General features: G+C 41.8%; 1 protein-coding gene across 2 annotated transcripts; it reads left to right on the top strand.

Moving 5' to 3' along the window:
* The first annotated feature begins 62,531 nt into the window (after positions 1–62,531).
* On the top strand, positions 62,532–196,873 carry ARHGEF28 (Rho guanine nucleotide exchange factor 28). Of its 2 annotated transcripts, XM_068990373.1 has the most exons (29): positions 62,532–62,616; positions 85,169–85,287; positions 89,814–89,969; positions 90,018–90,148; positions 93,373–93,580; positions 96,290–96,401; positions 100,818–100,860; positions 105,845–105,968; positions 106,317–106,449; positions 113,093–113,148; positions 114,201–114,249; positions 116,611–116,755; positions 116,832–116,959; positions 118,181–118,321; positions 121,855–122,102; positions 127,562–127,684; positions 128,862–128,979; positions 132,064–132,318; positions 133,185–133,261; positions 136,648–136,826; positions 137,835–137,926; positions 139,423–139,605; positions 144,070–144,201; positions 147,121–147,221; positions 150,136–150,174; positions 150,273–150,320; positions 154,814–155,293; positions 156,547–156,847; positions 196,604–196,873. In XM_068990373.1, the coding sequence occupies exons 1-29, from the start codon at positions 62,532–62,534 to the stop codon at positions 196,765–196,767; spliced, it is 4,170 nt and encodes a 1,389-aa protein (XP_068846474.1). In that variant the 3' UTR covers positions 196,768–196,873. The 2 variants fall into 2 exon arrangements, with proteins under 2 accessions (XP_068846474.1, XP_068846473.1); XM_068990372.1 differs by having other exon boundaries at positions 89,814–90,148.
* Positions 196,874–288,358: the final 91,485 nt, after the last annotated feature.

Raw genomic sequence — 288,358 nt, 5'->3', positions numbered from 1 at the left:
TTGCCTGGAGAATCCCAGAGACGGGGGAGCCTGGTGGGCTGCCATCTATGGGGTCGCACAGAGTCGGACACGACTGAAGTGACTTAGCAGTAGCAGCAGGCCTTAGTTGCAGCACGTGGGATCTTTAGTTGTGGCATGTAGGATCTTGTTCCCTGACCAGGGATCGCACCTGGGCCCCCAGCATGGGGAGCGCTAAGTCTTAGCCACCAAACCACCAAGAAAGTCCCCTGTGCATTCTGATTTAAGGAAGGAAAAGCCCATTTACTTTAAAAAAGTCATATAAAACTCTCTCTCACAGCATATATATACATTTACAAATCAATTTGTAGTAACAATTTGCAGATTCAAGACATTTGTTGCCAAAGTAAATTGTTGTGAAAAATGAGTTTGGACTTTTCTTCAGGTCTCTAGGTAAAAGTACTTCATTTGTTCAAAGATCTCCTTATAGGCAGAAGTTCTTTGCTGTGGATGAGAAGAACTCTTCATCAATTATACCAACTGTGAAAACATAACAGCCTGTTTTTTCAGCTATTGGGATATAACTGACATATATTCTTAAATATGTTTGATGTGTACACATGTTGATTAGATGCATTGATATATTGCAGGTGGTTACCACTATAGCATTAACACCTACTTCTCATCACATAATTACCATTTCTCTTTTTTTTCCTGTGGTAGGAACGTTTAAGAAGGGTGGCACCATGAATTGAATCTGTAGGACATATACATTAAAATTTTTAATGAAGCCAAGAAAATATGTGAGACTGCTTTATTAAGTTTAAAAAGTTAAACTTTGTCCCTACCTTTACAGCTGATTCTATAAGTGGAAGAAGTTTTCAGGGTGAGCTGATTGAGCCTTTGCAGCTTTTTTTTTTTTGCATGGCTGTCTTGGGTATAAACATAGCCAATGTATTTTGAGAGCTGGTTTCTCATTCTGTAATTTTATGGTTGGTTGGAGAGCTGTCTCCAAAGAAAAGCAATGGATGAAATGGGTAGAACCCACTGACAGTGGCTCAGGGAATTTTTTTGTTTTAATAATAATTCCAAAGACTATTATTTTAATTAATTCCAAAGATCAGATCAACAGTATGTACCTTTCCTTGCGAGTGGAGTTACGCCACCGGTGGAGTTATAGTAAACAGAACAGACTTAAACTTAAATCTAGAAGTTAGAGAAATGGTACGTTGGTTGCAGAATACATGTTGGAAGGGCTGGGCCAAGTATTGGGTTGGCCAAAAATTCATTTGGGTATTTCCTGTAAGTTTACAAGTGAACTTTTTGGCCAACCTAATAGTATCTGTCTGTCATACTGTCATATGTGTCAAACAAGTCTTACTGTAGTGAATGGTGACTTAAAGGAGAAGTAGAAGCCTCAGTGGGGCCAGAAGTTTAATGGTGAGGTACTGCTGTTACTAAGCAGAGTGGTTAGCATGATGCTCTGCCTTATTAATAGTGTCTTTATAAATTCCCTTTGAAGGAGAATGTTTGTTTTTCTCTATTTTACAACTTAATGGGGGATAAAAGGAAAAGAAATGCAGACAACCAGAAGGGCTTAGGAAGAAAGTTTATAGTAGAGTAAGGGTTATTCAGCAACCATTGTTGCTGCTGCTCAGTCATGTCTGACTCTTTTGCAACCTCATGGACAGTAGCCCACCAGGCTCCTTCTGTCCATGGGATTTCCTAGGCAAGAATACTGGAGTGGGTTGCCATTTCCTTCTCCAGGGGATCTTGCTGACCCAGGGATGAACCCCCACCTCCTGCACTGGTGAGCGGGTTCTCTACCACTGCCACACGTGTCTGAATTGTTTAGTGTTCTTTAAGGAGTTTAAAGAACCATCGTATAATATTGCTTATCTGCAGGAAATGCTGTAAAGCGAGAATTAGCAGTTCGTTATGAAAGACTCAGTGGGAACTGCCAATTTTCTGTGACACCTACATCTTGCTTCAAGCCACATACCCGGAACATCCCCTCTTTCTAGGCAACAAGAGAAGGGAATTTGAGGGCCAGCGGTGTTTGACAGAGGGAGTTATCTGCTTATGTTTCCTTGAATAGAAGAAAGAGATCTGTAACCAGTAAGAGGCAAGATGTTTAACACTTGAAACAGAGCTTGTTTAGTGTTTGAATACAGTCTGCCAGCTCTAGAAATTGAAAGAAAATAAAGTGAGGCTCAGGAGCAAGGCCCTGTTGGTGGGCCGCCACCTGGGTGCCAGGTTTTATTAGTAAAGGGGATGAATTGGAAGGCTTGCTTGCTGTCCCACAGACGTTGTGAAATGTCAGCTTTGTCTTTCTGCCCTAAAGCTTTGTCCTGGACAGAAAGTTTGAGATAACATCAGCTGATGTCCTACCAGTGGGCAGGAAACCTATAAAGGACAGATTTATCACAAAATACAAGTTTTTAGGTTTAAAAAACAAAATTGGAAGGGTTTTAAAATTAATGCATTATGGGTGTTGACTAATTCTGGGATATATGTTTTTCCCGGAAATCTTGACATTTTTCAAGCAGTTGTGTATACACTCAGTATTACTTTCTAGCTTTCTGGTATTTCTGATAGTACCTGGTGCAACAGACATCTCCACACTTTCTCTTCTGACATTTAAATCTGGTATTATATTCCTTCAGTTGCTGAGGTAACACACTGGATAACTGCTAGTGGTGGAGAGAATGATCTTTAAGACAGGTCCTAGGGTAAATGGGTAAAATTGTTTCATAATACTTAGCCATGCACGTGCACACAAATGTGCATCATTTTTTTAAAACCCTTAACCTAAAACTGGTTCCTTTGCCTTTCATCTCTCTCTCTTTTTTTTTTTAGCTTGTCATTTTTAAAGAATAAATTTTTTGGCAGTAAAGAATGTAACACAGAATTTACCTCTTAAAGAAAGGCCCTTTTCCCCCTTTGAGTCATTTGGACTTTTGCTGCAGTTGAGTCAGTCAACTCTTATTAAGCACATTCTCATTAAGCACTTACTAAGCACAACTCTTTGGAGAAGGAAATGGCAACCCACTCCAGTGTTCTTGCCTGGAGAATCCCAGGGACGGGGGAGCCTGGTGGGCTGCCGTCTATGGGGTCGCACAGAGTTGGACACGACTGAAGCGACTTAGCAGCAGCAGCAAGCACAACTCTTATTAAGCACAGTGTTTAAGGCACTGTATTTTAAAGAAGAAAAAGCAGCTTAAATTAAGCTTTTCCTTAAAAATGAAGCTTCCTACAGGACACCAGTGGCCCTGAGACTAGAGTAGAGAATGATATATTTATTCTCACTCCTGAGAAATAGAGAATAGGGTTCTCTTCAGGTTATTTTCTGGTCTCTCAAAATTTTCAAGGAAAAAACAATGCAAGTGGAAGCTTTTATTTTCAAATGCCCATCCCTACTGTGCTTCCCAAAGGATTCAAGGCAGTGGAAGGTTTTGAAATTCATCTCTGGGTGGCAGTGTTTCATTTCTGGCATTTCTCTTTTGGGAACCCTTCAAATGTGTGGGCCAGTTTGGGGTTGCACACGGGGGACTGAAAGTGAATTTGAAAATGATTGTAGCCAAGTATTCTCTAAATCTTGAGTAAAAAAAGTTAAACTGTTTACTGTTTTCATAGATTTCTTTAATGGAATTTGAATACTGGCAACTTTTTGGCTTAGACATTAAAGAATCTGCCCGCAATCCAGGAGACCCTGGTTTGATCCCTGGGTCAGGAAGATCCCTTGGAGAAGGGAATGGCTACCCACTCCGGTATTCTTATCTAGAGAATCCCATGGGAAGAAGAGCCTGGCGGGCTACAGTCCAAGGAGTCACAAAGAGTTGGACACGACTGAGCGACTAATACTTTCACTTTTAACTTTCCATGTACTACTTTATTTAAAAATGAAATCAAATATTGGTTAAAATCTTCTAAATGCTTGGAGGTAAAAAGGCTGATCGTTGAAGATGGGTGGGTGAGGCCTGGCATGGGGGGCGGGCAACAAGCTGGAAGTGGTGGGGTGGTCTTAGGGAAGTGGTCAAACCTGTGTCCTGGAACAGCGGCCCCTTTGCTGGGCCCCGGTGAACTTTGCAAGGCCTTGTCTTGATTCTTTCAAATATGGGTCATGACGTGGACACAAGTCTGTACAGCCCTCAGGTCTTCTGTCTTTCTACCCCAGGTTTTGTTGCATAGTGATTCTTACATGCCCACTTTCTCTTCCCCATACCTGGATCTGTAGCAGCTTTTGTTTTGCAGATTTGTCATGAGAGAGTGGGTGTGCACACACACACTTGTGTGTGGAGACAGATGGCCTTCTGGAGAGTGGGGTGCATGCCTGAGCTCTTAGGGTTGCTGAGGCTTAGTTTCCTGCTGCTTGCTCTTCCCCACTCTCAATCTGTTGATGTATTTAGGTTCTGTCTTTCTGCTCTCCTTTTCTTGGGTTTGTCTTCTTTTATCTCATTATCTTTGCTGAAGAGCCAACTCATTGGAAAAGACCCTGATTCTGGGAAAGACTGAGGGCAGGAGGAGAAGTGGGAGACAGAGGATGAGATGGTTGGATGGCATCCCTGACTCAATGGACATGAGTTTGAGTAAACTCTGGGAGATACTGAAGGACAGAGAAACATGGCGTGCTGCAGTGCATGGGGTCACAAAGAGTTGGGCAGGACTGTGTCTGGACTGCAACAGTGGGAAGCATAATAATTAGGAACTTGAGTTTTAGGAGTAGAAGAATCTGGGTTCAGATTCTTGATGCTCCATTTACTACCTGAGTGAGTCTGGGCAGTTGCGTAATCGTGTCAAGCTTCTGTCTCTGCCCCTACCTTGTGCAGTGCTCGTCAGGAGTTGATGAGATGAAATATGACACATGTGAATTGCATAATAAATGTTAGAGGGAAACAAGAAGTGTAAAGTCCTTGTAGTCACTGGCACCTAGCAAGGATGAGATTAAAGTAGATGTGGTGACTGATTCACATTCATGCCTAACAGCTGCCATCTAGACTTCTAAGTAACTTTTTCCAACCTTCCATCCTCACTCTCATCCCAGGTAGACTTATATATTGGTATTCTGTTTGGGTTACCCCATTTATCTTCTCCTTCTCTCACCAGAATATCCTTTCCTAAGTGTGCCCCTGTGCTGAAGGAAGGGATATGGTCTCCCACTAAAGTTGCAGCTCATAGCCACCAAATTAAATATTTCTCCATGCGGGCTTGGATCTGTGGCTTCCAGGGCAAGGCAGATGTGTGGCCAGTTTCCTGGTTGTGTTTAAATTCAGAATCTCAATGCAAACTTCAAAAGGCCATTTCTAAGATATGATGAGTCTGTGCTTTTCCTTCTTGTCAATAATAGAATTAGATTGTGGTGTATTTTCATTTATCTTCCAAACAGAACAGGGTTCCTGGAGGGTCGCTTGGAAGGGTGCCTGGGGATTCCAGAGGCTCCCCTGTGGTATGAGGGGAGAGCAGAAGAATGCCCAGTGCATCGTAGGCTGTCAGCAAATATCAAGTGAATGAATGAATGGTAGATGGAAATCAGAGCCTTGAAGAAATACTAACAAATGTAAAAAGTCTGTTGCACAGGTTGGAAAAACAAGTATGACATAGTTACTGCTTATGGCACCTGATGACCGCCTGCTGCCCAAGCCGTGGCATTGACGCACGTTTGTCTTAATGGCACATCTGGCGTCTTAACACTGATGCGATTATAGTGCCTCTTAAGCAGATAACTGGTTCCCTTAAATTATGATGTTTAATTATAATCAGAAGGAGACTGCTTTCGAATATACATAGATCTATTTAGCGAGTGTTTATTGTATTTTTGTATTTAAAAGACCAGACAAATATATATGTCTGGTAAGTCCCCCGATATGGGCTTTCTTAGTTCTAGAGAACCCTGTCTCATATTTTATTTTCGTAACAGCCCCCTGACAATCTTGGATACGAGACTGAGCAGATAGTCCTTTCCTTTTACAGATGAAGCGACTTAAGATTGGAGAATTCAGTGGTCTTCCCAGGGCTGCATCACTGTAGGGATCTCTAATCCGATCCCTTTGCACTGGACAGTGCTGTGTCTGGTCTTCATATCTTGTGTCGGTACCCATATTGTACAAGGCAGTCTGGGGATGTCCCCAGATTGGGAAAGCCAGACACTGGATTGCCATTTATGAGTTCTATAAGGATGTTTTAGTGTTTCAGCTGGTTTAGTACTAGTTCCACAACGTAGATACAGTCAACCTCTATGAGATACAAAATCTATGAAGTGCGTTCCAGGACTGAATATCAAAATGTGAATTTTCTGGAGTGACTGTGTGTGTGGTTGATGTTTTCCCAGATTTTCAGTCAGGGGTTGTTATGATCTGAGTATCTCAAATGTGTCTGATGCAGAGCAGATGTTTTAGGAAGCTAAACCCTGCCATTATGCTTTTTTAGTCCTCTTCTACCTTTCGGCTTTATAATCCTACCATGCCTGCCATGTTGGTATTGTGCTCCATGGGACGTTGTGTTTCCGTATCTTTCCCATGAGTGTGTTTATATTTGCAGTTCCTATCCTAGACTCACTAAGCTCCGATCTTCTGTGTGGAAGGTGGATTTGTTTATATACACACCAAAGCCCTGATTAGACTCCCCAAATGGAAGATGCCATAATATACCATCTCTCCTCCCTTTCTCATTGAGAGTCCTGAAAAACATCTGAGATTGTGTGTGGTGCTCTCCGTGTAATTTTTGCTAATAGTTTTTTATTCTTTTTTGTGCTCATCATTTTATAAACATCTATACATTTTCAAGTTGTGATACATGATGTAGGTTGATTAACCTGTAATTAACCTTGTAGGTCAGGTAGTTTACTTATTTCTGTTCACACTTTCCTAGAGCTGTAGTTACCAGATAGGATTTCATGGGCAAGATATTTATTTTATTGCAAACTAAAATGGGCTGGCTATATGCTTCTGCTTTATGTCCATGGGTCCTGGCATATGGTAGTCTTTTGATTCAGTGTTTGTCTGCTCAGTGACTTAGATGCACAAATGGAAACCTCTGTGAATATATATGTGGCTTTGGCAACCAGAGTAGAACTTATTTTAATTGATAGGATTTATGTGAATTAAAAAATATATTTTGTTCATAAGCTTATAGGATTGAATACATTTTAGTGGCTCTACTCAGGAGTTATGAAACATTGGTAAACTCTAGAAAAGAGGAGGACTTCTGAACCCTACACAGTAGAAGGACTTGTTCAAAAATATATGCTCATAGATTATTGTCCCCACCATGGGTTTAATATTTTGCTTAATGTTTAAGGCTGTATCTTGGTGTAGCAGCAAGTGATGTAGGTTACAAATAGCTTGTAAAAGTCAGAAGTATTTTTTGGTCTCATTCATTGGTGACATTTTTTAGTTAATGAACCCTTAAAACTTTTTTTTCATTGGAGTATAGTTGCTTTACAATGTTACGTTATTTTCTGCTGTACAGCAAAGTGAATCAGCCATATGTATGCATATATCCCCTCTTTTTTGGATTTCCCTCCCAGAGATATCAGGAAGACAGTGGTATAAATGGGAGGCATAGATCTGGATTTTGTTTACCGGATATTTATTTAAAGTAGCAGATCTCAGCTCTGGCTTTGAATGATTATAGGATCCCTTTGGAATCTTTAGAAGAGATGGCTGCTTGAGCCCAGCCCCAGAATTTTAATTGTTCTGAGGATGGCCCTGAGCACAGCTATGTGGGTGAATGGGGAGAGAGAAGAGACCTACAGACATCACTGAACCCCAGTAATACCAGTGCCCCTCATTCCGTCCTAGCCACGTTCATCTCTTTACCCTCAGAGGTGTTATTAGGTAACCGTTATTTTTTTCTCATAGTTTTACCACCCACGTATTGGTATATAATATAAGGTTTAGTTTTCACTTTTTAAAAAACTTCATATTAATTAATACTTATTCTGTGTATTCTTTTGTGACTCCCCCCCCTCAGCATTATATTTCTTAGTTTCTTCTCTATTAGCATGCAATTCATTTTTATTGTTAGAATATTAGTGTTTATACTGTAACGACTGAGCAACTTCGCTTTCACTTTTTACTTTCATGCATTGGAGAAGGAAATGGCAACCCACTCCAGTATTCTTGCCTGGAGGATCCGAGGGACGGGGGAGCCTGGTGGGCTGCCGTCTATGGGGTTGCACAGAGTCGGACACGACTGAAGCGACTTAGCAGCAGCAGCATGCTGTAACTTATCCTATTATGGATGGACATTAAGATCACTTCTATTTTTGATCATTTACATTTTTATGCATGCTTCCTGGTGTATACAAAGCACAGTCCTCACTGGGGTTTAAACATAGAAGTGGAATTGCTTAGCCATACAATATTAGTGTCTTCAAATTTATTAGATTATGCCACTGTGTTTTCCAAAGTGGGTGTGCCAATTCACATTTCCTCTAGCAGTGCACATGAATTCCTAAGTGCATGATAATTTATTTTTCATTCTTCCAACCTGAATTTCCTGCTACTTTAGAAGCACAGTCAGACCTCGTGGGATCATGGCCCCGAGTTTGGAGTGAAGAGTCTACAAAAGCACCCTCCTTTAGTAACAAGCAAGCTGGTCACCTGTGCTCTTGTGCCTCGGGTGCTCTGGCGTGTGATCTATGTTGCAGATCTGTTATCTGTAATCTGTGCTCTATTTCATAGATCCCTGATCTCCAAAAAGCCAAAGCAAGGATCAATCTTCCTAGGACCTTGGGTCTTTGATGTGAGAGGCTCATTTGCCAGGAAGAGAAACTGAGTTGTGGCAGAGAGGCTAGGGTGGGCTTCGTGCCTCTCACCTTGTCTGGGGCAGATGAGACCCCCTTTATGCCGTGATGGGACTGTTGATTGAATGTCACAGTCTGCGGTTCCTTTTTGTGTCTGAGTGATCTTGCTCCCAGGATGTTACAGGTCACACCTTTTAATGTTTTCCATTAGAGCAATTATTAGTAATTCTGTTTTAGCTCAAATAAGTCTGGGCACCAACTAAACAGGAAAAGACAAATTTATCTGGTTAAAAAAAAACAAAAAACCTTTCATTTTAATTAAACTCTCCCATGTCTGCCAAATTGCAGAACCCCTTTCCACAGCTTGTTTTCCTGACCCCTGTTAAGAATCTGAAACTGTAACAAGCAGAATTATTTATATATGTCATGATGTTTCCTATTTCAAGCTCTTTGCTTGATTCTGGGCTCTGAACATCTATATTGAGCGCAAAAGCTTGTTCTGAACGTTTTGGGCAGCTTTTGGTTTCCTTCAAACACCAGAAGCGCTTCTCTCCCCCTGCCTCCCGCTTTCCCAGGAAGCAGGTGGATCCAGAGGGGGACAGTGGCTGCTGTGAGCGCCCAGTCCCCCAGACCTACTGTCCATTCCCGCTGAGCACGGTGTGCGGCTGTGAGACGTCCTGGGACCCTTTGCTGCGATGCTTACACCTCTACACCCCTCTCCTCGAGCAACAAAATGCAGAGAAACTGCCTGGGACTAAAAGTAACTGGGTGCGTGCGCATTTGGGACAGTTTCTGGACAAAAGATACACAGAGACCAAAAAACCCAACTGCCACTTTGAAGAGGCTGGAACAAAAGCAGAATACTGTGCCTGCCTCCTGCACTCAATGCCACCTGAGGGGTGGGCAAGCTGCCTAAGCCACCCATCCAGCCATCCTCTGAACACATCTCCACCCTCACCCCGTATAAGGAAGCTCTACCCCACTCAGGGAGGGAGCAAGCAAGGGAACCTGTTGTTTATTCTCGCTCCCCTCTGCTGCAGCAGGGGCCCCAGTAAAGCCTTGCCTGAATTTCTTGTCTGACTTTTAGTCAGTTTTTATTGATTGGGGGAGGCCAGGAGCTCTGGCTGCTAACAGATGGAGCTGGAAAGGAGAGAACAGGGGGCTGGTCTCGCAAACAGGCCTGGCAGATGCTGCTGGTGGAGGAAGCAAGTTCTGTCCACACTCACACCTCAGTCAGGTTTGGTACAGTGAAGTACAGGCAGGTTTGAGGGTATTTTAGGCCCTTGCTCCAGGCACTACAGGGAGTACCATTTAAATGGTTGACACCACACTGCCTTTATCAGTGCTATGATTTTAAAAGGGAACATGAAAATTTTAGATGTTCCCTTTTGGTCATATTTTTCTTGGAAAAAAAAAAAAATTGTATCCCATATAAGCATGGGCATTTCTTACCAGGTTCAGACCAAGAGCTGTGACTGAGCGGTCCCATCGGAGTGTGGCTGGCTATAACTGCATGCTGACTGGCACTCTGGGCAGTGTACTTGTGTGTGTGTATTTATGTGTGTGTGTTGTCACCTGATCCTAACAAGTCTCTTCCTGATTATTATTTGAGGAGGAAAAAAGTGTCAGTGTTACCAAACGTGCCTTGTTGGGAATCAGTTAAGAGTAAAAAGACCTTACTTTCTAATTAAGTGGGTTTAAAAATCAAAAAGTTAAAGGATAAAATAAAGATAAGTACTCTGGTAGTCTTTGAAGGAGAAAAGGTATATTAAGCTCGTCTGGTGGGGTACACTGCTTTGTCTGTTTCCAGATGTTTCAGATGTCATTTTACTTGGAGTGGGAGGGAGGGTCTGTGCTGTGTTACACAGATACACATACAGTGAAGTCTGCGACGTTCGCACATTTGAACTATAAGGCTTTATGCTCATTGATCTTCACGTAGAAATAGTGTAAACCAATTAAAAATGGAAGCTAAACTGTTTTCTTTTGCACCCATGTGCAATGGAGTATTCCCTTCTGATTGTTTCACGTTAGAGTCTTGTTGGATGCTGGCTCCAGCAGCATAGCCTGCTGGTGAGGCCAGGCTGGGTTTAGGGCCCGAGGAGGGAGACCCCACACCCCCCCAGTGGGCCTTAGCATCACCTTGAAGAGGAAGACATGGTTGGAATTTATTGAGAACTGGAAGTTTGTTTTAATGAGGGTTTTCAAATGCAGAGGAGGAGTGATGGCAGGGGGGGTGGCAGGGAAGGGAGTTTTGACTAGGATTAGATCAAGATCATGGTAGAGTGGTTAAATATTGGTTTTAGGGCTTAAACTGTTAATGCTTTCTGATAAAGCATTGATATGCCTTGAAGGAAGGTCGTATGATGAATATTCAATCTTTGCCTAGGCCGGAGTCCTCCCGGACTAGACAAGTTATGCAAATGAAGACAATGGAGTAGCTAAATCATGTCGGTGTAGACACTAAGCTGGGTGGAAAAATCGGTAGGTTTTGTGTTCAGTGTCCCAGCTGTGTGGGAGTATGTAGTTTGGGTTCATAGATTTTAGTCAAGAGGTATTGATATCAGAGGAAAAACTAAGAATGATAGATGCTTCAAAGAGCATCTGTAGCCATGTATTAAAAGCTGACTATCATGGGTACTCATCAGGGAAAGAGCCATTGGTCATTTATTCATTCAACAAGCAAATAATATTTATAGAGCATATAACTCAGCAGGCGCTGTGCTAGGATTAAAGATAGATAAGGGCCTATCCTCTGGGACTTTCCACTCCAGGGTGAGGCAGCATCCTCTGGATCTCTTTCAGATTACAAGCAGTCAGTAATATTACTGAACTGGAGGGTATGTGCAACTCAGATCCTTACTGCATACTTATTCCAACAGATCTTGAATGTTAGCATTTTCACCTTCAGTTGTTAGGACTGCGTTTGTTTTAAGGTGTGTCTTGATGCCTATGGAGCTCATAGGCTTAGCTTTTCCAAATATAAGCAAGTATATTCTTTTACATGTTTCCAGTGTAATGTTTATCATGGGCCAGCTGTGTTCCAGGTACTGAGTCATAGTAGAAACACGGTGTACAAATCATCTATACAAATTAGATGATTTAAACATACACAAATGATTGAGATTTTTAACAGTAACTTGTCATTCAACTCAGTAAATACTGAATGACTTCAGCAGGCTCCTCTGTCCATGAGATTTTTCAGACAAGGATATTGGAGTGGATTGCCATTTCCTTCTCAGGGGATCTTCCTGGCTCAGGGATTGAACCCTGGTCTCCTGCATTGCAGGAGGATTTTTTTTTTTTTTTTAATCACTGGAGGCTCTTTAGTTCTTCTTCAGTTTTTGCCATAAGGGTGGTGTCATCTGCATATCTGAGGTTATTGATATTTCTCCCAGCAATCTTGATTCTAGCTTGTGCTTCATCGAGCCCAGCATTTTCAGGATGTACTCTGCATATAAGTTAAATAAGCAGGGTGACAACATACAGCTTTGACATACTCCTTTCCCTATTTGGAACCAGTCTGTTGTTTCATGTCCAGTTCTAACTGTTGCTTCCTGACCTGCATACTGGTTTCTCAAGAGGCAGGTCAGGTGGTCTGGTATTCCCATTTCTTGAAGAATTTTCCACAGTGTATTGTGATCCACACAGTTTTTCTGGAACTCTCTTGCTTTTTCGATGATCCAGCAGATGTTGGCAATTTGATCTCTGGTTCCTCTGCCTTTTCTAAAACCAGCTTGAACATCTGGAAGTTCACAGTTCATGTACTGTTGAAGCCTGGCTTGGAGAATTTTGAGCATTACTTTAAAACATTACTGCCCTTATAGCAGAAAGCAAAGAAGAACTAAAGAGCCTCTTGATGAAAGTGAAAGAGGAGAGTGAAAAAGTTGGCTTAATGCTCAACATTCAGGAAACTAAGATCATGGCATCCAGTCCCATCACTTCATGGCAAATAGATGGGGAAACAGTGGAAACAGTGAGAAACTTTATTTTTAGGGGCTCTAAAATTACTGCAGATGGTGACTGCAGCCATGAACTTAAAAGACGCTTACTCCTTGGAAGAAAAGTTATGACCAACCTAGGTAGTATATTCAAAAGCAGAGACATTACTTTGCCGACTAAGGTCTGTCTAGTCAAGGTTGTGGTTTTTCCAGTGCTCATGTATGGATGTGAGAGTTGGACTGTGAAGAAGGCTGAGTGCCGAAGAATTGATGCTTTTGAACTGTGGTGTTGGAGAAGACTCTTGAGAGTCCCTTGGACTGCAAGGAGATCCAACCAATCCATCCTAAAGGAGATCAGTCCTGAGTGTTCATTGGAAGAACTGATGCTGAAGCTGAAACTCCAATACTTCTTTGGCCACCTGATGCGAAGAGCTGACTCATTTGAAAAGACCCTGATGCTGGGAAAGATTGAGGGCAGGAGGAGAAGGGGACGACAGAGGATGAGATGGCTGGATGGCATCACCGACTCGATGGACATGAGTTTGAGTAAACTCCGGGAGTTGGTGATGGACAGGGAGGCCTGGTGTGCTGCGGTTCATGTGGTCGCAAAGAGTTAGATGCAACTGAGCAACTAAACTGAACTGACCCACCTTGTAAGGCCATATACTATGCTAAATGTTAGCAATAAAAACTTCCAGGACCCCTCAGCCTATAAGAGGACACAGTCAGGAAACAGCCATAAGACACACTGGCACACACCAACAGTGAAAACCCAGACACAGACCAGGCAAGGACCCCCATGTCAAGGGGCATGTGAAGAGGCAAAGTCAAGCTTTTTAAAGAAAGTACTGGTGGACGAAGGAGCTGTGCGCTACAGTCCATGGGGTCTCAAAGAATCAGACACTGTTGAGCACACCTGAGTACACACACACATATACACACAAACACACACGCAGGTATATGTAGCTTGGCAACACTGAAGTAGTCCCAAGAATCTAACAGATGGATAAAAGTACCTCCATGAAGTCTGAGAGAGGTCATGGACTTAGAATCCATTTCTGCCTCAGCTGCTGAGTGGGGAGGAGCACCTCTGAGGACAAAGGGTGGAAATGAAGGCTCCTTGACACTCATGGTCCCTGTTAGCTTGTCCTGCTAGGGTAGCAGCATCTCCTTAGAGAACACCTTAGGAAATTGATGATCTATTTCCAAAAGATGGTGCTCTCCTAGCACTTGTTTTCCCTAGATGACTTCACTGAACATGAGTGCACTGTGGTGGGTAGAGCAACGTTGTACCAGATGAGCAAAGCTGGCTCGAGTGCCTGCCTGACCTGGCACAAGTCACTGACCTTTCCACATCTGCAAAATGAGGTGTTTGGAGCAGATGTTTTTGATCATTCCTGCCAGCTCTTCCTTGCTTACTATTACTGTTCTTACTCTGACAATCTCTTGGAGAAAATATGGAAGATAAACTTTTTAAATGGAGGAACTATTAATAATGTCGCTTGTTTTTCCTTTTCAGTTTCTCTGCATAGGGAGTCTCTTCTGCACCTGGCTGTGAGATGGGGCCTCGCTAAGCTTTCCCAGCTGCTCCTGTGTCTCCCTGGGGGAGCCCAGGCCCTGACGTTACCCAACGAGGAGGGTGCCACGCCATTAGACTTGGCTTTACATGGTGGACACTCCAAGCTGGTTGAAGACATCGCAAAGTGAGTTTGGCTGCTTGATAGATTCTCTCTCAATCCACTTCTATAAAGTCTTCCGAGCATTATGGAAAAATTAAAGATGACCAAACCACAAGCTAACATTTGGCTTATAGTTTACCATCAGTCTCCATGTATAAAGTATAGATATACATATCATATATAAACAGATATAGAGTGATAGTTGGTATTCACACTTCATAGGGGGAGAGGGAGTCAGGAAGTCTCTTAAAAGGCTCCATGGTTGGGGAGGTGGCCACAATAAGAAAAAATATGTTGGGAAACACTAGCCCAACCCTGCCTTATCTTTCATTAGTTTACATGTCACTTCTTCAGAGAGGCCTTCTACATTCTGACTTTTATGATGATGATTAAAGTGTTAATCGTGACTATAATTATCATTAATTACACTAGATATCATAATTTATGATTTTATATAATCATTTATTTCATTTGTTTTTCCATTCTAAATCATTTGGGGACTGAAACTTACTTCTGTTTTACATGCTGTGTTCAGCATATACATTCATTGAAAGATAGTTTTTGTTGAGTCAATGAATAACAAACCCTAATCTTAGATACTATGTAGCCAATGGGCTGGTTAGTAGGATCTGGAAATAATGGAAGTGAAAATTTGTCAAATGTAAAGTTCTCTATGTTGAAGATGATACCAACACTTTCAATGTTTGTTATTTTTATTAGTGTTTACTTATGATTAGAGGAATCCTATTTCCTTGAGTTAGCATGTGGTAATAAATGGGAAGCAGCAATGAGCATTGCGAAGTATTACATAAATATTAAATATTATCAGTGTTATTACGTGGTTTGTCTTCATGGACTGGTTCTTTTCATGTGGCCTGTGGAACTCATTGTAATTAATTCATGGTTGTATGCCACCGGAGTAGATGTTGAAGTCACAACTTTCTATTTTTGTTCTCACTTGGTCAAATGAACACCAAGTAAGGAAAGAGCCCATCCTAATGGAATTGCCCTTGTCTTTGCTCTACCATGACCACACTTTCTTTACCTGGAAAGGCTGAGGCAGAACCACTCCTTGACTTTGTCACTGCAGATAGTTCAGGGTTACACTGAGGACTCGGAGCGCCACTTTATGTTTGGTAGCTTTGTATCTTTCTGTTGTGTCCAAGACCAGAAGATGATATGTATTTTAAAAGTTTACACATCCTCTATGTCAATAAAAGCAAACAACCTGATCAGGAAATGGGCAGAAGATTTAAGTAGACATTTCTCCAAAGAAAACATAAAGATGTCCAAAAAGCACATGAAAAGATGCTCAACATCGGTAATTATCAGAGAAATGCAAATAAAATGTGCTATGAGGTATCACTTCATACTGGTCAGAATGGCCATTACCAAATGTCCGCAAACAATGAGTGCTGTATATAGTGTCGAGAAAAAGGAACCTGCCTACATTGTTGGTGGGAATGTAAATTGGTACAGCTACTATGGAGAAAGTGTGGAGGTTCCTTAAAAAATTAAAAATAGAGTTTGCGTATGATCTAGCAATTCTATTCCTGGGCATATATCCAGAGAAAAACATAAGCTAAAAAATTTATGCACCTGAGTGTTCATAGCAGCACTGTTTACAGTAGCCAAGATATGGAACCAACATAAATACCCACTGACAGAAGAATGGGCAAAGAACATATGGGGTATATATATACATATGTGTCTGTGTGTATAAATGTGTGTATACCCACACACACACATACACAATGGAATATTACTCTAACATAAAAAAGAATGAAATGATGCCTTTTGCCACAACGTGGATGGACCTAGAGGTTATCATCCTAAGTGAATTAAATCAAAGACAAATATCATATCATCTGTATGTGGAATCTAATTTAAAATGATACAAACGAACTTCTTTACAAACCAGAAACAGATTTACAGATATTGAAAGCAAACTTAGGGTTATCAAACGGGAAACGTTGTGGTGAGCGAGAGCTTGGGGTGAGTGTATGCATGCTGCTGCTGCTGCTAAGTCGCTTCAGTCGTGTCCAACTCTGTGCGACCCCATAGACGACAGCCCGCCAGGCTCCCTCGTCCCTGAGATTCTCCAGGCAAGAACACTGGAGTGGGTTGCCATTTCCTTCTCCAATGCATGAAAGTGAAAGTGAAGTCGCTCAGTCGTGTCTGACTCTTCGTGACCCCATGGACTGCAGCCCACCAGGCTCCTCCATCCATGGGATTTTCCAGGCAAGAGCACCGGAGTGGGGTGCCATTGCCTTCTCTGGAACATATGCATACTATTATATATAAGATAAATGACCAAAGAGGACCTCCTATATAGCACAGATATATTCTGTGATAACCTATATGAGAAAAGAATCTAAAAAAGAATGAACACACGTATAACTGGATCATTTTGCTATATACCTGAAACTGACACAACATTGTAAATCAGCTATATGTCAATAAAATTAAAATTAAATGTTTACTCATCTAATAAATTCAATCATGATGGGATTAGAAGTAAACTGTAAGCTAAATTCTGATTATGTGAAGGAGCTTCCATTTTCTAAATTAATTACAAGACTCTTATTGCTTAGGCTGGATTATTCACTTCAGTGGCTTGCTGTTAGCATGGGGAGTTGTTTTCTAGAAGATTCTGAAGTCCCTGCTGGTAATTATGTTGAGTGTGGGGAGATGCCCCAAATCTTAGAGTACGAGTGTTCTTAATGGATCTATCATTCCATGTGATGGAGGCAACATTGATGTGGTTGGAACTACACTATAATTTTGCAGATATGCAAATGTTCATTAACAAAGTGATGTAATGGAAGGAGAGGAGAGAGGCATAGAGCTAGTTCTGTGAACAGAAGAATTCAGGAGCTCCTGCGGGCTGTTGCCTGGGAGCACTAGCATCTCCCTCCTGACCCTTCTTTATCGACCTACAGACCATCCAGAATATTGTGACGCTAACTTGAGAAGCCTTCATAGAGCTCATAATAACGAACATGCAGTTGTTCTCTGCCACATAGAAAATAAGCTGATACTCAGAATTTAGTTTGAGGGTATTGTTCCTTTGTCCATGAGTGATTTCAAAAATCAACATGATCAAATTTATGTATGTTTGCATTTGCACGAGGAAATGATTTACAGCAGTGGACCTGTGTTATGAATATCTCCCTTGTTTGTAACATCCAAACCTCACCATGCTCCCTAGAGATCATATCTGTTTTCCACTGTAATCACCTAATAAACCGTCAGCTGCCAGCCAATTTGTTCTACTACATGTGGTGCCATTAAGGCCAGAGGCATCTTTTCAGATTAAAAGGAGAATGAAATATTGAGGTGAAGCACTATGTTTACAAGTCAGTACTGTTGCATTAATTATGTAACTCTGTTACGTATATAATATATGTGAACAGCTTTTCAACTGATGACTTCTCTAGCTGGGAAAAGAAAGATGGCTTTATTAGGATGTGGTTATATGGTCTTACGTACCTGTCTTCAGTAGGAAGCAATTGTTCGGCCAGTGGGTTTGTAATAATATCAGGGCTGATGGGGTAATATCAGGGCACTGGCATTGTGGGTTTTGATTTCTGGTGTTTCAGCTTCCAGGGCAGGCGTTCCCCAGGTTTCTTCCGCGTGCAGCTCAGCGAAGATGCCTCTCTGCGGTATATTCACTCATCAGAAACCCTGACCCTGACGCTTAACCACACAGCCGAGCATTTGCTGGAGGCAGACATCAAACTCTTCAGAAAATACTTTTGGGATAGAGCCTTTCTCATTAAGGTTTGTGCCCTTTATTGTGTTATAAGATATGATAACTCATGCGTTTTGAGAGTTCAAACAGCAAACTCGTTATCTGGGGAACAGCATTTTTTTTTTTTGAGAGGTAGCACTTTTTTTTTCTAATGGGACTTGGAGGGACGGCTTTGGAAACTGTCACACTAGTAGAATGAAGGCTATTATATAATATTTCGGGAGTAGTCATTTGTATAATATTGTTCCCTTTACTTTTCCTGAGCCAGCATCACTGATGTTGAATTTTAATATTCTAATATTGGATATTTGCTATTACTTTACTGATTGTATTATAATTCTTATCTAAAATAGTTGCCTTTAGGGTTATTTTACATGAATAATACCTTCTTCTGGGATTTCTTAAGAACTAGCATATCGTTAAGCCTTTGTTTCCGTGTACAACTTCTTGAATGGGGCCGGCTACTTGAGACTAGTACTTTTTCAAAGATATTTTTCCCCCTCCCACCATCACCCAAACATCAGCTTTGAGTATTGTTATAGCATGCTCACCTTAGGTTTAAAAGGTTTTACCTTCATTATTATTATTTTTTTGGTCAAATCTCAAACACGAGAAAGCAGATTTATATATTTTAATTATTATTAAGCAGAATGTTCTTTTGAGTAAAGGAGCTTCAGTCAGTTTAGTTGCTAGTGTTCACAGGTATAACGGATTTACTCACCAGATTGTGTGACACCGCCTGCAACCTCCCAACCCCCAGTCTTCTCAGGCACATCCATTAATAAGCACCACCGGAAAAAAGCACCAATTTCATCACCAGTTTAGGCTTTACAAAGTAAACAGTCAGTTTAGAAAACTGATACTGTTATCAGTTTTGACTTTTGCAAAATGTTTGCTTTATATAACTAAATGAAAGATTTTAACCATAAATATTATATAACAAAACTTATAACTTACTCCATATAGGTTTTATTAAACATTTAAAATGAAACACACTCTTCAGAGTATAAACTACTTCTGTTTGTTGAGTTTAGGAAGTTTCTTTTTTTTTTTTAAACTCATGCTCGGGTGCATCTGACTCTCTGAGACCCCATGGACTGTAGCTTGCCAGGCTCCTCTGTCCATGGAATTCTCCAGGCAAGAATACTGAAGTGGGTTGCCATTTCCTCCTCCAGGCGATCTTCCCAATGCAGGGATCGAACCTGCATCTCCTGTGGCTCTTGTGGCCCCTGCATTGGCAGGCGGATTCTTCACCACTGAGCTACCTGGAAAGTCCTAAAGATTTAACCATAAATATTCTATAGCAAAGATTATTGTTTTCTCCATATAGGGTTTTTTTTAAAAAACAATTAAAAATGAAACACGCTGTTCAGAGTATGAACTATCTTTGTTTGCTGGGTTTAGGGAGTTTCAGTTCAGTTCAGTTGTTCGTTCGTGTCCGACTCTTTGTGACCCCATGAACTGCAGCACGCCAGGCCTCCCTGTCCATCACCAGCTCCCGGAGTTTACTCAGACTCATGTTAATTGAGTCGGTGATTCCATCCAGCCATCTCATGCTCTGTTGTCCCCTTCTCCTCCTGCCCTCAATCTTTCCCAACATCAGGGTCTTTTCCAGTGAATTAGCTCTTCGCATCAGGTGGCCAAAATATTGGAGTTTCAGCTTCTACATCAGTCCTTCCAGTGAACACCCAGGACTGATTTCCTTTAGGATGGACTGGTTGAATCTCCTTGCAGTCCAAGGGACTCTCAAGAGTCCTCCCCAACACCACAGTTCAAAAGCATCTATTCTTCGGCGCTCAGCTTTCTTTATAGTCCAACTCTCATATCCATACATGACCACTGGAAAAACCATAGCCTTGACTAGACGGACGTTTGTTGACAAAGTAATGTCTCTGCTTTTTAATATGCTATCTAGGTTGGTCATAACTTTCCTTCCAGGGAGTTTAGTGTATAATTTTCTGGCCTACAGTATTTCCTCATTGTGCTTAAGGGTACTTTTAAAGATGCAGAAGCCCTCAGCCATTCCCATGGCTTATTACCCAGGCCCCAGGGGTGGATGTTCTATCCAGACAGAGGCGGGGCCTGGCCCAGCAGCCTTGCTCAAGGTGAGCGCCTCTCCCTGCAGCTTCATAGGGGCTGCTGCTGCAGCTGCTGCTAAGTTGCTTCAGTCATGTCCGACTCTGTGCGACCCCATAGACGGCAGCCGGTCAGGCTCCCCCGTCACAGGGGCAGAGCTTAGCAGTGTGTGTGTCCTCAGAGGGGACACTCAGACCACAGCAGGACCACCAAACTGCCGCAAAGGCAAGAGCGTGCTCCGCGGAAAGCCAGAATTTGGAACATTTCTTTCATTATAAAAACCTCCAACTTCTTAAGTCAGATTTGTAATTTCTCGTAACCTATTTGAGATCATTTTTACTGATGATTTTGGGAGATTTAGGATGAGTAAATCTAGATGCTTTAATAATTGATTATAGTGGATTATGCTATAACAAAGACCAACTGAAGGTTACTTTCTAGTGTATCAGAGATTTTCGTTTTATGGAAAACACTTGGTAAAAGAATCCATCACAGTGGGATGGCCTTGTGTTCCAAGTATCAGCATCCCTTTTTTTTTTAAATCCTTCCTGCCCTGACCTGTTGGTTGGGTGGTGTATAGGGAGACTGGGAAGGGAATGAGGCTGAGGTTCTTCCAGAAATAGTGATGTCATAACTTACAGTAAGAAATATATTTGGTTTCAGTCCATGGTTCTTGGCTCGTAGCTCTCCAGACCTTTGGGATTTCCTAAATGTTGAGCAGATAAATGTGTGTGTGTGTTTTTGTTGTTATGCTAATCTGGCGACTGTAGGAAAGCACTTAAGGATAGGGCTAGTTACCAGGAGACCCACCCACTTTCAGTCCTACCTCCTTGACCTTCAGGGAGGGTAAAGGACCTGAAGGTATAGTTTCATCACCCAAGGACAAAGACTTTGTCTAGCATGCCTTGTTAATAAAGCAAGCCTTCATTAAAACCCCAGAGGACTGGATTCAAAGAGATCTTTCCAGTTGGGGAACTGGTTGGAAGTGCTGGGTGACTGGCCTGCCTGGAGCGGCACGGAAACTCTGTGCCCTTTCCTCAGACCCTGCCCTGTATGTCTCTTCCATCTGGTTATTCCTGAGTTATATTCTCTTATATATATAGCTATTTTATTAGAGTTACCATGTATTTATCAATAACCTCAGATATGCAGATGACACCACCCTTATGGCAGAAAGTGAAGAAGAACTAAGGAGTCTCTTGATGAAAGTGAAAGATGAGAGTGAAAAAGTTGGCTTAAAGCTCAACATTCAGAAAATGAAGATCATGGCATCCGGTCCCATCACTTTATGGCAAATAGATGGGGAAACAGTGGCTAACTATTTTTCTGGGCTCCAGAATCACTGCAGATGGTGATTGCAGCCATGAAATTAAAAGACACTTGCTCCCTGGAAGGAAATTTATGGGCAACCTAGACAGTATATTAAAAAGCAGAGACATTACTTTGCCAACAAAGGTCGTCTAGTCAAGGCTATGGTTTTTCCAGTAGTCATGTATGGATGTGAGAGTTGGACTCTAAAGAAAGCTGAGTACTGAAGAATTTGATGCTTTTGAACTGTGGTGTTGGAGAAGACTCTTGAGAGTCCCTTGGACTGCAAGGAGGTCCAACCAGTCCATCCTAAGGGAAATCAGTCCTGAATATTCATTGGAAGGACTGATGCTGAAGCTGAAACTCCAATATTTTGGCCACCTGATGCGAAGAGCTGACTCATTTGAAAAGACCTTGATGCTGGGAAAGATTGAGGGCAGGAGGAGAAGGGGACGATGGAGGAAGAGATGGTTGGATGGCATCACCAAGTCAATGGACATAGAGTTGGGTGGACTCCGGGAGTTGGTGATGGACAGGGAGGCCTGGCATGCTGCAGTTCATGGGGTCGCAAAGAGTCGGACACAACTGAGTGACTGAACTGAACTGAACTGATAATAAACCTGGAAGCTCGTAAATAAAATGTTTCTATGTTCTGTGAGCTGCTCTAGTGAATTAATTGAGCACAAGGAGAGGGTTATAGCCAGATGGACGAGTCCAGGTAAATGTAAGCAGGTAGTGATCATCATATAGGCTGTCCACACTGAAGTTTTACAATTTGGGTTAACATGTAAAATTATATATAGTGTAATGAAATATTTATTTATTAAATCTTAGACGTCTAAAAGTCTATTTCTATGTAATAGCTATAGACACTGACTTGCTTTGAGAGACTCATTTGTTCTCGAGGCAGCTTCCGGGTCTGGGTTCAGGCATTGCTCAGTTATCTGCAGCCTTCTAGCCTGACGACAATAAAACCTGCTGCAGAAACTGGAGTTTGCTCTACAGGATACAAGACCTGTACAGGTGATGGTGTTCCCATTCAGAAGCAATCCTTGTTCTGAGTTGTAACAGATTCATGTTATTATGTGATATTATAGCTGACACTGGTAGACTGATCATTTGTAATAAATATTAAATCCTGAAAATGACAGGTTTGTGTTAAATATCCGAAGTGTAAAGGTAGTTATTAGGAAATTAAGTATTAGGCAAAATATTAGCTATATCTTTAATCATGTTTTTGTTCTTTCTGCATAACAATGCTTTTTGTGTTAATCGAATACTGATAATTTAGTTTTAGAACTTGGCAAAAATTAATGTATAAGATGGCTGGGAGATATAAATGTTCTGAAGTTGTATCCAAAATTACAGGAATAAAAATTAAGTTTTAATTTAAAAAAGAAGTATTTCCTTATTTTGTAATAAGAAACCAGCATTGCCTGATGTCATTTTTGCATAGACTTGCCAGTTGCCTTTGAGACTAGGGTTTGGGGGTTAAGGCTGACCCCCAGGTAAACACATGGAGTCAGGGGCCGTCTTTGGCCTTGAACCTGTGTGGTCAGTCCTCTTAACCCCAGGTACTCATCCTGTGAGGCTCCCCTGGTGGCCTAGATGGTAAGGAATCTGCCTGCAATGCGGGAGACCTGGGGTCAGCTGGGAGGATTCCCTGAAGGAGGGAGTGGCTATCCACTCCAGTACTTCTGCCTGGATAATCCTATGGACAGAGGAGTCTGGCGGGCTACATTCCATGGGGTTGCAAACAGCAGGACACGATTTTGCAAGTAACACTTTCCCTTATCCTGCCATTTCCTTAGTACCTCCCCAGACATACCTGCTCTGGTCCATCCATTCATTCCATCATGGGCCCTAAAAGAGTGAATACGGTGTCCTGGGAGTCAGGCTAGGGACAGGTAATAGCCACAGAGGCTGGGTGCCTGGGGACTGCTTGTTCCCTGCCTCTTTGTGATTTAGTCAATTATGTCTATTTTCCTGTTCTTTTTGCTCTGGCTGCGGGATGCTCAGACACAGTCATGAATAAGCACTTGCTGCGCTGAGCTGAAAAGCATGCCCAGGGCGGAGGGTGGGGAGGTGGTTTAGGGGTCTCTGTTGGTTGGAGGGTTGCCCGCCCCTGTTCGCCCGTGTATTTGTTTTGGAACATGTGCTGTTGCAGGCTTGGATAGTTTTTGACACATCAACACATAATTCTGTCTCTTCACATTTTCACTGACTGTGTGGAATCCGTTTGAAAAGGAAGTACAGAGGGCTGTCAGGGTAACCTCATTCTATCTACGGCTCATGACCCAGTCTTGGCCAGGAACAGCCTGATCCTGCCTGTGCCAACATGCAACTCTTGGCTTTTGCTCATCCTAGGTGCTCCATGTCACAGTGGTCCTCTCTGTATTAGTGTTTCCCCCTGCTCTTCAGGCCCCTGATCCCTGTGTCTTAGGATATGGATGGGAGTCTAGGCAGGCAGGTGCATAAAACAGCAGCCCTTCTTACCGATTTCAAGCTTTACTCTTCTCTGTCCTCCTTTTGGTTCGTGTCTCATGCTCCTGAGAACCTTCTGGTGTTGCGATCAGGAGAAGCAGTGAGAACCACTAGCGGAGACAGTTTTGGCCCTTGTCTTTCGGGTTCCTTCCACCATCTCTTATGTCATGCAGGCTGCTGTTTCATGTTCCCCGACACCGCATCTGCCCCCACCTCCCCTGGCTTTGCCTCTGGCTGTTTCACCTCTCAGATCCTCAGTTGTGATCTGCATCTCTTGCTGCATATCTGAAGCCTCAAACGGCTTTCAGTGATTTTTTTTTTCCCTGCCTTTCTTAGGCTCTGGAAGAGCAAGAAGCCACGTCAGAGAAACCAGATATGCCCTCCAGCGCTGCAGAAACTGAAGAAGGTATGCATGCTCCTTCCCCACCTGGGGAACTCAGAAAGTGCTTAGCATTCTCTAGTCAATTGGGAGTTGAAGTGTGTGGAGAAGGAGAGCAGGAGCCGATGGACTCAGAGGCAAGAGTAGGGTGCTCTGGGGCAGCAGGGCCCAGAGTTCCTCCAGCAGCACTGATCAAAGGTACTGTGTGTTTCCACTTTTTATTTAGTTAGCATTTACTGGTTTCCTCCCACAGTGCTTGGGGACCTCTCCTGACATGCAGAGGGCGTTCCTCTCATTACCAAGGTCAGGCTGTTCCATTCAGCCCTCCATCACTCTCCTGTTCTCCAGCTCGTTCCACCTCTGTGGAGCCTCTGCTCTGTGCTGGGCAAGTGGGTCCTAGAGGATGGAGGTTGTGAGGTCCTAGAGGATGGAGGCTGGAGGATCAGGGTGTCCTGATTGTCGTGGGGTCTGGGGAGCTCCGCTGCTGTGAGAGGTGAGTGCTGAGGGGTGCTGAGTGTCTTCAGGGTCCAGGCGGCCCCACCCAACCCAGGCTGTCCTGCACGGTGGTTCACATCGCTGATGACGCTTCAGAGGCTGAATGTCCAAATCTGCTCGAGGTGGGTGTCCACAGCAAGAGGTGTGTGTTTGAAAATGCATCCTCACTACCCTGTTCCACATCATAATGGGGAGTCGTGTTGATGGCACACTTGCATGTAACATCCAGCTTGTTTGTAGAATATGATACTTTCTTGTTTTCTCCAACTTGGCACCTTACTAGGGCATGTGATCTCTACTTCAATTTAGGTTCTTTCTTTCCCCTTTAACACATACAAGTAAATCTAATCTGTTGGCAAGTCCTGGTGACAAATCCAGTTTAAAAAAAAATCTCTTTTTTAAGTTATGAAAGTATGATAACCCATTTACAGGAGACTTGGAACATACAGAATAAGGTTATGCATGATTCCATTATATATTACAATTGTTTTATAAGTAGATAAATTAAGATTTTTAGTTGGTGTTTTAATATCAAACTCTCAAAAATTAATAGAATGACTATACAGAGAAGTAGAAGGATATAGTAGACCCGAAAAACACTATGAACCAATTCAACATAATTAGTAGGATACAAATTCTATTCAAATTCCCGGAGACTGTAAACTCAGAGACACTGGAACATATCCAAGGATGTAAAACGAGGTGCAAAAGTTTCATGGTCTAGAGATATTGAAATAATACAGAGTCTCTTCTCTTATCACTGTGGAATTATGTTGGAAATAACATCAAAAGATATCTGAAAATAATCCACATATTTTCAAGTGCAGTGTGACATTTACGAAGAGATCTTTGACTTAGCCATTGAAAGACTCAATAAAGTTAGAATGAGAAAAACACAGAAAGTGATTGCAGAGAAAGCATTTAAATAAGAAATTAGTATCAAAAGAGAAATTAATATTGAAGATACTTTAAAGAAAATGCCCTGTATTTGGAAATTAAATGTCCACTTTTAAATGATGGGTGTAGGGAACATTGGAAAATATTTGTAATAGGATAAAAATGAAAAGAGAACCTATCAGAATTTGTTGCATGCAGCTGAAGCTGCTCAATGCAGTTCAATACAGTATAGAGTCTTGAATAATGTATGAAAACAAATAGTAGACACTAGCATAAAATTTTCTGAAATTTGAATAATATTTGTACTTTACTTAATAATACTATATCACTTGTTAATTTCCTGGGTTTTTTTTTTTTTTTTTTTACAGTGTAGTACTTTTTTATATCCTCAGAACTGGATTAGAAGTTTCAAGCCTTATTCAAACTTTTAAAAAATCACTAAGATAATAAATTTTCTAGACTCTTAGCAGTAATACCAGATGCCAAATACATGGAACTATATCAAAGTTTTGAGTGAATATAAATTAGAAATCTAGCATTCTGTTCATACTAAGTCAAACAAGTGGAATCAAAATGTCATAATTTTTCTAGCTAGGCAAAAATTCGTAAATTTTCTAAAATATACATTATATTATACATACTGTATACACATATGTATCCAAAAGCTTTTCTACTTTTTTTGAAAAAGGCTTGAGAAAGAACAACAACAAAAAGAGACAGAAATTGGGAAACGTAATGAAATGAGAGCACTGAATGTGAAATAGAACAAGTGAAGCAAACTAGATAAAAGTAAACGATCATCATATAGTCCAGTTGCTTTTAAACATGGCTTCTCATCAGAAAGACATCTGGAGCTTTGGAGAAAAATAGCAATACTTAGGCATTTGTATTTTTCAAGAAATTCCAAGGTAATTCTATTATGCATCTGATTTTAAAAAGTGATTACAGGTTTCTGTATTAATGGTAGTTTTAGTGATATAGGATTCTGTTATTTTCTGTTGACCAATCATGATACAATGATATCCTGTAGTAGTTACATAGTCACAATAGTAGAAGATGTTTTTGCTATTTTATATTTTTAATATTTAAAAACATTATACTTTTACTATTTTTTAAAATATTTTATATTTTTTGACAATTTGGAACTGACATGGAAAAACAAGCTGTCTTGGCACATTATAAGTGCTTCAGGAGTCAGGCAAATAACACTGAGAGAACTTTGTGGAGTGTGATGGTGGACCGGCCCGGGAAAGCTGCTTGGTGGAGGTGACCCCAATGCTGTGATCTAATAGAAGGAAGGGAATTCTAGCCAATAGGAATATGTGCAGTATAGAGTCCTGAACCAGATAATGCACTGGGGAAAATGCAGGTCACTTTCTGGCCCTGGAGTATAGGTACATGTGTGTGTGAGAGAGAGAGAGAGAGAGAGATGCCAGGAACATAGCCCTGCAAGGGTAGCAGATCAGCAGGGCTTGTACACAGGCAAGGAATCGGAACTCTGCCCTGACAGCTCTGGAAACTGTTTTAAGCAAATTAGTTCAGGTTGTTATTTAGGAAGCTCACTCTTCGAGACTGAGGAGAATGGGTTAGAGGGGCCGGGGGCTGCCACACGGAATGTGGAAGAGGGTCTGCGCCAGAGCAGTGTGAGGAGATTGGAGATGGAGGGATGGAGGGGGACTGTCCTGAAGGTGTAGGGTGTCAGGTGAGTGTCAGTGGTGAGGGAGAAGGGTGATTCTTCTGTTCCTGGTGTGTCGCCCAGTAGGCTAGGCCTTATAAGAAGCAGGATCATGACAGAATAAGTACTCAGTTTTAGGTTGACTTTGGTGGGCCCCAGGGTCAGCCATATTAATATACCTGGCTGCCAGTTGGACTGAAATCACTCAATCAGTAAGCAAAAGAGTTTGGATAGAAACACAAATCCTCTAATGCCAAATAATTAATGTGTGTATTTTATAGACCTTATAGACAATGCTTGGATGTCTATACCCTTGGAAGACATGTTAGAAACTGTGTGCACATTCCAGCAGAGGGCAGTATTCAGCTAAAATGAAAACATCCAATTTGTTTTTGTTCATTGAAAAGTCTGCAGGCAACTCAACTGAAAGAACAAAACCTTTTGAGTGTGAGAGCTTGATTTTCCCCCCTATTTAAGCCCCCAAAGTAAACTTTCCCTTTGAGATATCATAGAAGATTCTTAATAGGTCATGTTTTTCTACTCCTCCTGGGGTATAGGGGGATGTTTTAAGTGTGTATATATAGCTACCATTGATTAAAAGACAATAATAGCTTTAACTTAGAAATACACTTGTTCCCTATTACGGTGATAAATGTTTTTATTATTGTCTCTGAATCAATTATGTTTCCATAATTTCATGATTGTAATTGTTCTTCCAGAATGGTGAGATGTTATTCCAAATGAAATAAATGGGCAAAGAGTCACCTCATTTTCACTATGCTTGGACGAATAAGCTAATTATTAGTGTGTATTGATCCACCAATTGACTCCATTTTGTCCCTTGGCATCTTTGTCCTCATTTGATCTCCTATTCTGGTAGTTCCTAAGGAGCATGGTACAGAACACCAACCTTGGAAAATGCTCTGAAGAATAAGAATTCTTTGTCCACATAAGTAGAGATGCTACACATGAAACCCCTCTGTTGGGAATTGTGTGTCAGTTGCCCAGCTGTGTCCAGCTCTTTGCGACTTTGCAAATCAAGAATACATTTAATGTTTTGTAGGTTCTAGTAAGTCTTGCAGTCAGGAAACCTGTGTTTCTTATTGAACCCAGCAGTTCTCTGACTTGATCATGGGAGAATTCCCTTTTTCTTCGTTCTCAACGTGTTATGAAAATGATCTGTGGAAGGTGCTTTGGGAATGTTACTCTTCATCTCTCCTGATTTTGCCCTTTCTCAAGCTTATTATGTCCTCTCTTTTCCCCACCATGTGGATTCTCTCCATCTCTTAGTATATAATTCTCACACCGAGAAGGGGCTTGGGAGGCATTTTTGAAACTACTCATGGTCATCTTGAATGCTGAGCTCACATAGCCCACAGTACTTTTTAATGTTGTTTGGAGGCTGTTACCTACCTAGATTGTATGGGGCTGTAAAATACAACCATCGCAATACCACTGACCTCTATATGAATCCATTTTCTTCTATTATTTTGCCGTTTTAAAAAGCCCTGTGTAACTGTCTGTCTCAAATTTTATGTGAGTGGTCTTTTACATTGTTGACTTCTTACCGCAAATTATCTTGCACATTCTCTCTAACAAGGAAATAGGGAGTTGGGCTTGCAACCTGAATGCCAGACACCAAGGGAGAGGGAGAAATTGTCTCCTTCAGGGCCAAGGTGGCAGTTTCAGCCGCCTCAGAGGGGCTTCCCGCTCGCTGTCTCGTGTGGAAGGCGGAGGGTCCGGGGGTCCCCATGCAAGAGCCGATCTAGGCAGGCAGACATTCACCCTGCACGCCCACTGACTTACTATTCAGTAAGCCTCTGCTGAGTGCTCCACTCTGCCAGGCACTGTGCTCATTACTGGTGATGAAGCAGTTACCCAAAAGGACCAAGAGGAAGAAACCTTTGGAGTGTGCTTGCTCTGACTTTCTCTCGCGTCTCTGTGGAGGGACAGGCACTGCTCGAGGTGCTGGGTGTGCTGCTGGGAGCTGAGCCAAGTTTGCACACTCGCAGAGCACACCTCCCCGTGGCCCTGCAGAGGGACACTTTTGGGAGTCAGGAATCACATTGTGGCCACAAGGAGGTGGTAGCAGAGAGGCCACGTATCTTGTGTGGGGTGACACAGCCTGCTCGGGCAGTCAGAACTCAGATGGGCACATTCTTACCCACCATGCTGTAGACGCCCGCCACCCTTCTGTCACAGAACATTTACGTGCTTAGACTTTGGACTGCTGCTCTAGAATCCTCTCCAGCTTTTGTACGATGGAAAAATGCAAAACTGGAATCCTTGCCTAGAAATGAGCTCTTTTCCACATGACTGACCTGTCTGCTATGATGAGAGATTGTGACCCACATGTAGAGACATGTCTTGATGACACACCAGCAATGAGCAGCCTCTGCTCAAAACCTCGGCTCTGCCATGAACTGACTGCTCAACAGGATGCGAGTGACTCCGGTGCGTTTCCTTTTGTGGAGAATGGAGTGGGAGTGTCATTTCATACTTCCTTCAAAATAAGGTTTAAATGAGAAAATACAGGTGGGGCACCTTGGGCTGCTTAGCCAACACTGTCTCGAGATGAGCGTGAGTTACAGTGTGCGGCTGTGATATCAGGGTGTAGCCTTCCTGTCGCAGTGACCAGGTGAGCAGATCTCTCGCTTGAGCGTTCTTTAGACGGGGGTGCAGCTCTTCTCTGTGCTCTGAGTGATGCGGGAAGAGGGTGTTGTGTGGTGGGTTCTCCTTTTTTCTAAAAAGGTTTTATTAAAGCATAGTTGATTTACAATGTTGTGTTTGTTTCAGGCGGACAGTCAAGTGAATTAGTTACACGTGTACATACGTCCACTCTATCATAGAGTCTTTCCGCATACAGGCCGTTACAGAGCACTGAGTAGAGTTGCTGTGCTATGTGGCATGTTCTTACTAGTCATCTGTTTTATATACAGTAGTATGTATATGTCGATCCCAGTCTTCCCCCTGGTAGCCATAAGTCTGTTTTCCACATCTGTAACTATATTTCTGTTTTGTAGGTAGATTCATTTGTAGATAGACTCATCCTTTTTCCTTTTGTATTTCACATAGGAGCCAAATCATTTGATCGATTCTCCTTATTTGAACCTCTCCTGTGAAATATTGTTGGGAAATCCAGTAAGAGGTGTTTTATCCATGCAGACTTTCTTTTCCAAGAATTTTCGTTTTAAATACTGTGGCTTCATGTATCTTTTTAGAACTGTTGAATATGGTTCCAGTGTCTTGTCAAGATGCAGATCCTTTAACCAGGATGGCTGGGGCCCAAGGCGTTCGGGATTTAGGATAGCCCTTACGAAGGCTGTTCTGCAGGGGTGATTACTCAGCTGGGAACACAGCTCTTATTTTAACCCCATTGTGAAGTGTCCGTCCAAGGGCTTGATCAGAGTTGTTTACCTTGAAGTCAAGTACTTGGGCATCTGCAAGACAATTACCAATCATACCCAGAGAATGTACTTCGAAACCCCAGAAAGTCACCTGTGTTTCTTTCATTTGACAGAGAGCTCAGCCTTCTCTCTGTTTCTGTATCTGACTTTGCCAGTCCACTTTCTCCCCTCTGCCCCCAGAAAAGAATCAGTTTCATCATTAGAAGTCCAAGGATTAAAATAAGATACCAAGCTGATATAATGTCCATTTTGTGTATTATTACAATAGTATTAGTATTTTCTCAGACACACAAAAATTCTCCATCTCACCTCTCCCAGTACGTCATAGAATTAAAGAATCCTAGTTTGAGCTGGAAAGAATCTTGGATTTCTCAGAACTCATCTGAGCACAGCCAATTTTGCCCCCTTCGGCTCTAGCTAGGTCAGATTAGCAGGAGTCGGGGAAGGACAAGCATTTACTAAGCATATTAACTGAGGAGTCTGATATGGTTGAAATAAGCTCAAGTTGAAGATACAGTTAAGGAGTTTTTATTCTGTTTTTTCTTTTTCTGAATTGAACTATAATCCAAGTGTGAAATCTTAGGGACATAACAGTATTCCTAAGAGAAAATTGAATCCTGTTTATGTTGTTGAAAGATGACTTTGCCTCATTTTATTCAATCAGTTGAGTAAATCAGGAAAATTATGTCCTAACCTCAATTTGAAATACAAAGACTTAGAGCTTCTGCTTAGTTGATAGTTGCAACCAAATTTGGGGGCTGAGGATACCATTTTTTTTTTTTTTAACCTCATGACTTAATTTTTGACTGATTGAGATTTTATGGGGCTGGGGGTAGGAGAGAGTACACACTGGAGATGTAAATATATATATATGTATATAATTAAAAAATATTAAACATAGAGCTGTCATATTACCCAGTGATGACACTCCTAGATATATACTGAAGAGAAATGAAAACATAGATCTCCTCAAACCTGTATACAAATGTTCAAAGTGGCATTATTCATAACTGCCAAAAAAGTGGAAACAATCCAAAAAGTCCATCAGCTGAGAAGTGGACACACAAAAATGTGATCTATCTATACAAGGGAGACAGATAGTATTTAGTAGGAAAAAGGGATGAGGTACTGATGCATTATGACATCAAAGGACCTTGACAACATGCTTTGTGAAGGAAGCCAGTTACAAAAGACCACATACTATATAATTCCATTTATGTGAAATATCCAAAACGGTATCCACTGATGCTTTTAAACTGTGGTGTTGGAGAAGACTCTTGAGAGTCCCTTGGACTGCAAGGAGATCCAACCAGTCCATTCTGAAGGAGATCAACCCTGGGATTTCTTTGGAAGGAATGATGCTAAAGCTGAAGCTCCAGTACTTTGGCCACCTCATGAGAAGAGTTGACTCATTGGAAAAGACTCTGATACTGGGAGGGATTGGGGGCAGGAGACGAAGGGGACGACAGAGGATGAGATGGCTGGATGGCATCACTGACTCGATGGACGTGAGTCTGAGTGAACTCCTGGAGTTGGTGATGGACAGGGAGGCCTGGCGTGCTGCGATTCATGGGGTCACAAAGAGTAGGACACGACTGAGCGACTGAAGTGAACTGAACTGAAGACAGAAAGCAGTTTGTGGTTACTGAGGGCTGGGGTGGAAGTGGTGGTGGTTGGGGAGGAATGAGTGGCGAGAGTTAATGGATATGGGGCTTCTTGTTGGGGTGATGAAAATGTTCTAAAACTGGTTGTGGTGAGGACTGCACAACTCTGAGTATATTAAAAATCATTGAATTGTATACTTTAAATGGAGGAGTAGTATGGTATTGACTTATACGTTATACCTTAAAGCTGTTATGTATATACACATACACACACACACATATATACACACACACATATGTATACATATATGCACACACAAATACAAATATACAATTACAAATATATATGTGTATGCGTGAAGAGACTGTACTAAGCCATTAATGGTGGCTTTATAGATTGTTTTTCTTAGTCCCTTTTAAGTTTTCTTAATTACTTTTGTGGCTCAAAAAAGTGTTACAAATCATTTAAATTAAAAAACCCAGTATGTATTTTTTTTAAAAAGGTGTTTTAATTTCTTTCTGAAAGAATGCAGAGTAGAAATAGATAAATTATCACAGAAGATGATGTTCCAGAGTTGTTTGAGGTCTTTTCTCGCCCTGACATCCTCTCGCTGACTGCTTATCCAGGGGCACAGTGGGAACCTGGTTGAGGGTTGAGCTTCGTGCACTGGCAGAAGTGTTGGAACTCATGGACTAGCAGGGCTCATGCTGATATTTCTGTGGATAAGTCTCTCATTGTTTCTTCTAGTCTATATTTATACGGGGAAGGCCAAATGATAGTTCTTACTCAGTTCAGTTCAGTTGCTCAGTCGTGTCCGACTCTGCGACCCCATGAACTGCAGCATGCCAGGCCTCCCTGTTCATCACCAACTCCCGGAGTTCACTCAAAATCACGTCCATTGAGTCGGTGATGCCATCCAGCCATCTCATCCTCTGTCGTCCCCTTCGTCTCCTGCCCCCAATCCCTCCCAGCATCAGGGTCTTTTCCGATGAGTCAACTCTTCTCATGAGGTGGCCAAAGTACTGGAGTTTCAGCTTTAGCATCCTTCCTTTCAAAGAACACCCAGGACTGATCTCCTTTAGAACAGACTGATTGGATCTCCTTGCAGTCCAAGGAACTTGCAAGAGTCTTCTCCAACACCACAGTTCAAAAGCATCAGTTCTTTGGCGCTCAGCTTTCTTCCCAGTCCAACTCTCACATCCATACATGACCACTGGAAAAACCATAGCCTTAACTAGATGGACCTTTTTTGGCAAAGTAATGTCTCTGCTTTTCAATATGCTATCTAGGTGGGTCATAACTTTCCTTCCAAGAAGTAAGCATCTTTTAATTTCATGGCTATAGTCACCCATCTGCAGTGATTTTGGAGCCCCCCAAAATAAAGTCTGACACTGTTTCCACTGTTTCCCCATCTATTTGCCATGAAGTGATGGGACCAGATGCCATGATCTTCGTTTTCTGAATATTGAGCTTTGAGCCAACTTTTTCACTCTCCTCTTTCACTTTCATCAGAGAGTCTTTAGTTTTTCTTCACTTTCTGCCATAAGGGTGGTGTCATCTGCATATCTGAGGTTATTGATATTTCTCCTGGCAATCTTGATTCCAGCTTGTGCTTCTTCCAGCCCAGCGTTTCTCATGATGTACTCTGCATAGAAGTTAAATAAGCAGGGTGACAATATACAGCCTTGATGTACTCCTTTCCCGATTTGGAGCCAGTCTGTTGTTCCATGTCCAGTTCTAACTGTTGCTTCCTGACCTGCGTATAGGTTTCTCAAGAGGCAGGTTAGGTGGTCTGGTATTCCCGTCTCTTGAAGAATTTTCCACAGTGTATTGTGATCCACACAGTCAAAGGCTTTGGTATAGTCAATAAAGAAGAAATAGATGTTTTTCTGGAATTCTCTTGCTTTTTCGATGATCCAGCAGATGTTGACAATTTGATCTCTGGTTCCTCTGCCTTTTCTAAAACCAGCTTGAACATCTGGAAGTTCATGGTTCACGTATTGCTGAAGCCTGGCTTGGAGAATTTTGAGCATTACTTTACTAGCATGTGAGATGAGTGCAATTGTGTGGTAGTTTGAGCATTCTTTGGCATTGCCTTTCTTTGGAATTGGAATGAAAACTAACCTTTTCCAGTCCTGTGGCCACTGCTGAGTTTTCCAAATTTACTAGTATTCCTAATAAGAATAAAAATCATAATTCCTTCAGTGAAAAAGATATAATGGTGATACTGAAACAAAAGGTCAGAGTGTTATGATAACCTCTGAATTGAGAGTGGTAGACGTCACAGATATTTTCAGAATTTTTCCCTTTGCCATTGTAATTCTCTATATTGTGAGAATTCGTGTTGTGAATCTCTCATTCATGTTGTTAATCAGACATGCACACGTGGATAAAACATTGAGGTGATTCATGGAAGTGAAGTTATTAGTGAAACTCCAGTGTGTAACTGGGGATGAATGGGTGGCTTGGGCCTTGCGGAGCTGGAGGAGTTGGGGGAAGCCAGGGGAAAGGCATTATCTGTCTCATCAACCTGGCATTTCAGAAGTTGTGATGAAATAATGGTAGTATTAAAAGTGTTGAAAAGTATTGAAATTAGTAATTTTGAAAAGTGAACAACTTTCCCTTCTTTGTCCCTAATGATCTACTCTATCTCATCAGCTATTTTGGGGCATTGGCTCCTAGTCAAGGAGAGAAGCATTTGTTCAGCACCTGTAATATGAAAGGCACCCTGCTTGGTCCTTGAGATGCAAGTGTTGGACTTTAATTGATTGGACCCAACCTTCCTAGTGCTTATAGTCTTTTGGGAGAAGAGGATTCATTCAAAGACTGTGAACTACCCTGTGAGACCCTTTTTGGGCATTGGTGGGGCAGGAGAGCAAGCTGAGAGCATGCCCCTTGTTTTCCTTTGTGCTTTTGACGCTGCCCTGCATGTCTAACCCAGCTGGGGACTTGATTGTAGAGAGCTGAACCTGAGCCAGAAGGGAAGCTGCAGTAGTTGTCTAGCTGCTTCTGATCCAGGTTCTTTTTGCTTCTTCCTGGGGGAGGAGACAGACGGCACAGCAAATTGAAGTTGAAGAATGCTGAGCAGCCTGTAGTTTTGATGTAGCTTTCTCTTTGTTTAAGTCTAACCTCTGTAGTCCCATTTCTCAAAAGGAGACAGTATGGTTTGTGCACAGAATTGAGATCTATTAGGCTAATCTGTTTCTTAACAAGACATTGATATTAATCTTACAGCTACTCCATCCTGTGTTGAAAACCCTGTTTGCTGGTGCAGTGTCCCTGGTGAACATGGATATTAGAGATTACTTCTTATTCTATTATAGTTTGGCAATAAAGAACATGTTTATGATGTTTGGTAAGTCTGATTTAGGAGGGGGTGATCTTTACTTCTGGGTGGGCCTTGAAGGCAAGATTAATAGGCCTTTAAAACAGAATAGCTGGGGTTTACTGATATCATTATCCGCTGAAGGTTGCTATAGCAATGAATAGTTTGATTGCACTCTGCAATTGGTGGTGCAACGGCTGAGTGTAAAAGGATCCTAGGCATTTAGTGGAAACTCTGCTGGAGCAATTAAACTCCGGTGGAAGGAGTGCCAAATTCTTTAAAACCTCTAAGATATAGTTCTGTATCATCCTAGATTGATTAAAGATCCATTATTGTCACAAGTATTTTTAATGATTTTGAGATAAAGGCTTTATAGCTTTGGAAGTTCTTAAAATGATGAAGTATACGTTTTATGAAGACATCTGTTTTAACATAGTTTGTACTATTTGCTTGAATATTGCACAGCATTGATTTAGACTGTAAGGAAAATGTAGGCTGGCTGTAGATGAAGATTAGCTTTTTGAGAGGGGGGCAGGGAGATGGAATCCAAACATACCACCAGGATGGACTCTGAACAGATTACTGGGTGAACACATTCTTTGTTGTTGCAGGTAGATTGCCTGACAGAGATTTCTTCATCAGCAACCCTGAATAAAATGTGTATTATTCTTCTGAATCAGTGCCATAGGTGCAGAATTCTTTCGAGATGCAGAATTCTTATCATTTAAGAGTATGTGGTCTAAAATGGCTCTAAAGTAATAGCCAGTGACGTAAATAAAAATGTCTGTGGCTCTCTTGCTGTGAGTGCAGATGTGTCTGTTGAAACTTCAGTTCTAGTTTCCCTTCTTTTTTTTAACATGTTGGTGGGTGCTCACTGAATTTTTAGTTTGGCTATATATATTTCAAAACAGAAGACTTGCTGTGCTCTCATATGGTAAAAACTATAGTAGAAGCTTCACATCAGTTTTCTGCATCTGTGCAGTAGGACGAAAACTTTCTCCTAACATAGTGTTTTGGACTTTGGTGCTTAAACAGCAGGCTTTTAAAGGGTGAAGTTGTCTCATTTTGACATTCCCATCAGGGGCCCTGTTGTTCTGCAGATGGTACTCTGCTGCCACCTGGAGGCCTTGCTTGGGATGTGCATGTAAAGGTGGGTTGGGATGCTGGACAACAAAAGCTGGACGACAAAAGGCTGGGCATCAGTTACTGTCTTGTCCTTAGTCCCTGTTGAGGTCAGTGGTCATGACTACATAAAATTGAAGCTATTGTCCTTTCATTTTTCATCACAGAGGCTAATATACAGTATGAATTCAAGAGCAATATATTCTGTGTGTGTGTATGTGTTAAATCCCTCAGTTGTGTCCGACTCTTTGTGATCCCATAGACTGTAGCCCACCAGGCTCCTTTATCCATGGGGACTCTCCAGCCAAGAATACTGAAGTGGGTTTCCATGCCCTCCTTCAGGGCATCTTCCCAACCCAGGGATCAAACCCAGGTCTCCTGCATTGCAGGTGGATTCTTTACTGTCTGAGCCACCAAGGAAGCCCAAGAATACTGGCGTAGGTAGCCTACCCCTTCTCCAGGGACTCTTTCTGACCCAGGAATCGAACCAGGGTCTCCTGCATTGCAGGCAAATTCTTTACCAGCTGAACTACCAGGGAAGCCCCAATATACTGTGAAAAGTGAAAGTTGCTCAGTTGTGTCCGACTGTTTGTGACCCCATGGACTATACAGTCCATGAAATTCTCCAGGCCAGAATACTGGAGTTGGTAGCCTTTGTCTTCTCCAGGGGATCTTCTCAACCCAGGGATCGAACCCAGGTCTCCTGCATTGCAGGCAGCTTCTTTACCGGCTGAGGTACTGGGGAAACCCCAATGTACTGTGGTGGAGCGCAATTGTCTTATTAACTTGCTTAATGTAAAGCAAGTTCAAAGTTATTGTTATGCAGATTAAAAAAGCACAGCATGACTTTGTGTTTGTTGACTTCTCTGCTCCATCCTTGCCTGTGAAGATTCGTCCCAGAAAGCCACCTAGATGAAGACCTTAGACTTTTTCTAAGCAGAAATGTGGATGAGAGCCGGCCTTGTTGCCAGGCAGGAAGAAGAGCCTGAATGAATCTCCTCGGAGGTGTGAGACCTCTGTGCCTTACAGTAACAGGAGTGTCAGTAGAGGAGGGAATGCCTAGTTGATGCACCTGCTGGGAAAACTAGGGCCTCCCCAGAACTGGCATCCTGCAGAGCCCGGGGGGCAGAGAAGCAGAGGAGGGCCTGGGCCCAAGGTGTTGTTATGTGAACACAAATCCTGGTTGAAGATCTCCGTCCCACTGCCCTTGTCAGCAGTGCCGTCTCTTCTGTTCTCAGGCCCAAACCTGCTCTCAGTGCTTGCTTCAACCACAGTGGCTCTTGTTTATGGGCAACTGAGTATTTGGGAAGAGAACCAATCAGTCAAGACAGAGAAAAATACCCCTTAAGTGGGCCTTCCTGTTCATCCCGGAACATCATGAGCACTGATGCTTCCAGGAAAGCCTTTATGCAGAGCGGTGCCTGGGGCTGGTGAGATGGAGCCGGGCACTGCCCAAGGGCTGGGCTGATGTTTAGGGCTGTTCTTTACTTTAAATCATGGGCAAGGAAAGGCTGAACCTCATCTAGAACGAGCTAGGCTCTTTTGAAACATGAGGTCAGTGGTACTGGAGGAAAGAGAAGTGCAGGGTTTCCTCAGGTGGGTACGAGTCACATCCTTAGAAGGAGTGCTGTATGGAGAAGCTTCGGTCAGCACGTGGCCTTCCGTCTGGGTTGGGGGGTTTGTTTGTTTAACGGTCATCTTCTTCCTTAGGATTTCCTGTGAGAGTTCCTGGGCTGGCTTGTTTACGTCTTGGTCCACACAGATAATACCAGAGTGTGAGCTGTCAGTCATACGCTGCTCTGCGGGGTTTTTTAAGAAGCCAAATCTAGAACCGAGTTCCACACAGACAGCTCTGAGCAAATTATTTATATTCGTCATCTAGTTTCTCTTCTCTCCGCCTTTTTTCTTCTTCTTCCCCCCTCCCCCCCCCCTTTTTTTTTTTAAAGGATGTTCCTATCAGTGGATCCTGATGAGAATTATTCTTTTTTGCAGAGATTAAGAATTCGGGGTGCAGCGGATCATCACCTAGGGAGGAGGATGTGAAGGTAATGGTTCTCTGGCTGTTTTCCTCTTTGTGCTTCTCTCTGGAGTTGGAGTGGAAGTGAAGATCTGGTGCTAATAAACACAGGAAAAAACCCAAAGCAAGAAAACCTCAGGGATATGTCCCAAGACATGTTGAGAATAACTTGAATTATTTCCTCTATCAAATTTTTGATCTCTACCCTTGATGACTAAACCTAGCGGTCTTTCTGGGTTGTATATATGTGTCTTGTCTATGCGAGATAATTGAATACATTTTCTAAAACTTTGTACCTGAAGATGGTATCTGTAGATGTTTCCCAACAATGTGTCTTCAGAAATGAACCTGGGAGATATCCCCTGAATATAAAATAGTCTGTGGATGGCTTTTAGGCATGCTTCAGCTTGGTACAGATCCTTTGCTTACTTCTGGCTCTTAATACTAAGTACAGGACTTGTTTTTTCTGTTTACATATGTTGACATATGTAACATGTCTTTCCTAATGTTTTCTTAGGTTGCTTTTCCATTTACAAAAATAAACATTAGGGTTAGCAAGTAAGTAACTTGTAAAAAACCGACCTGACTTTATCTTTTTCAGCGTGTGAAAAGCCCGGTGGTTCCACTGAATGAACACGAGGACCCGGACAGGCTAGATTTGGGTATGTTCCAATATATGGCTTCCTCTGGCATTCATGTAGGGGTATCACAGACACGGGTATGCAGGGGCCAAGAAGAAAATCTATTTAGAAATAAAATATTCCTTCCTGGGAGCCGTGTCTGGTTCTTGAAATGCATTTGAGTCTCTATTTACAATCTAAAAAACAAATCAAAACAAAGGAAGGAATCCAAGCTTTTCCTGGACGGTTTTACTCTGAGCACGTGCTGGCTTAGAGCTGGTCGTATGCTACCCTGTTATCCCTATGAGGCAGGCACTACTAGCTTCTGTGTGTAGGTGATTTGACGGGGGCAACTGTGGAGAGTAAATGGGGGACTTGAGATGCATAGCTTCATCCGCCTGGCCTCAGGATCCCCAGGTTTGCCTCTGTCCCACTTTGATATCTGGTGAGGACCCCTTGGAACTGAGTCTGTGGGATCTTTCCCCTTGGCCTCAGGAAAAGACCAGGTGCTCACCCTGGGGCATGGATCTGATGTGGGTGTCGTTTTAAAGGAAGCAGACACTCTCTTGGCAAGAGTAAGGTATTTCTTCCTGTGGCCCTGGGAATTCCCATCCACTCACAGGCATCATAACTCAGCACTCTGCGAGGGGTATCACCCCACACCTCTTCCTTGAGCCTTTGCTGATTGTTCAGGGCTCATCAGGGCTCCATTCTTACCTTTGAGTCAGAGCTTGATGAAGCTGTTGGGTTTTGAGGATATACACAGGCAGGGCCATCAGCTGATGCCTCCTCGTTTGGGCGCCTGAGACGTGGGAAGCAGAGAATCAATTTCTCAGTCAGTTTCTTTAGGCTCAGTGAAGCTGAAGCTGCTCGGACTCCTGGAGAGTGCTGGGGCAGAGCAGCCTTAGGAGCTGCAGGGGGGTGGTGATCAGGACACCCCCCTGGGTGAGAACCGAGGTGGGTGGGCCTGCCGAGTGGAGGGTGCAGGGGGCTCCCTGGGCAGTGTTTTCTCGCCTGGCAGGCACAGAGCAGAGCAATTAGGAAATCAGGGAAACAAAGCAGGGCAAGGGAGAAGCACCCCGTGTGCCACTTGGCTGTGCCACAGGCAGAGGTGGTTTCTGGATCTCCTTGTGTGAGATGCCACTGAAATTTGGATAGAAACTGGACCATCCCCGGCGCTGTGCGCTGTTTACTATTTCCGCTGTGTAAGGCATGTGTGTGCTAAGCTGTTTCTGTCGTGTCTGACTCTCTGTCACCCTGTGGATGGTAGCCCGCCTGGCTCTGTTCATGGGGTTTCTCTTGGCAAGAATCCTGGAGTGAGTTGCCATGCCCTCCTCCAGGGGATCTTCCCAGCCCAGGGATTGAACCCGTGACTCTTGTGTCTACTGCATTGGCACGTGGGTTCTTTACCCCTAGTGCCAGCTGGGAAGCTACGTAAGGTAAGAGGACAAGAGGAGTACTTTACTTCCAGAAGAGAGGAAGAGGAAGGAGAAGGGAAAGCAGGCATGTCCACGTAGATGACTGTCGTGGGCCACTGAAGCCCAGGGTCTGGCGGCTGCTCATGCGTGCAGGATGTCTCCTCTCCAGATTGCATCATGCTTCCAGGAATGTTTGCTTTGAAGAATGTTTACCAAGATAAATTGCCGGTGGGGGCGGAATGTTGGCTGGCAAAAGGATTGAGTAGCAGGATTATTTTAATTTTAGGCTCTAAACACGCACTCTCTTCTCACACTGGTATCCTTACTGGGGAAGAAGGTGCATGTTACAGAAACTGTAGTAACCTGGCCTAATGGAAGTTTTTGTCAGTAACATCACTGTGTCTGAGGAGGTGATGAAGAGTCTGAGAGAGATGAGCCTGTATGCCTTTCATCTCGGCCGTTTACGAGGAGGTCTGTGAATGGTTGTCCCTTGTGCAGATTGTCTCTTGCTTTGTTGTTCATCGAAACTTGGTGGGTTAAAAAAATTACCTTATGCGAAGAACATAATACATTTTAAAAGAACCTTCTGAACAGACTCACAGACTTAGAGAATGAACTTATGGTTTCTGCAGGGGTGGGGCAGGGGGAAAGGTTGGGAGGAAGGGGTGGTTAGGGAGTTGGAGATCAACATGAACACACCAGTCTATTTAAAATGGGTAACGAACAAGGACCTAGTGTATAGCCCAAGAGAACTCTGCTCAAAGTTATGTGGCAGCCTGGATGGGAGAGGAGTTTGGGGAAGGATGGATACGTGTATATGTTTGGCTGAGCTGCTCTGCTATCCACCAGAAACTGTCACAACACTGTTAATCATCTATACTTCAATATAACATAAAAAAAAATTAAAAAGTAAAAGGACCTTTGAGACAGAAGAGGGCAGTGAGCAGTGAGCAAGAGTCAGGTGGTAAGCTGGTGTCTGGAACCGGAAACGGCTTTTTCCCCGGGCCGCTTGCAAACTGTTTTACTTCGTATGTAAAGCTGATATTGTGCTTAGACTCTGAGGCAGGACTGATTGCTATGGGGTTGAGGTGCATTTCTTTGCTGCCTTGTATTATTCAAAGCAGTGTGACGAGAGTTTAGTGTGATCTCGTCAGTGATGTCAGGGCTGTTCCAGTGGAAATTTCTGTGACGATGGACTGGTTCCGTATTTGCACTGTTCAGATCCATCCAGTGGCCACGTATGTCAGTTTAGCATGGGACGTGCGAGCAGTGTGACTGAGGAACTGCCTCGGGACTGTCACTCTTGCACTGGACGGGGAAGATCCAGAGTAAGTTTCCTTTGTATTGTTGTTGGTGCCTCGACAGCCACCTCGACATTGGTTTATACGCTGAAGATGACTTCTCATGGGGGGAATAATGTCTCCGGTGGGTAGTAGGTGGTAACCCCATCCAAGCCAGTGCCCCTGAGCTGCGTCAGCAGTGAGTCATGATACTGACATTGCATTCATGGTGAGTCCAGAAGCGAGGGCCCCACTCTCTGTGGATATTGTGCAGGCTTGACCTTTTGCTCAGAGGGGAGAGTGTGAGTTGAGGGCCGGGGTCTGATTGTTGTGCTGCCATCGTGAAGAGTGGGACTCCTTGGCATACGGCGCCCTCACACACTGGGCAGGTGGGATGCAGGAGGGGGCAAAGCATTTGGAGCAAAAGAAAGAGAGAAGGTAGATGAAATGGGTCCATATGGAAATTAAAAAGGAAGAAGGGGTCTGTTTGGCTAGAGGATACAGGGCTAAATGTGATTGAGAAATCGAAGCTTAACAGTGGGCAGCTGTGAGCGTTGTGCAAGGAGAAGGGATGTGAATGTCGAGCAGGAAGTGTGGCCCTCCTTGGGAAGTACAGCGGGGAGGGTGAGTGTCTGCTGCTTGTTGGAAACCCAGCTACCAACAAAAATGCATTAGACTAGCTCTGGATCGGCAAAGCTGGAAACGACGTGGTTAGTTGTTGTAGTTTAAAAGCAAACTTTACTTTTGAAAGGTTGAATCTGAAAAAATAAAAACATGTGCCTGGTAAGAAACTAAGATTTCCGGATAAAAGTTAAGTTCATGACTGAGTACTGTGAAGCAAGACGCCAGTGCCTCAGGTGAATTATGGAAGCCCCTGGAGGTGACGCTCTCCTCTCAGCAAGTGATATTCCAGTGTGAGTGAGCTTGTATATGACAGCCCAGCTTTGAAACTGATTTTCCTGCAGTCATTTATCAGCTATTGTTTGCATTCAGTTCAGTTTAGTCGCTCAGCTGCGTCTGACCATTTGCGATCCCATGGACTGCAGCACGCCAGGCCTCCCTGTCCATCACCAACTTCCGGAGCTTGCTGAAACTCATGTCCATCGAGTTGGTGATGCCATTCAACCATCTCATCCTCTGTCGTGCCCTTCTCCTGCCTTCAATCTGTTTGCATTGGACTAAAGATAATTTGTTGAAGTTTACTAAAGCTGTAGGTTATGTGAACATTTGGGTGGAAAAAATGAAGCCTTGGTAAGACTGACATGTTAAGACAAGAGCTCTGTGAGCATGCTTAACTTTCCCCACAGGGGCAGGTCTTAGGGAGGTAGGGTTACTAGGGGACGTGGTGATGGAATTGACCGGTGTCATCTTCCTGCCTGGGAAGTCCTGGTACCTGAAGCTCTGGGTGTGAAGCAGCTCCTTATCTGCTGTTTGGCAAGTGGAGAGTGAGCCTGATGCACATGCTTGGGATTTTAAGCATGATATTGTGCTAAATGGGGCTTTCCTGATGGCTCAGACGGTAAAGAATCTGTCAGCAATATGGGAAATCTAGGTGGTTTGATCCCTGGGTCAGAAAGATCCCCTAGAGAAGAGAATGGCTACCCACTCCAGTATCCTTGGCTGGAAAATTCCATGGAGCCTGATGGGCTACAGTCCATGGGGTTACAAAGAAGTGGACACGACTGAGTGGCTAATAACACACATTGTGCTAAATGAGCCTTTCCGAAGAAATAATTTTGTCTTTTGTAATACAGAAGTAATAACTGCTCACAGTAGAAAACTGAAGTTTTAGAAAGAAAACAAGAAATCATTCCTATAGTTCTGCCACCCCCAAATCAGCTACTGTTAGATTTTGGTGTGTGTACTGCTAGTGTTTTCCCTTGGCGTCTGTTTTTTTTACATAGTTGTGATCATATAAACAATAGAATTGTGTGTCCAGTTTATTCACGTTTGATTATATGCCATATGTAAAGCTCCATATTAGAAGGTAGCTGAAAATAATGCTGTACATTTTTTCTACTAAAAATTGGGTTACTTTTGTGAAAAGAAAGAGAAGATGTCATAGATTCTTCCTGTAAGTGTTTGAAAGTGTTAGTTGCTCAGTCGTGTCTCACTCTTTTGCAAACCCATGGACTGTACCCGCCAGGTTCCTCTGTCCTTGGAATTCTCCAGGCAGGAATACTGGAGTGGGTAGCCATTCGCTTCTCCAGGGGATCTTCTCGACCTAGGGACTGTAGCTGGGTCTTTTGCACTGAAAGCAGATTCTTTACTATCTGAGCCATCATAAATGTTTATTGGCTAAGAAAACAAACAAACAAACTCAGACCCTCCCTTTTATAATATAATTGTTGATTTTACAAAGTGGCCCAATTGTCAGTACATGCTAGAGGCTCGAATCCCAGTTATTTGTTAATACCCTGGGTCACTTCATTGCTGTTTGTTGAAAGTGAAGTGAAAGTGTTAGTTGCTCAGTTGTGTCTGACTCTTTTGCAAACCCATGGACTGTAGCCTACCAGGCTCCTCTGTCCATGGAATTTTCCAGGGAAGAATACTGGAGTGGGTTGTCATTTCCTTCTCCAGGGGATCTTCCCTACCCAGAGACTGAACCCAGGTCTCCTGCACTGCAAGCAGATTCTTTTTTTTTTGTTTTGTTTTGTTTTTGCGAGCAGATTCTTTATTGTCCGAGCCACTAGGGAACCTTATGTGTAATGAGAAAACCTCGCAGGGGGTGTTGGGACTGGCAAGGTGGGCACTGGGCAGAAGATGAACCAGAGCTGAATGTGAAAGGAAGCCTAACTTGATGCCAAAAAATCTCATCCAGATGAACTGGGATGAGGAGGCACAAGCAGAAACAAACAATAGGAAATGAGGTGTTTCGGGGTGCACAAGCCAGCCAACGCAGACTAGACAGAGGAAGACGGAGCACCTGCACAAAGAGCTTAGGAAAACATCTCCAAAGAGTAACTGGAAGAAAATGACTGGAAGATGCAAAGAATAGTCCTTCTAGAACGAAATGTCAGGAGTTGTGCAGACTCTTTATCTGAGACCTGCATTTGTGGATATATCTGGGAGAGTCCAGGCCCATGGATTTAGGTGGTGAGCTGGGTGGAGACAGTGCAGGCAGTAGTACTAGTCTGGCAAATCACTAATCAGTAGGACTAATTAGGTTAGTCTTTTCTTATACTAAGTGAAAGTTTGTAAATGGAATTGAGGCTGCTGCTAAGTCGCTTCAGTCGTGTCTGACTTTGTGCGACCCCATAGACGGCAGCCCACCGTCCCAGGGATTCTCCAGGCAAGAACACTGGAGTGGGTTGCCATTTCCTTCTCCAATGCATGAAAGTGAAAAGTGAAAGTGAAGTCGCTCAGTCGTGTCCGACTCTTTGCGACCCCATGGACTGCAGCCTACGAGGCTCCTCCGTCCATGGGATTTTCCAGGCAAGAGTACTGGAGTGGGGTGCCATTACCTTCTCTGGAATTGAGGCTACTAGGCGATAAATACTTTGGCCACCTCATGCGAAGAGTTGACTCATTGGAAAAGACCCTGATGCTGGGAGGGATTGGGGGCAGGAGGAGAAGGGGACGACCGAGGATGAGATGGCTGGATGGCATCACCAACTTGATGGACATGAGTTTGAGTGAACTCCTGGAGTTGGTGATGGACAGGAAGGCCTGGCGTGCTATAGTCCATGGGGTCGCAAAGAGTCGGACACGACTGAGTAACTGAATTGAACTGAACTGAAGCTATAAAAGCTTATAAAGAGCAATTTAAAATTGTTTGGAAACATCTCAAAACTTTTATCTTCAGAAACAAGATCTCAAATGTGGAATCTCAAGATCTAGGACTCACGTCACTGGAAGCTGGCCCCCTCTTGTTCAGTTGCTCAGTTGTGTCCAGCTCTTTGCGACCTCAAGGACTGCAGCATGCCAGGTTTCCCTGTCCTTCACTGTCTCCCCGAGTTTGCTCAAACTCATGTCAGTTGAGTCAGTGGACTTCAGCATCCGTCCTTCCAGTGAATATTCAGTCCTTTAGGATAGACTGGTTTGAAATCCTTGCTGTCCAAGGGACTCTTAAGAGCGTTTTCCAGCACCACAGTTTGAAAACATGAGTTCTTAGTGCTCAGCCTTCTTCATGATTCAACTCTCACATCCATGACTGCTGGAAAACCATAGCTTTGCTTTGCCGGCAAAATGATGTCTCTGCTTTTTAATACACTGTCTAGGTTTATTATAGCTTTTCTTCCGGGGAGTAGCATCTTTTTAATTTCATGGCTGCAGTCACCATTCACAGTGATTTTGGAGCCCAAGAAAATAAAATCTGTCACTGTCTTTTAGCTGTTATTATTTAGTAACACATGTACCTATGTTGAGATCTCAAAACTGTTGCGTGAAATGTGGAAGAAGAAAAAGGAAAAAAGGGAGAGGAGGTAACCCTAGCAAAGCTGTTAGCCTTCTGAAAAATAGTTTTAAGCCTAATTTCTGGCAGGTTTCTATACCCCAGGCTATAAGAATTTTGGGTAGACTCCTTGTTTTCTTCATTTAATTCTTTTCATTTCTTTTTGCATGGGGGGGAGCATCATCTTTCAACCACAAACCAAAGCTTACCAGTGTTTTGGTCTTGAAATAAGGGAGCTGGGACTGGAGAAATATCCTGAGACGACCACTGGAATGCAAAGTTATTTGTAAAAATTTGGATTCGAATTTTATTCCTTTTGTTCACTTCAATGAAAATTTCTTCTTGCAGTTGTTGAGGTTTTAAAAATTGGTTTTGGTAGAAGAAATTGCCAACTTGTTGGAATTGTGCTGAGTGCTGTAAGCTGAGGTTGGTTGTCTTATCACGAGTGTTCTGCCTTCTCTACTTGTGGTTTCATTGTTTGAATAAAATTCTCCTTGTGGAATGCAAATAAAGCACTTTTCTTTAAATTAGACAGTGGGAATACTTATTGACAGACTTTTATCCCATAAGTTAAAAGAGAACTTTGGGATTATCAGGTTAATTAATAGTACAGAGTAGGAAGTGTGAAGGAATTAAAGCCTTACTGTAGGTGTAATAATGGTCTTATAATTTAACATAGTTGCATAGTTGCTTTTTTTTTTTTTTAATAAGTACACAGTCTAGGAAGCTGTCTGGTCCAACAATAGGTCTAATGTTCTACCTATTTTTTGCTCATAACTATGTGTTTAAAAACATAAAGCAAAATGAAAGTAAGTTAAGATTAGGCATTGCTGGTTAATCTAAGCGCTGTCTTGTCTGAACTCTCTCTGCCCACTGGAATTACCCTGGGGCTTTAACAAACAATCCTGGAGCCCTGGTCCTGCCCGCAGTGAGGTCTGACTTAATTGGCCTGAAGTGCAACCTGTGTTTCACGAGTTCTGAGAGCTCCCCTAGCTGATTCTCAGATACAGCTGAGATTGAGAACCATGACAAAGCTCCTTAAGGGAGCCCTGCTCTGCTGAAATCACTCCTGACTTACTGGATTTTCAGTATTTTTGAAATTGGAGAAGTGTGGTTCTACTTTGATTTCAATTGTTTACAAAAACAATCAATGGGAGCCCATTTCTATTAGGTTTTCAGGCTTTGAATGATTATCACCATCAATATCATAGATCTAAAGGAAAGGTAAAAAGTAAAAAATACATTGAAAAAGTTACCTAACTAGTTGAACCGAAATGAGATGGTTAAGCCTTTAAAGATTCTTTTTAAACATTAAGAAGAAATCAAGTGACTGTATTTGCTGTCATGTTCTTGATTGGACTTAGAGGTGTACAGACTGGAATGAAGGGAGTGGGTGGCTGCTGACGCTGATGTCGTGAGGGCGTTGCAAGGAGTCCTGATGTTTGATGGTGGTACCAGCCTGGCTCTTGTTGCTGTTCAGTTGTCGTGTCTGACTCTTTGCGACCCCATGGACTGAAGCCTGCCAGGCTCCTCTGTCCATGGGATTTTCCAGGCAAAAATACTGCATTGGGTTGTCATTTCCTTCTCCAGGGGATCTCCCCAACTCAGGAATCGAGCCCACATCTCCTGCGTTGGTAGGCACGGGCAGGTGGATTCTTCACCACTGAGCCACCAGGGAGACCTAGTTGTAGTGTATTCTAAGTGGCCTTTTTCTTTCATCTCACAAACTAACTTAATTTCTGAAATGTAATCAATGAGAGGAAAAAATGGCAGTTCTTTCTCTGAAACCTAAACTTTTTCATTCTCCAGAATAGGATCCTCAACTCTAAGTAAACCAGCTTAGTGAATAATTCCATAGCTTCTATCCCTAAAGATGCTATTTTGATTAAATCAAACAATTATTAATTTCAAATAAGCATAAAATCTTAAGGGAACTGTAACTACCTTATAAAACATGGAACAAATGAAAGATATGAAATATATTCTGGAAATGGTATTTGTAAATGCTTTGTATGGAAAGTTAAATTTCTACTTAGGGATTTTGTCTCCTTTTCTTTGGTGGAAACACTTTAGAATACCTGTGTGTACAGACACTCTATGAAAGAATTGTCCATACAGAGGAATCTTTGAGTCTGGGGCTTGATGGCAGTGTCAGTGTGTCTGTGTGAGTTTAGGTTTGCTGTGTGTGTGTGTATATGCTGAGTCGCTTCCGTCATGTCCAACTCTGTGCGACGCTATAGTCTGTAGCCCTCCAGGCTCCTCTGTCCATGGGATTCTCCAGGCAAGAATACTGGCATGGGCTGCCATGCCCTCCTCCAGGGGATCTCCCTGCCCAGGGATTGAACCTACATCTCCCGCATCAGCAGCTGAGTTCTTTACCACTATTGCCACCAGGAAGCCCCCAGGCTTGCTGAATACCCAGTGGTTAATGCCTTGGAAGGGACTTAAGGGCAATTAAGATTCCATACTTCCCTGGTGACTCAGACGGTAAAGCTTCTGCCTGCAGTGCGGGAGACCCGGGTTCGATCCCTGGGTCAGGAAGATCCCCTGGAGAAGGAAATGGCAACCCACTCCAGTACTCTTGCCTGGAAAATTCCATGGACAGGGCAGCCTTGCAGGCTACAGTCCATGGGGTTGCAAAGAGTCGGACACGGCTGAGCGACTTCACTCACTCACTAACTTTCATTGCCAGTAGTACACGCTCTAACAAATTTTTGGGACAGTTTGCTGTAGCTTTCAGGGTGCCTAATTTGGAAGACATTTTTATGAAACATGGTCTCTTCAGCATGAGTAAGAAATCCAACAGAACTTATTCTTCACCATATGAGATTCTGCTGAAGAATGTGTGTAGAGGGAAGAAGGGATGCAACCAGCTGTCAAATAGGAGATCCAGTGGAAAAGAGTCTGTTGTTCCTTCATAACATTTAAAATAACAAGCAGAAAAACAGAATAAAGAATGAAACTAAAGGTGTCTAGAATTTTAAAGCAAATTTTGAGTAAGCAAGCTGGCCTTCATCCAGGTTCTTGAGATTTGTCTGCCGTTAGGTTTCTGCTGATCTCAGTGAGTAGCCTTACCTGCCCCACCAGTGCCCAGTAAGGGCTTCTCATTGGGGTTGACTCTGGGGAGCATATTAACCCCCAAAATCACACTATTTCTGAGAAGTTAAAATTATTTTCCACAGATAATCTTTTAATGTCTAATTCGTTTCCTTAGAGTTACATGGTAACGTCATGTAAGAGCTTAAGTAAAGGGAAATAGAGTTTTATTCTATGTATCTGAATAAGCAATGTAGACTTTCTTTTAGCATACCTTCCACAAATATTTCATGAACATAGATTCTGTACTTTTTGCCCCCATTGTTTAAAACATTTTTACATTTTATTCTGTAGAACAGTTTCAGATTTATGGTAAAGTTGCAAAGGTAGTTCAGAGAGTTCCCATATCCCCAGCCCTCCAAATCCACCTTTTTGTTGTTCAGTCATTAAGTCGTCTTGGGCTCTTTGCAACCCCATGTACTGCAGCACCCCAGGCTGCCCTGTCCTCCACTATTTCCTAGAGTTTGCTCAGGTTCATGTCCATTGAGTCAGTGATGCTATCTAACCATCACATCCCTCTGCTACCCTCTTCTCCTTTTGCCTTCAGTCTTTCCCAGCATCACGGTCAAGGTCTTTCCCAATGAAATCCCCCTACTCTCCCTTATTATTTAATATCATATATTATTATCATGGTACATTTTTTTTTAGAATTAATGAGCCAACTTTGATACATAATTACTGACTAAAGTCCATCCTTTATTTAGATTTTCTTAGTTTTTATCTTAGCTTCCATTTTGCTGCCCCAGGATATCATATTACACTTAGTTGTTGTATTTCCTTAGGTTCCCTTTGGCTGGGAGAGTTTCTCAGACTTGTTTTTGATGATCTTGATAGTTTTGAGGTATACTGGTCAGATATTCTATAAAATGTCCCTCAGTTGGTAATCCCTATCATTTAACTGGGGTCATGGGTTTGGGGAGGAAAACCACCAAGGTAAAGTGCCATTTCCATCACACTGTATCAGTGGTATAGAATGTCACCAGTCAGACCTCTCACTGCTGACGGTGACCTTGATTACCGGGTGGAGCTAGTATTTGCCAGGTTTCTCCGCTGTAAAGCCGCTCTTCCCTGCTCCTCTTCCCATGGTGTGCTCTTCGGAAGGAAGTCACGATGTACAGGATTGAGGAGTTCTCTGTGTGCTTCCCTGTGGGCGGAGTGCCCACCTATACTATTCTCCATGGGAGATGTGAGTCCTTTTGCTCATGTATTCAAGCATTCGTGTCAGTATGAGTTCATGGATACTTATTTTAAATCTGGGGTAGTGACCTCGTACTACACTGTTCAGAGTGTTTTAGCTTTGGCAACGAGGGGCTCTTTCAGTTGACTTGCTCTGTGCTTTGTACACATTCCTGTCACTGTGGTTTTTTGTTTTTGCTTTTTGATGTTGAACATATTCTTTATGATACTATAATGGTGGATACGTAACACTATATTTGTCAAAGCCCGTAGAAATTTATGGCATCCAGAGTAAGCTTTCAATGGATACAAATTTAAAAATTAGGAGGTTGGAGGATCCTGTGATGGAATATAGAATGTAGCAAAACAGTCTAATTTTATTTAAAGTGTTGGGACTGTCCTTACTATAGAGGGTGGGAGTGGGAGGCAGACCTCAGTCGCTTTGGAAATGAGTAGTCGGTAAGAGTAAAGGCAAAAGAAACTGTACATAAGCTCTCTCTTCTTGATTATAAAGTTATTTCCCGTAGGGGTATAGGTTAGCATTTCTGATACTACTATAAATATATACTGGAAATAAGCAAGTCAGTGGATTATGGAGAGTAGGTGTCAGGTTTTTCACAATTGAAGTGGGGGTTTACAAACGAGGGGAGGAGGCCAGAATGATCCATGTGGTAATGAATGAGAGATGTCGACATCAGTGTGTACTCATGATTAGTTAAAATAAAGACACATGTCTGCCTCTGGAAATATTTGTAGGTATGGGTGTATACCTAGGTTTAGTGTTAGTCTTTCAGTCATGTCCAACTTTTTGCAACCCATGGACTGTAGCCCACCAGGTTCCTCCCTCCATGGAATTCTTCAGGCAAGAATACTGGAGTGAGTTGCCATTTCCTACTCCAGGGGATCTTCCTGACCCAGGGATCAAACCCAGGTCTTCTGCATTCCAGACACATTCTTTCTTGACTCAGCCACAGGGAAGCTCACAGTTGGGTTAGGACACACAGATTTCCTTGTTCTGTCAGTTTAGAGGGCCCAAAAGGATTCAATATTCAAGTAGCATATGCAAGATGAGTCCACCACATTAAATACTAAAAACAAACAAACTGGATTATCCATCACATTTTATGTGAATTTCAGCTTCAAAACTTTATTGATAATGTTTATGTTGAAACTATTTACATTCTTTCTCTTTTAACTTATTTACATATCAATGATCATATAAAAGTCTATAAAACAATTGATGTTAAAATTGATTCTAAAAAAGTTTCTGAACAAGTCTATGTCATGCAAGAAACTTTCAGAAAGTTTGGGGAAATTGAAAATTAAAATTGGAACATTATGAGAATAATGAATGTGGTCCACTGGAGAAGGGAATGGCAAACCACTTCAGTATTCTTGCCTTGAGATCCCATGAACTGTATGAGAAGGCAAAAAGATTTGACACTGAAAGATCAACTCCCCAGGTCGATAGGTGCCCAATATGCTGCTGGAGAAGAGTGGAGAAATAATTCCAGAAAGAATGAAGAGATGGCGCCAAAGTGAAAAGAATGCCCAGTTGTGGATGTGACTGGTGATGGAAGTAAAGTCTGATGCTGTAAAGAGCAATATTCTTAACTGAAATGTTAGGTCCATGAATCAAGTAGTAAATTAGAAGTGGTCAAGCAGCAGATGGCAAGAGCAAACATTGATATTTTAGGAATCAGTGAACTAAAATAGACTGGAATGGGTGAATTTAATTCAGATGACCATTATATCTACTACTGTGGGCAAGAATCCCTTAGAAAAAACAGAGTAGCCCTTGTAGTCAACAAAAGACTCAGAAATGCAGCACTTGGATACAATCTCAAAAATGACAGAATGATCTCTTTGTTTACAAGGCAAACCACTCAATATCACAGTAATCCAAGTCTATGCCCCAACCAGAAATGCTGAAGAAGCTGAAGTTGATTAGTTCTATGAAGGCCTACAAGACCTTCTAGAACTAACACCCAAAAAAGATGTCCTTTTCATCATAGGGGACTGGAATGCAAAAGTAGGAAGTCAAGAGATACCTGGAATAACAGGCAAATTTGGCCTTGGACAACAAAATAAAGCAGGGCGAAAGCTAACAGAGTTTTGCCAAGAGAACGCACTGGTCATGACAGACACCTTCTTCCAACAACACAAGAGAAGACTCTACACATGGACATCACCAGATGGTCAACACCAAAATCAGATTGATTATATTCTTTGCAGCCAAAGATGGAGAAGCTCTATACAGTCAACAAAAACAAGACCAGGAGCTGACTGTGGCTCAGATCATGAACTCCTTATTGCCAAATTCAGACTTAAATTGAAGAAAGTAGGGAAAAGCACTAGGCCATTCAGGTATGACCTAAATCAAATCATTTACGATTACAGTGGAAGTGAGAAATAGATTCAAGGGATTTGATCTGATAGACAGAGTGCCTGATGAACTATGGATGGAGGTTCGTAACATTGTATAGGAGGCAGTGATCAAGACCATCCCAAGAAAAAGAAATGCGAAAAGCCAAAATAGTTGCTGAGGAGGCCTTCCAAATAGCTGAGAAAAGAAGAGAAGCTAAAGGCAAAGGAGAAAAGGAAAGATATACTTATCTGAATGCAGCGTTCCAAAGAATAGCAAGGAGAGATAAGAAAGCCTTCCTCAGTGATCAATGAAAAGAAATAGAGGAAAACAACAGAATGGGAAAGACTAGAGATCTCTTCAAGAAAATTAAAGATACCAAGGGGACATTTCATGCAAAGATGGGCTCGATAAAGGACAGAAATGGTATGGACGTCACAGAAGCAGAAGATATTAAGAAGAGGTGGCAAGAATATACAGGAGAACTGTACAAAAAAGAGCTTCATGAGCAAGATAATCACAATGGTGTGATCACTCACCTAGAGCCAGACATCCTGGAATGTGAAGTCAAGTGGGCCTTAGAAAGCATCACTATGAACAAAGCTAGTGGAGGTGATGGAATTCCAGTTGAGCTATTTCAATTCCTGAAAGATGATGCTGTGAAAGTGCCACACTCAATCTGCCAGCAAATTTGGAAAACTCAGCAGTGGCCACAGGACTGGAAAAGGTCAGTTTTCATTCCAGTCCCAAAGAAAGGCAATGCTAAAGAATGCTCAAACTACCACACAATTGCCCTCATCTCACATGCTAGTAAAGTAATGCTCAAAATTCTCCAAGCCAGGCTTCAGCAATACGTGAACCGTGAACTTCCAGATGTTCAAGCTGGTTTTAGAAAAGGCAGAGGAACCAGAGATCAAATTGCTAACATCTGCTGGATCATGGAAAAAGCAAGAGAGTTCCAGAAAAACATTTCTTCTTTATTGACTATGCCAAAGCCTTTGACTGTGTGGATCACCACAAACTGTGGAAAATTCTGAGAGAGATGGGAATACCAGACCACCTGATCTGCCTCTTGAGAAACCTGTATGCAGGTCAGGAAGCAACAGTTAAAACTGGACATGCAACAACAGACTGATTCCAAATAGGAAAAGGAGTACATCAAGGCTGTATATTGTCACCCTGCTTATTTAACTTATATGCAGAGTACATCATGAGAAACGCTGGGCTGGAAGAAGCACAAGCTGGAATCAAGATTGCCAGGAGAAATATCAATAACCTCAGATGTGTAGATGACATGACCCTTATGGCAGAAAGCAAGGAGGAACTAAAAAGCCTCTTGATGAAAGTGAAAGTGGAGAGTGAAAAAGTTGGCTTAAAGCTCAACATTCAGAAAACGAGGATCATGGCATCTGGTCCCATCACTTAATGGGATATAGATGGGGAAACAGTGGAAACAGTGTCAGACAATATTTCTGGGCTTCAAAATCACGGCAAATGGTGATTGCAGCCATGAAGTTAAAAGACGCTTACTCCTTGAAAGGAAAGTTGTGACCAACCTAGATAGCATATTCAAAAGCAGAGATATTACTTTGCCAACAAAGGTCCGTCTAGTCAAGGCTATGGTTTTTCCAGTAGTCATGTATGGATGTGAGAGTTGGACTGTGAAGAAAGCTAAGCCCTGAAGAATTGATGCTTTTGAACTGTGGTGTTGGAGAAGACTCTTGAGAGTCCTTTGGACTGCAAGGAGATCCAACCAGTCCATCCTAAAGGAGATTAGTTCCTGGGTGTTCATTGGAAGGACTGATGCTAAAGCTGAAACTCCAATACTTTGGCCACCTCATGCAAAGTGTTAACTCATTGGAAAAGACCCTGATGCTGGAAGGGATTAGGGGCAGGAGGAGAAGGTGATGACAGAGGATGAGATGGCTGGATGGCATCACCGACTCGATGGACATGAGTTTGAGTGAACTCCAGGAGTTGGTGAAGGACAGGGAGGCCTGGCGTGCTGCGATTCATGGGGTTGCAAAGAGTCAGACATGACTGAGCGACTGAACTAAACTGAACATACCTGCCTCCTGAGAAGTCTGTATGCAGGTCAAGAAGCAACAATTATAAACAGACATGGAACAATGGACTGGTTCCTAATTGGAAAAGGAATACATCAAGGTTGTTTATTGTCACTGTGCTTATTTAACTTACATGCGGAGTACATCATTAGAACGCTGGACTGGATGAAGCACAAGGTGAAATCAAGATTGCTGGGAGAAATATCAATAACCTCGGATATGCAGATGATACCATACTTATGGTAGAAATCGAAGGAGAACTAAAGAGCCTCTTGATAAAAATGAAAGAGGAGAGTGAAAAAGTTGGCTTAAAGCTCAACATTCAGAAAACTAAGATCATGGCATCTGGTCCCATAACTTCATGGCAAATAGATGGGGAAACAATGGAAACAGTGACAGACTTTATTTTTTGGGCTCCAGAATCACTGCAGTTGGTGACTGAAGCCATGAAATTAAAAGACGCTTGCTCCTTGGTAGAAAAGTTATGACCAGCTTAGACAGCTTATTAAAGAGCAGAGGCATTACCTTGCCAGCAAAGGTCCATCTAGTCAAAGCTATGGTTTTTCCGGTAGTCATGTATGGTTTGAGAGTTACATTATAAAGAAAGCTTAAGTGCTGAAGAACTGATGCTTTTGAACTGTGGTGTTGGAGAATACTCTTGATAATCCCTTGGACTGCAAGAAGATCCAAACAGTCCATTCTAAAGGAAATCAGTCCTGAATATTCATTGGAAGGACTGATGCTGAAGCTGAAACTCCAATACTTTGGCCACCTGATGTGAAGAACTGACTCATTAGAAAAGACCCTGATGCTGAGAAAGACTGAAGGCAGGATAAGAAGGGGATGACAGAGGATGAGATGGTCGGATGGTATTACTGACTCAATGGACATGAATTTGAGCAAGCTCCTGATGGCCAGGGAAGCCTGGCGTGCTGCAGTCAGTCCTTGGGGTTGCAAAGGGTTGGACACAAGTGAGTGACTGAACTGATGAGAATAAATTCAGGTGTAATTATAAATGTTGCTTCCCTGAATACTTTGGCTCTTCCTACTGTAGAATTTTTTTTTCTCCTTAGGTTGTAACAAGATGTTAATACTTTCCTCCTTGCCCTCTTTTCTCTCTGTAGACTCATGGCCCATATTCTTGCTTCTTCTGCCCCAAAGGGCCCTCACATCTACTATCCACAGCTGCCTCTTTGGGGTAAATTAAAAATTCTTCATAATGTATTATTCAGGAATATTTAATGAATTTATCCTAATTCTTTCAAGTTATGCCTGAGAACAAAAGAGGTCCACTAAGGATCTTTCTTTTCTTAGAGAATCATCTAAGTAGAACCTCCATCTGTTAGCAATACTAAATGCTCATGGAAACTTTGACAAAATAATTCATTACTATGTTACTTTGGTCAGAAAATCCATTATTTTCCTATCTTAAAGTGTCTTGAGTATTTTCTTCTCTTATATTACGTGTGCATTTATCATAATACAACTGATTTCGTTTGTTGGCTTTCTAGGTTGTGTCCATTTTTCCCCCATAGACAGTAGGATGACATAAGGGGGTATACAGAACTTGTGAAGGGACATGTGGAGTTTTTGTTCAGATAAATTAAGGTAATTACAGTAGGTAAGAAATTTTAAAAAAGTTCCTCTTTTTAAAGTAAGGTGGTATATTGAATGATGTCATCCAATTTGTGACCACCATTGTATCATGCTCCTTTGTGTGTGTGTGTGTGTGTGTGTGTGTGTGTGTGTGTGTGCTCAGTCGTGTCCAATTTCTTTGTGACCCCTGGACAGTCACCCACCAGGCTCCTTTGTCCATAGAATTTTCCCAAGCAAGAATACTGGATTGGATTGTCATTTCCTTTTCCAGGGGATCTTCCTGACCCAGGGATCAAACTGGCATCTCTACCACGCTCTTACTTCGTGTCTACTTTATGTAAATTCAACTTTCTAAGCAAAATTAAATAGGGAGAGGAGATAGGGAGAAAATAATTTGAACCTTGGGTGGTTCTAGACTCAAGTGAGTTTAATGGCCCTGAGAGAGTGTGACCCTGGGAATGTGAGTGTCTGCTTCCTACCCTGGCTCACAGTGAGCACATTTTACATGTGGACGTGAGCCGTGCTTTTTAAAAAGATTTTTTGGGTGTGGACTATTTTTAAAGTCTTTAAAAATTTGTTACGGTATTGTTTCTGTTTTATATTTTGGTGTTTTGGCTCCGAGGTTTGTCAGATCTTAGCTTCCCAACTAGGGTTCAAATCTGTACCACCACCTCCCACCCCCACAGCATTGGAAGGCAAAGTTCTAACCTCTGGACCACCAGGGAAGTCCCAAGCTGTGGTTTTAAAGATCCTTGTTTTCTGTAAAACATGGCCTGTCAGGGAAAGCCAACCATTGCACCTGGTACCCAAGCAAGCAAAGAACTGCTTCTGTTGAACTTGGAGCGATGCCATGGTGCCTTCTAGAGGTTTTGGAGGAAGACTTTGATCATCTCTGAAACTTTCAGCTAATGCTGGAAGTTGAGGCTTGAAATTACCACTGTGTGTGGCTGAAGTTATCCAAGATAGGTTTGTCCTTGCATCTTGGGTCCTGCTGCCTCTTGTCTGTATTTTTTTATTTTTATTTTTTTTACTTTTTCTCCAAGAATGTGTTTAACTGTGTTAAAAACTGTTGTCTCTGGTGGTTCAACAATGGAGCAGAGAAGCAAAACAAATCCTCCTCCTTTTTCTGTTTGGGTATGACGTCCTTGGAACTTCTTTGTATGTTGCCATGTCTCTGTTTTGAAAATCAAGCTATTACTCTTGAGGTGAAGATAAGCTTCCTTCAGTGTCTACAATTTAGAAGAGAAATATAATCAAAGGGAAAACTTTACTAACATTTAACATGTAAGCTGAAATTTAGCAAAAACTTATGTTCTCTACTGTCAGAATCTCATTTGATCCTCACAACTCTTTGAAGTATAGATGTTATCTCATTTTATAGGTGACAACTGAGGATCAGAAAGTGTGAGTGACTTGGTTAGGGCCACTAAGTAAATAAGTGACAGAGCCCAGATATACAGATCTTCCTGGACTTCTCATGAGGTCATGGCCCAGTAAAATCATTAAGTTGAAAATATCATCAGTCAAAATGCATTTAATAAATCTAACCTGCTGAAGATCCTAGCTTAGCCTAGCCTGTCTTCAGTGTGCTCAGAACATGTACATTAGTCTAGAGTTGGGCAATATCATCTAGCCTATTTTAAAATAAAGTGTTGAATATCATATAATTGATTGAATGTGTGCTAAGTCGCTTCAGTCGTGTCCAACTCTTTGCAACTCATGGACTGTAGCCACCAGCTCCTCTGTCATGGGATTCTCTGGGCAAGAATACTGGAATGGGTTGCCATGCCCTCCTCCAGGGGATCTTCTGGATCCAGGATCGAACCTGTGTCTCCTATGGCTCCTGCATTGCAGGTGAATTCTCTACCGCTCAGCCACCAGGGAAGCCAGTGAAAGAACAGAATGGTTGTACAGGTGCAGAATGGCTGTAAGCGTACAGGTTACTTAACCTCATGATCACGTGGCTGACGGGTGGCTGCACTCAGTGCCACTGCCCAGCATCATGACAGACTATTATAGGGCATATCACTAGTCTGGAAGAAGATCAAAATTCGAATTTTCAAATTTGGTTTCTACTGAATGCTTCTGCTCCATTGGTAAAGTTGAACCATCATAAGCTGGGGACCATCTGTATTTGTCTCCAAAACCCCATACCTTTTCTTTTCAGCGTGTGGTTCTTTAAAAATATGAATATAAAACACAGTTCTTGCCCTCAAGGAATTTTGGATCCCACTGGATGATGAGAAAACCGTACAAATGCTGTAATTTAAATCCAAATATGAATACTCTTCCAGGGAGGTTCAGTTTTATCAAGATTGAAAAGTAGGTGACAGTGTGTGTCCTGGATAATTGTGACTTTATTTTTTAGGTAAAGGATTTTTAATTAGAGGAGGCACAGTAAGGCTGATGAAATCATTTACATTCTTATGTTGTCATGGTTGTCTGATAACTGGTGAGAAAGTGGCCTTGGGGATATATCGTTTATTCTGCCAGCTGCAATTGTAATCAGCCAGTCAGAGAAAGCAAAGAAATTAAGCTGTTGAATATGAATGAGATGTAAATAACATCTTGAATTAATTTAAATGCAATCACATTGACCCATGGCGGGGGTGTTGTGGAACTCAATTACCATAGATAGTAAGGAGGATAAATGACCCATATTTAGGAGAAATTCTTTGGTAGGAAAATGAGCTGGCCTAAAAAAAGGACTGTGTCAACACAATACTCCACTTTTTATGTTAACTATGCGCTGCTGGTCAGCACACTTAATTCATTCTTTAAACAAGGTTGATAAATAATAAAGCAAATGAGGTTGGAAAGTCTCTTGTTGGGCTTCTCACATGTACCAGTTGGGTAGTACTAGTAGTTTTATTGCTGGAATAATTTTGATATCAACAATCAGTTGACATGGAATTGGTCAGCTAGGACTGTACTTTGGGGAAAATTAGATTTAGACGGATCTACCTGACAGCTCACAGATTTGCATTTTGCAGAGTTCCTTTATGTCTTTGCATTGTCCTGAAGGTCTTCTGACCTGTCTCTGATGGTCAGTAGAGGAGCAGCCTGTTCCAGTAGTTTGTTGACCTGGGATTTATCCTGGTTAAGTGGTTCTAAAACCATGATAATGAGAAAGATAGCAGTATCTCCTGACCTAGTACTTTCGTTTTCTTTTTTTTTTTTTCTTTCTTATGTGAATTATTTTATTTTATTTTATTTTCCTACCAAAACACAGCTTTGCATTACAAATAACAAAGTTATTTCACCTCATTCTGTTTACTTTACCAGTCCATTCTCTTCTTCCCTATAGCTGTTTCCAAATGGTGATTATCTCTCCTGGAGGAGGTTCGCTTTCCTGGGTCTCTGAACATCTCTCAGGCAGCCAGGAGGCCTGTGCACACCCCAAGTATTGTCTGGAGCTTTTCTACCCAATACTATTGTTCTTTGCAAACGTATTGTTCTTGCCATGATGAATAAAATGCAGATATATGTTTAAACATTTTACTGGAGTTCACATAGCTTTTTTGGTCCAGATACACACATTTAGTCACCCATCAGATACTAAAAATATTGCAGCTCTCATATAAAGATTCTTCATCTACAGGTTAGGACTTAACTGTGTACATCATTCATTCATTTCACAGCTGCCTACAATGTTCTCAGTTCTAAAACAGAATAAATGGAAACCCATTCACAAAATTTTGTCTATTTTCTTATAGAAAGATGCATGTGTACGAAAACCTTATCTAGTATTAGAGTTGAGAGTACTTTTTCCATATAGTTGCACCCAGCTGAGTAAGAAAAATATATACTTTTCAAATAAAAGGTCACAAAGTAGAGAATATATTGTGTGTTTTTATTTAGTTGTAATGCTAGCAGTTACCTTCTAGTTGTATTTTTATCTACTTGTATGCTATGTTTCGGAGAAGGCAATGGCACCCCACTCCAGTACTCTTGCCTGGAAAATCCCATGGATGGAGGAGCCTGGAAGGCTGCAGTCCGTGGGGTCGCTGAGCATCAGACATGACTGAGCGACTTCCCTTTCACTTTTCACTTTCATGGATTAGAGAAGGAAATGGCAACCCGCTCCAGTGTTCTTGCCTGGAGAATTTCAGGGACGGGGGAGCCTGGTGGGCTGCCGTCTATGGGGTCGCACAGAGTTGGACACAACTGAAGCGACTTAGCAGCAGCAGCATGCTATGTTTACGAAGCAAACAATATGAAAACACAGAGGTGGCTTATGTAACGCTATTTGAATTTGAAAGTAAGGGATTTCTCCCCTTTTTTTACATCTAGCTGTAGCCCTCACTCAAATCCTACCCAATCAGACAGGATTAACTCTTAGAGAGCAGGTTACGTGTCTTAGTTTCTCACACTGCATGGCATGAGAGTGCCAACAGTTTAGGAACTAATTGAAGTAAGGAGGTGGGTGTTCATTAAGACACATCGTGGCACCTCCAGACCTGCAGAGCTGAAAAGACCCCATCTTGTTTCTACTTGCTTTTAAAGTCTATTTGGCCGTCAGATGACCTCAAAACAGAGCACAATACTTCTATGCTTGAAAGAGACTCCTGGATGAGACTTAGGGTGCACTTTTTTCTGCCACTGATCTTGGCTGCTGTACTTGAGCTTATTCGAGGCCAGTGTATCTCTGTGCCTGCTGGTCGGGATTTAGAGAAGTAAGTTTGAGCAGTGTCACGATTTATGGGAAGGCAGTAACAGGCTCCTGCTGAATGCTAATTACCAAAGAGTTGTTCAGGGAGGCTGTGTAAATTAGTCAGTAGCTCTATTGAGATGGAATGAAAGTGTGCATCAGAGTCCCAAAGGCACGCAACACCTTGTGACTGATGACCAAAGCTGGTGACAATTTGAGGGAAAAAAATGCCCCAGTTACGCTAAAGCATAAAGTAGGCGACTCTGCATGAATTTAATGAGATAACTACAATTCTGGATGGAAGTTAAAGCTTCCAACCCCTTGAGGATTAAAAGGATGGGGAGACTGGATTGTTAAATGAATTATCAGAGCTGTTTTGGCTCTTAGATCTGAAAAGCTGCCAAACCTGCCAGTCGTATGAAGGAACAGACCGCTCTGGAAAAACCCTCTGCCCTGTGTATGACGGCCTTTATTTGCTTATGTACCGGAGCTTTCTGGCTGTCCACACACATAAACCTCAACCTTTATCTCACGCTGCACAGGGTGGCTTTTCTGAGAAAGCATCCCCTAGCTCCCGACCAAATCAGGCGCCTGCCTTCGGAAGCTTTTCTTGAGTTCCAGGCGACTCTCTCTCAGTGCCCAGCTACCTTTTTTCTTCGCCTCCATTTCCAGCAAGGAGAAGAGTTAATGATTCATTTGCTCCCAGTGACCTTCTGAATAACTGGACTGCGGTGTACCTGTGCCACTCTGAGAGGCCGTGCTTACCTCCTTGTACTTTCTCGGTTTGGCTTGAATATTTACAGCCTCCTTCTTGGTCTACATGCCTGAACGCCTGAAGGAAGCAAAACATTTATTGCCTCTCCCGCCTCGGTGTTCGCAGCTTTCACCCAGCCCCATCCCTTCCTTTTACATCACACGGGAGACTCGCCTCCTGGCTGGGGACGCCCCAGTTCTTCCCAAGTCTCTGCTGTCGAGTCTGTTTGATTTCATCCAGACAAAGAGATGGATTCTGACTCGGACTCGCCTTTTAACTACTCGTGGCCTTCCTTCCCCAAAATGAAGATTCGACGGAGGGCGTCCAAACAAGGTAGCTCATGGGATCTTTTACCTCTCCTGGAGCCAAGGCAGGCGTCTTCCTCTTCTTACCTTTCTTTTCCTCATTGCTTTGCAGAACTCTTTCTGATGGAGTGCATGTTTATACGTGTCTTTGTAAAACTCTCACAATATGTGTTTTACAGTAGACCTCTGAAGTAAACCCACTCACTCTTCTTGTGTTCCTTTCACTTGAAATTTACCTTTGTGCTGTATTGTGGTTATGCTATTCCCTTAAAAAAAATAAACAAACAGGGAGCTTAGTACAAGGTAAATGTTTTGGAATCATTTGCTCAGAGTTACCTTGGCGTTCCCTTGACAGTAAGAAGTCTTGTTGATTTAAAAGTGTCTGGTCTTTGTGGGATTTACAGAGATCTACGTGTGCATTCAGTACCCAGTTTCTGCTGTGTTTGTGTTTTAGTTTTCAAGTGTGTGCTAATTAAAAAAAGTTATTTTTTTTTCTTAATACCTGAGAAAGTTCTCTCTTTCCTATACTACTTTCTTGATTTTGTAGATGCTCTAAGGAAGGGATTTTAAGACAGTTAATTTAAGCTAAAAAGCCTGTATTTCTCCAGGGGATGCAGTCATATATTAAAAAGTTTATTAACAATAATTACCAGTAGGCAAAATGCTTTACTGCCTAAGAAAGAAGAGCTATTATTTGCAGTATGATTAATGATGGCGTGGCTTCACACTGCTTATTCCCCTCACCTGCAACCCACTGTCGTGGTGCAGGTCCTAGAAACCAGGAGATAAGATGGTCTTAGGGAATAGCGGAGGTGGCCTGAGTATCTGGTACACCAGCCCCAGCATGTGGGGATTGTTGCCTTCTCAGGCTGATCAAAGCTACAAAGGTAGTGAGCAACCCTTTCTTGTCTTGTGGACGAACTTTGTGTGGTTATGTTTTTAATTCAAAGAGAAAGAAACATTTTTGTGAGCCTGCAAGCAGAAGAGGTATTTCTGAAAGTGGGCTGTTGTTGTTGCTTTATCCTGGGTGGCGGGGGTGGGGGTGGGAAGGACAGAATCATCTGAGAACAGAATGACCCGCCACACTGCCCTCTGCTTCTCCTGGAGAAAAATGGGGGCTGGCAGTTGTCCATGTAACTGATTTACTTCAAGGACTTTTCCTTCTAAAATAAAAAGAGGGATGTGTGTGTGTGTGTGTGTGTGTGTGTGTGTGTGTGTGTTTGCTCTTGGTCTGAAATCAGGACTTTTCCTTCTAAAATAAAAAGAGGGGTGTGTGTGTGTGTGTGTGTGTGTGTGTGTGTGTGTGTGTGTGTGTGTGTGTGTGTGTGTTTGCTCTTGGTCTGAAATCAAGACTCCCAACCCCAGGAATAAGATGAGCTGACTCTACAGGAGTCCTAGAAAGCCTCACCCTGAACAAACCTCCCACACTGTTCATTGCCATCCTTGAAATTCTGTCACTGGGGACTTAAACCATTTGTACAACATTCTGTTCTAAAATTTAATTGATGCTTCTTTTGGGGTAAAGAGCCATGATTCAAATGTGACTTACTATTAAATAGTTCGGGGGTGAGGGGGAGAATCTATGAAGAACAAAAGCGTGTGCGTGTGAAAGCAAGCTCAGATGCCAGTGGAAAATGGAGTAAAATGTTAACGGTAGGCAAGTCTGGGGAAAGGGCAAGTATTAGTGTTCTTTTTGTTATTTTTATTCATTCAGCTTTTCTGTAAGTTTGAAATTATTGCCAAATAATTTGTTTAAAACTTTTAAATGACTTCTGGGACAGGAGCTACACCAAGTCCTTAATTCTTTAGAAGGAATATTACTAGTTCTGGTGCATGGAGAACTTCTTGAGGGCAGGTAGCAGTTCCGTAAGACTCCTTAATCTTTGTGCTAATTCTCACTCAAATTTGGGGAATAATCTGTTTTATATAGTTTTGTATTTAAATGTATTGCCTAGCTGGTGGGCAGGATGCCAGTGGCGTGGGGGGCCTAGGTAGTCTAACAACCTGAAGAGTTGTGAGATTAATGATTAGGAGGCCGATGGAGAACCCTCAGAGTCCAGTGGAGTTGTAGGGAATGCATTAATCACATTCTCCTTTGAAATCCAAAGTTGGAGCATAGCCAGTTTGAACTCCAGCAGAAAGTCATAACATAGTTATGTATAAATTGAACTCGATTCAAGTGAAAGCAGGTACCTGAGATATGAAAATGATTAACTATTTGCTGCTAGTAAACAAAGGACAAGTGAAACTAAGGTGGGTAGCAGAGAGCTGGGGATTGTCAGTGTCCCAGGCTTCCTTCTTCATTAAATGGTGATGACCCGGTTGCAAAGAATGGCTTTGGGCACACTGTTTCTAATGTCAGCCGAGTGGAATCCCAGAACCAAAAGGGCCTTAGGGATCACAGGGCCCAACCACCTCATTTTACAGATGAGAATGATGGGATCCAAAGAGTGAAGTGTTAGGGAATTGTTTGAGTGCTCAACAACCACATCCAGTGTGCCAGACACTTCCTAGAGGGTGGATGAAGTAGTGAACCAGATAGATCCTGTCTCTGCTTATAAGGATCTTAGCATTGGAAATGGATCATCTCTCCTGGCAGTAGAAGAAACACTGAGAAACCTGATTTTTTCAGCCCCGTGGCTAGATTGTGATGATCTATGGCCTCTTATCCCTTAGAAAATGATCTAATTATTTCTCCAGGTTTTAAGATGTCTTGAGTTTCTTGCTTATTCTTTTCTTCCTTCTAATCATCACCAACATCATTCTCCGGATGTAGGTTCTGGGCTCCTGGGAAATCATGAAGAAGGTATTGAAAGCTTAGAATTTCTGGCTTATAAGCAAACCTTTCATATTTGGTTAGAAATATTTTTTATTCCCTCTTTGTTTTCTGTGCTGATCCTGCTTGTTAGTATTCTCTGTCTTAATATCCCCTGCTGTCCTTATCACTGTTCTTTGAAAGACACATGCACATATTACTGGCTTGTTTAGAGAGATGTGAAAGTTTAGAGGGTGTAGTAATAAGAAGAAAGTTGGACTAGCAGAAATCCATCAATACTTATATATTAAGTTAAAACTGCAACTAGTACTTGTCTTCATGTCCTCCTAAGGAAAGAGAAGAGAATCTAACTTAGAAGTAGGCCCTTTGGAAGGGACTGATGTCTAGAGGGTAATGTGATGTAAGCAGGGGGTGAAAGCAGTTGAAACCAAACTGCCCCACAGCTATTCCTGGGGTTCTCAAAGTTGCCCTTGGCATATCGTGGGCAGCCCAGGACAGGCCGTCCTGGGAACCTAGTGGTTAATAATTGGAGTGGGTCAGAATCCATGATTGCTTGCTTCAAGGACTCCAGGAATGCCTGGATTTTTATTTTGTTGATTTCAGTAGGAGATTCAACCAAGAAACAATATTTATTCATGAGAAATTTGAAACTGTGGGGATTGGCTTTTGCCTGTTCCCGGTGATTCTTTAGTCTTGCCACCGCATCTTTGGTGTAAGTCATCAGGCCCCAGTAAGTGCGGAGCTGCTCTTCTCTTTCTGCCTTTCATTCGCTTAAGCCCTGTGTCTCACTCTCTCCTTTTCCAGTTCCTGTCCATCATAGACTGCCTGCAATGCAGGAGACCCGGGTTTGATGCCTGGATCGGGAAGATCCCTGGAGCAGGAAATGGCAACCCACTCCAGTATCCTTGCCTGGAGAATCCCATGGGCAGAGGAGTCTGGCAGGCTATAGTCTGGGGGGTCTCAAGAGTTGGGCACGACTGAGCGACTAGGCACACACACATAGTGACACAAAGTGTGAAAGACTGCTCTTTTTTTCCCCTTTTTTTTGCTGGTGCAAGAGGCAATGCCTGTATGAAAACTTAATGACCTTGGAGAGCTTAGATAGCACCAAACTTTCTGTAGTCATAGTCGAAATAACTAGTATGTGTGTACTACTTTATTAATCATAATAACCATTGTTTACTAAGCTGTGGTGGGTACTTGACACTTATAACATCTGATTCTCAAAATAATTCTCTGAGAGATATTGTATCTGTTTAACAGTTGAGGAAACTGAGGCTTAAAGAGTTTTAAAGTTATTTCCAAGTCCCTACCAAGAAATACAGATAACATTTAATGGTAAAAATGAAGAAAGGAAAGAATGAATGGCACTCATTCATTGTGTTTATAAGGTGGTTTACACATGTGTTATCTTGTAAAAGGCCTGTATGTCAGATATGGTCATCATCTTCATTTATTAGCTGGGGGCTCTGAGGCTCAGGGGCTTCCCCGCTGGCTCAGACAATAAAGAATCTGCCTGCAATGCAGGAGACCCAGGTTCAATCCCTGGGTCGGGAAGATCCCCTGGAGAAGGGAATGGCTCCAGCGTTCTTGCCTGGAGAATCCCATGGACAGAGGATCCTGGGGGCGCTAACAGTTCATAGGGTTGCAAAGAGTTGGACACAACTGAAGCAACTTAGCATGCATGCCAACTGAAGCAACTTAGCACGCATGCCTGCTGAGGCTCAGAGAGATGAAAAGAGTTGCCCAAGATTAGACTCATAAATGCAGAACCAGACCTACGACAGAACATAGTCCTTGACTTCAGAGGTTTTGTTCTTCCTAGTGTATTTTACCAGCTCTCAGTAGAGATAAAAGATGGTGAATTCAGTGAGTAGCTGTATTATATTAATATAAGCTGTAGCTTATATTCAGTGGGTGCCACTGTGCCTCACGATCCTAGCTTCTCCCCGTCTTATGTATCTTGGATGAGAGAGAGAGGTGGCAGTGGAAATTCTGGGGAACACTCGGGGAGCCCCGTTTCCACTGTCTTGACACATCTTCACTCACATGTACGGACACACATCCCTCGTTTGAGGGAAGAGCTGCCAGATGACTGCCCTGTTGGATAGCCGGGTGAGGAACAGGAGAGGCGAGAGGAGCTGAAAAAAGGATGGGAGAACAGAGCTTCCAGTGCATCTTGGCAGATTCCTAGGTTTGTCTCAGAGAAAGCTGAAGTCAGAGAGAGTGAGTGTGCTGGGAATGGAGATAAGAATCAGGAGACCACTGTCTTGGCCTGTCTCATGAGCTCATTTAGTGTTTGGAGAGCAGGTACTCAGTGTGAAAATTAATCCCTGACCCAGTGCATATGAAAGGTATGATGGTATTTCAAAAGATTTAATGATCATTTTGAGATGTGAGGTACTCTTGTCTCAGGGGCTTACTTGCCTTCTTCCTCTTCCCTGCCCTCCCTTCCTTCCTTTCTTTCAAGAAGTTTTATTGAATACACACACTTGCACGGGCATATGTGTATTTCATCTAGAAATTCCCCAAAGGATGCCTGAATACCATAGGAGGAAAAAGTCACTACAGAAACTCTTATTAAGGAAGAGAAACATTTTCCTAAAGGTGACATAACCTGCTAAGATTTCGTTGGCTCACAATGAAGATAGTATTGAACCTCATGCTGAGCAGTTTCAATTTCAGACGCTTCCTGGAGGCCTGCCTTTGTCAGCCCGAGAGAAGAAGGCTGTTGCCAAACCACATAGCTACATACCCCTCATGGCTCCCTTTAGTTAAACAAATACTTTGCCAACTATTTGAAACTGATTTGTTTCCTTTATTTTGAGTTAGTTCAAATTCTTAGGCAAGGTACAAGTCTGCATTAATCCCCGTCAGTGGAAAGGAGACATTATTCTAATTTATTACCCCATGCTCAAGAGCTTCGTCCCTACCACTCCAGTTTTGGGGAAGGACCAACAGGTTGTTTATTCAGATGCATTAATTAAGGGAGAACTAAGGGAAAATGTGATAAGTCCTATAGGAGAGTTCAGGACAAATTACTGTTGAAGTTCAAGGTGAAGAGACTAGTTCAAGTTGAGGGTATCATGAAAGGGATGCCATTTCAGCAGCCTGTGGTGGAGTGGTGGGATTGTTTCCTTTGTGTGTGTTTGTTATGACTGCACTGGGTCTTCACTGTGGTGCATGGGTTTCTCATTGCGGTGGCTTCTCTAGGCACGTGGGCTTGGTTGTGGAATCTCCTGGACTAGGGATCAAACCCATGTCCCTTGGATTGGAAGGTGGATTCTTAGCCAGTGGACCACCAGAGAAGTCTGAAATGAAATTTTAACAGACTGTCCTTCCAAACAAGTGGCCAGAGTCAGATATACACAGAGTGTATCAAAGTGATGGACAATAGCCCATCTTTGTGTGCTGTTCATTCATGGAGCACAAAACACAGAGAGATGCCAAGTGTTAAACTGGCCTGGACATTTGGTTCTAGTATTCTCCTGCCCTTCACTGCACAGGACTCTCATTCTTTAATGGGTGGCCCCTCCACTGCTCTGGGCATGGGTCCAAATGATGCTGCCACCTTCCATTGTGGCCTTGTCTCCCAGGATGCAGTGAGATGGGCATCCCATTCAGGTGGGCCAGTCACAGCCCTCCTCCTGTCTGGTCACAACTGTTGGCCCAGGGTGGGCACATGACCCCAAGTTGGCTAGTCAGAGTGTTTCCTTGGTGTTCTTCAAACTGGCATTTGGAAGGCGTATCTTCCTTCTTGGGTAGCAGTGCTGGAAGGGTGGAAATGAAAGCTCTTTGCTGGGAGAAACCAGTCTGTAGTAGGAGGAAATACTGCACACACGTAAGGATAAACAGTCTTGTGGTGGGTCCCACTGAAGTCCAGACGTGCATTCTAGTCTCTGGGGGTCTATTGCTGCCTTGATTCTCATGGCGCACCCCCCCTACCCCCCAAGCTTGAGTGTTATATTCCTTCGTTTCTGGAGCTTCCCTCACATGCCTTCAGTACATCTCTCCCCTCCTCCTTTTACTTTTTGTTTAGCAAATTCAGGTCACTGTTTATCCCACTTACAACTTAAAGTCTCTAACTCATCCTTCAAGACGCTGCCTGAGGGTCCTTTATTCTGGAAGCCTCCCCTGAATTCCCTCAATTTCATTGTTCTATCCTTTGTGCCATTGTGACTTGTGTATAGTTTTATTTATTTTTATTTTTTTTAAAAATTTTTATTTTTACTTTATTTTACTTTACAATACTGTATTGGTTTTGCCATACATTGACTTGAATCTACCACTGGTGTACATGTGTTCCCAAACATGAACCCCCCTCCCACCTCCCTCCCCACAACATCCCTCTGGGTCATCACCGTGCACCAGCCCCAAGCATGCTGTGTCCTGCGTCGGACATAGATGGTGATTCGATTCTTACATGATAGTATACATGTTTCAATGCTATTCTCCCAAATCATCCCACCCTCTCCCTCTCCCTCTGAGTCCAAAAGTCCGCTATACACATCTGTGTCTTTTTTGTTGTCTTGCATACAGGGTCATCATTGCCATCTTTCTAAATTCCATATATATGTGTTAGTATACTGTATTGGTGTTTTTCTTTCTGGCTTACTTCACTCTGTATAATCGGCTCCAGTTTCATCCATCTCATCAGAACTGATTCAAATGTATTCTTTTTAATGGCTGAGTAATACTCCATTGTGTATATGTACCACAGCTTTCTTATCCATTCATCTGCTGATGGACATCTAGGTTGTTTCCATGTCCTGGCTATTATAAACAGTGCTGCGATGAACATTGGGATACATGTGTCTCTTTCAGTTCTGGTTTCCTCGGTGTGTATGCCCAGCAGTGGGATTGCTGGGTCATAAGGCAGTTCTATTTGCAATTTTTTAAGGAATCTCCACACTGTTCTCCATAGTGGCTGTACTAGTTTGCATTCCCACCAACAGTGTAGGAGGGTTCCCTTTTCTCCACACCCTCTCCAGCATTTATTGCTTGCAGATTTTTGGATAGCAGCCATTCTGACTGGTGTGAAGAGGTACCTCATTGTGGTCTTGATTTGCATTTCTCTAATAATGAGTGATGTTGAGCATCTTTTCATGTGTTTGTTAGCCATCCGTATGTCTTCTTTGGAGAAATGTCTATTTAGTTCTTTGGCCCATTTTTTGATTGGGTCGTTTATTTTTCTGGGATTGAGCTGCATAAGTTGCTTGTATATTTTTGAGATTAGTTGTTTGTCAGTTGCTTCATTTGCTATTATTTTCTCCCATTCAGAAGGCTATCTTTTCACCCTGCTTATATTTTCCTTTGTTGTGCAGAAGCTTTTAATTTTAATTAGATCCCATTTGTTCATTTTTGCTTTTATTTCCAGAATTCTGGGAGGTGGATCATAGAGGATCCTGCTGTGTGATTTATGTCTGAGAGTGTTTTGCCTATGTTCTCCTCTAGGAGTTTTATAGTTTCTGGTCTTACATTTAGATCTTTAATCCATTTTGAGTTTATTTTTGTGTGCGGTGTTAGAAAGTGATCTAGTTTCATTCTTTTACAAGTAGTTGACCAGTTTTCCCAGCACCACTTGTTAAAGAGATTGTCTTTACTCCATTGTATATTCTTGCCTCCTTTGTCAAAGATAAGGTGTCCATATGTGTGTGGATTTATCTCTGGGCTTTCTATTTTGTTCCATTGATCTATATTTCTGTCTTTGTGCCGGTATCATACTGTCTTGATGACTGTGGCTTTGTAGTAGAGCCTGAAGTCAGGCAAGTTGATTCCTGCAGTTCCATTCTTCTTTCTCAAGATTGCTTTGGCTATTCGAGGTTTTTTGTATTTCCATACAAATCTTGAAATTATTTGTTCTAGTTCTGTGAAAAATATGGCTGGTAGCTTGATAGGGATTGCATTGAATTTGTAAATTGCTTTGGGTAGTATACTCATTTTCACCATATTGATTCTTCCGATCCATGAACATGGTATATTTCTCCATCTATTAGTGTCCTCTTTGATTTCTTTCATCAGTGTTTTATAGTTTTCTATATATAGGTCTTTAGTTTCTTTAGGTAGATATATTCCTAAGTGTGTATAGTTTTATAACAGGCATCACATTGCTGTATTACAGCTATCATTTACTGTCCCTTAACCCATAAGACACTGAATTCCTTGACATATTTTCATATTTCCAGTGGCTGGATCACAGAAAGTCAGCAGTAAATATGAAAGTGCATCGTGCACGGTTTTATACACTACACTCAGTTTTAATTTTGCCCTTAAACTTCTGATTTTATATTGAAGTATAGCCAATTAACAATATTGTGATAGAACAGACTCAGGCATACATATACATGTCTCCATTCTCCCCCAGGTAGGGCTTCCCTGGTAGCTCAGACAGTAAAGAATCTGCCTGCAATGCGGGAGACCTGGGTTCGATCCTGGGGTTGGGAAGATCCCCTGGAGAAGGGAATGGCAACCCACTCTAGTATTCTTGCCTGGAGAATCCCGTTAACAGAGGAGCCTTGGTGGGCTACAATCCATGGGGTCGCAAAGAGTCAGACACAACTGAGCAACTAAGACACAACACACACATTCTCCCCAAGGGCCCCCTCCCATCCAGGCTGCCACATAACACTGAGCAGTGTTCCCTGTGCTCCACAGCAGGCCCTTGTTGGTTATCCATTTTAAATATAAACATCCATACCAAACTCCCTAACTATCCCTTCCTACCATGCTTCCCCTCTTGCCTTTATTTCTTTATTTTGTCCATAACAGATCTGATCTTATGAAGTCCTATCCTAGGCAGTGGGGAGGGGAAAGGATGTATTTTAGTTTAACAGAAAACTTGGTCTGATGCAATAATGAAAATAGTCATTTTTGATAACTGCTCGGTCTCTTTAAGTAAAATATCTAGTCTCTCAGATTTCCTCCTTCTCTTTTCCCTTTCTTGCCAAGCTGGTATTGACTGTGATTTCCTGGTGCAGGTGTGGGGAGTATGGTAATATGGGGGAGGAAGAGGCTCCATCTTTGACTGCCCTCTGGGTCCTCCTGGGCTCTGCTATGGATTTCCTGTCTTAGCCTCTTCTCTGAGGCACCTTGTTTTATTGGGTGTTCTGGCATCTGTGACCACAGTCCTTCAGCTGAATCTTTTCCATGGTGTTGATCCGGACCCTGTGGCTCTCCTTCCTGACTTGGCCTCGCCCTGGTTCTTTATACTACAGAGACCTGGGAATCTCTGCCCCTGGCTGCTGGCTCACATGTATCCCTAAAAATGTCTGGCACAGGGGCCCTTCCTTTGCCCCATGATGGGCCTGTGGCAGGCCACAAGAACTCACTGCAGCCACTTCCTGCGCCTTTCAGATGCCTGTGGGGTCTCGAGGAGCCTTGCTCAGCCTCGGGCACCTGGGAACAGCCCAGGAAAGCTGACCCTGACCTCCTGCTTGACCCCGAGGGGCCTTGGTGGTGGTGGTCCTTGTGATGGGGTGGGGCAGCCTGCATGGCCATCGCATGCAGAACCCCAGTTGGAGTGGAGAAACACCCACCCACCCTCAGAGCAGCCCCCAGCCCAATTCACACTATTCTCTGCAGGCAGAGAACCAGTGGGTCTTCTGCCTTAGATCTCTGTTGCCCATGCCAGTGGAAAGCCCTCGTTATGAATTGCAATAAGTCTCCTATCCAGTGGTCACTCAGGCTAACCTGCCCGAAGTTGCTCAGGATAATGGAACAGGATTCAGGAAGCAAGTAGAGTTTCCCAACCAAGAGACCCCTAGAACAAGTTGGAGGCATGCCAGGCAGTGCTTGGCTTCCATTATTTATGTGTTCACTAATTCAAAAGGTGCTTGCTAAAGACCCCAAATAAGCAAAAGGTGTTTGAAAGTTGCCGAGAGAGTGGATTTTAGAAATTCTCATCGTAAGAAAATTTTGTAGCTGTATGTGGGAGTGGATGTTAACCAGGCTTACTGTGATCACTTTGCAACGTATACAAATAAGAAACCATTATGTTGAACACCTGAAACTAATGTTATATGTAAATCATACCTCAAAAAAAAAAAAAAAAAAAAAACGGAAATAATTTGCATTTCAGTGGAGAAGTCTTTATTTTGCTAGTGGAGTTCCTAGTTTGTAGTAGAGCTCAGTTACTTTGGGGAGTAAGTAGAGCAGAAACACATGGTTCTAGGGCTAGGTCCTGGAGAATTGGAGCTCCTGGTGACTTTTGAAGTAGGTGCAATCATATTCATGTGCCTGTATCTTTCCATAACATTATGCAAGATTTGAACCACTCATCGGGTTTCTTGTGATGATAACATACAGGAGCATCTGCCTTATCAGTCTGCCCATATGTTTTAATCAACAGTCACCTGAAGTGGCCCTGTCCATGTTCTGCCACTTTCTGTGAGGTCTTTCACTTCTGCCCTGGAGTTTGTATAACCTGTTAGTTTCTTTCCTCTCAGCTTGCCTGTTTTTTCCTGTCTTTTGAGAAATTGGCTGCAGGCTTTGGAGAACTGCATCAAGAAGGACAGGAATTGCTGATTAAATCAAATCACACCGAAGCCTGCACACCACACATGACTGAACATCTCCTTGATAGCTTGGGGGAAGCAGGAGCAGAGAAAAGTTATTTTCATCTCTGAGTCCTCCTTTTTCAAAGATAAACATGTGTTCTCTTGAGGGCTACTTTGCACTACTATAGTTAGGAATGAGGACCTGGGTGGCGAAAAAGCTGTAGCGTCTCTGAGCCTCTGTTTTCTTTTCCTCTTTTCCTTCTTTTTCCCTCCCTCCCTTGGTGCCTCCAGTGTATTATAAGGGAAAAGGTTAGTTTTATTCCTCAATAATTTTGATAATTAGGCCTCTCAAAATAGAAGAAAGGGCTGCTTTCAGGATCTGATTTTAGAGTGCCAAGTTGTAACTTGTTGTTTTGAAGGAGTTTTCAGCAGTGGTTCCAGGGCCGAGGCCTGGAAACAAGGTTCACCCCCAGCACCTCTAGATCTGATCACTTCTGTTCTCAGCTGTTATAGCTGCAAATAGGGCTGATTGAGAGGCCTGATCTCATGTCGGGCTCACGTTTCTTTTTTCACAGGATCCCAGGAGTATGAGGTGAGTTCTGAGGGTGAATTGGACATTTGGAACCATGTTTGAGCCACTGTAGTTTGGTAGATAAATGTTCCCTGGGTTCTTCCAGACTCATCTTGTTGTGAACTAGGCTTCTGAGTAATGTTGGCTTGTCTGTCACCCACAGGAAATTCCTGGGCTGAGGCTCATCTTGGAGTTTGGATGGTTTCCCTTTGTAACCTAAAGTCCAACTCAGAAGAGTGAGGCCAAGAGATGTTTCAGGTCAGGACTAAAGTTGGGTTAGCCGACAGGTTCGTTTGGATTTTTCCATAAAGTCATACAGAAAAACGTAAACGAACTTTTCAGCCAACCCAATATCAGGAAAACCCCCAGAGGGATTAGAGGAAGAACAGGCAAGAAGAGAAACGTTGAGTGTACCTCAACAATATTCATGAGCATTTGTGAGGGCAGCTTTGCTCTTTCCTCCGCAGCACACTAGGACCACGGGTAGAAAAGGCTATCTGTATGCGTTAGGATTTAAAGTTCTCTTTGAGTTTGGGAGGCAGTGAGCTGCAGTGAGAAAGGATGTTTCTGTCAGTGCTCTGTTTGCATTTGCTTCTATCGTTTAATAATGTCTCGGTGACCGCTGTCCTTTGTAGACCTCCTTGTCTCCAAAATGAATGTGGTAATACCTCCTGTGGTTAGGGAGAGTGGGGTTAGCAGGTATTTAAAAACAATACAATGAATGCTTGGGTAAAACATTTCCAGTGAACGCATTTACATGCCTATTACCTGATACGGTTGATTTACTGATAATCTATTTTGCATGAGATCCCACAGCTGTTCATTCATAATAGGAGGCAAGTTTTTAAACCATGACTTAGTTTTTTTCCCTCGTATTTTAGTTGTAGAAATAGTTATCAGAAATCTAGAAATTACAGACAGGAAAGTGTTGAAAGTGAAAAGCCACCTGTGCTTCGTCCATCACCTAGAAATAGAAATTAGCATCTTAGTGTATCTTCTCAGTTTTTTTCTCCTGGTTACCTTGCATGTGGTTCTGTGGGTAAACCAAATGAAATCATGTATTTACTATTGCATGAATGTTTTCTCAGCACAGATCACATTGTATTCTGGCAGTTGGTCTCCAGGGGCAGGAAGTGAAGAAATACATTGGGGTACAAGTCATACTGTAACCTATTAATGAAACTTCCTAATGGGAAAATACCAGACATTGCTCAAATACCAATTTCTTTGGTTTTCTGAAGTAGGATACTGAGTAACTCCAATTATTAGATAAAGTACTTTGAACTACCTAGGAGAATACCTGCCTCTCTAGAGTTGCTGTTTCCTAGTTGTGTGACCTTGGTAAGTTAATTAAATAGCACCAGTTTCCTAATCTGCAAAAATAACACATAGCATGGCTTTTAATGGGTTGCTTTGGGAATTAAACAAGTTCATATATAAAAATCATATGGTGCTTGGTTCAGAGCTCTATCTGTGATAGCTAAAATAGTGACAACAACCCATGTAAGTATCCAATATGGCACAGGTGTCCAGTAGATGCTTACTCCTCAAGTATCTAATTGTTGGCTTCTACTCTCTCCCTTTTAATGTTCCCCTCTCCCCCAGCCCCGATCATCTTCAAATACCTTTACTTTGCAAACCTACCTGTGTATGCATGCTCAGTCACTTCAGTCGAGTTCAATTCTTTGCAACCCCATGGACTGTAGCCCCCCAGGCTCCTCTGTCCATGGGATTCTCCAGGCAAGAATACTGGAGTGGGTTGCCATGCCCTCCTCCAGGGGATCTTCCCCACCCAGGGATTGAGCCCAACATCTCTTACATCGCTTGCATTGGCAGGTGGGGTTTTTTTTTGTTTGTTTGTTTTGTTTTTTTTTACCACTAGTGCCACCTGGGAAGTCCCATTATTCCTTTAAAAATAACCTACCTGATATTTTAAATGAGAGATTAAAGAGTAATATTTTTGGGCTACTGCTAGAGAGGGCACATCAATAGGGTCACACAGGAAGCCCTTAGCATCTGTGATGGTCTGCACAATGGGGTGTCTGTTTTCAGCTCAGACACCAACCAGAACAGTTACTTATCCTAACAGGAGGGGCAAATTGAGACTCTCATCACTGCAGTGTGGTAGACGACACGGAACAAAATGCAGAGGTAGCAGGCAGGAAGTGCCCAGAGGAGGAGGACAGCCTCGTGACTCTTGAGTCTTGTGCGGGGACCTCCTGGGGGTCGTCCATAGTGACTGTGCTTTGGGGATGTCAGAGACAGAGGCCGGAGGCTGAAGGCCAGGGAGTGTGGGGACCAGTAGTCAGTAGACACTCAGTAAGTGCTAAAAAAGAGAATGAATGAGTAAATGGGTGGATGAATGAGAAGAATAAGAGAGTGACACTCCCATCACCACCTGGAGTAGTACAAGAATAGCTGCTGCTGCTGCTAAGTCAGTTCAGTCGTGTCTGACTCTTTGCGACCCCATGGACTGCAGCCTACCAGGCTCCTCCGTCCATGGGATTTTCCAGGCAAGAGTACTAGGCAACAGGAAACCCCTCAGAATCAGAGAAAACCTTGCCAGACCATAAGAGAGTGGTTTTTTGTTGTAGTGGGTATAGGGGTTCTGTCCTTTTCTCAATGAGAAAGTATTCACTCCTTTGGAGAATATTTTACCGAGTATCTACTATGTATCTGATGTGGTTTTAGGCACTGGGGGAGTGAACAAAGCATTCAAAGTCGCTCTTTTCCCCTTAGCTTACCTTCTAGTAGAAGGAAACAGACAATAATACATGACAAATACATGATATGCTAGGTGATGTTACATGGTGTGGGAGAAAATAAGACAAGAGTGTAGGGGGTTGCTATTTGATACATATAATGGTCAGCTTCTGTGATAACATTTGAGTAGAGAGTGGAAGAAAGTAAGGGAAGGAGTCTTCTGTGTATCTAGGAGAAAAGTACTCCTGATAGAACAGCAGGTGAAAATCGCCTGAGGCGCAGAACAGCAGGGCCAGCATGGATAGTAGACCAAGTGGCCACACTTTAGGGTGGAGGAGGGAGAGATTATGTCATTGTGATATTTTGTTTATAATAAGAAATAATATTTGGTCTTAGCTGCTTTTTTTTGGGGAGGGGGTGGTCACAGAGCAGCTAAAACCCTCGGAAGGTTCCAAGTGCTGAGAATGATATAGGTGCTTTTGTTGTGTTTGATGAGATGACTTTGGATCTAAGGATGGGGGCTAAAGATTGAGTTCAATCAACAGTGGCCAGAGATTTAATCAATCATGTCTGTTTAGTGAAGCCTCCATGAAACCCCAGAAGGACTGGGTTTGGGGAGCTTCAGTTGGTGAACATATGGAAGGATTGAGTGACTGGCCTGATAGGAGAGGACACAGAAGTGCCATACCCCTTCCCTATATCTTGCCCTGTATATCCCTTCCCTCTGGCTACTCCTGGGTTATATCCTTTTATGATAAGCTGGTGATCTGGTAAGTAAAATGTGTTTATTTGAGGACCACGAGTCATACTAGCAAATTGATCAAGCCCCGGGGAGAAATTGTGGGAACCTTGGATTTATAGCCAGTTTATGAGAAGTACAGGTAACAACCTGAGCTTGCAGTTGGCATCTGAAGTTTGTTGGGGTGGCAGTTTGTAGGATTGAACCCTCAGCCTTTGGAATCTGACACTGTCTTTGGGTAGGCAGTGTCAGAGTTGAGTTGAGCTGTAGGGAACTCAGCTTGTGTCCAAGAATCGCTTGAGTGTGTGGGAGCCTCCCCACCCTCAGCATGGAAAAGGGGCCCCAGGCCAGTAGGTTGTGGTAAAGTCTGGCTCTAACTCAGAATGAGGTGGGAAGCCACTGGAAAATTTTGCGGAGGCAGAGCGTGATTTGATTTCCTCTGTGAGAGAGGTGCATTGCCTCTGCTGTGAAGGCCAGAGAAGCAGATGCTTGAAGGTGGCCAGCGAGGAGATGATGCCTTGTGATAGTCTTGACAGGTGGCGGTGGTGCCCTGGGTAGTAGTGGAGTGATGAGGAAAGGTCAGGTTCTGGGTCTACAGGTTGTGAAAGAGAACCGTGCAAGAGTTGCTATCAACTGGGAGGAGCTGATATAAGAGGGAAAATGGTGAGTTGTGTTTCACACCTGTTGTGTTTGACATGGCTGCTGTACAACTCAGTGGCAGTACCAAGGAGGCAGTTGCATTCAGGGAGAGAGCTGGGCTGGAGGTGGAAATTTGGGCGTTGTCATCTTATCGTGGTACGTGATGCTGTGCTGTCAGAGGACCTAGAGAGTGAGTGCGGAGAGAAAGAAAAGAGGTTTGAGGATTGGCCCTGGAGCACTGCAGCTTGCCAAATCTAGATGATGGGGGAGACTGAGAAGGAAAGGCAGGGGGAGAGAGAGAGAGAGAAGGGGGCAAAAAGGCAATCATCTGCATCAGAGGCTGCTGTAGGTCACAGAAGGAGAGCTGACCTCCAGATTCTGTAACGGGAAGGGCACGGGTTAGGTGCAGTGCTGGGAACTGACCTTAAAAGTCAGCTTTACCTGCTTTTGTTTTTTTGTGATGGTTAGTCATTCTCAGTAAACTCTTTTGCTGTGTTCATAAGCTTCTAGGTTTAAAACAAAACTGAACGAATGAATGAGTGAAAGAGAGAAACACACACACACACAGGAGAGGTGAACTGAGAGGCCCTGTTCTGCCTTTAGCAGTGAGAGCTTGGTGCCCAGAGTGAGTCAAACCAGGTCAGCAGCAGGTTTGCAGAAGCTGCCGTAGTCAGGTTTGTTTATGTCTGGGTGTGGGTCTCTTACGTAACCAGGCAAATAGGCCATGCTTTCCCTTACTTCCTACTAGGCTCTTAGCTTCTTGAGGGAGAGTTGGATTTCATTAGAAGTCGGGTTGCAGAGGCAGTAGACCGGTCAATGCTCTTAACTCTTCCCTGCCAGAGCGGAGACAGGTTCAGTGTCAGAGAACAGGAGTGCACCCGCCTTTCCGGCCTCAGTTCAGTTCAGTTCAGTCACTCAGTCATGTCCGACTCTTTGCGACCCCATGAATCGCAGCACGCCAGGCCTCCCTGTCCATCACCAACTCCCGGAGTCCACTCAGACTCACGTCCACCGAGTCGGTGATGCCATGCGGCCACCTCATCCTCTGTCGTCCCCTTCTCCTCCTGCCCCCAGCCCCTCGCACCAGTTCTCCTTCCTGCTCCAGGTGAATGTGTTTCCAGCCGTCTCTTGTGTATTGCCTCACCAGAGCATCTAGTACAGCGAGCAAGTGCTGATGAAAACTGCTGCTTCAGGGAGACGTCCCACAGATCACATTACAGAGCAGTGAGAAGAAAGGGCAGGGGGGTGCGGGGCAGAGAGAGCTGGAGATCCCCTTGGAGTTACTGTTTATCCTCCAGGCATTCTGCAGGGAGAACCTGGCCCGAGTCCACTTCATCGTGTTGGAACATCGTAGTTTCTGAAACCGTCCCTTTGTTCTTGAGAAATGCTGTCTCTGATTGTCTGACTTGATGCTCTGTTCGCCCTGCTCTTATAATCTCTCCCATTTCGTAAGATCTCATCCTTAAATTGTTGGAGGTAAACTTCATGGGCAGGTTGGGTTTGTTGTTTTGGTTACTGTGTTCAGGATGAACTTGGCAACGTTTTTTAATGTGAGCTGAATCTGGAAATAAGAGTTAAAACATTTTAGGAGCTCTTCATGTAGTAAACAGAATGTTTTGTGCATTCCAGTTGCCTTGGATTGGTTTTATATGTGTCAAGTTATAACCAAAGTTGAAATTGTTTTTTTTTTAAGAAGCAAAACTCCATGAGAGAATCAAAACTATATAACCTTGTTTACTTTTCTAATAAGAGGAAGCATTACTTTGTGTCAGGTTAAAATCCTTTGTTTCAGATTGTGTTCTAATCACTTAAATTTTAAACCATTTAATACATACAGCAGTTCGATGAGAGAGATGTATTGTCATCCCTATTTTATAGATCAGGTAATGGAGGTATGAAGAGGTTAAGTAACTTGCCCAACATCACACAGCTAATAGGTGGTGGAGTAGGACTTTGAATCCAAGCATTCCAAGACCCTGTTCTTAATGACTGCAGTGCACTGCTCTTTACTCATTTAAAACTGGCAGCTATTGGATGGGAATTGAGTTTTTGTTACTTTTAAACCATCTCTGAAATATGAGTTTACCAAATACTAAAAATTGATACTATCAGCAAAACTCTACAATTAGTTTTTTTGCTAAGAAAATCTGTTTACAAAACAGCATTCATTTAGGACAAAGAGCTGATTTTTTTAATTGTAAATTATTTCTGTATGTTCATTGAAGAAAGACCTGAAGGACATTTTTTTTTTTTTTTTGCAGGGGGAGCAATAATTTTTCCTTTAATTCACTATTGAAGTGGTTACATATGGAAGTAATTACATCATATATCTTGAAAATCTTGATAAGATTTTTTTGTAATGAAACCGTTGTAGGTTTTTCTTTGAACTGAAACTAGCAATAGAGCATTAATCACTTTAATATGAATGTATGTAACTGATGTTTATTTGAAGATACTGTATAAGACTCTTTTCTTTCCACAATAAATCTTATTCTGCTGGTCTGCAGCTCCTTATTTGTAGTGACTGATGTTGAAGTTAATAAAAGAGTGGAAGTCTAGTAAGTCTGTGTCCTCTTTTGGGTTATTAGTCTGTATTCACTTCTAGGTCCTGTTATCTTTTGATATATTTTGGCAAGTGGAGGCTATGGATGCTTTAGGTAGTTATACTGCAAAGGATTTGGGGGCCAGTTTTATAAATATTGCAGTGTGTGACCCAGAAAATCTATGTGGCAGGTTTTGGATGACAGATGGAGAGAGGAGATTTTCCTTTCTTGCTACTATTTTAAGATTTTGTAGAGTCGTGCTCTCCCTCAACAAGGCTTACTATCGTTGCCTAAGTGACAGGATGAAGACAAGGTCTAGGCCAGTTGTCCAAAGTACAGGGTAGATCTCTGGCCGCTGTTGATCTTTGATGTGGCGTCCCAACCTAACACTAGATGACTCGGAGTCACATAGTAAGGCAGGTATTTCCTTTTCCGTTTTCTTTTAACTGTCTGATTCAAGGAGGAAGTCAGTTGGCACCATTGCCCTTTTAACATCTCCCAAATCTTTCAGGATCTCCCTTTATGACAGAGAGCAGGCTCTGAAGATCCCCAGCTTTGATAGGCAACTGTGTTTGGTCAGAATGTAGTTTCATTGTTCTGTGTTTCCTTGTTTTAGTATGTGCAGTTCTCTTCTACTTTTTGACAGGAAATACTGGCTTTCTGTTTATAGTGAGGATAAGGTTTTTCTATGAAAATTAGTTTTATTCAAAGGAAAATGATGAGTTAATCTACAAACAAGAACTAGAGTATATAATATAGGTGATATGTAGACATGGCAAAATGGCGAATTTCATAGAGGAATGGCAAAAGTATGGGAAATATTGGTCTGATATCTGCTAAGGGCTTCCCTGGCGGCTCAGTGGTAAAGAATCCACCTGCCAATGCAGAAGATGTGGGTTTGATTCCTGGGTTGGGAAGATCTCCTGGAAAAGGAAATGGCAACCCACTCTAGCATTCTTGCCTGGGAGATCCCATGCACAGAGGAGCCTGGCGGGTTATAGTCCACGGGGTCACAAAAGAGACAGACAGGACTTGGTGACTAAAGAACAATAACCTCTGCTATGGTTAATTGTATAGAGATCTGCGGTCTCTTCTGTATTTGTCTTGGAATTCAAAGTGTTCAGGTCTTATGGGCAGAGAGCTGTTATGTATGATATGACTTGCATAGGAGACACTGAGGAAGTGCCATCATCAGGCACTACAGTATTTCTGCAAGAAAATATATGAATGCACAGTGGGATAAATAAAGATAAATACATGGCCCTATGTGGTTCAGCTCAGGTCACGAAATATGTTTTTGAACCAAACTTAAGAAAAAAAGTTTTGATTTTCAGAGATTTCTAGATTTCAGAATCACAGATAAGAGATTATAGATTTCTTTGTAAACAAATTACATCATTTTCTAAAATACTGATCAAATTAATCATGTGGAAACAAATTATACACCAACTTGGTCCAAGTAGCTCTGCTATCTTTAAGTTTATTTTACTGCTGCGAATCACCTCTGTATGCATTCTGATCTGCTTTATTGGGCCAGGTAGATGTGTTTGTGGAAGAAACATTGAATCCAAGTGACTTTATACCTGTGTATATGAAAACGGAAGTAGTTCTTGGTCCTGCTCATCCTTGAGATGTGAGGGTCAGTTTTGAACATAGGACTTGCTCTCTTGGTAATTAAGAACTTGAGTATTGGCTAAATGGCAATGCTTTCACTGGCGCCAGACAATTTGGGGTAATATTTCATTTGGTTTTATGTTTTAAGATAGAAAATCCATCAATTGTTTGCAACTGTTTAGTTGAGTGTAACGTTAGTTCTTAGATAGTCGTTATCAATGAAGTCTTAATTTAGCCATGATCAAAATATTTTAAAAAGGGGCATGACCAGACTCCCCAGACAGCTATTTTATAGTCTGTGAACTTAAGACATTGTAGAGCAGTTAAGCTGGATTAATTACAGCTCAGAGGGTCATGTTATTTATGATTGTTTTTCAAACATTCTGGAAAATGATAAATGAGCAAATATTTTCTTCAGAACACATTGAGATTTGTCAGATTCTTGATTTATACCCTTTAGAACATGCTTTTTTTTGTAATTAGCATGAAAATGTATAGTAATTTATCATAAAAATTATACATAAGAAGTATTTATGGGTTTTGTATGTTATATTGCAGCTATTTAAATAATTTGATAAAACAAGACACTGTAGACATGAAGTTTTGCTTTTACATTGTATATTTCCTCAAGAAGCTTAATGAAATCTCACTTCACTGTTCTGTAGGGTAGATGTATACTTAGATGTAGAATCTAAGGCCAGGGCCATTTGGCTCATACATATTTATATTTGAATTTTATATTGTTGTCCAGGATTTTCCATGAAGAATAGAGGTTTTTTTTCTTTTTTTTTTTTTTACTTCTGGTATATTAGTGCAACAGTTATTATGTTTTTTCATTTCTCAACTCACTCCCATGGGCTTACCTGGATTTTAAGTCATGACATAAATAAGATGGGTGGTAGGATTAGGGCCACTTCTGATGGAGCAGAGGCAGCACTAACCCTTTTGCACCCACTCAAGAAACCGTACTGGAATGTCAGTGAGGACGGCATTTGCTATGGCTGTAACTTTGAATCTATCTTATTAAAGTCATTTACAGGTATTAAGAATCTACTGTGAGTATAATACACTATGATTAGTATTAATAACCTTGCACCTCACACTGAACAAGTAAATCACCATTAATAATAATGAAATATCAAATATAACAGTGACAGTATTTACTGAGCAATTGCTAAGTGCCAGGCATGTGTTAAGTGCTTCTCATGTCTGAACTCATTTAATCTTTATAACCACACTATGAAGAAAGCATGGTAATTATCTGCTTCTTTATGGATGAGGATACTTTGTAAATGTCTTTGGAGATCAAGTAAGTTAGCCAGAGTCACAAAAAATGAGGCATTCTGACTTGACAATGTTCTATTATCTTCAACTTTATCTTCCTCATATACGGCTTCCCTCATAGCTCAGTTGGTAAAGAATCCACCTGAAATGCAGAAGACCCCAGTTTGATCCTTGGGTCTCCTTGGAGAACAGAAAGGCTACCCACTCCAGTATTCTGGCCTGGAGAATTCCATGGACTGTATAGTCCATGGGGTCACAAAGAGTCGGACAGGACTGAGCAACTTTCAGTCTTTATCTTCCTCACAAATACAGTAACATCTCAACTCTCTGAGACTCAACTGTGAGCGACTTTGACTGCTTGGAACAAACCTGAGAACATGGGAAGCAAGCAAAAACATTTCTGTAGTAATCACAGAAACAAAACTCTCGCTGTATGAGATTATACATATTCAGCAGGCAATGAACGGCTAGACTGTGTCCTATCCAGGGTCCTTTCGGAAAGGGTCTGGAGCCTGACTACTTCAGTGGAATCCGAGGCTTCCAGTGTGATCACTAATGCTTCCATGCTATAAAGTGAAATGAGTTTTAGTTTAGTGTTAAGAATTGAAGACCAAAAACCCAATTGATTCTTAGAAAAATCTTTCAAAAGAGACACAGATGTATAGAACAGTCTTTTAGACTCTGTGGGGGAGGGAGAAGGTGGGATGATTTGGGAGAATGGCATTGAAACATGTATAATATCATATAAGAAATGAATCGCCAGTCTAGGTTCAATGCAGGATACAGGATGCTTAGGGTGGGTGAGCTGGGATGACCCAGAGAGATGGTATGGGGAGGGAGGGGGGAGGGGGGTTCAGGATTGGGAACTCATGTACACCCGTGGTGGATTCATGTTGATGTATGGCAAAACCAATACAGTATTGTAAAGTAAAATAAAGTAAAATTTTAAAAAAATGAAAAAAATCTTTCATGGTTGGAAAAATAGTACTTGAAATGGGCACATATTTCTTTATCTGAAATGATTCATTCTTTACAAAGGTTTTAGCTAACAGAGGGTTTGGATGTAGAAGAGAAAATGCTTGCATTGTTGATCTTGTTATGTGAAGACAGCAAAATGCCATCTTGATTTTTTTCTTGTGGTTTGGTTAAGATGGTAAAGCTTGACTGTAAAATAAATTCCTTCTATTTATTTGCCCTGTTTTCATTTTTTCTCTAGATCGTTCCTTTGATGCCCTCAAAAAATCTAAGCACCCCCCATTTCTTGCTGCTGGCCAGCTCTCTGACATGCTGAATGGTGGTGATGAAATCTACGCTAACTGCATGGTGATAGATCAGGTGAGGTATGAGTGCTGTCGCTCGGGGGATCTGTCCTCTTTTAAAAATGTGCGCATCTCAGAATGCCATTGCACATTGTTGTATCCTCAGAAAATTCCAGCCTGAGAGCAGCCCAGGTGATGTTGCTGTGGAGTCTCATCATACGATCTCTTGACGTAGGTCCTTCCTTGAGAACCCAGCACACCTTACCCTCCACCGAGAAGCACCATGGGAGGGGTCTTAGGACACTGGCAAGGAGAAGAATGTGGGAACTTATCCATGGGGCCAAAACAGGAAATGACATTTGGGAGGCCAGTTTCTTCTCTGACCTGATTATGTAATATTTGTATTCAAATCCAGCAGACACTAATGAGTGAGAGCTTGATGCCAGCCCCATGTGAGACTGTCACATAAATTACTTGCTTAATCCTCATCACACACCTATTAGTGTGTGATTAGGATATAGAGCTTTAGTATTAAAACAGAATAGTGTCATGTTGCAGGGAAGCTGGAACCCTTTAGAATTCTCCACCCATTCCCTGATGTCTATCAGTTTGTGAGTTAAAACTCTTAGAGACAGATGGCTTGGATGTGTATCTACTTAAGGATTTATTCTTTGTCCTTTCCTGTAGCTTGGTGATCCTCACATTTTAATATTTTTAAAATTTAAGTATAGTTAAAGATCTGAAAATTTCTGCATGGCCTAATTTATAGGAGATTTAAGGGATTCTCAAGAGTAATTTTGATAGCACATAATTTCTGCCTTATTTCCTGGTTTTAAAACCTGATCTCCACATAAGAGGCATTAAGTATATGCTCATTGAACAGTGATCTATTTTGTCCTTTTTGGGTTGTTGTTGTTAGTACACATATATTGTACCCTATTGTATCTATTACTTATAGATATTTTTTTCTGATGTAAACTTTTTTTTTCTGTCTAGTGGATGCTAATTTGTGCCCACTGGTTGAATGTCTCTTTCCTTTGGTTATGAGAAATTGTTACATTAAGTGCATAGTATAAATAGCATAGATTAGAATGATATTCAAAATGACAGAAAAACCAAAAAATCAGAATGGACATCAGCTCTCAACAACAAGTGTATTTCTTTTGGTGTAAAGCAGCTGAATGTCAGCCCTAGTTATAGAAATCTAGGATGAGACTCAGAGTTGAGAACAAAGTGGGAGTTCGGGGACATTCTTTTAAGATGCAAGGTGATTGGACTTACTGTGCTCTAGCAACATTCCGATTTTAATGGTTTTATTCTGTTGCCACATGTTCTCAGTGTTTAAATACATTTGTCATTATTTTTTCATTCTGTTCCTCAGTGAATATTGCAGTACCTCCATTTACCTCCAGAAGCTAAAATTGTACTTGACCCAACATTTGTGGGGACAGACTGTGTCTTTGCATGTTGTAAGATACATTAAAAATGGAAAACTCTTCTAAACCAAAAATGAGGATAGGATATAACTTCTCTTTGGAAGTACTTTGAGTGAGAGAAGTTTTGCTTTAATAATGTGAAGCATACATCCAGAGAGAACTCAAGCAGCCTGATTGGTAAACTGAAATGAAGTAGAAGATTGCTGAATTTGTGCAGTGAAACGAAAATCAACATCTGGCTAGAAGTCACGTGGTTTCTTATATCGGTGTAGTGTAGTCTGTAGTATAATTACATCATTTGTTTTACTGTTCCTGTGTCCATTTGAATAGCAAGGACAACATAAGGAGTCCAGATTCTGCATACTGAAAATAAGTTCTAGCAATATCTGGAAAGAATCTTACCTAATTTTCTTCATCTCCCTCAATCTGGCCTGGAAACCTGAAAAGACTGCTAGCTTATTTATGTACTGTTTTCCATGAATTTTCAAGGTTATCAAGCTACCTGATGAGGAAGCTCATGTGATATAAACTACTTTGAAAAAAATTTATTTGGACATTATTTCAAGCCTGTATAATTCAGTACAAAGAATTCTTGTAATACTCTTAATAAAAAAAAATCCCCCAATTTTACCATATTTTACTTCATGATTCTGAGTATGTATTTGTATATGTATATGTGTACTTAAAAATGCTTAAGATATGTATACAAATATTAACTTGTTTGAGAGTAAATTGAAAATATGATGCCCTTTTACTCCTCAGTCTTTCATGGTGTATTTTCCTAAAAGCATGGGTGTTCTCTTACTTAAGCCGTATTGTTACCAAAATCAGGAAATCATCATCGACACACTGCTATTAGCTGTTTATAGACATCATTCAATTTTAGCCAATTGTTCCAGTAATGTTCTTTGTAGCAAAAGAAAATTCACTAGCATGTCTTGCATTTAGTTGTGTCTCTTTAGTCTTCTTTAATCTGGGACAGTTCCCTAGTCTGTCTTTTATGATAATTTTGAAGAATACATTCCAGGTTGTTTTTGGTGCTGCTCTCTTTGTTTTTACTGTTTTCTCACTCAGAAGCGATGCCCTTTGATGACCACCACTTCAGACCACCAGCACCTCCTTAGGGCAAGTGTTTTGATCCGCTGGGACTTAAAAAAAAAGACTGTTTATTTGGCTGCGTTGGGTCTTGGTTGGATCGTGCGAGCTCTCCCATTGTGGCGCACAGAGTCTCTAGTTGTGATCTGGGCTCCTGGGCTTGGTTGCTCAGCAGCATGTGGGATCTTAGCTTCCTGATCGGGGATCGAACCTGTGTTCCCCTGCATCGGAGTCATAACCGCTGAACCAACAGGGAGGTCCCCAACTGGGACTGTTTTTTCATACCATCCAGTGGAGGCAGTACTTTCTCTTCCTGGTGAAGATTTTAGATCAGTCTTTGACCCTCTGCTGACTCCCTCCCGTGAAGATTTTTCCAGACTGTCCTTTCCCTACCGCAAAGTCTCATGGCAAGAGTATGACAGGTTGCTGGGTGAGATTTGATGTTTAGTATTTCAGTATAGTTCAGTCGCTCAGTCATGTCCAACTCTTTGCACCCCACGAACCGCAGTACGCCAGGCCTCCCTGTCCATCACCAACTCCTAGAATCCACCCAAACCCATGTCCATTGTGTCAGTGATACCATCCAACCGTCTCATCCTCTGTCGTTACCTTCTCCTCCTGCCCTCAGTCTTTCCCAGCAGCAGGGTCTTTTCACATGAGTCAGTTCTCTGCATCAGGTGGCCAAAGTATTGGTGTTTCAGCTTCAACATCAGTCCTTCCAATGAACACCCGGGACTGATCTCCTTTAGGATGCACTGGTTGGATCTCCTTGCAGTCCAAGGGACTCTCAAGAGTCTTCTCCAACACCACAGTTCAAAAGCATCAATTCTTTGGCGGTCAACTTTCTTCACAGTCCAACTGTCACATCCATACATGACCACAGGAAAAACCGTAGCCTTGACTAGATGGACCTTTGTTGGCAAAGTAATGTCTCTGCTTTTGAATATGCTATCTAGGTTGGTCATAACTTTTCTTCCAAGGAGTAAGAGTCTTTTAATTTCATGTCTGCAGTCACTGTCTGCAGTGATTTTGGAGCCCCCAAAAATAAAGTCTGCCACTGTTTCCACTATTTCCCCATCTATTTCAATGAAGTGATGGGACCAGATGCCATGATCTTCGTTTTCTGAATGTTGAGCTTTAAGCCAACTTTTTCACTCTCCTCTTTCACTTTCATCAAGAGGGTCTTTAGTTCTTCTTCACTTTCTGCCATAAGGGTGGTGTCATCTGCATATCTGAGGTTATTGATATTTCTCCCAGCAATCTTGATTCCAGCTTGTGCTTCATCCAGCCCAGTGTTTCTCTTGATGTACTCTGCATAGAAGTTAAATAAGCAGGGTGACAATATACAGCCTTGATGTACTCCTTTTCCTATTTGGAACCAGTCTGTTGTTGCATGTCCAGTTCTAACTATTGCTTTCTGACCTGCATACAGGTTTCTCAAGAGGCAGGTCAGGTGGTCTGGTATTCCCATCTCTATCAGAATTTTCCAGTTTATTGTGATCCACACAGTCAAAGGCTTTAGCATAGTCAATAAAGCAGAAATAGATGTTTTTCTGGAACTCTCTTGCTTAGTATTTACATGTAATTTAAAGTTTGGGGTATTTTCTGTCTTCTAGTTACACTAAACCCATGCATCTTATGTAGCTTTATTTGTTCTTTTTGTTTGGGAGACTCAGATTTATGCGGCTGCCAATAACTTGGTTTCCCAGGTTCCTATAAACTATTTTGTAAGCTAAAGTGCCTACTCTTTAGTTTTTGTCTCAAGTATTTAAAATATTTCCCCTAATTTTTAGTCAGTGGTTCATAAAATGTTAAAATCATAGTCAGTCTCTGGTTTTGTAATACAGTTTATAAAACACTTGGTCGTCTTCCTTTTGTGAATTATGGGAGAGCAGGAAGTAAACAAAAGTATATCACGTAAGAATTCTTTTGCTTACATAAAGAAAGACAAGAACAGAAAACCCAAAAAAGATAAATAAGTTGGAGGGTCTTTAAATTGTGAAAACTGTATTCTTTGCTCAGCCAATCTTTCCTGCTTTTGCTCAGCAAATATTTTACTTTCAACTACCAGGTTGGTGATTTGGACATTAACTATATTAACATAGAGGGAATCCCTGTGAATACCTGTCTTGAATCTATGGATTCTTCTCTGGGGCCTGAGAGCAGCAAAGCCATCCTTCCTGCTGAAGCCAGTGCTGGTACACACCCACCAAGTAAGGACACAGAAGTGATGTCACACACTGAAGCCAGTGCTGGCACACAGCCACCAAGTAAGAGCACAGAAGTGACGTCACACACGGAAGCCCAAGCGCCTTTCGTATCATCTAGTTCATATGCTTCGAATTTGAATCTTTCTTTTGGTCTTCGAGGATTTGAAAAGGAGCAAAGTCATCTAAAGAAAAGAAGGTAAAGTACTACATTCTAGAGAGAAAATGTAGAAAATGAAAGAACTTTGTAGCTGGACTTGGAAAATTCTATTTTCTTATTGTTATTGCCCCCCCACCATTTTTATTTCTACATCAAAATTTGCCTCCATTTAGGTTTTTATATTTCATGACTTGAAAGTAAGATACATAAGAAAACTGACAAAAATATAATAAAGGAAAACCACAATGAGATACCATTTAATACTTACTAGATAAGCAAAACTTTTATAAAGTGTAATAATGCCATATTTTGGTGAAAATGCATATGATAGAAACTCCTATATACAGTTGATATGAGTGAAAATTGTATAATAACTTTGGAAAATATTTTGGCATTTTCTTGTAAAGTTGGATGTGCATATATATTATGACCCAGCAGTGTTAGTTCTGTGTCCTGAAAGACATGTATAAGACTATTTATTGCAGTAGGAAATAACCCAAATGGTAGGGATGAAAAGATAAATTACACTATAGTTACATAATGGGATACTGTACGGTAGTAAAAGTGAATTAACTGTGACTACATCTGCTTGCATAATCACATGCAACTTAGAAACATGAAGTAGAACAAAAAAGGAGCCACAGAATACTTCAGTTAGAGCTCATTTATAAAATGCAAAAACAATCTGTTACTGTAGGGCATGTATAATGTGCTTAAGCAATAAGGAAAAACAAATGAGAATGAAGAAGATAAAAATCCCCCAATTTAAGATACTTGCTACATTGATGGGCATTGTAGGGAAAGGATAAAACAAGTGTGGCCAGTGTTTGTTTCAAGTTGAGTGGGCTGATGGGTGTTTATTTTATTTTTCATTTTTTATTGGTGTATAATTGTTTCTGCAATGTTGTTAATTTCTGCTGTACAACAACATGAATCAGTTATGTGTACACACATCCCCTCCCCTTTGGACCTCCCTCTACTTCCCCATCATCCTACCCATCTAGGTCATCAAAGAGCAGCAAATTGAGGTGTTTGTTTTATTTTTATGCTCTTTGTTTTTATTTTTATGTTTGTTTTATTTTTATTTTTACCTTATGCGCTACAAGGTAACTTATAGTGACCTTACATATAATTTCTTGTAAAAATGTCCCTAGAACAGTCGTTCTATTGTGTATGATATGATCGTACATATTTCTGTGTGTGTGTGCGTGTGTCCGAGACCCTGTGTCTTTGGCTTCGCTTCTTATCCATTCATCCTTTAGTCTATTTTCATGAGGGAATAGGCCCGTTTTTACTGATTTCATTTTATCCTAGGGCTTCCCTGGTGGCTCAGATGGTAAAGAATCCGCCTGCAATGCAGAGAGACCTGGGTTTGGGCCCCAGGTTGGGAAGATCCCCTGGAGAGGAGCCTGGTGGGCTATAATTCATAGGCTTGCAGAGTTGGACACAACTGAGTGACTAAGCACGCATTACTTTCCTTAGGTAGTGAGAACAAAGAGGATTCTTCATGAGAGTGTCAAATGAGAATGAAGAAGAGAAAAATGCCCAAATTTAAGATAATTGTTACACTGAGTGGGCATTGTAGGGAAGGAATAAAACAATGGTGTGGGCAATGTTTGTTTCAAGTTGAGCCTTAGATCTCTGATTATGTGTCCAGTTTTATGCATAAGATTATGAATCAAAATAACAATAAAATAACACATATGAGTATATATAAATATGTACTTGAGTGAATATTCGACAGGGACTTAATTGCTCAGAAAGGAGTGGTAAGCAGTAGTCACTGGGTGCTGATCACTGGGTTGCGCTGATAAACAACAGCTGGAGGTTAGAAACCTTTAACAGGTATCGGTACCAAGAGTGATGTCTAGTGGATAGATAATAAAAGATCTTCTCTAGATTTTTATTGTGTGAATTATAGTTTTAAAGATGCTTGTGTGGTCATGGCTGCAAATTAAACGGATGGGACATCAAAGTCGCTCTGCTTTGACACAAGAGACAAGGAAAATAACCAAATTTGAAGTCTGTTTCTGGTTCTATTTCAAAATCAAGATGATTTGTTGTGTTGTTACTAAAATTTTAGCTCCAGAAGTATAACAGCCAAAGAAAAACTACATTTTAAAAATACATTATATATTAACATGCCTATGGAAGTTCTCTGGAGAAGGCAAGGGCAACCCACTCCAGTACTGGAAAATTTTCCAGTGCCTGGAAAATCCCATGGATGGAGCAGCCTGGTGGGCTGCAGTCCATGGGGGTCTTGAAGTCGGACACGACTGAGCGACTTCACTTTCACTTTTCACTTTCATGCATTGGAGAAGGAAATGGCAACCCACTCCAGTGTTCTTGCCTGGAGAATCCCAGGGACGGGGGAGCCTGGTGGGCTGCCGTCTATGGGGTCACACAGAGTCAGACACGACTGAAGCGACTTAGCAGTAGCAGCATGGAAGTTCTCAGCCTCAAAGCTTGAGTGGTTTAAAATTTAGATGGAATGGAAGGAGCTGGAAAGGTGCAAGATCAAATTCTTGCCTTTTAATTTTATGGTTATCAAAGTTAAATGAGGAAAGAAAAGCAGTAGGTTAGCAGCATCACCACCTGCTTCTGAAGTGGAGTTTTCATAGGAATCATTTTTTCAAATCTCTAAAATTGATAATTGAACAGGACATGTTTGGAACCTCACTTGGCTTGTGCCTGACCCATTTCTTGTCACCAGCTCTGGAATGAGATCTTCACACCTCTCCTTGTCTTAATGTGCTTCTGCCCTCCTGACTTGTCCAGGGACAAAGGAAGGAAAGCCATGCTGCATTTTTCACATGTAAATTGCCCCAGAGCCTGCCCCCTCTCCACTAAACAGCTCAGTGGCTCTGTTTTGTCTGTGTTTTTAATATTTGAAGGGTAACTATTTGGGCCTTGTAATATTCAAACCCAGATCTCCTGCATTGCAGGCAGATTCTTTACCATCTGAGCCACCAGGGAAGCCCAATAATTAGATTTACAAAACAGAAATAATGAAGATAGTACTAATTTGGAATGACTTTGCTAGGTTGAAATGTTCATTCGGGGAAACATAAAATCTTGTTTAAGAAGATCTATTCAGGATGAGGGGAGAGAAAAAAATGATAGAAATCACAAGGATGAATTTTGTTGAGTAGTGAATGAGAGCCCCTTGTAGCTGACACCAATAGAGAATCTGAATTCAGGGAGATAGAGAGCCATGCCTGTCTTACTTGATGACTTGGTTGTTTATTTGCTTTTTGCTGCAGTTCCAGCCTTGATGCCCTGGATGCTGACAGTGAAGGAGAGGGCCATTCGGAGCAGCTGCACAACTGCTACACTCCAGTGTGTCAGAGTTCCTCGAGAACTGGCATTACTAGCGGGGATGAATCTGACTCTTTTGAGACCAACACTGAATCAGATTTTAATATCTCCAGGACGGAATCATTTTCTTTATCAAGTAGTCTGCAGCTGAAGGTATTCTTATTAGTATTCATTTGGTTTATTAAAAGCCTGGAAAGTATGTTGTCTAAATCTGCTCATTTCTGAAAGACAAATTATAGTAACACGTGTGAATGTTTTTTTAATTGAAGACCCAATGAACTTCATGAGTCTGTCTTCTTACTCTCTCACATTCTAATGTGTATAGTCCTTACATACAATGGCTGATTTGTTTTCATGAATCCCCACCAACGCAGATCATCTTTCATGGTTTTGGAAAATGTTACCATTTTATACAGTGTTTTCTGTCATCATCCCTTAAGCAATGGGAGGAAGGCTGGTGGTATGAAGTGAGTTTAAATGACCAAGCTTGTTTTGCACAGATAAAATTTTACTTGGTGCTGGGGATGAGGTAAATAATTTTGCCAAGGCAGAGGTAACATTTGTTGGGCTGCATGAACTCATTTGGAATACCATAGCCTCTGTTAGTTTTTCCACAGGAGACAGCTTTTGTGTCTTTTTTCACATTGGAGTTTCATTTCATTGTGGTTTCTTGAAATGACTAAACTTTCCCAGTCTTACAGGGAAGCCCTTTTCTGTTTGGACCTATGTTTTCTGTTTTATTTCTGTTGTCCACTTGTTTTCTTTTTAAATTGAGTTTACTACTGTAAATGCAGTGTTTCTGAGTAAAACACTGTAAAGTGACATGTGCTGTGCTTTAACATCTCATCGCAAACACATGGTGGTTATGATTGTGTTTTATTTTGATGGTATGCTCTACAATATGCACAACATGCTTCATGTATGCACAAAACACAGAATTTTCTCATAACTCATCTGGGATATAAAGTGGTATTTTTATTTTAATTTTTGATCTGTTCAAGTTCTACAGAGATTAGATGTCCACATTGCCCAAAGCTCGGTGATAGAGTCAGATCGAGGCCTTCTGACCCTAGAACCTGAATCCTCTACCCTCAGCTCTGAGATCTGTAGAGCTGTTATCATCTTCTGAAACTAAAGATCATGTGATATTTTTGGATAATAAGAATTAGATATGCTTATTCATGTAGCTATTTCTCAGACTTGTAATGTGAATGGAACTGTGAAAAACTCATCATTACTTAGAAGGAAAAGTAATTCTCTGTGAAATAGTTCTATACTGTTCACTTTTAAGAAGAATCTGTCCTATAAATTATGGCTTGCCTTGCCTTTGTAATTACCCTATATAACTTTTTGCCAAGGAATTCTGGAAGATTTTCAAATTCCTATTGTTAGGAAAAATGATTACCATGCATGACTTTAATGCAGAGGATGGCACTTGGCTAGGGCCCTTTGTGGCCAACTCACTGTTAGGGGATAACTTAGGTTGGCCTTTTGGACCGCCAGGCCCACTGGGTCTTTCCCAATAAGAAAGTCATGGAGCCATGGGTCAAGGCCATCCAAAGCAAGGTTAGGCTTCTATTTTCAACTTTCCTCCAGGCTCTTCAACTAAACCACGAGCCTAAGGCAACCGTGTGCTTTTACTTACGGAGAACAAAAGAAAATAGTGCTTCTAAAGGGCTGTTGCTGATGCCTTAATTTTAGTAATACATTTTGCAGCACTTTCTTTTACCTCTAACCTTAAGTGGTATCTTAATAGTTAATGGGAGATGGGCATCAGTCCTAAGTCCACATGGTCTCTGTTGGATGGGTTTGGGTGCTGTAAACGGCTTTAGTGACATTCTGTTGCACATTCATGTAAGATTTCTAGAACATGCGAGAAAAACATGTTTTTATTATCTTGCCTTCTTGCACTTTCACATATGTTGCCAAAATAATGATAGAAATAATGGGTGGTTGGGCAAACAGGAAGAAAACAGCAGGTCACTTAAAAGGGGTAAATTTAAACTATATAAACCAGTGATAATTCAAACAAAGTCTCAGGAAGTGCTGAATGGAAGATCTGTTGAAAGATGAGCAAAGACTAGAAGGATTTGTATAATGCTCTGATGCATTCTTTTTTGGAGGCTGCAGCTCATATTACAAATAGCCTTTGTGTGTTAGTCAGTCAGTCATGTCCGATTCTGTGATCTCATGGACTGTAGCCCACCAGGCTCCTCTGTCTGTGGAATTCTGCAGGCAAGAATACTGGAGTGGGTAGCCATTCTCTTCTCCAGAGGATCTTCCCAACCCAGGGATCAAACCCTGGTTTTCTGCATGGTAGGCAGATTCTTTGCCATATGAGCTACCAGGGAAGCCCTCAGGAAATAGCCATTAACTTTTAAAAACATAGTTTTAGATGACTGTTTCTCTACTTTCTAATAATTGTTATGTATATAGATCTCAGTTCATATGGAATTTTGCTTCAATGCTACAGTTTAAAATTATAAAAATAAATGACAACTCAGGTCAAAAACCAGTCAGATTTGTTGAATATGCAGAGAAAATCACATGACTTTATTTTTCACTTTTAACCAACATGGTTAGAATGTCATACTTGTATCCTAAGTATATCCTATGTACTTGTATAAAGTGTATAGGAACTATTCCCAGAGCTCAAGTTTACTAAAGCATTCAAAAAACAATAGCATGTTTTAGAGTTGTGAGTGAGAGACAAACAGAAACAAATCATTAATAAGATTATATCAGAAATATTCAAGTTGAATCATTTTTGTAAAGGTCCTGATTTAGTATCATTGATAATGAGTGCATACTTTCAAATCTTCTATAGAATTTTTAAAAAAACTTTGTTATGATTTCTTTTAGGAATCGTTGTTTTCTGGAATCCGTTCACGTTCGTATTCCTGCTCATCACCCAAAATTTCTTTAGGAAAAACTCGATTGATCCGTGATTTTACAGTGTGTAATTCAGTTGAAGGTAAGCATTATTTACCATTTGGCTGTGAAAGCATTCTTTTCCAGAGTGGATTTTCAGCCAGTAAAAGTACATAAAACATATAAGAGGAGCAGGCAAGTATTCTAAATTTCATTTTCACTATTGAGTTTTCTAAACTTAGCAAAACCCTCAGCTCACTGGATATCACATAAAGCATAAATTTTATTTTGATGAAATCACAAATATGTACACACCTCTCTGCTGCCTTATTTTTTTAATAAAATGTTTTCCTCAAAGGCAGTATAAACTAGAATTTATTCTAGGTTCCTTATTGTGAGGACTTTAGAGAATTTTATTTAAGTAAATTAGTGCTGAAATAACCCTCCCCAGAGGCAAAGCATTGCAAAATGGATTATCTTCATTTCTTTATTTAATAGGGAACTTTAGCAAGTAAAAATAACAGAACATACTTGAAACACAAATAGGTATATCTCAAACAGTACTTTTTGTGGCCCATGTAAACAATTATAAACTTTTATACAATCAAATTTTAATTAAAATACAGTATACCTACAGAGAATTGATGCTTTTGAACTGTGGTATTGGAGAAGACTCTTGAGAGTCCCTTGGACTGCAAGGAGATCAAACCAGTCCATCCTAAAGGAAATCAGTCCTTAATATTCATTGGAAGGACTGATCCTGAAGCTGAAACTCCAATACTTTGGCCACCTGATGCCAAGAACTGAGTCATTGGAAAAGACCCTGATGCTGGGAAAGATTGAAGGTGGGAGGAGAAGGGGACGACCGAGGATGAGATGGTTGGATGGCATCACCGACTTGATGGACATGAGTTTGAGCAAGCTCCAGGAGTTGGTTATGGACAGGGAGGCCTGGCGTGCTGCAGTCCATGGGGTTGCAAAAAGTCGGCCATGACTAAGCGACTGAACTGAACTGAACTGATACCTACAGAAAGAAGCACATATTATAAGCATGTAGCTTGATGAATTTTCAAAAGTGAATTCAGATCAATAAGTAGAATAGTTGTAGGCAACTCAGGGCTGCCCTTGTAGTCCTTCTTAGCTACTACCCCAATTGTTAGCTTAATTCTGGAGTGTGATTATTTAATACTTCCTGTTTATAGTGTATTATGTAATAATTACATTTAAAGGTGTTATTTGGAAGTATTAATGTCAGTCTATAGTTCAGTTCAGTTCAGTCGCTCAGTCATGTCCGACTCTTTGGGACCCCATGAATCGCAGCACGCCAGGCCTCCCTGTCCATCACCAACTCCTGGAGTTCACTCAGACTCATGTCCATCGAGTCAGTGATGCTATCCAGCCATCTCATCTTCTGTCGTCCCCTTCTCCTCCTGCCCCCAATCCCTCCCAGCATCAGAGTCTTTTCCAATGAGTCAACTCTTTACATGAGGTGGCCAAAGTACTGGAGTTTCAGCTTTAGCATCATTCCTTCCAAAGAAATCCCAGGGTTGATCTCCTTCAGAATGGACTTGTTGGTAGTATATAGTAGTATTACAATTTTTTTGTCAGTATATCAGATAATGCCTTTTTTTGGTTTATTATCCTTAAGAGTCTTAGAGGACTCAGAAAGCAAGAGATGTGCTTAAGTATTCTCAATATTTTGAATATTTAAAATAGAACTTATTTTACTTTTTTTTTCTTTCCTTTTTTCTTATTCTTGCTTTGTTGCATTGCTCTTATTTTGCATTTTTATGCTATGTGGAGCTATATTGGAAGCATAATCTTCGTGCTTGGACTTGCCATTCTAAAGCAATGACTTATGAATGGAGATGTTCAATCAATATTTGCTGAATGAATTTACTAGACAAAATGCATAAAATACAAAACAAATGCTGCAAGGCATTTTTTTTTTCCTTTTTCTTCCTGGGATGTCGTTTTTGAAGAAGAGAAAACAACACTGATACAAATGTCAGTTTTTATTTTTAGAATGAAAAGATGGAGAGAAAGGACTAAGGAAAAGCAAGGATACAACTACCTTGAGGGGACAGGAGTAGAAGGCAGATTGAATTTGCCCTGGATTTTTTTTTTAATACCATAAGTCTTTCTAGGATCTCCAGGTCCCCCTGACCTTAGCTTAGGTTGGGATTCCTTTTGATGGCTGCTTTGATACGTTTTCACTGATAGTCTTAGATATGGCGAATTAACTTTGTGCTGTAACTATTTGGAAAACACTTAAGTTTTCTGTGCATTGTGCAAAATGGTACCTTTGGCTTTTTGTCTCTAGTATCTCTGATTGTTAAATTCTGACAGTTATGATGTTTGAAATCTCAGATGACTGAGAGAAAAATTGAAGTTTGTAAGGGAAAGAGCCCTGTTTTATGAGTTCTTTAATGAATAAGAAAGGGTATTTTTGCTTTACATACATTCTTTAAATCTTTGCATTTGAATTAGAAAGAATAAGAAACTGAAATTAATTCCCTGTTTTTTTCTGTGAATAAAAGCTTGTCTTTAGACAGTATATTTAAAAATAGGGCAGTTGAATGAAGTTTGATACTCTCCAGAGGTAAGAATTGCAAACAGGCAATTTAGGTTGAGGTTACACACTAAATGTACAAAGATTCCAATGGATATTCTTCTATGGTAGCAAACATTTGGGTTGATAACATTTAGGTCAGTCAAAATCATAGGACTGCAAAGAGTAAATTAACTCTTAAGGAAAAAGAAATAATTTTAACTGTGTGTGTGTGTGTGTGTGTGTGAAAGCTTGACTGATTCAAAGATGTGTTCTAATGTTTCATTGTTCAGTCTGCTTAATCAGAGGTAAATTGACATTTGTGTTCTTATAAATTCTCAATCAATGAGCTTTGAGTAGCTCTAAATTTTTTTGTATTTGAGCAGAGTGCAAGTTTCCTTTTCCTCAGTAGAAAACTCCTGTACATGAGCTATAATATAGATATACAAAGATAGGGTGGTCTTTCAGTCTTTTTTATACTTATTCGTAATGTTCTGTCTTCCTTATCATTTCCAAAGTGTTACTTATGATAATTTCTCATGCTTTTTTTTTTTTGGTTCTGTTTTTTTGAGTCCAGAGTACAGTGGTGGCAACTTTATTATTTAATGCTTTATACATGAAACAAAATTCACTATAATTCCCTTTGGTAGTTCATGGGTTTAGATAAAAAGGAATATTCTCAATATTGAAATGACAATTATAGCATCACTAAGACAGACAAAAGTGCTCTACATTTAAGGATTTGAGGAGTGACGTGAGTGTACTTTTGAACATTATTGTGCTCTGATGGATGGAATCCTATTAGACTTTCTCCAGTTGCCTGACTGATTCTGTTACTTTATTAGCTTGATTATTTTGGCTATATGGCTTATTCTCCTGACATCTCAGTCTGTGTACAATAAGAATAATGCTTTCTGCCCATGAATTAATTTGCAGAATATTTAATGGGAAGAAAACAAAAGTCTTCAGATTCTTCATAGTAGGTTTTCTACTACCTACAAGATAGTCTTGGGTTCAGCACTGGAATTCTGCATCTCAGCGGACATGTTTTTCTTAGTTTTCCTCCATGTCCATCTGGCCCATTTCCCCTTGCAACCTCGCTGTGCCTGTTCACTCTCCTGGACTGTGATGGAACAGGGCTTGTCCCTGGCGTGTGGATTGCGCTCCACAGCAGGCCGCCCCTCCTTCAGTCTCTCTCACTGTGTGCGTCCGTGTCTCTGCTCCATCCCTGTAGTAGATACTCCAGCTGGGCAAACAAGCTGGTGCTAAGCTGCTTGCAGGAATCTCCCCTTTCTACTCTCCCACCCCCAAGCCTGGTGGGGGAGGGACTCTCCCCTTCCCATAAGCCGCAAAGCACATCTCCAAACTGACTGCTCTGTGAAGGCATTACAGGTATATTAAAACAGACTTTTCTTTTAAGCTTTGTGAAAAAGCCACTAAGATATTTATTGATTCTGTATCATGTTGGGAAATGAGTGGTGAGAATAAGGAATGGATAGGAGGGAAATTTGGGGGAGAATGGATATGTATATGTATAGCTGAGTCCCTTTGCTGTCTACCTGAACTGTCACAACATTGTTAATTGATGTGTTCCAATATAAAATAAAAAGTTTTTTTCTTTAAAAAGAATAGGGGATGAAGCCCTAGTGAGAGATACTGAGAAAGATAGAACTGGTTTCCCATCCTTCTGAAAATGTCTGCTGCCCCATGCTGATGCTAACTTAGTTCATAAAACCATTAAATGTTGTCATGTTTTGGCCTCTTCTCCATTTTCTCCAAATTAGGGAAAGTGATTAAGATGTCTGGAGCAGTGCCCTAGTTATACAGAATAACTTGTTTTCTTGTTATTTGTTAACTGGTGGTATGTATAATGATAACTTGAGTTGAATGCATTGTGTGCACTTCAGACTAACACATGACTGCTCGTTCGTCTGCCTTCTTTTCATTTTATTATTCTGTGTCTTGTAGAGCAAAGAGCTTACAGCTTGCCGGAGCCACCAAGAGAAAACAGGTATTTTAACTCTTTCAGATTTCCTGAGGCACTGTTTGATCCATCTCTGGAAATGTTTAGCCATCGTTTTCGATACCTGTTCAGTAGTTTGTGAGAGGTTTTGCATAAAGAGCCTGCTTGAGGTTTTGTTCCCTTTGTGATCTGTATGGGGGTACGCGTGCCAGCTGCTCCTTTCAGCCCCTGGATGAGCAGGGCTCAGGACTGGGGACACAGTAGGCTGGGGTTATCTTCAAAACCAAACACTTCCATGCACAGGACCATGGGGAGCAGTGTGAGACCACCTGGTTTAGAAAGGCATCAGGTTCTCACGAGGTCTGTCTGCCACAACAGGAAGACTGCTGTGTGATAACAGGCCCCCGGTGCCAGCTACAGAAAGTGCCCAACATCCCTGCTGTCTGTTATCATGGAGTCTTGTTTAGAAGTGTTAAGTTTGAAACAAAGAATACATGATACAGAAAACGTTTTGAACATTATCAGCTTTCTGATTAATATGCAGATTTGAAAGCTGTACGCCCTAAGCTGCTCTTTCCCCTAGAAGGTAAAACTGTCCTTGGAGTTAACCTTGGGCAGCCGATGAGCCAGCAGACTGGACCGCTGCGTTCTGTGGGTCTTGAGAAACTAACCATGAGTCACACTGTGAAATAGCCTTGGGGTTATGCCAGACATGGCACACATGTTTGACTTTGAGAGACCAAATGAGAAGGAAGAAAATAGTTTTAATTTGGGTGCTATTAATACTCAAACTCTGAGATCTTTTACTATATAGATCAGAATGGACTATTTTGCTTTACATCTTGGACTGTAAGTATGAAGAAGAAAAAGAAATCTCCTTTTGTTCCTTTCTTCTTTTTTGGAAACCAGAATAGGAATTTTGAAACAGAGACAGACTTAGAATGCCATTTAAGCATAGGCCGATGAGGATGGTGTCAGGACAGTGACGATGATGACAGTAGAGAGCAATAACTGTTGTTGGGCGTTTTCATGTGCCTGGCACCATTTTAGATGATTTGTGTTTATTACTTATTTAAATTATTTCCTGACTACTTCTGGAATTTGTTCATCATCCTGGTCATCATTGTGATTAGCAGTCTTCTCCTTGCCATCTTTTTAACAATTGAAGAAGTAATGGACTGATTGTAAAGATTTTTTTTTAAATCAAAAATATTTTCCATCAGGAGAGGAATTTAAGACTGAGAGAGCCAATGTCAGAGTCAGTTAAGTACTGACTTATAAAATGTATTAGCTTGAATGGAGACACAGACAGAGAACAGACTCATGGACATGGGGCAGCAGGGAGGAAAGAGAAGGTGAGATGTATGGAGAGAGTAACATGGAAACTTACATAATCATATGTAAAACAGATCGCCAACTGGAATTTGCTGTATGACTCAGGGAACTCAAATCAGAGTTCAGTTAACAACCTGGAGGGATGGGATGGAGAGGGAGGTGGGAGGGAGGTTCAAGAGGGAGGGGACACAAGTATGCCTCTGGCTGATTCATGTTGATATTTGGCAGAGACCAACACAATTCTGTAAAGCATTTATCCTTCGATTAAAAAATAAATGAATTTAGAATTTTAAAATAAAAAAAAAGTAAAAGAGCTTGAACAACAACAAAAAGTGTTAGTCTGGATGGGACGTATAGGGATCATCTTTTTCTCTCATATTCCTCATTCCTGTTTTTTTTTTTTCCCCCCCATTCTTTGGTCTGTCTCTGGTCTATATCCCAAAAGCATCCAACTTTCTTAGCCCTATCCCCTGGTGTATCCAGTAGAGTAGATCTTTCACCTCACCTACTGTATTCCTGATAGCTTGTTGGTTATGCCAGCATGATACCTGCCTAGACCCTAATGCTTTGCTTTGGTCATGTTACAGATATTTACTTGAGGGTTTGCCTTCTTTATTTGCCTTATTTATGTTGATCACTTAGTTTCTGGAAAAGAGTTCAGCCAGGTAAAAGCGGGGGCGCGGTGGGGGGGTGGGGCTCATTTTGGACCTTGCAGGCTCATTCCTGTAGGAGCAGACACTTCATCTGTCCCAAGTTCTTAGGATTATATGATATGACTCAGTTATTTTATTGCCACCATCCATCTTAAATCTGATTGATCTATTACCTTTTATTTTTTAAAAAAACCTGATTTTCTGAGTGTTCAAAATTGTAGTCTCAACTCTGTCAATTTTCAATTTGGATAACTGGAGTTTTTTAAACACTTAGATGCCCAGTTCTAAAAAAAAACAAATAGGTTAGGAATTAAGATATTGAGGCTATATTCATATTATTAAGATACTTTAAATATCTGTTTATCTATTAAAAAGGTAATATCAAGATTCTCTGAAGAATGGGGCTTATAAAACTGTATTGTGGGTAATCTTATTGGTCATCAAATCAATAATAGAGTTAGGCATTCTTGTTCTGGGATGTGGAAAGAGTTTAAATTTTTTACAGATTTCGATAAATTGAAGGCTGTTTACTTTCTGCTATGAAATCAGTTGAGGATTTTTTCCTCTGAGTTCTTCTCTAAAGTACCTCATTGTTGTGTAAGTGAATACCACATAGCTAGATTAGATTTGAAACATGGAATCAACCAGCCTTCTCCATCTGCCCAGAAGTTACACCGTGGTTTTCATTCTTATAATCTGAAAGTGGGTCATGTCTGTGATACTCGCTATCAGCTTAGATGGTTCGGAGTTTCTAATATTTAGTGTTTCAGTATTTTCTGGTTTACTTTGTCACATCTTGGTTCTTCTCAGCCTTTGAATTTAGAGATTGAAGATATAATTTTATGTCATTTTTAGAAGAAGTATATGTTGTTGTTTTTCAGTCATTAAATCGTGTCCGGCTCTTTGTGACCCCGTGGACTGTAGCACACCAGGCTTCCCTGCCCATCACTATCTCCCATATAGGATATTTGGTAAATTACAAGCACATATAGGCTTTGACTCATTGAAATAGACTCTGATGCTGGGAGGGATCGGGGGCAGGAGGAGAAGGGGACGACAGAGGATGAGATGGCTGGAGGGCATCACCGACTCGATGGACGTGAATCTGAGTGAACTCTGGGAGTGGTGATGGACAGGGAGGCCTGGCGTGCTGCGATTCATGGGGTCGCAAAGAGTCGGACAGGACTGAGCGACTGAACTGAACTGATAGATTTTGAAACAAAGCTGTAACATTGCTCTTGATACAGTTTTCTGTAGCATGGGAAGGAATTTGGAGTAGAGTCAGGTAAACAAGATTACATTTTCTTTTCTTTGAGAGAGTGTTGTGTTTCTGCTGTGAAGTAGGAGAGAGGACTTCTTAACTTCAGAATTCACATTGACCTGATCATTCTTTAGTTCCAAGAGTTAGATCTCCTCCCATATTGTTCTTCTTTTAGATATTGGATGGCTTTTGATGGGGTCCCAAAAGGTGTTCCAGAGAGGATTTTTTTTCAGCTTTCAAAAGTACCTTTTTCTCTATTCCATGTTATTCCAAGAGTTTTGCAAAGTAGAATGCTTAAAACACAAGAGGTGTAGAAATTCATGGATATATTAACCAGTGAGTTATCTGAGAAGGTGGCTGTGAAAGTAGAAGGAAAATAAGAGGGCCTGGGTTCCTCGTGTTGTTCTGAGTAGCTGTAAGACACTTTCATTTCTGTTTACCTTTTTAACTATTTTCTGTAAGTAGCAAACCCAGTGTCACTAACTGCAGGGTTTCAGTGGCAGGACACACACTGTCCTGCAGGACCAAGAGGTAGGTCTGAAGTATTCCTTATTTATTTTAAATGCATTCATAGATATGAATTCTCAAGTCTTATAGAAAGGTCAAATAACTTAGTTTTGTTTAATGTGTACCAGGTAATTACATGTTATATTTAAGTATGAGAAAGAACCTTAGAAATAATTTAGTCTTTGTTTAGATAGGAAAAATTGAAGTCCTAGAAAGATGTCATTTTACATTTCATACATATCTATAGTATGCTTGCTTTTGAAAAGTATTTCCCAGAGATGAATGTGTTAGCCACTAACACTGACAAATGAGAAGTCTGAGGGGAATAGAGAGACATTGGTTATGAAATGTTCATTATGGAAATAGTCTACAGAAATGTTATCTGCTTGATCTTTGATATATTCATGCTTTCTGTCTCTGTGATAAGATTAGAAATATCAGAAGATTAGAGACAGTTCTGGGAAAATAAGAAAGTTCCAGGGAAATTTTATTTTCATAGCTGGGACCATTTTTTTTCCTCCTAAAGAATGATTCTGTGGACTAGTGGAAAATAAATGATACTCGGTGTGTTCAAAGACTGGGTACAGTTACCTCTAGCTTGCCTCTTATTTTGAGGGAGTTTCTGGAGTCTTCTCTCCTTTCCAACAGAGAGAATCTCAGGTTGCAGAAAACCTGACTGAGTGGGAGAGACAGAACCCTGAGGCAGATGGTCTGTTTCTCAGGCTATACGGACGAAGAAATGTGTGTCTTCTGAGTATTATCTCTGTGTTCCAAACATAAATAAAATCCCAGTTTCATGTCATTAGTTATTTGGCATCTGGGTACTGGAAAAATGCTATTAGCATGGCAAACAGGGAGATGAACGGTTTCAGAATAAAGTTGTGATTCTAGGATTTCCTTTATTTCTCCAATATTTTAATATAAAAAATTTTAAAGTATTCAGAAAAGCTGAAAGAATTATATACTAGAATACCTATTTCCACCACCTAGATTCTGTAATTGTTAGCATTCATTGTGAGATAGTTGCTTTATCATATACTGTTCAAATAAATATAAGATGCATTTTTGATAGTTTCTGTTCTTATCTTTAGAGTAACCATTAAAGGCTGAAAAAATACATATGTTTAAATATATGTATAATATATATACACAAAAATATATGTGTAAAATACATCTGTGTATTTGTCTGTACACACACATATGTATGTATGACTCCTGGTTTTTTTGCTACCTCTGATAAGTTTTATAAGCTGTGATAACAGCTTCTTTTTTGTAGAATTCAGGAAGAAGAATGGGATAAATACATCATACCTGCCAAATCAGAATCTGAAAAATACAAAGTGAGCCGAACTTTTAGTTTCCTCATGAATAGGATGACCAGCCCTCGGAATAAATCGAAGGTAATTAAGGTTTTATGCCTACTGTCTAAAAAGTACGAATGGCTCAGCTTCTGAGCAATTAAGTATAGTTTGCACTTTCCCTTTAAATTCCCTTACCATAGATTTTATAAACACACATTTAAACATCTCTGTATTTCTTGTGGGGTATTTTCGAAGTCATTGGAAATACAGAGACCACTTCATCCTGGTAGATGTTACATTTTGGCATTATCGTATCTCTTGATGTGCAGTCCTTCTATCCTGATTGAACACATAAAGACTTTGTATGACTTCTGTACGTTGGCTGGCTCTGAGCATTTCTCTTTTTTTGTTTTTTCCCCCACCTTGCTGCTGCTGCCATACCTGAAGACAAAAGGCAAAGATGCCAAAGACAAAGAGAAACTGACCCGACATCAGTTTGTCCCTGGAACTTTCTCTGGGGTTCTGCAGTGCTTGGTTTGCGATAAAACGCTCCTGGGGAAAGAGTCATTCCAGTGCTCCAGTAAGTTCTTGGGCCCCACGTGGGCTGTCTTCACGCTTCGCCTCTCGCGAGAATAAGCATCCTGAGACGTGGGCTGTCTTCATGCTTCACCTCCTGTGAGGATAAGCATCCTGAGAGTAGTGCCGTTGCTCAGTATATGCACACAGATGTCTGTTTTTATGTCTCCGTGCGGTTCCATTAGCAAGCAGCGACCTGTGATGGCTGACTCATACTTTTTGTCCACGTGTGATAGTCTTTCCCCAAACAGGCTTGCGTACCTCACTGCCTACTGACGTCTCCACTTGGATGTCTAAACAGTGTCACAAATATTATGTGACCCCCTGGAGCTCCTCTCACTCCTCTCTGTGCCCACCTACAAGCTGACTCTCTCAGTTAATGGCAGTCCCATCCTTCCAGCCAAATGCTTGTGCCAAAATTATTCCCACATCCAAGGCTTCAACATGACTCTTGGCTCTAGCTTCAAAATATATTAATGTTTAGATCCAGCCACTTCTCACACCTGGCACTGTTAGCAACTTGGTCTAAAGCTGCCATCTCAATGGCTTTGCAACTGGTTCCCTTGTGCATTTACTTTAGAAAGTATAGTTCTCAAAACCTCAATCTGAGAGCGTTTGTCAAGGCATTGATCCCTGTGTTCCAGATCCTCTTGACGCTTCCTGTCATCCCCTGGGACAGCCAGAGCCCTGACGATGGCTCCAAGGCCCGCATGGTCTCTCCTCCCATCCCCTCCCCGACTCCTCCGGTTCAGTCCCTCTGGCACCTTTGCTGTTCTTCCAGCATGCCAGGCTCCAGGCGCACTCCTGCCTGTGGGCTCTCCTGCATATCCCCCTGCCTGCAGCAGTCTTGCCACAGGCAGCCAAGTGCTTTGCCCCCTCACCTCCTTCAGGTCTGCTCAGATAGCACCCCTTAGTTAGGCCTTTCCCGACCACCCTTTGCTTGGCTGTCCCCCTTTCCTCTTTCTCATCCCACTATAGCATTTCACATCATCTAACTTGCTCTCTGTTCTCTGTATCAATTTTATTATCTGTCTCCCTTACCAGATTATAAATTCTATGAGGGGTGGGTTTTTGTCTGTTGATTTTGTCCTCTGCTATGTCTGTAGTGCCTGGGATATTGCTTGTGCATAGTAGGGGCTTAGTAAATATTTGTAGAATGAAAGAAGAACTCAGTACAAGAGAATTCAGGCCCAGGCAGATGAAATACATTTTGTGGTACTTTGGTGACCAGAATTCAGGAAACATTTTGAAAGTGGCATGGGAGTACAAAGGGAGGTGAAGAGCAGGGGAAGATTATATGTAAAGTTCTTCATTAAATTGCCAGAAAATGATTGAAAATGTGAATGTATCCATTCACACATTGTCTGTAAGAGGCCAGTTTCATTGCATGTTGGAATGTTGCTTTCCTTGGGGTCTTGATTTGTTTCTTTTATGGGACCTGATGTAGCATCAAGCAAAAAGAATAAAACTACTCTAAAAAATAAAGTCTGTTCATTTAAAAAATAGCATCCAGCAGTCTAGCTGTGATTTACTTTGCTAAATTTTTGGAAGTTTGCGGAAAGGATTGTTTGTGGATTGTTAATGGCTTGCCTCTGTGACTTCCCTGGTGGCTTAGATGGTAAAGCGTCTGTTTACAATGCAGGAAACCTGGGTTCGATGCCTGGGTTGGGAAGATCTTCTGGAGAAGGAAACGGCACCCCACTCCAGTATCCTTGCTTGGAAAATCCCATGGACGGAGGAACCTGATAGGCTACAGTCCATGGGGTCGCAAAGAGTCAGACACGACTGAGCGACTTTGCTTCACTGCCCTTCCATGTCAGCAGTCAGTTTACTGGCGTGATGGCACATGCTTCATCAGTTGCGACTCCTTTCTTCTTCACAGGGTCAGATCCCTTCATCTGACCCCCAGCCACATCCCTGACCTTTTTGTCCTCTCATTTTTATTTTTATTTTTTTACTAATTAAGAAAATTAAGATTGATTGATCTGTTTATATTTGGCTGCACTGTGTCTTCACTGCTGGGTGCGGGCTTTCTCCAGTTGTGATGTGTGGGAGCTGCCCTTCTCTGCGGTGCACAGGCTGCTTTTTGTGGTGGCTTCCCTTGTTGCTGAGCACGGGCTGTAGGGTGAGCAGGCTTCAGTAGTTGCGCCTTGCGGGCTCCAGAGCGCTGGTTCAGTAGCTGTGACTCACAGACTTAGTTGCTCCACAGCATGTGGGATCTTCCCGAACCAGGAATCGAACCCGTGTCCCCTGCACTGGCAGGTGCCTCTTAACCACTGGGCCACCAGGGAAGCCTTCCCCCCATTTTTAGATGAACTCCTCAAGTTGGGCGGCCTCCACCCACTGCTCTGGTGTCCACTCCTGCCACTTCCTCCTTAATGATCTGATTTTGACCTCTGTCCCTACTACTTAACAGAAGTCCTCTCCTGGATGGGAGCACGGAGTCACTTTCTAGTCAGGTCTGAGCATCTTGCCTCGCTACTGTTCTCAGACTCCCTGCTCCCTCTCCTGTTTCCGTGTCTATTTTCCCTCCGTGCAAAAAGAGGTCCCCTTTTCCAGAGCACGCTGCTCCTCTGTCCACCCCCTGGATGGTCTCCTTTGCCCTAACTTTGAGTGTCCTCCAAACTTGGTTCTCAGGCACTTGTTCTTTTCTCTTTATTGTTTCTAAGTATAGGCACCCAGTCTTTTATTCTAAAATATGGTATTTAGACCTGTTCTTCCCCGATGAACATCTTTACACCTCAGTTGCTATTTCCATATTTCCAGTTGCCTAGGGAGGCTGAGCCCCCATGTAACTTGTGGCCCTGCTTGAGAATTATGGCAGAGCTACCGTATAAAACAATACTGTGCCCATCACAGCCCATCTGTGGGCATCATCGTCCAGAGATTTTCTTGTCCCCCCGACCAAGGTGTCTGAAACTGACCTCACGGTCCACCTGCAGAAGGCTGTCCTTCCTGCTGGGTCTATGATGCCAGCTAGACACTTGGGCATGTCAGTCTCAGCTCCTCCTCTTTCTGTCACCCTCGTCTGTGCGGCCCCTCTTTCGTTTCCTTTCTCACGGTTCCTGCTCTGGTGGCTTCTCATCAGCGCTTCTGGGCTGTTGAGAGCAAACTGCGCTCGCTTCCCCTCTCTCCGGTTACTTGCGCAGTTTATTGTGGGTATTCTCCCCACCTTCCTCTTAGTGAAGTACTGCTTCCATCCTCACATGTACACTTGAGGACTTCTGGGTTTTTTTGGTTTACTGGACTAAGCCGAGATTCTTCAGATGTGTATTCCCTTCTGCCTGTGAATATTACTATATCTAATCTTAAAAACATATGATATAAAACGAATAATATAAATATTCAAAATCTTGTGGTGTCTTTATTCTTCTTTATTAAAGCCTGAGTTGCTAGTTTTCCACAAATATTTCTATAAAATTCTCCTTGTTTATAAATAGACTTCACTGCTTACATTTTGACGTTACATGATTTGATGCACAGAAGTTTACTAATCACAGCTTCACTGCAAATTTAGCTTTCATAAACTTAAAATCACCCTAAGGCAGTTAAACGCCTTTTATGAGAATTTTACGTTGTCTAAAATTGATATTCTATTGACTTCCTTTTTGTCTGTATTCCTCTTAACTATTTCTGTGTTGTTAATTTGTGGTGTGTGTCTTTAATTTAGCTATAGGTAATTATAACTGAGAGAACTTGTTTTATATTAAGCATTTTTTCCTTATTGATATTTAATTTTACAACTGTCCACTATCTTTCATAGTTCTTCGCTGTTTTCCTTGATGTCTGGTTTAGACCATATATTGTTGGCTTTTATCTTCTCCAGGGATTTGGCAAGGTAGACTCTTTTAATATTTACTGATAATAAGTATTAATAAGGAGCTGTGGAAGGCTTATAATTTAATACTCTTATTTCCCTTGTAGTTACTCTTTCCCCTCCCCAGCCTCTATGAGTATACTGAGTTAATTGTTATTATTTTTATAATGTATGTTTCATTTTTTAGGAATAATTTTATGTTTCAATGATAATTTGCTATTTGTATTCAGTTCTGTATCTCTGCTTACAGGGACTTTGAAGCTGCGGTACTTTCGTTTTGTGTCAGTGCTTAATTTTGCTGTATTTTTCCTTCAGTAAAGCTGATCCATTCTTGACTCTTAATTTTGATTCTGTTTTTAATAGGCAATACGATTTCAGGTCCCCAAGATGTTTATTGGAATAACCTGTTTTCTGAAATCTTGTGTATCTAAGGTTATATCTTTCTTTCACACAGTAGCCAGTTTTATCTGGCTAAATAAATTCTTCAACCAAACCTTTTCCTCTGAAGATTCTACCAATACTGTTCCCTTATATTTAGGCAGTTAGTATTATTCTCGGAGAAGGCAATGGCAACCCACTTCAGTGTTCTTGCCTGGAAAATCCCATGGATGGAGGAGCCTGGTAGGCTGCAGTCCGTGGGGTCGCTAAGAGTCGGGCACGACTGAGCGACTTCACTTTCACTTTTTACTTTCATGCATTGGAGAAGGAAATGGCAACCCACTCCAGTGTTCTTGCCTGGAGAATCCCAGGGACAGAGGAGCCTAGTGGGTTGCTGTCTATGGGGTCGCACAGAGTCGGACATGACTGAAGCAACTTAGCAGCAGCAGCAGCAGTATTATACTGAGAACTTTTAACTTTTTTAAGAGGGCTTTTAATTTTTTAATCATATAGATATTGTCAGAATGTGTCTTTTAAAAATAGATGCCATTTAATGGTTTTTTCCTAGAAAACAGTAAGACTTTTACTTGCCTTTTTTGGGGTTCTCTTTAAGCCTTATAAAAGGTTTTGTCAGTTGTAGCTGTCAGTTGCCACTTCTGGTCTCATCTTTTTGATTTCTTCCTTGGAGAAATGTGATCTGTTATCTGTCATCTTTGTATGACGTCTTTTGTTTGATAATTGTATGCTGCATTCTCTCCACGTTCTGGAGAGAGCCTTTCAAGTTCAATTCCATAGTGCTGCTTTGATGCTTTGTCACATAGATTCTTCTCAGTTCAGCTTAAGTTCCACTCTTGCTCTTTTTCTTCCTTGAAGTGCTGTCTTGTCCCACAAAGCTCTGTTTGCCTCTCATCCTGTTGGCCTGTGGTCAAATCCTATATTCCCTACATGGCCTTTGGTCTGTTTTGTGTATCTCGGGGAAGGGGGGGTGCATATCTACATTTTTCTTCTTTTTTCTGGATTTTGGAATATTCAGTGGCCCCCTCTTGCTTGTGAATTTTCAGTATAACTTGGTTTGGTGGTCTCTCCTGGCTTCTCCTTTTTCCTGTCTCATTCCCTTGTTCTGGGGTGAGGAGGAAGTATCCCATTTCACTGTTTGCCTGCAGGGCCAGTATGTGGACAGCCTGGCTTCTGCTCATTGGCCACTGAGGTGTTGACTAGATGCCTCGGGAGACCTGCAGGGGGAAAGAGTGTGGGCTCAGTGTCCTGCTCAGTTCTCACGGTGCCGCAGCTGCTGTCCAGTGTGGCTTAGACGGAATTTAGTGAGAAAGTCTCCCCTTCCAGAAGGATTTGTCTCATGGAGTTTCTGATAAACCACAGGCTCCTCTGTCTATACACAGCGTGTAGGGGTGGGGGTGGATGGGATGAAGGCGTCTTGGTGGGCCAGGTGGAGTGGAAGGGGGGACAGGGCAGAAAGACATCAGTCTGGCAGGAAGCTGTCCCCATGCAGGGAGGTCTCTGAGCCTAGCCTGTGGGCAGGAGAAGTGTTCCCTTCCGTCTTTCAGTGAGGTGAGGCCACATTGTTTCATGAAATAACATGTGGGCAAGCTGCTAACTGTTCTCTTTTAATTTGGTTTCCTCTGATTAGTAGGAATTCTCTCAGAGCCTGACGGTACATTTTTTTTTCTTGCATTGTTGTACGTTTTCCTTTCTTTCCATCCTCATAGGCATTTTCCCCAGTGTGTGAGGGCAGTTGCCAGATGTAAGACGTCCCTGATGAGTAAAGGGTGCGGAGCTCTACACGAGTTCTCAGGCAGAAGCAGAAGTGTGTGTCAGGCGTAGTTTCAGCTGTCGTAATCAGTAAGACCCTGTGCACAAGGGGGAAATACCTCCAAGGAAATTAAAATATTAACAGTGTGTTCTGCTCCAGTGGTGGGACAAGAATGTGGTTTAAACATTTTTTCTTTCCTTTTTAAGTTCTCTAAATAGTTTTAATGTTTACATGTAATTTTTATTGTTATTGTTCAGTCGCTAAGTCATGTCTGACTCTTTGTGATCCCATGGACTACAGCACACCAGGCTTCCCTGTCCTTTGCCATCTCCTGGAGCTTGCTCAAACTCATGTTCATTGAGTCAGTGATGCCATCCAACCATCTCATCCTCTGTCACCCCTTTGTTCTCCTGCCCTCAGTCTTTCCCAGCATCAGGGTCTTTTCCAATGAGTTGGCTCTTTATATCAGGTGGCCAAAGTATTGGAGCTTCAGCTTCAGCATCAGTCCTTCCAGTGAATATTCAGAGCTGATTTTCTTTAGGATTGACTGGTGTGATCTCCTTGATGTCCAAGGATTGTTACTTTTATAATGATCCTTAAAGGCATGATGTAGTCTTATGCATTTCACTTTGCAGATTAATTTAAGTAAGATGGACACTTTTCTCTGTTTTCTTTTTGTTCCAGACTGTAATGGAAATGTACATAAAGTCTGTAAAGATGCTGCCCCTCTGTGTACCAAGGTAACGTCTCAGTCATGCTTGTATGTAGCTCGCTGCTTCAATGTTATCTGTTTGTGTTTTTAGATCTACTAACTATTACTGTCTCTATTTTTAAAGTGGTCACTGTAGTGATAAAACAACACGTGCTCAAAGTGTATACTTATTCACTTAACTATGCACTTGTAGAAATAGAGGGAACGTTCTGTTTTTATTACATGATATGGGTGGGTTAGACTTTCTGTCAGGACCTACTTGGTTTACCATTGCAAACCTTGCAAGTGTGGAAATGAAGTTTAGAGCAGTAATTCTCAAATACTGGCCAACATCAGAGTCACCTGGAGGGCCTGTTAAAAAACAGATTTCTGGGCCCCTCTCCCAAAATTCCTGACGCAGGAGGTCTGGGTGGTGGTTCTGAGAATTTGCATTTCTGATGTATTCCCAGGTCCCCAAACCACGCTGTGAGCTGTGCTGGACCAAACACTGAGGAACATTCTCAGTGTCTGGGGGTGGGCTTGAGTAGGTGGAGGGGTTTATCATCATGGTCCTTTGTCTCCCACTGGAAACCCAGGCCAGAAATGCATGTGAGTGAGCATGAGGATCCTTCAGGGGGAAACGTGCGGTCTCCAACTCTGTGTTATTTGAAACACACATTTTGTCAGGTCACAAAGTTGAGGGTAACATTTCAGTGCTCAAGGTCATCGTGTCCTGTAGGTGGGAGGAGTAGCCAGGAACAGAAGGAACAAGTAGGAAGGAGATAGCGCTGCCATGAGTGCTCTCTGAGCCTGGGCTGGAACAGGAGCTGGAGATTTGCGGTCCCCTCAGGCTTTTACTAAAGCTGGGCTCTTGCTGAGACCTGTTCTTGAGGCGCACCTCCCTTACAGTGTGCACATCTCATTGTCGTAACACTTTTCTCTTTGTTGCGTTTTATGTCTTTTGCTTTGAATTCCTCTTTGTTTGAAATAAAAGAACATGAAAATGGCAAAGATAAGAAGCCTGTTCTGTTTAACTGTGGATGTTCTTGTAGTCGAATGGTGCTTTGATCTTTCTTTCTGTGTTTCTAATGTTCTTCACAGAAATTCCAAGAGAAATATAATAAGAACAAACCACAGACCATCCTTGGAAGTAAGTGATATGAAAAATGGCAAGAACTTTTTTCCATTTCATACATACCACACATTCCCCCCCTCTTTCAGTTCTCTCATTTGCCCAATTATTCCCTCTTTCATAACATATGCTGGGCATGTTGTTGTTGTTTAGTCACTAAGTTGTGTCCGACTCTCTTGTGACCCCATGGACTGTAGCCTGCTAGGATCCTCTAGCAGGAGTAGGTTGCCATTTCCTTCTGCAGGGGATCTTAACAACCCAGGGGTTGAACTTGAGTCTCTTGCATGGGCAGTCTCCTGCACTGGCTCTTTATTCTGAGCCACCAGGGAAGCCTCATGCTGGGCATAATTGGCATAATTTTTCTTGGCAAAGAAGGCAAGAATGGCAGAAGCTCTGGCAACTTAGTAGCCTTTGTGCTGCATGTACTATGTGATCTTTTATATTAGGGAAGGCTGAATGGAGGTGGTATGATGTTGCCTCAATTTTAAGATGCAAATTAGTGTAATAGGCACTATTGATAACAGCCTCTTGGGGGGAAAGATAAACACTATATTGAAGTGAAGTGGAGTGGAGGTTGCTCATTTGCATCTGATTCTTTGCAACCCCATGTCCGTGGAATTCTCTAAGCCAGAATATTGCAGTGGATACCCATTCCCTTCTCCAGGGGATATTCCCAACCCAGGGATCGAACCCAGGCCTCCCACAATGCAGACAGATTCTCTATCAGCTGAGCCACCAGGGAACCCCAAGAACACTCGACTAGGTAGCTTATCCCTTTTCCAGTGGATCTTCCCGACCCAGAAATTGAACCAGGGTCTTCTGCCTTGCAGGTGGATTCTTTACCAGCTGAGCTACCAGGGAAGCCTGAACACTACATTAAATGTACATAATTTTATGTTTTCCTAGTAGTGGCACGTATTTATCTTGACCAGTACATAATACATGCGTCTTAAGAATCAAAAGATTAGGATAAAGTCCTCAAGATTCTATAGATTCTTATCAGTCTCTGTTACTCATTATCCGAGCAACCTGGTACTTTTCCGCAGCCAGCCTGAGGCTGTGATTGCATCAGCTCCATTAGAATGACCGTTGAAATTTCGGGGTATACCTGTGTTTTGTTTACAGTGGTTAAACTCAGTGATTCTGTTTTTTCTTGACTTATCCATGGTTGAGATTGAAGTAATTGTCAGCCTTTGACAGTCTTTACATTGCATGCAAGAACCAGACAGACCATCGTCCTGAGTTTGAAAATCCTTTGATTTGACGTGAGAGATCTCCCAGTTTCTTCTGCTTCACATATTACAGAGCTCGCCCTGTGGCAGGCACTTTCCGATTGTGGTCACTTTTCACTTCAGTGCTGCAACAGCGTGATCGGTGTTTTAAAAGCCGTTTGAATCAGGGGTGTTAGGGAAGTATGCAAATTGATGGCAACGTGTGACTGCATGTGATGTTACACACGGGAAAGCTAGTGCAGGCAGGTGTGACATTGGTCACACCCCTGCTTCTTCACCAGAAGCCCCTTTGACCTCAGCTGGAAGACACTCCTCAAATTCATAAGGTGAAGCATCAAAATAATTAAAAAGCATTTTAGACTTGATAGAATAACCATCTGTTCCTTCTCTTGACTTAGGAGTCATGAGAATAAAATTAAATCATACATGTGTGGAATCCTTTGTAATGTCTTAGGTTTCCATATAAGTCTTTCTCCCCCTTTCCTTGAGAAAGGTGTGTGCTAAGCGATCATACAGGATTGAAATATTTTCGGAGAGTCACTTTTAATACACATCAAATGCAAATGTGTAGATGCCCATAACATTTTAAACTGACCAGAAAGGTACTGAAGCATCATTTCATTTTTTTGTATGTGAGAGAGAAGGGCCCCGCTTGGCTTGCAGGTTTCATCTGCCTGGCATTCTTACAGGGTAAAGAACAGACTCCCCAGCGTCATTCCAAGCCATTGAGATGCTCTGTGTGTGTGTATGTCTGCTTGTTTATATACACGGTGTGCGTTCTCCTAACAGTGCTAATAGCACCTTGTATCTATTTACAGCTGGCTCTGAGGAGTACAGCAGGATTTTACGGGCAAGCTGTCCCAGTGTTTCCCCATTCCATCTTCTGTTTGTTTGTATAATCCCAGCCGGCCCCAGTTTCTCCACGTGGATATGCTGAAGCAGGCCTCCAGCCTGGTTCCAGGAGGGTGTGAGCTGGAAGGGACATTTGAAGCAGGTGTTGGGATGTGGCCAGCAACCTGGTTTCAAGGCTGGGCTTGTAACGTGTTAGAAGCCGCCATTGGAGTTTACAGCTTTCTGGCTTTTAAGTGACGACCTTTATTCGTTGCCCTCTTTGGAAACATCATGAAGCGTCCATTCTGATTTCCAGGTTCTTCGTTTCGAGACGTCCCACCACCTGGGCTCTCCTTGCACCCTTCCTCCTCCATGCCCATCGGGCTGCCAACCGGGAGGAAGGAGATGGCAGGGCAAGTGCATCCCTTGTCCAGAAGCGTCCCAGGCACCACTGTGGAAAGGTAAGGCTCGCTGTGGTGTGATGCCGTGTGGTCTCAGTGTGGCAGCCTGGGCTGACTGTCCTCCTTGCCCCTCCAGCTCCAGGCGGCCGGGGGCATCCTTGGAGTCCGAGAATGACGGCAGCACCTGGAGAAGCAGGTCTCACTCTGACGAGATGTTACAGCCCATGGGCTCGTCCCCCTCCACGGACTCCTTCTTAACGGAAGGTGAGGAGAAGACGCCCTTGCACTGACATGGGTTTCTGTGAGCATTTGCTGAAAGGGATGTTTTCCGAAGGATATAAGATGGAAGCATTTTTCTTTTATTCTGTTTAAGAGAATTCTGTTTCATGGTGTCTCTTTGGTGCAGGTTCTTCTGATAAAAACAATGAACAGTGAGCCCCAGAGGAGACTCCCAGATAGTGGTCAAGGGAACATGGTGTATTTTTTAAAGGGACATACTCCCCAAAGAATGTGTCATAAACATCATGAAGAGAAAGAAATGTGTTGTGTGCTTGCTGTCCTTTAAAATATTTTTTTTTACAGCTGTTGATGAGTTGGAATAGGATCATACTTTAATATATATATATATGTACATATATATATTTCAGTTACTTAAGACTGGACTTGTCTGGATTTCAAAGATATTTATCCCCTTGTGTTGCCTCCTACTTCTGGGGGAATAAAAGCATTTTTAAAAAGCATGTTTGTAGAGAGGACACTCTGGGGAATTGCTTGCTGTATCCAAGCTGTATTAATGGGCAGAGGAAAACCAAATGAAGGGAGAGGAGTGATGAGAGAAAGGGGTAGACTCTTCCGCATGTATCTGCTTATTTTAAATCCATTGTCCTCACATCTGTCCTTCTCTGAGCTGGATTCTCTCTGAGGGGTGCTTTCGGGCAAATAGAATCTAGTTTTCCTGAAGGGAAAACTATGTGTGTGTTGTCAGATTCTCTCAGAAAAATCTGTACTCACATGTGACTCAAGGCCTCGTACTGTGCTTCGTGTTTATATTGAGGATAGCACGGCAAGTAAAGAGCAAACCAAGTGGACATGTACAAGATTCAGTGTTGAGCGAACAGTGCAGAGTAACGTGGGGTGAAGAAATCAGTGGGTTCAAGACTGTGTGAGCACGTGTGGACTCTGCAGGTTATCAAAAATAAAACTAAAATAGAACAAGCCAAACAGATGAAAGAATCTTCTTTTTCTCTTTTTTTTTTTGCATATACACACAGCAACTGTTAATACCTGATTCTGCTTTGCTTTTCATGAATAATCTGAACAATTGCACTGGTTCGGTTTCAGTTGTTTCAATTCTGTATCACAGTATTTCTATGTTCATAGCGAGTTTCTTTAGGGCGATGAATCCATAAACATAGGCACTGTGAAGGTCTGTTTGTGTTACACGTGTTCACCCACTTTCGTTTTTCTTTTCTTAACGGATGTTAGATGTCGTGGATTCATCTCTGTGGAGTGACCTCAGCGGTGATGCCCAGGAGTTTGAAGCGGAATCTTGGAGTCTGGTGGTGGACCCTTCATTTTGTAGTCAGCAGGAGAAGGATGTCATCCAAAGACAGGATGTCATTTTTGGTAAGCATTGCAAACATGCTTTCTGGGCTGCAGCAGTGTGGTGCCGAGGAAAGAGCATGGATTCAAGCCGGAGTTCAAATTCTGGTTCTACCATTTCCTAGTCACTTAGTCTCAGGTATAATATTAACTCACCTGAAATTCAGTTTTTCCTTTTGTAAAATGGGGATAATGAGGCTCAGGATCAAAATGTTGTGAGGCTTAACGGAGGCATTGTACGTGCTTGGTACAAAGCAGGTTTGATTTCTTCTACCCTTTTCAAGTTGAGTTAGGCCTGGTCTCTACTTGTTTGCCTCTTCTGTTGTAAGAATCACAGAGAATGTTCACGTTTTTAAGGTGGGTAGTCAAGGCCGCTGCATTTACGGCCTCGTAGTTTGCCTGCACACGCCAGGGACGGTCACTCACAGAGATGCGGTGGGGCTGACGGCCCTGGGACTAGTATCCCGTGTGACCGAGAGTGGCAGTGCTGAGTGTGGGGTTCAACTGTGGGAGCTTTTATGATTTCGTGCTATTTGGGGTGAAGGCAGTCTAAATTAGGGAAGGTTAGATGATAGAGTAGTTAGGAAAAAAATGAAGGTTTAAAAATTTTCAAGTATAAAGTAGATGCTGAAAAGTGGTTCCAAGAAGGCACCTTAAGTTTAAATATGAGCGTAGCCCTTAGTTTTCACTGATCCTGTGTGTGCAAAGCACTACAAAGTCTGGTGGTGACTAGGGCCCCTTCTCCCCTGTGTGAGGCGGTTATGCAGGTCAGATGAGCCGATGTGCGTGCATGCTGTGAAATCAGCCTAGAGCTGTGTGGGAGGGAATTTCCTTGGAAAGGGTGGTGCTGCCCCTTTAGTACTTCCCATGCAATTTGTTATATTGTAATTTTATTCTTTTATTTCTTGATTTCATATATTATTAAAAACAGTCTAACCCGTTTGGGTTCAATTGTCATGTAGTGTGGTTCAGCGCATGGGCCTTTGGGCCAGAAACTCTTATGTTCCAGGGAAAACCATTTACCCTCTTTTCTTCATTGGCTTTTAAAGATAAAAAAATCATTCTTATATTTGGGGTCATGATGGATTAATGGATTAAATGAAGTGACATGGTAGATACTTAGTACAGAGTAGGTGTTAAAAATGTGGTAGGATACAATAATAATGATAATAAATTAGTGGGTAGAGAGTTTTGTTTATGGTAAAATAATAAACAAAGCCACATTTTGATTTGTTTTCCCTCCATGTCTGATATTTTGTATTCTTTTGTAAAACCTGTATGTGGGTTTGGAAGTACTCATTAGTCTAGAACCGACACTTCTGATGCTCTTAGTAATGGTGAATTTTTGTTTTCTCTCATGGTGTATTTTTAAAATGGATATATCACAAAAATTGAGATCTAAAGTTCACCCCTTTACAGTGTACAAATCTATGTTATAGTATATTTGTAATGTTTTAGTACATTTATAAAGTTGTGCAACCATCCACCACTGTCTGATTCCAGAGCAGGTCCATACTCCAGAAAGAAACCCTGTGCCCAGCAGCAGCCGTTCCCCTTGGCTCCCCTCCCACCAGCACCTGGAAGCCACTCATCTATTTTCTGTCCCTATGAGTTTGTCTATTCTGGACATATGGTATAAATCGTACAATATTTAGGCCTGGGGCCTGGCTGCTTTCACTTAGCATACTGTTTGCAAGGTTCATCCGTGCTATAATATAATTCAGCACTCTGCTCCTTTTTGTGGTTGAGTGGTAGTTCATTGTACAGATATACCACACTTTGTTCTTCTGATCGTGACTTGATGGTCGTTTTGGATTGATTCCAGTTTGGGGGTCACATGGTAACTTTATGTTGAGCCTTTTGAAGAACTGTTTTCCAAAGCAGCGATAACACTTGACATTCACAGCAGTGATGTATGAGGGTTTTGATTTCTCCATATCCTTACCAAGGCTTCTTTATTGTTCATCCTTTAAATCACAATTATGGTAGTATATGTAATGTGGTGTCTCATGGTAGTTTTGATATATCTTTCCTTGATGGCTAATGATGTTGCTCAGCTTTTCATTTGCTCATTGGCTATTAGTATATCTCTTTAGAGAAATATCTATTCAAATCTTTTGCCTATTTTGAACTGTTGTGTTTTTTTATTGTTGAGTTATAAGAGTTCTTTATATATTCTAGACTCGGGTCCCTTATAAAATATTTTCTCCTGTTACATGGATTGTTGTTTTCACTTTCTTGATGATGTCCCTTGATCATAACACATTGGTTTCTCTTAGAGAAAGTAGAACTTTGGAGACAGATCCAGTAATGGAAAGGACCTACTGTTGTATGCATTGAGGAACTTTACTGTATTTCAGTTCAGTTCAGTCGCTCAGTTGTGTCCAACTCTTTGCGACCCCATGAATCGCAGCACGCCAGGCCTCCCTGTCCATCACCAACTCCTGGAGTTCACTCAGACTCGCGTCCATTGAGTCAGTGATGCCATCCAGCCATCTCATCCTCTGTCATCCCCTTTTCCTCCTGCCCCTAATCCCTCCCAGCATCAGAGTCTTTTCCAATGAGTCAACTCTTTGCATGAGGTGGCCAAAGTACTAGAGTTTCAGCTTTAGCATCATTCCTTCCACAGAAATCCCAGGGCTGATCTCCTTCAGAATGGACTGGTTGGATCTCCTTGCAGTCCAAGGGACTCTCAAGAGTCTTCTCCAACACCACAGTTCAAAAGCATCAATTCTTCAGCACTCAACCTTCTTCATAGTCCAACTCTCACATTCATACATGACCACTGGAAAAACCATAGTCTTTATTGTATTTAATGCAGTGTAATTCACCAAGCTAATTGTGCCCCTCAGTTCAGTTCAGTTCAGTTACTCAGTCGTGTCCAACTCTTTGCAACCCCATGGACTGCAGCACGCCAGGTCTCCCTGTCTATCACCAGCTCCTGGAGTTTACTCAAACTCGTGTCCATTGAGTCAGTGATGCTATCCAACCATCTCATCCTCTGTCGTCCCCTTCTCCCGCCTTCAATCTTTCCCAGCATCAGGGTCTTTTCAAATTTTGCTCCTACTCAATGCAAAAAAAAAAAAAAAAAGAGGCAAACTAAGTTATATTTTATGGAGTATTCAGGACAAAATAAAAACTGGTTCCCAACTGAAGGTACCTAAAGATGTTAGCTGGTTATATTATGAAAGTTTGATACATTGGATTCTGTATGTATTGGACTTAACTTTTACATATCCTCTTGTAATATCTGGGAAGAAGAGAATAATTTTGCGCTTACATTAAAGATTTAGTCAATGCTGATTTAATAGTAGAAGAGTATTGTTATTCTTGAACCTTCCCTCTTTTATTTGCGTAACATACAGTGTTTAGCTATAAATTTAGGTCAATAGGGATACTTTTGAAAAAAATTGAGGTCTGACTGACATATGACATTATGTTAGTTTCATGACAACTTAATGGTATTTGTATATATATTGCAAAATGATCAGCACAGTAAATCTAGTTAACCTCCAGGGATACTTGTTTTAAAGCTTGTTTCTGCTCACCTGTTCCAGAGCTAATGCAGACAGAAATGCATCACATCCAGACCCTGTTCATCATGTCTGAGATCTTCAGGAAAGGGATGAAAGAGGAGCTGCAGCTGGACCACAGCACTGTGGACAAAATCTTCCCCTGTTTAGACGAGTTACTTGAAATCCACAAGCATTTCTTCTATAGTATGAAGGAGCGAAGGCAGGAATCCTGTGTGGGCAATGACAGGAATTTCATCATCAACCGAATTGGAGATATTCTAGTACAACAGGTGAGAAAGGTTTGAAAGTCTTAAGATCTCAAAGCCTAAAGGTACAGGCTCTCTAGTGTTCAAAGCCTGCAGGGAGCTGCAATTGATTTCATTACGATTATTGACAGTTGGTTTTCTTTTATTTGATGCTGGTGTGTGAGACCGATATCTGAGACCTTTTAACAGCCGGTGGATGGCTCTTCTGTGTTGCAGAATGCCTGGCTCATCCATCTGTCTATCACTGTCTCCAGCAGGAGGCACAGCCACAAATGAATTCCTTATGAAAATTCTCTTCTCCATGTGATGGGCTGTCTAATAACATGCCTTTCCCATTGGCTCTTGATGGTCTCATCAGTATTTGCAAACTAAGCACTGCCTAATTTTAGGAGTGAGGCAGATCTTATCATGAGAGCCCTGGAGTTCATGCCTGAGAGATAAGCAAGTTTCACTAGAAGGAGGCACTTTTTAGGTGCTTGGGATGTTTGAGGCATCAATGAGAATAGGCTGTGTCACTCATCTGTAAAAAAAACAATGTATTGTTGGCAATTTGTATTGGCCCTCAATCTCTCTGAAAGAAGCTCTCCATTAAAACATGCTAATATGTGCATGCATTCTCAGTCATATCTAACTCTTTGTGACCCTATGGACTGTAGCCCGCCAGGCTCCTCTGTCCGTGGAATTTTCCGGGCAAGAATACTGGAGTGGGTTGCCATTTCCTCCTCCAGGGAACCTTTTCCACCCAGGGATCAAACCCGCATCTCCTCTGCCTCCTGCACTGCAGGTAGATTCTTTACCGCTGAGCCACTGGGGAAGCCCCAGAACATGCTAATGCAGAAGTTAAATAACATGCATCCAGCAGCCTTAAAATGGCAGGGACTTTTATGGTTCTTCCATTATATTACCTCACCTAGTCTTCACTACACAGTGAGGTAAATATTATTTTCCCTAAAACTCAAGTATGGAGAAGTAATGACTTTCCCAAGTTCACACAACTTGTTAAATGGCATAGCTAGGATTTAAGTTAAGAATATGTTATTTTGAGATACCATGGGAACATGCTGGGGAAGCTTGCTACCATCACTAGTCTTTAAGTCCCAGTAAGGTAGGGAGTCTCATCTGTTTGGTTACTACTCTATTTCAATACCTAGAATAGTGCTGGGTACTATAAATATTTATTGAAATAATGGGCCTGCAATGCAGGAGACTCAGGTTCGATTCCTGGGTCGGGAAGATCCCCTGGAGAAGGAAATGGCAGACCACTCCAGTATTCTTGCCTGGACAATCTCATGGACAGAGGAGCCTGGCAGGCTACTGGCCCATGGAGTTGCAAGAGTCAGATACAATTTAGCAACTAAACCACCACCATGGATCGCTTAGGAAAAACACACCAGGTATTCACTCCAGGGCTATATTTTGTGGTCACTTAAAGCTTTTTGAGGAAAGGCTTGGAGATCTCTCACTAGTTACTTTAGTTTGGCTTTCTCTAAGTAGATGCCAAAATGTCACGTTCAGAATATTAATTTTATATCAGTTTCATCCTGTCACAGACACTAAAGGAGTTTAGTTGTTGGTCTATGGACTAAACATTTAAATATACTTAAATACAAATATTTGTAATACACAAAAAGAAAAAAAAATCCTGACAATTGCCCCAGATCTTTTCCCTCATGTCTCACTGTATAAAAATCCACACTAGTGTTAAGTTTCTAATCAAAGTGCTGAATGTTTTGCATCTTATCTTTAACGTCCTTGACCTGTTGTATCTTCATAATTTACCCCAAACATATACAGTGTCAGGTTAAGAGACAGTAAAGTACTTTGCAAGACAGTTTGAATTAAAATGTCTAATTGTGTCTTTGTGAACTTGAATCTGAGTGCTTTCAAAAATGAAGTGCAAGATTATTTTATCATTTGAAAGTATTTCCATCTATCTGTCTTCCCTTGATACAATCATGACTTTTAATTCTAATCATTTAAAATATTTTTTTGTTCTTTCATTGCTTTCATAGTTGACAAAAGTTTCACATTTCTACCAGTTTTTTAATTTGTGTGAAATTGAGGACAAGGTTTGGGAAGCTGGCTGTTAGCACAGGGTAAAGCCTGGCAATCTTTTGGATAAAGCACACACTTCTCCAACTGGGGGGAAATCCTTGGTATTCAGAGAAAGGATTAAGTCTGCTTTTGTGTTCCTGTTCGTGGACATGCTTAGTTGGTGTGGCGGGCTTCCTTCCAATACTGTGTAAATAAAATTGTCTCCTGAACAATATAGTAGCAAAGTCCTCAGCCAGCGGCTGTGGGAGTGGCTCTGTGGGAACAGAGGGCGCGCAAGCTGCTGAAGGGCGTGTGAGCGGGTCCGGGGAAATCCCACATTCCAGTCTTAGACTCCAGACCTCAGGAGGCTGACTGGAATGTGACGGTAATTGAGTCAGTGGGAACTTGTGTTGGTGAGGAATTCTGAACATGTGGAGCATAGTGGGTATATAGCAATGGTTTTCCAATTTCAGGTACATAGATGTCTCTTAAAGCTTAAGAATGAGATATCCTGTGTACCCACCCCCTACCTAGTGTGTTGTTTGATAGCACTGGGTCTGGGGTTTGGCATTTTAAAATTATTTTCCGCCGGTAATAATCTCATTATGTATCGGCCGAGGTGCTGATAGAGATACAACAAAATTACAGAACGTTGGTGTCATCATGAAGATTCCTCATCTGGCCATTTTATAGCCACACCTACTTCTCTCTTGTCTCCAACTGCTGGCCATCACTGATCTGTTCTCGGTCGTTTCAATCATGACGTATAAATTATATACATGTTACACAGATTATATACACAGTATGTCCCTTTTGGAGTGACTTCTTTTCACTCAGCACAGTTCTCTCCATCATCCGGATGGCTGTGTGTGTCGGTTGTATGCTGTGGTGTGGATATGCCACCGTTTGTTAATCATTCACTTATTCAAGAGCACCTGATTATTGCTGGTGTGCTCAGTTGCTCAGTCGGGTCCAACTCTTTGTGACCCCGGAGGCTGTAGCCCACCAGGCTCCTCTGTCCCTGGGATTTCCCAGGCAAGAATACTAGAGTGGCTTGCCATTTCCTTCTCCAGAGGATCTTCTTGATCCAGGGATTGAAGCCATGTCTCCTGCATTGGCAAGTGGATTCTTTACCGCTGAACCTTCGGGGGATCCATGCACGTGTGAGCACATGAGCCGTCACATGCAGATTTGTATGTGTGTTTAAGTTATCATTTCTCTGGGATCAGTGCCTGGGAGTACAGTTTCTGGGTTGTATGGTTGGTAGTTGCATGTTTAATTTTATAAGAAACTGACAACCGTTTTCCAGAGTGGATGTAACATTTTACATTCCTATCAACAATGTACTGGTAAACCAGTTTCTCCACACCCTCACCAGCGTTTGGAATTGTCACTATTTTTTATTTAGCTATTCTGAGCGGTGTGTAGTAGTGTCTCGTTGTGGTTTAAATTGCATTTCCCCAGTGGCTTATGATGTTGGACGTCTTTCTTGTGCTTACTTGCATGTATGTGCATGTCCTGTCTGGTGAAATGTCTGTCCTTATCTTTTGCCCATTTTCTACTTGGATTGTTTTCTTACTGTTGAATATTGTTATTTCTTTATCTATTCCAGAGACTAACCTTCAGGCAGATAGGTAGTTTGTGAATATTTTCTCTAAATCTGTAAGTTCTGTAATTTTGGTAAAGTTCATAAGGTTTTCGCTTTAAGGTTCAGGCTCTTAGTTTCAAGTCTAAGAACTCTTTATCTAGCATGAGATTCCAAAGATTTTCTCCTATGTTTCTTTTCCTAGTTTTACATTTTTAAGTTTTATAGGTTTATGTTTTACATTTAAGTCTGTGATTCATTTGGAGTTAATTTTTGTATAAAATACGAGACTTTGGTGAAGATTCTTTTTTATTTTCATCTGTTGGTGTTCAGCTGCTCTCATATTGTCTGTTGAAGGGGCTGGCCATCTTCCAATAAATTGCTTTGCTCTGTCAAAATCTGCTGGGCATTTTGGGTTCCTATTTTGTTCTGTTGATGTATGTGTATCATTACATAGTGATAGTTATGTCCATATATAATAAATCTTGTTATGTAATAATATATCTAATAATAAGTTATATAATAAATCTTGATATTGAGTAGACAGTTCTTTCACTTTATTACTTTTCAAGATTATTTTTAGCTATTTTGGTTCCTTTATCTTTGGTATAAATTCTAGAATAATCTTGTCTAGATCTCTAAAAACTTACTAGGTTTATTAAGAATTGCATTAAACCTTTTGAGGAGAAGTGACATTTTAAGTGTGTTGAATCTTCCAATCTCTGAATGTGGTGTATTTATTTAAATCTTCTTTGGTTTTTTTCATCAGCATTGTGTGGTTTTTAGCACACAAACTCTCTGTATGTTTTATTAGATTTGTACCTGTGTATTCTTGTTGGTGGTTTAAGAATCATTTCCTGAGATGTATTTGCCTCAAACGGATAAAACTGTGAGCAAAGCTGAAAAGTCCAGAAATAGTGATGAACTTTCTAAGGGGGTGTAGGTGTATTTGGGTTTCTGGTGCAGTGATCTTCAACATGGATGTGTATGTGTGGGGTCATCAGAGTCTGAAAGACTGGCATTCACATTATTCGGCAGATTCTCTCCTTACCATCTTATGATTCTAAGTGGGTTTCTTTGTAGATTTTTCAACAGAGATTTTTCTATAGGTTAAGGTTTTTTAAATACCCAGTCCTTATTTCTACTTATGACCATCAGTTAATAAACTGGCCTTCTGGTTACTCATCTTTTTCTGTCATCTTGGTTAATAATAACCTGCCTCTTGATCCATTTGTGATGACAAAAATCAAGTTCCTAACTGAGCACTGAGTTCGTGGACATGATCAGTTAGCCAATGTAAACGTCAGTTTTCCTGAGGATCCCTGAATATGCCCCATACCCTTCCTTAAAACTGCAGATCGAAATTATAAAGTTGTGTAAACACACAGAACATAGAAGATAGCAAATGTTTTTCATTTGGCTATTGATAATTGAGTTAGTTCAATATCATATAATCACATTATGTTGATGTCTTCCTCTTACCTATTGATTACTTCCTCTTTCTTTAAAAGGTATCTATGGAAGAGAACTGATTGTGGTCAGAAATCCCAGGAATTTATTCTTTATTTGCAAAGACTGCATTGAACTATATGAAAATTGCATGTTCTTTTTAGTGTTCAAAAGGTGAAAGTGAAGTTGTTCAGTCATGTCCGACTCCCCATGGATTGTAGCCTACCAGGCTCCTCCGTCCATGGAATTTTCCAGGCAAGAGTACTGGAGTGGGTTGCCACTTCCTTCTCCAGAGGATCTTCCCAACCCAAGGATTGAACCTGGGTCTCCTGCATTGCAGGCATACGCTTTACCCTCTGAGCCACTTAGAACTGACTAAATTTTCAAACCATCATTGAAATGTTATTCTTCTCAGTTTTCAGAAGAAAATGCAAATAAAATGAAGAAAATATATGGGGAATTCTGTAGCCATCACAAAGAGGCTGTTAGCCTCTTTAAAGAACTCCAGCAGAATAAAAAGTTTCAGAATTTTATTAAGGCAAGTATTTTAAAACTCTTACAAAATGGTAAGCCAATGTAAAGTTCATGCTTGTTTTTTACATGATCTAAGCAAGTTTCGCTTCTAGGTACTGTTTTTCAGGGAAGAAGGAAGTAATATGTTTCTGGCAAAGATAGAAGACTGCTTTTTCTGTGTTAGTAAAATATTCTCCCAAATCATTTGCTTTTGTATTTATATTTGTGAAGACATGTTGTCCATACTTCTGAGCACCTTTGTAGTAGCTTATGAAGCTATTTCATGCTGTGACAAGTAATAAGTCAGAAGAGTCACAGTAAAAATAAAGGATCTACTTCAGCCCCACTGGATTAATTGCAAGCAAATCTGTAATGCACCTCATTTCATATATAACTTGTATCTCTGAACAATATATATTTTTAAAAATTATAGTGGCGTTATTACACTTAAATAAACAATAATTCTTTAATATCTTCAAAGAGTTGTCCAGTATTCAAAATTCCCTGATTATCTCATAAAATTGGATTGCTTAAATTAGGATCTGACCAAGGTTTAGATATTGTATGCAGGGCTTATGTTTTTAAATCACCTTTAAATTGAATGTGCCCCATCCCATTTTTTTGGTGTCCAACTTATTGAAGGAATTTGTCCCTTAGAGTTTCACAGACCCTAATTTTTGTATCTACCGTTCTAGGAATGCTACCAGATTCTCCTTTTTTAAAAAAAATACATGTGTATTAAGAACTTGAAAGGAAGACTGAGGTTTTTAGAAAAAAGTTGCCCTGATTGGAGGAAACTTTAAGTACTAAAATAAAGAACGACAAATATAGAGGAAAACCTGTTGGGAAAACAAATAGTTAATTGCAAACTCCTGTTCAAAATATAACTGATTTCTGACTGTTTTTCAAAACTTTTGTTATTCATGAATCTTTAGTACTTATATGTGTTAAAACTTGCTCATTTTGGAATTAACTATATCAGAGTAACTTGAAACGTATTAATCTTGGAGATTTGGGTTGTTGATATTAATTTCAAAGTATACAATTTAATGAAAATAATGTTGTTTTAATGAATGATCATGCATGTTTGTCTGAATAGAATGATACCATTGCAGATTCTTTGTATTGTTAAATTCCTACCTCAAAAGAAAATGCAGGTGGTGTTTGTGTATATTAAAATATATATGCATATATATTTTAAGCTCCGAAATAGTAATCTTCTGGCTCGACGCCGAGGAATTCCAGAATGCATTCTGCTGGTCACTCAGCGCATCACAAAGTACCCCGTCTTGGTGGAAAGGATATTGCAGTACACAAAGGGTGAGTGATGACTTCTGGGATCAACATTTGCCTCTTCCGTTAGGTTCAGACGTAGCCGAGGTGTTGTAAACAGCTATCAGTGATTGTGGCATCTGATTCATAAAGATTGTTCGTTATAGAAAAACTGTAAAGCCTTAGGATTTGGATCCATTTTGAAAAGTTCTCTTTCATAATGTGACTTGGCCAATAGTCTGAATGCCTCCAAGCGGCCCAAAGCAAGTAGGCTTCCTCATACTCTGACCCTGCCTTTCCCGTCTTTATTTCCCCCATATCCAAACCTTAATACCTCTTCTTCATCTTCCTATTACCCTCCCAGCAGTGATTTGTTAGACTGAGGATGATTTATGAAGGAGCTATTTTTGACCCTGTCAACTCATCAAAGACTAATATCCGGGAATCCTCTGAGACTCTGTTAATCCACATGGCTGTTCTGTAAGCTCCTTGAGGGGTTATTAGTTCAATAGGTAGTCCTGTGGCTGGTACAAATAGGTTATCAATAATAGAACAGTGCAGTGAATGGATAGGTACAAGGGCCTGTTCCTCAAGGATCAGGCTTGTTGATCATGAGTGAGTTATTAGGAAGGTAGTGTATTATGTCAACAAGGGCTTTGGTGTGACTGTGTAAATTCGCATGGCCATCACAGATACTTGGCTCTGCCACTCATTAGGTGGGCAAGGTAATGAAATGAGCCTCAGTGTTCTCCACTACCAAGTGACAATACTAGTCCTTGTCTTATGGGATTGGTGTGAGGGTTAAATAAGATGGCCTCAGAAAGTGCTCAGTATACAGCCTAATGTAAATAAGGTGCTTGATGAGTGGGAGCTGTTTTTATTATCTTTATTATGGTCAGTTGACTTGAAGACCATGAAAATGATAATGCCCACTCTAAAAAGTCAGCTCTTAACATCCTTTCATTGGTAGGGGTCTTGGTGAGTAGAGACTCATGACAGTCTTTCCATTTTTTTAGTTACATTAGAATGTGAGTTCAGTCAGGAATGGTAGCACCCATTCCTTATGTCCCATCTTTTATTGCTTCATATAATTAATATACAAGAAAATATAAGCACAATATAGAGACCTGCTTCATAATTTTGTTCTTGGTGAAAGAATGGAAACAAAATTAAGACTTTCCATTTGTATCATGGTTATATTTTCTTTCTTAATTTTAATGTGCGTCTAAGAGCCGTCAGGTTGTGTGAGGTCAGCTACTGCTGCTCCAAGAGTCGTCCCATGTCAAATTCCAGGTAGCATGTGAGACAGTGATTGCGACTTGGTGTGTCAGAAGTGAGAAGTGTGAATTCCGGCTCCTCAGGTATAGCTGTCACAGTGACTGAGTGAACACTGCCTCCTTAGTTAAGTCACACCTTGCCCCCAGTTCTTTCTCTGGCTTCTGGGCGCACGAGCTCCTGGGACTCTACCAGGGCCGTGCTTTTGGAACCTGATTAGATACCCTTCACCTGGAGATCTTGTTTACAAGCAGAGTCTGCTTCAGTAGGACTGAGGCAGAACCCAAGGCCAGCATTCCTGACAAGACTTCTGGGTGGCACGCATATTCCTGCACTTTTGAGTTGCAGGCTGTTAAAAGACAGTGATTTATCCCTGAAGATCAGAAGACTTGGAGCCTTTTCTTGCCTTATTTTAAGTCACTTTGTAATTCAACTTTGGTTTTCTCTACTCAGCTTTCCTATATTTGAAATACACTCTTTATAAAGAAGAATCTTTATTTTTGGTGGTGGGGACTGCAGCTTAGGTGAGTGACAGGGTAGTAAGGTCGCAAAGTAAAGGCAGTAGGCTCTATCGTGAGAAAATCTCCCTTGTTGACCGCGGTGTCACAATCTGTTGCTTGGTTGACTTCATGCACCCGTTTAAGGCATTTAGAGCCTGGAACGTTTGGATCCTTTGGAGGACAAGTCCTTATTTCATTTCACTGCTCTTTCTGCGTATTTACTTCTGGTGCTCTAGGCTCTAGAGAATCTTTTATTTTCTCTGTTGACTTTCTTTCTTCTCTCCTTCTAGTGGTGTCTGACTTGCTGAAACTTTCCCTTTCAGTTCCATTCACCTCAATAAACATCAATTCGTTTTTTAAACATCAAATTTAGAAAATAGTTAAATTTACTTCATCAGAAGCTCCAGGAAGCTGTTGCAGAAACTCCTGTAGAGGTTGTTCTTCAGATAGTCAGGAGATAAGAGCTTTGGCCTGGATTTCAAAGAATCGTAGTTGGGCTGGTGATTATCTGCTCTGTTGGCATAGCTGACTTAGCCACTCAGCACAGTGCCTTGGTCCCAATTCTTGAGGCTGAAAAGATGTTTTGATACATATTATTAGTATATTTATCTTTATGCTAATTCAGTTGTAAACTATAACTTTGAATGTTACTTTTTATGGAGCAAGGGATCCAGGAAGGGAAATGAGGCTGGTGTCCATTCAAGTCACACTGCAGCCTCCTTTCGGGAAAGGATTCCAGGTTGGGCTTGTAGCTCAGAGAAGTTCTGAGGAGCTTGGTATGGGGACTGCTTGATTACTCATGTCTGGGCAGGTGGAAGGAAGGCTGAACTTGGGATATGACAGTCACTGCTTTAGGGAAGAAGGTCAGACCAGTCTCTAGAACTCAGACATCATGTTGTCACAGTGTTCCTGCTGAAGTATCTGATAAGTAAATCTTCTTAAGGACACATTTTAACCATCCTTTTAGGCAGGAGGGATGCAGAGTGATGATAGAATATTTGATTTTTTCCCCTCTTTTTTAAATATTGGCATTTAGTTGATTAACAATGTTGTGATAGTTTCAGGGGTACAATAAAGTGATTCAGTTATACATGTTCCTATCTAGATTGTTACATAATATTCAGCAGAGTTGCATGTACTATACAGTAGGTTCTTGTTGGTTGTCCATTTTAAATGTACCACTGTGTACATATCAGTCCCAAACTCCCTAATATTTGAAGTTAGTCCAACATTTTTGCTATGGGATTTCTGCTCTTTAGATGATGTATTTAACTTTTTTTTTAACATTGAAGAAAAAGTGTCTCCCAGAGCACTCTGGCTTATTGCTTGGTGTCTATTCTTTCTTTTTCCCATGCAGAGAGCACTGAAGAACAGAGAGACTTATGCAAAGCACTTTGCTTAATTAAAGACATGATTGCAGCTGTGGATTTAAAAGTCAGTGAATACGAGAAAAAACAAAAATGGCTTGAGATCCTAAATAAGATCGAAAACAAGACATACACCAAGCTCAAAAATGGCCACGTGTTTAGGAAACAGGCACTGATGAGTAAAGAGAGGACCCTGTTATACGATGGCCTTGTCTATTGGAAAACTGCTACAGGTCGTTTCAAAGGTATTGTGGCTCTAACAGACCAGTTTTTCTCTAATGCACATTATTCATTTAATAGCGAACAGATTTTCCAAAGAAAAATGGTTCAGCAATGCAGGCACACACACAAACTGTGGGTCAGTGGAAAGATCTGTAGGGTCGAGTTGGAAACCTCAACAGACAGAGGTGGCCCACCCTACATACCTTTGGGAAGAGTTTGCTGCCCCCAAGCAAAAGGCTTCCTAAGTGTTGCATGGGTTTTCAAGTTTGTGATGTCTGAATCAAAGGTACTGAGAATCCTAATTGGTGGCATGGAAATATTGTTCTGGAAAATATGCCTACACACCCAGAGTCTATTGTGTGCCAAGCCAGCCCAGGGCTCAGACCATTGACGAGAGAAATAAACTTTAAACATCTTTGGTACTGAGTGACATAATGCATGAATATACATGTTGACATTGGGGGTGTTCGCTACCGAGCAGTCATCTGTTGGTCTGGTCAGAGTCTAAGACAGTTTATTCTAATCCTTAAGGAATGATTCTGTAGCTAGCACCTTACCTGAGGTGTCAACACTGGCCACTGGACTTAATAGGACCTTGGTTTTCACTGAATATTTTTCTTCCATTTTTGAAAACTACAACATTAAATTTTGTGGAGATTTAGCTGTACTGACAGTGACACACAAGCATGCACTTAAATGCCACTTCCTATGTTATCTCTAAAGTAAGCCTTTAGCTATCATAATATAGGCATTTTAATAAACGTTTTATAATTAGACTAAATCTTAGCTTTTTAATGTTTAGTTTGTTTAAACAGGAAATGAGAATTTTAATAAGGGCGTTGAATTGTGGTTCGCTTCATTTAATACTAGTAATTTTTTTTCTTTGAAGATATCCTAGCTCTACTTCTGACTGATGTGCTGCTCTTTTTACAAGAAAAAGACCAGAAATACATCTTCGCAGCTGTTGTAAGTATTCAGCCATGTGATGAATATTTCAATTACTTTAATCCCACATCTTCTTGGAAAATGCCTGAAATGCCTAGTGAAATTAAATGGTCATTGACAAGATCATGCCTGTGGTATATTCCCATTATCAATGATTACAGTGTTCAGTAACAAGCATCCAGTTGGTTTTCCAAGCATGATATGAGTTGATTTATCATAACCAGGGCTGGTAGTCAGTTGATGTAGCAATTTGATCAACTGTGAAAATATTGAAGTATTTTGATACTAGTTGGTGAGTGTGTGCTTAGTTGCTCAGTCGTCTCCAGCTCTTTGCAACTCCATGGACTGCAGCCCACCAGGCTCCTCTGTCCATGGGGATTCTCTGGGCAAGAATACTGGAGTGGGTTGCCATGCCCTCCTCCAGGGGATCTTCCCAACCCAGGCATCGAACCCAGGTCTCCCGCATTGTAGGCAGATTCTTTACCGACTGAGCCACCAGGGGACCCTCTGCTGCTTGACTATCTTGGTCTTCCCTTCAGAAACCCCCTCCCCTCCCATTCCTGACTTCCCAGCAACTGAGATATTAATGCTGCTTCCCTGGTGGCTCAGAGGTTAAAGTGTCTGCCTCCAGTGCAGGAGACCTGGGTTCGATCCCTGGGTCAGGAAGATCCCCTGGAGAAAGAAATGGTAACCCACTCCAGTATTCTTGCCTGGAGAATCCCATGGACAGAGAAGCCTGGTAGGCTACAGTCCACGGGGTTGCAAAGGGTCAGACACAACTGAGTGACTTCACTTTCTTTGTTTCTGGTGCCTCACTCTCTTTATCCCTGTTGGGCAGGGCCTGCTGTACCAGTTGCTAACTCCATTCGTGGTGTCCCTTCTGCCAAACGTGAGAATACCATCCTGTTTTATGAAGTGTAAAGAGGCTTCTTTCTTCATTCTCGCATAGTGGCTATTAGATAATAAGGCTGTTCATATAATACTTATCTTTGCACTGTGTTACTTAATCTCATTGCCAGCACAGAATGAGGCATAGAATAGCAGTGAACCCAATATTTTATAGCGTGTCTTATGCAGCATCTTGTGGCCCACAGGGACTCACTTAAAGATGGAAGATGCCGTCAGTTAACCCCTTGTCAACATTGTGGAGCATCAGGCCCTGTTATAGGAAAGAATCTAAGATGTGGTACCAATGTGAGCAGCATAATGGAAGCTCTCTACAATGTTGGTATTTGTCATCCATTGATTGATATGGAAGGAATTACTAAACAGAATCGGCCACTTGATGTAATCACCATTGGATGTGATGTAACGATGAGGCTGAACGTAGAAGTTCCTTTTCCTTGGGCAGAGGTTGTCAACTCCAGTGTCTTCAGGGATTGGGCAGGAAATATATTAATAAATGAGTAAACCAGCCCAGACTCTTGTTGTCAAGGAGCTGATAGTGGTAGAGACTGCAGTGAACTGGTGAATTCATGCCCTTTCCTGAAGAGGGCAGGATGACTCAGCCATTGCCTGTGTTTTAAATGAGGGTATGGGCCCAGGGTTGCTAATCTTCTGCTTTCCCCCAAAACTCAGAAATCTAGTGTTTTTATTTTAAAACAATGAAATGCTCAGTTTTTAGAGACCGGAAAATTATTTTTTAAAAAGCTCTCTGCAAGCTGACCTAGGCCTTTGCATCACTAGTTTTTGACGTCTGTCTCCAAAGGAGCCAGGTTCCCTCCATTCCTAGAGATTTGATTTGAATTCTTGATCATCCCTAGTGTCCCTGTGTGGTTCATATGAACAATCATGGTGCTGCCCCTGATGCCTCCTGGGCTATGGTGGTTAAATGGAAGCTACTTTCTATCCACTGACCTGTTTTTCATTTTTAAAATATCTGACCCCACCACCTCCTCTCCTGCAACACTAAACTACTAGTTCAAATTATATGTGTGTGTGTGTGTGTGTGTGTGTGTATGTGTGTATTCAAACCCACTCTGCCTCTGCCTGTTTATGTACAGAGGCTGCTGACCTTGTAAGCTGAGGAAGCTGAAACAGCATTGCAAGAAGGAAGGTAGATAAGGTCTTATATGGTAAACCCGTAATTGAGTAAGGGCTATTAAACATGCTCACAGGTGCTCCCTAATTAGAAAGTGCAGCATTCTAAAAGCTTTGGCCCAAAGCAGCTTTGACTTCCACGAGCAGAGGCAGCACCCAAGACTGAGTAGACCAGTGGTTTGTCCCATGATGGGTTGGTTTCTTGTGTTTGCTTCTCTTAAGAATTGGATGAAGACAGAGTGAAGTGATCCTCTGGTCATACCCTTGCACACAACTTCAGATGTGGTGAAGCTGGATGATGCTGGGAAAATAGGCAAGCACTAAGGAGTCAGCAGGGAGGGCTGGAGCGGCGTGTTCTGGATAAAGGCGTCTCTTGGTTCCTGAGGCAGAAGCAAAGCTGCCTGCTGCAGCCAGCTCTGTAAACAGTGGTGGAAGCCACAAACCAAAGGAGATTCTTCATATTTAGCCCCCAAACTGTTCATTGTGTAGGCATTCTTTTGGCCATTTGTTCAACTATAGCTACCTACCAAAATGAGCATTATCCATGTTTTTTACTCATCTTTGAATCCTCAGTGCTTAGAAGGAGGCCCTGAAGGGTCACAGTAAATGTTGATAGGAAAAGTGATTTAATCAGCCAAATTTCAGACTTTGTTCCTATTTCCGTCTGATGGAATTATGCCAGACGGGGTTCTACAAACATTTACTGAGTTGCCTACTTTATTCAAAACAATGCGTTAGGTATCTCAAGATGAATTAGACCCACGTCTGCTCACCAAGAGCTCACCTATCTGTTGATGAGAACAGGAGGCATTTGCACGCGGGAGTGAGCCTCTGTGCTTGGTGCTGTGGTAGCAGGAGACATTGGTCCTGGAGAATCTGAGGTCTTGCCTCTCCTTGCTTACCTTTCATTCTAATAGATTTCTCTTTGGTGCTTGGGGTTCTGTACACATCACCTTGTTAAAACAGTGTTGCTGTTAAGTGCTAAAGCCAAGGGTCACTTTAGGTCTTCCAACCGTCTTAATCTATTCATAATATTTGATACACTGTTTCCATGCCCTTCTAGAAAAGTCTCTGTATCCCTCACTACTGCCTTTTTTGGTATTTTTTCCTACTGCTCTGATTGTTCTTTTTAAATGATATCTTTTAAAGTCATCAGCTCCTAAGGACATTCTCTTGCACCCTCGTTTTCCATCCGCTCTTCACCTTGCCCTTTTCCTTGGAGAGCTTACCCACCTCCACAGCTCTTCCGGGAAGGCTGCAGTGAGATACTTCCCTAATACTGTCTCTTTCCTTAGCTATCGTGTTTTGTGAGACCCTTCCTTTAAGTAGGATACTGTTTCATCTGCACCTCATCCTGTTTTCTGTAGGATCAGAAGCCCTCAGTTATTTCCCTTCAGAAGCTCATTGCTAGGGAAGTTGCAAATGAGGAGAGAGGAATGTTTTTGATCAGCGCTTCATCTGCTGGTCCCGAGATGTATGAAATCCATACCAACTCCAAGGAGGAAAGAAATACCTGGATGAGACGGATCCAACAGGCAGTAGAAAGGTAGCGCTTCCTTCTGTCCACTGTTGTGGGAATGGACTTGTTCTGTTGGGGAAAATAATCTAACCATGTCTCCCCTGCATGAAAGCTCAGCCTCAGCTAGAAGGGTCTGCTCCCTGCACCCTGCTCCCGCCTGCCGTAGTCCCTCACCTGCATCTTTGTTCTCCACGCCTCCCTGCATGTAACGCCCCGTCTCCCTCTTGCCTGTGTGACTCCCGCCCATCTTGGTGCAGCTGTGACCCAGCATCTTCATGAAGACCTCCTCAGTTCCACTGGTCTCTTCCTAACCTGAAATTCCTTAATACCTGCTCCCAACGCATTTATTTGATGCTTGATACCTGCTACTGCCTTGTAGCTATTATTTTATTTATGTATATATGTTTGGTTATTAGATTGGAAGCTCCTTGAGGGCAGGGACCATGTCTTCTGTTTTTGTGTGTCCGTAATTGGGAATTCATTCAATAAACATTTTTAGACCAGTGGATCTGTATCAGCTGACCCCTCATTGCTGGTGCTGTGACAGTTTTTATAAATGGGGGTGTGAGGGTGATCATTCTTAATGGTAATTTGACTAGATCTTGAAAGATGTATAAAATTCCTCCACCTCCACTGCACTCCACCTAGCCTGGCGCCCTGCCTCCATCCGCCTCTAGTCTCTCTACGCTTACCCTCACTGAGAATGGAAATACCCAAATGCAGTAGAAAGCAGAAAGTACTCTTTTAACTGTACCTACTCCTGGCATTGGTATTGTGTGTGTATAAGTATATGTTTGTGTGTGTTGGAATATTTGAGTCATCCTAAACTGCTCACTTTGAAAGCTCTCTTACATTATTCAAGCTCCCTTATATACTCAAGAAAACCAAATCTCTTGGCCAGGGGGCATGATGAATTCTTTTTATGCTGAACTTTTCTTTTCTGAATAATTCTGCCAAGTTCCTATGTCTGTCTAATGAACCTAAAGAGACCTGGGTATGGTTTCAGCTGTCTCTCTTGACTGTTGTCTTTTAAAGTTGCCCAGAAGAAGAAGGGGGAAGGACAAGTGAGTCAGATGAAGAGAGGAGGAAAGCTGAAGCCAGAGTGGCGAAGATTCAGCAATGTCAAGGTACAGTGCAGGCGCCTCGCGTTCCTGGTCCTGCGGTTGTCCTTGGAGACTGGGAAAGCCCAGGTGGCGTGAATAGGAGTTCAGGACTAAATAATTAATTTTGTGCACCCAAGGCCCACCCTGACTGCTCTCAAAAAATGTATATATATTAATATCTATTGTCACTAGAAGTGCTCAAATAAAATGACTCCCTACCTCTTCCTCCTTAGTGGTTAAAATATATATGTTTAAAATTCGGCATATAACATGACAGTAGCTGTGGGCAGTATGGTGCAGGTAGGCATGGGAGCTGTTGTCCAGTGTTTTTAAAAGTTAATTAATTTATTTTTGGCTGTGCTGGGCCTTTGTTGCTGCCCAGGCTTTTCTCTAGTTGTGCTGAGTGGGGGCTGCTCTCTGGTTGTGGTGTTTGGGTTTGAATTTCGCGTACAGATTCCTGGGTGGAGAGGAGCCGTTGCAGGAGCTTCTCTGGTTGCAGAGCACGGGCTCTAGAGCGCAGCAGGCTCAGGGGTCGTGGCGCGTGGATTTAGTTGCTCCATGGCACGTGGGCTCCTCCTGGACCAGGGATCGAACCCGTGTCTCCTGCATTGGTAGGTGGATTCTTCACCACTGAGCCACCAGGGAAACCCCTTTGTCTAGTGTTTTGATTTTAGATCCCAGCACTAATAGGCCACAGTGGACTGACTTTGGACAAGGACCACAGTAGCTCTGGTCCTTGGTTTCCAAATCTGTGAAATACGGCAATTAGATGAGCTCAGTGATTCTCACCTCTCACTGGGCATTAGAGTCACTTGCAGAGGTCTTTAAAAATTCTGATGCCTGGACTTCACCCTCAGCCAACTCACCCAGAATTTGAGGGCAGTGGGCTGTATGCGCCAGTATTTTAAACTCCCCTCTGATGATTCTGAGGCAGACTGAGAAGCCCTGGATTCGCTGCTGGTTGTGGTCCCTTTAAGCTCTAAGAATTCTGTGACATGCTGAAATTAGAGGAAGACGATGCATGTGAAGATGGTTAAAGAAATTGGATGTTGAGAAACCAAAAACGTAAACCGGTATGTTTGGTTTTGCCCAGCACTGGCTGAAGGCCGAGCCTTCCAGCCCTGGCATTGTTTTCCCTTGTGGGAAGTGCTCATCATGGACAGTGCCGCCTCAATTTTCATTCCTGAGCTTCATGTTTAGTCTTAATAGAAAACAGCCTGAATAAACAAAGATTGGCTTTGCAAGGTTTTCTGGAATTAGGGGAATTGGAAAGGAAACGAACATTTATTGGGTACAACGAATTTACAGAAGAGACAGTGGAAGATGTTTAATCATCTGCTGGAAGCTACAGTCACCAAATAGAAAGTTAGGATTTGAATCTATGTTTGTCCCACCCAATGACTTGTACTTGACCTGTTCAACTGTCCTGCTTGCTAATTAGCAACATTTTTGTCTTAGAGCCTGGGTTTTCATTTGTTGTGTTCATGTGATAATTTTCAATGATAAATACTATTTCTTAGAAATACTCAGTAACCAAGATCAACAAATTTGCACATATTTGGAAGAGAAGCTGCATATCTACGCGGAACTTGGAGAACTGAGTGGACATCAGGATGTCCATCTAGAGCCCCACCTCCTCATTCAAACAGACCCCGGAGAGCCTCCCCAGGCAGCCTCATTACTGGCCGCAGCACTGAAAGAGGGTAAGTTGCTTCCAAAAGGATTTTTCTCAACAGACTCCCAAAATGTTTATTAAGCAGCTACTATGTGCCACGTGTCGTGGTCTTGGAGCTGAAGATACAGCAGAATAAATCCTTCTTATTCAGAGACAGAGTCCTTACTGATTCCGGAAACAGCAAAATATATTTTTTAAAAAAATGTCAGTTTGGTTCAAGTGCTATGAAGGAAAATAAGGATAAGGGGAATAGAGAGTGATGGGGTTGGGAAGGTTCTGTTTTTGATAGGATGACCAGGGAAGGGCTCTTTGATATGGTGATATGTGAGCAGACAAGAAGGAAGTGAGAAAGCAGAGTAGACAACTGGGGAAAGAATGTTCCAGATGGGAAAACTGCAGGTGCAAAGGCCCTGAGGCAGGCGAGCACCCAGCTTGTTTGAGGAGCAGCAAAGGGGACAGGCAGGTGGAGTGAAATAGGGGTGGAGAGTGGCAGGAGATGAGTTAGAGCGCCTAGGACGTGGGTTACATAGATGAGATCAAGGTTGAGTGCTTTGAATTCCATTGTGAGTGACACGGGAAGCAGTACAGAGTTTTGAGTAGAGGAATGTCTTGATTTGTGTTTTTAAAGGAGCCCTCTGAGCGCAGTGTGGAGAATAACAGAGTCTAGGGCATAACCGCGGGAGTTGCTGGCTGAGGTAGAGTGGAGGACGAGGTCAATGAAGGGGAAAAAGTTAGGGAGATGAGAGGCCAGGGTGTTGGAGGACTGTGTTCATAGTTGCAATGACAGAGAATTTCGACAAGAGTAACATTGGAGAGGGGAAAGGACGTACGCCAGGTGCCGTGTTGTTTGAGAATCTGTAGATGAATGACAACCAGGAGGGCCAGTAAGTGGTGTAATCTGGTGGCATAAAATTCAAAGGAAAAACAGGTTTAGGGAGGAAATAGGGCTAATAGACTGGAAGTGACAATAGGGACGGAGGGCTTGGAAGATAAAAAAGCCACCACAGGGGATGCCGTCATTCAGTACACGGGTTGATAAATTACAGACTAAATGTGTCCCGCCTCCCACCACGTGTTTTTATAGCAACAGTTCTGTTGGGTCACAGGCACGCCCATGCATTTCCTGTTGTCTGTGGCTGCTTCCTGGCTACAGTGGCAAAGATGAATAGTTGCAATAGGTAACTGAATAGTTGCAGTAGGCCCACAAAGCCTAAAATATTTACTTTCTGGTTGTTTGCAGAAAACATTTGGTAAGTTCTGTCTTAGAAATCTCAGAACACTACCTCTGGAAGAGGATTTAGAAATCATGGAATCTATGGCGTCTGTCTCACGGTTGAGGAAACTGAGCTCTTAAGGAGGGCACGTGTGCTTAGTCGCTCAGTCATCTCTGACTCTTTGCGACCCCATGGACTGTAGCCCACCAGGCCCCTCTGTCTATGGGGATTCTCTAGGCAAGAACACTGGAGTGGAGAAAAAAAAGAATACTGGAGTGGGTTGCCATGCCCTTTTCCAGGGTATCTTCCCAACCCAGGGATCGAACCCAGGTCTCCTGCATTGCAGGTGGATTCTGCAGTGTCTGAACCGCCAGGAAAGCCCAAGAATATTGCAGTGGATAGCCTATCTGTTCTCCAGGGGGACTTCCCGACCCAGGAATCAAACCAGGATCTCCTGCATTGCAGATGGATTCTTTACCAGCTGAGCTACCTGGAAAGCCTGAGGAGGGCATAGAGGTGATCTAAAGTGGAGTCCACTGATGGAGAATCTCTCACTCATTCATTCATCAGATGTTCATTAAGCATTTACCTACCATGTGCATACCAGACCACCTGACCTGCCTTCTGAGAAATCTATATGCAGGTCAAGAAGCAACAGTTAGAACTGGACATGGAACAACAGACTCGTTCTCAATTGGGAAAGGAGTACATCAAGGCTGTATATTGTCACCCTGCTTATGTAACTTATATGCAGAATACATCATGTGATATGCTGGGCTGGATGAAGCATAAGCTGGAATCAAGATTGCCAGGAGAAATATCAGTAACCTCAGATATGCAGATGACACCACCCTTATGGCAGAAAGTAAAGAGGAGCTAAAGAGCCTCTTGATAAAAGTGAAAGAGGAGAGTGAAAAGCTGGCTTAAAACTCAACATTCAGAAAATGAAGATCATGGCATCTGGTCCCATCACTTCATGGCAAATAGATGGGGAAACAATGGAAACAGTGACAGACTTTTTTTTTTTTTTGGCTCCAAAATCACTGCAGATGGTGACTGGAGCCATGAAATTAAAAGACGCTTGCTCCTTGGAAGAAAAGCTATGACCAACCTAGACAGCAAATTAAAAAGCAGTGACATTACTTTGCCAACAAAGGTCTGTCTAGTCAAAGTTATGGTTTTTCCAGTAGTCATGTATGGATGTGAGAGTTGGACTATAAAGAGAGCTGAGCACCAAAGAATTGATGCTTTTGAACTGTGGTGTTGGAGAAGACTCTTGAGAGTCCCTCGGACTTCAGGGAGATCAAACCAGTCAGTCCTAAAGAAAATCAGTCTTGAATATTCGTTGGAAGGACTGATGCTGAAGCTGAAACTCCAATACTTTGGCCCCCTAATGTGAAGAGCTGACTCATTGGAAAAGACCCTGATGCTAGGAAAGATTGAAGGTAGGAGGAGAAGGGGATGACGGAGGATGAGATGGTTGGATGGCATCACCGACTCAATGCACATGAGCTTGAGCAGCTCCGGGAGTTGGTGATGGACGGGGAGGTCTGGAGTGCTGCAGTCCGTGGAATTACAGAGAGTCAGACTCGACTGAGCAGCTGAACTGAACCATGTGCACTATTGTTGGTGCCAACTGAGGAAAGAGTAATGCTTTCATAAAAATCTCTAGTAAACAATACACAAAGAAACAAGGTAATTTCAGAAAGCTGCAAGAAAATAAGATAATGGGATTGGATGAGGGGAAGGCTTTACTGTAGAGAGGTCAGGGAAGACTCTCTGAGGTTATGTTTTGAGGTGAGAATTGACTGATGAGAAGCCAACTGTCTGGAGACCTAGGGGAAGACAATTCCTGGGCCGAGAGAATGTGAGTTTGTGGCCCCTACATCGGGAATGAGCTGGCATGTTCAATGAAAGAAGGACGGGCAGGTGGCAGGAGGCAGAGGAGACTGTGTTATGGGTGCGCAGGGAGCAGATATTTGTAGACTGTGGTTAAAGAGAGAGGGAGAGAGAGATTTTATTCCAAAACCAATGGAAAGTTAGTTGTTGGAAGCTTTTAATCATGGGTGTAGCCTGATCTTATTTATGTCTTGAAAAGAATGAGGGTTGATGAATGGAAAACAAGATCAGGAGGAGAATAGTTTGCCTGGAGACTGTTAAGAAGCGGTTACAATGAGAGAGGCTGGGCCCTTGGTCTAGACCAGGACTATTGGCAATGCAAGTAGGGAGACGTGGGTAGAGATGAGAGAGGTTTTAGAAATAAAGCCCAAAGGCTGGATTGACATGAGCTGGGGGCCCTCTCATTATCCTTGATGATGTCTTTATCACATAAGTTACCTGCTCGCAGTTTTAGCCTGTGCTGCTGGGCATTCTGTGGTGCTCTGATACCTGGTGGTAGAACTCGGTGGTGATGTGCATTGCCCTGCAGTAGAGTTAGTTGTGTGTGTCTCTTGCCTCCTCTGCAAACTCATCTTATTAGTTAGCAGATGCTCAGTGGCCCCCAAACAGAGTAGGTGCTCAATGACTAGTTGCTAAATCGAATCACTGGACAGAGTGTTTTAGAAATATTTGTAGAATCCTCAGAGTTATACTATTCTCCATGCTAATTGCAAACTTTTCATTGTCATTAAAAACTTGCCTTTCTTGGTGTGGTGTTTCCCAGTTCTTACCAGATCTCAAGAGTAGCCTTAGTGCTCTTTAAAATTCAACTCCTCTGTTTTCTTCTCTGGATAATCTGATCCAGTAGGTTGAGAGTCAGGAATGGGAACCTGTATTTTATTTAAGGCATGTTTGGGGAAATTCTCTTTTGAAGAATAACTAATATTTCTGAGTAGTAAGTACAAAAATCTTAATGCCTGATATTATATTTAAATTAACTGAGTTTCAGGAAGTTTTTTTTTAAAGCATACTATTTTACTGAAAGTTGCATTTGAATTATTTTTATACTGTGAGTTTAAAAAAAAAAATTGAATTAATCCTGTATCATAAAATGATACTGAAAGTATTGGTCTAAATTTCAGGTGGGTAAACTTTTTCTGTAAAGGGCCGGATAGTAAATATTTTAGGCTCTGCAGGCCATGTACAGTTTTTGGGAACACAATCTTCTTTGTGCATGGATGTGTATTTAATACAACTGTAACAAAGGTAAAAGTCATTTTTAGCTCCTGGGCCATATAAAAACAGACACAGGCGAAATACAGTTTGCTAACCCCTGAACTAAGTAAAAAATGTGTGTGTGTGTATTTTAAATTGGCTTTTGTTTTCTTCCTCCTCCTTAGCTGAGAGTCTGCAAGTGGCAGTGAAGGCTTCCCAAATGAGCGATGCATGCCAATCCCCTGAGGAAGGTTGTGGAGAACCTGCTTTGCCGGACGTGCTGAATTCTCAGGACGCACCAGGATCATCTACTGCTTGTAAGTGAGCACGTGGCCTTTGCAGTGAGCCTGGGCACAGACCTGGAGCGTAGAGTGGGCACATAAAATGAAGGCAACAGCTGTGCCCTGATTTGGAGGGTGCTGAGTATGTTCTTTAGGAAAAAACCTGAGAATAAATATGCTAGCCTACTTTACCTAAAATAACGACACTGGTGTTCCAAGGACCAGGATTTAGAGAATAGTTGCAGGTGGTGCTGCCTAGTCGTAGGTTACTCAGGCAAGCAGTGGCCTTCCCCAAACCCTGCCCTGCCTGGTGTTGGCTGTGACTTAACTGAATGCAGTCTTGCAAGAGCTTTTGCAGTTTTGGGGTTTTTCTGGAAAAGGGTCCCTGCAGTTCATTAAAGAGTAAGTCCTTTACCTTCATCTCATATGGTCAACTGAGAAAACCAAACTCAGAAAACTAGAATCTAATGCGTGCATGCACACATGCAAGACACACGTACACACACACCCACATGTACACACACATGACATTTAGAAGCGCCAAAAGATTCTTGATCAACATTGTGTACTTTGAGGTTGGGATTCATTTATTAAACAGTGTGTCAGAAGACTTTAAATACAGAAAAATAGAATGTAGTAAGTTGATTTCAGTAATTTCTCAAAACCTAATCATATGTGTAGTTGTAAGCTAAATATTTAGTTCTCTAGAGGTTTTTGAGATAGAAGCACATAGTTTTCATTATATCCTGGTGATTAAAAACCTTGCTTCCACCAGGTCTTCTGTGCTCAAGATAATAAGATGTCTTTTAGTAGCTAGAGATTGGCAGATTAAATTGCCTTAGAATTTCTTTAACAGCATCCCTTGGTTAATTAAGAGATGAATGGAAGCAGTCCAGTTTTAAAATTCTATACATTTTTTAAAACTAGCACCAATAATTATTTTCCCCTCTTGGGTTCTACTTTATCTAATCCTGGGTTTCTATTTTCAGAATGTGCACATATGTTTTTCATTTCGACACAGCCCAGATTCGTCAGGGGAGTTGTACTGCCCCGGGTGATTTCCTTTTTAAAGAAGAACCTCAGTATGCCATTGAGGAAGTTCTAGCTAAAAATACGAGTAGGGATCTGCCGCTCTCAGCCTCAGCCCAGGGACAGCTGGAGAGGCTCCGCTCAGCTCTGGCAGCTGCTCCGAGCACAGGCCGCACCCACCTCCCATCAGACCGGGCCGTCATCTCCCCTGACATCTACTAGAACCATCCAGAGCCTGTTCCCAGCGGCCTGATGTCAGGGTTCCTGTAGAGGAGGGGCAGGTTGGTGTTCAGTGCTGGGGCTGGACTGGGACACAGTGCTACCGGAGTTTGATGCTCCTTATAGAGTTGATGAGGGTGAAAACCACTTTCCTAAACAAAAAGTCTGTAACTGGATGGGTTAGTCCTATGACAGGCTTCAAGGACTGGGTCCTTCTAAGTTAGGCCCATGTCAGTCTGAGATTACAGACCAAGCAAGACCCTCTGTTTTCAGTCCTCAGTATACCTAATCAGGTAGACAGGTAAATCTACTTCCTGTGAAATTATGAAGACCTCTTCTCTGTTCTGAAAGAGAACACAGGAGCAGAGGGACCGGATCCATTCCATTCTTCTTGCCTTCATCTGGCTCACCGTCAGCTTCTTTCCCTATCTGGTGGTCCTCATGTCTATGAGGGGGACAAGAGAGAGAATGGCTGATTCTTTTGGCGTCTCTCTGAGAGTTAGGAATAATATCCAAGTGTTGAACCATTTTTGAGTGCCAGAAAAATCTCTATAAAGTGTCCCTTCACTATAGAGGAAGTATTGACCAGCTTGGGCAAAATGAACTTAAATTTTAGCTGATATAATTTGAAACAGTTTCTGCATAAACAAAAGCTTTTTCGTAATAAAAGAGGCCTTTGGGATTATAGAGGGCTCTCATTTTCCAGAGATCTAAGTATTGTTTAATTAACTTAAATAAAAAAGTATTTCCTTCATCAGAAATAAAGTTCCAAGATAGTACCAAGGGAAAAAAAATATAGTGTCACAAATGAATATTTATTTCACGAGGTCCTGATTGGGGAGGGTTCCAGTGAAATTCTGTGTGGGAAAGGGCTCTGGAAAGTCTAGTTTTAATCTGTGCAAGATGAACATGGTATAAATTTTAACTGAGTTCACATGGGTGGATAAAAAAATAAATAAAATCCCACCACTGGAGATTTAATGGATGGAGTGAAATCTCTTTGGTACTTAAACATATTTCTGGGCTAAAAATATTTCTGTGTTTTCATACATTAAGTATATAGTAATTATAGTGTATGTGAATTTACAGCATAAGCAAGAATTGTAAGGGAAGAAGCACACATGGAAAGCATTGAAAATATTACTAGTAAGTTATTTGGAGATAAGGACAGCTTCTCAGTTTCATGACTCTGAGCTCGTGCAGTTTTTGCCATCTTCACCTGCTTAGAAAGATGCTTCATTCTTCCTATTGGATGCCCCCTCCCTTGTTTATGGCCTGCTGCTCTTGTACCGGCCCTGAAGGAGGCTTCCCAGACCTGTCTCCTTAGAGCTGGTCTGCCAGCCCTCGCTTTTCCTCTGCTGTGCCTGTTTTTATTTGACCCTCCCCCATTAGTGAATGAGATGCAGAATCCCTCCGTCTTGGTCCCACAGACATCACACAGACATCTCTCTGCCAGAAAGAAAGAAAAGTAAAAACTCTGGATGCCATGGGTCAGATTGGCACCTACTAGTGTGTAAGCTCCCTGGGGGCAGGGACTCTGCACTTTACTCTGCTCTGTTTTAGCACCTCGTAGAAGAATGTTCGATACATGTGACGTTGCGATGTTTTTTACCTTGGAATATGTGTCAGCTGTGTACCAAGGACCCCGTCCGCTGGCTGATGTTTGATGATGTCCTTTTTGTTTCTGTCTCAACGATGTGCTTCCAGCACTAGTCACAGAAGGGACAGGAGGAAGAGGCTGTTGGGATGTGGATGCCGGGACCCAGGGTGTGGGAACCGACCTGGCGGTTTCCGATGCGGGGGAGAAGGTATTGTGAACTGACTTGCTAGTAAATGGCACCGGTTACTTTGTGTAATAAAACAACCTCAGCTCCTGGTCTGTCCTCGGCAGTGAATAGTCCGCAAGTGTTTTCTGCATTGTTCTCTACTTCAGTATTCGTACTTAAACTTTCTGCCTTTTTTCTTAAAATGTTCTTGCTTTTCTGATATCGTATAGGTGTAAACCAAGAAACAAATGAAAAGTTATTAAAAAGATTGAAAACTCAAATGTTTATTTGTGTGTCTGCGCTCTTGCTTCTGGTCTCACTTTCCGCCCTGCAAACCTCCAGCTTTTCACCAACGACATTTAGTACCTCTTGGCTGAGGGGTGGTCCTGGGCTTGCAGGCCCTTATGCAGCCAGGTGATGCCAAAGTGGCCGAAATAATTTTGACTTTGGAACGTCCTGGCTTCCTCACTTTCTTTTACCTTCCTCTCCTTTCTGATTGTTGTCCTCTCACCACTCTTACTGTCACCTGCCTTTTTGATAGTCTTGTAGTTAACCTAATCAGCTTTTGCTTTGCGGCATCACCTTTTCTTTGTGAGTACTATACACATAGGTTACAACACAGTCTTTTAAAATGAAATTTCCTATTAACATCAGATGAAACTGAGATGTCGGAGAGAGATGGGGAATAAGAACCTGATTCTGGGAGGTGGCTAGTGGGCCTTCCCAGGGTTGCCTGGGCTCAAGAGTTACTTTATCTAAAATTGAATGAGGTGCATTACAGATACCACAGTGTGTTAATGTGGTAAAATGACATCTGTCAGATCTTTATGTAAATTATGTAACATTTTATATTTCATAGATATTTTTGTGTATATTACATATGACTGAGAAATCAAAGATATTTTAAGAGCCATAGAAAAGATGGCTGTGATTTAGTGCTTTTTCAAACTTCATAGGCCAAAATGAATATAGTCATTAGATTTCACTCCACTTATTCTGACTATAAGCTCTCTCTAAGTTCTTTTATCTTAAACATTCCTGCTCTTCTGCTCTTTTCAGGGCAAACTTCACTTTCAAGTCTGTAGTTTCCAGCTGCTTTTTTGTTATTAGAGGAGGGAAGTCGGGGAAGGACTGATTAGTTTTGAATGGAAAGCTGAGGTGGCTTCCACCCCTAAAGTCCTCCCCTTCCATGATTCAGTCCCAGGTAAGAGATGAGGTGTCCAGGTTCCTCTTTGGATGAACCTACCTGGAAAATTTTGCCATTAATAAGGCATTTTGAGAAATGAATTGACCTATAGAGCAGAATCATTTGAAATCACACTTTAAATAAGTATATGATGGCTGTTTTGTAATTATCTTTCTTAATATGGTAAGGTTTAAAAAAGCATTTCTGAAAAAATTTTTCAAAATTTCAGATTTGTAACCCAAATGTCAAAATATCCCATGTGTAAAGCACCTAACGCAGCTATGCACATTCCCCACAAGGTGGCGGGCCAACTCCATTAAAAAGATGGTACATTTCAAAATTCCTGTCTCCTATCAAGCTTAGTGGATCTTGGGAATAAGTGACTTTGTGTGGCATAATCCAATTCATTTCTGTGTTTCTAATTTTTATAGAGTATAAAAATTATGTCCCGTCCAATCTTACAAACGCAGTGGAGTGTAGCGCAGGGACTAAACCAGGAGTGGAGAGAACTCCAGAATTCACTATGGAACGGGGAGCTCTCGGCTCTTGTTATCTTCGTGAGGGTGGGGCACAGCTCTGATGAATAAGCTGCATCTCTTTTCCCATCATTTGTCCTTCCCCTATTTGAGATGCTGCTTGGTAGTGAAAGCTTTCATGGGCAGTGTGGGATGAGGAGTGAGAGGGTAGGGAGAAAAGGCCAGGCTAGCTCATCACAGTGGCCTCATCAGCCTGAACTTATTGAATGTAACAAGTTTCAGGTTACCTGAGAACTGTTCCTTGAGGTTTGATTTAAAGCTGCTCAGACAAGACTGCAAGCGGTGTGCAGGTGGCTACAGGCCCTTGGAAGGCAGTGACTCTGAGGATCCCCGCAGTGTGATGTGTGGAGGACATAGTAGCTGCTCATTCTTTATCTATAGTATGGCATGTGCGTGTCCGTTACACACCAAGCAGCCCTCTTAGGTTTGCAGACACAGCACTGAATACACAGATGAAATCTTGCTACTCCTTGGCTTTCATCCTAACGAGAGAAAAGAGACAGGGAACAAATGGACAGATGTTGCATTCTGAAAACTGGAAGCCCTGACTATGCGCATGTGCTCCCAGTGTGTGCAGGGGAGACGCAGGGAGTCAGGTGGAGATGCACCCCACCCCCCAAGGAGCACATGGTCTCCTGTGGCCTTGTTCACGGCCTCTGCTGCCAGGGCTTCTCCTAGGTGCCCGTGCCTGGGCCCTGGGCGCTCTCAGCGGAGGATGCCGGCCGGCTGAGTGCTGTCCTTTGCGCTGCCTCTGGGTCTGGTTTCTCCTTCCAGCCAGCGGCAATTATGACTCCCCAAATCTCAAAGTGAGTTAGAGACTGGGCATGATGACCTGTAGTTTCCAAGCCTGGCCTCCAGGATACAAGCCTGGCCCGAGAGACTAGCCTGGGTGCAGAGAGCACCATTTACAACGCTGCATGCATGAGGTACATGTGGTCACTTTGAGCCTACAGCGTTCCCCGAGCATCTTCCCTGGGTGTCTTAAGGGAGGGCTGAGTGCATCTGGAAGGAAGTGGCCGTGCAGCTCAGATACCAAGGCTGCCCAGAGGGGGCTCTCTCTCTTCTTTTGGTAGTTGAATTCTATACTTGGCTTTCTGGGAGGAAACAGTCACTATGGAAGAGTTTTAGAGCGAGAGCAGTGATTTCCCTGAGGTCATAGACTGTGGAACACTGCAGTGCAGCCTTTTAAGAGTGGAGTGAGTGTTCATTTTCTTTATGTTTTTATGTATTTTAGGTGGAATATAGAAGTTTCCCAGGTTCTTTGCAGTCAGAGGTGAGCTCTGCATACTTTAAATATGTCACCATCCTTTCTTTGTTTGTGCATAATGAATGCTTTTTTAAAAACTTGACACTCACAATCTTATTTTTCAGATTATACAAGCGATACAGAATTTAACTCGTCTCTTATATAGCCTTCAGGTAACTATGCTCTGACCCTGTGAATGTTTTCCCTCATGCAATTCACTTTATTTGATGAGTCCCAGACTTTAAAAATTAGAACATTTGAGAGGTAATGAATGATCTTAAAAGAACACCAACCCTCCACCTCTACCCCAAGTGTAACTCTGCTGATGCTTTGAGCTTCACCTGGTTTTGTAATCACGAGGCATCACCATTACTGTAGTTTATATACCATTCTTCTCTGAAGCCATAAAACAGTTCATATCTTTAAAAAATATTGATGAATATGATCTGGCTGGAAGTTTGCAATGAAACTCTTAAGTGAGTGTAGTATGACTTCACATTTTCTGGTGAAAACTTAAATTCACACCTAAACTCTTTTCACTTCCACATGTGGCCTTAGGCCTTTGGGGCAGTCAGTAATTCACACGATTTTCCATCGTTTCCTTGGTTCATCCGCCTAACATTTATTGAGGACCCTCCCTGGGCCAGGCACTGTGATGAAGGCTGAGCACAAAAGGGCAAGTGGCCCACAGGGTCTACCATCAGATGGCTCCCTGTCTGTCCAGGAAAGACAGGCACCCTAAAAATGAGGGCTCTGTGGCTGGATGATCCCCTGAGTCCTGCACAAGAAAGGCGGAATACATCCAATTGCTCAATTTGTGAGTTAAAAAATATTTTTAAATGATGTGAAAGCAATGTTTATAGACAAATTTATAGAAAAATCTTGATACATGTAACTAAAATGACTTGTGATTCTGTGGAGAGACTTACTGTTGTCTGGGGGTATGTATTCCTCCAGTTTTTAGAAATCATTTTGTGTGTACCCTTGGAGCCTGTACCTCTCTATTCATCAGTTGTCTCTATAGCACAGTTGTTAATGGGTGTATAATATTCAGGTCTATGGAATTAATCCATTCCTCATAGTTTATGTCTTCCCTGGTGGCTCAGATGGCAAAGAATCTGCCTGTAATGCAGGAGATCCACGTTCGATCCCTGGGTCAGGAAGACCCCCTGGAGAAGGGAATGACGACCCACTCTAGTATTCTTGCCTGAAGAATCCCATGGACAGAGGAGCGTGGCAAGCCACAAAGGGGTCACAAAGAGTCAGATACCACTAAGTGACTAACACACATATACTTGTCTGTTAATAATACCATAGCACACGTCTTTGTGCACTGACCTCTTTGAACATATCTGAGTGTATCCTTAGGATAAATTACTGAAATCAGTTTTTGAGGTTTTTGAAAGACATTGTCAAAATAATTGCACCCCTCTCTACTTCTCCTCAATTTGAAAATAAGTCAAGGTAGCTCGTGACCTTAATTTGCATTTTTTGGTTACTACTGAAATTAAACTCCTGCCCCTGCTGGTTTATTGTCATTCAGATTTCATATCTTAAATCTGTTGAATATTAAAAGAAAATAAAATCTGATACTGTTTTCATCAGAAAAGATAGTCAAGCTACATTGCTCTTTTGTTATTGAGTCAATACTTTGACTGCATCAGGATGTCTCTGATGTTCTACTGATCGTCTGCCTATTCTTGATCTAGTACCATTATCTTATCTATTAAGATTATTAAGATAAGTACCACTCTTTTAAATATCTGAATGTTCTTTCATAAAAGCTTTTGAATCACTCTGACAAATTTCTTAAACTTATACTGAGGTAGTTTAATTAAAATATTACTATATTTATGAATTAAGTTGGGGAGAATTGGCACTTTGGCAATAATTGGTTCTCTTGACTGAGAATATGTTATTTTATGTTCTGTTGGAAATCTCTGTAATTGTCTTCATGTAGATACTTTTTTTCTGCTAAGTTTATTCCTGGATATTTGTCTCTGTTCCTATTGTGAACAGAATATTCTTTTTTTCATTATGTTTCCCCAATATTGGTTGCTGGTATGAATACAAGTATTGAATTTTTTTTTAATAGGCCAACTCATTGAATTTTTGTTTTAGCAGGGCTTTTTTTTTTTTTTTAATCTTTGGAGTATTCAAAGTAGAAAGTAAAAAATTGAAAGTAATGGTATTATGGCTACTTTTCAATAATTAAATTAATTTTATTTTCTTGACTTACTCCTTTGGTTAGAAATTCTGAAATGTCTTAATAGTGGCCATAGTAATATTAAATAGTAAATAATAGTGGCCACCCTTGTCTTATTCAAGATTTAGTGGGAATACCTTTAATGTCTTACATTATATATGCTAGTCTGGGGTAGATGTTCTTAGAGATTAATTTCTCATATAAAACAAATATTCTTTCTTCTACATTTTAACTGAGAAGAAATATAGTGTAAGTGCAGTTCATTAACTTTTGGGAGATGAAAACATTGAGTGTCCCAGCTTGTTTGCCAGGTGAAAACAACTCACAAGGTTCTGTCTGTTCTTTTCAACCTTAAGTGCAGCCCTCTGTGGATTCAAGGTTCAGAAAAGCTGGGTGACCTAAATGACCTAGTTTTTGGAACATTAGGTTGAAGCAAATACCAAACTCTATAGTGTGTCCTCTTAACCAAAGCTTTTGAGCTGGCTTAAGGGTATGTGCTCTGAAAGATTTCTGTTCATGGCACAGCCATCTCCTTTGAAGCCGAATCTCTCATGCATGATTAAAGTTTTTTACATAGCATTTTTGAATCAGATGAAAATGAAATTTGATCTCTATGTTAGAAGAATAGAGTTAGAGATGAGGTACAGGCAAGACAGAAAGGAAAGGACACACGTCAGCAGAGAGAGGTTGAGAGAGACTTGCTATGTGTGTACTTAGCTGCACAGCAGAAGCTAATACAACATTGTAAACCAACTATAGTTCAGTATAATTTTAAAAAAGGGAAAGAGAGTGAATTGGGAATTTCCCTATGCTTGAAAAGTAAGTGCTGTTCTCTGTCTTACATGCAAACATAAACTTTAAATGTGCAGATGAATATCCAATCTTCAGATTTCACCCCTATGCTACAGAAGAGAGTTGTTTTATCCCAAATGTTACATAGATGAAAAATACTTCATGTTAGTGTTTAATTAGTCTAATTGTAATCCTCACCTGAGAGTTACCATTGCCTATGGAAGTTTTGGCATATAGAATATTGGATTTGTTGGTTTGTTTGTTTTACTCTGCTGATGCCCTTAGGAATTGTTAGAATTAGCTGGTGATGTACAGTCTACAGTTTGCTTTAGCCAGGTCAGCAGAGTCCTGAATGGCTTATTATTTCACATTTAAAGATCTGAGTTATTAGGACCTATTTTCAATGGTATCGCTGTTTTCTTTATAATAACCACTGAAAGACATTAATCAAATATTCATGTGAATTTCAATTTTTAATTGATTTTCACATTTAGAAACATTTCATTTCAAAAGACCTCACTGAATACATTTTTGAGTCTTGTTCTGAAACAATTACTAACTTAAAGTATGCTGTAATTCTTTAATCTTCAAGAGTATAGGAAACTGCTGACTTAAAGAACTAATGGTCATATCCCCATCTTCTCAGCACCTGTTACATGGATAGCTTTTTAAATTTTTAGGAAAGGAAAATGAGAATTTATCCCTTGGAGGGTAATAATTTCTTATAACAAGGACACACACATACCCAGTCTGTGGCTATTTTCAATTTGTCCCTTCTCTGTTTCTTTGTGCTTTCAATGGGAACTTTTGAAAATAAAAGCTTCCAAGGGCATTCACATTTTTTTGTTTTGTTTTTATTATGTGGAATCCTTCCGAAAGTTGGTAGTTATTTCCTGTGATACTGCCAAACTTTTAATAGGTAGATACCATAACTCAAAGACAATTTTTAAAAAAAATTTGATTGGTAATTTCCTCTGGGTTTTAGAGTATCTATGTCCCCGTAATCATTCCAGCCTCCTTTTAGCATTCTATCAAACAGATGAATTTCAGTTTAGTGTTTTGTGCATGACCTTCCTGCTATAATACAAAGAAACAACAGTAATGAGACAAGCTTTACCAATTATATATCTCCTAAATATGATATTAACTGCTATGATAAAAAAAGATACTTAGCAAAGCTTCCAAATGGTTGACTTTTATGTCTTCACGTATGTCATGTAGCTTAAGTAATTTCTGGTTGGAGACTCAAGAGGTACTTTCAGATTTATATAGATTCTTAAGTTCTCCTGAATTACTGACTGTCAAGACCTCAGAAAGATAATGTGGCATAGCACAGAAAGGCAGTCTTGTGAATTTATGGACTGAATTCTTACTCAGAACACTTGCTTAAATATTATCCAACAGCATCAACAAACCACATTTCCAAAGGAGGGAGAGAATATTCCTTTTGGTCTTTATTTCTTTTGTGTATACATCTCAGACTGTACCAGTAAGGAAATGCAGACAAGCCTGTCTGAAGTGCCAAGGCCAGTCTCGGGAGGTAACTTAGAGCAAGGAGAGAAGTGTTCAGAGAGAATCATTCGGTCATACTTTCATGTGTAGAGGTGCTGCCAACTCTCGGCGCGGACAATACGGACGCCTTTGCTTTCTTGCCCTCTGCTTTGACAGGCCGCCTTGACCATTCAGGATAGCCACATTGAGATCCACAAGCTGGTTCTCCAACAGCGGGAGAGCCTGGCCCCGGGCCCCGCATTCCGAGGCAGCCCCTTTCAGGACCAGAAGTCCCGCAGCCTGGAGAAGCAGCAGGAGCTGGCCGACACCCACAAGCTGCAGCTCCAGTTCCAGCAAGACCAGCACCGCTGGCTCCGTAGGTGCGACCAGCAGCAGCGCGAGCAGGAGGCCCGGGCCAGCTGGCTGCAGGAGCGCGAGAGGGCGTGCCGGGTGCAGGAGGAGCTGCTGCTCAGGAGCCGGGGCGAGCTGGACCAGCAGCTCCAGGACTACCAGCAGAGCCTGGAGCGGCTGCGCGAGGGCCAGCGCCTGGTGGAGAGGGAGCGGGAGAGGATGCGGGCCCAGCAGAGCCTGCTGCACCACTGGAAGCACGGGCGGCAGAGCAGCCTTCCCGCCGCGTTTTCTCCAGGAACCCTGGAGGTATGGGGCTCCTGTGCTCACAGAAGCAGAGAGTAAGACGGCTTCAGTCCTGGTGGTTTGGGAGGCTTTGAACACACGTCTGTCTTTTTGCTGCTCCTGTAAGAGCTCGCAAGAGTTACTCAATGTGTAGGGAGCAAGAGCTGGGAACTTCCAGAGACAATACACATGCCTCTTGACATATGGACATTTGAAAAGTCTGGGTATTTCTGGATCATGGGTTCATGGTACTCATGATAGATGCCCTCAGTACCAAGGGAAGCAATACAGAATCGCGTTGTCCCAGTGAGGCGAGTTTTGTCCTGGAGTCTGCCTGGGCATGAGTGTGTTTCACGTCTGAAGACAGATGTGCTCTGGTCTTCAGAGTTCTGTAGAGATTTACCTTTCAGTGGATCATTAGCTAGGAATGTGCACAGGTACTGAATTTAACAAGTATACTACCTATTATTCCAAGCTTATTCTCTTTTTTGTAAATTTGATCTAAAGTGAAAGTCTCCTTGCAACCCCATGGACTGTAATCCTTGGAATTCTCCAGGCCAGAATACTGGAGAGGGTAGCCTTTCCCTTCTCCAGGGAATCTTCCTAACCCAGGGATTGAACCCAGGTCTCCTGCATTGCAGGTAGATTCTTTACCAGTTGAGCCACAAGGACCTAGTAAATTCAAAATCCATTTTTCACCAGTGGCAGTTAACGTGAGTAGTTTAATGTTTAGTCAGAATAAAACCTTTTGAAAAGTTCCGTGTTTCATTTTGCACCCTCTTGAGACACTCTTGACAATTTCATTTGTCCCAGGAGTTTACTTTTCTGTACTGTGTGCACGTAGATACTTTTTAATGATAGTATATAAAGTTGTAGACGTTGATCAGCTTATAAGAATGATCTGTGTTATATTTTATTTTCCTTTCTAGTTGGCTAAATTATATTTGTTGCAAATACCTTACATATACATGAATGTTTTCAACTTTCATTTAGCGAAAGTGAGAATGCTATTCCCTTAAAGTAGAAATACTTTTCATGACAGTGAACACTACTGAACAGGTTTTTTCATTTGATTTGTATTTCTTTTAAGATATGCTATGTTTTGTTAATTGAAGTTTTTGGTACTGGCTTATTAAAAGAGGATGGGAGGAGGGAGTCAAGGGTAATATCCTCTACCATACTCATTGAAGTCTTGGTTGCTAAATTCTATTAGGAATAAATACGTTATAAAACTGGTGCAAATTGCTAAAGAAATTATTGTGTTTTTTCTTACACAGGTAATGGAACTTAATCGGTCTGAGACTTTATGTCGTGAAAATTCATTCTTCTTCAATGAAACTTTAGTGCAGATGTCACTTAACCCTTTGAACAAACCGACGCCACCAGATATCCATCAGGATGCCGCTTACCCCCCAGCCGTATCTCATTCTGATTTGGTAAGGACTAGTGAAAATCAAGTAGACCTCAAGACGGACGTTTCTCAACCCTCAGATATCAACCATGAACTGTGGATAGCGGCTGGGGCCTGTCATCAGATACCCCCTCTCCACCAAAGCAGCAAGGATTCTTGTAAAAATGGTAATTAATACTTTACATGTCATCTGTGTAGTTTCCACAAGAAGCTATTTCTCTGAATGGTCTGCTCTTCTTTAGAGCAGATCAAAGTGGGCCCTAGAATGGGAATACATTGGTGCTGCTGAGCGGGAGTTTGCGGCATACGCTTTTCTTTGGGGAAGTCTGGCTTCCATCGCTTGTGAGAATCGAGACAAGCTAGAGCATGGGTGGAGGGCTTAGAGGATGTCACCGAAATGTGAGAAGCAGACAGGATTATCGTATCTGTGGGTTAAATGATAACTTTCCCCTGAAAAGTGAAGCAACTTGATATTTATTCTTCACTGTAGATCTGACCACATCCTGATACATATCCTTGTTGACTCTCAGAAATAAAAGACATGGACAGGGTTTGTGGTAGGGCTTTATTGTCTCTTGGGGCAATTTCCTACAACTTTAGTAAAGTCTTCTGTACTGCTGTTAAACACTCCAAATGAAACCATTAACATCATCTGTCATTTTAAAAAAAAAAAGGTGTTGTGTCTCCTTAAGTACCTCATAATAACACAATTTGCTAATCCCATTGAAACATTTGTCACATATAAATGAAAGGCAGCTCGAGTTACCAGCTCCATGTGAATCCAAATGATTTAAATCTATGTCTATTATAAATTGTTTTCCATGGGATATGAGGTAGGGAATGAGAAGAACTTGAAACCTCTCTACCGAAAAACAGATGGCATGCAATAGAATAAACAAATGGCTGGCCACATGGATGGGAAATAAATCACCGACAGCAAAATGTTTCAGAAACATGAAGCAAGCAGAGGTACAGGGACCTTCAGAATTGGACAGAGATTGGTTTCCATGCTTCATAGATGTGCTTAGCTTGTCTGGAGAATAATTTGTCAGCAACAAAAAGGTTTGAATGTGTCCAGCTTCTTGGAATTAGGGAGTAATAATTCTGACACTGTTTGAAAGTAGGTCTGTTACTAACCCAAATTATGTTAATTCTTTGCAGTGGATAATTCTTTACATTATTTGGTCACTGCTGTAACATTTCTTGTCAACATAGAATGAAGTCCTTCTTTATCATTTCAAATATTCTTTAAATAAAAAAGGGGGGAAAATGGAATAGTGAATTGAGATCTAAAATAGGGGCCGAATGTAGAAAATGTAACCCCTTGAATATACTGTCTTGCAGCTCTAATATTGTAGAGACCATACTGTAGAATGCCTTCTCCTGGTACATGTTGCTTCGCTGTGTGCATTCATTAAGTTGCTATTTGCAGTGCTTTCTGTGTTGTCAGTGTGGTTTTGCATGCCAGCTTTGGGATAATTCAGAAACTCAGTTTGAGTTAAACCACATTCTGCTTTTGTTTGAAATACGTAGTCCTACTTTTTCTGTATCTCCCATCTTTTTCTGTTGAGTTGTGCTTTAAAGTAGAAAGCTTTTAAACATTTGGCTGCCTGCTTGCAGGAGATAGAACATGTACTAAGGAAATAAACAGTGATTATATACAAAACCCAGTGTCTCCACATGTAAGGAAATAAATATAGCCAAGGAAAATGCTGAGAAAATGTGCTTCTGCTTCAGATAGTGTGTCCAGTATAGGCCAAGGACACTCAGGATATTGATATAAGAGAGCAAAATCAACTCTGGCCCTCCTCTCTTGGGAGCATCCTGGTGTGTGCAGGAAGGATTAGATCAGAAATGCAGTGTGGGCTGTTAAGCATTGGAGTTTTGCAACTAGTCAAAAAAACTCTATTTATGTTGGTTTACTTAAGCATGATAAGCAGTTTCTGGAGGAGAGAGAATAAAGTCAGAGATTAGGAGGAGGTGATAGGCAAGTGGAATGAAAATTGGATAGATACTCTTAAGAGGGTTGTCAGGGCCAGATAAAATTGTTCGAGCCATTCCAGAGCTTTCACGGTTCTCAGAATCGAAAGTAGCTCAAAATAAGCCGCTGATGGTGGTCTTCACTAGACTTTTTCTGGGCTTTCCTTGTATGCCTTTGGAGGGGGGCAGGAAGGGGGAAGCGGGGCAGGGGGAAGCTGGAAGAAATCAGTCCAGGCTGTGCTGGTGGAGAGGGGCCAGTCCATGTGCTAGGATTCAGGACAGTGCTATGTCGGCGTCCCCTGCTTTCACATTCTGCTGCTCTATCGTGGGGTGAGTGGCCTTCAGGGACCACTGCTCTCACTAACAGAATTTACCTCTCATGTTCTTGGCTGGTGTTTTTGTTAAATGTGCATTTAACTGTGGTTTGATGTCATCAGTGGGCTATTTTCGGGCAACCCCCTAAAGAATCATTTGCTCTTTTGTCTGGTCTTGTGTAGGGTGCCTGAGAGCAGCTCAGATCAGTGGAAATGTGAATTTGGGGAACAGTGAACCTAGTGGAAGAGAATTGGGTGTAAATAACATTCCTGAACGTGTTTAGCCGTCGCCCAGATTGGAATTTTCATTTTGGTCGCTCAGGCCGACCTCATCAGACGTTCTCCTGTGCTCTTTGTGTTCTGGTCGTCACCGATTTTTCGGTGTCTCCATCATTAGTACCGCCACTGACAGTTACCGGACACTTAACCCAATCTGAAGCACTGTGCTAAGGTTTTATGTGGAGAAATCCGTTTAGTACTAACAACCACCCACTGAGATGACTCTGTTATTGTCTCCATTTGAGGGGGAAAATGGAGGCAAGAGAGGTTCAGTGATCTGTCCAAGGCCAGTAGCTGGTAAATAGCAGAGCCGGAGATGAACTGGGAAGACTGGCTCTGGAGCCCATGCACTGAGCTGTCACATTGTACGTTGCTAATTTCTGGAGTGCTGTTTTAAATTCTCCTTTTAGAAGAAATTGGAGTAGAATCCTGTTGTAATGTCTTGGCAGGAAACTAACGTTGAAGGCCTAGTTCTTTGTGGTTGTTGTTGCTTTCGTTCCTTCCTTCTCTTTTTTAATATTACCATTTGGAAAATATTTCTAAATCATTTGGATTGTGGTGGTCAGTGGTTGCATGAGTTCTGAGGATTTTCAGATTTCATAAATACCCTTTAGCTTCACATTTTCCCCTGCTGCCGCTGCTGCTAAGTCACTTCAGTCATGTCCAACCTTGTGCTACCCCGTAGACGGCAGCCCACCAGGCTCCCCTGTCCCTGGGATTCTCCAGGCAAGAACACTGGAGTGGGTTGCGATTTCCTTCTCCAATGCAGGAAAGTGAAAAGTGAAAGTGAAGTCGCTCAGTCCTGTCTGACTCTTAGCGATCCCATGGACTGCAGCCCACCAGGCTTCTCCATCCATGGGATTTTCCAGGCAAGAGTACTGGAGTGGGGTGCCATTGCCTTCTCCGCATTTTCCCCTATTAGACACATTTTCTTAAGGATCGTTTGTGTCTCCAGTGTTCCCTAACAATAGCCCTGTGTTACTTGTAAACATTTTTTAAGGTAATACTTTATAAAGAGCGTTACTTGCCAGTTTTGGAAGTTGTCTCATGAACAAAATTCTTGATGTTTTAACATCAAATTCAAATTGGTATTTGATTTTATTTATAGTCAAAGAGATGCTTGGTTTATGAATGTAATCTGCACTCTTCTGAGGGACACTAGCCAAGACTCCAGAAAATTTGAATTTCTTTAAACAGTGTAGTCCCCGTAGGACAATTGCTATATAAATGGCCCCATGAAATGCTCAACTGTATTACTCTTCTTAAAGGCAAAAATCAGCAAAACCCACCTTCTTTCTGTGCCGTTTTTTTTTTTTTCAGTTTTAGAATTCCAGAACGATTTACTCAGCGTCTCTGTTAGTTTATATTTGTTGTTGTTGTTTAGTCACTAAGTTGTTCCCACTCTTTTCAACCCGATGGGCTGTAGCCCACCAGGCTCCTCTCTCCATGAGATTTCCCAAGCAAGAATACTGGAGTGGGTTTCCAGTTCCTCCTCCAGGGCCTCTTCCTGACCCAGGGATCAAACCCACGTCTCCTGCAGTGCCTGCATTGGCAGGCAGGTTCTTTACCACTGAGCCACCTGGGAAGCCCATAGTTTATATGTGCCTTTGCCATTAATCAACAGAGAAAATATGGTATGATAATTAATCTGAAATATTCTTAGTCTCCCCTTTCAGTGATATTTTTATCTGTACCTCAATATTTGCAGGTTACCAAAAAATTCCTTTTCAGCAAATCATAATTTTTCCATAATGTATATGATAAAATTTAAATTGAGAACCAGATTTCATGCATTAGTCACATAGTTGACTTTGGAAAAAGAATAACTTTATTAAGTTTGAATTCCAGAAGAGTGTTTCCCTTTACTACATGTTAGAATTTAGTGCCCATCAAAATATTTTCAGATTCAAAGCATTGTATTCAGAATATTTTGTCTTGGCAATGTTGTCATATTTTTTTAAAACACAGCTGTGTTAAGCTTTCAGTGACTTTTTTTTTTTGACATATGGAAATATAATAGAAAATTTCCAAATAAAAGCTACGCTCTAGTTAGTATTTAATAGTGTTTAAGAAGTGAGTAGGTGATAATTTCTAACATTTAAAAGATATTCTATAATTCAGAAATGGGTACCTTATTTGTGTATTCTGTGTGAAAAGAAGCTTTTGCCAAAGACCTACAGGCAATTTCCCATAAGCCTGAACCTGGCATTAGGTAGTATAAACTTCAGTGACAAAGAGGTATTTGAAAAGGTGGATGTATTAGTTTGCTAGAGCTGACATAATAAACTACCACAGATTGGGTAGCTCAAAGAGAAGTTTCTTTCTTGCACTTCTGGAGGCTGGAAGTCCAAGATCAAGGTGTTGGCAGGATTTGTTTTTCCAAGGCGTCTCTTGGCTTATAGAGGGTTGTCTTCTCCCTGCCTTCACGTAGTCTTCCCTCTGTGCAAATCTGTTCAAATTTCATCTTAAAGGACGTCAGGCATGTTGGATCAGGGCGTGCGTTAGTGACCTCACTCATTTACTTCTTTGAAGACTCTATCTTCAAATGCATTTTGAGGCATTAGGGGTTAGGACTTCAACATCTGAATTTATGGAGGGGGACACATTCTGCCTTTAACACAGGATAAATTATTTTCTCTTTGCTATTTTTAGGTGCCATGAAAGCTTTAATTAAAAAAAAATACCAAAGTTGAATTGTAATTTAACTACAGTATGAACTTTTAAAAAACAAAAAAACAAAAAAAAGTTGGTTAGAGGAATTTTTAAAAATGCAAAACAATAAAATTGTGATAAATATCTATATTCTTTATAGATATAGGTATCTGTTATCAAGCCTCTGTCAACACAGTGAAGGTGAAATTGTTGCTCAGTCATGTCTCACTCTTTGCAACCCCATGGACTGTAGCCCACCAGACTCCTCTGCCTATGGGATTCTCCAGGCAAGAATACTGGAGTGGGTTGCCATTTCCTTCAACACAGAAATTAGGGCAAAAGATGTTTATAGATTCATTAGGATATTTTTCCAAACCTAGACCTTAATTAAATAGCTTTGGGAATTTTGAACTCTATGATTGGGAGAGAATATCAGATTCCTTTATTTTGAATTGCTTAAATAAAATCAAATCGGAAGGGTTGAGAATATTCATATGGCATGAAATTATTATATCTATATCTATGGGAGTTCATAGAGGTCAAAACTGGGAAATTATTGATCAACTCTATCTTTTTTTCTAGAATCTTGGCTATCACTTTGGCTAACATTTTAAGGGAAACCATAATACTGCTTGCTCTCCGTCATCCGCATCACGACAAGAGTATAAACAGCTGGGCTCAAAGGCTTAATTTTAATCTTCCTCACTGATGAGTGGAGGTGATTGACTTTCACCTTCTGTGGATTTTGTACCAGGAAAGGGAAACATGCCATTTACTTGTAGAGCCTGGTGAGCCGTGGGTGCTGGCTGCCAGCTTCCTGATTGCATAGTTCTCTGGGGGCAGGTTGGCTGCGTGAGCCATCTGGGCCAGGGCCATTCCGCCGCAGTGAGCAGAGCCCAGCACACAGCAGGCGAGCAAAACCAGCAGGTGGGTGGGTTCCTAGGCAGCCAGCCAGCCGTGGGGCTGTCTGTTTTTCCCCGCCGAGGTTCCAGGCTGGTTTGAACAAGCTGCTGAAGTGGGAGCCTACTCTGTGTGAAGGATTCCAGGGGTTAGGCCTGACCTTGGGTCATCCTTAGCTGAAATAAAAGAACACCTCATATGCATCTACATACATACATATATGTGCAGACACAAGTTCGTGGTCTATGGCTTGCATATTTGACCTCTGTAGTACAGTGTGGCTTTATTCTCAAAGTGATTAAGGGTTGGGTTTGGAAGGAAAGTTTGTAACCAATTTTGTACCAAACCGGCCTGCAGGATAAGGCGTGCTCCTGTCTGTCTCTGTGACTCCTGGGATAGTGACCCAAACTGGGCAGAGAAAGCATCACATTTTCACAAATCCCAATCTGGGGGCTGTCTATTCTTTCATCCCTATCCATCCAACCATGAAAATTTCATTTTTAGGGCTTACTTAAAACATTGGGTGTTCCACTAAGGACTGATGTGTTTTGTGTTTACCTAAGAAAAATGTGACCATCTGGTTCAGCGTGGGTGGCAGACTTTGCCTTACAGGACCACATAGCGAATGCTTGGGTCTTTTCAGCCCATTGGTCTTTGTTGCATGTAGTCAACTCTGCCTCTGTAGCTCAAAATCAGTCATAGAAAATACATTAAGAATGAGATAAACTGTGTTCTAGTAAAATTTTATTTGTAAAAATAGATGGTGTAACTTGTTTTTTCGTTTTCACTTAAATTGAGGAGGTTATATTCCTCCTGGCTTGAAATTAGTCTGTTGAAATTAGTAATGTAATCTTATATGGCACTTCATGGCATTTAAAACGCAGTTGAATTCATGATCTCATATGTCCTTTACAAAAACCTTGTGTGTTGGTGGTGATTGTCTCTGTTTTTCAAAGACAACTTTTCTTTTTCACTTTCTATTCATTCAGTCCCTGTGAGCAGATGAATTTAGAAAAATGGGGTTGAGTGTACTGGATGGAATTAATGCCAATGGATTGAAACCCAGAGAGACTTTCCCCCCTACTCCAACTCCTTAAATCCTGTGATGGTGTTGAGGAGGGCCCCCTCTAACTATGAGGCTCATGAGAAATGAGATGCCACGGTTAGGGTTGGCTGCTAGAACCATGGTTCTAACAGTTTCTGCAAGAGAGCAATAAAACAGAGGAATGCATTCCTCTGCTCAGACATTCTGATTTGGTTGGACTTGGATGGGCCTGCAAATCTGTATTTCTAATGTTCTTCTTAGGTGGTTCTGAAGTAGCCATCCTGTTAGCTTTCCCTGAACTGCCAACCTCAGTGCTGGGCTTGATGTTAAAGAACCCCAGTTCAAATGCTAACTCAGGCTCCTATGCCTGATGGGTGATTCCTAAGCCTTAATTCCTCATCTGCACAAAAGAGAAGAAGTGTTAGCAGAACTTAAAAAAAAGTGCCAAGCATGTTCTGGGTCCACTGAACTTCAGCTTTATCCCCACCTGGCAGAAAGAATTCACTGTAATTGTGGTTCAGAGGTGGCTGCTGATAGAAATGAAAATGTCTCTTGGTGGCTCAGACATAAAGGATCTGCTTGGAATACAGGAGACCTGGGTTCAATCCCTGGATCAGGAAGATCCCCTGAAAGAAGGGAATGGCTACCAACTCCAGTATTCTTGCCTGCAGAACTCCATGAACAGAGGAGCCTGGCAGGCTACAGTCCATGGGGTCACAAAGAGTTGAACACAGCTGAGCAACTAACACTTTACTTTCCTGAATGACAGTAGGAAGCCAGTAGTTTCAAATACAATTTTTTAAAATGTAAATTGGGGAAGTTTTCACTCAGAATGGAAGTAAAATAGGATATAAAGGGTTGGCTCCTCTTCCATATTGGCCTAAGAAGTGTTGGTTAGTTTATTACCAGAACTGTCTTAGGGAAAAGTCACAGCATTTTGTTTCCCTTTGTTCCTCTCTATAGAGGAAGAACGTACATCAGTCAACCATGTTTTCAAAACCAAATGTAAGAGAGATTTTGGCAGCAAGACTGAACATCTCAATTTGGGATGCAGAACACCCAACCCTCATTGGCTGCACTATATAAATGGTTGCATTACATCAATGTATCCCCAGGAGAACTTATAGTAATAATTGAGTTCCCTGAATAGGCTTTCCTCCCAGAAAGAAAACGTTAAGAATGCCCAATAGGAATATTATGGTTTAAATCATTTTCCCTTTTAAATTTAAAAATTGTGTTCTGGTTTATGACCTTAATTTCTTTTTGAGTTCAGTTATCCTGAATTGATTTGTTGTTGTTAGTCCTGGATAAACTGAGAAAAATCAAGGCTCAGAATCACCAGGAAGCACCCCTTGTTAGCACTTCTCATAATTTGAATTAATGACATGTGTAATCATTTATGTAAGGACTGCCTGCCCCGCTGTAGAATAAGCTTCAAGGGCATGGGGAGCTCCATGTACCTCCTTTGTTAATTGCTCCATCACAGGCACCAAGCACAATGTTTGGCATGACGTGAATGAAGGAGTCAAGATCCCCACTTGCAGAAATGAAAGCAACGTTTGGCTTGACTGAGGCATTGAGAGATGTTGAGGAAAGACAGCAGACATGTGAGGTGTGATGGTAGTTAATACAGACAGATTAGACAAGTGCTTCAGGATAGCTACCTGGATTGAGTGAGTTTGAAAACTTTTGTCAGGTGGGTGTATGTAAGATGGCATTTTTAAAACGTCAGGATAACTATATGATTGCTTGCCTTAAATACTTTTCTGGATGCTAAGTAGCAAACTTTAACTAATACCAACTCTGGGACATCGTGAAGGACAGCGAAGCCTGGCTAGGTACAGTCCATGGGGTTGCAAAGATTTGGACACAACTGAGCTACTGAACAACTTTTTTTCTTCATTAATGTTGAAATAAATTTGTCTTCGAATGTATAGTCTCACTTTTGAGTTTGATATAGGTACTCTTTGTTCAACTCTGGAGAACATCTTTTTCTTTTTCCTTTTAGAATATTGTATGTATAGCCCCAGATGAATATGTGCAGCAAATGAAAGCTCAAAAAGTTAAAACATCTTCTCTATAAATGCCTTAATTTATCCTAAACAAGTGGAACTGAATTCATCCCTGTCATTTTAGAAAGACGGCATGTAAACAATTTTGCATTGAATTGTTACATCAGTGACAATTAGTCAGCCTGTCTGTTCATTGGGGTATTTCTTTTTAACCATAAAGTAGTACTCTTGCCTGGAAAATCCCATGGATGGAGGAGCCTGGTAGGCTTCAGTCCATGGGGTTGCTACAAGTCGGACATGACTGAGTGACTTCACTTTCACTTTTCACTTTCGTGCACTGGAGAAGGAAATGGCAACCCACTCCAGTGTTCTTGAATCCCAGGGACGGGGGAGCCTGGTGGGCTGCCGTCTGTGGGGTCACACAGAGTTGGACACGACTGAAGCGACTTAGCAGCAGCAGCTCGAACACCAGTAAATTAAACATGGGCAGCTAGCTCAGCATCAGTGAAACACTTTCTTAAACTTTTTCCTTCTGCTAAATCCTGCTTAACAGTCCAGTGTACCTCCCCAGGCAAAACCATTAGTGTTTGTTTCATTAAGTACACTCCTAGAATGGGAACCAGTTTCCCTAGCACCACCTTCTGCTCATCAGCCTTAAAATATTGCCTGAAAGATCACATATTTATTATAGCAATCTTAAAATTAAATGTGATCACATCTTAAGAAATATATCCATTTGCTCTGCCCCAGACAGACTGATGGAAAGGCATCTATGTGTTCTCAGCTAGTCAGTTTCCAGAAACAGCTGGCTGAGGGGGTGAAGTCTTGTCCTGTTGTTCTGCTCAGTCTTTGAGCCAGATGATAAATAAGCCAAGGCTGGGTTTTAATCTGTGGCGATGCTGATTTGCCATGGTAAATCACTGTAGAGTTTATTTAGAGAAGGGGCCGGGGTACCCATTCTCATTCTAAGCGAGATATTAATTCAATTTATTTTGAAATGTTAATGCTTGGTTTGAAGGCTTACCTAAGGAAAACTGTGGTCTTGCAGAGGCTCCCAGTTCTGTAGGATAGGACTCTGAGCCTTTTTGCTAAATAATTTCACAGTGAGACTGTGCAAATTTAATTATTTTCATGGTGACTCTTCCATAGCTCTCTTTTCCATAGTTCTCTTTGTGCAAATTCCATTATACACTACAGCTTTTTCTTCCTAAAACATAACATGCTGAATGTTTGGATTAAGTATAGAATATTTGAATCATCTGCCAAAAAATACAGGAGACTCTACCGCTCAGGTGAATTGAGGTCCTTTTGTAAGGACTGGTGCTGTTGCTGTAAGGCATTGGAAGAAGCATTTACAAGCAAAACATTGGCAGAGCTTTAATTTTATTTAATGACCTGCTTCCTACCAGTGATCTTGGCACCCTGTGCAGTGATTTGCAATCAATTAATCACACAGAATGTTGTAACACTGCAATAAGGGCCTTGCGCTCTAAGAGTCTCATAAATCCACCAGCAACAAAAAGAGGAACTGCGTGCTCAAAGCCCTCTCCATGCAAAACTCCAAATCAGGAGGTGATTTTAATGCTCTGTTTTCTAACACATCCTCAGAAACCTCAGTACTCCCTTGTAGGTTCTGAATTTTGATTGCTGTTTCTCAAAGACGGTTTGGGCTGTCAGTTTAGGAGTCTCTAAGGGTTCAGTTTAGACCAGTCATTTAGATGGGAGGGATTCTTTTTTTCTTTTTCTTTTTTTAATAGAACAAAACACAATTATTGCAGGGCAATTGCTCTACAATATTGGTTCTTCTGGATTGCTGGGAGAAAACTATGGCTTTGGTTATTTCCCCTGAATTCTGGGCAATCATGCTCAATTGCAATAGGTCATATTTTTCAGAGTATTTTAGGGGATGATTCAGAAAGGAAGCATGTTTTCATCCTGGGGATACACTGACATTTGCTAGAGGCAGATGGCAGAAGATGGGATGGTGAGATATTAGAAGTCACGGAGAAAGAGACTTCACATACTTGGCTTTGCCAAAAACTTCTGGAATCTGGGTGTTTAGTATCTTAGGCTTGTATTCTTGTCATTTCAGATGTACCCTTGCAGTTGGGCTATGCTGAATCTTTTTTCTTATTTTAGCATAGTAAATATGGAGCCATTAAATATTCTTAAAATTATATAAGCCTAAACTCTTGGATAGATGTAGGTTGTGTTTTCTTGACTTGTTTCCATATGGCTTTGTTTTGAGGATGTTCTTATAACAAGAATATGGAATGTGTAATTCTTAATGTATATTCCATCTGATTAAAATGGAACCTTCTTTTAAGAAGCTAAAGCCTTTTAGAGCTATATCACTTCCAGTGAGTACATTCAACTTCTGACTCTTGATGAATTTATTCCTACCAAAAAAAATCATCCTATTTTTGATTACTTGTAAATGTGTCCAGATTGGCATGATAGATTATACACAAAACAGAGCTCATATTGTATTTTTAGGTGCTTGATGCTTCTGTTTAGCATGAGCTCTAAAATATACCCACAAAGTTTTGCATGTGTAGACTACTTTTCACTGGCACATAAATTGGAAGGAGAAAGTGTAAGGATCGTTTGGGCCAAAATGTGATGGTCTGTTAGTGTATAGTCATGAGGCCCTATCCTACATCTGGGCTCCAGTGTGAGGAAGCACAGTCACACACTGATGTGTCCCCGAGGATTGTGAACTGAATCCCATCCCTCTTGAAAGGAGAATGCATCAGGACTGCAAGGAAGAAGGTGTGTTTGGCTGCCTTTTAGGGTGCTCCACTCAACTACCTGCAAAGATGTTTTTTTTAATTTAGTTATTTTATGCTGAACAAGCAGCCCAAGGTAAAGCATTGTGAAAGATCAGATACTGCATTTGTCTTTAATGAGCTCCCTGTGTGCTGAGCTGAGTATGGACATGGGAGAAAAGCTTAAATCTTAACTGTATAAGTGAAATACTGGGGAAAATCATGTTAAAATGATCCTACTCAAAGAAGTTAGCATTGCTCCTAATAAGACTATGGAAGAGTTTTTGCACATACTACTGCCAGTGAGATAAACTATTTCATCTTCAAATTAAAATATTTCCTCTTCAAAAGTTCATAGCAATACAGGCATACCTCAAGAAACAAGGAAAAAGTCAAATAACCTAACTCTACACCTAAAGCAACTAGAAAGGGAAGAAATGGAGAACCCCAGAGTTAGTAGAAGGAAAGAAATCTTAAAAATTAGGGCAGAAATAAATGCAAAAGAAACAAAAGAGACCATAGCAAAAATCAACAAAGCCAAAAGCTGGTTCTTTGAAAGGATAAATAAAATTGACAAACTATTAGCCAGACTCATCAAGAAACAAAGGGAGAAAAATCAATAAAATTAGAAATGAAAATGGAGAGATCACAACAGACAACACAGAAACACAAAGGATCATAAGAGACTACTATCAGCAATTATATGCCAATAAAATGGACAACTTGGAAGAAATGGACAAATTCTTAGAAAAGTACAACTTTCCAAAACTGAACCAGGAAGAAATAGAAAATCGTAACAGACCCATCACAAGCACAGAAATTGAAACTGTAATCAGAAATCTTCCAGCAAACAAAAGCCCAGGTCCAGATGGCTTCACAGCTGAATTCTACCAAAAATTTCGAGAAGAGCTAACACCTATCCTACTCAAACTCTTCCAGAAAATTGCAGAGGAAGGTAAACTTCCAAACTCATTCTATGAGGCCATCATCACCCTAATACCAAAACTTGACAAAGATGCCACAAAAAAAGAAAACTACAGGCCATTATCACTGATGAACATAGATGCAAAAATCCTTAACAAAATTCTAGCAATCAGAATCCAACAACACATTAAAAAGATCATACATCATGACCAAGTGGGCTTTATCCCAGGGATGCAAGGATTCTTCAATATCCGCAAATCAATCAAGGTAACTCACCACATTAACAAATTGAAAAATACAAGCCATATCATTATCTCAATCGATGCAGAGAAGGCCTTTGACAAAATTCAACATCCATTTATGATAAAAACTCTCCAGAAAGGAGGAATAGAAGGAACATACCTCAACATAATAAAAGCTATATATGACAAACCCACAGCAAACATTATCCTCAATGGTGAAAAATTGAAAGCATTTCCTCTAAAGTCAGGAACAAGACAAGGGTGCCCACTTTCACCGCTACTATTCAACGGAGTTCTGGAAGTTTTGGCCACAGCAATCAGAGCAGAAAAAGAAATAAAAGGAATCCAAATTGGAAAAGAGGAAGTAAAACTCTCACTGTTTGCAGATGACATAATCCTCTACATAGAAAACCCTAAAGACTCCACCAGAAAATTACTAGAGCTAATCAATGAATATAGTAAAGTTGCAGGATATAAAATCAACACACAGAAATCCTTGCATTCCTATACACTAATAATGAGAAAGTAGAAAAAAAAATTAAGGAAACAATTCCATTCACCATTGCAACAAAAAGAATAAAATACTTAGGAATATATCTACCTAAAGAAACAAAAGACCTATATATAGAAAACTATAAAACAGTGATGAAAGAAATCAAAGAGGACAGATGGAGAAATATGCCATGTTCATGGATCGGAAGAAGCAATATAGTGAAAATGAGTATACCCAAAGCAATCTACAGATTCAATGCAATCCCTATCAAGCTACCAGTGGTATTTTTCACAGAGCTAGAACAAATAACTTCACAATTTATATGGAAATACAAAAAAACCTCAAATAGCCAAAGCAGTCTTGAGAAAGAAGAATGGAACTGGAGGAATCAACCTGCCTGACTTCAGGCTCTACTACAAAGCCACAGTCATTAAGACAGTATGGTACTGGCACAAAGACAGAAATATAGATCAGTGGAACAAAATAGAAAGCCCAGAGATAAATCCACACACCTGTGGACACCTTATCTTTGAGAAAGGAGGCAAGAATATACAATGGAGAAAAGACAATCTCTTTAACAAGTGGTGCTGGGAAAACTGGTCAGCCACTTGTAAAAGAATGAAACTAGATCACTTTCTAACACCACATACAAAAATAAACTCAAAATGGATTAAAGATCTAAACGTAAGACCAGAAACTATAAAACTCCTAGAGGAGAGCATAGGTAAAACACTCTCTGACATAAATCACAGCAGGATCCTCTATGATCCACCTCCCAGAATACTGGAAATAAAAGCAAAAATAAACAAATGGGATCTAATTAAAATTAAAAGCTTCTGCACAACAAAGGAAACTGTAAGCAAGGTGAAAAGACAGCCTTCTGAATGGGAGAAAATAATAGCAAATGAAGCAACTGACAAACAACTAATCTCAAAAATATACAAGCAACTTATGCAGCTCAATTCTAGAAAAATAAATGACCCAATCAAAAAATGGGCCAACGAACTAAGTAGACATTTCTTCAAAGAAGACATATGGATGGCTAACAAACACATGAAAAGATGCTCAACATCACTCATTATCAGAGAAATGCAAATCAAAACCACAATGGGGTACCACTTCACACCAGTCAGAATGGCAGCGATCCAAAAGCCTATAAGCAATAAATGCTGGAGAGGGTGTGGAGAAAAGGGAACCCTCTTACACTGTTCGTGGGAATGCAAAGTAGTACAGCTACTATGGAGAACAGTGTGGAGATTCCTTAAAAAATTGCAAATAGAACTGCCTTATGACATAGCAATCCCACTGCTGGGCATACACACTGAGGAAGCCAGAATTGAAAGAGACACGTGTACCCCAATGTTCACCGCAGCACTGTTTATAATAGACAGGACATGGAAACAACCTAGATGTCCATCAGCAGATGAATGGATAAGAAAGCTGTGGTACATATACACAATGGAGTATTACTCAGCCATTAAGAAGAATACATTTGAATCAGTTCTAATGAGGTGGATGAAACTGGAGCCTATTATACAGAGTGAAGTAAGCCAGAAAGAAAAACACCAATACAGTATACTAATGCATATATATGGAATTTAGAAAGATGGTAATGATAACCCTCTATGTGATACAGCAAAAGAGACACAGATATACAGAACGGACTTTTGGACTCTGTGGGAGAGGGAGAGGGTGGGATGATTTGGGAGAATGGCATTGAAACGTATACTATCATGTAAGAAACGAATTGCCAGTCTATTTTGATACAGGAAACAGGATGCTTGGGGCTGGTGCACTGGGATGACCCAGAGAGATGATATGGGGTGGGAGGTGGGAGAGGGGTTCATGATTGGGAACTCATGTACACCCGTGGTGGATTCATGTCAATGTATGGCAAAACGAATACAGTATTGTAAAGCAAAATAAAGTAAAAAAAAAAAGTATAAGACATAAAAAAATTTCCTCTTCAGATAAGAGATAGAGATATTAATACATAGAAATGGTAGATAGTTTTTAGAGATGATTATTTTGTTGTTGTTTGTTTTTTTTTTTAGATTATTGGCTAACTTTGAGAATGTGTTCAAGAAAATTTCAGAAAATGTATTTCATGAAGGGCTTAATTAAATGATTGATGTAACCTGGACCCAGAAAAAAAAATGCTAGGGCGGAAACCTGTCTAGCAATATCATTTTTGACCAGAATAATCAAGACGAGACATACGTTCATGTCAGGAGAGTAGGTGATGTGTTGTTGTCTGTCATTCAGAGATGAAAAGATAAAGAATCTTCCTTCTCCCACTTCCTAAACCAAGTTTCAGCAAAAACTAGACTAAAATGATACTCTTCCAATGTAATGAACTTAAGGTACAGTTTCTGGTACTTCACTGTTAAATGAAGGGTTTGAATGAATGAATGATTAACAAGTGAATACATGAAGGAATAAACTTGATTAATATTGAACAATGGAGCTGACTGAGTGGCAGAGTGGTGAAGATAGCAGGCCTGGGTTAGATTCCAGCTCTGTCATTTACCACCTGTGAAAACCTAAGCAAGTGTTTAAACTTGGTCTGTTTCAGTGTCCTCATCTATTAAACTGGACTTCTGATACTATCTGCTTTGCAGGAGGATTTTATAAGACCAAACATGTAGAATTTGGCCACTTTGGAAGTTCTCAGTAGAGAAAAGTTATTTTCAGTAGACATAGTTATTGTCACTGGTCCTCTTTTATCTTCTGTTAAAAGAAGAATGAATCATTAGGAAGAGCGATCAGTCATTTCAGCCATTTGGTTACTTCCAAAATAGCTGCTCTGGGGACCGGAAGGACATATTATGTCTCGTTTGAGTCTTATCTAAACAGACACTTCTCAAAAAATGTTCCATAGAAAGTTCCCATAATCAGATGATACTGGGAAGTGGTGGTTTGGAGACTAAACAACTTCTTCAAAACTTTCATTGTGCTCATGTGTACTGTGAATCTCCAAAAGTGGCACTTTCCAAACCTATTTAACCACAACATCCTCTTCTCCAGCCCAGAATCCTGCAGGGCTACTATTTCTTAAAATATACCAGTGGCGGGGGGGGACAACAGTGATGTAAGTGGGTGTTGAAATAAATTCTATGTACATAGCACACCCTTCTTTCCCCTCCCCCCCCCCCCCCCGTAGGAACAATTGAAATCCAAACAACATATCCCGACATGATTTACCACGTGGGCTGTCTTTTGAATACCAAATTCAGCACAATGAATATAAGATGTAGCTTTGTTTATCCCCAAGGCAAGCATTTGGGCCGGTGGATAAGGGCTTGTGTCCAGTACTTAGGTCTTTTTTGGGTCACCTTTCTTGGACTTATTCAAACATACCATGTGCTGAAATTAGTCATCGCTGATGAAGCACAGGGGGTTACGTGTTTGGGCCTGAAGGCCTGCTCTGACTCTGATCTCTCCATCTCATTGCATGCTGCCCTGTCCCTCCTCTCTGTGGTCCAGCCGTAGGAAGTTTCTCCACTTATGTGAAAGACCCCTCTGCTTTTGTATATCTGTTTTCCTCTGTCAGGAATATCCTCTCTTCCACCCTTTATTCCCAACCTGATAGACTCTTGTTCATCTTTCAACACCCAGCTCCAGGGTCACTTTTTTCCAAATGTCTATCCAGACCTTCCTGATCTGGGTTAGGGCGCCCCTTGAGATTCTGTAGTGTCCAGTAGATCCTTGTATTACTTTCCACCATATTGTGTCACTTGTTCTCCCTCTGGACTCTAAGTTGCTGTATATTGTTTGTTTGAGACATTTACTTACATCAAATGCTCTGGCATTAACTCTATTATTCATTTTTGTGGAAAGAATGTCAAGGCACAGAATACCACTATCATTCTAGTGAATGAGTGAAGTCGCTCAGTCATGTCTGACTCTTTGCGACCCCATGGACTACCAGGCTCCTTCGTCCATGGGATTCTCCTGGCAAGAATACTGGAGTGGGTTACCATTTCCTTCTCCAGGGGATCTTCCTGACCCAGGGATCAAACCTGGGTCTCCTGCATTGGAGGCAGACACTTTAACCTCTGAGCCACCAGGGAGAAAGCTCCCTTATTCTTACCAACCAACCCTCCCTCCCAGAAGCAGCTACTCATCTGCTTTCCATCAAATGCAGGTTAACTTTGCTTATTCTAGAATGAAATGGAATCAAATCCTATGTACCTTTATGTGTCTAGGTTTTTTTTTTTTTTCTTTGCTCAACATACTGTTTTTGAGATGCATTCATGCTGTTGCGTGAGTCTATAGTTGGTTCCTTTTTATTACTGAGGAATCTTGCTTAGATGATTTTATCACAATTACTTATCCAGTCTTCTGTGGATGGATACCTGGCTTATTTCTAGTTTTTGGCACTTATGAATAAAGCTGCTGTAAATAGTCTTGTACAAGGCTTTTTGTGAATTATGTTTTCATTTCTCTTGGGTAAATAAATCAGAGTAGAATTCCTCCTAGAATAGGTGCCTATTTAGCTCTTAAGAAACTGAAACAGTTTTCAAAGTGATTGAATGGACTATAAACTTCTTGGGTGCTGAGACAAAGTCTTGTTCAACTTGGTTTCACTGGTGTTAGACCCAGTGCGGGGCACAGATTAGGCACTCAGTGTTGATTGAAGGGTGAATGGACAAGAAGCTCAAAACAGTGTTCTGCCTGGCACACCCTCTACTAACGGAAAAAGAAAATTAATGCTTTGTCCATCAGAGAAATGGAAACTGGCTAACTGTGGCTTATTCCAAGCAGACGAAAAATGGGGAGATAACAGCTCTCTCTTGACAGTGCCATAGACCTACATGTGCAGGTGAAGCCAAGTGTGGACATGGGACCATAGAAGGATCCTGATCACCAGCAGCTGCCAAATTACCTCCCAAAGTTAAAACTCCCTGCACTCCCATTCAAAACCTTTCACAACCTACTCTTCCAGCCCACCCCACCTTTTGATTTACCTGCACAAACTCATAATTCCACCAGACCAAACAGCCCTGTCTCTCTCTTTTTAATAGCATCCAGCATTTCCTTTGCAATAGGGGAGAGCTCTACCTGAAATACCTCCACCTGAGGCCACCCCTTCCTCTTGACATTCTCGGTTCCAGTTCTGTCTTTGCTCCAATGCCTGTCCTGGCCACCCACCTGAAAGTGCTCTCTTCGGAAGGTCTCTGAAATGGTGTTTGCCTGTGGAGAGTGTTCATTAGCCTCTTTCGTAGTTCTCTGTGAAGTAATAGGCTTTCTGAGGGCAGTGTGCCCAGTGACCCTTACTGGTCTGGAAGGAGCTGGGGCCATTGATCACTGCATCACTGAGGCTACTTGCTCTTTGCTGTTGGTGGCTGATTCCACTGAAGAGATGTTAAATTATATGTTAATTCTGTGACTCCTCCTTTGATAGAGTTGTTTACAGAAGAAGGAGCGCTGTCTAAAAGGAGAGGATAGAGTGCAAACTTGGGAATTTGTGTCACCTGGTAGATAATTAGGGCTTTCCAGGTGGCACTAGTGATACAGAATCTGCCTGCCAGTGCAGGAGACAGACATGGGTTCTATCCCAGGGTCCAGAAGAAACCTTGGAGTAGGAAATGGCAAGCCACTTCAGTATAAAATGAAATGAGTTTCTTAGGCTCCAGTGTCGTCTTGATTCATGGAGACATTCCAGGTTCCTATGCAATATTGCTCTTTAAAGCATCAGACCTTGCTTCTATCACCAGTCACATCTGCAACTGGGTATTGTTTTTGCTTTGGCTCCATCCCTTCATTCTTTCTGGAGTTATTTCTCCAGTAGCATATTGGGCATCTACCGACCTGGGGAGTTCCTCTTTCAGTATCCTGTCATTTTGCCTTTTCATACTGTTCATGGGGTTCTCAAGGCAAGAATACTGAAGTGGTTTGCCATTCCCTTCTCCAGTGGACCACATTCTGTCAGACCACTCCACCATGACCCTCCCATCTTGGATGGCCCCACATGGCATGGCTTAGTTTCGTTGAGTTAGACAAGGCTGTGGTCCATGTGATCAGATTGGCTAGTTTTCTGTGAGTATGGTTTCAGTGTGTCTGCCCTCTGATGCCCTCTTGCAACACCTACCATCTTACTTGGGTTTCTCTTACCTTGGATGTGGGCTATCTCTTCACGGCTGCTCCAGCAAAGCACACCCACTGTTCCTTACCTTAAACGAAGGGTATCTCCTCACGGCCACCCCTCCTGACCTTGAATGTGGAGTATCTCCTCTCAGTCCTCCTGTGAGAGTGAATGTCAACATTCTAGGAATCAGCAAACTAAAATGGACTGGAATGGGTGAATTTAACTCAGATGACCATTATATCTACTAGTGTGGGCGGGAATGCCTTAGAAGAAATGGTCAACAAAAGAGTCCAAAATGAAGAACTTGGGTGCAATCTCAAAAATGACAGAATGATCTCTGTTTGTTTCCAAGGCAAACCATTCAATATCATGGTAATCCAAGCCTATGCCCCAACCAGTAATGCTGAAGAAGCTGAAGTTGAATGGTTCTATGAAGACCTACAAGACCTTTTAGAACTAACACCCCCAAAATAAGTCCTTTTCATTATAGGGGACTGGAGTGCAAAAGTAGGAAGTCAAGAAACACCTGGAGTAACAGGCAAATTTGGCCTTGGAGTACGGAATGAAGCAGGGCAAAGACTAATAGAGTTTTGCCAAGAGAACACACTGGTCATAGCAAACACCCTCTTCCAACAACACAAGAGAAGACTCTACACATGGACATCACTAGATGGGCAACACTGAAATCAAATTGATTATATTCTTTGCAGCCAAAGATGGAGAAGCTCTAACAGTCAGCAAAAATAAGACCAGGAGCTGACTGTGGCTCAAATCGTGAACTCCTTATTGCCAAATTCAGACTTAAATTGAAGAAAGTAGCAAAAACCACTAGACCATTCAGGTATGACCTAAATCAAATCACTTATGATTATACAATGGAACTGATAAATAGATTTCAGGGACTAGATCTGATAGACAGAGTGCCTGATGAACTATGGATGGAGGTTCATGACATTGTACAGGAGACAGGGATCAAGACCATCCCCATGGAAAAGAAATGCAAAAAAAGCAAAATGGCTGTCTGGGGAGGCTTTACAAATAGCTGAGAAAAGAAGAGAAGCGAAAAGCAACAGAGAAAAGGAGAGTTATAAGCAACTGAATGCAGAGTTCCAAAGAATAGCAAGGAGAGATAAGAAACCGTTCCTCAGCGATCAGGGCAAAGAAATAGAGGAAAACAACAGAATGGGAAAGACTAGGGATCTTTTCAAGAAAATTAGAGATACCAAGGAAACATTTCATGCAAAGACGAGCTCGATAAAGGACAGAAATGGTATGGACCTAACAGAAGCAGAAGATATTAAGAACAGGTGGCCAGAATACCCAGAAGAACTGTACAAAAAAGAGCTTCACGACCCAGATAATCACGATGGTGTGATCACTCACCTAGAGCCAGACATCCTGGAATGTGAAGTCAAGTGGGCCTTAGGAAGCATCACTATAAACAAAGCTAGTGGAGGTGATGGAATTCCAGTTGAGCTATTTCAAATCCTAAAAGATGATGCTCTGAAAGTACTGCACTCAATATGCCAGCAAATTTGGAAAACTCAGCAGTGGCCACAGGACTGGAAAAGGTCAGTTTTCATTCCAATCCCAAAGAAAGGCAATGCCAAAGAATGCTCAAACTACTGCACAATTGCATTCATCTCACATGCTAGTAAAGTAATGCTCAAAATTCTCCAAGTCAGGCTTCAGCAATACATGAACTGTGAACTTCCTGATCTTCAAGTTGGATTTAGAAACAGCAGAGGAATCAAAGATCAAATTGCCAACATCTGCTGGATCACGGAAAAAGCAAGACAGTTCCAGAAAAACATCTATTTCTGCTTTATTGACTATGCCAAAGCCTTTGACTGTGTGGATCACAATAAACTGTGGAAAATTCTGAAAGAGATGGGCATACCAGAGCACCTGACCTGCCTCTTGCGAAACCTATATGCAGGTCAGGAAGCAACAGACATGGAACAACAGACTGGTTCCAAACAGGAAATGGAGTACGTCACCCTGCTTGTTTAATTTCTATGCAGCGTACATCATGAGAAACACTGGGCTGGATGAAGCACAAGCTGGAATCAAGATTGCCGAGAGAAATGTCAATAACCTCAGATATGCAGATGACACCACCCTTATGGTAGAAAGTGAAGAGGAACTAAAGAACCTCTTGATGAAAGTGAAATAGGACAGTGAAAAAGTTGGCTTAAACTTCAGAACATCTATTCAGAAAACGAAGATCATGGCATCTGGTCCCATCACTTCATGGCAAATAGATGGGGAAACAGTGGAAACAGTGGCAGACTTTATTTTGGGGGGGCTCCAAAATGACTGCAGATGGTGATTGCAGCCATGAAATTAAAAAACGCTTACTCCTTGGAAGGAAAGTTATAACTAACCTAGATAGCATATTCAAAAGCAGAGATATTATCTTGCCAACAAAGGTCTGTCTAGTCAAGGCTATAGGTTTTCCAGTGGTCATGTATGGATGTGAGAGTTGGACTGTGAGGAAGGCTGAGCGCCGAAGAATAGAAGCTTTTGAACTGCGGTGTTGGAGAAGACTCTTGAGAGTCCCTTGGACTGCAAGGAGATCCAACCAGTCCATCCTAAAGGAGATCAGTCCTGGGTGTTCATTGGAAGGACTGATGCTAAAGCTGAAACTCCAATAGTTTGGCCACCTCATGTGAAGAGTTGACTCATTGGAAAAGACTCTGATGCTGGGAGGGATTGGGGGCAGGAGAAGAAGGGGACGACAGAGGATGAGATGGGTAGATGGCATCACTGACTTGATGGACATGAGTTTGGGTGAACTCCGGGAGTTGGTGATGGACAGGGAGGCCTGGCGTGCTGCGATTCATGGGGTCGCAAAGAGTCAGACACGACTGAGCGACTGAACTGAACTGAGGCTCCTGTGTGAGTCACAGGTCACATGTTGGGAAGCACAAGTATTAACATCTAGAATAGCTCCACATGATATTTGTATGCATAAGATAATGTATAAAATCATGTCCTCTAGGAAGAGATGGCTCCAAGGGGTAAAGTGGTTTTATCTAGTGATGTATCTTCTCATTTGATTCCTGTTTTTTTAAAGTCCTGATTTTGCCTCTTTTTTTTTGCCTGCCTTTTCCTGCACACTGTCATCTACTTCACTAATGGTACAATTTCTAAAAGTATTTAATTTCCAGAAATGTAATATAGCAGTCTTTGCTCAGATTGCAAACATTAAATATGAAAAGAATGCTAAATGTGAAAATTTACATTGAACAAAACATTTCCTATATATTATGTAGTACTTTTAAAATTATAATCATTTTGAGTGACATAAATTCAAGGCTACAGTTGGAAAAGATATTTCAGGGTTTGGTTTCTCAGCAAATGTTTCAAACCGACAAGAATTATGAAATGTTTTTCAATTTTAAAAAGAAAAAAATTTTATGTTGCTCTGAAAACTGTAAATACCAATTTCTTAGAACACCAAAAGTCATGTAAGTTCTTTGACATTGCATAATTTTGTAGTTGATCAAGAGAAAAATACACTCATTTGTATATCTTTAAAGAATTGGGTGCCATTTTTAAAAAGTCTGGTAATAACGTAATTATTAAGAACTAAGTAGAACTAATTAGCTTGGGTGTGTTTGCTCTACCTGCTTGCCTTCTGGTTTAAAGAAGAACACTGGATCTTGTTTGCTTAAGAATTTTAACAGTTGCTTTTCCCTCTACTGAACCAGTAAGAAGTAAATGCAGCTTTAAAATTCCTAGGTTGATTTCCTGCATTAGTCACCTGGCAGAGAAGTGAATTCAGTCTTCCTTCAGCAAAATGAGAGGCATAAGTCTTTCAGTGTGAGTAGGGTCCTGAAGCAGTTTCCAGTTTATTGCCATGGTACTTAGGAGTCCCTGGTCTCTACATCCTTAAGAGGAATTCAGTGCCATGAAAATACTGCCCTGTCCGTGTAGCTAGAGACCTACATGTTTAATTTAGCACAGCTTAAAAAGCTGTCCCTGCTTCTTAACACAGACTCTGAGGTTGGGACAACTTAATTTGTTTTGATTTAAAATTTGAGCTTGACATATTTCTTGTCTACCTGAATATATGGATGATTTCAAACATGTACAAAATTAAGCAGAAGAGTATAACAACCACTCATGTACCATCAGCTGACTTCAAAAAATTAGAAACATGGGCCAGTCGTGTTTTATCTAGATTCCTGCCCACCAACCCCATCCTCCAACCACACACACCTTGTACTGTTTTGAAGCAAATTCTAAACATCATCTGTAAACATTTACTGATACATAACATTTCAATATATATCTCTAAAAGATAAGGCTCTGTTTTTTTAAGCTGTTATCACACCTGGGAAAAATTATCCAAAATTCCATAACATCAACATACAGTCTGTTTAAATTTCCAATTGTTTTATAAATGTAGTGCGTGTGTCCTTTTTTCCGCTGTTTTTTTGGACTCAGTACACAAATAAAGACTATGTGTTGCAATTTTTTGCTGTGTATTTTAATGTACTTTTTAACCTAAAAGTTTTAATTTCGGAAACTTCAAACTTAAAAGTATAGAAAATATGTATCAGGCATGCATTTAACAAATGTTAACCTTACAGTATATTTGCTTCAGACATCTCTTTGCCCTGCCCCCCATTTTTGAAAGAAATGTTAGATATGAAATCCCTTCCCCTTATCTTTTTTTTTTCTCTTCAGCATTGACCAGTATCCTGCAATTGGTGTATATCATTTACACAGTATGTTTTTATGTCAGAAACATGTATATGTATCCATAAATATATATCCTTTGTTTTGTTTTAACAAAAAATATATTGTTTATTGTGTATGTAGGTATCCATAAACATGTCATATTTTTGTTAAAATAAAACAAAAAATCATATTTATTGCATATATTCATAAACATGTATTTTTATTTTGTTTTAACAAAACAAACATGATATCTTGTTTATTTTCTATGGATACATATATATGTTCAGTTCAGTTCAGTTGCTCAGTCATCTCCAACTCTTTGCGACCCCATGAACTGCAACACACCAGGCCTCCCTGTCCATCACCAACTCCCGGAGTTCACCCAAACCCATGTCCATTGAGTCGGTGATGCCATCCAACCATCTCATCCTCTGTCATCCCCTTGTCCTCCTGCCCTCAATCTTTCCCAGCATCAGGGTCTTTTCAGATGAATCAGCTCTTCGCATCAGGTGGCCAAATATTGGAGTTTCAGCTTAGAAAACAAAAATATATATCTTGTCTATGGAAACATATATATGTAGTGATGGCATAAAAAGAGCCTGTTCTCCATCTTTACCCTCTCCCCGCATGTATATGTGTATGTATGTCTATTTGCAACTTACTTTTTTTCACTCAGTGCATCTTCATACAGGTAGCACAAAGAGTTAATTTTAGAATGTTGTATGCTATCCCATCATGTGGATAAACCCCCACGTATTCATTACCCTGTGTTTTTGTGCTCAGTTGTATCTGACTCTGCTACCCCATGGACTGAATTCCACCAGGCTCCTCGGTCCATGGAGTGTTCCAGGCTAGAATACTGGAGTGGGTTGCCATTTCCTACTCCAGAGGACCTTCTGGGAAGCCCTATTCATTACCCACCTAATGAGCCATTAGGATATTTCCAGTTTTTCTAAATTACAAGTGATTGTCAGTAAACATCCTTATATGCATGTCTCTTTGTGCACACGAGTGAGAGTTTATGTAGATTATGAACACCTGTAAGTGGTAGGGATGTCTTTGATTTTTCTGGGTGTTGCTGATTTCTCTCTAAAATTGTATGTAGTATCACTCTCAGCAGCAAAATACGAGAGGTCCAGTTTCTCCAGATTTTCCCCAATGCACAGTATTGTTAGGTTTCTAAATACTGCCTGATATCATGGGTATAGAATAGGTATCCCCTTTCTTGGGTTTCCCAGGTAGCGCCAGTGGTAAATGGTAACCCGCCTGCCAATGCAGGAGACCCAGGAGAAGATACTAGAAAGTTGTTGTGCCCTTCTCCAGGGGATCTTCCTGACCTGGGGGTCAAACCGCATCTCCTGCGGTTCCTGCATTGCAGGGGGATTCTTTACTGCTGAGCCATCCAGGAAGCTGGTAATTTTGATCAGTGGTTCACAAAGTGTGATTTGGAGTGTCTTAGTATTTTCTAGTTCTGCTGAAATGGATTATCATAAACTTTAGTTCAGTCTCTCAGTTGTGCCTGACTCTTTGCAACCCCATGGACTATAGCACGCCAGGCCTCCCTGTCTATCACCAACTCCTGGCATTTACTCAAACTCATGTCCATTAAGTTGGTGATGCCATCCATCTCATCCTCTATCATCCCTTCTCCTCCCACTTTCAATCTTTCCCAGCATCAGGGTCTTTTCAAATGAGTCAGTTCTTCGCATCAGGTGGCCAAAGTATTGGAGTTTCAGCTTCAGCATCAGTCCTTCCAATGAATATTCAGGACTGATTTCCTTTAGGATGGACTGGTTGGATCTCCTTGCAGTCCAAGGGACTTTCAAGAGTCTTCTCCAACACCACAGTTCAAAAGCATCAATTCTTCAGCACTCAGCTTTCTTTATAGTCCAAATCTCACATCAATACATGACTACTGGAAAAACCAGAGCCTTGTCTAGATGGACCTTTGTTGGCAAAGTAATGTCTCTGCTTTTTAATATGCTGTCTAGGTTGGTCATAACTTTTCTTCCAAGGGGTAAACGTCTTGTAATTTCATGGCTGCAATCACCATCTGCAGTGATTTGGAGCCCCCCAAAATAAAGTCAGCCATTGTTTCCACTGTTTCCCAGTCTATTTCCCATGAAGTGATGGGACCAGATGACATGACCTTAGTTTTCTGAATGTTGAGCTTTAAGCCAACTTTTTCTCTTTCCTCTTTCACTTTCATCAAGTGGCTCTTCAGTTCTTCTTCACTTTCTGCCATAAGGGTGGTATCATCTGCATATCTGAAGTTATGGACATTTCTCCTGGCAATCTTGATTCCAGCTTGTGCTTCATCCAGCCCAATGTTTCTCATGATATACTTTGCATAAAAGTTAAATAAGCAGGGTGACGTTATACAGCCTTGACGTACTCCTTTTCCAGTCTGTTGTTCCATGTCCAGTTCTAACCTTTGCTTCCTGACCTGCATACATATTTCTCAAGAGGCAGGGAAGGTGATCTGATATTCCCATCTCTTTCAGAATTTTCCACAGTTTGTGGTGATCCACACAATCAAAGGCTTTGTAATACTCAATAAATCAGAAGTAGATGTTTTTATGGAACTGTCTTGCTTTTTCCATGATCCAACGGGTGTTGGCAATCTGATCTCTGGTTCCTCTGCCTTTTCTAAACTCAGCTTGAACATCTGGAAGTTCACGGTTTACGTACTGTTGAAGCCTGGCTTGGAAAATTTTGAGCATTACTTTACTAGCGTGTGAGATGAGTGCAATTGTGCAGTAGTTTGAGCATTCTTTGGCATTGCCTTTCTTTGGGATTGGAATGAAAACTGACCTTTTCCAGTCCTGTGGCCACTGCTGAGTTTTCCACATTTGCTGGCATATTGAGTGCAGTACTTTCAAAGCATCATCTTTTAGGATTTGAAATAGCTCAACTGGGATTCCATCACCTCCACTAGCTTTGCTCATAGTGCTGCTTCCTAAGGCCCACTTGACTTCACATTCCAGGATGTCTGGCTCTAGGTGAGTGATCACACCATTGTGATTATCTGGGTCATGAAGATCTTTTTTATATAGTTTGTGTATTCTTGCCACATCTTCTTAATATCTTCTGCTTCTGTTAGGTCCATACCATTTCTGTCCTTTATTGAGCCCATCTTTGTATGAAATGTTCCCTTGGTATCTCTGATTTTCTTGAAGAGATCTCTAGTCTTTCCCATTCTGTTGTTTTCCTCTATTTCTTTGCACTGATCGCTGAGGAAGTCTCTCTTCTCTCTCCTTGCTATTCTTTGGAAGTATGCATTCAAATGGGTATATGTTCCCTTTTCTCCTTTGCTTTTCACTTCTCTTCTTTCCACAGGTATTTGTAAGGCCTCCTCAGAGAGCCATTTTGCTTTTTTGCATTTCTTTTCCATGTGGATGGTCTTGATCCCTGTCTCCTGTACCATGTCATGAACTTTTGTCCATAGTTCTTCAGGCACTCTGTCTATCAGATCTAATCCCTTGAATCTATTTCTCACTTCCACTGTATAATCGTAAGGGATTTGATTTAGGTCATATCTGAATGGTCTAGTGGTTTTTTCTACTTTCTTAAATTTCAATCTGAATTTGGCAATAAGGAGTTCACGATCTGAGCCACAGTCAGCTCCCTGTCTTGTTTTTGCTGACTGTATAGAGCTTCTCTATATGTATAAACTGGTGACTTAAAACAACAGAAATTCCTTATCTCATGGTTTTCTCAGCTTTTCCATTGGCTCAGCGGTAAGAATCTATTTGCAATACAGGAGACAGGGGTTCGATCCCTGGGTCAGGAAGATCTCCTGGAGGAGGGCATGGCAATCCACTCCAGTATTCTTGCCTGGAGAATCTCGTGGACAGAGGAGCCTGATGGGCTACGGTCTGTAGGGTTGCAAAGAGTTGGACATAACTCAAGCAACTTAGGAGTGCCTGCAACCCCTTTCTTTCAATTTCTACTTCCCTAATTACCAGTGAAACTTAGCACCTTTTTTGTATTTATGTTTCTGCCTCTCTGAGTGCCTGATCATAAAGTTTTTTTCCAACAACAGGTATTAGAATTTCAAAAGACCCCAGTCTTAACTATATAGACACATCAATTCTTTTTGAATAGACTAAATGTATTTTTTTCTTTAAGAAGTAGTTTTCAAGAAATTATAAATATAGTTACATCTGGACATTTAAGATTGGAAAAGGACATTTGTGAGATGTGAGCTTTGTCAGATGGAGAAAAATCACCTGTATGAGCAGAAGCTACCAAAAATAATATTATTGACTGTTCTACCCTACTGATACTTTCACCATCTGCCTTATTTTTTCATTTGCTCACTTTTTTTTCCTACCTCCAGGGTTCCTATACTTCTCTCAATAACCCATCAATATTATTTTAAACACATTCAACACATTCCAAAATCTATCAGCTTCATCGTCCCTCCTGCACATTCCCCTTCCAGAATCCTCTGTCCTCTCATTCTAATAAACCCAGTTGCCGTCCCAGCCAGGAGTGTATTGATAGCCGTCACTTGGGACATCTCTTCTCATCTCTTCTCTGTTGGATTCTATTGCTCTCATTCCCATCCTCTCTCTTTTATAGCATATTAAGACACACCTTTATTTGATGGAGCATATTTCTAAGTCTTTCTTAGAAAAGATTTAATAATGAAAACAAATTGTTTCCACATTAGTTGAAATGTCTTTTTTTTAATTGTAGTTTCGGTTTCACTCTTGTTTTAATGGTAAATTCCTATTCTTTTGCTGATATCTGTTACTAAGTGATAATTCACTTACCGTCACATGAAATGAACCAACTAAATAAAAGCATAAAATGTATCTTTCATTTCATTTATTTATTTTTGCTACTTTTACACTTGGTTTTTATAGTATATCTGGGCTTAGAATTCTAGATCAAAATCATTTTCCTTCAGAATTCTGAAGGATTTGATTTTTCTACTTCTCAGCATTGCTGTTGAAAAGTCTAATGCCTTTCTGATTCCTAATCCTTTATTTATAACCCGCTTGTGCTTTGGGAGTCTCTAGAATGATCACTTTATTCATTCCTGGATGAATTTTATAATATGCCGTAGTGTAGTCTTTTATTAAAATCATTTTTACTAGTTACTCATTAGGTTCTTTCAGTTGAGAAATATACTGTTATTTCCTTTGAATCTGTGACATTTTCTTCCTTAGAAAACTGGGCTAGTCTTCAGATTTATCTTACTGGAACTCTTTCTGGTTATAAATTAAATCTCTTAGAGCCTCTGATTTTTCTGTTTTGTTTTTTCCATTCATTTCCATTTCTTCATGTTCTTGTTCTACTTCCTGAGAGATTTTCTTGCCCTTAACCTCCTAATATTTCATTGATTAAAAAAAAAAATCAGCTAGCAAATTTTTAATTTCTAGGAGTTTTTTTCTCTTCTGTTATAGTTCCTATTTTATGGAAACTTACTTGGTGGCTGAAATATTTTTAAAATACATTTTTAAAGATTGTTTATTGTGGTGTTTGGATGCTTTCTTGCATTCAGCTTCTTGTGTTCCTGAGTTGTGTTTTGTTTTCAAGTTAGGTTTGCCTCTGTTTTAGGCTCTCTTTTCCATATTCCATAGCATACCTACCATTTTGGATTGGTGTGAAGTTTTGAATTGCATTGAATGTTTGACTCAAAGTCAAATAATGTTAGTGGCTTAAAGAGAGAAGTTCTATTATGCAGTTCTATCATGATTCCATTTTCAACTTGATTCCTACTGAGAAGATGAGGATTAGAATAAATGAAATTGTAAGGTATTTTCTAAATATAAGAATTCCAAATTGGTGATTCCCACAAATCTAATTAGAGTAGACAGAATTTTTGAATAAGGTATTCACGAATTCGTTAATTCATTTGACAATATATATTGACATCTACTATCATTAGGAACTGAAATTAACTTTGATATTGTTGGACTAGATGTACAACTTTTAGTTCCTATTTCTTAAAAAATATTGCTTTTTAATTTTTAACTCTTAAATTAAAATTTTTTTTTAATTAAGCTTTTTAATTTTCAGAAGGCTAAAGAATAGGAATCCAAATTCCAGATGAACCTTATCAATTATTGCCATGGACAAATGGACCAAGGAAATAAAATGAAATCTTTTCTGAATTATATTTCACTAGGAGATGTTAGATTTTCTAGACAGGAGTGAAGGCCATATCTGAATCTGTATTATTTTTTATAGGGAGCTGTTAAACTCAAATGAACCTCGTCTATTTTATGGAACACGTACATAGAAATTGTTTATCTTTCTAAATAGATATAAACCCCTACACAGCACTTGCCAATGACTTGTCATACAGTTGTAATAAAATTGATCTAGACATATTTCACATCCAAAAGAGGCATCTAATTTATTGCCATAGTATTCTGTTTATATCAGATATATGAAGCTATGCTATTAGAATAACAGAGACCCCTTAATAATCCAAGTATATGAGCTTTCCTGGTGGGTTAGCCAGTAAACAATCTGCCTGCAATACAGGAGACCCAGGTTTGATGGCTGAGTTGGGAAGATCCCCTGAAGAAGGGAATGGCTACCCACTCCAATATTCTTGCCTAGAGAAATCCATGGACAGAGGAGCCTGGTGGGCTACAGTCCATGTGGTGGCAAAGACTCAGACATGACTGAGCAACTAACATTTTCTTGAAAGACTATGGACTTTAAAAAAATTGATCATGAAACAAATACAAAAGTAGAGAGAATCATTTAATGAATTAATAATTACCAACAGCCAGTCTGGTTCATTGATGACCTTTTCTCTGTTCTCTCATATTAGGTTATCTTAAGCAAATCCAGGACTTCCTATCATTTCATCTAAAAATACTTGAGTATCTTTCTCCAGAAGATATATACTCTTTCTTTCTCTTTTTAAGTGTCACTGCAGTATCATTATTACACCTTAAAATTTTTAACATTTTTTACCTAAAATCATACTCTGAGTACTTGAATTTCTCTGATTGTCTCAATTTTTTCCCTTTGTTTGAATTGGGATCCAAATAATTGCATATATTGCATCTGGTTTGTATATCTTTCAAGTCTCTTTTAATCTAAAGTTCCCTCACCTTAAAAAAAAAAATCTTACAATTTATTGAAAAGACTGGGTTATTTATTTGCTGAAAAGACTTTTTTCTGAAAAAGTTGTATTTTCTGAAGAACTTGCTGTGTTCTGGGTTTTGCTGACTGCATCCCTGTGGTGTCACTTAACATAATCTTCTGTCCCTGTATTTCCTGTATATATAAACTGGTAGTTGGGAATAGATATTGGATACTTGACTAGATACAATCTTAATTTTTTGACATGAAAAATATCTTCATAGATGGAGTTGTCTACTTCCTATATTGCATATGTTGAATATTTCCTCTTGCATCCTATCAGGAGGCTTGCTCTATCTGTTTTTCTGATTAAGATTGACTCATGGGTTCAGGTGCTGCCAGCTTGATCTATCCATTAAAACGTTCCCCATCAGCTCTTTTCCAAACGCTTCTAGGAACTGTTGATGATGATTGAGTCCTCAAACAGACATTATGTACAGGGTTCCGAGTTTCTGAATTTGGAAAATCTCACCTATTTGCAGCTTCCTACCCCTGATTTATCTTGGCATGTTGGACATTTATTGTCTTTTCCTTCCTTGGTCTATAATAGACTTACTACTCTCTAGTACACTCTTCCCCCAACTGTACTGCGCAGAACGCAGCACTGCGAAGCACACTGTGAGAAAAATCTCCCCGAGTTCGGGGCCTGCCACATACAGTTTTTCCCTCTTAGAAATTTATAATACAGGTGAGCCTATTGAAGCTCTGAGGAATCTGTCAGTAAAGAAACTTGATTAACCCAGAATTTCATCAACTTGCTTGATTACTATATTCTTTTATCATTAATACCTATTAGTATCCTGATTAGAGAAACCCACCTGGAGATGCATCTCAAAGAAGAGGGGAAGGTGGAGGCGCTTGTCCCATCCTCCTGTGAGGCTTTCTGATGTTAAGGTCATGACTCGGTAACATGGGCACCCTTCAAGGCTAAGAGCAAAGCAAAGTTCACACAGAGAACTGATATACCATAACGCATCTTGTGTTAATATGGTTTTATCTTCATTACATCGATTGCTTCAGTTGCTGTGTTTCTTGTTAGTGTTATCTACATAACCAACTTGATAGTTCCTAATATGTTAATTACCAGTAAGAAAATAAAGCCCAACTCTAACAGTCACAACTTAAAACTTTTTCAGTTTGCTTTCTTAGATTACAAATTTACACATATACACCACACGCATTCATGTGCACACACTCCCCTCCCAGAGCACACTTCAGTGATTTTATTTCCGGTGCAGTATTGGTATAGGAGTAATAAAGGGAATCATAGTACTCGTTGGGTCTTTGCCTTCAGATATCAGCTCCAGATTGGTTTTTATGCCAGATGCCTACATGTTGTTTGTGGCTCGCTATGGGAAATGCAGTTGAGCACAATTAGTGAGAGAGACCGATTTTCTTCGACTCTGAGGACACCTTGAGTTTTGTACAATAAGTGTTTTCCATTAGAAGGAAAATGCTGTGCATTAGTGCTCTTGAGAAAAATATAGTAATTGCCAGTAATGCCATCAGGAAACAATTTTTTAAATGTTTTGCAGTACAAGCATGAATTGATCATAAATGGGGAATACAGCTTATTATTGGAACAGACTTGGAACATGAATCACAATTCTTTTTGAAGTGGTGTTATTCTAGGAAAGTGTGAATTTTGATTTTAGGAACACACGCAAGGGATACAGTAATAAGGAGTATAATTCAGAACACTTCATTAAAATAAATAAGAATGGAGCCAAGACCCAGAGGACATGAAACTCTGTTTTGTGAGTCTTGTTGGAGAATGGAATGGGATAAGACACAAGAAAGCTGACATGGCATCACCAATGATCCCAATATTGATTCAACATGCTTTTGTAGCACTGGGCTGCTGGCCGCCTGGCCGACAGGTAATGGGGAGCTAAATTCAGACCTAGAGAGTTAATGTTTATGACGGAAGTTGTACTGGTGCTTTTAAGTTGAAACAAAGCTTGTCTTTAAAAATTATCAGGATTTAAAATGCTCTTCTGTTCAGAAAATCCAGAAAAAGGCAAAGACTACTTGCATTAAATATTTTAAAACAATAGACAACTCTGTTCTTTATGACGAATTACTCTTAGGTTTGCTGTTCATAGAAGGGAAGATCAAATGTAGAATTTGACCGTGGACCTTATCTTCTACTTGTGAAGTAGCTTTCCAAATACTGTACTCTGAGGGCTATTTGTGCTCAAATCAAATACATGTTGTTAGGAAGATTAAAAGTAGAAGGATGGGACATAGGTCTGGAAACTACCCTAAAAACATTCTTTTAAACGCAACTTAAGGTAATAAGTTTGTATTCCTCGAGCAAAAAGCAGTTGAGAAATGCATCCATTTGTTGCAATTCTGGAATAGTATTTGGTGCATTACTGAGCCAAAACACATATGAAAAGATTCTCCCACAATATAAGAAGTTTAAGAGGTCTGAATGATTTTGGTTCCGTCCTTCATGAACTGAAGTCCAGAGAGCAGAAGTGACTTGCCCAAGGTTACATTTTACCTTGTGCTGTAAAAGATCATGTCTCAGCTTGGGAAGCACTTCATTCATTTCCAGTGTGAGACATGGTTGCATTTTACACCTTGACATTACTGTCTGGTCTTGAAAATAACTGATTATCCTGTGGGCTCAACAGAACAATGATAATGAGGGACTGTTGGAGGGAAGGCTGATTTTCCTTCCGGCTTGTGTCAACTTTTCAGGAGCTGATTCCTAAGGTTGTATGTCATCCCAGATCCCATGTTCTCTTCCTTAATAGTTTGAAATTCCAATAGCAGGTGAGCAGAGTGAAAATGATTACTTCAAATGTCAACCAACAGGTTGCAACAAGGGGCTAAAAATGGGGGGTGGGGGTTTGAAGAACTGTCTCTGAGTATCAGTGCATCTTGCAGCCCAATGGCCTGGGCATTTTCTGCTTCCCACCCATAAGACAAAGGGGATAGCACCGGCCAAAATGCGGGCATTTATAATTTTTAGAAACTTCATGAGAAGACTGACATAGACCCTACAAGAAGTCTAAGGAAATTTCTTGTGAAGGATGAAGTTTTAGGCTATGAAGAAAATTTCAGCGAAATAGGAAAAAACCATATGTGTGCTTAGTTTCGTTGTGCTTAGACTCTTTGTAACCCCATGGACTGTAGCCCACCAGGCTCCTCTGTCCATGGGGAGTCTCCAAGCAAGAATACTGGAGTGGATTGCCATGCCCTCCTCCAGGGGATCTTCCCAACCCGGGGATCGAACCCAGGTAGCCTTCATTACAGGCAGATTCTTTACCAGCTGATCTACCAGGGAAGCCCATATACCAAGATGGTACTCCTGCACTTGGTTTAGCTAGACTTTGATGTGTTTCAGCTTCTCTGTTCTTATTTTAAGGTTAATAATGTTCATTCATTGTTTGGAAAACTCAGCAGTGGCCACAGGACTGGAAAAGGTCAGTTTTCATTCCAATCGCAAAGAAAGGCAGTGCCAAAGAATGTTCAAAGTACTGCGCAATTACACTCATCTCACATGCTAGCAAAGTAATGCTCAAAATTCTCCAAGCCAGGCTTCAGCAATACGTAAACTGTGAACTTCCAGATGTTCAAGCTGGATTTAGAAAAGGCAGAAGAACCAGATATCAAATTGCCAACATCAGTTGGGTCATCAAGAAAGCAAGAGAGTTCCAGAAAAACATCTACTTCTGCTTTATTGACTGCACCCAAGCCTTTGTGTGGATCACCGCAAACTATGGAAAATTCTGAAAGAGATGAGAATACCAGACCGCCTTGCCTGCCTCTTGAGAAATCTGTAGGTAGGTCAAGGAGCAACAGTTAGAACTGGTTCCAGATTGGGAAAGGAGTATGTCAAGGCTGTATATTGTCACTCTGCTTATTTAACTTATATGCAGAATACATCATGCAAAATGCCAGGCTGGATGAAGCACAACCTGGAATCAAGATTGCCGGGAGAAATATCAGTAACCTCAGATACACAGATGACACCACCCTTATGGCAGAAAGTGAAGAACTAAAGAGCCTCTTGTTGAAAGTGAAAGAGGAGAGTGAAAAAGTTGGCTTAAGACTCAGCATTCAGAAAACTAAGATCATGGCATCCGGTCTCATCACTTCATGGCAAATAGATGGGCAAACAATGGAAACAGACTTTATTTTGGGGGGCTCCACAATCACTGCAGATGGTGACTGCAGCCATGAAATTAAAAGATACTTGCTCTTTGGAAGAAAAGCTATGACCAACTTAGCATATTAAAAAGCAGAGACATTACTTTGCCAACAAAGGTCCGTCTAGTCAAAGCTATGGTTTTTCCAGTGGTCATGTATGGATGTGAGAGTTGGACTATAAAGAAAGCTGAGTGCTGAAGAAGTGATGCTTTTGAATTGTGGTGTTGTAGAAGACTCTTGAGAGATCCTTGGACTGCAAGGAGATCCAACCAGTCCATCCTAAAGAAAATAAGTCCTGAATAGTCATTGGAAGGACTGATGTTGAAGCTGAAACTCCAATATTTGGCCACCTGATGCGAAGAACTGACTCCTTAGAAAAGACCCTGATGCTGGGCAAGATTGAAAGCAGGAGGAGAAGGGGACAACAGAGGATGAGATGGTTGGATATCACCGACTCCATGGACATGAGTTTGGGTAAACTCCAGGAGTTGGTGATGAACAGGGAGGCCTGGCATGCTGCAACCCATGGGGTCGCAAAGAATTATACATGACTGAGTGACTGAACTGAACTGACTGACTGTTCACTCTGTTGAGTTTCCAGAGGTATGATAAGGATCAAATTATTTCTTTTATGTCATCGAAGAGAGACACTTGCATAGATTAAAATGTTCTTTAGAGTTTGACGTTTTATTTCATCATAATAGCATTTGGTTTTTAGTTGACTAAATTATGATTGCATTAATATTTCTCTGCTTAGTTAAAAAAATGAAGTATTTATTTCTATTTCCAGTAATTTATAGGCATTTTGATCACAAATAAAACTGGATGGTTAATTCTACTCCCCAAGAATCCTGCTTTCTGAATCAGAGTGGTTTTACTTTAACAAATGTTTTTTCAGTTTAGGGTTCTGTATGGTGATCATACTCTCTAGGGTGGAACGTGTGGAAAAAGGTGGCTGACCTTGAGAAATATACAATTGCTGGGCTAGGATTCTTTCAAGGTTGAAATGGAGTAATAAAATCAGAAATCATGGTGCAGTTTCTAATTTCAAAGACAGACTGTCTGACCTTGCCTTAATAGTTCAGGTAGAAACCAAGAAGGAACATGAAGAAGGAAATTGAGTTCCCCTCCAGGTGATATACAGCATAACCTTAATACATCTGGGATTTCAACATGGGCCATTCATTCACTTTAGGGTCCAGAAGATGTTTTTTCCTGTATTTTTATTCTTACTTGAAAAAGTTCTGATGAAAAATACCTCTATACCCCCTTTACTCACAAATGAAGAAATCTCCCTTCCACCACCCATGTTTATTCTTTGTTCTCTGTCTTCCTGAACTGGAGCCTACAATTTAAGATAAAAGAATTCTTTCTGATATGGATTTGGTTCTTTGGCTCTTTTTGAACAAGTCTTCTCTTGAAACCATGGTGGGGACTTCCCAGAAACCTAGACTCACCAGTGTTTTGGATTCTTTGCTGCATGTTCCGTACCCGAGAGGGAAACGTATATGGATTAAGGGCTTCCGTTGTGCCCTGCTGTGCCACATTCGTCAGCCATCACTTCCCAACTGGCTCGTTCAATGGATGATTGTCCATCCTCCATGTAGTGCCTCTTGTGCCCTGGCTGCACCTTCTGTGGGCCAGGAGACAGTGCTGTGGTTTGTGGCCTAAGTGAACTGTTCTCTAATCTGCTAGGTGCAAATTTTGAGGTGTGTTTTTGTTTTTTAGGTTGTATATAATATACAACAGTTCAGTTCAGTTCAGTCGCTCAGTCATGTGTGACTCTTTGCGACCCCATGAATCGCAGCACGCCAGGCCTCCCTGTCCATCACCAACTCCTGGAGTTCACTCAGACTCACATCCATTGAGTCTGTGATGCCACCCAGCCATCTCATCCTCTGTCGTCCCCTTCTCCTCCTGCCCCCAATCCCTCCCAGCATCAGTCTTTTCCAATGAGTCAACTCTTCACATGAGGTGGCCAAAGTACTGGAATTTCAGCTTCAGCATCATTCCCTCCAAAGAAATCCCAGGGCTGATCTCCTTCAGAATGGACTGGTTGGATCTCCTTGCAGTCACCATCAGAAGTTTAACTGGAATATTTATTTTTAGAGGTGAAATGGTTTTAAGGGCTGGGACCAGGAGCTGACATTGTGAAAATGTGTGATGACCTCAGACAGGCATAGGAGGAAGAACATTCTAGGTTGATTTATATTGCCCTGGTAGTGAACTCATTGCCTGGGGTTTACTTGATTAAATGAGAGAGGTCCCTAATTTTATAATAATTACTATGTCAGTTTTGAGGAGCTCAGAATGTGTTTTTCTTTCTTTCTCTCTTTCTTTTTTTTTTTTTTTTTTTGGTAAGTGACTCTTCAAAATATGGTCCTTAGGGAGATTACACATTAAACATCCAGGGTGTCTTAATTCAGCAAAGATTGTCAGGTCATTTCCAGCACAATGAGGAATGGGGACCGTGAGAATCTTGAGCAGATGAACATGTGGCAGTGGACCTCTGGGTTCCAGTCTGGATTACCTCCTTTAACCACATGATGGGCAAGAAGTTAACTAGTCTGAGCCTCAGCTTCCCAATCTGTAAATTGTGGGTGATGACATTTGGAGGCTTAAGGGGATGATGACTGTAAACAGCCTGGAACAGCTCCTCTACCCTGTACACAGGGTGGATTTAGAGGTATTTTCAGTAGTTATGTTTTAAGTAGTGAGTGAATACCCTGTATTTGAGGTGCAGGATTTGGAATCAAGGTCAGGAGAATCGCGTCACCTCAATGTAAATGGATCGTTTTCTTTGTGTCCCATTGATACCTAGAGTCAGGAATGGCCTGAACCTTTGGGCAGAGCTGTGGAGTGCAGTCTCCCCTCCTTTCTCCAGCCCCTCCCTGCCCCTCCTTCCCTCCTCCTCCCTTCCCTCCCCCTTCCCCTCTTCTCCTTCCGCCTCCCCCCAGGGTCCTCCTCAGCTGGCCTGGAGGCAAAGGTCAGCCCCTCCAGGTGACCTGTGTCTACTTCCTGTGGCCCTGGCTTCCCCTCTCCGTTGGCTCTGCCTCCTGTTAGAAGTGAGAAAAGGAGGTGTAGCAAAGGAAGCCGCCTCCCTGAAGATGGAGCCTTGTGAGGACATTTAGCTCTTCATTCCAGCCAGGCCTTGCTTCCTGCTTTCTCTACTAACCAAAGATCCTTGTCAGGAGGGTAAAAGTTACAAGCATTTTTGTCATCAGAATAGTGGCAGTTATGTGTATCCATGTAAATAATAGAGGCTTTCAGTAAAATGTGGCAAGGATTATAATGACCTCTTGTTAGTGGCTGAAAAAAGAACAGGTGGGCCTCAGGGCTCTGCATTTTCCCCGCCTGGGTTTCCATATATACTCTGCTTTTTGTTCCTCTTGAAACCAGTTATTTGTAATTTTGCCACATGGTCAAGCTTCGGGGAGGGTGGTCAGTGGAGCAATCCACAGAACATGGTTTGTAGCAAGAGTTATGCTTTTATTTTTTTCCAATCACTCCCCCACCATCCCCCTCTTTGCCTTCCCTTTAAACCATGTATGAGAGAGTTTAATCAGAAAAGGGGAAAATAGATTATGCCCTGCTGTTGCTAGGTAACCAGAAAAATGACAAACCCAGTCAGAGTTGATATTGGAAGAATTTCCCCCCGGAACCTGGCTACTCTTGCTAAGTGATTCGTGGGGTGTTAACAGATTTGCATACTGGTGAGGCTGCAGAGTCTCCATCCTTCATGCCCTTTCTCCCTGCCTCTCACCCCACATCAGGAAAATCCCAGGTACATTATTTGAGTCTTCCAGTCAGTTCTTGACTTTGAGATACTCTGAGGGAAGTCCTTGCAGAGGCAAATATGGCGTATTGCACATAGCCAGAGTAGATAGTGTATTTCTAGGACATTGAACTCATTTTCAGAAATACCTGGGACCCCTTTCTTAGCAGGTGTGGTGTTTGATCAGCTTGCAAATGGTGACAAGTCTTTATTTGTTTCACATTTTACTGGGAGTATTTTGTAAAGGTTTTTTAGCCTTGGGAGACGTATGTACACCCAACCAAAGATTTTAATGATTAAATCACTAGATACCTGCTTTGTTCCTTTCTCATGGGACTCCGCCATTCTCTCCATGGCTGGCTCTGTGGGCATGGTATTGCCCAGCCTTTGAGGGCTCCGTCTCTGATTAATAGTGTCACCTGCCTTGTGGGTCTCAACCTGACTCTCCTGTGACCTGTGCTGTCTGTCTGTTGCAGATTTGAACATCTCTCAGACTGCATACCCACTCCTCCATGACTCAGATCCACGTGGCCTTCAGCTGCAGACGTTTATAGCAGAAGAAAAGCTGAATCTACAGAGAGTGACCAGACAAGATGGAGAAACTGGAAATGGAGCAGAAGAAAATATTGTTTACCTCTGATTGTGTTGTTATTTTTCCAAATGAGACAACATACTGGTATTTTGGGGAGATTTTTTTTTTCCTTTCTTGATGTGTGTGACTGTCCAAAGTACTTTAGGAGTAATGTTTTATATTTTGTGCAGGTTTATTTGAGGGGCATGAGTCTAATAATTAAATTATTGAAACAACTGTGTATCATCATTAACTTATCATACCTAATTTCAGATTTCTGGAGGAGAAATTGACTTTAGATAAGCAGGAAAAATTTCAAAGTTATTGCAGCCCTAGAGTGGAATCCCTCATAGTGTTCTCTACTGGGTCATCTGGTTTTTGGAATGCCTCTTAAGATCGAGATGAAGCACTTTGGATGGAAAGAGTAATATAATGGGCAGACTTTCACAATCATGGCAGCTGGTTAGGGAGCATGGCCTCAGGGCCCTCAAAGGCAGAGAAAGATGGAGGAAAAATCTTTTCTTGGCTAGTCTTGGGACATCAAGGGGGTCACTCATGGTGGTGAGTGTCACAGTCACCATGCAACCAAGGAGTCTCTGTCTGGGCACCTGTCCTAACCAGCTGGCCACTCTGCTGTGGACACAATCTGGACACTTAGGACCTGGGCCAGAGCCTATTCAGATGCACTTTCTAGGTCCTAAAGCTTGTGGTCTTTCAAGTCACAGTTCGGCATCCTCTTTCAACACAGCCCAGAGGCAGAGCCCCAACAAGTCAGTTTGATGTAAAACTTCAGTAACAAAATTTTATTACTGAAGTGAGGCTTTAGTAATGACCTTGCTTCTGTCACCTGGCCCTGTTTCCACCAGCTCCAGAAGCACCAAGGACAACCACTCACCGGAAGGACCTCTGGCCTGAAGTGATTCAAGGACAAAAGCTGCCCTCTTGGTGAAACTTGCTGCCTGAATGTGCTTTTCCACAAAGGAACATTGGCACATCTTGCCTTCAGGGTAATAGGAGTCTTTTGTGAGAAAATAAACCAAGAAATGTTTTCAGTTTGTTCTTCAGAAGTATATGTATATATTTTGGTCAGTGTCAATAAATATATTTTACCTCAGCCTTTCACTTTGAAATTTTTAAATTGTGTAGAGCCATTGTAAAATATACACATCATACTCAAACACAACCTCCCCTTATTAAAAATGAAAATAAAGGAGAAACACTAAATTCACCCAGACATTCAATACTGCTTCTGGCAATTTTAGTCACAATCATATTACATTCAGAGACTAATTTTCACAGACGGATATGTCTTATTAAAATTTTAATCAGTCACTTCATCTCTAAGATGAACTTCTAAGTGATAAGGTGCATCTTCTGTTCCTCAGACATCTAGGGAGAAAAAAAATCTATCTTCCCTCTCTCTCCAATAATGTCTATTCCAGAATTTCCTAGTCTTTGAATAAAGATCTTTTAGATATTTCAGTCTAAATCCTTGCTCCAATAACTATAAATATCTTTCCTTTTTTCCTGACAGAGGATATGGAAATAACCATATGTGAAAATAGGTAAAGATATTCAAAATCCCCATGGAGTTCTTTAAAAATACATGTGCTCAGTTGATTTTCAAGCCCTGCAAACTATGGGACTTTGGGTAGTCACACAGGGAAAGCTTTGGCATCATTTGATATATCTCTATTCATTGGTTCCTCTTGGTAATTTTTAAATTTAATATTATGACTTGTCAACTGAATCTAACTCTCAATGCTTTCTTGATAAGTTTTTCCTTTCCACTTTATCCTCACTATGTAATGAGCTCAGTTCACAGTGGAATTCACTCTGTGACTTCAATACAGTTTCACTCATCTTAGGAGAAGACCACCCTGTTTCTCAGCATCATTAATAAGTTGCCCTCAAAGAACATTTCCCACAACTGAAGATCTTAAAGGAAACCTTCATCCCTTTAAAGATTTGTTGTAGAAAGAAAGCAGCATTTCTGCCCTGTCCCTTCCAAGCTTCATAAATTCATGTGCATCTTATTTGCAGTCCAGGCTTCTCTGTACTTCATCAGGACTGCATAATTGTTGGAGTCCTGTAACACTTTCTAGCCCACTCACAAATCAGAAAAGACTAAAAATACTTGCTGCAGAGGTGGTGGTATATATAGGAAAAATATGAAATGAAGAAGGTGAACAAGGTGAAATCATGGGATTACAGAAAAATGAAAAGGAGTTAGGTATTCCTTTCTGTGACCTAGGTAGGGCTCACTGTTCAAACTTGGAATCAAACTGAAATTATTAAGGTTCAGCCATCTCTGTCTTAATGAGAGAGGAATATCAATTCTGGAGTCTGATGGTCCAATTTTTGGCTGTATCCTTGGCCTATCTCTTCAACTCTCTAGGTCTTAAGCTTCCTCATTAAAAAAAAACTGGGATGATTACCTTATGGAATTGTGAGAATTAAATGATTATGCAATATGCTTATAACAGAGCCTGAGGCATAATAATCACAACATATTCTGGCTATTATTATCATATCACAAGCTCCTTTAATAATTGGTCAGTCCTTAGGCAGATTGCACCTGCATAGCCAGGAACAGTGAAGGGCCAGGAGTCTGAAGATTTCCAGTAGTGAGAGTGGACCAAGGCTTCATAAGGTTAGCTTTTAACTTATTTGCATCTCTCAACTTCCATTCAACTTGCTCAGTAAACATTTATTGACTGTCTGCTAAAGACTAAACAATCTGTTAGGAAGCAGGCAAAGATAAGCAAGCCTGCAAGTTGCTGAAGACAAACACATGAAAAGAGATACACAGATTGCTATGGGAGCTCAGAGAAAGGGCATGTTGGGGGCCAGTAATATTTAGAAAGGGGCTTTCCTGGTGGCACAGTGGTAAAGAAGGAGCCTGTAGAGCAGGAGCTGCAGGAGACGCAGGTTTGATCCCTGGGTCGGGAAGATCCCCTGGAGGAGGGCATGGCAACCTGCTCCAGTATTCTTTCTTCGAGAATCCCCATGGACAGAGGAACCTGGCAGGCTTACAGTCCATAGGATGACAAGGAGTCCTGGCATGACTGAAGTGACTTCGCATGGTCCATGTAGAACGGAGGAAGTTGTCCTAAAGGAGAAGATGCCTGAGGCTTGAAGGATAAGTAGAGAGTTAGAGGGTGAGGAAAAGACATTCCAGGCAAGGAGGGGAAACCCAAGCAAAAGTCCAGAGGTACAAAAGAAAAGGCAAATCTAACATATATTTGGAGGCACTGCAGAAGGAATTCCTCCCCTCTGGATCAAAATAGCCGAATTCCTCCCCTCTGGATCAAAATAGCCAGGGAAAAATCCATCTATTTTGGCCTCTTTCAAGCACGCTAGTACAGGTTGTGGGGAAATATGGACATGTCTCTCTGAACTTGGTACTTGATCAGGTGCCATAGAAAGCCACCTGATGGAGGGCTGCTGAAACCCTGGGCAAATCATTATTCAAATCCATTTCACCTGCCTTCACTAATCCAGGTCATCTACAAAAAACCTGCATGTCCTCCAAGAGGCACAGAGCCTAAACAAGAGATTTGCCTAAACAAGTTGTTTTCCAGGAATTGGAGTCAGCTGTGTCTGGTTGAAGCTGAGCTGGTTGAGATTGGCTAGGCCCACGACCCTCCAGCTGGGCATGCGTGAGTGTCTGCTCTGTGACCTTTCATCAGCCAAGGGCTGAAAACTCCGCCCTGTTTGTATTAAGTGCCTCCATTTTAGAACATGCAGAGCCCTGGAGCTCAGTTACACCTGAGCAAAACCAGGATTACTGCACCTTTTTCCCCATCCTTTCCCCACGCTCCCCATGTTTATTTGTTATCCCATAAATACCCCAACTCCCCAGCACTTCGCTTTTCTGGGAGGCGCACTTGAGGTGCACTTCTTAGTCTTCTCGCTCTGCTGCCTTAAGAACACGCTCTCTCTTTGCTGCACGTGTTGGGAGTCTCAGCGATTTTGCTTGCTAAGTGCTAGACAAAAGGAGGACACCCTGTCACCTCGCCCTTCCACACCCACCTCCACCATAAAGCAACTGGCTTCTGGTCAAAAGGCTACTTGGGTGTCTACCTACAGATCCTAAACCACAAGAAACTGAAAGTAAAGGGATTACTGGGGGCTACCTGAAGATGCTTATAGGAATAGACGGATCCAGAAAAATATGTCAGTTTCTTCTGTGGATGAACTGAAGACTCAGATGAGTCAAAGAAGAGTTTTAAGTGGAGGGAAAAAAAAGGAGCCAGGGGGAGCAGAAAAGACTCACTTAGCTCGTCTGTTTTGTTTTCTTATCTCCATTTCAGTAAGCTTTTCTTAAGGTTTTATCTTTTTCTTTCCTTTGGAACACATTCCTGTTTTTGGTTTTTTTTTTCCTTTTACCTGAGTCTGTGGGGTTTCTGCATAATATATGAAACAGCCATCTCTCCTGATCTTGAAAAATTGGTCTTGCGTAGGAGATGAACCTTCTTGTTCAAACCTGCCCTAGCTTTTGGTTGTCTTCCCAACCTTTGGGATTGTCCAAGCAGCCTTGTTTGTTTTTAGTGGTTCCCAGTGGTGGAGATTGTGCTGAAACCTATCAGTGTCTTCAAGGGTGGCAGGGAACCTTAGTCAGTACCTAGGTTTCAGCTGGTGGGAACCCAGACCCTCAGTCAGCAGCTTTAAAGTGTGTCAGTACTTTACAGTGAAATGTATATAGTGCTGTGGGAATATGAGCACAAGCCCAGCTGGTCAAGAGAGCCAGGTGATCTGGAGGTGTCTGCTGGACGACAGTGTAAAAACCAGGACAGCAGACGAACGTATAAACTCCTTTCTGGGGGATACTGGTAAGCTGGAGCCAGGCAGAGGGAGGACACACAGGTGGCATTCCTGCTTCTGCCCCCCTGGGCTGCAGCTGCAAAGACCAGGGGCAACCCAGTGGGGAATGCCAGTGCAGGGGAGTGGCTTTAGGGGGGCCGAGGGTGGGAGGAGGGAAAAAAGCAATTGCACCCCACCAGCTTTAGTGAGGGAGAGGAGGAAGGGCAAGTGAGAGGTGCCTGTCGGCACCTCCATCCCCATCCAGAAAGAGAATGCGACTCAGCTCTGTAGGCTGAGGCTTTAAGATCGGCAAATGAATCTCTTTCACAGAAAGTCTGGGCTTTTCAAAGGGCTGCTTTTGCACCAGGCCCTGGGGAGAGGGAGGCTGTGGGCAAGGCTTTTAAGAGCCAGTCTTCTGGGGCTTCCTTGGTGGTGGAGACAGTAAAGAATCTGCCTGCAATGCAGGTAGACTGGAGTTCTTAATCCCTGGGTTGGGAAGATCCCCTGCAGAAGGGAATGGCTACCCATTCCAGTATTATTACCTGGAGAATTTCATGGGCAGAAAACCCTGTTTTTTCCTGTGGATCTTGGGAATCTAAGTCCCTTTGGTTTTCAAGCCAGATGTTTCAGGGACTAGTCTAAAGAGCTGTTCTCAAAACTTAGAGTGCCGAAAGTGAGAGATAAACCCTTTGTTCCTCAGGGAGATGTTTGTGAGTTCCATCTAGACAGTGGGTTGTCACGCTGGGGCCTGAGGGCAAGACCGCATCTCAGCCTCTGCATCTCACCTCCCTGTGGCCCTTAATCTTGTTTTCCAATGTAATGGAACTGTTTAGCTAGTTTTTAGGTCTTTTTCAGAGACAATTGTTCCACACGCAGGTATAGATTTAGTGTGTTCAAAGGAGGAGGTGGGATCTCCCTACATCACTGTCTTAATCACCTCATGATTATTTTTTTTATCAACGCTGATGCTGTCCCTCACTCCATCTTCATTTCCACTTAGGGCTTCGTGGAAAATGGAAAAGAAACAGGAGTAGAGGGTTCACATGAAAGAAAAATTCCACGATGACCTTGTGATTCCCACCAAGAGCCCAGCACGTTCTTTCCCGACTGCCTCTCAGGCACACATCTCCCACTACTGAGTGTGTGATAGAAGCAGTGAAAAGACAGGGGAAAGTCAGACCTGGGCTCTGCTTGCTGCAGTTCCCTTGGGCCACAGGGTTGCACAACGCCACTTACGTTGTATGAATTTGCTCATGGAAATCCAAGGTGAATGGAATCTCTTGGAGTTGCACAATCCTGCAACCTTGCTTCTGAGCTAAATTTGCTTACAGATGAAATGGGGATAATAATAGCCGTACCTTGCAGGGCTATTGTGAAAACTGAGTTAAGCCAAGCACAGTAAATGCTGCACAGTAACCACTCTAAAATGACAGCAGGGGTTCCATGGCTGGTGATAGGGATGGAGAGAAGGCAAGCTTGAGCTTGTGCAAGATCTGATGTAGGTTGGGGTAACATTGCTTCAGTTTTTCACAGCCCATTCTCCTTTGCCCTGGGAGATGTCCACGATCAAAGCCTGCCATGATGCTGCACGCAGACTGAGATTGTTATGAGACTTACTGAATGACCAAGTGTGGAAGATCTTTGGAAATCTGAGCTCAAAGAGGGACTAGAACCCTGAGCCTGTTTCCATTCTGTTTCTTTGCCTCTGGCTCATGAGTTCAAAGCAGTTCCTTCAAGTTGATGACTGAATATTGTTTTGGGTGAAATAACTTGATGGGGGACCATGATTCAGTAGTTTTGTAGAAGCGTCATGGCTCAGATACTTCAGCGTGCCATTGATCGACTCCTAGTTGTCTACCTACCAACAAAACTCTTTGAAGAGAGGAAAGTCAGAAATTTTAGTTATAACAGCCAAAAAACTCAGACAATTGTCTGCCAGCAAAGAATGAACTTAGAAGATAAGACTACACTTTTATTTACTAATTTCATTCAATACCATGGTTCCATTAGAGAACTGGCCCTTATGCCTGTGGGGAGCCCCCAACCCCACTTCCCCAATGACTCCTCTTTCATTCAATTTGGAGATACGTTATCGCCAGGGCCAGTGTCTCTAGGCTTTAGAGTTCCAGTCATTTGAAATGGTTTGGGAACTTCCCCTCCTTACTCAGAGGCTCATTTGGGGATCCTAATGTATATCATAAAAGGGGTCTGATTTGTCTACTGAAATGCATTTTTATTTACCCAAGAGTATGTCTAAATTCTTTTTTTCTCCCTCCTTAGTGGGTTTTGTGTTGTTTGCCTATTCGAAGAAGAAAGCCGTGAAGGGGAAAGGTGTTAGAACTCTTGATGAATGGTTTACCTCTTGTGAGCATCTAAGTTACTCAAGTTAAATATTGATTGACAGAAGCTGGTATGGACAGAAATGCCACTTGGGGGCAAATGCCTGTCTTCCTTTGTCCATGCTGTCTTTACCACCACACCCCCTATCAGCATATGACGTCTGAGCAGGTTTTCTGGGTAGTTGTCAGTGTTAATTTTTCCTGTCTCTAACATAATAGCTTCAAATAGAAACGCAAACACAGCCAACATCAAGGAGAGCATCTGAAGAGGCCATGGAGCTTGAAACAGACTCTTTAGAAACGTGCTTGACGTTTCCCTTGGCTGCTTTTGTGGCCTCCTTGGAAAGGCTTAAGGCACCTCTTTGGTTCTGGCAAGCTCTAATTGGGGGAGAAATTTGGCAGGTGCCCGCAAAGAACAATAGGCTTTTAATTATGGTCCAGAATCTCAGGAAGCGCCCCCGCCATGAATTTCCTTTTAACACTTGTGTTTCTTCTTACTGCCCAACAAACAATAACTGTAAGCTCCATCAAGGTAACTGTGGCCATTAATCTGTAGCACAAGAATTTCTTGTAACATAAAGACAGTAATGGGTTGTTGTTTTTTTTTTTTTGCAATACCTTGAAAAATTAGTATTAACTTGTGTTCACTATTTGAGACAGTTGATTTTAGTAAGGTGATGCTGAATACAATTTCATAATTTTGTCTTTCCATGCAAACAGCCTCTGTGCAAAATTCTCATATCTGACACTTGAATTAATGTAAACATGTTTCAGTAATGGTCGTATTTTGCGTTACTCAGAAGAAGATTTCTGCATGCAGGGACCAAGCCTGGGAAGCATCGTTGCTATGGAGACCACGAGGGTTGGATTAATTAAGGCCTGAACAGATGTTGTGAAGTGTGCAGAATGCACTGTTTTCTGCTAGTAATTAAAGAGGGTACGTGTGTACGTGAGCGAGGATAAAAAATACAGAGACAAAGCAGTCAGACAGCTAGATGTGCTTGGCACTGGACACGTAACATTTCCTCTGGTAAAACCACTGATCACGCCGCTGACTCTATTATCTCCTCCACCCATGCCAGACAGAATAATTGCTTGAAATGGACAAGTGGCCCATTCATCCCTCCTTTCTTTGGTCTGATTTATAAGAGGCATAGGAATATACAAAAATATGTTCTTGGATCAGTGGGTTCAAACAGCCCATCTGTCTGAACACTCAAAAATCAAACTGGACCATGTAAACGGTTTTTAAACTACCTAGCAGGGAGGCCAAGCGTGTGGATTGGAGCTATATTAATTGTCCAACCTGCTGGGGGTGCTGTCATCAGTGACTTGGCAGCCAAGAAAGGGATTGGCTGCCCACTGCCATGGAGAAATTGTCCTGGAAATGCCTTCAAGATGAGAAAGTAAATGAAACATCAATCTAGTTCAGGTTTAATTTGGAGGATATTTGATTTTTTCAGTTTGAACTAAATGTTGATTAAAAAAAAACACCCTGTATTTGTATTTTCACTTGAATGATACATATGTTAGGTTGAGATCCAAGTTCAGCAAATTAGGCTTCATGAGAATCCTGGTTACTGGCCCCAGAAGTGTCCCCATGTTGCCTCCTCCTGGTCAGCAGGAAGCAGTTAATGGGTTGAAATTCATCCTAAGATTTTTCTGCTGGACTGGCAGCAGTTTGACTAGAATTGGTAGCTTTTGAAGCAAGATAATTTTTCCTTCGTCTCAAAGCTGTGGGAGCAGTGTTGTCTGAAAATGTGGAATTTGGAGCATCACACATTAGAGGTATTTTGTTTCCTGGGGGATAGTGTCCTAGCGTCTGAGTGGCCAAACTCAACTCCTTTCCATTCGCAGACAGTGGGGTTGAGTCAGAATGGGGCGATGTACTAGGGAATTGCACCGTAGGGATGGGTAGAGTGGAAGGGAGGGGCCAGAGGGAGGGGAGTGGAGGGGATAGAGAATGACAAAGCTGCCTCACAAGGTGAGGTAGGTGTCTGATCACAGAGGTATGCCTCTCGAGAGGCAGGCACCCATGCTCCACCCCTGCGGTACACTTTGCCCAGTTTTGCCATGCTGCTGACGACTGTCTGGTTCAATCTATAAATGGGGAGATTCTTTCTCTTTCTTTTCTTTTCTTTTTTTAATGAGGTGAAGGTTGCTGGTAGCACTCAGTCTACGTGAAGGTCAGACACCTTACGACTGTGCGCTGTTGGAAGCTATGGAGATAGGAAAAGAGGGACAGATTGGATCAGTGTGAATTTATCGCCATCTGAGGGGAAAATGTAAGTGCCCGTCTTCCTCTCTGTATTGTCCTCTCCACATGTGACCTATAGTTCATTCACCCTTAAACTTGATGGTTGAATCTATTGTGATTTTCCCACTTTTCCTCTTATTTGAGGATTATCTCCATTTATGTCATGGGAAAAAGCACGACTGAGGCTACAGAAATAGAATGAATGGATTAGGATTTGCCTTTTGAATCAACTGTGGTTTGTTTTCATGTCTCGTCATTAATGAGAAAAAAGACCTTTAAAAATATAATTGACTTTTTCTTCTCCCCAATATATATAAAGGGAAAAACATATTCTGGGTAATTTTATACTTAGAGATAAGAAGAAAAAAGCAATAGCATTTTGATGCCTTTGGAGGGACATCTGTTAAGTGCTTTAGTATAAGAAAAACAATAAAAACCTTGAAACAAAAGAAAATAGAGCCAGTTTAGGGAGTGAATTTGAGGAAAATCTCCCTTTCCCCTAACTTGTCAAATTTTGAGAACATTTTTGATTCTTATTACATGTTAATATGTATTCTTTCTGTATGCGTACAAGTGTGTGTATGCACTCATACATTATTTGTGTTACTTAAATATACCTGCTGCTCCAGCAACAAACTATTTTCCTTCTATCATTTCCTCCCCTGTGTTATTAAGGGGTGCTCACTTAGTCGTGTGACACTATGGCTGGCCAGGCTCCTCTGTCCATGGAGATTCTCCAGGCAAGAATACTAGAGTGGATTGACATGCCCTCCTCCTGGGGATCTTCTTGACCCAGGGATCAAATGAGTCTCTTACATCTCCTGCATTGGCAGGTGGGTTCTTGACCCCTACTACCACCTGGGAAGCCCAATATAATTAAAAGTATGAGGGCAAAATAACCCAGTTGCCACCATGCTGCAGACATAATCCCAACCCTGGCAAGCCTGGAAGACGGGAAGCATGCAGTGTATAACTCTATTCGTTCCTAGGCCAGTGGCCAGTGGTCCAGGATTTCAATCCTCTCTGTCATCCATCCACCAACTATTCATCTAACAAAGTCAGTGAACATCTGTCATGCCTAGGACTCTGCTTGATATAGGGGCACAACCAGATGCCTATTCTAAGGTATGTGCCCACCAGCAGGCACCATTTATGAAGCCAGAAGAGACCTCTATCTACAGCAAAAGAAGAATATAGTTCAAGCAACAGCACAGAGCAATAAACCCCAGGAGTGAAATGAACAGCCCAAGCACCCAGTTCTAGAGTTAAGTGGGGAGAGTTCTGAGATGGGAGGTGGGAGGAGAGACTTCGTGGGCCTGTGAGGATTTTGGTTGGTTTTTGTCTGATGTCAGAGGTTTGAAATTTTCCATGTAGTCTCATCTTGACCAGAGCAAACCACAGCTTGGGAGGTGTTTGGAAATGAGTGGAAGGTTTTTTGATTGTCACCATAACTGGGAAGAGTTATTAGCATTTAGCAAAGAGGAGGATCAGGGACACTCAGATGCTGCAGTAGGTGGGACAGGTCTGTAAGGGATAGCAGCTGCCTCCAAAATCCCGCCAAGAAGCACCAATAGAATGCCAGCTTTTGAGAATATATTCTAATTCACAATGTGAATTCAAAGTGGGGAAGCATTTAGAAATCTTTCATACACACGGAGAAGGTGACTATTTATAGATACTGGTTTCTGAGCACCTTGATTGTTTCAACCAGAGCTCAGATTTTTAAGGCACACATCATGCAGATTCAAAGAGGGACCTTAGGACAAGCATCCTTAGAAAAGTCATCTCCTTAATGTTGTCAACCCCGAAGTGAAAGATGAGACCAACCCAGAACTGAAGTTAATGGGGCTCTGACATTTTTATAAAACACACTCTAACTTTAGCTGACATTTAAATGAAAAAGCCCAGCAGTGTAGCAGGGAGCTGATGGATTCGGAAAGCACTAGATATGAGATAATGAGAACTCTGCCATGCTTCTCATGGTGAGGGGTAATAAATGATCTATTCCTGGCCAAAAGCAAAGGAGAGGAGGCACTTTCTGCATTTGCACTGCAGGAATTTGCATTGCACTGAGACTAAAAGTCATACAAATACTGCTTTTCTTCTGCTCAGTAGAGCATATTCTCTTATTAATCTTGATAACGAACAGGAAAAAGACCCTGGTAGGCATTTCTTGTGTCAAAGACACTAGTGGTTTCTATCTTAAATGTGCTCTGGACACATCAGCCTTATAGGTAGACAGGTGAAAATACTGTATGTGGGTTGGTCCTGCTTTGACCCAATGCCACATGTGGGAGGTTTAAAGAGCTCAGGTCAGAAAGCTAAACCAACCCACCCGTGTTTGGAAACTTGTCTTCTGTTTTGGGCAGAGGGCTGCCTTGAGCTGCTCCAAGGATCAGAGGGCTGAAGGGGTAGAGGGCGGGCCTCAGACACTCCTAGGTTGCCTCCAAACTCTTGTGCTTCAGTTTTCTCCATACATAAAATGGTCTAATAAAGTTTACTCTCTCTCTCGGAAGATGAACGGAGTGAGACTCATATAGGACTTTAACTCAGGATCAATCCAAGATAGTTTTAAATCCTTTTGAAACGAAACCACGCTAGGAGACATTTATCCGGAAGCCAGGTTGACAAAGGCCTACAGGAAGCCCAATAAAAAGTAACTGGAGAAGAATTTCCCTGCTGGCTCAGGGGTTAAAAATCTGCTTCCCATTGTAGGTGACATGAGATTGATCCCTGGTCTGGGAAGATCCTGCAAAACTACAGAGCAACAAAGCCCTCGTGCTGAGATGACTGAAGCTTGTGTGCCTAGAGCCTGTGCTCCGCAGCAAGAGAAGGCAGTACAGGGAGGAGCTCGCACACCGCAGCTAGAGCAGCCCCTGCTCGCCGCAATAGAGAGAAGCCCAGGCAGCAAGGAAGACCCAGCACAGCCAAAAATAAGAGAGAATTATCTAAAAACCACTTATTCACATTGATAGGAAAGAAGAACCCAAGCTTTTTCCATTCAGAAAAAGTCGGTGCTCATTTCATTTTGCTATTAAATAGAGATAAAAGCACACAAGTCATATCAACAGACACAGAACTTGATTGACGATGAGGTTTGTCCTTTTACTCAGATCCTATTCATAGCTTTAAATCATCTTTAGTTCTGACTCTTTAAGCCATTGGCTCCCCAAATCGGGGTGATATTGTGCCACCAAATATAGCTCCTAGTCCTTCCTTAGATAGGATATTCTGCTCCTGAACATGAATATATGTGTGTGAGTATATATATATAAAATTCCCTTAGAAACCTAGAGTATCAACAATGACAAAAAAGTGAAGCAAAACAGTTTCCTGTGGTCCTTGAAATGTGGTCTATATTACCCTAATTGGGCATTTTCTAAACAGATCTATGTGAAATAACTTTTGGGGTATTTATCTTAATTAAATATTTCTCCAAGGAGCAAATTATTTTTTATGTGCTTTGTAAGTTGGTTGCCGTTAAACTGCATCTGTAAACACTCTTTCCTCCTTGATTTTTCCTTTTGGGGGATCCATCAAGAGATTGACTTTCAGGACGCTTAATGAAAGGCAAGAGCCCATCAACATTGCTTTAAGGAGCTGTAGGAACTGTGTGCTAATTTTGAGGCTCTGTGTGCTGGCTGGCAGCCTTGTGCAGCCCACAGGGGCACAAATCTTCCACTCTTGGCTCCAACCTTCCCTGAAGAGAAAGAAAGTCTTTGGGGGACTATGGAATTCTAACAACTTCCACTGAAAAGCCTGCTGATGGACTCATCTGGGCAACCTCAGGTTACAGATGGGCATATAGGAATGGCTGGCATAAATCCAGTGAGTGAGTTTTATTGCTGTTCCTGTTCATTTGTCAGGGTTGCTTTGCTGGTGCAGACATTTTGCCTCTAATACATTCATTCAACTGTTACATTGAAATTCCAAAGTACTCCTTTAGGGGGAGCAGTCTGAAAGCGCCACAGAAGTAATTTAAGATTAATTCATCCCGAGAGGTGGTCCTAAGATGGCGGAGAAATAGGACGGGGAGATCACTTTCTCCCCCACAAATTCATCAAAAGAACATTTGAACGCTGAGTAAATTCCACAAAACAACTTCGGAATGCTGGCAGAGGACATCAGGCACCCAGAAGAGCAGCCCATTGTTTTCAAAAGGAGGTAGGAAAAAATATGAAAGACAAAAAGAGAGACAAAAGAGGTAGGGATGAAGATCCGTCCTGGGAAGGGAGTCTTAAAAAAAAAGAGAAGTTTCCAGTACCAGGAAACGCTCTCACTGCTGAGTCTGTGGCGAGCCTTGGAACCACAGAGGGCAATATAATTGGGAGGAAAAATAAATAAATAAATAATTAAACCCCACAGATTACGAGCCCAACGGTAACTCCCCCAACGGAGAAGCAGCGCAGATGCCCGCACCCGCCACCAGCAAGCGGGGGCTGGGCAGGGAGGCGTGGGCTGCATTGCTTAGGGTAAGGACCGGGCCTGAATGCTGAGGGAAATAACTTGGGCTAGCAAACCAGGCTGTGGGATAGCTACCACGTGAAAAGCCCTAACCTAAGACACCGCCAGGCCTGCTCACAGAACAAAGGACTGAGCAGAGCTAGCTGGCTGCAGACCATCGCCCTCTCATGACAGGCAGCCAGAGTCAGAAGAGGGCAATCACAGCCCCAGAGAGGCATTATCTATCAAACTGCAAGCAGGCTTCGTTGCTAACTAAGACTTCTTGGGATTCTGGATGGTCAACATCTGCCTGAGAAGGTGCGCCGGTTGTACACCCAGAAAACCGAGCGGCAGGGACAGGGGAGGTGGTAAGTCACAGCAACTGCAATGGCCAAACACCTGGGCACCTGAGCTGCTCGGACTTGGGAAGGGCACAAAACTCAGGCCTAACTGAGTCTGCACCTCTGAGGACTACCTGAGTACCTGAACCTGAGCAGCATAGGCCTGGGAGGTGCATGCAGCCCAGGGCCGGCCTTGGATGGTTCCCAGCAGAGCAAACTAGAACCTGAGCAGTGTACACAGGGAAAGCACACACGCCGTGAGTGGGGGCAAACCCAGTGTGGCCGAGACACTGCAAACACACGCCAGTGTTATTTCTTTGCAGCGTCCCTCCCTCCCCACAGCATGACTGAACAGTTCAGTTCAGTCTCTCAGTCGTGTCCGACTCTTTGCCACCCCATGAATCGCAGCACACCAGGCCTCGCTGTCCATCACCATCTCCCAAAGTTCACACAGACTCATGTCCATTGAGTCAGTGATGCCATCCAGCCATCTCATCCTCTGTCGTCCCTTCTCCTCCTGCCCCCAATCCCTCCCAGCATCAGAGTCTTTTCCAATGAGTCAACTCTTTGCATGAGGTGGCCAAAGTACTGGAGCTTCAGCTTTAGCATCCTTCCTTCCAAAGAAATCCCAGAGCTGATTTCCTTCAGAATGGACTGGTTGGATCTCCTTGCAGTCCAAGGGACTCTCAAGAGTCTTCTCCAACACCACAGGTCAAAAGCATCAATTCTTCAGCGCTCAGCCTTCTTCACAGTCCAATTCTCACATCCATACACGACCACTGGAAAAACCATAACCTTGACTAGACGGACCTTAGTCAGCAAAGTAATGTCTCTGCTTTTGAATATATTATCTAGGTTGGTCATAACTTTCCTTCCAAGGAGTAAGCGTCTTTCAATATCATGGCTGTAGTCACCATCTGCAGTGATTTTGGAGCCCCCCAAAATAAAGTCTGACACTGTTTCCACTGTTTCCCTATCTATTTCCCATGAAGTAATGGGACTGGATGCCATGATCTTCGTTTTCTGAATGTTGAGCTTTAAGCCAACTTTTTCACTCTCCTCTTTCACTTTCATCAAGAGGTTCTTTAGTTCCTCTTCACTATCTGCCATAAGGGTGGTATCATCTGCATATCTGAGGTTATTGAGATTTCTCCTGGCAATCTTGATTCCAGCTTGTGTTTCTTCCAGTCCAGTATTTCTCATGATGTACTCTGCACAGAAGTTAAATAGGCAGGGTGACAATATACAGCCTTGACGTACTCCTTTTCCTATTTGGAACTAGTTTGTTGTTCCATGTCCAGTTCTAATTGTTGCTTCCTGACCTGCATACAGATTTCTCAAAAGGCAGGTCAGGTGGTCTGGTAGTCCCATCTCTTTCAGAATTTTCCACAGTTTATTGTGATCCACACAGTCAAACCCTGTAGTTAGCACCAACTACATGGGAAGGGAATTGAGAAATTGAAGAAAGTAGGGAAAACCGCTAGACCATTCAGGTATGACCTAAATCAAATCCTTTATGATTATACAGTGGAAGTGAGAAATAGATTTAAGGGCCTAGATCTGATAGATAGAGTGCCTGATGAACTGTGGAATGAGGTTTGTGACATTGTACAGGAGACAGGGATCAAGACTATCCCCATGGAAAAGAAATGCAAAAAAGCAAAATGGCTCTCTGGGGAGGTCTTACAAATAGCTGTGAGAAGAAGAGAAGCGAAAAGCAAAGGAGAAAAGGAAAGATATAAGCATCTAAATGCAGAGTTCCAGAGAATAGCAAGAAGAGAGAAGAAAGCCTTCTTAACCGATCAATGCAAAGAAATAGAGGAAAACAACAGAATGGGAAAGACTAGAGATCTCAAGAAAATTAGAGATATCAAGGGAACATTTCATGCAAAGATGGGCTCGATAAATGACAGAAATGGTATGGACCTCACAGAAGCAGAAGACATTAAGAGGTGGCAAGAATACACAGAAGAACTGTACAAAAAAGATCTTCACGACCCAGATAATCACGATGATGTGATCACTCACCTAGAGCCAGACATCCTGGAATATGAAGTCAAGTGGGCCTTAGAAAGCATCACTATGAACGAAGCTAGTGGAGGTGATGGAATTCCAGTTGAGCTGTTCCAAATCCTGAAAGATGATGCTGTGAAAGTGCTGCATTCAATATGCCAGCAAATTTGGAAAACTCAGCAGTGGCCACAGGACTGGAAAAGGTCAGTTTTCATTCCAATCCCAAAGAAAGGCAATGCCAAAGAATGCTCAAACTTCCACACAATTACACTCATCTCACATGCTAGTAAAGTAATGCTCAAAGTTCTCCAAGCCAGGCTTCAGCAATACGTGAACCGTGAACTTCCTGATGTTCAAGCTGGTTTTAGAAAAGACAGAGGAACCAGGGATCAAATTGCCAACATCTGCTGGATCACTGAAAAAGGAAGAGAGTTCCAGAAAAACATCTATTTCTGCTTTATTGACTATGCCAAAGCCTTGGACTGTGTGGATCACAATAAACTGTGGAAAATTCTTCAAGAGATGGGAATACCAGACCACCTGACCTGCCTCTTGAGAAATCTGTATGCAGGTCAGGAAGCAACAATTAGAACTGGACATGGAACAACAGCCTGGTTCCAAATAGGAAAAGGAGTACGTCAAGGCTGTATATTGTCACCCTGCTTATTTAACTTATATGCAGAGTACATCATGAGAAATGCTGGACTGGGAGAAGCACAAGCTGGAATCGAGATTGCCAGGAGAAATCTCAATAACCTCAGATATGCAGATGACAGCACCCTTAAGGCAGAAAGTGAAGAGGAACTAAAAAGCCTCTTGATGAAAGTGAAAGAGGAGAGTGAAAAAGTTGGCTTAAAGCTCAACATTCAGAAAACAAAGATCATGGCATCCAGTCCCATCACTTCATGGCAAATAGATGGGGAAACAGTGGAAACAGTGTCAGACTTTATTTTGGGGGGCTCCAAAATCACTGCAGATGGTGACTACAGCCATGATATTGAAAGACGCTTACTCCTTGGAAGGAAAGTTATGACCAACCTAGATAGTATATTCAAAAGCAGAGACATTACTTTGCTGACTAAGGTCCGTCTAGTCAAGGTTATGGTTTTTCCAGTGGTCGTGTATGGATGTGAGAATTGGACTGTGAAGAAGGCTGAGCGCTGAAGAATTGATGCTTTTGACCTGTGGTGTTGGAGAAGACTCTTGAGAGTCCCTTGGACTGCAAGGAGATCCAACCAGTCCTTTCTGAAGGAGATCAGCCCTGGGATTTCTTTGGAAGGAAGGATGCTAAAGCTGAAGCTCCAGTACTTTGGCCACCTCATGCAAAGAGTTGACTCATTGGAAAAGACTCTGATGCTGGGAGGGATTGGGGGCAGGAGGAGAAGGGACGACAGGATGAGATAGCTGGATGGCATCACTGACTCGATGGACATGAGTCTGAGTGAACTTTGGGAGATGGTGATGGACAGCGAGTCCTGGCATGCTGCGATGTATGGGGTGGGAAAGAGTTGGACACGACTCAGTGATTGAAGTGAACTGACATAGGAAGGGGCCTATAGATCCTGAGAAATATAAGCTGAACCAAGGAACTATCTGAAAATGAACTTACCCCACACTGCCCACAACAACACCAGAGAAAGTCCTAGATATATTTTTACTATTTTATTTTTATTTTTACTAATCATTCTTCATTTTTTTAAAAATTTGTCCTCTATTACTCCTTTAATTTTCATTTTTATAACCTACTATTACTTTGCAAAAAAAGAGAGACCCTATTTTTAAAGCAAACTTCATATATATATATTTTATAATTTTTGTGACTTTTTTCTTTAATATTGTATTTTTGAAAATGCAACCTCTAGATTTTTAATATTTGTGGTTTTGTATTTGTTATCAACTTTGTACCTTTAAGAACCCAATCTTCAGTACCCATTTTTACTTGGGAGTGAGATTACTGGCTTGACTACTGTCTCCCACTTTGGACACTCCTTTTTCTCCACCAGGTCACCTCTATCTCCTCCCTCCCCCTTCTCTTCTTTACCCAACTCTGTGAATCTCTGTGTATTCCAAACGGTGGAGAACACTTAGGGAACTGATTACTGGCTGGATCTGTCTCTCCCCTTTTGATTCCCCCCTTTATCCTCCTGGCCACCTCTGTCTCCTTCGTCCCTCTTCTCTTCTCTGTATAACTCCATGAACATCTCTGAGCGGCCCAGACTGTGGAGCACACATAAGGAAGTGATTACTGGCTAGCTTGCTCTCTCTCCTTTTGATTCCACCTCATCTCATTCTGGTCACCTCTATCTCCCTCCTCCCTCTTCTCTTCTCCATGTAACTCTGTAAACCTCTCTGGGTGTCCCTCACTGTGGAGAAACTTTTCATCCTTATATAGATGTTTGATCAATGGTACTGTATAGATGGAGAAGTCTTGAGGCTATTGTAAAAATAAGACTGAAAACAAGAAGCAGGAGGCTTAAGTCCAAATCCTGAGAACACCAGAGAACTCCTGACTCCAGGGAACATTAATTGACAGGAGCTGATCAAACGCCTCCATACCTACACTGAAACCTAGCACCACCCAAGGGCAAACAAGTTCCAGAGCAAGACATACCACGCAAATTCTCCAGCAACACAGAAACACAGCCCTGAGCTTCACTATACAGGCTGCCCAAAGTCACTCCAAACCCACTGACATCTCATAACTCATTACTGGACACTTCATTGCCCTCCAGAGAGAACAAATCCAGCTCCACCCACCAGAACACCGACACAAGCTTCCCTAACCAAGAAACCTTGACAAGCCACCTGTACAACCCCATCCACAGTGAGGAAACTCCACAATAAAGAGAACTCCACAAACTGCCAGAATACAGAAAGGCCACCCCAAACACAGCAATATAAACAAGATGAAGAGACAGAGGAATACCCAGCAGGTAAAGGAACAAGATAAATGCCCACCAAACCAAACAAAAGAGGAAGAAACAGGGAATCTACCTGATAAAGAATTCTGAATAATGATAGTGAAAATGATCCAAAATCTTGAAAACAAAATGGAATCACAGATAAATAGCCTGGAGACAAGAATTGAGAAGATGCAAGAAAGGTTTAACAAGGACCTAGAAGAAATAAAAAAAGAGTCAATATATAATGAATAATGCAATAAATGAGATAAAAAACACTCTGGAGGGAACAAATAGTAGAATAATGGAAGCAGAAGATAGGATTGGTGAGGTAGAATGGTAGAAATAAATGAATAAGATAGAATGGTAGAAATAAATGATTCAGAGAGGAAAAAAAAAAAGAATTAAAAGAAATGAGGACAATCTCAGAGACCTCTGGGACAATGTTAAATGCCCCAACATTCGAATCATAGGAGTCCCAGAGGAAGAAGACAAAAAGAAAGACCAAGAGAAAATACTTGAGAAGATAATAGTTGTGAAAACTTCCCTGAAATGGGGAAGGAAATAATCACCCAAGTCCAAGAAACCCAGAGAATCCCAAACAGGATAAACCCAAGGCGAAACACCCCAAGACACACATTAATCAAATTAACAAAGATCAAACACAAAGAACAAATATTAAAAGCAGCAAGGGAAAAACAACAAATAACACACAAGGGATTCCCATAAGGATAACAGCTGATCTTTCAATAGAAACTCGGCAGGCCAGGAAGGAATGGCAAGACATACTTAAAGTGATGAAATAAAATAACCTACAGCCCAGATTACTGTACCCACCAAGGATCTCATTCAAATATGAAGGAGAAATCAAAAGCTTTATAGACAAGCAAAAGCTGAGAGAATTCAGCACCACCAAACCAGCTCTCCAACAAATGCTAAAGGATCTTCTCTAGACAGGAAACACAAAAAGGGTGTATAAACTCGAACCCAAAACAATGAAGTAAATGGCAACGAGATCATACTTATCAATAATTACCTTAAACGTAAATGGGTTGAATGCCTCAACCAAAAGACAAAGACTGGCTGAATGGATACAAAAATAAGACACCTATATATGTTGTCTACAAGAGACTCATCTCAAAACAAGGGACACATACAGACTGAAAGTGAAGGTCTGGAAAAATATATTCCATGCAAATAGAGACCAAAAGAAAGCAGGAGTAGCAATACTCATATCAGATAAAATAGACTTTAAAACAAAGGCTGTGAAAAGAGACAATGAAGGACACTACATAATGATCAAAGGATCAATCCAAGAAGAAGATATAACAATTATAAATATATATGCACCCAACATAGGAGCACCACAATATGTAAGACAAATGCTAACAAGTATGAAAGGAGAAATTAACAATAACACAATAATAGTGGGAGACTTTAATACCCCACTCACACCTATAGATAGATCAACTAAACAGAAAATTAACAAGGAAACTCAATCTTTAAATGATACAATAGACCAGTTAGACCTAACTGATATCTATAGGACATTTCACCCCAAAACAATGAATTTCGCCTTTTTCTCAAGTGCTCACGGAAGCTTCTCCAGGATAGATCACATCCTGGGCCGTAAATCTAGCCTTGGTAAATTCAAAAAAGTTGAAATCATTCCAAGCATCTTTTCTGACCGCAATGCAGTAAGATTAGATCTCAATTACAGGAGAAAAACTATTAAAAAATTCCAACATATGGAGGCTGAACAACACGCTGCTGAATAAGCAACAAATCACAGAAGAAGTAAAAAAAAAAGAAATCAAAATATGCATAGAAATGAATGAAAATGAAAACACAACAACCCAAAACCTGTGGGATACTGTAAAAGCTGTGCTAAGGGGAAGGTTCACAGCAATACAGGAATACCTCAAGAAACAAGAAAAAAGTCAAATAAATAACCTAACTCTACACCTAAAGCAACTAGAAAACGAAGAAATTAAGGACCCCAGGGTTAGTAGAAGGAAAGAAATCTTAAAAATTAGGGCAGAAATAAATGCAAAAAAACCCCACCACAAACAAATAAACAAACAAAAAACAAAAGAAACGATAGCAAAAATCAAAGCCAAAAGCTGGTTCTTTGAGAGGATAAATAAAACTGACAAACCATTAGCCAGACTCATCAAGAAACAAAGGGAGAAAAATCAAATCAATAAAATGGAGAGATCATAACAAACAGCACAAAAATACAAAGGATCATGAGACTACTATCAGCAATTATATGCCAATAAAATGGACAACTTGGAAGAAATGGACAAATTCTTAGAAGAGTACAACTTTCCAAAACTGAACCAGGAAGAAATAGAAAATCTTAACAGACCCATCACAAGCACAGAAATTGAAACTGTAATCAGAAATCTTCCAGCAAACAAAAGCCCAGGTCCAGATGGCTTCACAGCTGAATTCTACCAAAAATTTCGAGAAGAGCTAACACCTATCCTACTCAAACTCTTCCAGAAAATTGCAGAGGAAGGTAAACTTTCCAAACTCATTCTATGAGGCCACCATCACCCTAATACCAAAACCTGACAAAGATGCCACAAAAAAAGAAAACTACAGGCCAATATCACTGATGAACATAGATGCAAAAATCCTTAACAAAATTCTAGCAATCAGAATCCAACAACACATTAAAAAGATCATACATCATGACCAAGTGGGCTTTATTCCAGGGATGCAAGGATTCTTCAATATCCACAAATCAATCAATGTAACACACCACATTAACAAATGGAAAAATAAAAGCCATATGATTATCTCAATAGATGCAGAGAAGGCCTTTGACAAAATTCAACATCCATTTATGATAAACAAAAAAAACTCTCCAGAAAGCAGGAATAGAAGGAACATACCTCAACATAATAAAAGCTATATATGACAAACCCACAGCAAACATTATCCTCAATGGTGAAATATTGAAAGCATTTCCTCTAAAGTCAGGAACAAGACAAGGGTGCCCACTTTCACCACTACTATTCAACAGAGTTTTCGAAGTTTTGGCCACAGCAATCAGAGCAGAAAAAGAAATAAAAGGACTCCAAATTGGAAAAGAAGAAGTAAAACTCTCACTGTTTGCAGATGACATGATCCTCTACATAGAAAACCCTAAAGACTCCACCAGAAAATTACTAGAGTTAATCAATGAATATAGTAAAGTTGCAGGATATAAAATCAACACACAGAAATCCCTTGCATTCATATACACTAATAATGAGAAAATAGAAAGAGAAATTAAACAATTCCATTCACCATTGCAACAAAAAGAATAAAATACTTAGGAATATATCTACCTAAAGAAACAAAAGACCTATACATAGAAAACTATAAAACACTGGTGAAAGAGATTAAAGAGGACACCAATAGATGGAGAAATATACCATGTTCATGGATCAGAAGAATCAATATAGTGAAAATGAGTATACTACCCAAAGCAATCTATAGATTCAATGCAATCCCTATCAAGCTACCAACCGTATTTTTCACAGAGCTAGAATAGTTTCACAATTTATATGGAAATACAAAAAAACCTCGAATAGCCAAAGCAATCTTGAAAAAGAAGAATAGAACTGGAGGAATCAACCTGCCTGACTTCAGGCTCTACTACAAAGCCACAGTCATCAAGACAGTACGATATTGGCACTGTCTAATCAGTGCCAATAGACAGAAATGTAGATCAATGGAACAAAATAGAAAGCCCAGAGATAAATCCACGCACCTATGGACACCTTATCTTTGAGAAAGGAGGCAAGAATATACAATGGAGAAAAGACAATCTCTTTAACAAGTGGTTCTTGGAAAACTGGTCAACCTCTTGTAAAATAATGAAACTAGATCACTTTCTAACACCACATACAAAAATGAACTCAAAATGGATTAAAGATCTAAACGTAAGACCAGAAACTATAAAACTCCTAGAGGAGAACATAGGCAAAACACTCTCTGACATAAATCACAGCAGGATCCTCTATGACCCACCTCCCAGAATATTGGAAATAAAAGCAAAAATAAACTGATGGGACCTAATTAAAATTAAAAGCTTCTGCACAACAAAGGAAACTATAAGCAAGGTGAAAAGACAGCCTTCAGAATGAGAGAAAATAATAACAAATGAAGCAACTGACAAAGAATTAATCTCAAAAATATACAAGCAACTTATGCAGCTCAAGTCCAGAAAAATAAAAGATCCAATCAAAAAATAGGCCAAAGAACTAAACAGACATTTCTCCAAAGAAGACATACAGATGGCTAACAAACACATGAAAAGATGCTCAACATCACTCATTATCAGAGAAATGCAAATCAAAACCACAATGAGGTACCATTCATGCCAGTCAGAATGGCTGCTATCCAAAAGTCTACAAGCAATAAATGCTGGAGAGGGTGTGGAGAAAAGGGAACCCTCTTACACTGTTGGTGGGAATGCAAACTAGTACAGCCACTATGGAGAACAGTGTGGAGATTCCTTAAAAAAACTGGAAATAGAACTGCCATATGACCCAGCAATCCCACTGCTGGGCATACATACCAAGGAAACCAGAATTGAAAGAGACACATGTACCCCAATGTTCATTGCAGCACTGTTTATAATAGCCAGGACATGGAAGCAACCTAGATGTCCATCAGCAGACGAATGGATAAGAAAGCTGTGGTACCTATATACACAATAGAGCATTACTCAGCCATTAAAAAGAATACGTTTGAATCAGTTCTAATGAGGTGGATGAAACTGGAGCCTATTACACAGAGTGAAGTAAGCCAGAAAGAAAAACACCTATACAGTATACTAATGCATATATATGGAATTTAGAAAGATGGTAACGATAACCCTGTATGTGAGACAGCAAAAGAGACACAGATGTATAGAACAGTCTTTTGAATTCTGTGGGGGAGGGCGAGGGTGGGATGATTTGGGAGAATGGCATTGAAACATGTATAATATCACATGTGAAATGAATCGCCAGTCCAGGTTCGATGCATGATACAGGATGCTCGGGGCTGGTGCACTGGGATGACCCAGAGGGATGGTATGGGGAGGGAGGTGGGAGGGGTGTTCAGGATGGGGAACCCATGTACACCCGTGGCGGATTCATGTTGATGTATGGCAAAACCAATACAATACTGTAAAGTGATTAGCCTCCAATTAAAATAAATTTTAAAAAATGATTAATTCATCGCCAACTAGAGTCTTCCCAGGTGACAGTAGTGGTAAAGAACACTCCTGCCAATGCAGGAGATGCATGGGAGGCACGGGTTTGATCCCTGAGTCAGGAAGATACTCTGGGATAGGAAACAGCAACCCACTCCAGTGTTCTTACCTGGAAAATTCCATGGACGGAGGAGTCTGGCGCATGGGCTACGGAGAGTCTGGCACACTGAGCAACTGAGCACAGTACAGCACTCCAAACTAATTCGAGGAGAATTCATCACCTGGAACGTGGCAAAGAGAATCCTAGACTTGTAGAAAGAAATTTAGCCTCATCATTTTCTCCATTTCAGAGAGTTTGAATAGAATACAGTAGAACCAGTAGGCCTTAACACATCTAAGGTGAATACAAAACACAGTACGAAGTAGCAGGGAAAAGCCTGGGTTCTAGAGTCAGACTACCTCAATTCAAAGCCTGGGGCTACTGCTGAGTACTTGCATATCCTTAAATGAGTTATTGCTTAATCTTTCTGTGGCTCAGTTTTTCACTTGTCTGTTTGGGTAACCACGCCTACCTCATAACATTATTTTTTTTTTTTTAATATGTGGCCACACTCTGCAACAATTAGGAGCTTAGTTCCCTGACCAGAGATCGAACCCATGCCCCCTACATTGGAAGATGGAATCTTAACTGCTGGACCACCAGGGAAGTTCCTCATCAGGTTATTTTGAAGTATATATACAGTTACATAAACAGTTCTTAGAACAGTGCCTTGTACATAGGAAACCCCTAATAGAGTCCCATGAGTATATTAATAGCCTTTATTGGAACTTGCTTTCAGATACTTCATTTGTATCACGGTATTCACCATCCCCATTACTCCTTTGAAATGACTTTATTCACAGAGGTTCTTTATATGAGAAGTTAAAAGTGGATGGCAGTCCTCATTAATTCTCACATCATCAAGAAGAGAACAAGTATAGGGCACTTTGCCACAGTGGAAAAGAGAAGAGTTTCCTCTAATAGTATCTTTGTCAAAGATGGGGAATCGATGCTGTATGTGCCTAAGTGGTCATGAACTGGCTGGTTCTCTGGATTTTCACAGTCCCTCTCTTTTCACTCTGGCATCAGGCTCATGAACAAGCTCATGATTTCCCCTGGAAAGTGCTGATGGTCATTTAGCACTCCTAAGAAGGGAGGAGAAAAAGGAAGAGGGATGGTGAGACCTCAAGCTACTGTCACTTGAGATACTTAAGTCTGATACATTTTTTGGTTTTCCACCCAGAAACTCCTGCCAAAGTCACCACAAAACCCCACAGAACAAAAGGGAATGGCATGTGCCATGGCTTTGGTGAAAACTACCTCTCAGGCAAGATACTAATTTCCTTAGGAATATGACCTTCTTGTCTCAGCATATTACATGTAATCAACAGGGAAGAGACTCTGGTGGTTAAACACACTTGCCCAAGACTAATTTGTTTTCAATTCATTTCTCTTAATTGAGATTAATATACCTCAGAATAGACATGGAGAGAAACGAGCCATTTTCCAGAGATAGAGGTTTCTGGATGTCTCACATTTAGGTATCATAGAAATTCCTATTGTTTCTGTCTTCTGACCCAGTTGATTCTCAGGTACAATTTGTTGGGCCCAATATGATGTGTTGCTGAATAAGACATAAAACCCCCTGAGCCTCTTCAGCTGCATTAGAGGCCAACTGGTTCTAATTTCAATGTTCATCTTGGACTTGAATTTGTTTCCACATACTCTAAAAGAGAGCTGCCCAGGTGGTGCTAGTGGTAAAGAACCTGCCTGCCAAAGCAGGAGACCTAGGAGACATGGGTTCGATGCCTGGGTCAGGAAGATCCCCTGGAGGAGGGCATGGCAACCCACTCCAGCGTTCTTGCCTGGAGCATCCCCGTGGGCAGAGGAGCCTGATGGGCTACAGTCTAGGGGGTCACAACAAGTCAGACACGACTGAAACACCTTAGCATGCACACACTGTAAAGAAGACAATCTTTACACAATCTGTAAGTTATATACTATCAAAAAAAAAAAAAGAAATACCAGAAATTTTATTGACTCATTAACTGAGCCAAATACTTTTTTTTGAGTCAGTAATTTCAACAGAACCATTCCCTGATGTTATAGGGTCCACCAGTTTCCTTCTTTTGACCCAAAGTGAAATTGTCCCATGGTCCCTGTTACTTCTGCCCCCCATGCCCATGTCACAGTAGTGTGTTCTTAGCTCCCTTAGCTGCTTCTGTCTCACTGCCATGGTCGGTCTGTGCAGCATGGGTTACCCTACACAAATTGAGTAGATAAACTCTGCTGATTTCAGTGCAAAGAGTAAGCAGCAGGTGGCAACGTGGGAGCCTGCAAGGTGTATAGCCAGTAAGATGAAAGAGAGGAGTGGGCCTTTGATTTTTACCGAAGAAACTTGGCTTGTTTGTGCAGATTTTTGTGCAAGATGACCTAACATGACTCCCAGTAGCAACATGTAATCTGGCTGCAGTGAGGTTGGTATACCTCAGCTTTCCACTGGGAAAAACAGCAGATGGACCAGGCTCAGCCCAGTGCCTGCAGACATTTCAGCCTCAGCTGTACATCAGTGGATCCTTGCTGGCTCTCTGCACCGAGTTTTGAAATCCATCTGCATGTAGTAGGAAACGTTCTCTCTTTGCTTGGTCACAGAAGTGTGACCATTTTGCTGAAGCCAATTAATATTCTCCTTCATAAGAGCCATTTGATGTCCAAGAAACCTAACAGATCTTTTAAATTAAAATAAGCTGTTTTATCTTGAATGGGAAATTCTCCACCTGCCAAAAATTCTCCTTCAACCTCTGAAACTCCAAAACCACAGGCGAAGTAAGAGTTCATAGACCAAGCCAGATTGCCTCCCAGATTAACCTGCTGTGAACAAATAGCTGATGACTGGCAGCACAAAGTCCAGGACCTCCAGGTAAGACAAGTCCTAGAATCTAGGTGGGAGATGGGGCAATGGATGGAAGATAGGCAGGTGTGCTTATCTACTGTTCTCCTCCTATGCAAGAGTTGCTGTGGCTTTGTGCTGGGAGCTGGAATATGTGAGCAGACCTGAGTCAGAGTTGAGATCTAATCAGCACGTGAGGACTACTATATCGATCCTTCACGATTTGTCATGTGTTATGCTAACACGTCACGGGCAGTAATTCTGCAGGTACTATTGCTATTCTCAGAGAACCAGTAAGTAAGCTGACGTTCAGAAAGGTGGAATGATTTGCTCAAGGTCATCCAGTGGTAAAGATAGATTCATTCAACCACTAACCAGCTGACTTCAAAGCCTGCTATGGTTTTAAACATATCTCCACTCCTTGGCTTCCCTGGTGGCTCAGACGGTAAAGGATCTGCCTGTCATACAGGAGACTTGGGTTCAACCCCTGGGTTCAGAAGATCCCCTGGAGGGAGGGCATGGCAACCCATTCCAGTATTCTTGCCTGGATCATGCCCATGGGCAGAGGAGCCTGGTAGGCTACAGTCCATGGGGTCACAACGAGTCAGACATGAGTGAGCAGTTAACACTGCACTGCCCCACTCCCGCTTGAGTTAGATGGAGATAAAATAGATCCCTCAGGGCTGCATACTCATTTCATTTCAGTCTCTCAGTCGTGTCCGACTCTTTGCGACCCCATGGACTGCAACACACCAGGCCTCCCTGTCCATTACTGACTCCTGGAGTTTACTCAAACTCATGTCCATTGAGTCATTGATGCCATCCAACCATCTCATCCTCTGTCATCCCCTTCTCCTCCTGCCTTCAATCTTTCCCTACATCAGGGTCTTTTCAAATGAGTCAGTTCTTTGAATCAGGTGGCCAAAGTACTGGAGTTTCAGCTTCAGCATCAGTCCTTCCAATGAATATTCAGGACTGATTTCCTTTAGGATGGACTGGTTGAATCTCCTTGCTGTCCAAGAGACTCTTGAGTCTTCTCCAAAACATCAATTCTTTGATACTCAGCTTTCTTTATAGTCCAACTCTCACATCCATACATAATTACTGGAAAAACCACAGCTTTGACTAGATGGACCTTTGTTGGAAAAGTAATGTCTCTGCTTTTTAATATGCTATCTAGGTTGGTCATAACTTTTTTCCAAAGAGTAAGTGTCTTTTAATTTCATGGCTGCAATCACCATCTGCAGTGATTTTGGAGCCCCCCCAAAGTAAAGTCTCTCACTGTTTCCGTTGTTTCCCCATCTATTTGCTGTGAAGTGATGGGACCGGATGCCATAATCTTAGTTTTCTGAATGTTGAGTTTGAAGCCAACTTTTTAACTCTTCTCTTTCACTTTCATCAAGAGGCTCTTTAGTTTTTCTTTGCTTTGTGCCAAAGGGTAGTGCCATCTGCGTATCTGAGGTTATTGATATTTCTCCCGGCAATCTTGATTTCAGCTTGTGTTTCATCCAGCCCAGCATTTCTCATGATGTACTCTGCATATAAGCTAAATAAGCTGGGTAACAATATACAACCTTGATGTACTCCTTTCCCGATTTGGAGCCAATCTATTGTTCCATGTCCAGTTCTGACTGTTGCCTCTTGACCTGCATACAGATTTCTCAGGAGGCAGGTCAGGTGGTCTGGTATTCCCATCTCTTTCAGAATTTCCCAGTTTGTTGTGATCCACACAAAGGATTTGGCATAGTCAATAAAGCAGAAATAGATGTTTCTCTGGAACTCTCTTGCTTTTTTGATGATCCAGTGGATGTTGGCAATTTGACCTCTGGTTCCTCTGCCTTTCCTAAATCCAGTTTGAACATCTGGAAGTTCACGGTTCACGTATTGCTGAAGCCTGGCTTGGAGAATTTTGAGCATTACTTTACTAGCATGTGAGATGAGTGCAATTGTGCAGTAGTTTGAGCATTCTTTGGCATTGCCTTTCTTTGGGATTGGGAGGAAAACTGACCTTTTCCAGTCCTGTGGTCACTGCTGAGTTTTCCAAATTTGCTGGCATATTGAATGCAGCACTTTCACAGCATCATCTTTTAGGATTTGAAATAGCTCAACTGGAATTCCATCACCTCCACTAGCTTTGTTCATAGTGATGCTTCCTAAGGCCCACTTGACTTCGCATTCCAGGATGTCTGTCTGTGAGTGATCACACCATCATGATTATCTGGGTCATGAAGATCTTTTTTTGTATAGTTCTGTGTATTCTTGCTACCTCTTCTTAGTATCTTCTTCTTCTGTTAGTTCAGTTCAGTTCAGTCGCTCAGTCGTGTCCGACTCTTTGCCACCCCATGAATCGCAGCACACCAGGCCTCCCTGTCCATCATCATTTCCCAGAGTTCACTCAGTCTCACATCCATCAGGTCCGTGATGCCATCCAGCCATCTCATCCTCGGTCATCCCCTTCTCCTCCCGCCCCCAATCCCTCCCAGCATCAGAGTCTTTTCCAATGAGTCAACTCTTCTGTTAGGTCCATACCATTTCTGTCCTTTATTGACCCCATCTTTGCATGAAAAGTTCCCTTCAGTTCAGTTCAGTCACTCAGTCGTGTCCAACTCTTTGCGACCCCATGAATTGGAGCACGCCAGGCCTCCCTGTCCATCACCAACTCCCAGAGTTCACTCAAACTCATGTCGATTGAGTCGGTGATGCCATCCAGCCATCTCATCCTCTGTCGTCCCCTTCTCCTGCCCCCAGTCCCTCCCAGCATCAGGGTCTTTTCCAATGAGTCAACTTTTCGCATGAGGTAGCCAAAAGTATTGGAGTTTCAGCTTTAGCAGGTATCAAAAGTGTTATATGTATGTTCAGGACTACCTGCCCAGTGTATGTTCTTAGTGTTTTACTATCAAATTTAATTCCAAATGTTTATTCCTAAAATCTAGGGGTAATAATAGTGTTCATTAAGTGTTTACCAGGTGTGATACATTATACCAAACACCTTAAAATCTGTGACTTTATCTAATCACTATAGCATGGGAGATGTTCTCCCCATTTTACAGAAAAGACAACTGAGGCTTAGAAAAGTAAGATGTCTAAGCTCTTGTGATACTAAGTTGAACCATACAGCATTGCCATTTTGTGGGCCAAAACCAATCAAATGGTAGGGCAACTTTAACCAGCAAAACTGGGACTTGAGTGCGAGTCTGCACCCAAATAATGAACAAAGGAATAATAGCCTGTGGGGGGAAGCCAGACGTAACTGTCCTTGGCATCTGTTAGAAACAATGCCTCAGATCAGGGAGTAAGAAACAATTGGAAGCCCCTTGTGGCTTTATAGTGAATGAACCTATATATGCTTCTAGAATGAACAGACACAAATATGGTTGGGGTGTTGTTTAGGTGGTGGAATCTAAACTCAGCCCTTGGCTAGCATACCACACTCCTTACCCCCTGTCTTCTTGTTGTTTGACACTTGATTTCTTCTGCCTCCCTTCAACTCTGCTCTGTTTTTGCCTCTCGATTCCTGCCCTTGGATTCACCTCTATCCTGTGCTTCTCCTGTCATGACTTGCTTTGACCTGGCCCCTCTTCTGGATTGGCCCTGGGCGTTGGGCTGCTCTGTGTGACTCATCCCCTTGCCTGGTTCCCACCTCTCACTCGCTCTGGCTCTGTGTGCTGCTGCTCTCGGTTGAGCCCTCTGGGGCTTCTGGCTCTGGCTCCTGGGCCCAGCCCAACCTGGGCAGCTCTTCACCCTGGGGCTGACCTTAATGTTCCCTTAATTCCCAGTTTTCCATACCAGCCACTTCTCTCTTTCAGCTGATCTGAAACTCCCTTTCACCCCAACCCAACAGATGGGTTGGGGCAGGCCAAACGTTGAAGGCATTAGTGGTAAGTGTGGAGGAGGTGGGAAAGCCAGCGGGCTCTGTTTGGTTCTCATGAGTAGGAAGGAGCTCTGCAGAGAGGGAGAAACTCTAGCGAAGACCATTAGAAGCTGGTGGCTATAGTTCCAGGGAAAAGAAAATGATGGTTAAATGATATGATGGTGAAGGGGGGGTGAGGAAGACAGGAATTAGGTTCTGTTGGCTCCCCAAGCATGCAAGGTACTTCAAAACAGTCCTCAGAGAAAGCCTCCATCCAGGCAAAAGAAAACAAGCCGGTGATGCCCCTGAGAAGGCAGGAGGAGGAAGTCGATTCCCACAGTTTGAACTTAAGAAGGAAGATGTATTAGATCTTCCCTTTCCTCTAAGCTAAAGCAATGACTGTGGGTGGGACAGAATGGTGTACAGAAGGGGAGGTCAACAGTTTTTTCCCCTTCCTTATGGAACATTTCCTCCTCCCAGACAGCCCAGGCATTTGGCTTCATCTCTATGGGCCAATTAATTAAAGGGATGAAAAATTTTAAAGATTTGGGAACAAGTATCCAAAGGAAAGTGATGCTGAAAGATTTTAGCAGAGAGAAAGCAATCAGCTTAATGGGAAAGTAAAATGGATCTTAGTAGATATATTTGAGGTGATTGGGGAGGTGGCTAATAGGAAACCCACAAAGTGTTGAGTCAGCTTACCTTGAGGTTTTCAATGCCTGGCAGCTACAGAACTAGGAAATTGATCTTCTACATATTTAAAGACAAATTCAACAAGGGAAGCCCTTTCCCTACAGTTTAATCATTTTTGCCTTCTGTGACACATAGCTACATGGGTGGATTGTAATCGTAGAGCTTGGGCAGGACAGTGAAAGGATATGTTAGGGGTTAACATGAGCTAGGATAATAATTGGGAAGTACAGGACGCCAGAGAGAAACAAAGACCAGAATTTGAGCCACAAAGGGTTGGAACACCACCAGTCCTATCCTGATGCTGCCACTTCCTCCAAGCAGAACTGAGGCAGTTTCCTTGAGCCTGACTCTGTGGAAGAGGTTGGAAGGTGATGTGGTTACTTTAGTGAGCATGAAAACATTGATCAGGATTTAAGGTGTGAGCTTTGGAGTCAGATGCCTGGGTTCAAACCACAATGCTACCATTTTCTACCACTTAAATCTCTTTCTTTACTCTTTCACACCCTTAGCAATAAAAATGGGAAAGCAACAGTTACCTCATAGGATTAAATAAGAGTTTGCATATATAAAATGTTTGGCATAGAGCTTTATTCATACTGATATAATAAGCATAATGATAAGGATAACAATGGTGCTGATTCCTAGCCTGAGAATCAAGGTTGATAGCAAAAATTGATGCTTTAGTTTTTAACCTTAGAAACCTTCTTTACTTATCTCTATTTAACCTTTCAATCTCTGAATGCTCTCTAAATCCTTGGTTTTCCTGCAGATGCTGGGCCTTGTATTAGACTCACCGACCCAGGCAAGATGCTCATTACTTCTTCACATGGCCTTCAGAGTAATGTTCTTGCCCTTGGTCTCTACCCCACTTCTGGGGCAAATGGTGCTGCCAAACTGGATGAGAAATACCTGAGAGGAGGTGCTTGATAAAGTCCAACCATTCTTCCATTTGAGTAGGAGGAGAAAGCACACTCTATCAAAGAAATATGAAAAGAGCCAACTGCCAAGTAGTTCTATATTGCTTCCTGTTGAAGTGTCAAACACTATATAACATACATCCTTTTAGGCAGTAGAGTTATTGAACAGAAGAGTCATTGAGAAAGACCTGAGTTTTGAGACTGTTACTTGATACTTCTTTAATGGAAAATATTTAGTGTCCATTTACTGGAAGTGATGCATCTCAGTATTGTGGTTCAATTGGAACATAGTCATTAAAACATGCTTGAGTGTTCCATATGCTTGTGGTTAATAAGCATTAGACTTTGGTTGTTCTGTTTTCTGTCTTGTAATGTCCAGTCCTGCCTGTGTTGTATGTGAGAGGCGGGGGGTTAGAATGCTTTGGAAGCAATTTGTATTGGAGTCACATTGACTTAAGGAGTTAGTATGGGTCAGTAAATATCCTGGAGCATGTTTATTTCATTCTGTGTTCAAGTATGGCAATATTTACAGCTTGACTCAAAGTGGATTCTAATTAGAAAAGGATGGTCATCTCTTGAACATGGATTGTTTTCTCATGTTTTTACAAATTGAACATATACACGTAACTTCACTCTATGGATATAATACATTCAGTCACATCTCTCCAGCATTATTAGGGAATTAAGTCCTCTCCAATAGGAATTTTCCAGATAACTGAAACTTATTCCCTTTAAGATTGAAAACCTATTTATTGTAATCATTTAAGTGAAAATCTTTTTTTGAAAAAGAAAACACAGTTCTCTAAATGGTGACTCAGTAGAAAGTAACCATTTTGATAACTTAGAATGAGGGTTAAAAACCACCTTCCTTGTAGTGGTTCAAAACTGGCCTTCATTAGATGATTTCTATTAGATGATTAGATGATTCTGGGCAGCAATGTCTTTGGGTTTCTGATTTTCAGAATAGTTCTTGTATCTTTCCTTGATTTTGTTCTGCTGGTATAACTTCTTGCCTCTAACAGTAAGTTTACTTCTATGATGTCTCTCTTTTTTTAAATTTATTTTTAATTGGGAGACAATTGCTTTACATGCTGAGGTGATTTCTGCTGTACAACAATGTGAATCAGCCATAGGTATACATTTACCCCTCCTTCTGGAGCCTCTCTCCCACTCCTCCCACCCTGCCCTCTACGTCATTACAGGGCCCTGGGTTGGGCTCCCTGCAGCGCCTGCCCGTACACTCTCTGTTTTGCACATGGCAGTGTGTGTGTCTCAGGGCTGCCCTCTCAGCTCACCCCACCCTTCCCGCCCCATTCCTGCCGTGCTTTCGGGCCTGTTCCCTAGGTCTGGGTCTCTATTCCTGCCTTGTATGAGGTCTCTTTAGACCATCACTCCTACTTAACTTTAGACTGAAACCAGATAAACTGGTCTTAGTGAACTCTTAAGTAAACCAAAGGCTTCATAGTCTGAGCGAGGTTTCCTTAGAAATAAAACATTTACATTTCAGTATATGGACTTAGTTCTCTTTTGGCTATTCTAGTGAACTTTTGTGCTTGTTTTGGTGTTTTTCTGAAGTGTTCCAGATAGGAGAAATTACAAGATGTCTGAATTCTAGGTAATCGAGATGCAGCTATAATCCTGGAGAAAAGAAATCCATTACTTTAATTTAGTTTGTGTGTCCGTTTGCTCCAGCCATGAAGATGCAAGTCTTCCTGATCAGTCCAACTCATGCTAATCCCTCTCCTGATTCCCTGAGGGCCTTGCTTTGATCTCTACCACACAGCTAGTAATTTATTACACACAATAGACCCCTGGAATTCACAGGAGATACAGTCTAAAGCTTTAGCAAATCTCTAGAATTGCAAATATTATTATAACACACTAATATCCCTCACACAATATAATAAAATATGGTAGAAAAAGTTAAGTGTTCCTTTAGACCCTTAATGACTCTATAAATACAGGACTTAAGTTACTTATGAAGCTGGTTGACTTTCATTTCGGGGCCATTTCTTACAAAGAAATAAAATGTTATTATTGCACCAACATTCCTGCGTGGGCCCTGACAGAAGGAAGCAGAGCCCAGATCTGAGGGGGTGGGGTGGGGGGGGTGGTGGATGCTGTGGGTTATACCAGGCTCTGACATCCAGCAAAACGATTCCCTGGATATACCATGCTCTTGCCTTGAATGATTCAAGTTAGTGTGTGATCAATAACAATAGATCGGGGACCAAGGACTGCAAGCTCAGATGCCTCCAGGATCAAGCACAGGGATGAAGAGGGCCAGGTTCATCAATGCACTCTGAGGGTATTTCCATTTCCGTCTGTTCCAAACACAGCTTTTCACATGCTGATGGTGGTGATAGCATTGAAGGGCTCACTCAGCCCCTTCCTATTTTTTTGTCTCACTTCTAGGGGCTGAAACTTGATTACCCAGTTTCCTTGCTATGAGGAATAGACATGTGACAGAATCCTGGTGAGAGGGCACAGGCAGAGGGCCTGGGGAAGGTTGCCTCATATCTCTTTTCCTTCTCATTCCCTGAAATAGGCAAAGTGCTTTTCAACTACGGACATGAAAACAGCACAAAAGATGGAAAACCAAAACAGGCGCCCGTGTCTCTGACAGCTTCATGGAGCTGCTAGCCCTCATACTTCAGCCAATGTGTTTGAGTATTCTGTTATTTGCAACTGGATATATTCTTGACCAGATCATAGTTCTCATCATAATGGAACATTAAACTGTGTTATTTCACTCATACACAATTTTCCTGTTAAACACATTGTCATAGTTTTCCTCTCCATTAGAAATGTACCTCTAACACACTTTTTGGAAAAAAAAAATGCAGCCCTCTCAGTCTACTTCTCTTGCTTTTTGAAAAGAAAAATACTGAAATTTTAAAAAAAAGTGAAAAGATTATAAGTGTTAGATGAACTCTGACTTATTGCTGGAAGAAAAAGTAGGAAATGGTGAGTACTGTAGAATAATAAAGGACTCACACCCCATCCAAAGAGATCTTGGAATGGGAATATGGATTCAGCATTGCCTGTTTTCCAAAAAAAGAAACATGTTTGACTTTTTAAAGAGAAGCTGGAAATGTATTTGTGATATGTTCTATTTTTATAAATTTCTTGGCAGCTAATTTCTAAATTTTTAAACACTCTCTGAGCCAACAATATGTAGGATAAGCTCTACATGTATGCCTGGACAGTTTGTCTGATTCCTCTTCTATCACGAGGAAGCTCATTAAAACTGCACATTGGAGAACACCAAGGATCTACCACACTAACTTAACATGGGTTAGCATGCCATCCATAAAATCTTCTCTCTCCAACTCAATTGCCGGCCATCTGCAAAAAAAGGAACAGGCTATATATTTTTTTCTTGTTTAAGGATACCTGATCTGTGGCTTCTGGTGGGTCTTGGTGGGTCTTTGTGGGTCTTTGTATCAAAGAAACATGATATCCTGTCGCCCTACATTGTCTTACATCTGTAGAGCGTTCACAGAGGGCACAGCACTATGAGAAAGAGAAAAGTGTGTGTGAAGCACACAAAAGAAATAGAAACTGGCAAATCCTGGGAATCTAAAGGAAGGGCCCATGCTCACGTGACCTAGTAACCCAGGAGAAATAGCAGCCGCACGCTATCAACTCTGGAAGGGGAGTGTTACACAACCGCACAGGAGATGTGTTGTTACTCAGGGAAACCTTCAAGCAGCGTTTGAATCTTAAACCAGATCTTGAATAGAAGGAGGACCTGTCACCCTGGGTGAATAGCTACTCAGAGTCAAAACACAGAGGCTACTGAAGAATGAGAAGCCTCTCTCCTAAAAGAATCTGAAACCTGGATGTCTTTTCTCAGACAAAGCGAAAAACCATCTCTGCAAGAATTGTTGATTTGTATACATATAGCACGCATCATGACAGGTTAGGTGAAAATGGGATCCATGCATGCTGAGAATATGCCAGATATGTTTGTTAAACATTCAAGTGATTTCTATGATAATGAAGGCATGCTCACCCAGCTGTGAACATTTCAAGTAAGATGAATTACCAGGTACACTGGTCCATTTAACAGTGTTGGGTTGTTATCAGGGCTGGGAAGTTAAATTTAATGCTGTATGTTGAATGTCCAGCCAAGCACCCAAAGAATGTGGAACGAAAGCTAAGGGAGCCATGCAGCTCTAGAAAAATCCCCGAATTTGAACAACATGTGCTTGCTTGATGCCTCAAGTTTCAGCAGGCTGGCAGCCAAATATTTCGAATTCATTTCATACCTGTGAGGGCTTCCAAAACTAACAGTTCTTGCTTTTGTTTGGTATACAGTAGTCATGGATGATATGATGACAAGAACAGAAAGATGGGGTGGAGTCAGAGGTGGACAGGGCAGGTGTCGGAAGATCAGTGAACCTCAACAGGGGAAGATGAATCAGAAGAGGTCTGTGAGGTTCTAGTAGGTGCGGAGTTCTGAGCTGGAAGCTGAGACGGAGGCCCAAAGTGATCTGTATTTGTCCGCGAGGAGGCTGCAACACAGGCACTTTAAAAAGAAAGGAGATTGACTCTGGAAGCAGACACCTACTTCAAGTTCTGCCTTTCTCATGTCATATATCAGCTGGATGACCTTGGGCATGTTACTTAATGTCTTTTGGACCTGACCTCTGTGTCCTCATATGTGGTATGGGGCTAGTACATCGTGCCTTAGAGGGGTTGTTTGCCAGGGTTCATGTAGACAAAGCAGGCAAAGGGCTTAGTTGCCTGATACAGAATCTCCATGCATTAAAAGCTGGCTAATATCTTTGTGACTATTACAATTAATTTGTATTATATATAAAAAAAAAAAAGCTGGTTCTGATACAATGGCCTTATTATTCAGGCAGATAGAAATCATATTTGGCCCAGATGGTTCTCTGGATTATGTCCTGAAGGCATTTCCAATGAAGACTCCATTTGGTGGGTATGAAGCCGGCAGTGATGTGGTTGGGTATTTTTGGAGCCCAGCACATGGTTTGTCTTGCAGTAAAGTGTGTGAATAGACGGTGTCCCTGGGAATTTAGAATGGAACTGATTAGGAGGGATGTCACTAGGTGCCCCAAACCTCTGAGTCCTAGAAGCTTGTTAGCTGAGTGTGATTATAAAGCTTGTGCAGCCTAAACACCTTACTTTACAGAGGATATCTGCTCCCGTTCACTCACACTCCAACACTCACAGCAGAGATTGCTGGCAGGGGCAGCAGCCTGGGGAGTGGTCAGCTTGTGTTGTCAACTTTCCGAACAGTTCTTCCTCTGCTAAGATTCCACCCCAGCCTTCACCATCAACATTCCCCCTGCCGCTGCCTCCTTCGCTGCAGCCCAGGTTTCCTCGAGGAAAGAGCAGAGGGCACGGGAGCCGGGGGGCTTCTTGCAGAGACCAGGTGGTTCCCTTGGGGTAATGTGGAAGCCCACTTTAGTCTGGGGTGGTTTAATAAAATTCTGGTGAGAGGTACAGGGATAAATAAACAAAGATGATTTTCCTAGGATGCTGCTGATAATACTGAGACCCAGGATTTACAAACACTGAAGCAGACGTCCTTTAAGAGGGTCAGGAGAATGGGAACCCTGATCTTTCCCTGAGAATTGAGTTTCACCTATGGAGCCACTCTGTGCTTTCTGGAAGATGATTCAGGCAGAAGATTTCGCTAACTTTAGGTCATCTGGGTAACACACTGACTCAACTGGCTTTGAAAGCATAGAGATAGATACCAGAGCTGCTATGGACGGAGCAGAAATGAAAGCAAACTTTTCTCAGTGTGATGAAATGTGATTGACTGATTGCTCTAATTTTTAGTAAACTCCAGAATGTTAATGGTCTGGGAATGCAGCTACTGTTTAAGATAGCACATCACCCAAGTATGAATCAAGAGGCACCATGGTGATGGCAAATGAAGGCCTTTGCATTTGTCCAGAAATAACAAAAACAACAATGATAATATAAATACACTTAACATGGTTCAACGGAGAAGGCAATGCACCCCACTCCAATACTCTTGCCTGGAAAATCCCGTGGGTGGAGGAGCCTGGTAGGCTGCAGTCCATGGGGTCGCGAAGTCGGACATGACTGAGTGACTTCACTTTCACTTTTCACTTTCATGCATTAGAGAAGGAAATGGCAACCCACTCCAGTGTTCTTGCCTGGAGAATCCCAGGGACGGGGGAGCCTGGTGGTCTGCTGTCTATGGGGTTACACAGAGTTGGACATGACTGAAGTGACTTAGCAGCAGCAGCAGCAGTAACATGTTTCAAAAAGGAGCAATTCCTGTCAATGACCACTATCAGGTCTCCTTTAGATAACCAACTGGAAAATCATTGATGACAGAAGGTCTATTCTCAAAAACCCCACATCTTGTAGAAGCACAGTCAGCCCAGATACAACTGTGGATCAAAGTATGTAGGAACCCATGCCTTCTTCCCTGAACCTTGCCCTTTGAAAATGAAAGTTGCTCAGTCCTGCCCAACTCTTTGTGACCTCATGGACTGTATAGTCCATAGAATTCTCCAGGCCAGAATACTGAGTGGGTAGCTGTTCCCTTCTTCCAGGGAATCTTCTGAACCCAGGTCTCCCACATTGCAGGCATATTCTTTACCAGCGGAGCCACCAGGGAAGCCCAAGAGTATTAGAGTGGGTAGCCTATCCCTTCTCCAGTGAATCTTCCTGACTCAGGAATTGAACGGGTTTCCTGCATTGCAGGCAGATTCTTTACCAGCTGAGTTAGCAGGGAATCCCTACCTTGCCCTTTAAAACTCAGTAAAAGACTCAAACCCTCACCCTTTGGGGTCAATACCACTCTATGCATCTGACCCCTTTCCTCCCTTGGAAAATGAGAAACTCATTTCTGCCCTTGTTCATACTAATGTGAATTCTTTCACAACCCATGTCGGTTCACCTAGAAGATAATAATGGCTTATAATCTCTGAGTTGGGCCCTTGATGTGAAGAGCTGACTCACTTGAAAATATCCTGATGCTTGCAAAGGTTGAGGGCAGGAGGAGAAGTGGGTGACAGACGATGAGATGGTAGGATGGCATCACCAACTCAATGGACATGAGTTTGAGCAAGATCTGGGAGACGGTGAAGGACAGGGAAGCCTGGCATGCTACAGTCCACGGGGTTGCAAACAGTCACACATGACTGAGTGACTAAACAAAAATCTTTGAGAGCTAGGTACTATTCTAAAATTTTTGTGATTTAACTCACTGAATCCTTACACAACCTTCAAAGTATGGTTCTGTTGTGCTCTCCATTTTGTGAATGTGGAGACTGAGGCTCAGAGAAATGGGAAAACTGACTTAACGTAGCTAATACCCAGTGAAGCTAGTCAGAGAGATGTTGCCCGCACCCCTGCAGTGGTCACACCTGGGGCTTGTCGGTTTCCTACCCACTTTCCTAATCATGCGGGTTTTCATTTGGCTTTCATCCTGCTCCACATACATCCCATTTGTTAGGTTGGCCCAGAGGAAATCAGTTTCTGCAAGTCAAATTGATGAATTGATGATTAGCAGTTTCAGATTATTTAACCTAATTGTCCATGGTCCAGGGGTCATTTTTAGTTAAATTAAGACAATAAGCACATCCCATTTTCTGCTCACTGCCATCTATTCAGAATGAAGGCATGTGACCAAAGTGATCCAGTCAAGATGAATTCTAAGACTCTTGCCTGGAAAGTTAGGATGGAGGTGGTCATGTACAAACATAAGGTCCAGAACTTCTGTAGCTCTATGGATGATAAGAGTTCAAAAATTAAAACAATTCATGAAATACCTGTGCCTCTCTGTAGCCAAGAAAACCCAATGTGTAAAGCCAAGATATTATAAAAACCACACCTGATCCCTGATCTCCATACATTTTCACTTAGATCAGTGAATCAAGCTTTTTTTTTAGTGTAAGGCAACTGAGTTGAGTTCTTATTCCCAATCACAGTTCAGTCATTCTTAAGTGGAGAGAGATAAGACAGGATAACCACTTTGCAACTGGCATGAGTGGCAGAGAAGTCAGAAATGTTCGCGACCCTTTATACCTGAGTCCTCTGACTCTTCAGCCAATAAGCCTTGTAATGTTGAGACGAGACTGTTTCCATTACACAACTTGCTTTTCCTTTTTACCTGCAATCTTTTGAACTCCATCTCTAAAGCTGTTCTCTAAAGGAGCAATTGCATGACAAAGACACAGTGAAATGAAGTCCCTTCTAAAGTGAGACAGAAGTTAGAAGAACTGGAAGGTTATGGAAGACATTGGGCAGTGTGAAGTTTTATATCCACTGGGAGCTTTATTCAGGAAAAGTAGGAAGTGAGGAGTTGAAGGCAGTGTCCTGGTCCTATGTTATGAATTTACCCTGAGTTTTAGAGTAAGTCATTTCCATGTAATATTTTTCCATTTGGAATGAGCAGCCATCCCTATTTTCTTCCACTCTGTGAGGGTGTGATGAAGATTAAGTAAGGACAGCATCAGTGCTCTGGTGCCCCATGAAAGGTCGACACTGTTGGTTGCCTACCCAATATCCATCCCATGACCTATTATTTCTTCCTAATAGAATCCTAGCATTGCACAGAAATCCATGGGTTAGAATGTTTCCCAGTACAACATGCAGCCTGGGTAGGGATTTTATTTGAGCTAAAGGAAGCCAGATCCAATTTCTGAGATGGAAATGATTGACCCAACTTCTTAAGAGCGTTACTTTTCCGATAGTTGATGATTGCTCTCTCTAGGAACATAGATATTGTATATTTCAGTGATGATATGAGTAGTGTTCTCTGATCAGAAGTGATTTCACTTCAGGCCCAAGAAGCTTTGAATAAAAAGGAGGGCCTTTCAGTGTTATTCCACTGAAAGATTATTAGAGACCATGCGCCATTCAAAATAGGAACAAGTCCCAGAGAGAGATTCATTTTTGTCGTGGGCGGTGATGGAAACTGAGAAAAAAAAAAAACTCTTGAAATTTATTGACTTAAACTTATTTACAACAAGCAAGGGTCCTGCAGGCTGAGAGTTTAAGTTAAAGAACCAAAGGACTGAGATGCTAGTTTCCATCCTCCATTCCCTATGGGACCCCTACAGTACCCAAGACACTTTTGTTCTTGTGTGGCAGGCAGAGCCAGTATTTCTGTTACTGAACTAATGACTTTCCTGTCTGTTCACTCACTAGGACAGCAGGGAGGCGGAGGACACTCTCGCCACTGTGGAGGGAGCAAAGAAGCGATCAGGGGACGGAGCGAAGCAAGACAGGTCAAGGCTGCTCTGCACAGCACGTTGTAGTCCTGGCCATGGTGCCTGGTGGTCAAGGCAACTGGCACTAGAGAATGCTCTAGATCCCTGAGTTGAATGGGAAAAAGTGAGGCATGGTTCTTTCTGGTGAGGTAGGATGGCCTGGGTGATTACAAAGGGAAGGAGAGTACGTATGTTCAGGATCCTCCTTGGGGGATGCAGGCCCTTTCTGGCAGCACATGTGAAAGCTTTTTTTTTTTTTTTTTAATATTTCTTTTGTTTTTAATTGGAGGATAATTGCTTTACAATGTTTTGGTGGTCTCTGCCATACATAAATGTAGATCAGTCATAATTAAATATATATATATATATACACACACACATATCTCCCCTCTCTGTTGAGCCTCCCCTCTTCCTATTTCATGGAAGCTTTTGTAGGCAGTCATTCGGAAATGAACTTGAAGGGAAGCCTTTAAAGATAAAGAAGAAATTTCGCTTGCTATCTAAGAAGATGTGTGGAATTAAACCTGGGAAACTCCATCAAATTGGCCTTGGAGATAGTGGGGAGTGATTATATGTCTCAGAAATCTGAAAGCATTGACTTTCATCATCTCTTGAAATTTCTCCAGAATCAGGAACGCCATCACCACAAACACTGATGCAATGTGCTGGAGAATTAGGAAAAGGAGAAGGCAAAATGAAAGCTGCAGCTGTATTGTGTGCAAGGCAGGCCACGTGCAGCCACGTGTGTGAGCCACTCACCCTTTGGCTGCATGACGAGGCCGCACGATGAGGGCACACATAGAAGCTGATCCCAGAGCACTGACCAAGTGTCACTCGATTCCAGTCAAAAGGCTTATATTTACGTGCTCAGTGTGTTACTTGTATGGCAGGGATGTTTGTCTGTGATGTCAATACTTCTGAGAGAGCATTGGTGGGGAGACCTTAGTGCTTCACATATTGGGTTGGTGTGAATTTCTTTCGGCCCATGCTTGGGGCTGGACAGGCACCGGAAGAGGCTGTGCAGCAAGCAAGGACCCTCGGCCACGAAAAGACTGAGGATGCCACCAGCCCAGAGTCCCTGGGAAGCCATCACAATGTCACCATCACATCAATGGCAGTGACAACTGGCTTCTCATTAGGGCTCACTTGGGGCTTGATGTCATGCAAGAGGCGATAGACCTTGTCATGTTTCATTCTCACGATTACCTTCTGAAGTGATAGAAATATTTCTAGTTTACAGCGGAAGTAAAGGGAACCCAAATCACATAACTGATGTGATGCAGAGCCGGAGGGCAAAGGCGGGTGCCTGTGGCCTCTCAGTGAGCCCTGCACATTTCATCAAGCACCCTCAGACCTTGATGCTGCTCTGATGATAAGTCCTGTCTGAGTGCCACTCTTGTTTCTTTCACCCAGCTTAATACCCCAGCATGGGTCAGAAGGGAGGGGGGTCTCCTGAAACTCATAAAAGGAAGTCTCACCGCTGAATCCAAACCAAGCCCCTGTGGGCCTTTTAGCTTCAAACATTCACTTTTTGCCCCAGAGATGAGGAGAGGGCAACCCCTTCTTTCCAGCCAGACTTACACGCTGGTGGCCTACACATTGAGGTGTCCATCTCTCCAAAATGGGCCAAGTCCCTTTGAACCATCTCCAGCTCCGGCTTGGAAACCCCCTCCAGGAATTGTTTCTTCCCAGCCAGTGGGTCATCACCTGGCCAACCAAGTGGCTCACGCAGACTCTGAGTTGCCAGGAAGATAAGGAAATATCAAATTTCAGCTCTCCCTCCCTTTTTTCATTCTAGGATTGATTCCTCTTGAGTTTCAAGATGGGGGGGAAGGCGTGGAGGTGGAGGTCACAAGGAAATTTATAGGACGACTTCCCAGAGCAATTTGCAGTGTTCAGCCATGAATATTTCCAAGAGTGAGAGCAGCTATCCCATCGCTTCCTGCCTGCACACACGGGAGCCTGGGGAGGGAGCAGGACTGCCAGCAGGGTGGGAAGCAACCGAACATTTGCCTTTCCTGTTGGCCCAGGGGAGGGTGGGTGGCTGCTGCTGCAAGTGTGGGCACCACCCCCACCCTCCCAATTTGTACTTGATCTCTGGAGACTCACCTGTGTGCTTTCCGTGCCAGGCCCGGATCCATGGCAAGAGTTTCCATTTTCCCCCATTTCCTAAGCAGCTAGCAACAAAGGAAAGACATTCTGAGAGCCCCTGAAGTGTTTTTATTGAAACCCTGTTCTCCAGAGAGAGATTGAGGAAGTGATTTAAGCAACCTTATTACAGAATAAAAATGTAAGCTCCTACTCCATGACAGGAAATGCGAGAGAGAGACAAGGCCGTTAAAAAAAAAAAAGTTTGCAAAAGGACTGGAATGAAAAAGATGTTAAATAATTGTGTGCCAAAGCAACAAAAAACAGCAGTAGACTGAAAAAGAACTTTAAAAAGTTTACATGTAATATTTGCCGCAGGAGGGACCTTCTTTGGGATGTTATGCATTACTTTTCACATTTTCTAATTAAAACGATTCATCAGGCTGTGTATAATAGCTGGGGGGGAGTCCCTTATCTTTACTTTTATATCTTACTAGACCTATCTGATGCTGTATGCTATGCTGTTGACAGTGTTATATGAGAGTGTTTGTCAATCCTTCCCGAAAGGTTTCAGGTGCTTCCTATTTTGATTGCACAACTCTTGTGTTATACCATAATTTATCAGCATCTAAATAAATCCGCTCATTATTGAGGCTGATTAAAAAGCAGGCACAACATAACACAGCTACATTTCCAGACTCACTGTCCACTGTCCCCCATTCCTCCAGCCCCCAATTCCGCTGAATACTCCTATGGCTGATGTTGAAACACTGAAAGGAACAGGAAGTGTGGCCCCTGCTGAGCTCTATTTTGGGAAACTTCTTTCTTTCTTTTTCTTTTGTTTGGTTTTGACATTGGTTTTTTGTTTCTCTCAAAAATAGTTCTTTTAATTGGAGTATAGTTGATTTACAATGCTGTGTTAGTTTCTGTACAGCAAAGTGAATCGTTATTCGTATATCCACTCTTTTTCAGATTCTTTTTCCCATATAGGTCATTGCAGAGCATTGAGTAGAATTCTCTGTGCTATACAGTAGGTCCTTATTAGTTCTCTATTTTTATATATGCCAGTGTGTATATGTCAATGCCAATCTCCCAGTTTATCCCTCCTCCTGCCTCCCCTTGGTAACAGTTTTCTACACCTGTGACTCTTTCTGTTTTGTAAATAAGTCCATGTGTACTGTTTTTTAGATTCCACATATAAGTGATATGTTTGTTTTTCTGTTTGACTTCAGACAGTCCCTAGGTCCAACCATGTTGTTGCAAATGGCATAATTTCATTATTTTTTTATTGATGGCGAGATCCTCCAGGCATTTCAGAACCCATGGATAGAGTGCATTTCTCACAGGATAAGCTCCTCCTGTATCTTAACACACAGCTACCTGGGGCGTGGGCTGGGCTGGGTGTAAACCCCTGGAAGGTGTAGCTGCAGTAAAGCCGACTTTTGTTGGAAGGGCTTATTGCTTCTTAAGAAACACTTCCTTTGAGCTTGGTTTCCTTCTGGGTTCCAGGGGCACTAAATGCCTTTTCCCTCCTGTGAGGAGTGAGGGTTAAGGGAGGGCTGGGGAGACAGGCCTCTCCTTCTGCCCCTTTGGGTGCCCACCTGCTAGAGATGAGAACAGGGACTCTGCTGGTATCACCCAGTGATGCCTGTGAGTGGTGTTGCCAGGCAGGAGGGGTGTAAAGGCCTTGGTGGCCCCTGGCTGGCTCCTTCCTGGAGACTGGTGGGAGGCTGGGGAGGGAGGTTGGTTAAATGTTCAAGGGTAGGGAAAGCGGTGGATGAATGGGGTGGGGTGGGGTGGGATGGGATGGGGGTGTGGAAGGAGGCCAGCAAGGTAAATGACACACACAGAGGGTGACAGGTCCTGTCTACATAAGGTCTTGTCTCCTGTCTCATCTCCTTCTATCCTCTTGGGGTGGGTACCATTCAAGCCCCATCCTACCCCAAACATGCTTGCTGATGTGGCAGCTAACCAGTGGCATCCACACTCTTTAGATAGGGCGCTCTCCAAATCTCAAAGCACCTACAGAAAAGATGCAGTGTCTGAGCAAAACTTAGGGTTCTAAATAGCCTGATTTCTCTCTTAAGAAGCTTTTAAGAGGACTAAGTCTGCATAAAATTGAGGTAACAAGCAGCATTATTCCTCCAGGCATGTTTGAGTCAAAAAGACCTTGAATTTTAAAAAATAAAAACTGCTGCCTCGCTTATTATATTCACTCTTCTAACAAGCCACCAAGCAGCCATTGCCCTCTCCCACGCTGATGGACATATATCTTGCCGAGACACATGCGTCCAAAGTCAGGATATTGTCTGGGAAACCTGAGCCCGGCCGCCTGTGCAGGAGCCGACAACACTGCGTAATTCCTTCCAGAAGAACAGAAACCCAAGCACAAAGTAGCAGCGCAGAGTCCCCAAAGCATGCGTTACCATTTCTTTTTGCGGGGATTATTCTCCATTACACACAGCAGGAGGGGCGTTTCCCAAAGCTTTCTCACTTCCTTTTCATGTCCCTTCATTTACTTCATCCCGAAAGGCAGTCAAAGTCTCCAGGCCACTCTCAGCAATAAAAACTCAGCAAGTTGGAAGGATTCGGCATGCAGCTTTGTAGCCTGCAGGGGAGTTTTGCTGACAGTACTGAAATTCAGGATCTGCATCTAGCATCCCAGGCAGGTGTGTTTATTCAGCAAAGGGGGAGCTGGAAATGCTTCCCTTGGGGATGCTTCCTCCTCTTCCTGCCGTGTTTTCCTCCTGTGCTGCCTTGAGCCTGGACTTTGCCACTTGGGGTCTCAGACTGGTTTCTGGAGCTTTGTTTGGATCCTGGATGTTACTTCCTTCAGAATCCTTTGTGCTATTACGAGTGAGGCTGAGTCCTTTCAGCGGGGGCCAAGGGCTCTTTATGAACTGTGATCTAAGATCAGTGTCTTTTTCCTCTCAGGGCTTTTCTTGGGCTGTCTTTGAGTGCATGATGACAGAAACCAGTCACATATTGGTTCCTGGTATGTAAATACAAGGCATCCTCTAAAGGTACTCATAGAAAATAATATTTGCCCACCAAATAGACAAACTCATAGACGCGATCGCAGATGAAATGGCCCATTTTGCATGTCACTGAGGTTCCTCTCCTATGTCTGTAAATTCTGAACTCTGAGTCAAGCAAGGTCACTTTGGTGTATATTTTGAAAAATGCATCTGCCTGCTGGCTGCTAAGTTGCTTCAGTCATGTCCAACTCTTTGCAATCCCGTGGGCTGTAGCCTGCCAGGCTCCTCTGTCCATGGGATTCTCTGGGCAAGAATACTAGAGTGGGTTGCCATGCCCTCCTCTAGGGGATCTTCCTGATCCAGGGATTGAACCCCTGACTCCTGCGTTGCAGGCAGATTCTTTACGGCTGAGCCACCAGGGAAGCTGGGAAAATGCCTCTAGTTGTATCAAAATCAGCGTTTCTCAAAAGGTCCAAACATCAGATTCACCTGGAGGCCTTGTTAAAATAGCTCAGTGGAGCCCTCCCCTGGAGCTTCTGATTGAGGAGGTCTTGGGTGGGGCCCAGCAGTTTCCATCTATAACTGGTTTCTAGGACTAATGAGTTAGGGTTCCCCACCAACTCCCCTTCTCCCTCTGAATCCATGCCCTTTCCAGAACCTCTGAATAGGACCTTATTTGGAAATAGGGTCATTTCACATGTGAGTAGTTAAAATGAGGTTGTACTGGAACAGGGTGGATCATGAGCCCAATGTGACTGGTGTCCTTATAAGAAAAGGAGAAGAGAGACAGAGACACAGGGGAGAAGGCCATGCGGCAAGAGAGGCAGAGACTGGAGTGATGTGTCTGCATGCCAAGGACGGCCAGTGACTGGGAGCAACACCACAGACTTAGAGAGGTGTGGGACAGATCTTTCCCCAGGGCCTTCAGAAAGAGCATGGTCCTGCCTACACATTGATCTTGATCCTCTAGCCTCTGCAACCGTGAGATAAGGAACTTCTGTTGTTTTAAGTCACACTTCAGCAGACCTAGAAAATACGAAGACATCCCAAATCACACTGATCAAAATTATTGGCTTCCCTGGTTGCTCAGTGGTAAAGAATTTGCTTGCAGTGTGGGAGCCACAGGAGATGTGGGTTTGACCCCTAGTTTAGGAAGATCCCTGGAGGAGGGCATGGCAACCCACTCCAGTATTCTTGCCTAGAAAATCCCATGGACAAGAGGAGCCTGGCGGGCTACAGTCCATGGGGTCAGAAAGAGTCGGACACGACTGAGCAACTAAGCATGCAGGCATGCACAGTCAAAATTAAACCATCTCTTTCTTCAACTCCTGTTTCTCCTTATAACATTAATGATAAATTTTTTTTCTGGACTAATTCCTACCTGCATCTGCCAGCACCTGCTTAATTCCCTAAGAAGTTTCACAAGCTCCCGTTTCCTTAATACTTCCCTGTTTCTAGTTCCTAATCTTTTTACCTGCAAATAACCTGTGGGGCTCTCTTCAGTTACATTGTGGTCAAAGAGAATCTCTGATTCCTCCCAAGCTGATAGAATTGTGACTTCACATGGCCTAGTCTCCACACACTCTAGTAAGAGATGCAGGTAGCAGGAAGCCAATGCAAGAGACGCCAGGGAGCTACAGAGATGCAGGGGGGAGTGAGGGGATTTCAGCCTCAGGAAGACAGGCATTAAGAGGGATTTATCTGCCTTCAAATATATGAAGTGTAACTGTTCATTCAGTGCAGACAACCCACCTTCCACCCCTCTGAGAAGGGGCCAAAGGAAAGCAGGCTTAGGAAGGAGACCTTCCAGTGGACAGAAAGAACTTTCTGAGGTTGGAGGTTGTAAGTCACTGGAATGTCAAGGGAGACATTTAAGTAAAGAGTAGACACCCTTTCATTAGATGGGATTTAGATGGGGCTCTTCCTGGAGCCAGGAGGATGAACGGGATAGACTCCTGAGGAGCTCTCGCTCTTCAAGTCTACAGCCTTGCAGAACAAGAAAAATTCCCAGTTGGGGAAAAATGAACTCAGAAGGAAGAAACATCTCTCTGTTGGTTTACTGATGATCCTAGGTAGAGAATCTGTCTGAATTTCTTCTCATTTTTAACTTGATGCCTGAAAGACACCCTTTGGGGCTAAGTTAAGGAGTTAGATTAGTTGGCAGGTTTGCTTTCTAATCCCTCTGGTACTGCCTAGTTGAGTCCAGCTTCTCCACCTGCATGATGACAAAAGGAGGGCATCTTCATTTTCTATTGCCACACAACAAATGATCACAGACTTAGAGGCTTAGGCCAATGTGTGTTTGTTATCCCATGGTTTCCGTGGGTCAGGGTTCAGGGTGCAATTTGACTGGGTCTTTTTCTCAGGGTCTCACAAGGCTGAGGTGTCAGTGGGATGTGGTACTTTCTGGATCCCTTCCAAGCTCACTGGGCTATCAGCACAATTCAGCTCCTAGTACTGTAGAACCCACTTTCTTGCTGGCCGTCGCTGGGGTTCTTGTATGTGGCGGTCCCCTCTCAAAACATGGCAGCTTCTCTCCCTCTGTCACTCCAGGGTGACATCCATCCATCACCTTCGCCATTCTCTGCTGGCCTGAAGCCAGTCACCGATACCGCCTGCACTCAAGGAGCAGGGGTTGTATGAATGTGTGACTCACAGGAGGTCATCTTAGACTGACCTACTACAGGAGGGTTGGGAAGAAGCTCTTCTGCTCTTGCTCCTCCCCAAGGCCCAGATGCCAGGGGGCTGAAACCCAACAGCTTCTGCCTTATTGGAATATATCTGATTAAATATACAACCAGAACTCCAAATGGAATGCAGAAAGTGTGACTGAGTCCTATTTTACAGACCAGTTGTGCTTGAAAGCTCAATTAGGCGATCAACTGTTGGAATGTTAAGTTCTTTCATCAAGAACATGATATTAAAATTAGTGGTTTTCTACATTTGTTTGTCTGACAGTATAGCATAGAGGGTAAGCTTTATAGCAGGACTACCTGGGTTCAAGTTCTGACTCAGATACTAACTCTGTAGTCTTAGGCAAATCATTTAGCCCTTCTGCCCAGTGTTCTTCTTTTATGAAATGGTGACAATACTTTATGGAATGCTGGTGAGAAAGAAATGAATTAATAAGCGTAAAGCACCTAGAAGAATGCCTGGCATATCATAAACACTATACATGTGTTATTATTTGAGTTTGGATCCCAGATGTCACATGCCACTCACATGCCTGACACTCTGTGGGCATTCTTAGCACTCTGAGCATTTCTTGGCTATGGCTATGGCCCTGCCCCTTTCTCTTCCATTCAGAATGCAAGAAAAAGTGACATTATAGTGGTAAACTTGAATCAGAACTGATTTTTTAAAAATTGAAATGATCCCTACATTTCATCCTTTGTAACGAGTATTAATAAAAACGATTATGATGCTGAAATGTGTTGTGCACTTACTATATGCCAGGAAGTCTACCAAGTATGATGACAGCCTCACCCCTCTGAGGAAGCCTTACCCTCTTTTACAGAGAATGAACCTGGGGCTTAGGAGTTATTTGCTCAGCTGATTGGGAGCAAAGCTCACCATAGGAAGGAGCTCAAGCAGCTGGACTGCAGAGCCCTCAGTCTTAGTATCTCTCTTGTGCTGTTTTCCCCTTTTGTTGCTGGCAACTGAGCTCTCAACCTACATGCTGTGATAGGACAGCCAAGAAATACCAATGTAAGTGACGCAACAGGAGACAGGCCCCGTGGGTTCCTGTTTATAGATGGGCATTGTGTAGAAGGAGACAAAGGACTCGGAAGATACACATTTTGGGTGAGCACCTCGAACCACACATGTGCAACATTCCTCACTCACCATTCTCTCACTGACCCCTCAGGACACACTGCAGAGGCTGGTGTTGCCTTTCTTTGGCAGCTAAAGAAATTGAGGCTAAAAAGTTGCCAGTGAGAACCTGAACCAAGAATCAAACCCCAAATCTTTCAGTCCCCATGTCTGCAGTGTCTCCACCACACACTGTTGACTTAGGGGTGAAGCCAGAAGTGGGGAGAAGAGGGAGAGGCCCCGGGCAGGCAGAGGAGCCCACTGGCTTTGACTAGCTTGGCTGCTGTTCTGATGGATTTGCCATCAAAGGACTTTGCCGATCCCTAATTCTGCCAGGTGGGCTTCCCACGTGGCTCAGTGGTAAAGAATCCTCCTGATAATGCAGGAGACGTGGGTTCAATCCCTGGGTAAGAAAGATCCCCTGAGAAGGAAATGGCAACCCGCACCAGTATTCTTGCCTGGAAAATTCAGTGGACAGAGGAGCCTGGCAGGCTGCAGACCATGAGGTCTCCACGAGTGGGACACAACTGAGTGACTAACACACACACACCAAATTTTGCCACGGACCACTGCTGTAACTCGGGGCAAATTGCTCAGATGGCTTCTGCATCAGTTCCTCACTTTTTCAAATCAAACTGACCTTGTTTGAAAGACAAAGCGAGATAATTTATGCTCACAGGGGTAGATGCTAGAACACTTTTTTCACAGAAACAGACTCTCAGTGTGGAGGCAGAGAGTAGGAGAGAGAGACTGAAAAAGAGATGAGCTGCAGGCAGAGTGAAAGTGTTGACGAGTAGTGAACCTTGTTTGTGATTTATCATTATGGCCCTTTGGATAAGAATAAAATTTAGTCCCGAAGCCCAGAGGTCACTCCAGAATACTATTTCAACTACTTTTCAGGTTGCCTTTAGAAGATAGACATTAAGTGAACAAACAGAAAGCAGACGCCTACTGAATACTTAGTGGGGGAAACAGACATCTTGACATCACAAGTTTCAAAGGGTAGAAACTGACAGAATGGGTTCGGAATCGCATGCACCTGGTTCCATTCCCAGCTCCGTCGCTTAGTTATTAAGTGGGGTAATTTAATTCTGTTTTCTCATTTTTCAGATGTAGATAGGAACAGCAACCTTGCAAGGTATTTGCAATAATTAAATGAAGTAATGATTCCATTAGCTCAGTGCAGGACTCACGGGAAGTGCTCACCAGTGGTGCCTGGTGCTCCTGCTGAATCATAACTATGAAAATAAGGAGAAAGCCTGGAGAAAACATGGTTGCTTCAGTGTAAGTACTTTTTAAGGGAAGTTCTGATTTGAGGCCCACCTTTAGGTTCCGAAGCGTGGGAGAGGAGGAGCAGTGGAAGCAGACGGAGATCCCAGCTGTCAAGTCCACCTGTATGTCTGGCGCTGGGGACAGGGTAGTGTGGAAAGACAGTGACGAGTTTCAGGAGTAGTTGGGTGCTGACCTTAGAACCCATGAGCCATCTCTCCCACGGGGTGGAGGTGACAATGACACCTGTGAATGGGTTATCAATAGAAGGTTGTCCTTCCCCATAACATCAACAGGCCTAAGAAAGTTGTTGACAGTGTCACTGAGGGGTAAAGGACGCAGACTCTGGAGGCAGTTTTGATACCTATGGCCTCAGACAATTCATTTTGCTTCTCTTGGCCTCAACTTTCTCACCTATAACATGGAGAAGAAGTGGTATAATAGTGCTGACTACACAGGCTATGTAGTGATGAAACGAGACAGCATCCACCCAAAAGCCCTGCAGGGCTAAGTACACGATAAGCTCCTCTTTTCACCTACAGTTATTACCTCCCCCTATAGTTCCAGGGAAACTGAGATTCAGCAAAACCAAAACAGACAAATAAAAAATTAGAGGCCATATTTACTGGCTTCTAATTTTTTATTTATCTGATTATGCCAAAGTCTTTGACTGTGTGGATCACAATAAACTGTAGAAAATTCTGAAAGAGATGGGACTACCAGACCATCAGACTTGCCTCTTGAGAAATCTGTATGCAGGTCAGGAAGCAACAGTTAGAACTGGACATGGAACAACAGACTGGTTCCAAATAGGAAAAGGAGTACGTCAAGGGTGTATATTGTCACCCTGCTTATTTAACTTCTATGCAGAGTATATCATGAGAAAGGCTGGGCTGGAAGAAGCACAAGCTGGAATCAAGATTGCTGGGAGAAATATCAATAACCTCAGATATGCAGATGACACCACCCTTATGGCAGAAAGTGAAGAGGAACTAAAGAGCTTCTTGATGAAAGTGAAAGAGGAGAGTGAAAAAGTTGGCTTCAAGCTCAACATTCAGAAAACAAAGATCATGGCATCTGGTCTAGTCAACGCCATGGTTTTTCCAGTAGTCATGTATGGATGTGAGAGTTGGACTATAAAGAAAGCTGAGTGCTGAAGAATTGATGCTTTTGAACTGTGGTGTTGGAGAAGAGTCTTGAGAGTCCCTTGGACCGCAAGGAGATCAAACCAGTCCATCCTAAAGGAGATCAGTCCTGGGTGTTCATTGGAAGAACTGATGCCAAAGCTGAAACTCCAATACTTTGGCCATCTGATGCGAAGAGCTGACTCTTTTGAAAAGACCCTGATGCTGGGAAAGATTGAGGGCAGGAAGAGAAGGGGATGACAGAGGATAAGATAGTTGGATGATATCACTGACTCGATGGACATGAGGTCTGAGTAAACTCCAAGAGTTGGTGATGGACAGGGATGCCTGGCATGCTGCGGTTCATGGGGTTGCAAAGAATCGGACATGACTGAGCTACTGAACTGAAATGTGGATTTTGTGCCCAGCTCTGGGATTCCACATCAAGGATGTTCCTGCCCCTCCTGCCCATCTCAGAACTAAGAATTCCCTTTGTGTTCTGTTCCTTGTACCTCTGTCCACGTCACTATTAAAACACATGTTGTAGAAGCGTGTCCAGAAAAAGGACTTGTAAGGTGTGCTCATCTTCTATCTGTAGGTGGCAGAAGGGACTCTCAATGACTTTGGGGGAAATTTAGTCAGTTGTCCTTAAAGACCATGCTATCATTAGGAAAAACATATCCCACATGATCAACTGAGATGCACAGGATGTTAAGTACTTCCACCAGAGCTGAAAATTGTTAGTTTCAGATTTCTGCAGCCTCTCAAAAGTTCTAAATGCTACATAGAGCTGAAAGCGAAGTTCCAAAGGCAATTTCAAAAGAAACTATTAGGCCTATGCTGAGAGAAATCAGTTGATTTCATCTGCTTGGAAAAAGCATTTGGGCACAAAGTGGGCTAAATCTGAAGAGTTGGCACTTTGCAAAAGGCTGGATTTTGCAGGGGTCAGAAGGACAAGCAGAAAGGCGGGTGCTCTAGTGGCTAGACATAAGTCTGAAGGAGACCATGCTGAACATGTAGCATTGTCTTCACATTAAGGGCATATCACTGGGGGAGAAAAACAGAGATAGTCATCCCAGGCTTTCAACTGAGAGCAACTGTAGAAATGCACATCTCCTGTGTGTCTCTTCAGATGACCCACATGGAAAACTTCACCAATGACTCTCCCGGTCACCAGATGTATGGGATTTTTCTCCCACACCAAGCATTTCCCTGAGATACCACCTGGGTGTCCTAAAACTCAATTAAGCTCTGACCCGCCCTATCTGGAGGTTCCTCTCCTGCATACCCCAGCAATCCAGAGTTGTTAGATCTGTGTAAAGCCAGGAAATCTGGATTTTTGGACTCTTTTTGTTAATTCTGATCATCATCCAGATTAGGGGGCCTCTAGTCTATAGGCTGCAGTCCATGGGGTTGCGAAGAGCAACTTCACTTTCACTTTTCACTTTCATGCATTGGAGAAGGAAATGGAAACCCACTCCAGTGTTCTTGCCTGGAGAATCCCAGGGACGGGGGAGCCTGGTGGGCTGCCGTCTATGGGGTCGCACAGAGTTGGACACGACTGAAGCGACTTAGCAGCAGCAGTCTATAATAAAATCCCTGTGTCTCCCAGTACCTAAATAAATGAAGATTAATCCTGTAAACAATGAAATGCTGCACACCACCTTCATCCAGAACATCTGACCCCCTCAATGTTCCCTGGGCTGAAGGAGATGAACATAAAAGGAACCAGTGGTGTGTACACACCATCCGGCAAGGTGGCGACACCCAGAGACTGGAGAAAACCCATTTTCCTTTTAGAGGAGGATGCCAGCCAATTGTGCCCCATTCGTTTACTGGGGCAAAGAACCTTACGTACTGTAAAACCAAGAATCGTGAGCAGGAAGGATTCCCTGAGCGCTGGAGAGGGGGTGAGGGAGGACTTGGGGGTGAATAGAGCTGGATCAGAGGCCCCACCTTAAAGCAGGTGGAGAAGCCCCACCCCAGGCTGCTCCCCGTACCCAGTACAGGCAGCTCCTCTCACCCGGTAAGGAGCGTTCACCTGCAACCGATGCTCTTCGCCCTCCCCTCTCTGTCTCTCTGGAGCAGAGTGAGTTCAGTTCTGAGCACACCTTTCCTTCTCACCTCTGCTGATGAAAGGGGCATTATTCCCAGTGACCTAAGCCCACATCAAAAGCAGCAGCTCAGGGGGGCACTGACCACATCCTGTGGCTCAAATGTCAATCCCCTGTCTTCCAGAGAGCTGGTAGGAATGCTGTGTAAATAGGCTGGGAAGGAATTCAACTGCCTGTGGTTCTGGATGAAGGATTCTGTTGGCTCAGGAGGGGAACCTGCAGCTTCAAAGCTGCAGATAGTGATTTTCCCACACACTGAGCAACCATCTCTCAGGTCAATGCACACTTTCTTGATTATCCTTGTAGAAGGTGAAGACATTCCTACTTGTTGAGTGACTGTCAGGTGACAGGCCCTGGGTAAAACTCAACACATTCATTCCCTCATTTTACCTTCCAGCAACTTTTTGCAGAAGTCATCATTACACCATTATCATCCCCATTTCATGGATCAGCACACTGAGGTTCAGCGAGGCAAAATGACTTGCCCTTCCATAGGGAGTAAGTGGCAGAAGAATGATCCAACTCTGGTCAGTCTGTCTTCAGGGCCCTTATTTCCTTGGTCCTTCAGGTCTTAAAGCACAAGTCAGGAGTCAGGTTAAGATAATTATTGTATGAGCTGTGAAGATTGCTAGCATGCTCAGTGATGAGAGCCTTTTAGTAATATCCAAGTCCAATTAATTATGTTATTTTTCGAGCATATTTGGTTGTATCAACTATCAATGTCAATTATTTTCCAAAAGACTTAGAGATAAGTCACTGCACATAAACATCTCCTGGTGGGTTTAGTTTTTAGAAAATGTTGAGTTGTTGCTGTTTAGTCCTTCGGTCATGTTCGACTCTTTTGCAACCCCATGAATGGTAGCCCACTAGGCCTTCTGTCCATAGGATTTTCTGGGCAAGATTGCTAGAGTGGGTTGCTATATCTTCCTCCAGGGTATTTTCTGGACCCCAGGATTGAACCCACATCTCCAAGTCTCCTGCATTGCAGGCAGATTCTTTACCACTGAGTCACTGTGCATAAGCATCTCCTGGTGGGCTTTTTTTTAGAAGATGCTGAGAGAGAAATACAAACTCATCAACCCAGTTAACATGGACTTATTCTTACCACAGGAGTCCTGATTTTAGAAGGATTTCCTTGAAATGGGAGTGGCCATTAGCAGCCCCATCTTTCCCCCACTAGTTTTCACTTGGTGACCACTTAGAGCAGTGACTCTTAAATCCTGATGCTTGAAGCCTGGGTCCTACTGCCAGAGCTTGTGATGCGATGGATGGGAGGTGTGGCCCAGGCACTGAGAGTCTCCAATCTCCCAGATGACTCTGATGTGCAGCCAAAGTGAAACTACTGAGTTGTACTGGTGGAGAAAGGAGAGGAGTAGGGGAAGAGAGGACCAGAATCTAAAGGGTTAGGAGGCATGGAGCAGTGATCCACTCTTCAGTTTACCATGGACTGTCCTGGTTTAAAAGCAAAGTCCTATGTCCTGGAAATGCCTCCATCCCAGGCAAACTGAGATTGCTGGTCACCCTACATACCACAAGCATTAAGCAATGACAAAGGTTCTCAAATGACAATCTCTGTCCATGGGAAAGGGATCTGTTTGCAAAACTTCTCTTTACACAACCCTTTAAAACCACATGGCTCTTACATGGAAACACACAACCCCATTCCATTTGACTTGTAGCAAAACGAATGTATGTCCCTGGTTTCACGCTCTGTGGTCCTTTGGCTTTGCACTGTGGTACAAAACTACTGTCCCTAAAGCTTCCAGCGCCGATCTGGCTCTGTGGATGTATTCCATCGCCCTGTTATATGAGAAAAGACACACTGATGGCCCTGTATTTTTTTCTGTTGCCTTTTACTAAAAAATTCCCAACACCTGAATATTATCAGGGTTCTTAGAAGCATCCTGTAATTCTGATTCCCATCAAGTCGCAAGCGATGGGAGATAAATCTGAATTTACCTAAATTAATGTATAACTCTCAGCAGCACTCCACCCCCTGCAAGCATCCTGACTGGGCTTCATGGAATCTTGTGTGCTGCTGACTTCCCACGGGCTCCAGGGATCCTGCCGTGGGGAGAGGGAGGCTGTCATTCCTGCTCAGTGAGCGTGTTTGGCAGCTTTCGCAGTAAACACCACGGAGACTAGTCTCTGCTCTGACATGTCTCAAGTGGTGAATCAATCAAACCACGGGTTTCTGGTGGGCCCTGCCTGCCCAGCCTGGGCTGGTCTCATGAAGGCCCAGTGACCTGGCGAGTGACCTGTAGTTACAGACCAGAATATTCACCTTCATGGTCAGCATGATGCTCTGAAGAATGCCCCGTCCGGAAACAGCTGACACAGGAGTTCCAGAGTGTTTCCTTGTGAATCAGCCCGTGTGTTGAGTGCCCATCTGTGCTAGTTGCCATGCTAGGGGCAGCACAGACATGTCCAGCCTTAAGCCTCATAAGAAATCTGAGAGGGAGGTATTATTTGTAGATGAGAGAGCAGGCTTCGTGAGATGGAGTAGGTCACCCAGCTGGTAAGTGACAGAGAGGAGAGGTGGATCAAGGAGGGCTGGGTCTGCTGACTGCAGCCTACTGCTATGACTCCAAGAGCACACACCCCCAAAAGGGTGGCGAGAGAGTTCTGGAAACACAGCACATAAAACAGATGACATTTAGATAAAGAAAAATTTTTAAATGCCAAGAGTGTAGCATAGTGGTTACATGCCTGGACATGGATCCAAACTGTCTACTTCCAAATCTTGGCTCCGCTTATCTGTAAAACGGGATTAAATGAGTTATTCTAGTTCAGATGGAATTCAGACCTCAGTGGTGGTCATTGTGTTGCTATTATTATCTTTACTGTTGTTATTGCTGTATTATTATTATTGCCTCCTTCAGTCTTTGATCTCATACCTTGAGCTCCTTGGGCCATGATAACATCAGGGTTAACGAACTCCTGGGAGAAAAAGCCATCCAGAGCAGGGGACACTATGTTTTTATCCTTAGATCATGGTATACTTATTTTCTTAAAAACTTTTTTAAAAAGGTCCCCAAACCCTAGACTCTGCTACTCTTCATTCAAGAAATATTGAAGCCAGGGCTGTGTTCAGCACTCACAGGTGATGCTGAACTATTGGCAGCTGGAGAACATTTTGCACAGGGGCTCTCAGTTGGCCCCCACTCCATTCCTGGGCTCAGGTTCATTTTATACTCAGAGCCACCTGGGATTGTGAGGAAACGCGCTGATCATAGGCTTAACTAGGCAGCTGGAAGTTCTCTAGTTCAATTTTCTCTGTTTTAGGAACCCCTTCTCTAGTGTCTCTCGCTTGCTATTTGATTACCTCCATGGTTGGGATGCTTACCACCTCAAGGTGAAGCCAGTATCACTCATTCTTCACGAGCTCCAAATGTTACAAAGTCCTTTCTGGGTTAGTCTGCAATCTGCCTGCCTCCAGCCACATTGATAAATTGATGGCCATCCCACCATCTTGGCAACATGGAGCACCCCACATCCTCTTCCGCAAGATGGAGGTATCCCCTGAACCTATAGTTTATGTAGTTGCAGTTCTGTCCTTTTTCAAAGTTTGTTTTCTAGGGGAACATGCTCCGATCTTGGAAGTCAGATCTTAGAATTATGCTGGGAACAATACACTTACTGTGTGGACTGTTTTTTGGACACAACCAACCAGCATTGCTGAACAGTTTTGTGCAAACATGTTCTAATGGGCTTAAGTATAAGATTTGGTCATTTCGGCCCAGGGCTAGACTGGCCACGTTTCAGGCTTCTGATGGAATCCCTAGTTCAAAATTCCCTTTATCACTTGGCTTGTTCCAATTGTTCCCTGTATATAAAATCTTGGACCCAGTCAGATATCAGTGGGGGCTGATCATTTTTGACTATTTCCATTTTCTAGGTGGAATTGCTTTTCAATTGCTTTGTCTGAAACCTGGAGATAGAGAAATTTCTCAGTGCAAAGAATCTGTAATGCCACTGCTTTCTAGGACTGAAATTAATTATAAAAGGAGAATTGCTCTGGCTTTTACAGAAGGGGTTATCCTACAATCATACTAATAATAACTTTCCTTTTTATAGTCACTTCCCTTCTGTAAGAGAGTTCAAAGTGCTTTATGGGCATGGTCTTAATTGGATCACTTTTATTATTTTTTTAAGTACAAGTGATGCACTGTATCATTACCCACACTTTGTAGAGAGGGAAATGGGGGAGCAGGGATGCTCAGGGCATGGGAAAGGAGGAGGAGGGCTTGCACATCTGGGCCCACGACCTCCTTCTGACTGTCCCTCACCTCGGCAATGTCCTCCCACCCACCTCATTCCACTCGTTTCTCAAAGGCCAGTTCAAGTGACCTCAACCCTGATGGAGATTTTTCTCTTCCCAGTGGCTTGCTGCAATGCCATATGACTCTTGATTAAACTCAGATTGGGTTGTTTTTTTTTTTCCTAGGTAGGTGTTTTGGGACATTTTGATTCCTAATAATTTGCTCCAATTGTTCACATCTTATCCTTCCAAGATGGAGTAGAATTTCCTTAAGCCAAAGGACTGTGTAATCTATTTCTTATATAGCCCAGACAGCTTTTGCATAAGGGCTGGGTGTGTATCATGTACTTAACATAATCCTAACTCTCTCCCTAGGACTTCTGTGATGGGATATGCTGCAGTAGGAATGAGTGATTGTTCATGCCTGGAATGTGGCCCGGAAGGGGAGAAACTTCAGCCCATCAACCCAATTCATGAGTAGTGCAGGGCATTGTGTTATGTTGTAAAAACAATGCAAAGAAAGGCAGGATTCTGCCCCTGCCTTCAGGAGTGAAGGGGTAAGGACCACCTTACAGTGTTTGATGGCAGGATTTGCAGCCTGAAGATGTGGCCTTGAATCTCGGCTCCACCACTTATGAGTGGCCTTGAGTAAGTCGTTTAAACACTTGGAGCCTCTGGAATGTCTTTTGTAAGAGGAGAATAATAATAGCATAGTGATGATAAATGAGATAACGTCTACAAAAGCATTTGGCACAATGGTTCATACAGAGTTAACAATCAATAGCATCCATTTTAACATCATTTTGAAATGGCTGATAATTTGAAAAAAAGCAAAGCAAAGTGGCACAGCAAGGGCACGTGTGGTTGTTCAATGGCCAGTAAACCACATGATGAAGGATGGTCCTGCAATCAACCTTGAAAGACAGCAAGAACTTGGGTTTTGAAAGGGGTGAAGGATGGGGAGGCTGAGGGGAAATGAGATGAGTGAATGCAGGAAGGAGAGTGGGCTGGGCTGGTGACATCAAGGTCTGTATGGAGAAAGGCCAGCAGGCGATGGTACGGTGCACCCAATGCCAGCGTCCACCGTGGGAAATTCTTTCCTTCAGTGATTCTCTTTAGCAACGGCCAGGAAAGGATTATGACCATTTGAAACCTTAGGAAGTGGAGATTCTGAGGTCAGCTGCATAGGTAGTTGGACATAAGTACAGACGTCGTGGTTGCTGTTGGGGCTCACGGGTCCTTTGGCACACTCTTGGTGGAAGGTGAATTAGGCAGCCTTTTGGAGAGCACTTTGGCAGGGACTGTTCAAACTGTGAATTCCCCTCAAGGTACTGATTCTGGAGAAACACTTGTGTATGTATTCAAAGAGGCAGCAAGAGGGATGGTCACTGGACAGTCCAAAAACTTGGATATAACTCACATGTTTATTAATGATGGGGTACGTCAGTAAATTGTAGCAAGTCCTTATTGTGGTACGTTATTCAGCAATTAAGGAGACTTCCAGATGGCTCAGCAGGTGAAGAATCTACCTGTAAAGCATTAGACATGAATTTGATCCCCAGGTCAGGAAGATCCCCGGAGGAGGAAACGGCAACCCACTCCAGTATTCTTGCCCAGAGAATCCCATGGACAGAGGAGCCTGGCAGGATACGTACTGTCCATGGGTCACAAAGACTTGGTCACAACTGAGCACGCATGCGCTTTCAGCAATTAAACATCATGAGATAAACTTATATGACTGATATGCAATGATCTCTAAAGGAAACTGTTTAGTAAAAGAGAAAATCTGCAGGTGATAAAAGCACTATAATGCCATTCCCTTTTAAGATTCTATATGTGTATGGGTATATTGGCACATGCACTAAATGTATGGACAAAAGATCTAAATGAAGACAAATCAATCTTTTAACACAGATTATTTCTGGGGAGTGAAGGGATATCTATTGGAGAGTGTATATGTTAAAGGCAGTTTTACGCTTGAGTCTATATATGGCAACCCACTCCAGTATTCTTGCCTGGAGAATCCCATGGACAGAGGAGCCTGGTGGGCTATAGACCACAGGGTCACAAAGAGTCGGACATGACTGAGTGACTTAACTAACTTTAACTACATATGATTGTTTTGTTTTCAAAGAAAACATATCCAGCTACTACCCAAATTCAGGAACTAAAATTTGAAAATATATACACTACATCAGTATTGCAGGACACTATAGGGTCATTAAAATATGCTAAAATATGTTACAAAATATATTTGCTGATTTGGAAAAATTTCCCAGTTAAGTGGGAGGTAAAGTTTCAAATAGTATATCTTCAGTTCAGTTCAGTTCAGTCGCTCAGTCGCTCAGTCGTGTCCGACTCTTTGTGACCGCATGAATCGCAGCACGCCAGGCCTCTGTGTCCATCACCAACTCCCGGAGTTCACTCAGACTCACGTCCATCGAGTCGGTGGTGCCATCCAGCCATCTCATTCTCTGTCGTCCCCTTCTCCTCCTGCCCCCAATCCCTCGCAGCATCAGAGTCTTTTCCAATGAGTCAACTCTTCTCATGAGGTGGCCAAAGTACTGGAGTTTCAGCTTTAGCATCCTTCCTTCCAAAGAAATCCCAGGGCTGATCTCCTTCAGAATGGACTGCTTGGATCTCCTTGCAGTCCAAGGGACTCTCAAGAGTCTTCCCCAACACCACAGTTCAAAAGCATCAATTCTTTGGCACTCAGCCTTCTTCACAGTCCAACTCTCACATCCATACATGACCATGGGAAAAACCATAGCCTTGACTAGACGGACCTTTTTAGTCGGCAAAGTAATATCTCTGCTTTTGAGTATATTATCTAGGTTGGTCATAACTTTTCTTCCAAGGAGTAAGCGTCTTTTAATTTCATGGCTGCAATCACCATCTGCAGTGATTTTGGAGCCCCCAAAAATAAAGTCTGACACTGTTTCCACTGTTTCCCCGTCTATGTCCCATGAAGTGATGGGACCAGATTCCATGATCTTCGTTTTCTGAATGTTGAGATTTAAGCCAACTTTTTCATTCTCTTCTTTCACTTTAATCAAGAGGCTTTTTAGTTCCTCATCACTTTCTGCCGTAAGGGTGGTGTCATCTGCATATCTGAGGTTATTGATATTTCTCCTGGCAATCTTGATTCCAGCTTGTGCTTCTTCCAGCCCAGCCTTTCTCATGATATACTCTGCATAGAAGTTAAATAAGCAGGGTGGCAATATACAGCCTTGATGTACTCCTTTTCCTATTTGGAACCAGTCTGTTGTTCCATGTCCAGTTCTAACTGTTGCTTCCTGACCTACATATAAGTTTCTCAAGAGGCAGGTTAGGTGGTCTGGTATTCCCATCTCTTTTCAGAATTTTCCACAGTTTATTGTGATCCACACAGTCAAAGGCTTTGGCATAGTCAATAAAGCAGAAATAGATGTTTTTCTGGAACTCTCTTGCTTTTCCCATGATCCAGCAAATGTTGGCAATTTGATCTCTGGTTCCTCTGCCTTTTCTGAAACCAGCTTGGACATCAGGAAGTTCACGGTTCACATATTGCTGAAGCCTGGCTTGGAGAATTTTGAGCATTACTTTACTAGCATGTGAGATGAGTGCAATTGTACAGAGTTTGAGCATTCTTTGGCATTGCCTTTCTTTGGGATTGAAATGAAAACTGACCTTTTCCAGTCCTGTGGCCACTGCTGAGTTTTCCAGATTTGCTGGCATATTGAGTGCAGCACTTTCACAGCATCATCTTTCAGGATTTGAAACAGCTCAACTGGAATTCCATCACCTCCCCTAGCTTTGTTTGTAGTGTTGCTTCCTAAGGCCCACTTGACTTCACATTGCAGGATGTCTGGCTCTAGATTAGTGATCACACCATCGTGATTATCTGGGTTGTGAAGATCTTTTATGTACAGTTCTTCTGTGTATTCTTGCCACCTGTTCTTAATATCTTCTGCTTCTGTTAGGTCCATACCATTTCTGTCCTTTATCGAGCCCATCTTTGCATGAAATGTCCCCTTGGTATCTCTAATCTTCTTGAAGAGATCTCTAGTCTTTCCCATTCTGTTCTTTTCCTCTATTTCTTTGCATTGATCACTGAAGAAGGCTTTCTTATCTCTTCTTGCTATTCTCTGGAACTCTGTATTCAGATGCTTATATCTTTCCTTTTCACCTCTTTTCTTAGCTTTATAAAAGTTAGCATACACATAGCACAAACACACATATACATGAATAAACACTAGGGGGAAGTACCAAATATTGATTATCTCTAGTTAGTGGGATTAATGGTCCTTTAAAAAAATTTCCTTTTTATACTTGCAGCACTTAGCCACAGTATTGCTGTGTAACAAATCACCCCAACGTTCAGTGCCTAGGATAACAATCACTCTTTCCTTACTCACTGCCACCTGGAGCTCATGTTGACTGGATGTTGCTTCAAGCTGCAGCCTGGCTCCAGGTCTGCTCTACGTGTTGCATCTTCCTTGGACTGCAGGCCAATCAGAGCAGAAGGGCATGGGAGCGAGTGGAAACACGTACTCTCTCTTCACCTTCAGTCTGGAGTTGGTGCTGTCTGTTTTGCCCGCAGGGCCGAGCCTAAGCCAGTAGGGGAAGGAAATAGACTGTTTCTAGTGGAAGGAGCTGCAGAGTCGTTGCAAAGAACATGGATACAGGCGATGGTGAAATGTGGTAGCTATAATGCCGTCTATTACAACTGAAATGGGTTTTCTAATTTCCCCCGCTGTGAATGTATATTACTTGTAAAATAAACACCTTATTTTTTAATGGACAACACTGTAGAAAGATGAGTGGCAAAACAAGGAGTGGGGAGCCTCAGTGCTTTGTTTAATGCTTCTGTGACTCAGCTTCAATCTGTTGGCTTTGCGGATCATCTCTGGTTTCATCCTGCCAGTCAAGGTTTCCAACAAAGTCTTTGGTACCTCTGAAAATAACATGCCTTCTGTTTGGACAACTTTAGAGGCCTCATGTCTTCTTATGAATAGTCTGTGTTTAGAGAGTTCAAGTACCTTGGGAGAATAACTTGGAATGCTACATGATTTTATAAGCAATATAAAACTATGAGAAAAAAAATGGCAGCCAGTCACTGTATTCTAAGGCAGTTCAGTTCAGTCACTCAGTCGTGTCCCACTCTTTGTGACCCCGTGAACCGCAGCATGTCAGGCATCCCTGTCCATCAGCAACTCCCAGAGTTTCCCAAACTCATGTCCATTGAGTTGGTGATGCCATCCAACCATCTCATCCTCTGTCGTCCCCTTCTCCTCCCTCCGTCAGTCTTTCCCAGCATCAGGGTCTTTTCAAATGAGTCAGCTCTTTGCATCAGGTGGCCAAAGGATTGGAGTTTCAGCTTCAACATCAGTCCTTCCAATGAACACCCAGGACTGATCTCCTTTAGGATGGACTGGTTGGATCTCCTTGCAGTCCAAGAGACTCTCAAGAGTTTTCTCCAACACCACAGTTCAAAAGCATCAATTCTTCAGTGCTCAGCTTTCTTTATAATCCAATTCTTACATCCATACATGACCACAGGAAAAACCATAGCCTTGACTAGACAGACCTTTGTTGACAAAGCAATGTCTCTGCTTTTTAATATGCTATCTAGGTTGGTTATAACTTTCTTTCTAAGGAGTAAGCATCTTTTATTTTCATGGCTGCAGTCACCATCTGCAGTGATTTTGGAGTCCAGAAAAATAAAGACAGCCACATTCTTTCCACTGTTTCCCCATCTATTTCTCATGAAGTGATGTGACCGGATGCCATGATCTTCGTTTTCTGAATGTTGAGCTTTAAGCCAACTTTTTCACTCTCCTCTTTCGCTTTCATCAAGAGGCTCTTTAATTCTTCTTCACTTTCTGCCATAAGAGTGGTGTCATCTGCATATCTGAGGTTATTGATATTTCTCCCGGCAATCTTGATTCCAGCTTGTGCTTCTTCCAGCCCAGCCTTTCTCATGATGTACTCTGCATATAAGTTAAATAAGCAGGGTGACAATATACAGCCTTGACATACTCCTTTTCCTATTTGGAACCAGTCTGTTGTTCCATGTCCAGTTCTAACTGTTGCCTCCTGAACTGCATACAGGTTTCTCAAGAGGCAGGTCAGGTATTCCCATCCATGGTATTCCCATCCCAGAATTTTCCACAGTTTATTGTGATCTACACAGTCAAAGGCTTTGGCATAGTCAATAAAGCAGAAGTAGATGTTTTTCTGGAACTCTCTTGCTTTTTTCGATGATCTAGCGGATGTTGGCAATGTGATCTCTGGTTCCTCTGCCTTTTCTAAAACCAGCTTGAACGTCTGGAAGTTCATGATTCAAGTATTGCAAGCACACAACAAAGTTACCAGAAGCCCTTTTGTACTTTTAGGCAAGTCTCAAATGAAACAACGAAGTGCAAATCAAGTCTTCCAGCTTCATCTTGGCCAGCAAAAATGGCAGCCAGTCATTACTCACAGCAATGACAACAATTTATTATCTCAAGTTTTTCTTCTGTCATGAATTACTGCACCTAAAGCATCCAATTACAGGAATGAGGGACAATATAAAGTTCACCTATATTGCCCTCTTAGCCATTGTGTGCGCTTGTGTGTGTGCATGCATGTTCTGTCACATGAGTCATGTCCGACTCTTTGTGACCCCATGGACTGTAGCCCACCAGGCTCCTCTGTTCATGGGATTCTCCAGGCAAGAATACTGAAGTGAGTTGCTTGCCCTCTTCCAGGGGAGCTTCCCAACCCACGGATTGAACCTGCATCTCTCATGTCTCCTGCATTAGCAGGCAGGTTCTTTACCACTAGTACTACCTGGGAAGCCCCTTAGCCATTACACCTGCCCACAAAAGAGAAAACCACTTTCAGAGAGTGTGCTTGGACAGAAATCACTCCCCTAACTCCCCTCTGCTTCCCACAAGCTAAACTTCTGGCTCAGTTTCCCTGAGAGAAAACACTAGACCCTTTCAGGTGTTCAATAAGTCTGACGCCAGCCTATTTTAACACTCTAAAAGAAAAGACATTTAACTCCATCTGTGGGAGGTTGGTGTGTGTGTGTGTGTGTGTGTGTATCTGTGTGACAGAAAATTTTTTATGATATGAATGTTTATGGACTTTTTAACCTTGCTCTCTAATCTTGGACATGTCTTGGCCAAACTGTCTTTTTTAACTGCTTTAATCTTTCCTCATAAATCACTCGATGTCTCTTCCTTTTCCGTTCTAATCTGTCATCTCTTCCTTGCCTCTCAGGTGCCCAGAATGGAGATGAAATTGTCTAGATCCACTCCCAGATTATGTCAGGGTCCCACAGAGTTTAGTCCATATCAGAAACAGGCCTGAACGCTTCAGGAGTTTTAAGCCTTTCTTCTACTAATGGGACTCAAGTGCCCATTGAACTCAAAACAGACATTTCCAGCCCAAGGGCTCAAGCAAAAATTGTAAAAACACTTCAGGCTTTCCCACACGAGGCCTTCTCTGGTTTTACCATCAGAGGAACCTGCCTGAAGCGGCAGGGGTCTGTGGGGCTTTGTGCCCATGGTCGATGGGGGAGAGAAAACACGAAAAGGAACCAACATTTTCCCATTTCTTTGTCCCCAAACCTCTCCACGGGTGATTTAATCATGCACTTCACAAAGGTTCACATCTTATGAACTATGTGTCTATACCTTACCTTAAAATATGTAGCAGAGGGAACCACTTTTGGGAAATGTGCTTGGAACAGAAGCCACCCACTCCTCCTCTGCCCCCGCCTCCCCTCCCCCTCCCTAAGCTAAGCTTCAGCTCACGTGTCTTGCTCAGCCTCCCTGAGAAGACACACTGGGCCCTTTCAGACATGCAAGCTGTGCCTGCCCCAGCTGCCAGCCCATCTCTCTTTGCAGGTGTTTCAGCCCTGCCCTGGTTGTGTTTCTCTGAGGCAGGAACAAGGTTCTTAAGCAAACTCAGCTGCTTAGTTTATGGTCATGCTTACCTCTGAATAGGTATCCTTTTCAGAATTGTTCAAGGTGGTCAAACAGCAGAGGCAGTAACAGGCTGCAAGAAGCTCAAAGCTAGCTTGAGAAAGACCCATTAGGTGATTTCCCAGCATGGGAAATGATTATGCCAAAAAGAATGAATGAACCTTACCTGGTCTGGGGCTTCTTTTCAAAACAGAGGGCTAAACACTTTCTAGAATCTCAACAATGAATTGAGAAGGTCTAGGAGAGGCCAATACTTCAGATAAGTAGTTTGGAACCTTGCAATGGGTCACCTAGAGCAAATTCTCTGATTCTCTGCTATTGGAAGACAGCTTTAAACTCGCCCCCCCCCCCCCCCAATAGTTAATGCCAATAACATGACCTCAGAAAGTTATTTCATTATTCCTGTCATAGTTAAGGGCTTCCCAGGTCGCAGTAACGGTAAAGAACCGGACCGCAATTGCAGGAGACATAAGAGACGCGGGTTCGATCCCCGGGTTGGGAAGATTCCCTGGAGGAAGGCAAGGCAACCCACTCCAGTATTCTTGCCTGGAGAATCCCATGGACAGAGGAGCCTGGTAGGCTGCAGTCCATGGGGTCACAAAGAGTGGGACATGACTGAAATGACTTAATGAGCAAGAGATTATAGCTAAACCTAAGGAAAAGTTCCATAAAGCAGAAAATGCAAAGTCTTGCTCCATTTGCAGAGGATGCATTGGTTAAAACAAAAACAAAAACCAGTTTGTATTTGACTAAGAGGGTCTACTGGACTGGACTTGTGGAGTAAAGTCTCTACCCAGGCTGGATGCAAGGCATATCAGGTGCTTTAGAGATGGCATAACTACAATGCTGGTAAAGTTTAGATTCCATATGGGCAAGAAATGGGCCAGTTCATAGCATTGCTATAGGAATAGCTTTTAGGAATGAAGACAGAGGGGAAAATCTGTTAGTCTCTTCCAGTGTTTTAGACCAAAAGGTTTCCTGGGTGAGAAACAGATACTTATTTCTGAGTCTTGTCTTTGGCCCAAGAGTCATTTTCATCACCCCTTTGAGGCCAGTTTCAGGTGAGGCAAGACTCGTGGGAGTTAAAGTGGAACATTTCTGAAAGTCTGCTCTGAGGAATACACGTTCTATAGAATTATCATTGAGTGTAACAGAGATGCTGTGATCATACTAACTTGTAAACACCGATTTAAACAATCTTAAAAGCTTTCCTTGCCAGAGTGTCATTGAATGTAATGGCAATTCTGTGGCCATACAAACTTGGAAAATATGATTTGAAACAGCTTTAAAAGCTTTCCTTGCTGCCTGGCTTCTCGAAGCCTTTTAAATTCTGAGGTGTACTGTAAATCTCCAGGCAACAGTGGGGATGGAAACAGTACAGTGCACATGCTGTTTTTCAAAAACTTATCTCATCATAAAACCTCCTCTGCCTTTCTCTCCTAGAACATTTTTTAGAGCTGGAGCTCCGTGAAAGATTCTGTGACCCACACTGTTCAAGTGGAAAAGCCCAAGATTGGGAATTAGTTTGTTTGGGTTCTAGTTGTGGCGGTCTAACTTTGGGCATTGATTTCACCTCGCTGAGCCTCAGTTTTCTCATCTACAATAAAAGCAAGCTTGGTTCTAGAATCCTGTGCTTCCTTTATCTCTTTCTGACCCAAATATATTCTTAGGATTCTGTTAAGAGAGAGTTAGCTCACCACCAGTTGAAGACCTCCCAAGATGAACAAACTGTGGTAGCCCACTACCATTTCTGTGGCTCACCTAGGCATTGATAAAACCAAGTAGATTTGCATTAAGCCAACACACAACACTAGCCAAGCCTTCTTGGAAAGAACAGTTTATACTGTCTGAATGCCCTCTTGACAAATTACTTGCAAAGAGCATGAATCACGCTTGAGTCCATCGCAAAACTCATCACATTTTCCACCAGGGCCCAGTAGAATTTTCAGAGTGGAGGGAAGATATGGTCATTTACCCCTGGGGCTCTTTGTCAGAATGATAAAGAAACTATTCTAGGGCAGATAGACCTCATAAAATAGCTGTCTGCTGGAGGCTTTGCAGTGACTTTGATGTTCTGCAGGCGAAAACCATCACAAGCATGGGTGGGCCAGGCCTAGCCCAGGGTGAACTGGAAGGCATCATTTCCTGAACTTCTTATTCATTCAACAACTCTTTATTCAGCACCAGCGAGCTACGAGGCTTGACCATTAGCGGGATCATCATCAGTAGCAGAGGCTTCTTTTTGTAACACTCCTGCTGAAATTGGGTATTACCATTTAAAACTCTTCGCTAATTTTAGAAATGAAAAAGGTTTCCACTGTGGTTTTTAATTTGAATTTCTGATTCTTGACATTTTACAGTTTTTGAAATTTAATTGTGTTTTCTTTTTTACAAATTTTCCACGTATACATTAGGATCTTAGTATGTATGGAAGGAACAGATGCCAGGAGAATACCTAATGATCCATGAGCATAGGAGTGATGTTACAACTGTGGTGCCGATGATACGGGATGTGATGTGTGTGAATGACACTAAGGACCCACCAGACGCCAGGCACATGCCTGGGTCTTCTCTCCGCCTGGCTGTGAACTGGCTGTGAACTGGCTGTGACCACCTGATGCTGGTTGCTCCTCTGCCTCCCTGACCCCCTCACGGCCTCTCAGAGTGATCAGTCTTCTGGGCTGGATGGGGGCACTGGACTCTTGCAGGGAAAAATATTTTGTCTCTACAGAGGTGGGATAACCCTAATACCCAACAACTTTATTAGGTATTACAATTGTTTCCCCCTTATTTGTTTTCTCTTCCTCGCGTCCTAACATGGATTTAGAATCCTTATGGGAGAGGAGCAATGTAAACAGTCTGTTTTGACAGATCAGCATACATGCTTGAATGACTTCCCCAAGGAAACCTGAATCCTCAGCAAACTTGGAAGCCAGTCTCTTTGTTTCATTTTATTCTTTTCATAACCTCTATGTCCCCCATGAGACAGACCCCAGTGTGGGGTCACGAGGCTTACACAGCAACAGGCTCAGGTGGAGGGTCTCTGTGTTTCGGCCCAGGGCATTTGGATGGACAGTCACCTCCCTAATGGTGATGTTCTTCTCATGTACTTGGACCTCCTGCCATCAATCTATTTTTCTCCTTCTTAAACAAAAAAGAGTTGAGGTTGCAGTGAGCCCTTTTCTTGGCTTGAAGACAAAGGGGCCTCCCAATTTCTTTGTCTCCCTACTCCCAGCATGAACCAGTGAATCCATCATTCGGTTGAGGACTTGTTCCAAGGCAAATTTTTAACTTACAGATTTCATTTTTGCAAGTTAGAACGTGATCCTTTCTACCTCAAGAGGTTTAAGGGAGCCCTTCTCACAGGGGCCTTATTTCACAAATGCATGACAGGCTGTGGGGTTTGATGATGACTCATGATTTTAATTACTCCAGCCTGTGACTATCACTGAAGAGCCAGTATCTCTCCTGGCTTTCACCTCGGCATGGATTTGTTGAAGGCTGGAGGAGGGCATAGCAACCCACTCCAGTATGCTTGCCTGGAGAATCCCATAGCCTGGTGGGCTACAGTCCACAGGGAGGCAATGAGTCGGGCATGACGGAGCCATTGAGCATGCACTCATGCACGACCTCCTCTTAGGTCATAGACCATCACAACCTCCTCTTAGTGACGGCATGGTCATAGACTTACAGTGATTTCTGTGCATCTGTAAGACATCCAACACATCTGTTTGATGACTGAGGACATTCTAAGGCTGGGAAAGTTAGGGGAGTCCAGCTTGTGAGGAATGGTGTTCCAAGTGCAGTTTGTTTGGTGTTGACTAGACAGAATCAACACCAAAGTCACCAAAGTCAACACCAAGTCAACCTCACCCAGAGGTTGTTTTCTTCATTATTCAGGTCAACCATAGCATTATTCATGCTGCTGCTGTTTCTTATCACCCATGACTGAGCATAAGAAAAGGTAGAAGTTCAAAAAAGGAAACTGAGGCTTGGGCCAGTTTCTTTAACTTTCCTTTCTTTATATCTCTCATTTAAGAAAGACTCAACTCATGGACCAAGGCTTGGCTGCCTTGGGAAGAGCACCATGCTTATATTTCACATTGCAGAGAGAAACGTGGGTGGAAAAATGGATGTGTGAAGAGAGAAGCAACTGGCCCAGAGAGTTGCTCGTCAAGGTCAACTCCGCCAATCCCAGGCACTTGACTTCAGCACTTAACTACATACCAGTTGTGTGGCTTTGGAAAAGTACCACATTTTTCTCATGATAGTATTGGAGTAATTATTGTCTCTATCCCATAGAGCTGTTGAAGGATTGAATGAGTTAATACATATAAAACACTCAACACCATGTGTTTATGTAATAAGGACTCAATAATATTGGCCGTCATTACTATTATTGTTGTTGCTGTGATGTTGAGTGGCTCTAGTAAAATGCAAATGGAAACTGCTGGCCTCCCCAAAGGAGAGGGGAATATTAAATGAGAAGGTGACTCATGATGCCATGAACTACTGCTTTAGAAATTACTGACCAGCTGCGGCAGAAAACAGATTGCTCAACCTCCTTTTTGCCTTAGTCTCCTAGTTGATAAAACAAGTTTAAAGTACTGTACCTCTGCCCATCTCCTTGGTTTTCCACAAAAATAAAATACATTTTGCAAAGTACTTTGGCAAGAAAAAATGCAAGCAGTCATCATTGTGGTTTTCTTTTTAGCCATGAAGGTGCCCACATTTTTCCCCCCAACACAAGTGAAATGGATTATTTTTTTTTCTTTCTTTTACTGTCCTTTTAAAAAATAGTCTTACAATATTTGGAAGAGAGAGAGTTGCCTTTAGGGTTAAGCCTGACCGTTCAGTCATTCATTTACCACCACAGCCTGTGTCCAGGAAGGTCCCAACACAGAGAAGCACCAAGCAGGCAGTAAGAATACAACACAAAGGAACATGTGAGATCTTTGTCCCAACAATAGCAGAAAACACAGTAGGTAACAAAAAAGGTCTGCTTGGGGAAAAAAGAATCTAAATAGGCACAAAATACTGGAGTGGCTGCCTGGGAAATTCAGATCGCCTCTCTGGAATGGATAAAAGAAAATTGCAATTGAATGTAAAACTATGTAGCAGCCGTGGTCTTCATCTTTTAATCATATCTGCTGAAATTCATTGGCTATTATCTGTGCACTTTGTACTCTCCTCAGCAGTCTGTAGCATCTTATCTCTTTTAATCCTCATTAATAAGGGGTAGGTATTATTATTCCTGCCATTCTATAGTTGAGCAAAGAGAAGCCCTGAGAGTTTAAGTAAGTTTCTGCTGATGATAGCTAACAAGTGACAGAGACAGGATTTAATCCAGGTCTGTGTGACTCTGAAGCTCACTTTTAGAGCCATGGTGCTGCCCACAACAATGAGTGGTACATGCCACTAGTCTCTAGGGCACAAGTATTGGAAAGGTAATAAATATATGCCCCTCCAAAGGAGGTCATCAGCAGTAAGAGGAATGGGGACACATCAGATCTTGCACTACAGTTGCTCTAGGTTTGCACTTCAATCTTGAGTTTGTGAAGCAATGCCTTTAAGGAAGAGACACCAGTAAAGGAAAAATATACCCTGGGCCCAGTGTTACCATGGCAAGTGATCTAAGACCTGAGCCCACAATAAGCTATGCATCACTGCTCCTCAGCAAACCATAAATAATAATGGCAACTAATAAAATCAAATTCATGTGTACCAATGTGATTCCTTGAGTGTTAGCCTTTCCAGGGAGAGCCCAGCGCATCTGCTGCTGTAACTCAATAGAAATCAGACTCCTGTTATTTCTAGTGGGCAGTGTTGGATAGCTACTTTTTAAGAAGTTTGGAATAATCTTACATACTTTGGTGACTATGCAATTGACAGATAATTTACTTCCCATTCATCAACATCCTCAATGAAGGAAAATGTTGGAGTGATTAATAAGATGATTTAATGGGGGAGGGAAGGAAAAAAGTCAGTCTGGGAACTTGGTATTTGGATAATTTATGGGGAATATGGCATGGAAAACGCTACATCAGTTTTGAGCAAGTACGAGTTATGTGCCTCAATAAGGAGCTTATAAATAAACATGAAGGCTTCGCAATCTTGAACTTCAACTCTTCGGATGAGAATTAATCTCATCTGAAGCAATAAGGGACTTGGTTTCAAAGAAAGAAATATAGGGCAGAATGCCCAGCTCAGGAGACCATCTGAAGAGTGGAAAGCTTTTGGAGAAACTAAAAACCCCTCCATTAGTTATATTTATTTTTAAGATTTAACATGTGTACCAAAGTTCTTCACATGAAACCTCTAAAAATTTAAAATAGATTAATTCTTACAGTAAAAAGGGCTTTAAAATCCATCTAGTCTAACCTCTCCTCATTTTATAAGATGAAAGAGATAGAGAGTCCAGGGAGCTGAATAGACTTGTATACAGTTGCATGTCTCGTTAGCCTTCATTTCTATTCACTAAATAAAAAAATCAACATTTTGTAATCTTTCTGATCCTACAAGTGACAAACACTCATTAGAACAAAGTGAGAAAAAATCTCACAATTCCACCACTCAAATTATTGTTCCATTAATATTTTGGTATATTGCCATCCATCCATCTTTATGTTTATATTGAGTTTTCATTTTACTAAAATTGGATCATCCTGTCCTTTTAGCCATGAAGAGATACCCCACATTCAAGGTAAGAGAAACCCAAGTAAGATGGTAAGTGTTGTGAGAGGGCATCAGAGGGCAGACACACTGAAACCATAATCACAGAAAACTAGTCAATCTAATCACACAGACCACAGCCTGGTCTAACTCAGTGAAACTAAGCCATGACTTGTGGGGCCACCCAAGATGGGTGGGTCATGGTGGAGAAGTCTGACAGAATGTGGTCCACTGGAGAAGGGAAAGGCAAACCACTTCAGTATTCTTGCCTTGAGAACCCCATGAACAGTATGAAAAGGCAAAATGATAGGATACTGAAAAAGGAACTCCCCAGGTTCCTTTTTCAGTAGATGCCCAATATGCTACTGGAGATCAGTGGAGAAATAACTCCAGAAAGAATGAAGGGATGGAGCCAAAGCAAAAACAATACCGAGTTGTGGATGTGACTGGTGATAGAAGCAAGGTCTGATGCTGTAAGAGCAATATTGCATAGGAACCTGGAATGTCAGGTCCATGAATCAAGGCAAATTTGAAGTGGTCAAACAGGAGATGGCAAGAGTGAATGTCAACATTCTAGGAATCAGCAAACTAAAATGGACTAGAATGGGTGAATTTAACTCATATGACCACTATATCTACTACTGCAGGCAGGAATGCCTTAGAAGAAATGGAGTAGCCATCATGGTCAACAAAAGAGTCTGAAATGCAGCACTTGGATGCAGTCTCAAAAATGACAGAATGATCTCTGTTCATTTCCAAGGCAAACCATTCAATATCACAGTAATCTAAGTCTATGCCCCAAACAGTAACGCTGAAGAAGCTGAAGTTGAACGGTTCTATGAAGACCTACAAGACCTTTTAGAACTAACACCTAAAAAAGATGTCCTTTTCATTATAGGGGACTGGAATGCAAAAGTAGGAAGTCAAGAAGCACCTGGAGTAACAGGCAAATTTGACCTTTGAAAACAGAATGAAGCAGGGCAAAGACTAATAGAGTTTTGCCAAGAGAATGCACTGGTCATAGCAAACACCCTCTTCCAACACACAAGAGAAGACTCTACACATGGACATCACCAGATGGTCAACACCGAAATCAGATTGATTATATTCTTTGCAGCCAAAGATGGAGAAGCTCTATACAGTCAGCAAAAATAAGACCGGGAGCTGACTGGTTCAGATCATGAACTCCTTATTGCCAAATTCAGAATTAAATTGAAGAAAGTAGGGAAAACCACTAGACCATTCAGGTATGATCTAAATCAAATCACTTATGATTATACAGTGGAACTGATAAATAGATTTTAGGGACTAGATCTGATACACAGAGTGCCTGATGAACTATGGATGGAGGTTCATGACATTGTATAGGAGACAGGGATCAAGACCATCCCCATGGAAAAGAAATGCAAAAAAGCAAAATGGATGTCTGGGGAGGCCTTACAAATAGCTGTGAAAAGAAGAGAAGCAAAAAGCAAAGGAGAAAAGGAAAGATATAAGCATCTGAATGTAGAGTTCCAAAGAATAGCAAGAAGAGAGAAGAAAGCCTTCCTCAGTGATCAATGCAAAGAAATACAGGAAAACAACAGAATGGGAAAGACTAGAGATCTCTTCAAGAAAATTAGAGATACCCAGGGAACATTTCATGCAAAGATGGGCTCGATAAAGGACAGAAATGGTATGGACCTAACAGAAGCAGAAGATATTAAGAACAGGTGGCAAGAATACACAGAACTGTACAAAAAAGATCTTCACGACCAAGATAATCATGATGGTGTGATCACTCACCTAGAGCCAGACATCCTGGAATGTGAGGTCAAGTGGGCCTTAGAAAGCATCACTATGAACAAAGCTAGTGGAGGTGATGGAATTCCTGTTGAGCTATTTCAAATCCTGGAAGATGATGCTGTGAAAGTGCTGCACTCAATATGCCAGCAAATCTGGAAAACTCAGCAGTGGCCACAGGACTGGAAAAGGTCAGTTTTCATTGCAATCCCAAAGAGAGGCAATGCCAAAGACTGCTCAAATTACCACACAATTGCACTCATCTCACACGTTAGTAATGTTCAAAATTCTCCAAGCCAGGCTTCAGCAATATGTGAACCATGAACTTCCTGATGTTCAGGGTGGTTTTAGAAAAGGCAGAGGAACCAGAGATCAAATTGCCAACATCTGCTGGATCATGGAAAAAGCAAGAGAGTTCCAGAGAAACATCTACTTCTGCTTTATTGACTATGCCAAAGCCTTTGACTGTGTGGATCACAATAAACTGTGGACAATTCTGAAAGAGATGGGAATACCAGACCACCTGACCTGCCTCTTGAGAAACCTAAGTGGAGGTCAGGAAGCAACAGTTAGAACTGGATATGGAACAACAGACTGGTTCCAAATAGGAAAAGGAGTACATCAAGGCTGTATATTGTCACCCTGCTTATTTAACTTCTATGCAGAGTACATCATGAGAAACGCTGGACTGGAAGAAGCAGAAGCTGGAATCAAGATTGCTGGGAGAAATATCAATAACCTCAGATATGCAGATGACAGCACCCTTATGGCAGAAAGTGAAGAGGAACTAAAAAGCCTCTTGATGAGAGTAAAAGAGAAGAGTGAAGAAGTTGGCTTAAAGCTCAACATTCAGAAAACGAAGATCATGGAATCTGGTCCCATCACTTCATGGGAAATAGATGGGGAAATAGTGGAAACAGTGGCAGACTTTATTTTTCTGGGCTCCAAAATCACTGCAGATGGTGATTGCAGCCATGAAATTAAAAGACTCTTACTCCTTGGAAGGAAAGTTATGACCAACCTAGATAGCATATTCAAAACAGAGACATTGCCAACAAAGGCCCGTCTCGTCAAGGTTATTGTTTTTCCAGTGATCATGTATGGATGTGAGAGTTGGACTTTGAAGAAAGCTGAGTGGCAAAGAATTGATGCTTTTGAACTGTGGTGTTGGGGAAGACTCTTGAGAGTCCCTTGGACTACAAGGAGATCCAACCAGTCCATTCTAAAGGAGATCAGTCCTGGGTGTTCTTTGGAAGGAATGATGCTGAAGCTGAAACTCCAGTACTTTGGCCACCTCATGCAAAGAGTTGACTCATTGGAAAAGACTGATGCTGGGAGGGATTGGGGGCAGGAGGAGAAGGGGATGATAGAGGATGAGATGGCTGGGTGGCATCACCGACTCGATGGACGTGAGTTTGAGTGAACTCCGGGAGTTGGTGATGGACAGGGAAGTCTGGCGTGCTGCGATTCATGGAGTCGCAAATAGACACGACTGAGTGACTGAACTGAACTGAACTCTCCTTTTTAAAGTAGGATTTTTCTTTGGAGATTTTTAACAAATATCTTTATTGCTTTTTTTTTATAACTATAGTAATACATGTTTACTGTAAAACTTTCAGGCAACTTTATATAGAAATTATAAAGGAGAAAATGAAAATCACAAGGACCTCTAGAATTCAAAGATAATAACTGATAATATTAACTTGTTTTCTCCTAGAGTCTTTTCTATGGTACCTTTTTCACCTAAATATCTCTATGTCTCACCAACTCAGGGGTTCATATGAAGACTCTGAAAAGTTAGCACACTTATGCTCTTCCTTACCAGCCGAAGCCTGTGGGATCTCCAGTGCTCCCCAATCTCTCTCCTACTCTTTTCTGGGGTACCTGGGGCAACTCAGAGTCCCACATACTCACCCTCTCCTGTTGTGCTCCGCAATGTCCCCTCATCACAGAGCCTTGAGGGAGATACGTGGTCACTCTGTGGGAGCCTCTGTGAGAGGAGCCTTGCTTCCTTGTCCAGTGTGCTGTCTCCTGGGACCTTGAATCTGAAAAATGTTCATGGTGTCCAGAGAAGCTCTAGCCTCCTTGGGCCTCTGCATGGCCTGTTCAAAAGGGAGTGCAAACCCTCCCTGTCAACATAGGCTTTTTAGGTTCTACATTCCTATCTCTTTGGGAAAGGCCACTATTCTTAAAACTTGCTTCCCCCAGGAATTAATTCCAGTCTTAGTGCAAACCAGCTCTGGCAAACTAATGACTAAAGACCTACTGGTTTTAACGACCTTTAGCTCCCCTTGTGGTCTACTTTGGGTTGAATTTTGGATATTTTGAACAAACTTATTGATGTGGTATGAGGGATTAAAGTTTGACTTTTTTGCATGCGGGTATCTTATTGTTCCATCTTACTTATTGAAAATACTGTCCTTTCTGTACTGGGCTGCCTTTGCACCTTTGTCAAGGATCACTTGTCTGTCATGTGGGTGTTGTTTCTCAACTCTGTTCTGCCCCCTTGATCACATGTCCTCCAGACCCCACGCTGCCATGATCAGTGTAACCTTATAGTAAGTCTTGAAATGGGTGGTAGTAGTTCTCTAACTTTGTGATTCTTTTTCAAGGTTGTTTAAACTATTCTAGGTCCTTTATGTTTCTGTGTGAATGTAAGAATCAATTTGTTAATTTTTTCAAAAATAGTGTTGGGATTTTGACTGGGATGGTGTTGTATCTAAAGATCAATTTGGGGAGTATTGACAGGCTAATATTAAATCTTATGACTCATGAACATGATATCTTTCTCTGTTTATTTAGATCTTTAATTTATCTCGGCAATATTTTGTATTTGTCTCACCTAGTCTAAGTTCCCCTTTTCCTCTTTTTTATTACCCTTTTCTTCTTATTTTGGATGAATCAAATATTTTTAATGATTGTATTTTATCTCCTCTGGCTTAACAAAATAACAAACAGTTTTATTATTTAATAGTAATCTTTTATTATATTTAAGTATAATTTTATTCTATTTATTATCAAAATTTTTTATTATTAAATGGTTGCTTAACCAAATAGCAAAATCTTTTGTTATTTAAGTGGTGGCTTTAAGGGATATAGGATACATCCTTAAAGAAAACAATTGGAGTGTCATTTCTCCACATGCTGTACTAGCCTCTGCTGCTGCATGCCAACTGAGTCAGCCACGTGCACACATGCTTTCCCTCCCTCCAGAGCCTCCCTCCCATCCCCTATCCTGCCACTCTGGGTCATCACAGCACACCAAGCTCAGCTCCCTGTGTTGCACAGCAGCCTCCCACCAGCCATCACTCTACACAGCAGTGCACAAATATCAGCGCCACCCCCTCCGTCCATCCCGTGCTCCCTCTCCCTGCCCGCATCCACATGTCTGCACTCCATGTCTGTGTCTCCACTACTGCCCCACAAATAGGCTCATCTGTACCACTTTTCTAGATTCCACATATATGCATTAATATATGATATTTGTTTTTCTCTTTCTGACTTCACTCTGTATAACAGACTCACAGTCCATCCACAGCACTACCTATGACCCAGTTTCATTCTTTTTTATGGCTAATATTCCATTGTATATATGTACCACATCTTCTTTAACCAACCACACTCTAGGTGATAGTATATAGTAGACCTAACAGACGCAGAAGAGATTAAGAAAAAGTGGCAAGAATACACAGAAGAACTGTACAAAAAAGCTCTTAATGACCCAGATAACCATGATGGTGTGGTCACCCACCTAGAGCCAGACATCCTGAAGTGTGAAGTCAAGTGGGCCTTAGGAAGCATTACTATGATCAGAGCTAATGGAGGTGATGGAATTTCAGCAGAACTATTTCAAATCCTGAAAGATGATGCTGTTAAAGTGCTGCACTCAATATGCCAGCAAGTTTGGAAAAATAAGCAATGGCCACAGGACTGGAAAATGTCAGTTTTCATTTCGATCCCAAAGAAAGGCAATACCAAGAAATGTTCAAATTATTGTACAATTGCACTCATTTTGCATGCCAGCAAGGTAATACTCAAAATCCTTCAAGCTAGGCTTCAGTAGTATGTGACCCAAGAACTTCCAGATGTACAAGGTGGATTCAGAAAAGGCAGAGGAACCAGAGCTCAAATTGCCAACATACACTGGATCATAGAAAAAGCAAGGGAATTCTGAAAAAAAAAAATCTGCTTCATTGACTGTGCTAAAGTCTTTGTGTGGATCACAACAAACTGTGGAATATTCTTAATGAGATGGGAATACTAGACTATATTACTGGCCTCCTGAGAAACCTGTATGCAGGACAAGAAGCAACAGAATTGAACATGGAACAATGGACTGGTTCAAAATTGGGAAAGGAGTACATCAAGGCTGTATATTGTTACCCTGCTTATTTAATTTATATGCAGAGTACATCATGCAAAATGCTGGGCTAGATGAAGCAGCAAGCTGGACTCAAGATTACCAGAAGAAATATCAACAACCTCAGATATGCAGATGATACAACTTTAATGGCAGAAAGTGAAGAGGAACTAAAGAGCCTCTTGATGAAGTTGAAAGAAGAGAGTGAAAAAGCTGGATTAAAACTCAACATTCAAAGAACTAAGATTATGGCATCCAGTCCTGTCAGTTTATGTCTAATAGATGGGTAAAATGTGGGAACAGTGTCAGATTTCATTTTCTTGGGCTCCAAAATCACTGTGGTCAGTGACTACAGCCATGAAATTAAAAGACGTTTGCTCCTTGGAAGAAAAGCTATGACAAACCTATACAGTGTATTAAAAAGCAGAGATATTACTTTGCTGACAAAGGACTGTATAGTCAAAGCCGTGGTTTTAACAGTAGTCATGTAAGGATGTGAGACTGGGCTATAAAGAAAACTAAGCGCCAAAGAATCGAAGGTTGAGTGCTTTCAAACTGTGGTGCTGGAGAAGACTGTTGAGAGTCCTTGGACAGCAAGGAGATCAAACCAGTCAATCCCTAAAGGAAATCAACCCTAAATATTCACTGGAAGGACTGGCACTGAATCTCCATTACTTTGGCTACCTGATGCGAACAGCTGACCCATTGCAAAAGACTCTGATGCTGGGAAAGATTGAGGACAAGAGGAGAAGTGGGCAACAGAGGGTTGTGATGGTTGGGTGGCATCATTGACTTAATGGACATGAGTTTGAGCAAACTCTGGGAGACAGTGAAGGACAGGGAAGCCTGGCATGCTGCAGTTCATGGGGTTGCAAAGAGTTGTACATGACTTAACAACTGAACAATGTAGTGGTATTATGTGACTTCACATGTAGTATAAGTCATGTGACTTCAGGTAATATGTGACTTCACATGTAGTGCAAGGATCATACAACAAAATACTCTCATTTTTTTTCTCATAACTGTTTGGTGTTACTGTCACACAACTTACTTGCACATCTTCCTCAACCCCACACTTCATTATTTCATTATTATTTCTGTCTAAACTGTGAGTTATCATTTAAAGATACTTTATCAATAAGAAAATGATCTTATATATTTACCCATGCATTTACCACCTTCTGGTTCTCTTGTTTCCTTTGTGTAGAGCCGTATCTTTTACCATTTACCTTTTCTCTGGTTGACATCCTTTAATATTTGTTTCAATGGGGATTTGATGGTGTTGAATTCTTTCAGTTCTTATTTGTCTGAAAAACCATGTATCTTGATTTGGCTTTTTAAAATTATTTTCCCTGTTATTTTCAAAGTTATACTTCCATCCTTAAATGTAAAATTTAAGGATGACAGTTTTATTTCTTTTAGTATTTAAAAGATGTTGCCCCATTGTTCTGTTTCACTATGAGAAATCTTACATCATCCTTATTTTTGCTGTCCTTTTTCTCTTGCTGCTTTGAAGATTTTTCTCTTTATCACTAGTTTTGATTACTTGTGCTTCTTTAACTCTTGGGCTTATTTGTCAAGCTTCTTGGAATTTAGGGTTTATAGTATTCTTTGGTAACATTTTGGCCATTATTTCTTCATATCATTTTTTCCACTCCCCCCTCTTTGCACCTTTGAGGGACTCTGATTATACTTCTAACAGGTTACTTGAAGTCCTAGAGCTCATTGATGCTTTGTTCATTTTTTAAAGTCATTTTCTTTTAATATTAATAGTTTCTATTGCTATATCTTCAGATTCATGTATTTTTTTCTTTTGCAATGTCTAATCTGTCATTAATACCATTAAGTGTATTTTCGCTTCACATAGTGCAGGTTTTTGGAAGTTTAATTCTTTTAAAAATCTTTCAATACCTGAATAAAGCTGAAAGAAAGAAAAAATATCTAGTGTCTTAATTTTTGAACACACGCAATATAGTTATGATAACTTTCTTGTCTTTGCCTGATAATGCTAACATCTCTGTCAATTCTCATTCAGTTTTGATTGATTGGTGGTGGCGGTTTCATCACTAAGTCGTGTCCAACTCTTGTGATCTGATGGACTGTAACCCACCAGACTCCTCTGTCCATGGGATTTTCCAGGCAAGAATACTGGGATGGGTTGCCATTTCCTTCTCCAGGGGATCTTCCCCATCCAGGGATTGAACCCCGGGCTCCTGCATTGCAGGCGGATTCTTTCACTGACCAAGCCATCAGGGAAGCCCTTTGATTGATTACTCGCCTCATTATGGGTCATGATTTCCTGCTTATTTGCATGACAGCTAATTTTTTATTGTATTTCAGACATTGTGAATCTTACCTTGTTGTATTTTTTTTATCCTCACACTTGTGAGTTTTGTCCTTGGTTGCAGTTAAGCTGATCAGAAATAATTTTGTCCTTTTTAGTACCAGTTTTAGTCTTGTTTTTAAGATTTTTAGGCAAGACTGGAGTCATGCTTAGTCTAGAGCTCATTCCCCACCACTGAGGCAAGACCCCTCTGGGTATCTGCCTAGTTCATTGTGAAGCTTCCCAGTCAGCCTGTAGGAACATGCCCGGCATCCAGCCCTGTGTGAAAGCTGGGCACTGTTGCCTCTAATCCTGTTCACTGGTCTTTGCCCATCCATGGGGAATTTCCTCATGTGTGTGTGCTGGGTTCTGCAAGGGAGACTTGGCAGAAATCTTTGTGCAGCCCTTTCCTCCCCAGTCCTTTGTTCTGAGAACTCTAGTTGCCTTGGTCCCCCCAGATTTTCAGACCCCCTTTCATCAACTCAGGGAACATTCTGAGATCCACTAGGGAATGTTCTCCCTGCTCCATGATCTTAGAACTCACCAGGGAGTAAGATGAAGCAGTTTTATAGGACTCGTCCCATTTGCTTTCCTTCAGGGAGTATCTTGAAAACCATTGTTTAATATATTTTGTCTGGATTTTTCTAATTCTCTGATAATTTCACGCAGGAGAGTAAATCTGGTATCTTTTATTTCACCTTGGTGGAAACAGAAGGTGGATTAACATTTATAGATTAGTTTTGGTCATTTTTAGATTGTTTTTCATACATATTACCAAATTGCTTTCCAGTAACATCAGACAATAAGTGGCAAAACAGTTGAACCAAGTTTATTTATCTTTGGCCATCCTTTTATTCAAACAGCATCAGTTGGTAAGAGGCAGATATTATGCTGTCACATGATCTTCTTTTATCACCATTGAAATATAATGTTCTTTCTTTATTAGTCATTTGCATTTCCTCTCCAGTGGGTTTGACTATGCATGTGAGTGAGTATGTGTGCTCAGTCGTGTCCTACTCTTTGTGACTCCATGGACTGTAGCCTGCCAGGCTCCTCTGTCCATGGAACTTTCCAGGCAAGAATACTGGAGTGAGTTGCCATTTCCTCCTTTAGGGGATCTTCCCGACCCAGGGATCAAACCCACGTCTCTTGTGTTTTCTGCATTGGCAGTCAGATTCTTTGCACTTGAGCCACCAGGAGCTTCTGACTAGGCATGGTCTTTAGTCTTTATATTATTTTTATTAGTTGCAAGGACACTCACAGGATCTGAGTCAACACCAGGGGCAGAGAGACAAAACATTTGAGATTCCTGTTCCAGGAAGTTGCCCTATGTGCAGAGAGACTGTGGACAAGAGAAGGGGTGGAGTAGTTGGAGAAGTGACCCAGGGTGCTTTTTTTTCTTAATTTTTACTTTATTTTACTTTACAATACTGTATTGGTTTTGCCATACATTGACATGAATCCACCACGGGTGTACATGAGTTCCCAATCCTGAACCCCCCTCCCACCTCCCACCCCATATCATCTCTCTGGATCATCCCCATGCACAAACCCCAAGCATCCTCTATCCTGTATCAAACATAGACTGGCAATTCATTTCTTACATGGTAGTATACATGTTTCAATGCCATTCTCCCAAATCATCCCACCCTCTCTCTCTCCCTCAGAATCCAAAAGTCCATTCTATACATCTGTGTCTCTTTTGCTGTCTTGCATACAGGGTCATCATTACCATCTTTCTAAATTCCATATATATGTGTTAGTATACTGTATTGGTGTTTTTCTTTCTGGCTTACTTCACTCTATATAATTGGCTCCAGTTTCATCCATCTCATTAGAACTGATTCAAATGTATTCTTTTTAATGGCTGAGTAGTATTCCATTGTGTATAGGTACCACAGCTTTCTTATCCATTCATCTTCTGATGGACATCTAGGTTGTTTCCATGTCCTGGCTATTATAAACAGTGCTGCAATGAACATTGGGGTACATGTGTCTCTTTGAATTCTGGTTTCCTCGGTGTGTATGCCCAGCAGTGGGATTGCTGGGTCATAAGGCAGTTCTATTTGCAATTTTTTAAGGAATCTCCACACTGTTCTCCATAGTGGCTGTACTAGTTTGCATTCCCACCAACAGTGTAAGAGGGTTCCCTTTTCTCCACACCCTCTCCAGCATTTATTGCTTGTAGACTTTTGGATCACTGCCATTCTGACTGGTGTGAAGTGGTACCTCACTGTGGTCTTGATTTGCATTTCTCTGATAATGAGTGATGTTGAGCATCTTTTCATGTGTTTGTTAGCCATCCGTATGTCTTCTTTGGAGAAATGTCTATTTAGTTCTTTGGCCCATTTTTTGATTGGGTCGTTTATTTTTCTGGACTTGAGCTGCATGAGTTGCTTGTATATTTTTGAGATTAGTTGTTTGTCAGTTGCTTCATTTGCTATTATTTTCTCCCATTCAGAAGGTTGTCTTTTCACCTTGCCTATAGTTTCCTTTGTTGTGCAGAAGCTTTTAATTTTAATTAGGTCCCATCTGTTTATTTTTGCTTTTATTTCCAGGATTCTGGGAGGTGGATCATAGAGGATCCTGCTGTGATTTATGTCAGAGAGTGTTTAGCCTATGTTCTCCTCTAGGAGTTTTATAGTTTCTGGTCTTACGTTTAGATCTTTAATCCATTTTGAGTTTATTTTTGTATGTGGTGTTAGAAAGTGATCTAGTTTCATTCTTTTACAAGTGGTTGACCAGTTTTCCCAGCACCCACTTGTTAAAGAGATTGTCTTTACTCCATTGTATATTCCTGCCTCCTTTGTTGAAGATAAGATGTCCACAGGTGTGTGGATTTATCTCTGGGCTTTCTATTTTGTTCCATTGATCTATATTTCTGTCTTTGTGCCAGTATCATACTGTCTTGATGACTGTGGCTTTGTAGTAGAGCCTGAAGACAAGCAAGTTGATTCCTCCAGTTCCATTCTTCTTTCTCAAGATTGCTTTGGCTATTTGAGGTTTTTTTATGTTTCCATACAAATCTTGAAATTATTTGTTCTAGTTCTGTGACAAATACCACTGGTAGCTTGATAGGGATTGCATTGAATCTGTAGATTGCTTTGGGTAGTATACTCATTTTCACTATATTGATTCTTCCAATCCATGAACATGGTATATTTCTCCATCTGTTAGTGTCCTCTTTGATTTCTTTCATCAGTGTTTCATAATTTTCTATATATAGGTCTTTTGTTTCTTTAGGTAGATATATTCCTAAGTGTTTTATTCTTTTCGTTGCAATGGTGAATGGAATTGTTTCCTTAATTTCTTTTTCTACTTTCTCATTATTAGTGTATAGGAATGCAAGGGATTTCTGTGTGTTGATTTTATATCCTGCAACTTTACTATATTCATTGATTAGCTCTAGTAATTTTCTGGTGGAGTCTTTAGGGTTTTCTATGTAGAGGATCATGTCATCTGCAAACAGTGAGAGTTTTACTTCCTCTTTTCCAATTTGGAGTCCTTTTATTTCTTTTTCTGCTCTGATTGCTGTGGCCAAAACTTCCAGAACTCTGTTGAATAGTAGCAATGAAAGTGGGCACCCTTGTCTTGTTCCTGACTTTAGGGGAAATGCTTTCAATTTTTCACCATTGAGGATAATGTTTGCTGTGGGTTTGTCATATATAGCTTTTATTATGTTGAGGTATGTTCCTTCTATTCCTGCTTTCTGGAGAGTTTTTATCATAAATGGATGTTGAATTTTGTCAAAGGCCTTCTCTGCATCGATTGAGACAATCATATGGCTTTTATTTTTCAATATGTTAATGTGGTGAGTTACCTTGATTGATTTGTGTATATTGAAGAATCCTTGCATCCCTGGGATAAAGCCCACTTGGTCATGGTGTGTGATCTTTTTAATGTGTTGTTGGATTCTGATTGCTAGAATTTTGTTGAGGATTTTTGCATCTATGTTCATCAGTAATATTGGCCTGTAGTTTTTTGTGTGTGTGTGTGTGTGTGTGGCATCTTTGTCAGGTTTTGGTGTTAGGGTGATGATGGCCTCATAGAATGAGTTTGGAAGTTTATCTTCCTCTGCAATTTTCTGGAAGAGTTTGAGGAGGATAGGTATTAGCTCTTCTCTAAATTTTTGGTATGATTCAGGTGTGAAGCTGTCTGGACCTGGGCTTTTGTTTGCTGGAAGATTTCTGATTACAGTTTCAATTTCTGTGCTTGTGATGGGTCTGTTAAGATTTTATATTTCTTCAGCCAGGGTGCTTTGAAAGCCAAAGAGAGCCCATTACCTAACCCAGAACATTAACTAGATCTTCATTAGCAGTGTAAGTGTAATTAAACTCCAAGAACCATAGTCTGTTCACAGTTCTGTCAATAGTGAGCTGCCTTGTGTGTTTGCAGATGACAGCTAGAGATCTAGGTTTATTGGCAATGTTATAGAAATGACTTGGGGCTGGGGCAGAGGTGGGGGCCTTTGAGAGTTGGCAAATAGAACTCTAATCATGAGCTGTGATTAGTTAGCCCCTGATTTGTAATGTCTATGTAAGCTAAATAAAACTCTCTATTTACAATAAAGTTTTGCTTCTCTTTGGCCCATTTCATGAAAAGAACAGTGCATAGTTGGGTTGATTTCCCTATCATCTTTCTTTGGCAGCAGGTAGAACAAAGTTATGGAGAAGGCAATGGCACCCCACTCCAGTACTCTTGCCTGGAAAATCCCATGGATGGAGGAGCCTGGTAGGCTGCAGTTCATGGGGCTGCTAAGAGTCAGACATGACTGAGCGACTTCACTTTCACTTTTCACTTTCATGCATTGGAGAAGGAAATGGCAACCCACTCCAGTGTTCTTTCCAGGAGAATCCCAGGGACGGGGGAGCCTGGTGGGCAGCTGTCTATGGGGTCACACAGAGTCAGACACAACTGAAGCAACCTAGCAGCAGCAGCAGCAGAACAAAGTTAAGGGAGAAAGGATTTTCTGACACTCCAGGTTTAGTTCAGCAAACTTTGAAAGTTCTTTTTACTAGCCTACATGTCTTTAATTCCACTGATCTAAAGCAAGTATATGCAAGAACGTTTTATTTTAATTACAGTAATTCCCCAAGTGAGTGAATTTTTTGGAATCAAATACATACATGTCATCTGGTAGATCAAGTTGCAATTATCTACAGACTGTCCAAGGTCAACCTTCTCAATCATCTTTAAATGACAGTAAACTGTGTACCAAATTAAAAAGAGTAATGCATAAATTTATGCATACAAACATGTTTGCACATATCCCAGGGTCATATGCATTTACCATGAAGAACTAGATGATGTTCAAGGTCAATCTAATAATTCATTTGTGTATTAGACTGCTAGGTCTGCAATAACAAAACACCACATATTGAGTGGCTTAAACAAATGACATTTATTTTCTTACTATTTTGGAGTCTAAAAGTCAAGGAAGATGAAGGTGCTGGCAGGATGGATTTCTAGAGAGACCTCTCATCCTAGCTTGCAGATGACTGCCTTCTTGCTGTTCCTTGCGTAGCCTCTTCTCTGTGTGTGTACCTCTCTGGTGTCACTTCCTCTTCTAAAGAGAACATCAGTCTTATTGGATTAAGACCCCAAATTTACAGCCTCACTTAACCAAAATTACCTCTTTAAAAGCCCTATCTCATTCCTTAAAAAACTGGAAATAGAACTGCCATATGACCCAGCAATCCCACTGCTAAGCACACACATCTAGGAAACCAGAATTGAAAGAGACATGTGTACCCCAATATTCATCACAGCACTGTTTATAATAGCCAGGACATGGAAGCAACCTAGATGTCCATCAGCAGATGAATAGATAAGAAAGCTGTGGTACATATACACAATGAAATATTACTCGGCCATTAAAAAGGATACATTTGAATCAGTTCTAATGAGGTGGATGAAACTGGAGCTGATTATACAGAGTGAGTAAGCCAGAAAGAAAAGCACCAATACAGTATACTAATGCATATATATGGAATTTAGAAAGATGGTAATGATAACTCTGTATGCGAGACAGCAAAGGAGACACAGATGTATAGAACAGTCTTTAGGACTCTGTGGGAGAAGGCGAGGGTGGGATGATATGGGAGAATGGCATTGAAATATGTATAATATCATATGTGAAATGAAGTACCAGTCCAGGTTTGATGCAGGATACAGGATGCTTGGGGCTGGTGGGATGATCCAGAGAGATGGTACGGGGAGGAAAGTGGGAGGTGGGGTTTCAGGATGGGGAACACATGTACACCCATGGTGGATTCATGTTGATGTATGGCAAAACCAATACAATATTATAAAGTAATTAGCCTCCAGTTAAATAAATTTATGTTAAAAAAATAAAGAAAAAGCCTTATCTCAAAACAAAGTCCCATTGGGTGAAGGGACTTCAACATATGAATTGGTTTGAGTAGGGGAGGGGTACAAAAATTCAGTTCCTGTGCTTTGGGGGAGGTAAAAGAAATACAGAGGAATTTAGGCCTCATTTCAAGTCTCATTGTATTTCTGGAAAATATTGCTAAAGAGGTGTGAGGGGCCTGTTATTTAATCCCTGAATATAGGAGTGGTGGTGGGTTTAGGGGAGTATTGTTTTGGGGAAAAGAGAACTCACCAAGATACAGGGAAAGTGAAAGTCGTTCAGTTGTGTCTGACTGTTTGCGACCCCATGGACTATACAGTCCATGGAATTCTCCAGGCCAGAATACTGGAGTGGGTAACTGTTTCCTTCTCCAGGGGATCTTCCCAACCCAGGGATCGAATTGGGGTCTCCTGCATTACAGGAGGATTCTTTATCAGCTGAGCTACCAGGGAATCCCCTGAGAGTAAATCAGGGTCTCCTCTAGAGATAATTAAAATATTGCTAAGATTTTTATTCACTTTCTTAGGGCAGCTCTAGGGAACTTTATATGATATACATGAGAATCTTAATTATTGAATCCTATAGGTTATACAAGGTTTACTAGGAAGACAAGTCATTATAACAGAAATACCCACTAAAAACTAACCCGCTGAAACATTAGTGAACACTCAAGGCTCACTTTCTACTTAATTATTGTTGTTCAGTTGTCAAGTCATGTCCGACTCTTTGCAACCCCAGGGACTGCAGCATGTCAGGCTTCCCTGTCTTTCAGGATCTCTGGGAGTTCGCTCCTGGAGCTGGCTCATAAAGGCTCTCAGACATGGTGTACATCTGCCTTTCCAACTCCACATTCAGTGACATCGCATTTGGTCACTTGGAATATACCACAGTGGAGAATCTACACTAGGCAATTGGGAAACACTACAAACCATATCTCTTTGTTTTCCTGAGAACTGGTTGTGTTCAAGATTTACCAGCAAATCATTGAATTGGTTCATGGCCTTTGAATCAATATCATTGCTGAGTCATTTGTTGCCTATTGTTCAAAATAAAAATTCAATGTAAATAAAAGGCAGCATGAAACTAAATATCCTGCAAAGGATGTTAGATTTTATGACATTGTTGAAAGTGGTGCTGTGCTAATATCCATGGCATACACATTTGTTTTTGTTTAGTCACTAAGTTGTGTTTGACTCTTCTGCAACGCTATGGACTGTAGCCTGCCAGACTCCTCCATCCATGGGATTTTCTAGGCAAGAATACTACAGTGGGTTGCTGTTTCCTTCTCCAAGTTGTCTTCCCAATCCAGGGGTTGAACCCACATCTCCTACATTGGCAGGTGGATTCTTTACCACTGAGCCACTTGGGGAGGCCCAACATACACATAGCCATTGGCAAATGATGATGGAAGAGAGAAATTATCAACTAAAGAAGGAAAATGAACAAACAGTTACATATTAAAGTATACGAGAGACCTTAATGAAAAATGATAAAATATTGATTATTTTTCTCAAAAATATTTTTTTACTTAAGGTACAGCAGTCCAACCTGAAATTACAATGTCCTCATAGATGCTATTAATTTTTTGAGAAATTTCATCCCCAATACTATTTTTAAAAAATAATGCCTACTTAAATATATTCTAAAGTTTTTAATAAAAGGACTTATTTCAATAATTTAGATTTTATTTTTAACATGAAATTGAAGTTAAGTTTTTCTTTGTCATTTATATTTCAAGTGAATTTACCTAAAGGATTCTATCTCTAGCTCAAGGAATACAAACATTGAATATTTAAAACTGGTCATTGAGCATTCATCCATGCATCCATTTGTCTATCCACCCATCCATTTATTCCTCAAACAGTAATTGAGTACCTTTCATGTATTAGACACTTAAACTACTTGGGAATACTGTCATTAACTTTTTGTTCTAAGAGGAAGGCAAATACATAATTAAATTACAGTGCAATCAGAGAGAAAGTGTCAATAAGTCAATATGTACAAGGTCATATACATCTTGCAGTGAGAGAATTCAAGCGTCACTCCAATGAAGAGCCTTCCCTAAACCCCTAGTCTGGGCCCTCAACTGTGCGCTGACAGCACCTTGCAGTTTTATTGGAATTTTCAGCTCACTTGTCTCTCACCATCTAGACTAAATATATCTTGATGGTAGAAATGGTTTTTGTGTCCTTAGGATGTAGCAAAACTGCTGCTTGCTTGTTACTCAGCGGAGATATAATGAATGAAGGAAGGAAGGATGAAGGGCACTGGGAAGGTATTTGTTGAAGGAGTGTCTTAGTTCAAGTTGCTGTAACAAAATGCCATAGACGGGACGGTTTAAACCACAGACATTTATTTTTCTCAGTTCTGGAGGTTGGAAGTCTGAGATCAAGGTGCCAGCTGATTTGGTTTCTGCTAAGGACCCTCTTTCTGGTTTGCAGATGGCTGTGTTCTTGCTGTATCCTCACGTGACTTAGAGATCAAAATTTCCCTCCTGTCTTTTCTTGTGAAGGCACTAATCCCATCAGGAGAATCAATGCTTATGACCTCATCGAAACCTAATTACCTCCCAAAGGCCTCACCTTCAAATACCATCACATTGAAGATTAGGGCCTCAGCACATACATTTTGG

This window comes from Capricornis sumatraensis, chromosome 18, assembly GCF_032405125.1.
Source record: "Capricornis sumatraensis isolate serow.1 chromosome 18, serow.2, whole genome shotgun sequence".
Classification (NCBI taxonomy): Eukaryota; Metazoa; Chordata; class Mammalia; order Artiodactyla; family Bovidae; genus Capricornis; species Capricornis sumatraensis.
Note: the sequence above shows the minus strand (reverse complement) of the source record. Positions and strands in the feature narration are given on the sequence as shown.

Coding starts and splice junctions, on each gene's coding strand:
- ARHGEF28 (XM_068990372.1), top strand. CDS start 62,532: ATGGATTCTGACTCGGACTCGCCTTTTAACTACTCGTGGCCTTCCTTC. Junction 116,960..118,180: donor GGACTCCTTCTTAACGGAAG/GTGAGGAGAAGA, acceptor AACGGATGTTAG/ATGTCGTGGATTCATCTCTG. Junction 139,606..144,069: donor GGCCGCAGCACTGAAAGAGG/GTAAGTTGCTTC, acceptor CCTCCTCCTTAG/CTGAGAGTCTGCAAGTGGCA.